The sequence below is a fragment of the Saccopteryx bilineata genome, chromosome 1, assembly GCF_036850765.1.
Source record: "Saccopteryx bilineata isolate mSacBil1 chromosome 1, mSacBil1_pri_phased_curated, whole genome shotgun sequence".
NCBI classification, from domain to species: domain Eukaryota; kingdom Metazoa; phylum Chordata; class Mammalia; order Chiroptera; family Emballonuridae; genus Saccopteryx; species Saccopteryx bilineata.
Genome location: NC_089490.1, coordinates 354,711,477 through 354,944,245, shown reverse-complemented (window position 1 = coordinate 354,944,245; position 232,769 = coordinate 354,711,477). Strand labels below are relative to the sequence as shown.

General features: G+C 42.8%; 1 protein-coding gene across 1 annotated transcript; it reads left to right on the top strand.

Annotated features, from left to right (window-relative positions):
* Positions 1-19,280: 19,280 nt before the first annotated feature.
* Positions 19,281-128,889, top strand: STK33 (serine/threonine kinase 33). The gene is made up of 12 exons (XM_066252800.1): positions 19,281-19,499; positions 20,621-20,731; positions 25,291-25,404; positions 28,341-28,445; positions 43,568-43,706; positions 47,284-47,372; positions 49,213-49,294; positions 57,374-57,449; positions 61,926-62,038; positions 62,476-62,561; positions 76,905-77,102; positions 128,662-128,889. The coding sequence occupies exons 1-12, from the start codon at positions 19,281-19,283 to the stop codon at positions 128,887-128,889; spliced, it is 1,560 nt and encodes a 519-aa protein (XP_066108897.1).
* Positions 128,890-232,769: the final 103,880 nt, after the last annotated feature.

Sequence of the window (232,769 nt, the reverse complement as noted above, 5' to 3'; positions counted from 1 at the left end):
TATCCATCTAAGACTCACTCTTGACGCTGGTCTCGGTCACGTGATACATTTATCCATCCTACCCTAAAGGCCGGTCTGTGAAAATACTTTCTGACATTAAACCGGTCCATGGCCCAAAAAAGGTTGGGGACCACTGCTCTAGTGGATTTTTCACTAAATTCTAATGTGTGTTCATATGGAAGTAGATTTGGATTAATGTACTGGCTGAGGCCTGTTGTTTGTACTTTTAATATTCCCAGTTCATATTTTCAGTATGCACAAGTGCTCTGTATTCCGTCCTCTGCTGAGCTGCTTATGCTTGCTGGAGGGTTATTTAGTGTTGGCAGTTTGGGGGCCACTCTGTTCACTCCAAGTCTGTGGCTGATTAGTGTTAGGGTTGGAAATGTTCACCTGAGATGAGTAGGGTTGGAAGTGTTCACCTATGATGAGTCCATTGCAGTACCCTTTCTTTGTGGCAGCTCTCTCAGGAGAACCTCATGTCCCACTTCATCCTCTCTGTGTTTTGTGTCTCATGGCACTGTTGTTCTTCAGTGAAGGCACCCCTGTTTAACCCCAGTCTTTTCTGAAAGTGCTTCTTCCATCTTCTTGTCTTAACCCAGACCCCTCCCCTGTCCACCATCGTTCTTGCCTCAGATGGAAACGTCTCCTGCTCCTCTGGAACCACAGGCTCTGGGCCCTGGCGTGTGTGGTATCTGTCCAGAGAGCTTGTCTTGTTCACTAGCTGAATCCCAGCTCATCCTTTAGGACTTAGTTTGAGTATACCTGTCCCATGAAACTTTCTGTGACTCTCCCTCTATAAGTGAATAATTACTTTTAACATGTACCAGGGAAAGCACTAGGCACTTTATAAGTTTATCTAGTTAGTCCTCACAACAATCATATGAGATAGGCCCTGGCAGGTTGGCTCAGCAGTAGAGTGTTCGCCTGGTGTGTGGAAGTCCCACGTTTAATTCCTAGTCAGGGCACACAGGAGAAGCAATCATCTGCTTCTCCACCCCTCCCCCTCCCCCTTTTCTCTCTCTCTCTCCCCCTCTCCCACAGCCAAGGCTTGAATATGAGCAAGATGGCCCTGGGTGCTGAGGATGGCTCTATGGCCTCACCTCAGGTGCTAAAATAGCTCAACTGCTGAGCAATGGAGCAGCGGCCCCAGATGGTCAGAGAGCATCAGCCCTAGGTGGGGGTTGCCAGATGGTCCTGGGTGGAACTTGGTCGGGGTACATGTCTCCCAGTCTGTCTCTCTGCCTCCCTACCTTTCACTTGATAGAAAAAGAGAAAAAACTCCAATCATATGAGATAATTACTACTATTACCTTTGCATTTGGGGAACTGAGCTTGTAAGTGCATCCTGGTGTCTCATTCTAAAAATGTTTTGTTTCTCACTAGATTATGTTATTTCCTTTGTCAGTCCCTCCTTAGTGTCACTTTTGTACTCTGTATATACCTATCATCATCTTTACTGTTCCCATTATTAGTAAGGCCCGTAGCACTCAATACAATCTTGGGTATATAACAGGTATTCAGAAAGTGTTTGCTGGATACATACATGAACTAATTAGATGGCTTGGTTCTCAGTGGGCCTGTGCTCCTCCTTGGAGCTCTGGTGCTATCTATTGATACTTAACTGAGTGCTACTCTCTGGATACTCTTCTTGGCCAGACTTATAGCACCCTTGCCATTAAGTGCCTTTTAGGTCTTATTTCCCCTATCTTTCCTGTCTTGCTGAAATGAACAACCATGCCACACTGATTTCTGAAATGTGATGTTCTAAATGCCTTTATTCTGGCTATAAGATGGGTTTGTGTGCTGCAGTACAGGGCTCATCACTAGGAGTGGATAAAATAACCTCTTCCAGAAAATAAGTATTCTTACTTGAGGTTATTTGGCTAGGGAGCCTGAAAAGGTTACCATATTTCTCACATGAATTTTTTTGGTCTTGGCTATGTCTCACATATTTTATTATGACAGAAAAATGAACCAGTTATTGCTAGTTACACCATCTGCCCCAAATAGTGATCTTTTGTTGAATATAAGGATTTTTAGTAATAAAATTTATTATCATGAATACTTGTAGTTGTTGAGAACTCGCTTTAGCAAGCAGAAACCCTTTGAATTTGACATTATAGTCCATCACCGAAATAAATACTTTTGCATTTATAGTCTTCTAGACTCCTGAAAAAAAAATTGAGTAGAATCCAGATATGGGAGTGTGGTGATAATGTCTTGTCTGATAGGGAAGCTTTCAGGAGCAGGGAGAAACTGAGAGGAAAGGATTGGGTTCAGGCTCAGTATAGGGGTTTTGGTGTTTTGATCTAGAATAAGAGCCTCATCAGGGTGGAGTGAGAGTTGGTTGTTTTTTCTGTTTGTTTTTATTTTTTTGGCCAGGAGCCCTGCTTAAGGGTATTATGACTTTGTTTACATGCCAGTCTGTTGGCTCTCTTAATACTAGGCAAGCACATTTTGTCTTATATTTATAAGCTCTAAAACACTGTCCCATAAATCAGCGAATGGCTTTCAATCAATAATACTTATTTAATGCAGGCCTTTTACTGGATATAAGGTGACAGAACATAGTTCCTGTCTTGAAAGGGCTTAGGGTTAAGAGGAAGAGTTTTTGTTTTCTGTTTTACTAAGATATTATTATTTGCACAGAAACTTGAAAACAAGGAACATGACATCTGGTTTTGGTGTCCTGTTGTAGATTGTTCTGAGTTGTTGAGTTTGCACAGATCTGGCCCCAAGAGGAAAGTTGCCTGGGTTACCTGTAAATTGTGCTACCAGTATTGAACATGACCTTGAGGGTCAGAATGCCTTTTCTCATATGGTATGCAACATCTGAGTTAGAACATTATATAACACATCTCCTTAGCTAACCAGTTTCATGGAAAGTTGGTGATTTTGGGAAGTTCCTCTATTTCAGTATTCCTGGGAATTTTTGGCATACAGGAAAGGCACTCTGACTGCACTAATATTAATACATTTTATTAGTGCAAAATTATTAATTTAATAAATGAAATTTGTAAACCTCTCAAATTTACCATCAAGTTCTTAATCTTATTGATCTGTTGCTAATTGGATTAATATTCCTGAATACCTATTTACTTTTTTTGTGTGTAAGATAACATTTAAGTTCTACTCTCTTAGAAAAATTCAATTTTATAATACAGTGTTACCAACGATAGTCACCATGTTATACATCCAATTGTCAGAACTTATTCATCTTATGACTGAAGTTTGTCTCCAATTAGATGAAGTAATGGATGTGTTAATCTTTTCACAATGCATACACATATCAAATTATCACGTTGTGAACTTTAATTATCCTGTGATTTTATTTGTCAGTTGTACCTCAATAAAGCTGAAAAAAATAAAAAAGATTCTTTAATACACGAATGCTATTTTCTTTTAAGCATCTTCAATGGCGCATAGCTGAGTGTTCATGCCACAATCCTCAGAGTGGTTCTACTTCTTTTCTAGACTCTATTGGCAACATATTTTTGGCTGCCTTAGCTACATGCGGGTGCACTTGCTCACTCTTCACCAAATATGCCCTGCTTGCATGAATGGGCAGGAAATCTTACTTCCTCTTTTTTATAATATCTTTTCTTCTACACTTCATTTAGCCTTTTCTTTTCTAGGGCCTTTCTAGGGCTCTAGCCTTTTCTAGGGCCACTGCTCCTCACCACATTCAGCCTTCTGTTTCATCCCTTCTCACTATCACCCTGTCCCCATAGTAAATTCTAACAGTGCTGCTCTGTTATAGGTGAAATCCAGGTTGGGTGAGATGAGTTTTGGGGCTGTAACTGGTTTAGCCTGATTTGTGGTAGGAAAGCAGAAATCCCATTATAATACTGAACCCTTACCAGGGAGGTGAGGTCAGTTACCAGTTCAGTTCCTTTAAATGTCTGCTGTGCCTCAGTTGATCATTAAATGGAATTATTCATCTTCATATAATTTTTTAAAATTAATTTTAATGGGGTGACATTGATAAATCAGGGTACATATGTTCAGAGAAAACATCTCTAGGTTATTTTGACATTTGATTATGCTGCATTCCCATCACCCAAAGTCCAATTGTCTTCCGTCACCTTCTAATTGGTTTTCTTTGTGCCCCTCCTCTCTCCCAATGCCCTCCCTCTTCTCCCCTCCCACCCCGTAAACCCCACATTCTTGTCCATGTTTCTGAATCTCATTTTTATGTCCCACCTATGTATGGAATCATATAGTTCTTAGTTTTTTCTGATTTACTTATTTCGCTCAGTATAATGTTATGAAGGTCCAACAATGTTATTGTAAATGATCCGATGTCATCATTTCTTATGGCTGAGTAGTATTCCATAGTATATATGTACTAAAGCTTTTTAATCCACTCGTCCTCTGACGGACACTTGGGCTGTTTCCAGATCTTCGCTATTGTGAACAATGCTGCCATAAACATGGGGGTGCATTTCTTCTTTTCGAACAGTGCTATGGTGTTCATGGGGTATATTCCTAAAAGTGGTATAGCTGGGTCAAAAGGCAGTTCGATTTTTAATTGCTTGAGGAATCTCCATACTGTTTTCCACAGTGGCTGCACCAGTCTGCATTCCCACCAGCAGTGCAGGAGGGTTCCCTTTTCTCCACATCCTCGCCAGCACTTATTCTGTGTTGTTTTATTGATGAGCGCCATTCTGGCTGGTGTGAGGTGATATCTCATTGTGGTTTTAATTTGCATTTCTCTAATGATTAGTGATGTTGAGCATTTTTTCATATGCCTATTGGCCATCTGTATGTCCTCTTTGGAGAAGTGTCTATTCATTTCTTTTGCCCATTTTTTGATTGGATTGTTTGTCTTCCTGGTATTGAGTATTACAAATTCTTTATATATTTTGTTTATTAACCCCTTATCAGACGTATTGCCAAATATGTTCTCTCATTGTGTAGTTTGTCTTTTTTTTTCTGTTCTTATTATCTTTAGCTGTGCAGAAGCTTTTTATGTTTGATATAGTTCCATTTGTTTATCCTGTCTTTTATTTCACTTGCCCGTGGAGATAAATCAGCAAATATATTGCTGCGAGAGATGTCAGAGAGCTTACTGCCTATGCTTTCTTCTAAGATGCTTATGGTTTTACGGCCTACATTTAAGTCTTTTATCCATTTTGAGTTTATTTTTGTGAATGGTGTAAGTTGGTGGTCTAGTTTCATATTTTTGTACGTAGCTGTCCAATTTTCCCAACACCATTTGTTGAAGAGGCTGTCTTTACTCCAATGTATGCTCTTACCTCCTTTGTCAAATATCAGTTGTCCATAAATGTGTGGGTTGATTTCTGGGTTCTCAGTTCTGTTCCATTGATCTTTATGCCTGTTCTTATGCTAGCACCATGCTGTTTTGAGTACAATGGCCCTATAATATAACTTGATATCCGGAAGTGTGATACCTCCCGCTTTATTCTTCCTTTTCAAGATTGCTGAGGCTATTCGTGTTCTCTTTTGGTTCCATATAAATTTTTGGAATATGTGTTCTATATTTTTGAAGTAAGTCATTGGTATTTTAATCAGTATAGCATTGAATTTATAAATTGCTTTGGGTAATATAGACATTTTAATGATGTTTATTCTTCCTATCCATAAACACAGTATATGCTTCCACTTGTTTGTATCTTCCCTGAATTCTTTTATTAATGTTTTATAATTTTCTGAGTATAAGTCTTTAATCTCCCTGGTTAAATTTATTCTTAGGTACTTTATTTTATTGGTTGCAATGGTGAAGGGACTGCTTCCTTAATTTCACTTTCTGACAGTTCATTGTTAGTATATAAAAATGCCTCTGATTTCTGAGTATTAATTTTATATCCTGCCACCTTGCTGAATTCATTTATCAGGTCTAGTAGTATTTTGACTGAGACTTTAGAGTTTTCTTTATAAAACATTCCCTGTATTCCCACTTTGCTGAGAGTTTTGATCATGAATGGGTGCTGGATTTTATCAAATGCTTTTTCTGCATCTATTGAAATTATCATATGATTTTTCTCCTTCTTTTTGTTTATGTGATGAATCACATTGATTGATTTATGAATATTGTACCAGCCTTGCCTCCCAAGAATAAATCCCACTTGATCATGGTGTATGATTTTTTTCATATATTGCTGGATCTGGTTTGCTAATATTTTGTTGAGGATTTTAGCATCTAAATTTATCAGGGATATTGGCCTATAATTTTCTTTCTTTGTGTTGTCTTTGCCTGGTTTTGGAATCAGAATTATACTTGCCTCATAAAAGGAGCTTGGAAGTCTTCCTTCCTTTTGAATTTTTTGAAATAGCTTGAGAAGGATAGGAGTTAGTTCTTCTTTGAATCTTTGGTAGAATTTACTTGTGAAGCCATCAGACCCAGGACTTTTCTTTGTTGGGAGTTTTTTGATAACTGTTTTGATCTCATTTGGTATAATCGGTCTGTTTAGGTTTTCTGATTCTTCCAGATTGGTTTTTGGAAGATTATATGTTTTAAGGAATTTGTCTATTTCATCTAGGTTGTCTAGTTTTTTGGCATATAGTTCTTCATAGTATTTTCTTACAATATTTTGTACTTCTGTTGTGTCAGTTGTTATTTCTCCACTTTCATTTCTAATTTTATTTATTTGAGTTCTCTCTTTTTTTTTTTGGTGAGTCTGGTTAAAGGTTCATCGAGCTTTTTAACCTTTTCAATGAACCAGCTCCTGGTTTCATTGATCCTCTGTATTGTTTCTTTAGCCTCTATGTCATTTATTTCTGCTCTGATCTTTATTATTTCCTTCCTTCTACTAGCTCGGGCTTTACTTGCTGTTCTTTTTCTAGTTCTTTTAGATGCAGGGTCAAGTTGTTTATCTGAGCTTTTTCTAGCTTCTTGAGGTATGCCTGTAATGCTATGAACTTCCCTCTCAGGACTGCTTTTGCTGTGTCCCATAAATTTTGAGTTGATGTGTACTCATTATCACTGGTTTCTAGGAATTTTTTTATTTCTTCTTTGATCTCATTGTTAACCCATTTGTTATTTAATAACATGCTATTCAGTTTCCAAGTGTTTGAGTATTTTTCAGTTTTTCTGTTGTGATTGATTTCTAGTTTTATGCCATTGTGATCAGAGAAAGTGCTCAATATGATTTCAATGTTCTTAAATTTATTAAGACCGCTTTTGTGCCCTAACATGTGGTCTATCCTAGAGAATATACCATGAGCACTTGAAAAGAATGTATATTCTGCTGCTTTAGGGTGAAAGGTTCTAAAGATATCTATTAAATCCAGTTGATCTAGCATGTCCTTTGAGTCTGCTGTTTCTTTGTTAATTTTCTTTCTTGACGATCTATCTAGTGATGTTAGTGGGGTATTGAAATCTCCTACTATTATAGTATTGCTGTTGATCTCACTCTTCAAATCGATCAAAGTCTGCTTTATATAGGTGCGTAGATATTTATAACGGTTATATCTTCCTGTTGGATTGCTCCCTTTATCATTATGTAGTGACCTTCTTTATCTTTTACTATAGTCTTTGTTTTAAAGTCCATTTTGCCTGATATAAATATTGCTACCCCAACTTTTTTTTCATTTCCACTTGCGTGAAATATTTTTTTTCTATCCTTTTATCTTCAGTCTATGTGCATCTTTTGTTTTAAGGTGTGATTCTTGTAGACAGCATATGTATGGGTCCTGTTTTCTTATCCACGCAGCTACCCTATGTCTTTTGATCGGATCATTTAATTCATTTATGTTTAAGGTTATTATTGATATGTAATTGTTTATTGCCATTTTATTCTTTAAAACTGTATTCCTCTTTTGCTATATTCTTTTTCTCCTTTGATCTGTTTACAAAGGCCCCTTAGCATTTCTTGCAGCCTTGGTTGCTTGCAGTGAATTCCTTGAGTTTTTTTTTTTTGTCTGGAAAGCTTTTTATTTCTCCTTCAATTTTAAATGATAGCCTTGCTGGATAAAGTAGTCTTGGTTGTAGGCTCTTGTTCTGCATTACTTTGAATATTTTTTGCCATTCCCTTCTGGCCTCAAGTGTTTCTGTTGAGAAGTTGGAAGTCATTCTTATGGGGGCTCCTTTGTAGGTGATAGTCTTTTTTTCTCTAGCAGCTTTTAATATTTTCTCTTTATCACTTAGCTTTGGTATTTTAATTATGATGTGTCTTGGTGTAGATTTCTTTGAGTTTCTCTTTAATGGAGTTCTCTGTGCTTCTTGAACTTATGAGATGTTTTCCTGCCTTAATTGAGGGAAGTTTTCAGCTATGATATGTTTGAACAAAGTCTCTATCCCTTGTTCTTTCTCTTCCTCTTCAGGAACCCCTATGATGTGGATGTTATTTCTTTTTATGTTGTCACAGAGCTCTCTTAGAGTTTCCTCAGACTTTTTGAGTGTCTTTTCTTTTTTCTGCTCTGCTTCTGTGCCTTTATCTTGTCCTCTAACTCACTGATTTGATTCTCAGCTTCATCCATCCTGCTTTTAATTCCTTCCATTGTGTTCTTCATTTCTGATATTGTATTTGTCATTTCTGACTGATTCTTTTTAATTATTTCAATGTCCTTTTTTATATTTGCTATCTCTTTATTTAGGTGTTTGTAATGACCATCTATTGTTGTTCTAATATCTTTGAATATCCTAACAATTGTTATTTTAAACTCTGCATCTGGTAATTTGGCTATATCTGACTCATTTAAGTCCTTTTCTGGGGATTTCTCTTGATTCTTTTGTGTTGCATTTCTCTGCCTTCTCATTTTGTCTGTGTAAAAGAAGGTTTTGGTCACTGGAGTCCACTGGGTGTGGCCTCTGTGTTCCCGAGGTGTGGTCTGTCTGCAGGCCCGCCACCCCCTCTACTGTTGCTGCCTAGGGTGTTCAGGTATGGGCATTGCCGGTGCCTGCCCTCTGGGCCTGTTGCTGTGGTTTCTGCCTCTCCTTCATGGGAGTGGCTGTGATCATGTTCTTGGGTGTACAAGCCTTGGTTGCCTTGGCCTTCACCCCACCCCTGTGGGTGGTGTTATGCTCAGCCCTGGGGGCAGGGGTGAGCACCTTTGCTCAGCTGCGGGTCTCTGCCTGATTGCAGGCTTTTCCCCTGCCCTTGCAGGAGTATCCTGCTCATGGAACGGCTGCAAGCCTTGGCTCCACAGGCTGGGTGAGACTGCATGCCCATGCTCAGTAGCAGGACTCTGCCTGTTCTGGGCTTTTGGCTCCACCCCTGTGGGAGGAGCTGGCTCCCAAGTCAGGCCACAAGCCTCGGTTCTGCAGGCAGGGCAAGGTTGTGCTTCTGCGCCCTTGCTCAAGGGTGGATCTTCTCCCCTTACCGGGCTCCTGCCCTTCACCTGCAGGCTGGATTGCAGGCAGCCTGCAGCTGAGCTTGACCATTTTTGCATGTCCCCTCCTCCCCAGCCGGGTAAGACTGTGCTCACATCTTGGCCTCAGTGGTGGCCAGCCGGCTTCCGCCCTTGCTGATAGAACCGTGCATCCTGCCACCGCTTGCCCTCGGGGGAGCCCTCAGCCATGTGGGTGGGGTCGCTGCAGCTCACACCCTAACACTCACTAATGTAGTCCCAAAAGCTCCCTCCTTCTAAGCGACTCTGTTCTGAGTGCCGTGGGAGAGCTTGTTTGGCTGGTGTCCTGCTTCCCTTTGCTGATATTGCTGTTTCCAGGGGAAATATTCACTTCAGATTTGGTCAGTGACTTGTCCCAGAGGTTAGGGTGGCTGTCTCTCAAAATGTTTCTCCCTGTGCCTCCTAGATTACACTATCTTCCTGCTACTCCAGTCCTCTCCTCTCTCCCTGTCTTCCAGAGCCCTGGGTGAGTGGTTGTGAGAGAGGTTTTCTGCGTGGTCCCTTTAAGAAGAATCCTGGGTCTGAGAAATCAGTCTCTTTCTCACAAACAGTATCCTGACTTGTTTTCAGCTAAATACTGTCCATATGCCTCTTTAGGCTCTGGGCCTGCAGGCTGGGGCTTTGTTCCTGGGACTCAGGACCCTCCCCTCTCTGCTAAACTCTGTTGCCGCCATGCGAGTCTCTCCTGGCTGCTGTTCGCTCTGGGGAGCTGGGCAGCCCTCTCCGCATTTCCTCTTTTCCTACCAGTCTCAGTGTGGCTTCTTTAGTGTTCCTTGGTTGAAGAGTCCTCTTAGTTTAGTCCAAAGTTGGTTTTTCCAGATGATGGTTCTTAAAATTAGTTTTTAATCCACTTCGGTTCTGGGAGGTGGAAGTTAGTACATCCGCCTACTCCATCGCCATCTTGTCTTCTCCCATCTTCATAGACTTTTAATGCTAGAAGGAAGCTCCTCACATCCTCATCTATGTTTAAATATCTTCTTTTGTTTCCTGACAACTGACCTTCCAACTTCTACTTGTTTATTTCTGATGACTGAGCCTTTTCTTTTATCCTTCAGAGTTCTGTTAGGAAATCCCTTATACTAGATTGAAATTGGCATAAACCCTCTCTCTGAATCACACAGAAGTCATTTCCTTAGGCCTAACCCTCTTCAGATCTATGAAGAGAGCCCTACATTCCCTTTGCGATGTCCTTGCTCCATATGACCCCTTCCTTTCTTTGATGACTCTGCCTACACTGTGCCTCAGTGATTCATGAGTCTGACCCTCTCCCACAACACTAACATTCAGAAATATTTATTGAATGTCTATTATGTATGTACATGGATGGGTTTGTGATGGCATAAAGGTCCCTGTCTTCAGGTTGCATATTTTATGCAGGGAGAAAAGACACTGGATAATGACAGGAAAGCATCAGAGAGAGGGCGTCGTGCTTTAATCCAGTCTTGTTAAGCCAGACTTTCTTAGTAAAATCTATTCTTACCTTAGACTGTTGGTATAGGGACCACATTTAAGACTGTTCCTGCATATTACAGCTTAATCAGTGAGAAATATTATGCAAATTAAAATGGAAAGAAATACTAATAGCACTCATCAACTATTAAACATTTTTAAAAGATCTATGAAATAATGTAAAATTTAAGAATAGTGTAAATCCTTTTACAAGACAATACAGACTCATTTCCCTAAGCATGCCCTTTACTGAAGTGGGAAACAAGCGCTGGTCTGCTTTAAAATAGAACACTCTGAAAGTTCCCTGAAAGTAGGTAAGAACTCTGGGAGAGAACCCCTAAGTGAAATGATAAGTGCTATGAATAAAGATAAAGTAAGGTAAGGGGACAGAGTGAATGGCCTGTTGTTTCAGATGATGTGGTTAGAAAGTTCTCTGAAATGATCAGAAAACACCATGAAGCAAGGAAGCTAGCCATACAAATGTCTGAAGAAAGCATCCAAGGCAGAGGATGCAAAAGGGTCAAAACCATGAAAAGGGCATATGCTTGGCATATTTGAGAAATGGCAAGGAAGCTAGTGTATCTAGAGCAAGGGAGAGAATGGTAAGATATGAGATCTGAGAGTTAGTGAAGGCTCTCTTAATTTGGGGTCTTAAAGGCAAAATTCAACAAAACATACATTTCTTTGTCATTTATCTGTTCATCATAAAATTTATTTAATTATAATTTTCATTTTGACAGCTCATGTAGTTTATTTTAAATCATTTTCTATTTTTAGTACGAGTTTAAGAATATAATTTTTTTTAAGTACAGCTTTGCTTGCATTATGTAAGGTTCATGGCCATAAGTTACGTCACCATTCCTACAAGGGAGGCTAGCAAATAGATTTTAATGAGACAAAATCAGTATTCTTTTAGTAAGGAAGGATAGGAGAATAAATATTGGATAAACTACTAACAATACACTACAATGTCTAAAAAGATTCATAAAGTCTTATGGACTCAGGAGATTTTCCTTCAGATTCCCATGTTGTACAGATTGTTACCAAGCATTGTGAAATATAAAGATACCTGAAAAATACCCAATTTATTTTATGAAACTAGCCAGAATTTAGTATCAAAATATGACTAAGAGGTCTAAAAAGAAAAATTATAGACCAGTTAACTTATGAATATAACTATGAAAACTCAAAATACAAACATCATTTTTTTTCAGCACATTGAAAGAGTCATCTGGGCCCTGGCTAGTAGCTCAGTGGACAGAGTGTCAGCTTGGCATATGGACATCCCAGGTTTGATTCCTGGTCAGGGCACACAAGAGAAGCACCCATCTGCTTCTCTTCTTCTTCATTTCCCTCTTCTCTCTCTCTTCCCCTCCCCCAGCCAGTGGCTAGATTTGTTTGAGCATTGGCCCTGGATGCTGAGGATAGCTTGGGTGGTCCAAGCATGGCATTCTCAGACACTAAAAATAGCTCTCTACTTGAGCACTTGCCCAGTGGATCCTAGTCAGGGTGCATGTGGGAGTCTGCCTCACTAACTCCCCACCTCTCACCTAAAAAAAAAATCATTTGTCATGATCATGTAGGGTTCATACTATAAGAGCAAGAATGCTTTAATATTAGGAAAGCTTTTGATACACTACAATGTCTAAAAAGATTCAATAAGAAAAAATATAATCACAATAGATAAAGATTTGATAAAAGCCAGCATTCATTTCTGATTAGAAAAGGCAACCAAATCTAGAAAGATATTTCTTTAATCAGATAAGGACATCTAACTTCTTATTTTTTTCAAGTTTATTCAAGTTCAAAGCACAAAATTCTAGTCCACAGATACGTAATCTTTTATTCTCCTGCTGTGTGATGAGCATTGGAAAGGTGTATAAGTCAAGACTTCTGGACAAGATGACAGAGTAGGTGAACTCTGTGCTTGCCTTGTCCCATGACCACATCAAAATTACAACTAAATTGTAGAACAAACATTATTGAAAACTACCCAACAGAATCACTATAACTAAGGATATAAAGAAGCACCCATGTAGAGACTGGTAGAATAAGTGAAGATGCAGAATGGGCAAGTCCCACACCACCACTGTGGAGATTAAGAAAATATAGGGATATCTTGGTTATACCTTGAGGAGCAAGGGGACCCAGACTCATACTGGGCTCCCCAACCTGGGGCATCAGTGCTGGGAATAGCAGTCTCCATAATCAGGCTGTGAAAACCAGCAGAGATTGTGTCCCAGAGAGTTATCTTCTCTAATCCGAATGGTATGAAACTAGAAATAAATTACAAGAAGAAAATTAAAAAGCACAGAAACACATGGAGGGTAAATAACATACAACTAAACAGTAAATGAATGAACAATGATGTTAAGTAAGAAATCAAAAGATAATTTGAGACAAATGAATATGAAAACACAATGATCCCAAATCTGTGGCACACAGCCAAAGCAATTCTAAGAGTGAAATTCATAGCAATACAGACCTACCTCAAGAAATGAGAAATATCTCAAAAAATTAACCTTACACCTAAAGGAACTAGGAAAAGAGGAACAAACAAAGCCTAAACTGAGTAGAAGAAAGAAAATAAGCTCAGAACAGAACTAAACAAAACAATGGAAAAGATCAATAAAACCCAAATTCTTTGAAAAGATAAACAAAATTGATAAAGCTTTAGCCAGATTCATTAAGAAAATAAGCTAGAGTTCACAAACAAACAAACAAACAAACAAACATATCAGAAATGAAAGAGGAGTGACAACCAAAACCAGAGAAACACAAAAAATTTTAAGAAAATACTGTGAAGGTGATGGAAGACAATTTGACTTTGGGTGAGGGATATGCAACATAATCAGATGTCAAAATAATCTGGAGATGTTTTCTCTGAACATATGTACCCTGATTTATCACTGTCACTGTGGACAAGTCCTGCCAGGGTTGAGGACAATGGAGACGCAAAGACCTGACTTCGGGAACCAGGTTCAGTGACACAGATCCACTTTATTCAGAAAGTAAGCTAGCTTATATAGATGGGTTCAGCCTATAGGGTGTTACAGTGTGTTCCTCAAAGCCAATGGCTGAAAAGATCAGGGAGCTGCGTGGTTGGCGCTAAGTCACTTCCTTATAGTGGGCTAGCTTCCTTCCTGGGTATGCCCAGGAGGCTTCTGGGAGCTGGAGTATTCTCACAGCATTGCATCAGCCGCAGCTGCTAGGAAAGTGCTCTGCGCTCCACCCGCATGTCACCACATTAAAATTAATAAATTAAAATTAAATAAAAAGAAAATACTGTGAACCATTATATGCCAACAAATTGGACAAGCTGGAAGAAATGAATAAATGCCTAGAAACATATAAGCTTCCAAGAATGAATCAGGAAGAAACAAAAAAATCTGAACGGTCTTTAACTACTAACAAAATCAAATCAGTAATCAAAAAACTCTTAAACAGAAGTCGTGGTCCAGATGGCTTCATAGAATTTTCCAAACATTCAAAGAAGAATTAACACCTACCCTTCTCAAACTATTCCAAAAGATTGAAGAGGAGTGAAGGCTTCCAAACTCATTTTACAAGGCCAGAATCAACCTAATACCAAAACTAGACAAAGACACTACAAAAGAGGAGAATTATAGGTCATTATAACTGATGAACATCAATGCAAAATCCTCAACAAAATAATAGAGAGCCAGTAACAAACCCATGCCTAGCCTGAACAGGCGGTGGTGCAGTGGATAGAAAGTCGGACTGGGATGCGGAGGACCCAGGTTTGAGACCCCGAGGTCACCAGCTTGAGCGCAGGCTCATCTGGTTTGAGCAAAGCTCACCAGCTTGGACCCAAGGTTGCTGGCTCGAGCAAGGGGTTACTCAGTCTGCTGAAGGCCCATGGTCAAGGCACATATGAGAAAGCAATCAATGAACAACTAAGGTGTCGCAACGAAAAACTAATGATTGATGCTTCTCCTCTCTCTCCTTTCTAGTCTGTCTGTCCCTCTCTCTGACTCTCTTTCTGTCTCTCTCTTTAAAAAAAAGAAGTGACCCACAAACCCATGCCTATATGGTCAATCTATGACAAAGAAGTCAATATATACAATGGGATAAAGATCAGGGGTAGGGTTCAGCTGGTTCACACTGGTTCAGCAGAACCGATACCTAATTTTTTGTTGAATTTGGCAAATTGGTTGTTAAAATGGCACTTGTAATCAGGGTTCTCTGAGGTGAGCACCTGGGTAGCCGCCCAATGTGGAAATCACAAATTTACATTCCTTACACTTTTGTAATATTCCTTACTCTTTTGTAACATTCATCTGCACAACAGCGTATTCTAAGTGCCGTAGTAATGTTCTTTCAGTCCATAGGTAAAAAAAAAATTGATGGAACTATGGGTTTTTTTGTTTGTTTGTTTTATTTTTTGACAGAGACTGAGAGTTAGAGTGACAGACAGGGACAGACAGAAAGAAAGTGAGAGAGATGAGAAGCATGAGTTCTTCATTTTGGGACCTTAGTTGTTCATTGTTTACTTTTTCATATGTGCCTTGACCCAGGGGCTACAGCAGAGCAGGCGACCCCTTGCTCAAGCCAGTGACCTTGGGCTCAAGCCAGCGACCTTGGGGTTCAAGCCAGTGATCTTTGGGCTCAAGCTAGCAACCATGGGGTCATATCCATGACCCTACGCTCAAGCTGGTAAGCCTGTGTTCAAGCCAGAGACCTTGGGTTTTTGAACCTGGGTCCTCTGTGTCCTAATCTGATACTCTATCCACTGTGCCACTGCCTGGTCAGGTGATGGAATTATGCTTGTAATATTTATTTATTTGTTTCATAAAACTAATTGTACCTTTGATGAAATACTACGTTTTAATTCCCCTTGTGTTTGTTACTTCAGTAAACAAACATGTAATGTAAAGAGAAAAAGTTCCAAACAACCAGGGGGTGACAAGCTGTCACTGGAAATATCTTAAATAACAGTTTTATTGTTTTTTGTGAGGTATTCTTTAATATTTTTTATTAACGTTTTAAAACTCTTTCTTATATCATAATCTAGTTTTGTGTATCTTTTTATTCTTATTTAAGTATTAAATGCATGAAATAGGCCCTGGCTGGTTGGCTCAGCGGTAGAGCGTCGGCCTGGTGTGCGGGGGACCCGGGTTCGATTCCCGGCCAGGGCACATAGGAGAAGCGCCCATTTGCTTCTCCACCCCCTCCCCTCCTTCCTCTCTGTTAAATTATTTGAATCTCACCACTGGTAAAGATAGTCTCTCTTCCCCTCCCGCAGCCAAGGCTCCATTGGAGCAAAGATGGCCCGGGCGCTGAGGATGGCTCCTTGGCCTCTGCCCCAGGCGCTAGAGTGGCTCTGGTCTCAGCAGAGCGATGCCCCGGAGAGGCAGAGCATCTCCCCCTGGTGGGCAGAGCGTCGCCCCTGGTGGGCGTGCCGGGTGGATCCCGGTTGGGCACATGCGGGAGTCTGTCTGACTGTCTCTCCCCGTTTCCAGCTTCAGAAAAATACAAAAAAAAAATGCATGAAATAACAAGCTACCTTTATATATATATATATATATATATATATATATATTGAGTGGGTAAACTCTGTGCTTGCCTTGTCCCATGACCACATATATATAATATATACTTAAAGTGGTCATTAGGGCAGAGAACCAGTTGTTAAATTATTTGAATATCACCACTGGTAAAGATAGTCTCTTCAATGTGGTACATGTAGACAGTAGAATATTACTCAGCCATGAAAGAAGGAAATATTGACATTTTGCAACAACATGGGTGGATCTAGAGGCTATTATGCTCAGTGAAATAAATCAGACAAAGACAAATAACTATATGATTTCACTTATATGTGGAATCTAAAAAACAAGATAAACAAAAAACAGAAGAAACTCTTAGATATAGAGAACATTTTGATAGTTGTCACATGGGAGAAGGGTTGTAGGAAAAAATTGAAAGAGATTAATAAGTACAAATTGCCAGTTATAAAAATGGTCACAGTGTTGTAAAAAGTATAGCATAGGGAATGTGGCCAATAATATTGTAGTAACTATATATGGTCGAATGGGTAGTAGACCTATTGGGATAAGCACTTTATAAGGTATATAAATATCTAATCACAATGTTGTACACCTGAAACCACTATAATATTGCATGTCAAATGAAATTTAAAAATAAAATAAACAAATATGAGTAATAAGCTTTGTCAAGGCCCTGGCCGGTTGGCTCAGTGGTAGAGCATCGGCCTGGTGTGTGGGAGACCAGGGTTCGATTCCCGGCCAGGGCACATAGAAGAAGCGCCCATTTGCTTCTCCACCCCCCCTCCTTCCTCTCTGTTTCTCTCTCCCCTTCCCGCAGCCAAGGTTCCATTGGAGCAAAGATGGCCCGGGCGCTGGGGATGGCTCCTTGGCCGCTGCCCCAGGTGCTAGAGTGGCTCTGGTCACGGCAGAGCGATGCCCCGGAGGGGCAGAGCATCGCCCCCTGGTGGGCAGAGCGTCGCCCCTGGTGGGCGTGCCGGGTGGATCCTGGTCGGGTGCATGCGGGAGTCTGTCTGTCTCTCCCCGTTTCCAGCTTCAGAAAAATACAAAAAAAAAAAAAAAAAGCAGCTTTGTCAAATGTAAAGTGCTATCTCAGTGTGAATTATAATTTTGATTTTATACTCTTTGTAATAAATTCCAACTTTAAGTGACAAGCCATCATTGTGAAGGGCCAATAACTTTAATACTCAACTTTACAATTTTCAATCAGTTTTCCAAGGTGGCACAATAAATGTTTTTCTGCCCATGAGTGCAATTTGATTTTCTTCATCTTGAAATTGCTTTATTGAGAAAAAAAAATATTCTATTTCTGGATAACAACAACACAACAACAAAAAGAAAAAAGAATTGTTATCTAGAAAGTATCCTCTAAACAGGTAGAGGGAAAAAAGAGTGTAACTGATTCCAGTAAACACACACACACACACACATACACACTTCTTACAAATGCTTGACTTTGTTTTTCAATAAACTCCTGTGATTACAAAGTACAGGGTGGAGCAAAAGTAGGTTTACAGTTGTTCATATGGAAAATAATACAATAATCAATAAATAATAATACAAAAATAAACTGTTTCGTGTACTCACTACTATAAACCTATTTTTGCCCCACCCTGTAGACTTTTAAATTATATCTGAAGCAGTATGGTACAAGACCATAATAATGTACTCTCAGTTACTTCTGGAAGTTTCTCTAGGTATTCTCTTATATGTACCACAGAAAACATTTCTCCCTTCTTCCTAAACTGACATTTTTTTAACTTACCACTGTATAACTGCCAAAAACGCTAGTTGGGAAGACTGCTGGGCACACCTCCTTTATGCTCAGAGAACAACAGTACCCATTATTTCCTATTTTTGCTGTTTGAGTATAAAAATGAGGACACTTCTAAGATTGCCCATGAACTTTTAGAATTAAGTTGTTTTATAAAATCAAAGTATCAACTACTTTGTGTTGTGTATCATATAAATTTTCTCTAAAAATTAGTAGACCAAGGTTTAAATTTTGAAATCACAGTAATGTATGTTTCATACCAGTATTTTAAGCCTCTTTTTAAACCAAAGGTGCATTAAGAAATACATTTTAGTGAAACTAAGAGACATTGATAAGAGTGTGGTGGTTATGGGGGGGAGGGGGGAATGGGAGAGGGAAAGGGGGAGGGGGAGGGGCACAAAGAGAACAAGATAGAAGGTGACAGAGGACAATCTGACTTTGGGTGGTGGGTATGCAACATAATTGAACGACAAGATAACCTGGACTTGTTATCTTTGAATATATGTATCCTGATTTATTGATGTCACCCCATTAAAAAAATAAAATTATATTAAAAAAAAACAAAACTAAAAAAAAAACATCAGTCACAGCATATCAAAAAAAAAAGAAAAAGAAATACATTTTATAATGTGACCAAGTACACATGCATGAATACATACACACAAACATTCTATATAAAAACATTTCAAAAAATATATATATGTGTTTCACAGAACTTTTCAAGGATCTATGCAAAATGCTCTGATATATATTTTAAAAATTGACTTCCTTAGATGGTGCTTTTCAGCAGTCTCATGGTTCTCAATGAAAGAAGGTGATTCCTTTGATTGTTAAGTAAAATTTCTGGAGTTCAAGAATTCTGTTTGGAAGGATATGAATCCATTGGGTTGTTTTGTTTTGTTTTAGAAATATGTCCTAATTGTGTTGTAAATACCACTTTTTCATGTATAGGCACGATGCTTTTGGTGTTAGTTGCTAGTTTTTCTCTCATTTTATGAGGGTGATAGGATAAGAAAGAATTTTCTAAATGGTAATTCTTTTCTCTTTGCAGCTTTCATGTGTGAATATAAGTCTAGTGCATCATTAACATAAGGACCTCACCAGTTGGAAGTTACAGATTTTGCCATCAGTTTACCTTATCCTTTTTGGTCTGGTTCTTTTCCTCAAACAGTACAAACATCTTTCTTTCAAGTTGCTTTTCTGGCAGAGTTAAGAAAATGGCTGATAGTGGCTTTGGAAAAAACCCCACAGAGTCTCCCAACTCTTTACCTACTCAGAAAAATATACTTTGTGTATATTCCTGTAAAACAAGGCCTTCTCCAATATCCGTGGTAGAAATGTCACAGACATCAAGCCATGTTCCTTCGGACGATTCAATTTCACTGGAGAGAAAAAAAGAACAAATTACTAAAGATAATACCTCTGCAAAAGATATGGTAAATATCAACCTACTTCTCAACACAAGTTGAAATCCCATTCTCTAATCCCATCCCTAGTTTGTTCATGTACATGGGCCTTCGTGAGCTAATTCATTGTCTTCTTAACTATTAAAGGAACATTTCTTTCTTACATAAGAGGTGAGCAAAGTTGATCAGTATTTTCTTTTATGATATTTTCAACACTGCCCAAATTAATTATTTCCTAGGATTGTGACTAATTCAGAATGTTGTTCCAGCTTCTTTTTTAAATTTATACAGAAATACATTGGTTTAATTAAATTCAAATTAAGTTGAAGTAAGTCTGAATTTGGGGGCACTTTTTTTTTCAATGCAGAATGAGATTTATGGTTGTGGTTATATATAGGGTGGTTATTACTATAGACAATTCCTTATTATTTGGATGGACTATCAGATATACTCTAGAAAAACAGTTATTACAATCTATGACTACCCAGTTGAACTAGTTCAGGAGTATTCACCTTTTTTAGAGAAGAGGCAGAATGGAAGATTTTACCTGATACAAACACAGCTTTGGAGACAGAGCAGTAAGTTTAAGAAAAGTTAGGTTCTCAGCCTCCAAAGTTGTATCTTTTTCAAATTTTTACCCTAAACTGTTTTTTTTTTTCCTGATTTGTATTACAGTATAGTTATTGCTATACAAGCACCTCTGAATTACTGAGTAAGCTGTTACTGTGTTTTCATTCAAAGCATATTTTGCGAATGTCTGGCCAGTAATATTTTATGCATAACCTATTTGAGATGATTGCTATGTTTTGAAACAAGAATGTTGAGAAAGCTGTGAAGTTGCCTTCTCATGATTTTAAAGAACCATCGAGTAAGTTCTGATTTATCTGCTATGCAGGTTATAATGTAGATTTGCCTGGATTTAGGAGATTAGATTGAGTGACTTCTTAAAGTCTCTTTCAGTCTAATGAGCCACTAAATCATATAGGGCTTAGGATTTGAAAAAGGCAGTGAGTTAGTTATCTTATATGCAATATATATCATGGCACACATTAAAGAAAGATTTGTCATATTATCTAAATTAGGGTTCTTTCTTTGTCAATAAATGTGTTATATCTTAATATTACTTTTTTTTAAATTCCTTTTTGGTCAAGCTCTTAAAGCCCTCAAATGTAGAGAGAAAGGCATCTCAACAACAATGGGGTCGCATCTTTACAGAAGGAAAAGTTCCTCACATAAGGATGGACGATGGAGCTGATATTCAGGTATTTAGAAAGCTAAGTGGAGCTACCAGGAACTTCCGGGTTCCTTCTGTGTTAATGATTAATGGCAAAAATGATTTAAAAATAAGTCTCTAAGGAAAGGAAGGAAAGAGAAGGAGAAATTTCCCATTTTTCAGTATGTCAAAATCTTTATTACAGAAATTTTTTTTTTTCTGTTCATGGAAGACCAAATGGACTTTAATCAAAATGGAGGGCATTTTTATGAAATAAAATAAGACCATTCTGTTGTTCAGGTCTTGCCTCTTGCTGAGTGGAGTTTTTGCTTGTGTAGACCTCTCTAAAATTCAGAGAGAGACCAGACAAGTTGAGATGGTTTAGCTGTTCACTTCTTTGAGGCCATTTTTGTACCCTCTGATTGGATGAATAGAAATGTTAGTCTTCCTAGGATTCTAATGATAACCTACAAATGTGAATGCAATATTAGTACCATTTTAGAAATGAAATATGTTCTTTAAACATTAGTTTAAAGGAAGTTCAACAAGAACAACTACAAGAAGAAAGTTGTATTAATGTTAACTTTAAAAATTTGTTTAAAGTGATATTTGGCAATATACTTGAAGTGACCAGAAAAACTTACTGAGAAATTCTGACTTAAAAAGTTTAAATCTGGCCCTGGCTGGTTGGCTCAGCAGTAGAGTGGTGGCTCAGCATGTGGAAATCCTGGGTTTGATTCCTGGTCAGAGCACACAGGAGAAGCAATCATCTGCTTCTCCCCTCCCCTCTCTCTCTCTCTCTCTCTCCCTCTCTCTCTCTCTTCCTCTTCCCCTCCTGCAGCCATGGCTTGAATGGTTCAAGCAAGGTTGGCCCCGGGTTCTGAAGATGGCTCCATGGTGTCTACCTCAGATGCTAAAATAGCTCAGTTGCCAAGGAACAGAGCTGTGGCCCAGCAGGGCAAAGCATCACTTGGTAGTGGCTTGCCTGGTAGATCCCAGGGTCCAGGTGCTTACAGGAGTCTGTCTCTGCCTCCTCGCCTGTTTCTTAATAAAAATAAAAAAAGAAAGAAAAGTTTACATCTTCCCTTCTAAATAAAAGGCCTATATATATTTTTAAATCTACAAATTTACTGAGTTTTGTACTTAGTCTTAAGAGCTTTTATAAAATCAAAATGCATTCATTGTGAAAAATTTAAGAAAATATAGATATAAAAGTGAAGAAAATAAAAACTATGAGGCAGATATAAACAGTTTTAACATTTATCACCTTTACTTCATTTAAAAATATATATAGAAGTCATCCCATTTTTCTTTTTCAGCTATTTCCTGTTTTAAATTATGAAATATTCCAAGTATGTACATATTTTTAAGAAATAACCCTAACTGATATAATTGAAAAATTTCTTCCTTCATTTAATGCACCAATTCATTTTAAAGATATTAAACATTTCAGGGGCCCTGGCCGGTTGGCTCAGCGGTAGAGCGTTGGCCTGGCGTGCGGGGGACCGGGTTTGATTCCCGGCCAGGGCACACAGGAGAAGCGCCCATTTGCTTCTCCACCCCCCTCTCCCCCCTCCTTCCTCTCTGTATCTCTCTTCCCCTCCCGCAGCCAAGGCTCCATTGGAGCAAAGATGGCCCGGGCGCTGGGGATGGCTCCTTGGCCTCTGCCCCAGGCGCTAGAGTGGCTCTGGTTGCGGCAGAGCGATGCCCTGGAGGGGCAGAGCATCGCCCCCTGGTGGATAGAGCGTCGCCCCTGGTGGGCGTGCCGGGTGGATCCCGGTCGGGCGCATGCGGGAGTCTGTCTGACTGTCTCTCCCCGTTTCCAGCTTCAGAAAAGGAAAAAAAAAAAGATATTAAACATTTCAGTAGAGTATAAAAAAGGAAGTTACAATAATCTAACACTGTACTACCCAGTGATAGCTACTCAATGTCTAAAATCCAGACATTAATGTAAGCACCCCCACAAACACACATTTTCAACATTTTCATAATGGGATCATATAATGTGTGCTTTCACACTCCACACTATATCATGGACTTATTCTGTGTCAATAAGAGTAGATCTATATTACTATTTTATTAGCATCCTCTTAAAATTAGTACAAACAAAAAGTCATTTTCTTCTTATTTTTACCACTATGTAATGATGTCAAAGTAGATAGTTAAAGAAATTAGTTTATAAAAATGTAGGTGGGAAATTCCTCTCTTAAAAAGTCCTGTTTAAACAATATTAAAATTCTGTGTCCACGTTCTATATGTTTAGAAAGAAAATGAGTTTAGTTTTTAAAGACCAAGAAAAATTGGAAAAATGGTTATGAAGTTGAGATTATTTTGTTCTGTGTGTAGGGGGGAAGGGTAAATGACCATTCAAATCCAGATTTAACTCATTTTACATAATATATAGTCAAGAATGGCATATACATATAACAAAAGTAAGATATTTTGTCTTATTTTAATCATCTTAGTTTTCTGACTTTGATTCTTGCTATTAAGTGGTAGGGGTGGAGGGAGAGGAGCCAAAGTAATTAAACTTCATCTGAAAGCAGCATTGGGGGTGGGATGTGCCCGGTGTGAGTCCAGGAGTCTCCACTTAGAATAGTCGAGACATAGATCTGGACTCCTTCTCTCAGGCACAGCTCCACAAACCCAGTCTACTGTTCCTCTCAAATGTGTATATATGGAAGGATTCTGACTGGCTGGCTTGCTGACTGATTTTATTGATTGATTCATTCATTTAGCAATTCACTATTTGAGTCCACATTTTCACTGCTCTCCATTTGGAATGCTTCCTTGCCTTGCTTGTATTATTGGGGAAAAAAAAATCTCAATTATTTTTTTTGACTTGGTTCCCTCACATGCCAGTCTCCAAAGCCACTTCTCTCATAATGTTTTCCTTTATTCTCCCAATGTTTTAGCCTTCCTTTCTGGCCCCAGTGTAGTTTTGTATTTTTATTTTAACTTAAGACTTTATGGATTAAGAATAATTTTGTCTCTTGAGTAGATTACAAATTCTGAGAAAAGCGGAATTACGTTTTATTTAATTTGGTAGCCCCCAGAGTGTACATCACAAGGAAATATCTAAAGAAAGTCTAATATGTCAAAACTAAGTATATCCTTCTTTCTTTTCTTTCTTCTCCACCCACCCTCCCCTCTTCTCTCTGCCTTTCTCTCTCTCCCCTTCTCTCCCTCCCTATCTTTCTCTTTCCCTTTCCCTTTCTTTTTCTCTCTTTCCTTTCTCTCCTCTCCTGTCCTCCCCCACCCCACCCCTCTATCCTCTCTCTCTCCTTTCTTCCCTCCCTCCCTTTTTTACTTCTTCCCTTCCCTCCTTCCTTCTTTATCCCTTCCCGCCATGCACTAAACACGAATATTTTGCCTACAAGGTTTCAGGGTATGTTTTTTAAAGGATACAAAAAAACCAGCTTTTTAAGGAGCTTCTAGACCATCTTGAGGTGGAGAGTGAAAATGCAAGCAAGAGAGTAATAATAGTGTTTGAGGACAGATGCATACAGACCAAGAAAAGTCCAAAGAAAGGAACAATCACCATAGCACCCAGTTAGGCAGTGAAGCCCTGCATGAAAGAGGGAGATAATTAGTAGGGCATTGAATCTTTTTTTACTAAAGGAAAAAAAGAAAGTAAGCTGTGGAAAATACGAAGACTAGCAACTAATTTACCTGTCACCTGGTGAAGGTGAAAGTAATCACAGAGTTGGGAGCAGCAATTCTAGGGAAGACTGGCTGGCTGACCCAACAGAGGTGTCTCCTAGTGGTATTACCTTAGCTGTTCTCGCACATTCAGAAACTCTCTCAAGATCCAGAAGTTCTTGTTTTTGCCCTCAAGTTGGTTTGGACTAACTCCTCCCAACCAAATTCACAGGAAATGAAAGTGTGAACGAGTGACCTGTTTGTGATTTTACAGTGTGAACCACAGTGCGGGGCATTGTCAAGACCAGTGCATTCTATGTGTCAGCAGAAGTTAAATGGTAGGTGAGGCGGGGCGAGGGGGATTCTTGGTCTGGATAGTGTTACTACCAATGTTTTTTTCTCAGTGCTGATTTATGTTAAAATTTCTATCACATACTGCTTTTTCTAAAACAAAAGGAATGAAACAACAGAAGTGATTTCTAATAGAAATAATGAAGATGAAGTGTTACTTGGTAAACAAGAAAGCAGTTGTTCCATGGTTAATATGTGTTAATTTTATAGTATAGCTCTCAGAGTTTTGGGATTTTGGGGGAGGTGTGTGAATGTATTTTATACACATATATACATATGTATATATGTATTAATGTTCCATTCCTTATTTTTTTATGAAGGTCTTTTATAAATATTATAGTTTGTAACAGATTCATTTTTATACTTTTGAGGTTTTCCACATTTCCCTATTAGAATTTTTATGGTTTTCCTCCAAAGGACATTTACTGAAATTCATCAAAGCTAACCTTTGTTTACTTAAGATGCGTTTATTAATATTGAAGCAAATATGTGGTGTCTTTCGCCCTGGAGCAGAAACTCTAATCCCTTGAGTGCATACTTGTCAGTATTACGTGTTCATTTTTAATACCCAAAGAAGAGCAGAGAGAGATAAAGGCATTCTTATTTTTTATCCAGGAAATCTATGTATTTGGAAGAACACTGGGAAAAGGGAGCTTTGGAATGGTCTTTGAAGCTACACACAAGGAAACAGAAACTAAGTGGGCCATTAAAAAAGTGAACAAAGAAAAGGTAAGACTTATAGCAGCAGCATCATACTGAGGACAGTGCAGTACAGGGTGGGGTGGACAGTACTGGTTTTAACATTTACACACCTGCCTCTGACCTCGGTGGCCGTGGTCTGGGCTGTTCCCTGGGGTCTGTGGGCATTTCTCTAGCTTTCTGAGAAGGGACCAGTTCTTAAACTCAGGTCATCAAGTGTGTCTGGAAAAACTAAAGGAAAGAATAGCTAACATAACCAATATAACCAAACACAGGGAGTTTACCAGAGTGAGTTGAGGGTAAGGCCTGATTATCAGTATGTATAAATGCAGTGCTGTTGGCTAGAGATGTCTCAGCCAGCAAGGAGTCCTGGGACCCTCCCGATGTGGTTCTGCTCTGCTTTTCTCCTGCTCTCTTCTTTCTTTTGACTCCTGTTTCTTCATTGTTAGTTTATTCTGTTTATTCATCCTACCTACTCTTTTAGTTTGAAACACTTTTTCCCAGCTGCCTACTGTATTATTTACTTGTATCCACTGTATTCCTCACTGGGTTTCTCTGGAGCCAGAGAATAACTGGGCTTCTCTTTAAAGAATCTAAGTCCTCAGGTTTTACACATGAGCAGTTCATCAATTTTTAAAGAATTTCTGTGACTGCAGAAAATATTACCTTTTTCCTTAACTTGTGATGATAAATATTACAATTACAAAATGAGATAGTAGTTTTTTAATATATTCTTTAAAACAAATGATAGTAAATTATTTAATGTCTTTAAAGATTAATAAAGTAACATTAAATCTCAGTAAAGGGAGATCCAGAGCTTTTCCAGAAATTTTCAGGATTTTAGAACCCAATGCTACATGGGGTATTATTTCCCTTGCCCCTTGAGCGTCAGGTAGGGTTAAGGTTTAAGTTTAGGGTTATAGAGCCAGGATACCTGTTTGCACTTGCAATTTTAGGAATTCATAATCTTTTCTTTTTCTTTCTTTTATTTTTTTGCACATGCACACAAGAGAGGAAGGGAGAGAGATGAGAAGCATCAACTCATAGTTACATCACTTTCACTGTTCATTGATTGCTTTTCATACCTTGACTGGGGGGCTCCAGCCAAGCCAGGGACCCCTTGCTCAAGCCATCAACCCTGTGCTCAAGCTGTTGAGCCCATGCTCAAACCTGTGACCTCGGGGTTTTGAACATGGGTCCTCTGCATCCCAGGTCGATACTCTATCCACTATGCCACAACTGGTCAGGCAGGAATTCATTATCTTATACACACATATTGATGCTGAGAGTTACAAGACACTAAAATAGTAACAAAAAACATAACATATGAAGTGGACAATATATTACTGCATTATATATTCAGGTCAAGCTGTTTGAGGAGGGAGGTAGGAACAGAACTGATGTAGATTTTAGGAGAAATTGTGGTAACTTTCCATATCTTGTCTAGACAGAAATCCACTCCTCACAGTCACCAACCTTCTTAACCTTCTTAGGATAACCTAACATGTGACTTTTGTCCTACATGGATGAGACATAGTGGGCAGGCAGTTTCCTACTCACTCCTGACATGGTAATGGTTAAAGGGTAAAAGTAATTGGAAGCAGGGATAACCTTAGGTAAAAATTTAACTTAGATAAAGATGGCCTTATGAGATCAATTCCTTTTAGTCTCTTAAGAACTACTATGTACTGTCCTAAGCATGGAAGTGTAGGAGGGTGTGAGGGAAGGAAGAAGGTATAAAACCTTTGTTGATCCCTTTCAGAGATGTTTCATGTTCATGAGGACAGTGCTTATTTGCAAATAAAGATGGTAATTTAGATTCAATAGGGGTGATGATTGGGCAGTGGTAGTGAGGGAGGAAAAAGTTCTTCTAAAATTTCTTAGGTGATATTGTAGAAAATCAAGGACTTACACCCTGATCGGAGGCCCTGTGCTCCCTGGGGTGTTGCTGCCCTTACCTTTTGCTGTCAGGTCTGGTTAAGGGTTACATATAAGGATATTAAGTTGGAGTTAGGTTGGTCAGAAGGCAAAATCTTGATTTTTCTTTCACAGTTAATTTTTGAGGCCTGGGCACCAGAAAGTGATATAAGACAGGACTAAGTGGAGACTCTCACTTCCTATTGTTTCTTTTGATGTATATAAATATAATCAAAGCAAAAGCACAACAAAATAGAAAAACATCTTGTTTTTATCTTCTCCAATTGATGTCCTTAGGAAGCAGATTTTGTTTTTATTATGCAAACATCAAAGGATCAACATGATTCTGAAGGAAATACCCAAAAGCATATTAAAAATTGGAATAATTTTTGTAAGGAGACAGAACCCATATCATAGCTAATTTATAAAAACAGCGCAAGAAACAGGTATGGTTTGAAGACAAATTATATATAAAATTGGAGAAAGGAAAGAAGGGACATAATTTAATTTTATTATGGAAATGAGTTGCATGTTATCTTTTGAAAAAGAAACTTCTCAAGAAAATGTGGCCCTGGCTGGTTGCTCTGTAGTAGAGTGTCGGCCTGGTGTGTGGATGTCCCGGGTTCGATTCCTGGCACACAGGAGAAGCAACCATCTGCTTCTCCATCCTTTTCCCTTCTCCTTCTCTCTCTCTCTCTCTCTCTCTCTCTCTCCCCCCTCCTGCAGCCATGCCTCTATTGGTTCCAGTGCATCACCCTGGGTGCTGAGGATGGCTCCATGGAGCCTCCACCTCAGGTGCTAATAGCTTGCTTGGGAGCATGGCCCCAGATAGGCAGAGCACTGGCCCAAGAAGGGGGTTGCTGGATGGATCCTGGTCAGTGTGCATATGGGAATCTGTCTCTCTATCTCCCCTCCTTTCACTTGGAAAAGGAAAAAAGAAGAAAAGAAAAAACAAAAGAAAATGTAAGAAAAATATAAAAATAACTTTTATCTTGAGGTATGTAGTAGTGACATTCATATGTGAAATACATGTTTCCTCTTTATTTAAGGCTGGAAGCTCGGCTGTGAAGTTACTTGAACGGGAGGTGAACATCCTGAAAATTGTGAAACACGAACACATCATACATCTGGAGCAAGTGTTTGAGACGCCCACGGTAATGCTGTAGCAGGTGCTGCATTTCAAAAGTTGTTGTTATTACAAAATGAACATCATTCCCTTCTGAAGTAATCCTTGTGGGGCCACAGTTGCTCATGTCCTTGGCATGAGTTTGTCACTGAAGATTGATGAAGGCATTCTGGAGGACTTTTATTATTGGCTGTATGATTAAGTGTCTGATGATTAGATTGATAGCTTTAGTGATATTTTGGGGTGGTATGTTGAAAACAAATGTTGAAAATGCAAACAACTTTATACACAACCAAACAGTGATTAGACTTTCCTTAGAGATGGCTTTACTTTCACCTTGGCCCTTGGTTTCTCCATTATACTCTCTTGGAAGAGTGTCATAATTTTGCAAGGTAAGCTTATAATAAAGTTAGCCTGGTACATTTGGCACTATGTAAAGATGATAGGTTGCTGTCTGTGTTTTACCAACATGTTTAGTCTTCCTTCTTCCCTAGGTGTTATCATTCTTCTCTTTGAATGCATGTAATTTTCTTTCTTTTCTTTTTCTTTTTAGGTGAGAGGAGGGGAGATAGAGAGACAGATACACCTGGCAACCCCCATCTGGGGCTGGTGCTTGAGTACAGAACTATTTTTAGCACCTGAGGCTGATGTGCTCCAGTGGAGCTATCCTTAGCACCTGGGGCCATGCTCAAACCAATTGAGCCACTGGCTGTGGGAGAGGAAGGGGGAAAGAAGGGGTAAGGGGGAGAAGCAGATGGTTACTTCTTCCGTGTGCTCTGACCAAGAATCAAACCCGTGACATCCATATGTGGGGCCAACTCTATCCACTGAGTCACCAGCCAGGGCCAAAGCTGGTATTTTCATTTTGAGTTGTTTTAAAGCCTGGGGATTTACCATTGCTTCCAGATGGTTTAGTGCCTGTGCGATTGGGTGTTTCTCTGCTTGGAGGCAAAATAATTTAGTGATTAGGCATGTAGACTTTGGGGTCATATTGCCTGTGTATGAGGCCATGACAAGCTACTCAAACTCTCTATACTTCAGTCTCCTCATCTGTAAAATGGATTTTATAATACTATCAACCTCATTCAGTTTGTTGAATAATTAAATGGAAAAATGCATATAAAATATCTGTCTCATTAAATGTTAGCTATTTTCTTTGTTTCCCTTGTCAGTCTCTAAAGCAGTAGTCGTCATATTGGGTTATGCAGTATGCTTGCTTTATTAGAAGGGCTTAATAACTATTAAAGACCGCAGTTATCCTTTGTGGGAGCAGTATAAGGCAGTGATGCTGAAAGTCTTCTCTACTCTCAGCCTTTTTCTTTTTCAGTTGAATTTATTGGGGTGACACTGGTTAACATAATTATACAGGTTTCAGGTGCCCAACTCCACAACATGTCTCTGCATACTGTACTGTGTGTTCCTCACCAAGTCTTCATCTCTATTTATCCCCCCTATAACCTCATCTAGCACGCCAACACCCCCATCCCCAGCAATCAAGACATTGTTGTCTGCCTCTATGAGGATTTTTTCCTTTTTCTTTTGTCTTTTTTTTGCTCAATACTTCCACCCCCCTCACCCAACCCTCTCACTAATAGCTGTCAGCCTGCTCTCTGTGTATGAGTCTGTCTCTATTTTGCTTGTTAGTTCATTTTGTTCATCAGATTCCATATATAAATGAAATCATATGGTACTTGTCTTTCTCTGACTGGCTTATTTCACTTAGCATAATGATCTTCAGGTTCGTCAATGCTATTGCAAAAGCTAAGATTTCCTTCTTTTTTATGGTTGTGTAGTATTCCATAGTATAAATGTACCACAACTTTTTTTTATTTTATAAATCTTTATTAATTTTAATGGGGTGATATTAGTAAATCAGGGTACATATGTTCAAAGAAAAGATCTCCAGGTTATCTTGTCATTCAATTATGTTGCATACCCATCACCCAAAGTCAAATTGTCCTCTGTCACCTTCTATCTGGTTTTCTTTGTGCTCCTCCCCTCCCCCACCCCCTCTCTCCTTCCTCGCCCCATCCCCCCTCCCCCTACCCCCACCCCCACCCCCGTTGCCATCACATTCTTGTTCATGTCTCTGTGTCTCATTTTTATGTCCCATCTATGTATGGATTCATATAGTTCTTAGTTTTTTCTGATTTACTTATTTCACTCCGTATAATGTTATCAAGGTCCATCCATGTTATTGTAAATGATCCGTTGTCATCATTTCTTATGGCTGAGTAGTATTCCATAGTATATATGTACTAAAGCTTTTTAATCCACTCGTCCTCTGACGGACACTTGGGCTGTTTCCAGATCTTCGCTATTGTGAACAATGCTGCCCAAACATGGGGGGTGCATTTCTCCTTTTAGAGCCATTCTATGGTGTTCTTGGGGTATATTCCTAAAAGTGGGATAGCTGGGTCAAAAGGCAGTTCGATTTTCAGTTTTTTGAGAAATCTCCATACTGTTTTCCACAGTGGCTGCACCAGTCTGCATTCCCACCAGCAGTGCAGGAGGGTTCCCTTTTCTCCACATCCTCGCCAGCACTTATTCTGTGTTGTTTTATTGATGAACGTCATTCTGGCTGGTGTGAGGTGATATCTCATTGTGGTTTTAATTTGCATTTCTCTAATGATTAGTGATGTTGGGCATTTTTTCATATGCCTATTGGCCATCTGTATGTCCTCTTTGAAGAAGTGTCTATTAATTTCTTTTTCCCATTTTTGGATTGGATTGTTTGTCTTCCTGGTATTGAGTTTTACATGTTCTTTATAAATTTTGTTTATTAACCCCTTATCAGACGTATTGTCAAATATGTTCTTCCATTGTGTAGTTTGTCTTTTTATTCTGTTCTTTTTTTTTTTTTTTTTTGTATTTTTCTGAAGCTGGAAACGGGGAGAGACAGTCAGACTCCCGCATGCGCCCGACCGGGATCCACCCGGCACGTCCACCAGGGGCTATGCTCTGCCCACCAGGGGGCGATGCTCTGCCCCTTCAGGGCGTCGCTCTGCCGTGACCAGAGCCACTCTAGCGCCTGGGGCGGAGGCCAAGGAGCCATCCCCAGCGCCCGGGCCATCTTTGCTCCAATGGAGCCTCGGCTGCGGGAGGGGAAGAGAGAGACAGAGAGGAAGGAGGGGGGGGGTGAGAAGCAAATGGGCGCTTCTCCTATGTACCCTGGCTGGGAATTGAACCCAGGTCCCCTGCACGCCAGGCCGACGCTCTACCGCTGAGCCAACTGGCCAGGGCCTATTCTGTTTTTATTGTCTTTAGCTGTGCAAAAGCTTTTTAGTTTGATATAGTCCCATTTGTTTATCCTGTCTTTTATTTCACTTCCCCGTGGAGATAAATCAGCAAATATATTGCTCTGAGAGATGTCGGAGAGCTTACTGCCTATGTTTTCTTCTAAGATGCTTAGGGTTTTACGGCCTACATTTAAGTCTTTTATCCATTTTGAGTTTATTTTTGTGAGTGGTGTAAGCTGGTGATCTAGTTTCATTTTTTTGCAGGTAGCTGTCCAATTTTCCCAACACCATTTGTTAAAGAGGCTGTCTTTACTCCAATGTATGCTCTTACCTCCCTTGTCAAATATCAGTTGTCCATAAACATGTGGGTTTATTTCTGGGTTCTCAGTTCTGTTCCATTGATCTATATGCCTGTTCTTATGCCCGTACCAGGCTGTTTTGAGTACAATGGCCTTGTAGTATAACTTGATATCAGGAAGTGTAATACCTTTCACTTCATTCTTCTTTTTTAGATTGCTGAGGCTATTCGTGTTCTCTTTCGGTTCCATATAAATTTTTGGAATATGTGATCTATATTTTTAAAGTATGTCATTGGTATTTTAATTGGTATTGCATTGAACTTATAGATTGCTTTGGGTAGTATAGACATTTTAATGATGTTTATTCTTCCTAACCATGAGCACGGTATATGCTTCCACTTGCTTGTATCTTCCTTGATTTCTTTTATCAATTCTTTGTAATTTTCCAAGTACAAGTCTTTAGTCTCCTTGGTTAAGTTTACTCCTAGGTACTTTATTTTTTTGGTTGTAACAGTGAAGGGGATTGTTTCCTTAATTTCTCTTTCTGACTGTTCACTGTTGGCATATAAAAATGCCTCTGATTTCTGAGTATTAATTTTTATTCCTGCCACTTTGCTGAATTCATTTATCAGGTCCAGTAGTTTTTTGACTGAGACTTTAGGGTTTTTTATATACAATATTATATCATCTGCAAATAATGATAGTTTTACTTCTTCTTTTCCAACTTGAATGCCTTTTATTTCTTCTTGTCTGAGTACTGTGGCTAGAACTTGTTCCTGATCTTAAGGGGATTGCTTTTAATTTTTGCCCATTGAGTATGATGTTAGCTGTGGGTTTATCATAGATGGCTTTTATCATGTTGAGGTATGTTCCCTGTATTCCCACTTTGCTGAGAGTTTTGATCATGAATGGGTGCTGGATTTTATCAAATGCTTTTTCTGCATCTATTGAAATTATCATATGGTTTTTCTCCTTCTTTTTGTTTATGTGATGAATCACATTGATTGATTTATGAATATTATACCAGCTTTGCCTCCCCAGAATAAATCCCACTTGATCATGGTGTATGATTTTTTCCATATATTGTTGGATCCGGTTTGCTAATATTTTGTTGAGGATTTTAGCATCTATATTCATCAGAGATATTGGCCTATAATTTTCTTTCTTTGTGTTGTCTTTGCCTGGTTTTGGAATCAGAATTATGCTCGCCTCATAAAAGGAGCTTGGAAGTCTTCCTTCCTCTTGAATTTTTTGAAATAGTTTGAAAAGGATAGGAGTTAGTTCTTCTTTGAATATTTGGTAGAATTCAGTTGTGAAGCCATCAGGCCCTGGACTTTTCTTTGTTAGGAATTTTTTGATACCTGTTTCAATCTCATTTGGTGTAATCGGTCTGTTTAGGTTTTCTGATTCTTCCAGATTGGTTTTTGGAAGATTGTATGTTTCAAGGAATTTGTCCATTTCATCTAGGTTGTCTAGTTTTTTGGCATACAGTTCTTCATAGTATTTTCTTACAATATTTTGTATTTCTGTTATGTCAGTTGTTATTTCTCCACTCTCATTTCTAATTTTCTTTATTTGAGTCCTCTCTCTCTTTTTCTTGGTGAGTCTAGTTAAAGGTTCATCAATCTTGTTTACCTTTTCAAAGAACCAGCTCCTAGTTTCATTGATCCTCTTTATTGTTTCTTTAGCCTCTATGTCATTTATTTCTGCTCTGATCTTTATTATTTCCTTTCTTCTACTACATTTGGGCTTTACTTGCTCTTCTTTTTCTAGTTCTTTTAGATGCAGGGTTAAGTTGTTTATTTGAGCTTTTTCTAGCTTCTTAAAGTGTGCCTGTAGTGCTATAAACTTCCCTTCTCAGTACTGCTTTTGCTGTGTCCCATAAATTTTGAGTTGTTGTATGCTCATTGTCATTCGTTTCTAGGAATTTTTTTATTTCTTATTTGATCTCATTTTTAATCCATTCGTTATTTAACAACCTGCTATTTAGTTTTCATGTGATTGAGAATTTTTGAGTTTTTCTGTTGTGGTTCATTTCTAGTTTCATACCGTTGTGATTGGAGAAAGTGCTTGATATGATTTCAATCTTCTTAAATTTGTTGAGAGCACTTTTGTGCCCTAACATGTGGTCTATCCTAGAGAATGTACCATGAGCACTTGAAAAGAATGTATATTCTGCTGCTTTAGGGTGAAAGGTTCTGAAGATATCTATTAAATCGAGTTCATCTAGTGTGTCCAATAAGTTTGCTGTTTCTTTGTTAATTTTCTTTCTTGAGGATCTATCTAGTGATGTTAGTGGGATATTGAAATTCCCTACTATTATAATATTGCTGTTGATCTCACCGTTTAAATTCATCAAAGTCTGCTTTATATATTTAGGTGCTCCTATATTAGGTGCATAGATATTTATAATAGTTATATCTTCCTGTTGGATTACTCCCTTTATCATTATGTAGTGGCCTTCTTTATCTCTTACTATATCCTTTTTTTTTTTTTTTTTTTTTTTTCATTTTTCTGAAGCTGGAAACAGGGAGAGACAGTCAGACAGACTCCCGCATGCACCCGACCGGGATCCACCCGGCACGCCCACCAGGGGCGATGCTCTGCCCACCAGGAGGCGATGCTCTGCCCATCCTGGGCGTCGCCATGTTGCGACCAGAGCCACTCTAGCGCCTGAGGCAGAGGCCACAGAGCCATCCCCAGCGCCCGGGCCATCTTTGCTCCAATGGAGCCTTGGCTGCGGGAGGGGAAGAGAGAGACAGAGAGGAAAGCGCGGCGGAGGGGTGGAGAAGCAAATGGGCGCTTCTCCTGTGTGCCCCGGCTGGGAATCGAACCCGGGTCCTCCGCACGCTAGGCCGACGCTCTACTGCTGAGCCAACCGGCCAGGGCACTATATCCTTTGTTTTAAAGTCCAATTTGTCTGATATAAGTGTTGCTACCCCAGCTTTTTTTTCATTTCCATTTGCATGAAATGTTTTTTTTTCCATCCTTTTACCTTCAATCTATGTGTATCTTTTGTTTTGAGGTGTGTCTCTTGTAGACAGCATATGTACGGGTCCTGTTTTCTTATCCACGCAGCTACCCTATGTCTTTTGATTGGATCATTTAATCCATTTACATTTATGGTTATTATTAACTAGAAAGCCCGGCGGTATATGAAATGACTGCTGTTCTCGATATTATAAATTGTAATTAAAATGATTTGTGCAAAGGTGTCTGCTAATTCAAACTGAATTACCCAGGGCAGGCAGCGATGACACCCCTTTGCTTACTGCCCCACGAGGTTTCCCCCTTCTACTTGCTTAATTGCTTAAAGTAGGATGCAATGAAGGAAACCACTGGCGGTACATTTCTTAAGAGCCACCGCTAGCTCAATTAATAAAGGTGATTTAAATAATAAAATGTTGATTCACATGTCAAAGATCTCTTTGTACACAACATTTCTTGTGTAGATCTTTCCATCATTTTTAAGCTCGCCTTGCAGAGGACCATCAATTATTTTTAATTTTACGTCTGTTCTTTCATGAACTCTTGAACATAAAGTTGACCATGTCCAAATGCAGGCTCAGGTAAAAAAATGCCAACATGCTTAAGCGTTTGGCCCTGAGACTTATTGATGGTCATAGCAAAGGTAAGTTTTACAGGAAATTGTCTACATCTCGATTGAAACGGCAACCCTGTTTGAGATGGAGCCAAATCAATTCTTGGAATGACATGTATTTCACTTTTAGAGGAGCCAGTCAAAGACTCAGCTATTATGACATTATTTTTCAATTGGAGAACCTCTAGTCTTGTACCATTGCAAAGACCCCTTCTGGTGTTAAGATTTCTTAACAGCATAATAATTGCTCCAATCTTTAACCTCAATTTGTGAGGTGGCATGCCAGAAGGCAACAGACTATTTAAAAATTCCATTGGAAAGTTGTTGGCACTCGCTTTATTATCAGCTACAATGGAATCCACACTTAAATATGTTGTGTCGTTCCCTTCTATGATATTTAAGACATCATCATTTAGTTTGTCTACATCAGAAATTTTAGGACACAATATTGCCCTTTCACTAATTTCACTGATGTTTCCAGGCTGGATTTTATTACCAAAAACCCTATCCACTAAACTATCTTTGCATATCATTGACAAAGGAATCTCGACAACGTCTTCACTCAATCCATTATCATCAGAAAGAGGTCCATTTCCAAGTTTTAAAAGCCACTCACTATATTCGGGGTCATTTGACCTCATGTTCATTGTCAGTGGGAGTTTCTTAACTAAATCCCATGATTTTGCAAATTTTATGCTATTTTGTATTATTGCGGCTTGTGGAACATGAGGCAATACTGATAGACATTGTCTACAGTCATCTCCAAGAAGTAAAACTTTTCCTCCAAATGGATAATCATTTTTCATGATTTCTTTTAACAACCTGTCAGTTGTATCCAAAGCATGGTTTGAAGCCATGGTACATTCGTCAATTATTATGAGCTTTGCTTTTCTTAAAAGCTTTGCTTTGTCAGTATTTAATTTAATATTAGATACTGAAGTTTCATTTAATGGAATTGGCAACCCAAAAAGACTGTGTATTGTCTTTCCAAGCCTTGTCTTTCTCTGCTCAGTGGTTTCTTTTTGTCGAGAAAGCCGTTTTTGTGCAGCTTTAGCTCCTTTTCTCTCCTCTTCAGTGCTGTATTTTCTAGGAGGCATTCTTAAAAGAAATTACGTTAAGACATAGTTTTTATGTAAAACAGATGATTGCCAATGCAAACAAATGTTCACCTTCCCCCTGACCCGCTCAATTTGCATTCAGCCATGGCAACTTCACCCCATTGGCTAGTACAGTTACGCAAGCAACCAATAAGCTATCAGCGACAAACAGACACTTAAGCTGCATATAATAAAGATATGTAGTTGTTTATTGCCATTTTATTCTTTAAAGCTGTATTCCTTTTTTGCTATATTCTTTTCCCACTTTTGTCTGTTTAAAACTGGCCCCTTAACATTTCCTGCAGCATTGGTTTAGTTGTAATGAATTCCTTGAGTTGTTTTTTGTCTGGAAAGCTTTTTATTTCTCCTTCGATTTTAAACAATAGCCTTGCTGGATAAAGTAGTCTTGGTTGTAGGTTCTTGTTCTGCATTACTTTGAATATTTCTTGCCATTCCTTTCTGGCCTCAAGTGTTTCTGTTGAGAAGCCGATGTCATCCTTATGGGGGCTCCTTTGTAGGTGATAACTTTTTTTTCTCTTGCAGCTTTTAATATTTTCTCTTTATCGCTTAGCTTTGATATTTTAATTATGATGTGTCTTGGTGTAGGTTTCTTTGGGTTTCTCTTTAATGGAGTCCTCTGTGCTTCTTGAACTTGTGAGAGTTTCTCCTGCATTAATTTAGGGAAGTTTTCAGCTATGATATGATTGAACAAAGTCTCTATCCCTTGTTCTTTTTCTTCTTCTTCAGGAACTCTTATGATGTGGATGTTATTTCTCTTCATGTTGTCACAAAGTTCTCTAAGAGTTTCCTCAGTCTTTTGAGTGTCTTTTCTTTTTTCTTCTCTGCTTTCATGCCTTCATTCCAGTTGCCCTCCATCTCGCTGATTCGATCCTCAGCTCTATCTATCCTGTTTTTAATTCCTTCCATTGTGGTCTTTATTTCTGATATTGTATTTGCATCTCTGACTGATTCTTTTTTATACTTGCTATTTCTTTATTTAGGTGTTCATAATGACCATCCATTGTTGTTCTAAGATCCCTAAGCATCCTTACAATCATTATTTTAAACTCCGCATCTGGAAGTTTGATTATTTCCATATCACTCAGTTCATCTCCTGAAGGTTTCTCATGTGGTTTCATTTGGATTGCACTTTTTTATCTTCTCATTGTCTGTGTTTGGGTGTGTTTGTAGAGTTGGTTGAGTCTAGGCTTGGTGTTGTCTGCCTCCAGTTTTCAATTGTGTTATTTCTAGGTCTTCTTGGGTTGGTATCAGCTATTGTTTGTAATCCACTTTCGGATTTGGGCAGCTTTGAAGTCTTGATTTGTTTGTTTTCTTAACAGGTGATAGTCTTGTTTACTGATCTCAGCAGGGGGCTTCCTTGAAACTGTATCCAGGAATGTGATGGGTGTAACCTGAGACTCTGAAGGCCTCTTCTACCAACTAATCTCACTTGGGGCAGGGTGTTTTCTCAGCTTCAGTAGGGGGAGGTATATCTCAGATCTCCATGGAGACCTGAATTACTGCCCCTCCTCCCCACTTCTTGTTTTCAGCTGTGTCTTGTAGCGCTGATTGGAGCTGGAGAGATGTCTGGAGATCTCTGATCCAGAAGCAATTCAGTACTGTTTTGTGGAAGGGTCAGTCCCTCCCCCAGCTATGGCCACCTCCATCATGGATGAGTCAGCTTTTTTTTAGGTCATCTCCTGCATTCCTTAGCCCCTCTCAGTCTGTCCCTCTCTCCTTTCCACTTGGGATAAGCTGGTCTTTTCAACACACCTTGCTCCCTGGTCGCCAGGCAAGTGGCTGTGAGCAGTATTTTCTGCTCTTTTCCCTGGAGTGAGATCCCCTCTGGGCTCTCAGCCTTATCACACCCCCCCTCCATTCTGGTAAGCAGGGGAGATTCAGGCGCTCCCTACCAGGTTTGTTGTGGCTTCTTTGCTCCTTGGTTTTTGAGAGCTGTTCTTGTAGTCCAGAGTTGGTTTTTCACGCTGATTTTCCCTAAATTGATCTGTATTCCAGTTTGGTGGTGAGAGCTGGGCGTCTGTGCATCCACCTACTCCACTGCCATCTTCAGATCCCCCGGATTGTTTGTATTTTTGATGTTGAGTTTTATAAGTACTTCATAAATTTTAGATATAAATCTCTTATCAGATGCATCAGCAAATATGTTCTTCTATTTGTTGGGTTGTCTTTTCATTTTCTTTTTTCTTTTCTTTTTTTTTTGGTATTTTTCCGAAGCTGGAAACTGGGGGAGACAGTCAGACAGACTCCTGCATGCACCCGACCGGGATCCACCTGGCATGCTCACCAGGGGGTGATGCTCTGCCCACCAGGGGGCGATGCTCTGCCCCTCCGGGGCGTCACTCTGCTGCGATCAGAGCCACTCTAGTGCCTGGGGCAGAGGCCAAGGAGCCATTCCTAGCGCCCGGGCCATCTTTGCTCCAATGGAGCCTTGGCTGCAGGAGGGGAAGAGAGAGACAGAGAGGAAGGAGAGGGGGAGGGATGGAGAAGCAGATGGGTGCTTCTCCTATGTGCCCTGGCTGGGAATCGAACCCGGGACTCTTACACGCCAGGCCGATGCTCTACCGCTGAGCCAACTGGCCAGGGCCTCTTTTCATTTTCTTGATGGTTTCCTTTGCTGTGAATATTTGTAATTTGATGTAGTCTCATTTGTTTATCTTTTCTCTTGTTCCCTTGCCCAAGGAGATATATCAGAAAAAATATTGCTATGAGAAATGTCCAGGATTTTACCGCCTATGTTTTCTTCTAGGATTCTTATAGTTTTATGGTAATAGTAAGTCTTTAATCTATTTTGAATTTATTCTTGTGATAGTGTAAGATGGTCTAGTTTCATTATTTTGCACATACCTGTCCAATTCCCCCAATACCATTTATTGAATAGACTGTCTTTACCCAATTGTATGTGCTTGCCTCCTTTGTCAAATATTAATTGATCATATAGGCACGGGTTTATTTCTGGGCTCTCTATTCTGTTCTAATGATCTATATGTCTATTTTATTGCCAGTACTAGGCTGTTTTGGTTACTATGGCCTTATAGTATAATTTGATATGAGGTAGTGTGATTCTTCCAATTTTGTCCTTTCTCAAGATTGCTATGGCTTTTCAGGGTCTTTTGTGGTTCCATAATTTTTTTGGAATATTTGTTCTAGTTCTGTGAATATACCACTGGCATCTTGATAAGAATTGTATTGAATCTATGGATCGCCTTGGCTAATATGATAGCTCTTGGGAAAGGGTGTTAAGCAATGGAGGTAGAGGTATTTAGCAGAAAGGGACTAAAAAACCTCATGGACATGGTCAACAATGTGGTGATTGCCAGGAAGGGGGAGGTAAAGGAGGGCATGGGGGGATAAATGGTGATGGACAAAGACTTCACTTGGGGAGCTGAACACACAATACATTGTACAAAGATGAGTTGAAGAATTGGGCACCTGAAACTTATATAATTATGTTAACTAGAATCACCCTAATAAATTGAATACAGATAAAAACTAAAGAAAATAAAAACTTTTATTGCATAACCTTTATCAGTGTACATATTTAAAATTGACACCAAGTTATAATATATGTACAGCTAATATAACTGTTTCTTCTAAATGAACACTTACCATTTCTTGTACCAGTGATCTCTGCAGTGCTATCAGTAGGCAAAAATATAGCTTTGTTCAAAAGCTTATTTGTGTTAGACTCTGCAGAATAGTTACTTTTGAGGTTTAGTAAATTAGAATTTTTTTTTTTATTAAGTGAGAGGCAGGGAGGCAGAGACAGATTTCTGCATGTGCCCTGACCAAGATCCACCTGGAAAGATCCTACCAGGTGGTGCTCAGCCTGTCTGAGCTTCTGCTCTGTTGCTTGGCAACTGAGCTATTTTAGTGCCTGAGGCGAGACCATGGAGCTATGCTCAGTGCTTGGGGCCAACTTTGCTGGAACCATTTGTGCAATGGCTGCAGGAAGAGAACAGAGGGGAGAAGCAGACAGGTGCTTCTCCTTTGTGTTCTGACCAGGAATCAAACCCAAGACATCCACATGCCAGGCTCATGCTTTACCACTAAGCCACTGGACTGGGGCGTGAATTAGAATTTTGACTGCAAAAGAAAGGGTGTTAACTTTCTCTTCCTGTTTTCAGGCTTGCTGATTGAACAAGAAATTGCATTCATACACATAGACATACACAATAGTGTTGTGATAGCCGAGGAAAAGGGGTAGGTGGAGGTGGGTAAAGGAGGAAAGATCATGGATGGAATGAGACTTTGCTTGGGGCACTAGGCACACAATGAAGTGTGCAGATGGTGTTTTATTGAGTTGTACACTTGAAACCTTATGGCATTGTTTCTCGAAGTGTGTGCCAGGGCTCACTGGTCTGCCCTAGAAGATTTCCAGGTGCGCCTTATGGTATTCCAGAGAAATATGTGCCTCGTAGGGACCAAAAAACCAACAGGGTTTTTGGAGTTTAGATTTTTGGGGGACCGAGGTGTGGGGAATTGGCTGTAAGCTGACAGTCTGCCCAACCCCCCACCTCACTTGCCTGATTAGGTTGCAAAAGGCTGTTAAGCTGTGGTGCTGGATTGTTTACACTACCCCTCATGTTCCTCGGAAAGACTGGAGGCAAGTTTCTTCTATCCTTTGTTTGGTGTAAAGTAAAGATGATCTGTATAGTGGGGGTTTTCTGAACTCAACACAATTAAAAGTAAAAAGAGGAATTCTTCAATGTGTTTACGAGGAAATAAGAGTTTGCCTTCCAAATATATGCCAAACATTGAAGAAATCACTAGGACACATCAGGCTCATGTTTCTCATAAACACAAGAATGAAAAACTTAACACGTTCACGCTGGGACATGCTGAATTTACTAAATCTTACTAAGAATGTATCTATATATATAAAAAGATAATCTTTTTTGTCATTTTTTTATTTTTAAGCCCTCTTTTTTATGAATTCTAAAAAGCATAACAAAAAATATAACATAAAAATGTTCTTTAATGTTAGAATAAATTTAATTTTGTCATATTTATTTCATTTAATTACCAGAAAAGCATGCTTGGACTTTATATTTTTTCTTTAATATTTGATTTAGTTATTATAGCATATTTCTCAGAAATTTGTATATAGTGTGCCTACAATTATTGGTAGGGTTTTAAATGTGCCCCGACTTCAAAAAGTTTGAGAACCACTGCCTTATGGCAATAAATTAAATTTTTAAAAAATCGCTTAACCAGATGGTGGTGCAGTGAATAGAGCATTGACCGTGATCACCAAGGACCCAGGTTCAAAGCCCTGAGGTCGCTGGCTTGAGCACAGGCTCATCTGGCTAGAACCTGGGCTCACCAGCTTGAGTGCGGGGTCGCCGGCTTGAGCATGGAATCCTAGACATGACCCCATGGTCACTGGCTTGAGCTCAAAGGTAGCTGACTTGAAGCCTAAGGTTGCTGGCTTGAGCAAGGGGTCACTGGCTTGGCTAGAACCCCACAGTCAAGACAATCAATATGAGAATCAATCAATGGAAAACTAACATGACGCTACTATGAGTTAATGCTTCTCATCTCTCTCCCTTCCTGTCTGTCTCTGTCTCTAAAAAATCTAGCAGCATAGAATAGAATGAATATGGAAAATGGAAAGAGTATTCTGTGACTGAATAGTAATAGGTATGAAAAAGACTTGCATTTTAGTTGACTGTGAGTCTTTCTGACTCAATAGATGACTTGACTGTTGGAATATCTAAAGTAATCTTAATACGCATCAACAGAAACACAAATACAGAAGAGGCATTACATCTATGACTTTTACCACTCGTAGCCAATTCGTCAGTAAGGCCGCTGTTTCTTTCTCCTATGTCTCTTTCATATCTTTTTCTTCTTTCACTTCTTGTCTCCATTGTGTACCTCACATGTACCCTCTATAGACAGGTCCGCATACCACAGTGTGCAGGCCAAATCTGCTGTACTGCCTATTATTTTTATTGCCCTTAAACTAAGTTAAAAAATTTTTTTCTTTTACATTTTTAAATGGTTGAAATAAATTTAAAAGAGACATGCATAAATTATATGAAAATTCATTTTCAAAGTCCACAAATAAAGTTTTGTTGTATTGTTTATGATTGCTTTTATGCTCTAACAGCAGAGTTGTGTAGTTACAAAAGAGATGCGTGGCCCATAACGCTGAAAGTATTTGTTGTCTGATTCTGGCCTTTACAGAAAAAACTTGCTGAGCCTTGTTCCACATTACTGTTAGTGTTCATTTAGAAATGCAAAAGTGGTAATAGCACTGATCTTTCCCCCAACTCCAGCCACCAGCTTAGTCTTCAGGGCTCCTTATTGCACATGGCGAGATGTTCTGAACTCCTTGGTGTGATATCCAAGACTCTTGGCAACCTGGCATCAACCTGTTCTTTTTGGCCTCAGCCCTCACCACCACTCCATACTCCTCTGCTCAACCAAATTCACAATGCTGTTAACACAGATATTTGTTATTTTTATAGCAGCCAATGTCATTTCAAGTTCTGTAGTTTGCAAATACAATACTACAGGTTCTGCCTGTTCTCTACCCCTCTATTGCTTCTCAGTCATCTAGACCTGCCTTAGTGAGTGATCTTTAGGCAGATGCCCCCTCCTCTGCAATCTTAAAGAATTCTGGGCATGCCTCTTCTATGAACACTTACAATTGTAATTATTACTACACTGAGAGCTCCTTGGGGGGAGAGACTATGTCTTATGCTTCCATGGCCCCCAGTATTCTGCATAGTATCATGTATGTGATAGATAATAAATATTTTTCAATTAATAGATTGGTGATTAAGATTGTGATATTTTTACTCTGTATGTAATATACATATAACATGTTCCAGATCCCCACCTATATAATTTTCTCTCTCTCTCTCTTTTTATATATGTATTGTCAGAAAATGTACCTGGTGATGGAGCTCTGTGAGGATGGAGAACTCAAAGAAATTCTAATTAGGAAAGGGCATTTCTCAGAGAATGAGACAAGGTGGATCATTCAGAGCGTCGCATCAGCTATAGCGTATCTTCACAACAACGGTAAGGAGTCGAGTGTGTAGGTCATTGATGCCACGGGTTCAGACAGCTCTTTTGTTGAAGTGTAATGGTATTCAGGATGCATAGATGCAGAAATAATGCCTACTAGTGTGCAAGATTTTATTTTAAAATTAAAAATTTTTTCTTTTTAACTTTATATATAGATACTATAATTAGAAGCAAGACAGGTATACATTTACAAAGTACGTGGACAAGATGAAGTTATGAACATTTCTATTCAACAGTTTGAAAAGTAGCTACTGTTATCAAATAGAAAGTAGACAAATCAATAATAAAAGTGAAATTTCTAAAAACATTTATATATTAATGATTTAAAATTATATATTCTCAGCATTTTCTTTTGTTTCTGTTTCTGTTTTTTAGAGTTGTTTTACATTCACAGCCAAATTGAGCAGAAATTACAGAGGTTTTCCACACAGGTTTCCCCATTATCTGAAAGCAGAGTGTACCTACGAAACCTTTTATAAGCTAAAATGGTGTAAAACAAAAAATCACCATTAATGTATATGGAAAAGTTGTTGAGTGTTCCCAGACCCCCAAAATAAACTACCAAATCACACTAACACAGTAAAAGCAGGGACAAAATTATAAATACACACCATATTTTGCATAGACATCAATCCAGCAGTAGACTTTCCATTACTGGATACTGACTAAAAGGACTCCCTTTCTACAAGTGGAACCAATAGTAACTTTGGCAGATGCCCTTAGACACAGTTCAAAGTTATGGGGGCTGAATGCTGCGATACTGAGTGTAGTTCCCAGGAAAACAGCCAGGTGGTACTACTACTACCGCTCAGTGTGTGCACTGCCTCTGTAAAAGCTCTTTCAAAACAAATGTTGACTTCTATTTTTGTTTTTCATATTTTTTCTTCTTTTTCCAAGTAAGAGTAGGGGAGATAGAGAGATAGACTCTCGCATGCCCCCTGACTGGGATCCACCTGACAACCCCTGTCTGGGTCAGATGCTCTGCCCATCTGGGACCATGCTCACAACCTAGTTATTGTTTTTAGTGCCTGAGGTGGAGGCTCCATGGAGCCATCCTCAGCATCTAGGGCTGATGTGCTCCAACCAATCGAGCCATGGCTGTGGGAGGAGATTAGAGAGAGAGAGAGAAGAGGCAGGGGTATGGGTAGAGAAGCAGATGGCCACTTCTCCCTGTATACCCTGACTATAATCAAACCTGGGACATCCACACACCAGCCAATGCTCTACCACTGAGCCAACCAGCCAGGGCCTGTTTTTCATATTTTTTTGTAAAAGCAAAAATCCTCTGGATTTCTATTAGTTAGTGAAAACAAGTACTAATCTAGGACTTTTATGATAGTGAAGTGGTGTAACATGAACTTCTGAAAAATGGGAGATACCGTTATACCCCCTGCCCATACATGCACCCCACAACACAGTGACACATTATTATAATTGATAAACCTACACTGACATATCATCACCCAAAGTCCACACTTCACATTGGGATCACTCTTGGTGGTGTACATTCTATGGGTTTTGACCAATGTGTAATGATATGTATCCTCTAATATAGTATCACACAGAGTAGTTTTACTCCTTTAAAATCCACATTTAAAAAGTAGCCTAATTATTCTAATTGCTTTACTGTTCTTTGGTGTTACTGCTGCTGCTTCTCCTCATGGCCTTCCTCTTTTTCCCTCTCAAGGCTAGTTGGCTTACATGCGACTTTGGAAACTTTTCATTTTATTTTATTTTATTTTTTATTCAGTGAGAGGAGGGAAGGCAGAGACAGACTCCTGCATATGCCCAACTGGGATCCACCTGGCAAGGCCACTAGGGGTGATGCTCTGCCATCTGGAGCATTGCTCTGTTGCTTAGCAACTGAGCTCTTCTTAGCACCTGAGGCAGAGACCAGGAAGCCATCCTCAGCACCTGGAGCCAACTTGCTCCAAACGAGCCATGGCTGCAGGAGAAGAAGAAAGATAGGTGGAGGGGGGGTGGTGAAGAAACAGATGGTTGCTTCTCCTGTGTGCACTGACCGGGAATCAAACCTGAGAAATCCACATGCTGGGCTGACACTCTACCACTGAGCCAACTGGCCAGGTTTTGAAACTTTTCATTTTATAGATGAGAGAAAACTTTATTCTTGAGAGGTGAAGTGATATGGTGAGGTGTGGCCCTGCTGGTACTGGAACCCAGGGGTTCATTCAGCAGCTATTTCCTGAGCACCTACTGCACTGTGGTCAGTCCTAGAATGGCAAAGATGAAAAGACATGCCCCCCCCAAAAGCCTGACCAGGCGGCACAGTGGAGAGAGGTCGCAGTCTTGAGTGTGGGCTCACCAGCTTGAGCGTGGGGTTGCTGGCTTGAGCATGGGATCATAGACATGACCCCCTGGTCGCTGGCTTGAAACCCAAGGTCGTTGGCTTGAGCCCAAAGTCGCTGGCTTGAGCAAGGGGTCACTTGCTCTGCTATTGCCCTCGGTCAAGGCACATACGAGAAAGCAATCAACAAACAACTAAGATGCTGCAACAAATAATTAATGCTTCTCATCTCTCTCCTTTCCTGTCTGTCTGTCCCTATCTGTCTCTCTCTTTCTGTCCCTCTCTCTGTCTTTGACACACACACACACACACACACTCACACAAAGACAAGGCCCTTATTCCTTAAGAAATTCAGGCTGGTGGAAAATCAAGTATAGAACACATTGTAATTCAATGTGGTAATTTCTCTAATTGACATATCAAGTACAAGGAACATAGGAGCTTCATTTGATTTGAAAGGGAAACAAAGTTGCACTGAGGAATACTAACTCAGATAGAAAAAGGGAGGGCTTTATAGGCAGAGGGAAACAATTTTTGCAAGGGCAGGTAACCAAAGGCCTAATGTTATGCTAAGGTCAATTTCCCCATATGAATCAAACAGTTATTTGCAAAGAAAGTGCTTGGTACATAATTCTCTGCATGTACATAAAAACTCTACCTGAAGTTCAACGTGTTCACCTGGAGATTTTGTGTCTCAAGGGTTTTTGTTTGGTTTCTGTTTAACATATATAAAGAGTAGTAAAGTGAGTGCTGATGTTAGAGAAAAATACCTATATACTGAAATAAGCACTGTTTGTACATATGTAGCCAGGTTGCAGTATGTTAACTGTTTATATTGGCAATAACATATGCATAGAAGAAAAGAAGTAATCTAAGGACATGGGAAACCTTCCTGGGCTTGTAGCTAAGGTTATCTCACCCTCCTGGGAACAACTAACCCTGGACATGATCCTCTTCCACACTGGTCAGGCCACTGGTCATGAAGAGCAGCAGCCAGCTGGGGCAGCAAGGGAATGGGGAGAGGTAAGGGAATCAAAGAAAATGACTTCGTAAGGTTAGAAATGTTAAAAAAAAAAAAAGAAAACAAAAACAAAGAAAGCGATTTGAATAGAAGGAAATGGAACAGAGCAGAATTATGCTTGACCCACCCCAAATATTTTATCAGTGGACATTATTTGCCAAATATATTTAACTGTTTTATTTGTGTCCCTTGAATTATTTTTCCATTATTCATTTCATTTGATATGTTGTTTATTTTCTTGGTAGATATAGTACATAGAGATCTAAAACTGGAAAACATAATGGTTAAAAGCAGCTTTATTGATGATAACAATGAAATGAACTTAAACATAAAGGTAAGATACTAGAAATGGTGATAAATATTTGCCTATGAACAATTTGATAGAAAAGTAGCAAAGTACATTCTTTTTTTAGATACAATTTGGAAGCTTTGAGCAGCCAGAAATAAGTGGCTGGCAATAAACCAATAAAAAATTCATAAAAGAGGTTATAACTGACAAGAATAATTTTACAAATTAAGTGGTACTGTTGAATTGTTTTAAAGAACATATTCATTTGGATAATTCTAAACCATTAGTTAATAGCAAGCAAACAGATGCTTTGAATTCTGATTAATTTCAAAATCATGCCTAGCAATTTGATGTAAATGTGTCCCAGATTTAGGAAAAAAAACACACCTTGGCTGTGCCTTTCATACTAAATTGATGCTAAAGTCTTTGTTTCTCACTGAAAATTTTCCTCAGTATTAATATTTAAATCCTAAGCACAATTAATGTGCCAAGTGTTTATTCTTAAAGATGTATTCAAATTAAGTATTCCTTAATGTCAAATAAATGATAGGATACATTATTTACTAGTTAGCACTTGAATAGTGGCTGCTTGCAAAATATGTGTATGTGTTAATTTAGGAATAAAATGTCTGTGGATAACTCACTCTGTTGCAGATGCTAGATCCCTATAACATAAATAGGTTTAACAGCATTGTTGTTTTACCTGGGTAAATGTACTTGAATATTTCCATTGTAAACTCCGTGAAAGCAGGAATTATGTATTATTCACTGTTGGTACTTGGAGTAGTGCCTGAAACATAATATGTGCTCAATTAATATTTGGTGACTGAAGGAATAAAAGGTCTTCAAAGAACTGAATTAAAATATGAAACCTTTTGTTTATTTGATATCTGTATAGATTTTTTTGTGGAGAAAGATATGTATCAGAGTACTCCAAGTGGTGTAATTGCGATAACTCCTGGAGAAACTGATTTATCTATTTAGAAGAATAGTGGTACCACGTGTCGACAGGAACATTTTCTTCTAAGGCACTGGAAACTTCACATGCATTGTCTATGGACCGACAACCTATCTTTGGTTGTATGATCAATAAATGTGCCTGTTTTCTGCTTTCAGCCCAAGGCTGTTCCAACTTGGGAGACAATACCAAGGGCGCATACTGAATATTTAATAACCAAATGTTTAATGACCAAGATTTAGAATTGAGCGGAAAGACTGCAGCTGCAGCAGTAGTCCTCCCGTGTATTTGTAGTTACAGTGGATTTTTTCCCTTGTAATTTGCTTCTTGTAGTTTTTAATAGTGTAGTCATTGTTTTCATTAGTACGCTCTAGAAACACAAAGGAAATAATAAAGAAAAGATAGTATTTACCAGAGATAATGTTTTTCAAATAATTATAAAAAGGGGGAGTTTCTGTGAGCACTGAAAAGGATAGTGATTTGCAATTATAACAGTGCTTTAAACTGGAACATAGCTTAAGTATCAGAAAAAGAAACATAATATGGCCAGAATCTATTTTAAAGTGAAAGAACTTCTTAAAAATAACTTTTATTTGAAAAAAAGTTAAATGCAAAATAAAAAAGGAAGGAAAATGTTAGATGCCTTCTCTCAAGATGCAACTTTTCATGTTGAACTGGTGAGTTTAATTAGAGGGAATGAACCATCAACACCCTAGTTGTTTTCTTAAGACTTGAGAACCCAAGGTTCTCTTTACCAGGTTTCTTCTTCACAGAGAGGGAGGGGTAGGCGGGGAGGGGAAGCAAGGTCCTTATTGGTAATACAAGTAAAGAAGCTCTATCCTTGAGGACCTCTGAATTAAGTGAATCCTACCTCAAGAATGAGTGCCCTCAGGGACAGGAGACAGGTAACGGAGTTCATTCTTTCAGGTGACCGATTTTGGCTTGGCGGTGAAGCATGGCCGGAGTGAAGTCATGCTGCAGACCACGTGTGGGACTCCTATCTATATGGGTGAGTTAGTAGACCTAAAACTTAGAATAAGTAATGTGGATTGAAACTCGAGCAATTTGTTTTTGATTTTGCCATTATGACTTAAAGGCCCTGATCCAGCTACCTTTTCTTCTTTTTTAGGTTAAATAATTTCAGTTATTTTAGGTTTTTTTCATAGTTTTTCTCTTCAAAGATTGCAGTGTTTATGATTTCTCTGAGCTCTTCTTATAGTTGTTTATTTCTCTTAAGTAATCATACCCCAAACTAATTTACTGTTTTTGTTAATTCATGCTAAAATCATGTGTGTGTGTTTTGCTTTTCATATTTATTCAATTCCATTGTCATCAAATAGTTGTTCCTAAAGAATACTGATTAAATATATTTGTAAAATAACAATTTCTCATTTTTCTAAATGTGATTTTAACAGCTTTACTTATTTATTTATTAAAGATTTTATTTATTGACCGTTTAGAGACAGGAGAGAGAGAGAAAGGCAAGGTGGGGGGAGGAGCAGAAGCATGAACTTGTAGTTGCTTCTCATATGTGCCTTGATGGGGCCTCGTATGACTGGGTCTCAGATGGTCAAGAGCAGGGTCTCGAACGGATGACCTCAGCATTCCAGGTCAACACTCTATGCACTGTGCCGCCAAGGTCAGGCAACAGCTTGACTGTTTTTAAAGTATAATTTCAGTTCCATAGTCAATGATTTTTCATACATTCACAGAGTTGTGCAACCATCACCATAATTTAGATTTAGAACAGTTCTACCCCACAAAATTGCCTCATGCCTTTTTGCATTCAATTTCAAGCCCATCCCAGCCCTGGATAACCAGTAATCTTGTCTCTCTAGATTTGCCTTTTTGAACATTCTTTGTAAATGGAACTGTACAATACATAGTCCTTTATGTCTGGCTTCTTTCCCTCCGCCTCATGTTTTGAGGTGTATCTTGCAGAATGTATCTGTAGACTGTCCCATTACGTTGTTGAACAGTTGCCATTGTATGGATATGCCACAAGCTGTCTACCCGTTTGTTAGCTGGTGAGCGCGGTGATGTTTCCAGTTTGGGACTGTTATGAATAATGCTGTTACGAACATTCATGTACAAGTGTATATATGGCCATATGGTTTTATTTTCTTTGTGTAGCTAGCTAGGAGTGAAATTGCTGGGTCATATATTATTTATGTTTAAATTTTCAAGAAACTGCTGAATGATTTTCCAAAGTGGCTGTAACATTTTACCTTTCTACTTGCAATGTATGAGTGTTTCAATTTATTCACATCCTTGCTGACACTTGATATTACCTGTCTTTTTAAATTATAGCCATTCTAGTGGGTGTGAAGTAGTATCTCATTGTGGTTTCAATTTGCATTACCCTGATGATCAGTGATGTTGAGCATCTTCTCATGTACTTATTACTTATTTATATAGCTTCTCTGATGACATGTCTAGTCAAATCTGTACCTATCGAGATGATCATGTATTTTTTCTCCTTAAGTTTATTAATGAAGTAACATTAATGACTTTTAAAACTGTTGAACAATCCTTGCACTTAAACCAAGTGGATTAAACCGCACTTGGTTTAACATACTGCTGTATTCTGTGTTTCTCCACTTTATTTAGGAGCTATGAATGTAGCTTGCTTTCTTTTGTGCTGCCCTTGTCTGTTTGATGTTAGGGTTATGCTAGCCTCATTTAAAAAGTAAAACATTTTCACTTTTTATATGTTCATGTGCCATTTAAGTAGTAGACATGATCTATTCATTAGTTTGATGAAATTTCCCCTTAAAATATTTGGTCCTGGTACACGTTAGGGGATGAACTTTCTACTTATATTTTCAATTTCTTCTAGGTAATTCAAGTTTCTACATCTTTTTGAATGGCTTTCATAATTTATGTTTTTTAGAAAATTATTTATTACATTGAGATTTTATATTTTATTGTCATAAAAATGCAAATATACTTACTTGTCATTTTCAGAATCTCCTGTGTATTTGTGGTGATAGCCCCCTATTGGTTCCCAATGTTTTTTAAGAAGGCAGGATGATATAACATTGGTAATACGGCCTCTGATGTCACCTGGCTAACTCATGATTTCAGTTTTGTTTCTTACTATCTGATTAACCCTGGGCAAACAACTGCTTTTGGTGCAATTTCTGTAACACATAATGGCAATTATGTCACTCACTGATCAAAAAATTTTGAAGTTTTTTCTTGTGACAGACATTAGTCTAGATACTTGAAATACAACAGTGAATAAAATATTAAAATGTCATGCTGGCAAAAACATTAAATAAGATAAATAAGTAAAATAGCTGATGTATTAGAGAAATGTGCTAAGGGAGAAAAATAAAACAGGGAAGGGGAGAGGATGTATTTAGGAGGGTAATAATACTTATCCGGTTGATACAATTAAAAGAGAAAATACAGGTAAAGAGATCAGTACAGTACCTGGCACTTGGTGCTCAATTTTAGCTCTTATAATAATACTAACCATTTTCTTTTCTTGTTCATATTTGTTAGTGGTTAGGTCAATTTATTGGGGTTTTAAAGAATCAGCTCAAGTCTAATGTTATTTAGTTTTTTTTTTTTTTTATTAATCTCTGCTTTTACCTTTCTGAAGGTCTTTTTTTCTACTTTCTTTTGGTTTATTTTTTGACTTCTTAAGCTAAATGCTTATATATTTTCAGTCTTCTTATTTTCTAACAAATGCATTTAAGATTATATATTTTCCTCTGAGTACTTCTTTGATAATTTCTTTTGTAATATACAGTGTATGAATTATATAGGCTATTTTTGAAATGTTTTATTTAGAAAATTAAATTTAACAGGGTGACTTTGATCAATAAGAGTACATAGGTTTCAGGTTAACATTTCTATAGCATTTGAACTGTTGATTAGGTTGTATACCCATCACCCAAAGTCAAATCATTTTTCACACCTTATATTTGTTCCTCTTTACACCCTTCCACTCATGCCCTTCCCCCACCCCCTCCCCTATGTCTCCCTCCCACTGGTAACCACTTTACTTTTATCTATGTTCATGAATCTCAATTTTATATCCCACCTATGTATGAAATCATACAGTTCTTAGCTTTTTCTGATTTACTTATTTCACTCAGTATAGCGTTCTCAAGGTCCACCCATGTTGTCGTAAATGTCACTATGTCATAATTTCTTATGGTTAAGTAGTATTCCATTGTATATATGGACCACATCTTCTTTATCCAACCCTCTGTCAAGGGGTACTTTGGTTGTTTCCATGTCTTGGCCACTGTGAATAATGCTGCAATGAACATGGGGGTGCATGTGTCTTTATGTACCAATGTTTTCGAGCTTTTGCGGTAGTTACTCAGTAGAGGGATTGCTGGGTCATTTGGTAATTCTATTCTTAATTTTTTGAGGGAGCACCATACTTTCTTCCATAATAGTTGTACTAATTTACATTCCCATCAGCAGTGAATGAGGGTTTCTTTTTCTCCACAGCCTCTCCAATACTTATTATTACCTGTCTTGTTGATAACAGTGAATCTAACAGGTATGATGTGGTATCTCATCGTAGTTTTAATTTGCATTTCTCCAATAGCTAGTGAAGATGAGCATCTTTTCATATATCTGTTGACTATTTGTATGTTCTCTTGGGAGAAATGTCTATTCTGGTCCTCTCCCCATTTTTAAATTAAATTGTTTGCTTGTTTGTTGCTGAGCTTTGTGAGTTTTTTACATATCTTGGATATTAACCCCTTATCAGAGCTGTTGTTTGCAAATGTCATCTCCCAATTCGTTGACTGCTTGTTTATTTTGTTGTCAATTTCTTTTTCTGTGCAGAAGTTATTTAGTTTAGAGCCATGATTATCAAAACAGCATGGCATTGGCAGAAAAACAGATATACAGACCAATGGAACAGAATTGAGAGCCCAGAAATAAAACCACATATATATGAGCAAATAATCTTCAACAAAGGAACCAAAAACACATAGTGGAGAAAAGAAAGCCTCTTCAATAAATGGTGCTGGGAAAATTGGAAAGTCACATGCGAAAGAATGAAACTTGACTACAATTTGTGATCAAAGACCTAAATATAAGTTCTGAAATAATAAAATGCATGGAAGAAAACATAGGGACTAAACTCATGGACCTTGGCCGTAGAAGACAATTTATGAATTTGACCCCAAAGGCAAGAAAAGTAAAGGCAAAAATAAATAAAGGCTATTTCTCAATAGTCTATAATAATATTAGTTTTAGTCTTCTTCTTTAATTCAAGAATTATTTAGAAGTGCTTTTAGACTTTTCTAGATAGTTATGATGTGTTTGCTGCTCATGTGAATGTAATGTTTGTTTTCTAGACCCCAACAACCACATATGATTTCTGTCACCATAGGGTTAGGGTTAGGGTTATCTAAAACTTTATATAAATTAAATCATATAGTATATATTCTTTTGTCTGTTCCATGTAATGACTTTTAGACATATTCGTAGTTTTGGGGTTTTTTTATTTTTTGCTGAGGAGTATACTTCATTTTCCCCCCTATTTGATGCGTGACGTTTCGAAATCATTTCATCTTATTTCGGAAAAGCTACTTTAGATTCTGTTTAAATCCTCCTGTTGGAAAAAAGACATCTGGTCTATAGTATATGGAGAAATATATCCAAGCACCCTGAGTTTTATGCCTGCTTATTAGTTGTCTACACTGATAACAAGTGAGAGAACAAGAGAGAAGACAGATGGTTTGTAGAGCTTTGCTGACTTTCTAAATGGCTCCTTGGCACAGTTATTCTGGCCTCTGACTCCCTGTGAGAGCTGTGATGACAGTGCAGTGAAAATGCCCCTGATAATTAAGATGACTCTGAAAGAGTGAGGACCAGGAATTGGGCCCCTGCTGTGTGTGTGATGCATCTATATGGAGATTCTTCATGGAATCTATGTCCAGAATTTGCCCTTGTCATAGACATGGGGCCATAAAGCAACTTGAATTTTAATGATGCCATATTCAGAGTTTAAGTAGAGTTACAGAATACAAGTAGTTGCTTAAAAGAAAATAGTATTAGTTAATTTTCAATGATTCGGAGACTAATTATTCAATTAGTTAATTATCTATAGTAGAATATTTTCTCATTATTTCTTCTGTTTATCTTTGAATATTTTTGGTTATTTTTTAGCTCATTTAACAATTGGAAGAGGAAATGAAATTCTACTTGCTTTTAGTAGTTATAAAAGGTGCATGTATATGAATGTATATAGGTGAGGGAGATTAAAACTGTTCTCTAAAATGAAAACACCTTTGTAATTTTAGGCAAGTCACTAATATATCTGAACCTTGGTCTCCTCATTGATACCCATCTATATTTTGAATATTAACCCTTTATCAGAACTGTTTGTTTCTTTTGCTGTGCAAAAGAAACTGTTTGTTTCTTTTGCTGTTTGCTTTTTTCATTTGATATAGTCCCATTCTTTTATTTTTGCCTTTACTTCCCTTGCCTTTGGGGTCAAATTCATAAATTGTTCTCTATGGCCAAGATCCATTAGTTTAATTCCTATGTTTTATGTAATTTATTGTTTCAGATCTTATATTTAGGTCTTTGATTCATTTTGAATTAATTTTTGTGCAGGTGACAAACTGTAGTTGAGTTTTATTTTTTGCATGTGGCTCTCCATTTTTCCCAGCACCATTTATTGAAGAAGTTTTCTTTTTTCCATGGAGTATTTTGGCTCCTTTGTTGAATATTATTTGTCCTTATATATGTAGTTGTATTTCTAGGATCTCGATTCTGTTCCATTGGTCTGCATGTCTGTTTTTCTGCCAATACCGTGCTGTTTTGGTTATTGTGGCTCTATAGTACAATTTGAAGTCAAGTAGTGTGATACCTCTGGCTTCATAAAGAACTCACAAAGCTCAGCAACAAATAAGCTAACAATCCAATTAAAAAATGGGAGAGAACCTGAACCCAAGAAGACATACAAATGGCCAACAGATACATGAAAAGATGTTCATCTTTAATAGCTATTTCATAAATGCAAATACAAACTACAATAAGGGCTCTGGTTGGTTGGCTCAGTGGTAAAGCATTGGCCCAGTGTGTGGAAGTCCCGGGTTCAATTCCTGGTCAGGGCATGCAGGAAAAGTGCCCATCTGCTTCTCCACCCCTCCCCCTTCTTACTTCTGTCTCTCTCTCTCTCCCTTCCCTTCCTGCAGCCATGGCTCGATTGGAGCAAGTTGGCTTCAGGTACTGAGAATGGCTCCATGGCCTCCACCTCAGGCGCTGGGAAGAGCTCCATTACTGAGCAATGAAGCAACGCCCCAGATGGGCAGAGCATCACCCCTAGTGGACGTGCTGGGCGGATCCTGGTCAGAGAGCATGTGGGAGTCTGTCTCTCTGCCTCTCCTCCTCTCATTGAATAAAACCCCCCCAAAAACAAAAAACCTACAATAAGATACCACTTCACACCTGTTAGATTGGCTATTATCAACAAGATAGGTAATAACAAGTGTTGGAGAGGCTGTGGAGATAAAGGAACCCTCATTCACTGCTGGTGAGAATGCAAATTAGTACAACCATTATGGAAGAAAGTATGGTGCTTCCTCAAAAAATTAAGAGTAGAACTATCATATGACCCAGCAATCCCTCTACTGGATTTCTACTCCCCAAAACTTGAAAGCATTGGTATATAAAGACACATGCACCCCCATGTTCTTCGCAGTATTGTTCACAGTGGCCAAGACATGGAAACAACCAAAATGTCCCTCAATAGAGGATTGGATAAAGAAGCTGTGGTCCATATATACAATGAAAGACTACTCAGCCATAAGAAATGATGACATATTGCCATTTATGACAACATGGATGGACCTTGAGAACATTATACTGAGTGAAATAAGTAAATCAGAAAAAGCTAAGAACTATATGACTTCACACATAGGTGGGATATAAATATGAGACTCATGGACATAGATAAAAGTGAAGTGGTTATCTAGGGGAGGAGGATCCAGGGGAGGGGTGGGGGAAGGGTGTAAAGAGGGACAAATACAAGGTGATGGAAAACGATTTGACGTTGGGTGATGGGTATACAACCTAATCAGTAGTTCAAATGCTATGGAAACGTTTACCTGAAACCTATCTACTCTTATTGATCAAAGTCACCTTGTTAAATTTAATTTTCTAAAAAAAATAAAAAAAATACATACCCATCTCACAAGATTCTTAGCATAATTTAAACAAAAGTACTTTGTAAATGTTAAAGTTCTATTGAAATATATACGTATCTTTTATTTTCATATTGATAACTCTTCTAATCTTCCTTTTTCCTTAAAGAAAGATGTTTTATTGCTTGCTGTAAAGGTACAATAGACATATTTCTGAAATATCATATGTAACATCCTTAAAAGCCAGCCATTATAAGAAAATCTATTTATTAAAAATATGTTACCTTAAAGTTTAAAAAAAAAGTTCTACTTTGAAAAGATTGTTTAAAGGAACCCCGTTGTGAACACGTTGTAAAGTGAGAAGCAGAGTTGGGAGTCAGGAGGACTGTGACTAATTGGCTTTTTGATCCAGTCACGTTGCAGGAGCTCTCTCTTTGTCTCAGCTTTCTCATTTAGACAACACGGAAAATAATTCATGTTCTGTCATAGGAGTGCTGTGATGTTATTATTATTTTACTAAAGTGATTTATAACCATTTATCTTAGTTTTTCTGTGAATCCAGAGTTCCACATATAGGGTTTGCTTTAAATCATATCCACTTAAGGCATGTATTGAATTCTATTTTTGGAAAAGAACTGAGATATTGTTGTCTTCTACTGTAACTACACAATCTTGGCAAATCACTTCTTAACAATTCCAAAGGAATGAAGAATAGTCATGCATTTAGTTACACAGCTTGTGCCATCGTTCCATTAGAAGCTAAATGACAGGAGTGAGGATACAGTGACATCAATTGTTAAGGCCTGTGCATTATTCATTTAACATCTGCTGTTGGTTCCTTTTTTCCCTGTGGGGGAATAAATTACAGCACATCAGCATATTCTTCATGCTTTGTGTTTAAGCATCTAAAAGTCATTTATTGTATTATTAATATTATTTTATTTCTGCTTGTTTGGCAGCCCCTGAAGTTATCAATGCCCACTATTATAGTCAGCAGTGTGACATTTGGAGCATAGGTGTCATGACGTACATGTTGTAAGTAGCCTGCTAAATGTACAGTTTAAAATGAATATTTCTAACAGTAAAATCATGTAGACTTTAAATTAAAATGAAATAAGGTTTTTTTGAGATTTTTATTTATTTTAGAGAGTAGGGAGAGAGAGAGAGAGAAGGGGGGGGGGCAGGAAGCATCAACTTCCATATGTTCCTTGACCAGGCAAGCAGCATCCCAGGTCGACGTTCTATCTACTGCACCACCACAGGTCAGGCAAAATACAGTTTCTTTAAATTGACTAAAAGAATGATTGGGAAGTCACTCTAAAAGCTCTCTTAGTTGTCAGATACATATATTAGACTTTTTTTAATACTATAAATTTGTGACTTTCAGCTATACTTTTCATTGACCTGTAAATGCCACAATGTACTACATGATCTGAGCCAAGTGGAAACCTTGCCTTAAAAATTCCCTGATCCTTTGCTACAAACCAAGTTTCTTTGTGTTTTCTCAAGAGATTCACTGAGAGCCCATCAGGTAGAGGGAGGTCCTGGGAACCTGCATGACAGCTCTTCCGTGACCAGGGCAGGTGTGATGAGTGGGCACTAACCAGGCAGAAGGTCAGGCCAGGAACCCTGTGGCGCATGCCTCTGGGTCTTTGCTCACTCAGGGCCTTCTGCCTGGAATGTTTTCTTTCTTCTCTGCTGACCTTCCTTCTTGGATGTGCCCAGGTCAAACATGAACCCCTAGTATTTTCCTAACTTCTACTCTATCTCAGCAGTTACTCTTGCTTATTATGTATACTTTTCCAGAGGGTTTAAGGCAACATACAAAAAATACATGCAAAACAGTATCACTGAAAGAAAAAAAATAAAGTAAGAATGTTTAACCAGGAAGCTTTGTACATGTGTAAATTTGATAGAATTAATTGTTCACTCCTCTGTGTTTTCATAGCCTTTTTTAAAAACTAGATTATAAAATTGTAACATATTTATTGTATTATGTGTATTGTATCTATTTTTCTTGCTCTAAATTCCATGAAGGACAGACATCTTTATGCAGCTTTGCATCCCTGGTATTTGGTACAGTAGTAAGCATGTAGTGAGTCCACCATATATATATATATATATTTGTTGAATTAAAGTGAATTTCCCAGAGATATTCTGAAAAATTAGTGACCACTGTTCTGTCTCATGGTGAATATAAACATTTTTATGTTGATACGACATTAATTTTATGGTTATATTAAAGATTTCACTGTGTACTGCCTCTTCCAGATCATTTCTAAATATTGACACAATAGTTACATTTTCATAGTTTTGTGAAATGGAATGCATAGGCAGTGAAAATTGGATGATGTGATTATAGCTGTAATTCAGATGGTCAACATACATTAACTGCTTTGAATGCATAAAGTATAAATGTGTTCACAAAGTTTTGATCATTGTTTTGTGTTAGTTGAAATCATGCTGTAAAAATTCTGAGCTTTAGTCTTTAATTAAAAGTGTAAACATTCTAACATTGTGTTTTATACCCTCAAGACTTGACAATGCAAGTCAAACATATGTATAATCCAGTTACACAATTCATGTGTTTGCTGCCTTCTTAGTTTGAATTTGATGTTAAGGAAAGTGATATTATATTAATATGTTAAAAAATTTCTCTTTCTTAAAGGTATAGTTTTAATTTTCCTGCTTCAGAGCATGGCTGCATAGCATCACAAATGACATCCTTTTTTTCTTTACAGTAGACTCCTACTTAGCTAATCAGTGCCTATTCATTAATCTCCTTGAGCCCAGTGGTCTTATAGATAATTTCCTTCACCAAGGGCACAAACACATTACCTTCTCCAGGGGGGCTATTTTCTTGTTGATCAGTTACTCCTGATTTATTTCTACTTAATTGGACAATGATAACATACTTTCTCAAGGTGAAATTAACATAAATACACTTTGTGGGTATATCTTCTGCTGTTTTGATTCCTATGAATGCAACAGAAAGTAATAGGAACACTTTAAGAGGCATTTTTCATGTCTTGGATTTCCTTTTCTACATGTGCAGGAAATTGCTATCATAAAATTTCACATGCTGCTGATTGACCAACCATTAGATACATTCTTGTGTAAGTAAAATTGCAAAGGACAGAAAAAAAAAGTGGAATTTTAAAAACGTAGCCCTTAACCTATAGTTGCATGCTATTCAGGCAGTGCAGAAGCAGCTAAGAAATTTGTAAATGTGCATGTCACTGGTTATTAACAAACTCAATGAGCTGAGCTTTTGCTGGCCTATACTTGTTATAATAGGTAGTAATTATTCATAAGACCATTTTTCTGACTTTTTAAAAATTGCATATTAAAAGTAAATAATAGTGAGGTAAGTAAGATCAGAGAGAAGGGTCAGAATGAGCTGGAGAAATAAGAAGTATTAAAATAGGAGTTGGCAGAACAATTTGGTAAATTTTTATCTGTTAACTAAGAACCTGTTGGTAAATGAAAAGCTACATTGTCCAGCCTAGTTTAATAAACTACTAGGAGGCAAACAACTTTTTTTCCCTAGGAAAATCATCGTTATCATTTCATGTGAAATATTTATCAAATTTAGACTTGTTCAGAAAAATGTTAATGGGTAAGTTTTTTTTTTTTTTTAAGAACTTAAAGAAAAGCATAGCTAAAAGATCAGCAGAAATTTAACTGTTAAGACACTTAGAGATCATTACACTTCAGTACATAATAGACCAGCATTTGGGGAAGTATAATGGAATTATACCATTTTAGTCTTTCAGCAATAAAGTGGAAAAAAATGCAATCTTGAGAGCTGAAGAATAGATATACAGAATTGCCTCTCTGATGGGTCCAGGCCCAACTTCTGTGTGGTTGGCACTGGGAAAATCTGGTTGTTGTATACAGGGTTGCTCTCAGAAGTCGGGGTTGACAATAATGACAGCTAACTTTTGTTGAGATATATTATGAAGAACTGAACTCAACTTTTAAGCATGTTTTTGTAATTTTGGACTGGATTATTTACTGAAGAGCTTGCCACGCTCTTAATGAAGTATAGTACAGTTTTTCCTTTTAAAAGATTCTAACAACTTATACTTCCTATAATCAAGAATGGGCAAATATGCTCACGTTTATTCTGTACATACTGCTTGTGGCTTGACTGGTGTTGATCATTATGTATACTCAGCTTTCCTCCTTTCAGACTGACGGGTCAAATTATCATCATCTAATTTTTCTCATCCAGACCATCTTCATTTTATATACTATTTTTGAAGAGTTGCGGTCATTTTAATGCATTTTTTTCTTTGATCAGAGACTATAGACATTTCCAGGGTTATTCTTGGTTTAGTCTTACTAACATTTTTATTGTATTTTTACCATGGATAAAACTCTTACATGGTCATTTAGACTCTTCTAAGTCTTATTAGACTCTTAACTCACTATATATTTTTTATAAGTTTAATTTGGGGTCTGTGCTGTTATCTGCAACTATTACTGTGTACACATCTTCCTGTATTTTAACCCCTTTTAAGCATAGTGTTTTCCCCACCTGGAAAAACTTTGAGTCATTTGCAGATCCGGAGGTTTCAATGTATACAAGAGCCTAGCGTTGATCTCGCAAAACCTCTTTCTTCCATTTCCACATCCAGAGAGGTGCCCACCCACCTCTTCCTATGTGTGTGTTTTATGCTGTTGAGTTGGCTCTGACCCATGGAGATCCTATGAATGAGTGATGTTCATGATTTTCTGTCCTCAGCAGCCCTGCTCTGCTCCTGTAGACTTAGCATATGCTTATGGCTCCTTTTGCAGTCAATCCATTTCATATTTGGTTTTCTTCTTTTCCTGCTGCCTTCAGTTTTCCCAAGCATTGTTGTCTTTTCCAGAGCCCATACCTTCTAAAGATGTGCCTGAAGTAGGACAGCTCCAGTTTTGTCATTTTTGCCTTCAGCAGTGTATCAGGTTAAATTTGTTCTAGGACCCACTTGTTAATCTTTCTGGTAGTTCAGGGTATCGGTAGAGGTCTTGTCCAACCTCATATTTCAAATGAATTAATTTCTTTTCCTACCAGCCTTCTTCACTGTCCAGCTTTCACATCCATGCACAGTGATTGGGAATGTAAGAGTGTGAGTAAGCTTAGCCTTGGTCTCTAGTGACACATCGTTGCACCTGATGATCTTTCCTGATTCTTACAATTCTGCCTTTTCAAGTCTCAGTCTTTTCTTGATTTCTTAGCTGCAGTCTCCATTAAAAAATTTTTTTTAATTTTAATTGAATTCATTGGGGTGACATTGGTTAATAAAATTATGTAGGTTTCAAGTGTAGTCTCCATTTGAATTGATGTCTGAACCAAGGTAAGCAAAACCTTTAACAGTTTCAATATCTTTATTTCTGTCCTTCCTGTTCTTTTCATAAATATGAAGCACCACGACTTTCAATTCTTGTAGAAACTTAATTTTTAATAGCCTTATTTTGATTTTTAAAAAAAACAACTAAAGAAAACAATTGCTTTTGTTGTAGATTATGTGGAGAACCGCCCTTTATGGCAAACTCAGAACTCAAGCTTTTTGAGTTAATAAGAAAGGGCGAACTACATTTTGATGATCCAGTTTGGGATTCCATAAGTGATTGTGGTAATATAGATTTGTTATTATTTCCTAAAGCAAATATACATAATATAAGAAAGTTTCCTAGTAATTTAAATACTTTAAAGCTCTGTTTAGTCATTTAAATTTACTTGCATAAATAGCTCTATTTACTTATGGGAATAGTGATAGCTTCACTGTGATTGTTAAAGTCAAAACTTCCAACCAAAACAGAAAATACATAGTAAAAATTAAAGAGGAGATTTGCTGATTATCTAGTTAAGTTTTACTATAGAATAAAAAGCTAAGGCCTCACTAGTGGCCTTAAACTTTGTTTCTTAGCCATTTACACCGAAGCTATTTGTTTTATAATTGGCATCTTTCCTTCATGTAATACAGACCCTAATTCTAAATAAATTGGAAATTGTATGTTATTAATTATAGTTAAGACAAATAAGACATTTGGGGTTTTCCTTTATTTGCAGCTAAAAGTGCTCTGAAACAACTTATGAAAGTAGATCCTGCTCACAGAATGACAGCTAAGGAACTATTAGATAACCAGTGGCTCACAGTAAGTTACAGTATGACTTTTATTTTCTGGTAGATGTTCTACCATTGTTTGTTTCTTTTCATTTGGCTTCATGGTTTATATATAGTATTTTTTTAAATAGTCAATTTGTCTCATCTTCTGACAAGTTAAAAAAATTATTGAGTCATGACACACTTCTGAGGTGGGTGTTTTCAAACTGTTAAAATTATTACCACAGTTGCTTATACATATTTATAGAGATGTAGATGAACTTTGCTTTGCTTCATGTCATGAAGGTATGAAGTCCAGTAGAATGGAGCTGAGAAATATCCGTTATTAAAACTGTGGAATATTGAAGAGTCTGTACAGTTTAGTAAGCACTGGAACCTTCCACTTCTTTTTAACTCTTTGGATGCAGAGACTCTTTGGGGACTCAGAAAAGTCAGTGTCCTCTAGCAGTGGCTGTTGCCTAGCTTGAAATCTTGATTAATTATTCATTTACATATTGCTTTTCCCCCATTAGACTAGATTCCTTGAGCCTAGACCCTATGTCTTACTGATCTTTGTATCCCTGTACCCAGAACAATAGGAACTTTGGAAGAGACTGCGACTTAGCTCTCAATATTTGTTGTCCTGTGTGGTAATGAAGATCCTAACTTTTAGGTGGAAACGTTGCTGTCTAGTGTTCTTTGCTAGTTATCCCATCTTTGCTAGTTATTTTGATGGTCAATGAGATCTGAGCGTAAGTAGGCACAATTTCTGGCAAGTGTCCTTAAATGGAAGGGTATGGCATTCCTCATGCCTGTCCTCCGGTGGTGATTGGATGCCGATGTGATGGCTGGAGTTTGCACAGCTATTTTAGACCATGGAATGAAATCTGTAGACTGAAGATGGCAGAGCAGCAAATTGTTAAGAAACCAGGATTCTCAAGCTCACAGAGTTGCCATTCCCGCCCTTGACTGCCAACCTCCAGACTTCTTTCTATGAGAAGGAAACAAACTTCTGTCACCTTTAAGAGTCTGTAAAATACGCAGTTGAACTTAATACTGATTAGTGCAATACTCAAATAATTGCTGAATGATTCAGCAAATGAATAAGGGTGGAGGTACCTTTGAAAATGTCTGGAAGCTGACATGAGATGTATCAAGACATACAGGAATATTGCTTAGCAGTAATCCTCTATGAATTTACCTCTCTTACTTGTTAGATACACTGTTAGGTGCTGAAGATAGGTGATATGCCGGCATTGTAGTAGTATTGTTGAGAGATGATGGTGGCTTGGACAGGATGGTAGCAATAGAATTGAAGAGAAATAAATGTGATATATTCTTTTAGGTTGACAGGATTTGGTGATGACAGGATTAGATGAGGATAAGGATAAGGGAGGAATAAAGGATGGCTCCTAGATTTTACTTTAACTACTGCCTGGGAGGTGGTGCTGTTTACTGAGATGTGAAAAATTGTAAGAAGAGGAGATTTTTATTTTTGTTCTGGGAAAAGGGTGGTGACTCAAGTGTTCCATGTTAGACATGCTATGTTTGAGATGCCTATGCGGCATCCACATAGAGGTATCAAATACGGAATTGAATATATGAATCTGGAGCTGGAAAAGTCTGGGCTGGAACTATAAATTCGGGAATCGAGAGTGTATAGTCTATAGATGTCAATAAAGCTATCAGGCTGGAGAGATTAATCAGGATGAAAATACACATAGAAAAGAAAAGAGACTCCAGCACCCTGCCTGTAGATAATACAACATTTAGGAGGAGAAGCTAGCAGCGGAGGTGGAGGAAGGAATAGCTAGCTGATGAGGGACGAGGAAAATGACAAGTGGTGCCATGGAAATTAAGTGAGAAAGATGTTTGAGAAAGCGAGAGCTGTCAGCTCCCAGGTAAATGCTGCTCAGAGGTCAAGATGAGAATGAGATGTTTTCATTAGACTGGCCAGTAGAGAGGTTGATGGTGACCCTAAAGGCCCCAGGAAGTTTAGATACCATACATTTATAGTGATATCACTCTTCTTTTAAATTTTCTAATTTTCCTTTGGCAATTTCTAATCATTTCTTTGAATAATATTTTTTCTCCAAGGGCTAAAATATAGTCTTCACTCCTAAATGGGCTCTATCTGCCCTCCTTCATGAATGTGTTGATCTTTCAAATCATTCTGTGCAATAAGTATTTCTGGCCTGAAATAATTGTGCAAATGAGCTAGCAGCTAGATAGATCATTACGAAACTGGACTGAGTAGATTTGTAGTATAACAAAATCAAAAACTGTAAAACAGATGGTGTGCCTGAGAAATCTCTTTTCAGCATCACACAACATTCGGGTTTGGCCATGTAATTATTTGTGTTCTAATTAGTACAGCTTTATTTCTGGCTTTGGTCATTTTTCCAGAAGTCTCCATTTTTGAGCTTCTGCAACATTTGTTTCTATGTAGTCTTTGCCAAATGGATAGAGAAGTGACAGATAGCATGTACTATATTGGACTATCCTAAGGAGTTCAGTGTATGAAGTTTAGAATAGCGGCATTTAATAAACTTCTAAAAGGCAAAGCTCTTTTCTTCTTAACCACTTGAAGTCTTACTTTCTATAATTCATATCATCTGTTTGAAATAATTTAAAAAGAACATGTTAGTTCTCTCAGTGCCTTGCTGTTTTATAACCAGAGCTTATCTTTTGCAATATCTAACACATAGTAACATTTTGTTCCCCAAAGAGCTTTATCAGATGAAAAGTTTCTGGGGTTTAACCTATGTATTGTCCATTTTGAAATATGGTAGACATCTGAAGAGTATTCTGAGAAACAGTGTCTCTCTATGTACATATAAATGGATGGAACTTAAACACATATTGTCATTCTGATATCAAAAGTCAGTGGATTAGATATAAGGAAAAATAGCCAAGAAATGACTTTCCACAAAGAAGAGTTTGATGATGATGTGCATTGCTAGGACTGTGCCTACTGTCCTCCTGTATCTGTTTCTTCCTTTTTGTCTCCTTTACTCTCAACAGTGGTTCTGGGACTTATTTCCTCTTATTAGGTGATTACAGTTGCCTCTTGGTATTCTTTCAAGTCCCCTGGTGACAACTAACACCAAAAAATTTTCATTTTAAATAAGTTTCTCCAGGTATTTTTATTGCCTCCTTATATTTAAGAACCCTGCTATAAACTGATGAAACATTTTCTTCTATGACTTGTCAAAAAGTAGTTTTCAGATTTGAGCTCTGTTATTCAGACATTCAGGAATTTCTTCAACAGATTTTTTTTTTTGGTGCCTACCCTTTGCCAGACCCTGTGCTAGGTGATAAAAATGTAGGGACATGGTCTCTGACAAAAGGAACTTAAAATCTAGTAAGGGAAACAAGCTGTATATAAGGTACAATGCAAGGGAGAAAATGATAAATGACGTAAGAAATTGCCAAATGACCAGAAGTGCAGAGGCAAGCAAGTGTGAAATCGGGAAGTTCAATTTGACTGGCAGATAGGATACTTGAAGGAAAGAAGTGGGAAATGAAAACTTTTAGAAAAAGAAAGGGACTTGAATTTCAGGCTGAAATTTTAACTTCCTGTGATAGATAGTGGAGACCAATCACAGGCTCTTGGAAATGAAGGAAATTATTGTTATAGAGTATAAGCCTTACAAGGTGGCTTAGTGTAAATGGTACAGGAGTCATTTATATATCTATATTGATTTTAACAAGTATCTTTTAATTTTAATCCTTTGGGCACTATTGGGCACAAAGATGAATGAAAGAGTTTCTCCACTAATTTACACAAATTACAGTACACTTTGTAGTTACACTTTGCAAAGACACATAAAAATATATTCAAGATATGAAGGATTAATATCTAGAACAGTTTTTCTTTTTTTATAAGGTTTTATTTATTGATTTTTAGGAGAGAGAGAGACAGGCAGACAGACAGAAGAGGGGGTTGGAGCGGGAAGTATCAATTTGTAGTAGTTGCTTCTCATATATGCCTTGACTGGGCAGGCCCAGGACTTCGAACTGGCGATCTCAATGTTCCAGGTTGACACTCCATCCACTGTGCCACCACTGGTCAGGCTAGAACAGTTTTTCTTAATGTGTGAACAAGGCCCTTTTCATTAATTTAAAAATTGTAATTCATGGCTCAGTCACTAGCTTTTGACCATTAGCTTTAACATGTATACTCTATATAAGCAAATGGAAGTTTTCTGAAATCTAACTAATTGATGAGTATTTTTTTCCTAGTGTTTATTTTTATCTTAAATATGTTAATACTCAACCTTTATTTTAATATATTTTGTTACTCTTAAATTCTGAATTATGTTATGTATATGAATATGCTGTTGAGGCTCTGTTTAAAAAAGTTTTTGTTGAAATTATGTTCAGAAGCAGCTCATGAATCAGGAACCTTGGGGATTTATTCAATATTCAATGATTGATACATACTCAATAATTCAACAGATAGTTATTGCACAGCTGTTATGTACTGTGTGTGGAGGACATAAGTATGAACCTGGAACAGTCTTTGCCTATAGGTTCTCCATAGCCCAGTAGAAGGTTTAAAACACAAAAACAGGCAGAGAATGAGTATGTAAGGTGTGTATAAATATATAAATATATACTCTCTATATTGCATATAGTATATAATAAAATTATTCCATAAAATATATAAAGGTATACTCAACATAAAAATATATTTTATATAGAGTAATGTACTAGTAGTGGCACTTTTAGGTTTTCAAGAAGAGAGCTATTATTCCCTCTAAGGGGATTGAAAAAACTACTTAAAGGTAAAGTAATATGTGATCTGGCTCTAAACGAATGGGAAAAAGTAGAAATTAATGCTGGAAACATGGTAAGTAGGAGGGGGATTCTGGATAGAAAGAACTTTACAAAGATTTAAAGACATAAAAAAAAGAAATATATTCAGAGAATATGAAGTGTATGAGTAGTTCTGTTTCTCAGTCTAGAGCCCTAGAAGACACGTAGGGAAGTAGTGGGAAATTAAGCTGTAAAGACAGGTGGAGCTATTTTGCTGTAGACCTGGGCTTACATAGAAAGGAGTTTATATTTGGCTTCTTTAGAAAATGGGTTGCTGCTGAAAGGTACTGAAATACCATGATCACAGCTGAATTTATGTGAGTTTTCTCATCTCTCCACCCCAACTCAGAAGTTCCATTGTTCTCTTTTCCAAAGTGTTTGTACCACTAGCCAAGAATGAGCCAGAATTGTAGTTTTGCTCTGCATGTTATTGTCAATGCATGTTATTGTCAATATTTTAAATATTAGATACTCAGGTATATATATAATGGTATCTCACTGTGGTTTTAATCTGCATTTCATGAATTATAAATGAAATTGGTCATCTTTTTTGTATCTTCTTTTGCAAAATACCTGTTCAAGTCTTTTCCCCATTTTTCTATTTTTTTTTATTGATTGATTTTAGAGAGACAGAGAGGATAGGGTGGAGAGAGAGAAAGCATTCATTTGCTGTTCCACTTAGTTGTGCATTCACTGGTTACTTCCTATACATACTCTGACTGGGAATCAAACCCACAACCTTGTCATTTCGGGATGATACTCCAACCAACTGAGCTAACCAGCCATGGCCCCTACTATGTTTTGTATCTTTTATTTATTGATTTTTAGATCTTTGTTACATATTCTAGATATGGGCCTTTTGACATACACAAATGCATGAATAAATATATGTACATTAATAAGAATGGGAAGATACTGACTTAAGAGAAAGAACATGGAAAAGATTACTGCAAATTCTTACCTAAGCAGATGACTTTAGAAAAAGAATAGATTATTAGAAATTCAGGGTCTTGAAATTGATTCCTGCAAACTGTCCTTCCTACACTTCCCTTGGAAAGTCTTCATGTACAGCCAGATGTATGTGTACACCAATTTGAAGAATGTTGGTTTGGAATATATTGAGTTTGCTTTTATTTTTCCAGCTTTATTGAGATACATTTTAAATTTAAGTTATACAACATAATTACTTGATGTATGTATTTATTAGGAAATAATTACCACAACAAGTTCAGTTAGTACATCTATTGTATCATAGATACAATTGTTTTATGTGAGAAGAACTTTTAAGATATACTCTTTTAGCAGCTTCCAAATATACAATACAGTATTGAAGGCTCAGCAACACCTCTAGCTAGAAGTTCTTGGCAGGCAATTGTAACTGTGCTTCTGGTGAATGTTAAGTTACTAAATATCTCAGGCTGTTTCCTCTTGAAGAAGAAGAATATCAACACCAACCTGTCTATTCACATAGTTGCTATCCTTGTGGGGAAAGAAATCACTGAACTTGTTAGAAAAGTTTAAAGTGGTATACAACAGCTCACTTTAGTGATTGTTATTACCTTGATGTGCTGTTGCCTTGGACTCATTGAGACCCATTAGGACATATTTAGTGACTTTATTGGGTGCTATCAGTTCTTTGTGGGTATCTGCAACTTACATTATTTCTTTTCCTACTGTAATTTGCATTAATTATTAGTCATATAAAGGTACTTATTGAGCCTGACCTGTGGTGGCACAGTGGATAAAGCATAGACCTGGAATGTTGAGGTCACTGGTTCAAAACCCTGGGCTTGCCTGGTCAAGGCACATATGGGAGTTGATGCTTCCTGATCCTCACCCCCACTTCTCTCTCTCCCCTCTCTAAAATGAATAAGTAAAATCTAAAAAAATAATAATAATAGTTGAGATTAAGCATGTTAAATGATTTAAATGCTAAACAAAATAGAAAAATGACTTTCTCCTTCCAGTAACCTTATTCCCTCTTACTAAAGATAACAATGTTAAGTCTCTTATGTGATCTTTCAAAAACATTCTATATATTTTTTGTGTATATAGTTTACATAAATGGGTTCATATTATGCAAACTGCTCTTTTTTATCTAATATATCTTGGAAAGATTTTCTTATTTTAAAAAGACCAGTATTGTATTCCCAACTATGGATACATTATTATTTTGTAAATCATCCCCAATGAATATGGATCATTTAAATTGCTTCTTTCCTATTACAAACAGTGGTGCAATAAATGTTCTTGTAAATATATGTTTGCATACTGTGTCACCATATCTAGAGGATAAATTCTTTTTTTCAGTGAGAGGAGGGGAGATAGTGAGACAGATTCTTGCATGCACCCCAACTGGGTTCTACCTGGCAACTCCATCAGGGGCCAATATCGAGCACTGAGCTATTTTTAGTGCCTGAAGTTGATGTGCTTAAACCAACCAAGCTATCTTCGGTGCCTGGGGCTATGCTCAAACCAATTGAGCCACTAGCTGTGGAAAGAAAAGAGTGAGAGAAGGGGGAGAGGGAATAAGGGAGAAATAGATGGTCACTTCTCCTGTGTGCCCTGACTGGGAAATGAACCCAGGAAATTCACATGCCAAGCCAATGCTCTAACTGCTGAGCCACTGGCCAGGATAAATTCTTAACAATGGAATTACTGGCCAGAGAGAATATAGGGTATTGCTAATTTACCCTTCAGTAAAAAGCAAGTAAATGAGAAAGCCCATTTCACCATACCCTCACCAACATAAAGTATTATTGAACTTTATAAACTTTATATCCATCTGTTAGGTGAAAGTTGGCATCTCATTATTTTGATTTAAATTTTGTATGCTTTTAAAAATAAATTGACTTCCATTTTTCTGTTGGGAAAAAATTATTCCTGTGAACATTACAAAATGAAGAGCTATAGCTATTTACAAAGGGTAGAAAATGATGACTATAAGCTAAAGAACCAGAATGTTTCCTTTTAGTTTTGCCAGTTTTATGTTTTATACCATCCCCCTTAGCTCATAGATATTATTAATTTAAAAAAATATCTGTTTACAAAATACTAATAAACACTGTCCTTGAAAAGGCAAGGTTTTTAGATGAGGACATATGTTTGGGTCTCCATTTGTAGAAATTACTAAGGCATTAAATCCAAATCTCAGTATTTGATTGATGCTTTTCCTTTATGATTATCCATTTTCCCAGTTTTCCAAAATAAAGTAGTCTCAATTATCTGTTAAACAAGTGGAAATTTATTAACCAAAAGGTTAGTTTTATGCTTGTGATAGCCTCTGATCATCCACCTATTATTGCTGCCTGTTTGCCATTTGCTCCTTCATAACTGGTGAGCTCAGTGTGCCAAAGCCCTGAATACAGCCAGTAAAGGGAGTTCAGGGGTTAGTGTTCTGACCATGAGGTGACATACAGTCTATAGTGTCTGACCTAACAGTTCCACCTCGTCTTGTTTGGGCCATTGGTTCATTTGTAATTTCTGTTGAACCTAAAAGGCTGATGTCCACTTATTCATTGGTCAGTTCAAGAATTTGATGCAATTCCTCTTCCAACTACTGGCAGCAAGAAGAGGATTGTCTAGTAAGTTATTGTCTGGAGTTCAGATAACAGGGAAAGTTAGAATTAATAGTACCATATGTACCCTGTTGGATATTATAAATATAGGAAGCAAAGAGTTACAAAAATTCCAAATAGTAGAGTGTTTTTGAGGTGATAATGCTCTGATTCGGAATCCTTTTCTCTTTTCTACAATCTCTTTGGAATGAGAGACAGGGTCATTTCACTGAGTACAAAGGCACTGTACTCAAAGCATGTAGGGTGTCAGTCACCATGCTCTTGGGTATATTTGTATGTAAACTGAGCATTTGAAAGATTGCTAGAGAGGCAGACTCAATACAGGCAATCCTTGCTTTGCACAGTAGTAAAAGTAATGTAGGTTGAAACTGTGCAGAGTGATTTTAATAATCAATAGGAAAAATAATGATTGTTCCATGATTTTTCCAATTTTTGTTAAATAATAAAAACATGCTAACTGTTGGTTATAAACATGCAGGGAGTTAAAAATAGAACTGGCCAGAGTGCACTGTAATTTAAAACGTTAGAAATCTTGAGAATTAAAGACTCTTATTTTTAAGTAAAAAACTTAATCAAGATTAAACAGTGCTTGCCTTCTTGCCATATAACTTACAATACAGAGGAAAGCATCTTTTTTATGCCTTGGCAAACTGTCATACTGTTTTTCTAAGTTTGGATAAACTTCCAACACTTTATTTTATTTTTAGTGAGAGAAGAGGAGGCAGAGACAGACTCCTGCATGCACCCTGACCAGGATCCACCAGGCAAGCCCAATTGGGGTCGAGCTCTGCCCATCTGGGGCCCTTGCTCTTTTGCAACCAGGGCCTTTTTTTTTTTAGGGGCAGTGGCCATGAAGCTGTCCTCAGTGCCTGGGGCTGACTCGCTCCAATTGAGCCATGACTGCAGGAGGAGAGGAGAAAGAGAGAGAGAGAGAGAGAGAGAGAGAGAGAGAGAGAGAAAAGAAGAAGAAGAAGAAGAAGAAGAAGAAGAAGAAGAAGAAGAAGGAGGAGGAGGAGGAGGAGGAGGAGGAGGAGGAGGAGGAGGAGGAGGAGGAGAAGGAGAAGGAGGAGAAGGAGGAGGAGAAGAAGAAGAAGAAGAAGAAGAAGAAGAAGAAGAAGAAGAAGAAGAAGAAGAAGGAGGAGGAGGAGGAGGAGGAGGAGGAGGAGGAGGAGGAGGAGGAGGAGGAGGAGGAGGAGGAGGAGAAGGAGGAGGAGAAGAAGAAGAAGAAGAAGAAGAAGGAGGAGGAGGAGGAGGAGGAGGAGGAGGAGGAGGAGGAGGAGAAGGAGAAGGAGAAGGAGAAGAAGAAGAAGAAAAGAAGAAGAAGAAGAAGAAGGGAAGGAGTGGAGAAGCAGAGAGTTGCTTCTCCTGTGTAAACCCTGAACATACACATGCCGGGCTGTTGCTCTACCACTGAGCCAACTGGCCAGAGCAACTTCCAACATTTTATCCTTTGTGCTTTCAGTGTCGTGAAACATCTCTGAAAATTCTTTTTTTTTTTTTTTCTGAAGCTGGAAACGGGGAGAGACAGTCAGACAGACTCCCACATGCGCCCGATCGGGATCCACCTGGCATGCCCACCAGGGGTGACGCTCTGCCCACCAGGGGGCGATGGCTCTGCCCCTCCAGGGTGTCGCTCTGCTGCGACCAGAGCCACTCTAGTGCCTGGGGCAGAGGCCAAGGAGCCATCCCCAGCGCCCGGGCCATCTTTGCTCCAATGGAGCCTTGGCTGCTGGAGGGGAAGAGAGAGACAGAGAGGAAGGAGGGGGGGGATGGAGGAGCAAATGGGCGCTTCTCCTGTGTGCCCTGGCCGGGAATCGAACCCGGGTGCCCTACACGCCAGGCTGACGCTCTACCACTGAGCCAACCGGCCAGGGCCCATCTCTGAAAATTCTTTAAATGTTAGTATTCCTCAGGTGTCACCTTCTCTGGGGCAAATTCATCCTTTCTGTCACAACCACTCTTCTCATTTATGTTGGTAAGTTTTGCCTCCACTACAGTGGTGGGATTAAAATAATTTAACAACCGGTTCTCTGTCCTAATGACCATTTTAAATAATAAAAAAAAGATATACCACGAGGTAGTTGTTTATTTAATGCATTTAATACTTAAATAAGAACAATAAAAGAGGTACACAAAACTAGATTATAAGAGTTTTAAAATATCAATTAAAAATATTAAATAATACCTGACAGAAAACATAAAACTGTTATCTAAGATATTTCCATATTGCTTCTTGATGGGCGTCCTCACTTGCAATTTTCTTCGCTTTTATCCGAGCATCATCGGCTGTGTGATTTATCCTTAACCATCTTTTTACTGTAGGAGTAGGATCCCATTCCTTGAGAGGTAGGCCGATTAGACTAATAGCTCCTATGTCTGATATATTAGAAACAGGTGACTTCTCTTCTCTGAACTTATGATGCTCATCTTTGAAAAACCCCTTTCCGCTTCTGCTGAACTCACATCAATTGTCCTGACAATATTTTTAGCTCTTTAAACACTTTCAGGAATTGCAAATGCCATTTTAACAACTGGTTCGCCGAACTCAACCAAAAATTAGGTGTCTGTTCTGCCGAACCGGTGCAAAATGGCAGAATCCCACCACTGCTCCACTATGTTCCTTTGGTTGGGTATCTAAATTCTCTCAAATGGTGGTAGTGTCATCGTTCCCATCGTTCCCAATAGAAGAAACAGTCAGCAGTTTCTTCTATTACTTCATTTGCATTTGATTCGAATTTCCCTTACAGCATTATCACTTTTAATTTCATTACTGCACTTTCATCTTTGTCGACAAGTTCCATGGTTAGACAGGAAGACAACACAACTGTACACTTTGCTGTCTGTGTGAGGACTGAATAGCAGATGCACAGTGTCTGCACATGTGTCATTTGCATAGTGATTATGGACTAAGGAGCTACCAGTGAAATTTAACTTTATGTAATTGTAGTTAATATACCATGGTGACTGAAATTCTAAGTGTTGATATTATTTAAGTCAGGACGACTGAAATTCATGCATATCGGGACTGTGCAAAGCAAACACTGACTAAATAAATGGGCTACCAAATACATGGTACTGATTGCATGTGATTATCTAGTAATGACAATTTTGTTGGGAGTACTGTAGGTTCACTCTTTTTTTTTTTTGTATTTTTCCGAAGTTGGAAACAGGGAGGCAGTCAGACAGACTCCTGCATGCGCCCGACCAGGATCCACCCCGCATGCCCACCAGGCAGTGATGCTCTGCCCATCTGGGGCATTGCTCTGTTGCAACCAAAGCCATTCTAGCACCTGAGGCAGAGGCCATGGAGCCATCCTCAGTGCCTGGGCCAACATTGCTCCAATGGAGCCATGGCTGCGGGAGGGGAAGAGAGAGACAGAGAGGGAGGAGAGGGGGAAGGGTGGAGAAGCAAATGGGTGCCTCTCCTGTGTGCCCTGGCTGGGAATCGAACCCAGGACTCCTGCACGCTAGGCCGACGCTCTACCACTGAGCAAACCAGCCAGGGCAGGTTCACTCTTTTAAAGACATCTTAGAGGTAACTTCCAAAATGTTTATTTGCATTCTCAGGATAGGCTAGATTATGTGGCAGTAACAAGTGACCCCAAAACTCAATGCTCTTGATTCTACAGGAACATTGGCTGAGAGGAGAGAAGGAAGAGAGGAGACTCTCTCTTACTGTGTCCTCACTCTGGGACCCAGGCTGAAGGAGGTCTCATTTCTGTGCTTTTATAGTTACTAATTAGGAATATGATAAATTGCATGCTATCTCTTAAAGTTGCTGCCCAGAAGTGATACATACCATTTCCAACCACATTTTACTGGCCAAAAAAAGTCACATGGTCATGTCTCAAAAGAAGTAGAAAAGTGCAATTCTACCATGTGCTTGGAAAAAAGGAGTGTTAGGTGAGCAGCATTAGTGACTACTATAATATCCCAAGAGTTAATTTATGGGGAGTTAATCAGGGAAGGGTAATTGAGGATGGGGATTACAGACATACATGTTAGACTGTCCCTGTCTGCTAGTGAAAGAATCAAGTTGAGGCAAAATTGTGTGTACTAGCATTCCAGGACTCTGGACACTGTGATTACATGAAAATTAGGGTTGAAGGTCGAGATGAATCCAGGGAGTTGTCATAGAGACTGGATGGATCATAGGGGTCAAGCAGTGCTGTTGCCAGAGTTCAGGAGACCAGAACTCATTCAGATGAGAGCTCTGAGACTATCTACCATTCTATTTAATACATGATTTCAACTCTTTTATGGTCTTTGAGCCTCTGTCTGTGCTTTATTTGAATTTAAGTTGACAACATCTTTAGGAGCTGTGGGATACTTAACAGAGGTGGCTCTTAAATTGAGCCTTAAAGGAAATATAGGCGATGGGTTAGCAGAAGACATGGTTATGGCATTATGAAAGTAAATGGTAGAGGGTGCATAAGTGCACTCAAAAGTAGGATGCTATGAAATTGATAGGAATAGAGATCTTCTTAAAACAGAATGAAATAAAAGAACCACAGGGAGTTAACTGCATAATGATCCTCACTTAGTTATTACTACTTAATGTTTGCATTTAACCATGAATATATTAAGCTCTACAAATCCTCGACAGTGTACTCAGATGGCTGGCTTTAAAGAACCCTGTCTCATAGTATTCTGTGTCACCTGTGCTTAGGGCTTCAATCCACCCACATACCAAATTAATTTAGAATCAATCCATAGCTCTACTCACATTTGAGCTACCCATTTTTAATCTAAATGTAATCCAAACTTCTTGTCCAAACTTTCTCTACTAGTCTGAGTTAGGAAAAAAAGTACCTAATGCCTGACCTATAGTGGTGCAGTGGATAAAGCATCGACCTGGAACGCTGAGGTTGCTGGTTCAAAACCATGGGCTTGCCTGGTCAAGGCACATATGGGAGTTGATGCTTCCTTCTCCTCTCCCTTCTATCTCTCTCTCTTCTCTCTAAAATGAATAAAAAGAAAATATTAAATAAATACTCTAAAAAAAAAAGCCTGACCAGGCGGTGGCGCAGTGGATAGAGCATTGGACTGGGATGCAGAGGACCCAGGTTCAAGACCCCGAGGGCGCCAGCTTGAGCACGGGCTCATCTGGTTTGAGCAAGAGCTCACTAGCTTGAACCCAAGGTCGCTGGCTCCAGCAAGGGGTTACTTGGTCTGCTGAAGGCCCATGGTCAAGGCACATATGAGAAAGCAATCAATGAACAACTAAGGTGTTGCAATGCGCAACGAAAGACTAATGATTGATGCTTCTCATCTCTCTCCGTTCCTGTCTGTCTGTCTCCGTCTATCCCTCCCTCTCTCTAACTCACTCTCTGTCTCTGTAAAATAAATAAATAAAATTTTAAAAAAAGAAAGAAAGAAAAAAGTATCAAGTATATCTAAGGTATACCTAGTCTAGCAAAAGCCATTTGAGACTTTATTCATGTATTTCTTGGCATTAACTGAAATATTATATTTCAGAAAAGTCTAGTTAATATAAAGTGATCAATTTTGATATTGTATAGTCATGTCTTGGATAAAAACAGTGTACTGAATCAGTTATAATCAAAGGACCACTTTATATCTAAATCTTCCATTCAACTAAGGGCTTTCTAATCAAATATCTATATTCTTGGACATAGCACTTGAGTAATCAACTGAATTTATATTTTTTACCTAGACATTTTGATATTATTTAGGCTTGCCCTTAGTGTTGGACCCACTAGACTTTGGGGAACTTCTTTCATTCTTTCAGCTTCCCTGTTCCTGTTGTAAGAACAGTGCAAAAGGGGGTCTTTGGATCCAGGGAATGCCCTGTCTCGTGTCCTTCTCAGTACAGGCAGTGTGCCCAATAGGCTTCAGCAGTTTTACCATTTATTTGGCATTGTAATTTTTTCATGTGACTTACTGAATTTGGGAGAATGCATTACTAAAAAATGTAATAATCCTTTAAATTTTTCAAACTGTTTATAACACCAAAACCTCATTGTTAACACTAGGGCAATACACTTTCTTCAGCGAGACCAACCAATGTGTTAGAAATGATGAAAGAATGGAAAAATGAACCAGAAAGTGATGAGGAAAGCACAACAGTTCAAAAGAACAAGTGGTCCTTTCAAGAAAAGTTGACAGGTTACCAACCCAACAGACCCAGTGGAACTGTCCCTACCACTTCAGATGAAGAGGATGAAAACCAGGTAGGAAGAACCACCAAAACCAGTGGGAGGAACAATTGTTTCTCCAAATGGTAAATTCCCTCACAACACTTGGAACATTTCTTCTTGCAACTCTGTTTTTTGTGTTGTTGTTGGTTTGTAATGAAGGCCCTATGAGGGGTAGCCAACTTTTTTATAGCTACCACCCGCTTTTGTATCTCTGTTAGTAGTAATATTTTCTAACCACCCTCCGGTTCCACAGTAATGGTGATTTATAAAGTAGGGAAGTAACTTTACTTTATAAAATTTATAAAGCAGAGTTATAGTAAGTTAAAGCATATAATAATAATTACTTACCAAGTACTTTATGTCAGACTTTCGCTAAGTTTGGCAGAATAAATCTTTATAATACAACTTACTATAGTTAAAAATCTATCTTTTTATTTATAGTTTGGTTGCTCCTCTACCGCCCACCATGAAAGCTGGAACACCCACTAGTGGGTGGTAGGGACCAGGTTGTCCAGCACTGCCCTTCATGATAAAGAAGTAAAGTTCTTTCTTCCCTTGAGACCATCATGATTTAGCAATGTGGCCTACATGTTTGTTTTAAGATTTCTGATTATATAGGGCAGAGGATCTTCAAAGGAAGAGATGATAAATATTCTAGGCCGTGGGGGCCATAACAGTCTCTGTCACAAGGTCTCAACTCTGACATTACAGCATGAAAGCAGGCACAAGCAATTTCAAGACGTAGACAGAAACAGGTGGTATGTCAGATTTGGCCCATGAGACAAAATTAATAATTCTTTACTTTACCAGCTGTGCAATTTGGAATGGGTTTATGTATTACCTAGAAAAAGCTATTACATTGTCCAGTTATTTGTCTCTAATTTTATGATACCTAAAACTGTTTATGTAGGTTTATCATTTTACTTTATGAGATCTAAATAGAGTTGTTTCTTTTTTTTATTGTTGCTATTGAGTAAAATTTTGTAACATTTTGATTAATTCTAGATTGTTCTACTAATTGGATAGCCTGACAGTTTACCCAAATACTTTTCTATGTGTGTGGAAAATTTTTCTCTGTTTGTTTTCTTTCGTGTCTTGAAATTTGATGAGCACATTTTAGCTCTTCTTTAATAATTGAGCATCCTGCCAGTGGGGGCTGTGTTCACCTTAGGGCAGCCCAGACTTCCTGTGAGGAGTCGCTCCTTTCGGTTCTCTGAAGCCTAGAGGTAGGCAGAGAGGAGAGGGACAGACAGCTAAGTCCTGAGCTCACCTGGGAAGGTGCTGCACTGCTGGCCCACACCCTCCTTGCTAATAATGCTTTCAGAAACTGGCAGAAAGAGACTTCATAGGCTTTGATTGATTTTGATGTTGGGAACTTCTTCATCTACTTGATAGCAAATGTTTAGATAATAAGCTTAACATTTAATGATTCAGATTTTTTTTTCAGTTTTTTTTAAATTAAATTTAATGCAGTGACATTGATAAATCAGGGTACATATGTTGAGAGAAAATATCTCTAGATTATTTTGACATTTGATTGTGCTGTATACCCCTCCCCCAAAGTTAAATTGTCTTCTGTCATCTTCTATCTGGTTTTCTTTGTGCCCCTCCCCTCCCCTAACCCCTCTCTCCTTCTTCACCCCCTCCCCCCTCCCCCAACCTCCCGCCCCTGTTGCCATCACATTCTTGTTCATGTCTCTGAGTCTCATTTTTATGTCCCTTCTATGTATGGATTCATCTTAGTTTTTTTTTTTTTTTTTTCTGATTTACTTATTTCACTCCGTATAATGTTGTCAAGGTCCATCCATGTTGTTGTAAATGATCCGATGTCATCATTTCTTATGGCTGAGTAGTATTCCATAGTATATATGTACCAAAGCTTTTTAATCCACTCGTCCTCTGACGGACACTTGGGCTGTTTCCAGATCTTCGCTATTGTGAACAATGCTGCCACAAACATGCGGGTGCATTTCTCCTTTTCGAGCCGTTCTATGGTGTCCTTGGGGTATATTCCTAAAAGTGGGATAGCTGGGTCAAAAGGCAGTTCGATTTTCAGATTTTTGAGGTGATTCAGATATTTTGATGATTGATTTTGATGTTGGGAACTTCTTCATCTACTTGATAGCAAATGTTTAGATAATAAGTTTAACATTTAATGATTCAGATATTTTGAAATAATCGTATTTTCCCCATAACATAAATATAAGTTAACTGAATTCCTTTCATCCTCTCTAGTCAGTTAACTCCTACAAAACTTAGCAGCTGTGTGTATTTTATATTCTTGTCAAAAACAATATGTAAAAAAAAACATGTTTGCATTTCCTTATTGAATATAATTTGAAGATTTTTCTTTTTTTTTAATTTTAAAATTTTATTTAGAAAATTAACTTTAACAGGGTGACATTGATCAAAAAGAATACATAGGTTTCAGGCAAACATTTTTATACCATTTGAACTGTTAATTATGTTGTATACCATCACTCAAAGTCAGATCATTTTCTGTCACCTTATATTTGTCCCTCTTTATACTCTTCCCCTAATCCCTCACCCACCCCCTCCACCCAGTCTACCTTCCCCCTGGTAACCACTTCACTTTTATCTATGTTCATGAGTCTCAATTTTATATCCCACCTATGTGTGAAATCATACAGTTCTTAGCTTTTTTTGATTTACTTATTTCACTCAGTATAACATTCTCAAGGTCCATCATGTTGTCATAAATGTCACTATGTCATCATTTCTTATAACTGAGTAGTACTCCATTGTATATACTTCTTTATCCAATCCTATATCAAGGGACACTTTGGTTGTTTCCATGACTTGACCACTGTGAATAGTGCTGCGATGAACATGGGGCTGCATGTGTCCTTACGTACCAATGTTTATAAGTTTTGGGGATAGATATCCAGTAGAGGGATTGCTGGGTCATGTGGTAGTTCTATGCTTAATTTTTTGAGGAACCACCATACTTTCTTCCATAATGGTTGTACTAATTTACATTCCCATCAGCAGTTAATGAGGGTTTCTTTATCTCCACAGCCTCTCCAACACTTGTTATTACCTGTCTTGTTGATAATAGCTAATCTAACAGGTATGAAGTGGTATCTCATTGTAGTTTTGATTTGCATTTCTTGATTACCTAGTGAAGATGAACATCTTTTCATATATCTGTTGATCATTTGTATGTCCTCTTGGGAGAAGTGTGTGTTCAGGTCCTCTCTCTATTTCTTAATTGGAATGTTTGCTTGTTTGTTGCTGAGCTTTGTGAGTTCTTGATATATTTTGGATATGAACCCTTATTGGAGCTGTTTGCATACATCATCTCCCATTTAGTTGGCTGCCTGTTTGTTTTGTTGTCAGTTCCTTTTGTTGTTCAGAAGCTTTTTAGTTTGATATAGTCCCATTCATTTATTTTTGCCTTTACTTTCCTTGCCTTTGGGGTCAAATTCATAAATTGTTCTCTATGACCAAGGTCCATGAGCTTAGTACCTATATTTTCTTCTATGTAATTTATTGTTTCAAATCTTACATTTAGGTCTTTGATCCATTTTGAATTACTTTTTGTGCAAGGGGACAAACTGTAGTCAAGTTTCATTCTTTTGCATGTGGCTTTCCAATTTTGCAGCACCATTTATTGAAGAGGCTTTCTTTTCCCCATTGTGTGTTTTTTGGCTCTTTTATCCAAGATGATTTGTCCTTATACATGTGGTTTTATATCCGGGCTCTCGATTCTGTTCCATTGGTCTGTAGGTCTGTTTCTCTGTTAATACCATGCTGCTTTGATTATTGTGGCTCTATAGTATAATTTGAAGTCAGGTGGTGTGATACCCTTGGCTTCATTCTTTTTTTTTCAGATTGCTTTGGCTATTCGGGGTTTCCTTTGGTTCCATACAAACCTGGGGATTTTTTGTTCCATTTCTTTAAAAAATACAACATTGGGGCCCTGGCCGTTTGGCTTAGTGATAGAGCATTGGCCTGGCATGTGGAAATCCCAGGTTTGATTCCTGGTCAGGGCATATAGGCGAGGCACCCATCTGCTTCTCCATCCTTCCCCTCTTGCTTCTCTCTCTATCTCTCTCTCTTCTCCTCCCCTACTGCAGCCATGGCTCAATTAGAGGGAATTGGCTCTGGGCACTGAAGATGGTTCCATGGCCTCCACCTCAGGCACTAAAAATTGGCTTCAGTTGCAATGGAGCAAGGATCCCAGATGGGGAGAGCATCACCCCCAAGTGGGCTTGCCAGGTGGGTCCTGGTTGGGGTGTATGCAGGAGTCTGTCTCTGCCTCCACTCCTCTCACTGAAAAAAAAATGACATTGAGATTTTGATGGGAATTGCTTAAATTTTTATTTTGCTTTAGGTAATATGGCCATTTTAAATATTGATTCTTCCAATCCATGAACATGGAATATTTTTTTATTTCTTTTTCAATTTCTTTTAATAAGTGTTTTATAGTTTTCAGTATCTAGGTTCTTCACATACTATGTTGTTTATTCCTAGGTATGTATTTTCTTTTGTTGCAGTTATAAAAAGATTTTTTTGTTTGAGTTTTTTCATCATTGGCATATAGGAAAGCAGTAGACTTTTTTTTTTTTTTTTTTTTTGTATTTTTCTGAAGCTGGAAACAGGGAGAGACAGACAGACTCCCGCATGCCCCCGACCGGGATCCACCCGGCACGCCCACCAAGGGCGATGCTCTGCCTCTCCGGGGCGTCGCTCTGCCGTGACCAGAGCCACTCTAGCGCCTGGGGCAGAGGCCAAGGAGCCATCCCCAGCGCCCGGGCCACCTTTGCTCCAATGGAGCCTTGGCTGCGGGAGGGGAAGAGAGAGACAGAGAGGAAGGAGTGGGGTGGTGGATAAGCAAATGAGCGCTTCTCCTATGTGCCCTGGCCGGGAATCGAACCCAGGTCTCCTGCACGCCACGCCGACGCTCTACCGCTGAGCCAACTGGCCAGGGCCGGAAAGCAGTAGACTTTTGTATATTGATTTTGTATCCTGCCACTTTATTTTGTTGGTTTATTGTTTTTAATAGTTTTTTGGTGGAGTCTCTGCGATTTTCTATATACAGGATTATGTCATCTACAGAAAGTGATACCTTTAATTCTTCTTTTCCAATATTGATGCCTTTCTTTCTCTTGCCTGTTTATTCTGTCTAAACCTTTTAGAACTATGTTGAATAAGAGTGGAGAGAATAGGCAGCCTTGTCTTGTTCCTGATTTTAAAAGGAAAGTCTTCATTTTTTCACCATTTAATATGATATTAGCTCATGATTTGTCATATATGTCCTTTATTATGTTGAGGTACTTACCTTCTATTCTGATTTTATTGAGTGTTTTAAACATAACAGGATGTTGTATCAAAATGCCTTTTCTGCATTTATTGATAGGATCATATGATTTTTGTTCTTTGTTTTGTTGATGTGGTATATTACATTAACCAATTTCTGTATGTTGAACCAACTTTGTGCTCTTGAAATGAATTCCACTTGATTGTGATGTATTATTTTTATAATGTGTTGTTGTATTCAATTTGATAGTATTTTGTTTAGGATTGAAGACTTTCCTATTAACTAGTTTGGCATTTTATATACACATATACATCTGCACATACATATGTATACATACACATACACATATGTTCATATACCACACACAAACATACATATATTTGTATACTCGTACACATAGATTACACATGTATACTCACATGCATCTAATATACTCATATATACAAACACAGATACTTACCTATACATGCAGAAACACACACATCTATGGCAACCAAGGAATCCCTAATGAACTTCCCATGCTTAGGTTTTGTCTGTGATATTTTAGAAGGAATATGCTACTTTTGGAATTTTTCTAAAAATTGTTACCTCTTAAAAGAAAGAATTCTCATGCATTTAATATACTACATTTTTTCTAAGGATTTTTATGAATAACTGTTATTTTTTAATTATATTGAAGTTGAGTTTGGAAATTTTTTTCTTTCAAATCGTTTTTATTTTCTTTATAGTTTTATTTAGACCGGAGTAGTCAACCTTTTTATACCTATCTACTGCCCACTTTTGTATCTCTGTTAGTAGTAAAATTTTCTAACCACCCACCAGTTCCACAATAATGGTGATTTATAAAGTAGGGAAGTAACTTTACTTTATAAAATTTATAAAGCAGAGTTATAGCAAGTTAAAGCATATAATAATAATTACTTACCAAGTACTTTATGTCAGATTTTCGCTATTTGGCAGAATAAATCTTTATAAAACAACTTACTATAGTTAAATCTATCTTTTTATTTATACTTTGGTTGCTCTGCTATGGCCCACCATGAAAGCTGGAACACCCACTAGTGGGCGGTAGGGACAGATTGACTACCACTGATTTAGACAATTAATTTTAACGAGGTGACATTGGTCAACTAGAGCACATAGATTTAGAAAAAACATCTCCAGAACATTTTGACATTCAATTATGCCGTATACCCATCATCCAAATTTATATTGTCCTCCATCACCCTTCATTTGGTTTTCTTTATGCCCCTTCCCTCTCATTACCCCTTCTCCTTTTCCTCCCTTCCCCTCCCCCTGGTAACCACTGCACTCTTATCTATGTCCATGAGTCTCAATTTTGTGTCCCACCTATGTATGGAATCATACAGTTCTTATTTTTTTCTGATTTATTTATTTCACTCATAATGTTATCAAGGCCCATCTACATGGTCGTAAATGATCCTATGATCCTATGTCATCATTTCTTATGGCTGAGTAGTATTCCATAGTATACATGTACCACATTTTCTTTATTCAATCCTCTATTGAAGGGCTTTTTGGTTGTTTCCATGTCTTTGCCACCATGAACAATGCTGTGATGAACATGAGGATGCATGTGTCTTTACATACCAATGATTTTGAGTTTGGCGGGTATATACCCAGTAGAGGGGTTGCTGGGTCATATGATAGTTCTATGCTTAAGTTTTTGAGGAACCAACATACTTTCTTCCATAATGGTTATACTAATTTGCATTCCCACCCACACTGAATGAGGGTTCCTTTTTCTCCACAGCCTCTCCAACACTTTTTATTACCTGATTACCTGTCTTGTTGATAATAGCTAATCTAACAGGTATGAGGTGGTATCTCATTGTAGTTTTGATTTGCATTTCTCTAGTAGCTAGTGAAGATGAGCATCTTTTCATATGTCTATTGGCCATTTGTATTTCTACTTGGAAGAAGTGTCTGTTCATGTCCTCTTCCCATTTTTTTATTGGATTATTTGCTTGTTTGTTGTTGAGTTTTGTGAGTTCTTTATTTATTTTGGAGATTAGCCCCTTATCTGAGTTGTTGTTTAAAAATATCATCTCCCATTTAGTTGACTGTCTGTTTCTTTTGTTGTCAGTTTCTTTTGCTGTGCAAAAGCTCTTAGTCTGTTGTAGTCCCATTCATTTATCTTTGCCTTTACTTCCCTTGCCTTTGGAGTCAAATTCATAAAATGTTCTCAATGGCCAAGGTCCATGAGTTTAGTACCTATGTTTTCTTCTATGTATTTTATTGTTTCAGATTTTATATTTAGGTCTTTGATCTATTTTTTTTTATAAATTTTTATTAATGGTAATGGGATGACATTAATAAATCAGGGTACATATATTCAAAGAAAACATGTCTAGGTTATTTTGTCATTAAATTATGTTGCATACCCCTCGCCCAAAGTCAGATTGTCCTCCGCCACCCTCTATCTAGTTCTCTGTGCCCCTCCCCCTCCCCCTAACTCTCTCCCTCCCTCCCTCCCATGTCCTCCCTCCCCCCACCCCTGGTAACCACCACACTCTTGTCCATGTCTCTTAGTCTCATTTTTATGTTCCACCAATGTATGGAATCATGTAGTTCTTGTTTTTTTCTGATTTACTTATTTCACTCAGTATAATGTTATCAAGATCCCACCATTTTGCTGTAAATGATCTGATGTCATCATTTCTTATGGCTGAGTAGTATTCCATAGTGTATATGTGCCACATCTTCTTTATCCAGTCTTCTATTGAAGGGCTTTTTGGTTGTTTCCATGTCTTGGCCACTGTGAACAGTGCTGCAATGAACATGGGGCTACATGTGTCTTCACGTATCAATGTTTCTGAGGTTTTGGGGTATATACCCAGTAGAGGGATTGCTGGGTCATAAGGTAGTTCTATTTGCAGTTTTTTGAGGAACCACCATACTTTCCTCCATAATGGTTGTACTACTTTACAGTCCCACCAACAGTGAATAAGGGTTCCTTTTTCTCCACAGCCTCTCCAACATTTGCTATTACCCGTCTTGTTGATAATAGCTAATCTAACAGGGGTGAGGTGGTATCTCATTGTAGTTTTGATTTGCATTTCTCTAATACCTAATGAAGCTGAGCATCTTTTCATATATCTGTTGGCCATTTGTATCTCTTCCTGGGAGAAGTGTCTGTTCATGTCCTCTTCCCATTTACAAAGCATTGTTAAGGGAAATCGAAAAAGATACAATGAGATGGAAAAATATTCCTTGTTCTTGAATAGGAAGAATAAATATAATCAAAATGGCCATATTACCCAAAGCAATATACAAATTTAATGCAATTCCCATCAAAATTCCTATGAGATTTTTTAAAGAAATGGAACAAAAAATCATCAGATTTATATGGAACTATAAAAAACCCCGAATAGCCAAAACAATCCTAAGGAAAAAGAATGAAGCTGGGGGCATTACAATACCTGACTTTAAACTATATTATAGGGCCACGATAATCAAAACAGGATGGTATTGGCAGAAAAATAGACACTCAGACCAATGGAACAGAATAGAAAGCCCAGAAATAAAACCACATATATATGGTCAAATAATCTTTGATAAAGGGGCCAACAACACACAATGGAGAAAAGAAAGCCTCTTCAACAAATGGTGTTGGGAAAACTGGAAAGCCACATGCAAAAGAATGAAACTCGACTACAGCCTGTCCCCGTGTACTAAAATTAATTCAAAATGGATCAAAGACCTAAATATAAGACCTGAAACAATAAAGTACATAGAAGAAGACATAGGTACTAAAATCATGGACCTGGGTTTTAAAGAACATTTTATGAACTTGACTCCACAGGCAAGAGAAGTGAAGGCAAAGATAAATGAATGGGACTACATCAGAATAAAAAGTTTTTGCTCAGCAAGAGAAACTGATATCAAAATAAACAGACAGCCAACTAAATGGGAAATGATATTTTCAAACAACAGCTCAGATAAGGGCCTAATATCCAAAATTTACAAAGAACTCATAAAACTCAACAACAAACAAACAAACAATCCTTTGATCTATTTTGAATCAATTTTTGTACAAGGAGAAAGAGCGTAGCTGAGTTTCATTCTCTTGCACGTGGCTTTCCAGTTTTTCTAGCACCATTTATTGAAGAGGCTCTCTTTTCTTCATTGTGTGTTTTTGGCTCCTTAATCAAAGATGATTTGACCATATATATGTGGTTTTATTTCTGGGCTCTCTATTCTGTTCCATTGGTCTGAGTGTCTATTTTTCTGCCAATAGTATACTGTTTTGATTATCGTGGCTCTATAGTATAATTTGAAGTCAGGTATTATAATGCCCCCAGCTTCATTTTTTTTCCTAGGATTACTTTGTCTATTTTGGGGTTTTTTACGGTTCCATATAAATCTGATGATTTTTTTGTTCTATTTCTTTAAAAAGTGACATTGGAATTTTTATTGGAATTGCATTAAATTTGTATATTGCTTTGGGTAATATGGTCATTTCAACTATATTTATTCTTCCTATCCAAGAACAAAGAATATTTTTTCATTTCATTGTGTCTTTCAATTTCCTTTAACAGTGCTTTGTAGTTTTCATTAGATAGGTTCTTTACATTCTTTGTTATGTTTATCCCTAGGTATTTCATCTTTTTTTGTTGTTGCAACCATAAAAGGGATTATTTTTTTTAGTTCATTTTCTGAAGTTTCATTGTTGGCTTATAAGAAAGCAATAGACTTCTGTATGTTAATTTTGTATCCTGCAACCTTACTGTATTGGCTTATTGTTTCTAATAGTCTTTCTGTGGAGTCTTTTGGGTTTTTTATATACAGGATCTTATCATCTGCAAAAAAGTGAAACCTTTACTTCTTCTTTCCCAATATGAATGCCTTTTATTTATTTCTTTTGTCTGATTGCTCTGGCTAGAACTTCCAGCATTGCATTGAATAGGAGTGAAGAGAGCGGGCAGCCTTGTTTGTTCGTGATTTTAAAGAAAAAGTTTTCAGTTTTTTGCCATTTAATATGATGTTAGCTGATGGTTTGTCATAAATGGCCTTCATTATGTTGAGATATTTTTCTCCTATACTCATTTTGTTGAGTGTTTTAAAAATAAAATGGTTTTGTATTTTATCAAATGCCTTTTCTGCATCTATTGATAGGATCATATGGTTTTTGTTCTTTGTTTTGTTAATATGGTATATTACGTTAATTGTTTTACATACGTTGAGCCATCCTTGTGATTCTGGGATGAATCCCACTTGATCATGGTGAATTATTTTTTTAATGTGTTGTTGTATTCAGTTTGCTAGTGTTTTGCTTAGGATTTTTGCATTTGTATTCATTAGAGATATTGGTCTGTAGTTTTCTTTTTGTGTGTTGTTCTTGCCAGGTTTTGGTATGAGGGTTATGTTGGCCTCATAAAATGTATTTGGAAGTATTGCTTCTTCAATTTTTTGGAAGACTTTGAGTAGAATAGGAACCAAATCTTCTTCGAATGTTTGATAGAATTCACTAATATAGCTGTCTGGCCCTGGACTTTTATTTTTGGGGAGGTTTTTGATAGTTGTTTCTATTTCCTCCCTGCTTATGGGTCTGTTTAGGCTTTCTACTTCATGATTCAGTCTAGGTAAATTATATTGTTCTAGGAATTTATCCATTTCTTCTATATTGTTAAATTTGATGGCATATAGTTTTTCATAGTATTCTACAATGATCTTTTGTATATCTATGATATCTGCGATAATTTCTCCTCTTTCATTTTGGATTTTGTTTATATGAGTCCTTTCTCTTTTTTCCTTAGTGAGTCTTGCCAAGGGTTTGTCAATTTTGTTGATCTTTTCAAAGAACCAGCTCCTTGTTTTATTGATTCTTTCTATAGTTTTTCTGTTCTCTATTTCATTTATTTCTGCTCTGATTTTTATTTCCTTTTTTCTGCTGGTTTTGGGTTGCCTTTGTTCTTCTTTTTCTAGTTCCTTAAGATGTAATGTTAAGTTGTTTACTTGGGCTCTCTCTTGTTTGTTCATATAAGCCTGCAATGATATGAACTTCCCTCTTGTTACTGCTTTTGCTGCATCCCCAAGATTCTGATATGTTGTACTGTCATTTTCATTTGTCTGTATATATCTTTTGATCTCTGCTTTTATTTTTTCTTTGACCCAGTCACTTTTTAGAAGTATGTTTTTTAATTTCCACATTTTAGTGGGTTTGTTTACTTCTTTTTTTCAGTTGAATTCTAGTTTCAAAGCTTTATGTTCAGAGAATATGCTTGGTATAATTTCAGTCTTTCTGAATTTGTTGATGTTATTGATAGTTTTGTGTCCCAACATATGGTCAATTTTTGAGAATGTATCATGTACACTGAAGCAAAATGTATACTCTGACATTTTGGGATGAAATGTCCTGTAGTTGTCTATCATATCCAATTTTTCTAGTGTTTCATTTAAGGCCAATATTTCTTTATTAATTTTCTGTTTGGATGAACGATCTAGAGCCATCAGTGGTGTATTGAAGTCTCCAAGTATGATTGTATTGTCAGTTTTTATTTTTAGATCAGATAGTAGATGTCTTATATACTTTGGTGCTCCTTGGTTTGGTGCATATATATTAAGAAGTGTTATGTTCTCTTGATTCAATATCCCCTTTATCATTATAAAATGACTATCTTTGTCTCTGATTACCTTTGTTGTCTTGTAGTCAGCATTGTTAGATATAAATATGGCTAAACCTGCTTTTCTTTGGATATTATTTGCTTGGAGAATTGTTTTCCAGCCTTTCACTTTGAATCTGTTTTGATCCTTGTGGCTTAGATGTGTTTCTTGGAGGCAGCATACAGTTGTATTTTATTTTTTGATCCACTCTGCTACTCTGTGTCTTTTTATTGGTGAGTTCAATCCCTATACATTTAGTGTAATTATTGACACTTGAGGGTTTCCTATTGCCATTTTATATAATGCTTTCTGATAGCTGTGTTTCTTGTTTGGTTCTTCTCTTTTGTTTTTCTATCATTTGTTTTTGTTTGATTGTATTTCATACTTCTTTCATCTGTTTCTTCTGTTTTTTTAAGCCATGTGTTTCAGTAGTGGTATTTTCTGGGATGGTTACCATTAGGTAATTAAAAGAATATATATCATATTCTTTCTAGTCCATTATCTCATGAGTGCTTCTGCAATCCATCCTCCTTTGTTACTGCTAATTTTTGTCTGCTCCCCTTTTTTGTTTTTGCTGTCACAGATTGTTCTTGTTTTTACTGTGATCTCTTTGAAGCTTTTACTTGTGGTTTTGTTTTTTTCTTTGTATCTGGTTGGATAATCCCCTTTAGTATTTCCTGAAGTGGGGGTTTTCTGGTGATAAATTCTCTCATCTTCTCTATATCTGTGAATGTTTTTATTTCCCCTTCATATTTGAAAGAAAGCTTTAATGGATATAGTATTCTTGGCTGGAAGTTCTTCTCTTTCAGTACTTTAAATATTGGAGTCCACTCTCTTCTGGCTTTGCAGAGTTTCTGCTGAGAAATCTGATGATAACCTAATGGGCCTTCCCTTATATGTTGTAGTATTCTTTTCCCTGGCTGCCTTGAGGATATTTTTCTTTGTCATTGATTTGTGATAATTTCATTATGATGTGCCTTGGAGTAGGTCTGTTTGGGTTAAGGTAACTCAGTGTTCTGTTTGTTTCTTGGATTCAAGTCTCTAATTCTTTCAACAGGCTTGGGAAATTCTCATCAATTATTTGTTTGAATATATTCTCCACTTCTTGTCTTCTTTTCTTTCTCTTCTCCTTTTTATTTTATTTATTTATTTATTTTTTTACAGTGACAGAGAGAGGGATAGATAGGGACAGACAGACAGGAACAGAGAGAGGTGAGAAGCATCAATCATTAGTTTTTCATTGTAAAACCTTACTTGTTCATTGATCGCTTTCTCATATGTGCCTTGACCATTTGGCTGCAGCAGACCAAGTAACCCCTTGCTCAAGCCAGCAACCTTGGGTCCAAGCTGGTGAGCTTTGCTCAAACCAGATGAGCCCACGCTCAAGCTGGCGACCTTGGGGTCTCAAATCTGGGTCCTCCGCATCCCAGTCTGACGCTCTATCCACTGTGCCACTGGCCAGTCAGGCTCTCTTCTCCTTCTGATCTACCCATTATTCTTATATTGTTTTTTCTGATGTAGTCAGACAATTCTTGTAGGGCTTTCTCATTTTTTAAAATTTGTGATTCTCTCTTCTCTCTCCTCTTCTGTCTGTAGTATCTCTAGTTGCCTGTCTTTTATGTCACTAATTCTCTCTTCTATCTGGCCTGTCCTATTAGCTAAGTTTATCACCTCATTTTTTAGTTCATGTATTGAGTTTTTCATCTCTGTTTGGTTCCTTTTTGTAGTTTTAATTTTCTTGTTGAAGTATTCTTTTTGTTCATTAAATTGTTTTTTGAGCTCATTATATTGCCTTTTAGAGCTTTCTTGTATTTCACTGAGTATTTTTAGAATTTCAATTTTGAATTTCTTGTCATTTAATTCCAAAATCTCCAAGTAATTAAAATATTTTTCTAGAGATTTTTCATCATCTATCTGAGCTGCGTCTCTGTCTTTTGTATCCATGATATTTAATTTCTTTTTCCTTAATGGCATTTGAGAGTGGTATTTTTAATAACACTAATAAGAGATATTGAGAAAATAAAATGGAAGTTTAAAAAATACAGTGAAAAAATGAAAATTCTATAATGACAAGTGAAACAAAAACTATAGAGAACAAGGAGCAGGAATTGAGGAGAGATGGCAAAAGAGAGAAAAAATGAAATCAAAAACAAACAAAATGCCAAAAAGAAATATATGAGTCCAAAATATAATAATTTGATGATAAATGATGATCGGATGAGAGAAAAAAAGAAGATGATGAAGAAGAAAAAATATAGGAGAATAAAGAGAAAGAAAGGACAAAAACCAAAATACAAAAATAGGGAAAGAAAAAAGAACAAGTAATGTTTTCTGAAATGAAACCCTCACACAAAAAAAGAATGAAAAATGTAACAACTATGGATCATGTAGTTCAAAAGGAAAATAATAAAAAAAGGAAAAAGAAAAAGGAAAGAAGTAAAAATGACAAAAAGCATTTAAAAATGTAATTTTTTTCTGGTTTTGAGAGGTAGATTCTTCCCTTTTTTTGGCAGGTGGCACTGTACTATGAGTTTTCCTCTGTGGGGCTCTTGGGCAGAGGTCTGCTGGTGTGTTGCTGTGGCAGTGACATTGGCTGGGCCTCAGTCCCATTGGCAGGTGGGACTTGTTAGGGCTTTGTAATTATATGGCTCTGGCAATGGCAGTCTCAGTTCCAGATGCCTCTCCACACACCCCTCCCACTGGAGCTAGCAGTCTGGAGACTTAGCTGTGGGGTCCGCCTCAGCTACTGTTCTTGCAGCAAGGGAATCTATGCACAGCCAGGTCCCCCCTCCAGCACCACTGAAAGCACAGTTCTGGGCAAGGCAGTGGCAACCAGAGCCACCAGTGAGAACAGGCAGGGCAAGGCACACACCAAGCACCAAGTGCCTTTCTGTTACACACAGGCAAAATTCTATTCACTGGCAGGCATATCTAGCATGCCTCAGTGCCCGGCAGCTTTAATCTCAATGGTCTTTTCCCACTTGCTCTGCTTGGTAGCCCACAACAGGCATAGGTTATTCATACCACCGCATCAAATTGTCCATATAATACAATTTTAAAAAACAAAATTTTCCCATGGAAAGTATTTCGATATTCATAGGATAAATTTCAATAAAATTAAAATTTCACTCTTAAGAATACTAATTACTGTATGAGTCCTGTACAGACTCAAGAATAAATGGCCAACCCTATTTTCAGTTATCACTTTAAAACTCTTACAGCTCTAGCAATACACACTGACGGTTGCAGCCACCATTCAGGCACCCAATGTGGACAGTCTCAGGCCAAGGGTCTTGGCCTATGCATGCACATGGTGCTGGAGATTACGGAGCCGGGAATGCCCACAGATGCTGGTGCCCACACAGTTGCCTAGCACTGATAATCTTGGGCTAAGCACCCCCATCCCTGCAGGCGCCCCGTGCTGGGGATCATGGAGCCGGAGTGCCCAAAGATGCTGGTGCCCATGCAGGTGCCTAACGTTGATAGTCTTGGGCTATGTACTCGGCCCTCACACATGCCTGCTCGCTCCTGGTGCTGGTGATGCTAGGTGGAGCCGCTAGTGCAACACTGGTGATCATGGAGCTGGGAATGTACAAAAATGCTGGCGCTGGCCCACGTGGGCACCCTGTGCTGGTAATTTTAGGTGGATCCCTCTGCTCGTGCATGTGCCCAGTGTCCTTTATCTCAGGCAGAGCCAGTGTGTTCTTTCTTTTGTTTGGGCACCTACCCTAACTCAGCTCCATCACCACTAGTTCAGTCTCTCCTCTTTGCCCAGCTCCAACCAAAAGTGCCGCTACCTCAGATCTGTGAGGAATGCGAAATGCCTCATCCTTCATCTTATATATTCAGCCACTTTTTCACCCAATCATGCCTTTATCTGGTGTGTGTAAATTTTGGGTGCTCTTAAGGTTTTTATCCTCTGTGTTTAGTTGTTGAATTTGTTGAAATTTTAAGGGGAGAGATCAGGAGTATCCCTCACACTGCCATTTCTCTGATGTCACTCTTCTTTCAAATCTTAATTAAACATTATATAATGGTATTTAAAGTTTTAAAGTGATAACTGAAAATAGGGTTGGCCATTTATTCTTGAGTCCGTACAGGATTCATACAGTAATTAGTATTCTTAAGAGTGAAATTTTAATTTTATTGAAATTTATCCTATGAATATCAAAATACTTCCCATGAGAAAATTTTGTTTTTTAAAATTGTATTATATGGATAATTTGATGTGGTGGTATGAATAACCTATACCTACTAAATTAAGACAATGTATATGATTCTCTTTCCATTAAAGTATTTGAAATTTGGCTTAAATTTAAATGGAAATCTGCCAGCAGTTTCTGTTTTCCATTGTCATTATTCTGTATTCTGGAGAATTTTGTAAATCCATTTAGAGTTCCTGATTTTGTATTTCCTTCAAGCCAGGAGAATCACATTTTTTAGATAAGTGGAAGAGCTCTTGGAAACTGGCAGGGAAAGTGAAGATTTTTTATAAACATAAATAAAAACCCTTGAACTAAGTACTCTCCTCTTTCCCTGAGTAACTGTTTAGTTCCAAATGCCCTGGACATTGTTGAAGAACACAGTCTGGGTCTGGGTCTTCTCATCATTCATGTTTAGTCTAAGGTATCACACCTCACTTTTTCAAACTGGTTTTCCAAGTAGCTGACATTCGGCAGTGTCCTTTCTTTTTTTCTTTCATTTCTAACTTTTAGCTTATGGCAGATAGTGGTATTCTTTTTTTTTTTTTCCGAAGTGAGAAGCAGGAGGTGGCAGACAGACAGACTCCCACATGCGCCTGACTGGGATCCACTCAGCATGACCACCAGGAGATGATGCTCTGTCCATCTGGGCTGTTGCTCTGCTGCAACTGGAGCCATTCTAATGCCTGAGGCAGAGACCATGAAGCCATTCTCAGCACCTGGGCCAACTTTTCTCCAATAGAGCCTTGGCTGCAGGAAGGGAAGAGAGAAATAGAGAGAAAGGAGAGGGGGAAGGGTGGAGAAGCAGATGAGTGCTTCTCCTTTGTGCCCTGGCTGGGAATCAAACTCAGGACTTCCACACGCCAGGCCAATGCTCTACTGCTGAGCAAACCGGCCAGGGCCGGTAGTGGTATTCTTTGAGGACAGAGATGTATTCTCATGTAGACCTTGCGTTTTCTTTTTTTTTTAAATTTTTTTATTTATTCATTTTAGAGAGGAGAGGGAGAGACAGAGAGAGAGAGAGAGAGAGAGAGAGAGAGAGAGGAGAGACAGAGAGAGAAAAGTGGGGGAGGAGCTGGAAGCATCAACTCCCATATGTGCCTTGACCAGGCAAGCCCAGGGTTTCGAACTGGCGACCTCAGCATTTCCAGGTCGACGCTTTATCCACTGTGCCACCACAGATCAGGTGACCTTGCGTTTTTTAATCTGAGTACATCTAGATAACATTTTCTGTTGTTAGTAAACCCTCTGGATTCCCTACAATGGGTCTGCAATCAACTCTCTCAGGTAGGCTCAGGACTTTATCTCCTACAGTAGTGTTTGTTCATCTTCAAATGAGACACTTTGCAGACCATTGCTTCTTGCAGGAGCATGCCTTTTAACATTAGGTCCTTAGTGATTCCTGATAAATAGTACAATACTTTCATTATTTATTAAGCTTAGAAAACAACTTAACAGAAATTAATGTCTCTAATTAAAATGCACCTCCTCATAATCATAGAGGGAGGGACTAGAAACTCTGGGTGTGATGGAAGTACTGTACTATATTTGCATTACAGAATTCTTGCTTCTTAAAGGACACACTTCATAGTTGTTAAATTGTTTATTGAATGCACTTGAGTATATTTGGTTAATGAAAATGAAAAAAAATTCTGATTATTTTGTGATTATTTTTCTTGTCTGAAGACATGACACTGTAAAGTGTCAAAGAAGAGAGTAACATATAACAGATACTTGACCTAGTCTAGAAAGTAGAAAGGCAAACTGGCTTTGAAACTTTAGAAATTATTTTGATCAATGAAATGTATTTAAGTTCTTCAAAGACAAAGTTTGAATTTAAATAAATTTGATATTAAACAGTTGAGTTACAGTATATTGATATGTTTCTGTGGGAAAAAGTCAGGTTTTCTTGGTATGTTAGTTGAATAGAATAAAAATTTTCTTTTCTTTACAAATTAAGTCTCAACTCTGAGCCCATGTGAGTCATGTGCAGATTTGATGGTGCTTTCACAATTTAACATGCTTTGGTACTCCAATGTCGAAGCATTGCAACATGGTATATGTGCCCAAGCACTGTACTTGAAATGTCATAGTAGTAAAGAGGGACAGATATATGGTGATGGAAAATGATTTGACTTTGGGTGATGGGCACACAACATAATCAACAGTTAAAATGCTATAGAAATGTTTGCCTGAAACCTATGTACTCTTATTGATCAATGTTACCCTGTTAAAGTTAATTTTCTATATAAAATTAAAAAATATGTATATAGCCTGACCAGGCAGTGGCGCAGCGGATAGAGCGTTGGACTGGGATGCGGAGGACCCAGGTTAGAGACCCCGAGGTTGCCAACTTGAGCGTGGGCTCATCTGGTTTGAGCAAACCTCACCAGCTTGGACCCAAGGTCGCTGGCTTGAGCAAGGGGTTACTCAGTCTGCTGTAACCTCACGGTCAAGGCACATATGAGAAAGCAATCAATGAACAACTAAGGTGTCGCAACAAAAAAGTAATGATTGATGCTTCTCATCTCTCTCCATTCCTGTCTGTCTGTCCCTATCTATCCCTCTCTCTGACTCTCTCTCTCTGTCTCTGTAAAAAAAAAAATGTGTGTGTGTGTGTGTGTGTGTGTGTGTATATATATATATATATATATATATATATATATATATATATATATATATATAAAAGAAATGTCATAGTGGTTAAAAGGAAAGTTCCAGATCTAGGATGCCTGGAATCAAATCCTGACTTCACCACTTATAAGCTTTACAACTTTGGTCAAATCTCTATGCCTCTGTTTTCTCATCTGTAAAATGGTATTTATGACATCAACCAAGGACTAAATATAACACTCTTGACATATGGTAAGCACAGAGTAATGTTAACTTATTTTTATTATTGCTAAAGAACTTGCATAGAATATTACTAAAGTTGCATGATTTTTCCTGCCTACTTCAAGGTTCATTTGGATATAGGTATTGAAATAAACTAATAAACTAAGAATAAAAATACCCTTTTCAAAGGTGATTAGGTGATGCTTCCAGCTTCACCTACCCTGACTTTGGTAGGGTCCCTAGGTACTATGGTAGATTGCATTATTTTTCCCAATTATTATACATTCACACCTTTGCCATGTGACTTTTCTCTTCTCCCTATTATAATAGATAAAAGAAAGTTTCTCACTCCACTATCGTTGCCTAATGGAATGTGAAGAGTTGGATGTAAGCAGAGCCCTTGGAAGTGTTTGCATGATTTTGCTTACCCTCTTGTATTTTTGCCACCTGCCATGAGAAGAACATGCCTGCAGGAAGCCACAGTTCTCAGAATCATGAATGTTTATGGAGCAGGCCTGAACCCAGTTCAAAGCTAAAGCCTAGCCTAGCACAGCCATGGCCTACATCTAACTGAGAAAAATTAATGTTTACTATGATAAGATACTGAGACTTTTGTAGTTGTTTCTTATTGTCAGAGCACACCTGCTCCACAAGGGATGACTTAGGCAGTGAAATCCCCAAGGTGAAGCAAGGCACGAGGAGCTGGAGGAAGGTGGTACATTTTTTAATGCTTTATTGCTGCTTCATCTCTGCTACTTCTGCTCCTATTACTACTGCTATTTCTGCTTCTGATGCTCCCCACCAACCCCCAGTCTCCTCAGTCTCAAGTCTCCAGTCTCCTGAATTCTCAGCCCTGAAGTCTCCTCAGTCTTCTGAATCCCGATGTCTCCTGCTGATGTTCCTCTTCTAGCAGTGCCAGCACGGGTAGATGAGGGCTTAGGGACATCGCGGCATGGGGTCAATATCACACTAACCATTACATCAGTGTGATGATGTCAACTTGCTGGGCCAGCTAGCCTATACCCAAAAAGGTAGTCTTTCGGGCTGCTGATCTAGAAATGCCTGGGAAGCAAGGCTAAGTTAGCTAGCCCAAATATGAGTGGGAGCTGGTACTAGGGCACGCAGCCTAGAAAGTTGGGGGAACTGGAAGCAGTTTCTTATGAAAACCAGAGCTCACATCCTGGCTTTCACTATTAGAGTCCTCACACTTATGTAGTGGTACAGAAAAAAGTTAACATAGCAAACATACGATGCTATCTTTGAAAAGGTTAGCTTGCATGGCTGGCCTTTGGTGGGCTTCTGGGAACTTAGAGTTTGGGACAGTTGCTACCATGAACTGATAGGAATGATCCATTGTGCCTGAACTGTTTGTAGAAACCATGGGCTTCTGCTGAACGCTTGCTTTCCTTTCGGGAGTCTGGAATTTTGACAGGTGCTAGGCAGAGGCTGCTTACGTGGTCGGCCCCCCATAAGAATCCTGGGTGCTAAGTCTTTAAGAGCTTCCCTAATTGGCAACCTCACATGTTTTGTCACAGCCTGTTGCTGGGGTAATCAAATGCATCCTGTGCAACTCCTGAAAGAACCTTGCAAGCTTGGGCCTGGTTTCCACTGAACTTCACCTCAAGTGCCTTTTACCTTTGCTAATTGTACTTTACATTCTTTCACTATAGTAAATCATAGCAATGAGTACAATGGTTGCTGAGTCCTATGGGTTCTCCTAGTGAACCATGGAACCTGAGAGTAATCTTGGGCACCTCCCCAACTTAGTAGCAATAGCTGATTAGATTAATACAAGTACAAATAACTGATTGTGCTAACATGAATCTTGATCTGTTGTCCTTTGACTAATGCTATTTGTGATGGCAGTGGCTAGTTTGGATTCATAGGCTTCCATAAACAACAATGCTGTTGTCCCTACTTTTACTCCCACTAGAACCTCCTTTGTAAAGGCTTAGGTTTCACCACAGACTTAGCCAGGCTTCCATAGGGCTGTACTAATGAATCCTTTCAAATCATTTCCCTGCTCTATCAAGCCTAGCTTTTGCTTAATCCCCCTTAGGGTCTGTGGCTGTTGGGATATGCTATGAATATCTTTTTTCCTATGGAGAACCAATCATTAGATTGGGTTATACTCTATTTCCCCATGTATATAAGATGCTCCCGTGTATAAGATGCACCTTAATTATGGGGCCTGAATTTTTTTTAAATGTATTACATAAAGTTATTGAACTCAAGTTTTATTCATCATAAAATTTATACAACTCCTCATCACTGACAAAACTTCCATCCATCAGCTTGTCCTCATCTGTGTCTGATGATGAATCACTGTCTTCATATATTGCCTCATCCTTAGTTCCATCTATGGCATTTGAAATGCTACAACCACTGTATAAGATGCACTCAGTTTTTAGACCCCAAATTTTTCAAAAAACGGTGCATTTTATACATGGGGAAATATGGTAACTAATATCCCTTCAATTCAGATGTGTTAGTTTGGGGCCATTCATCTCCTTTCTTGCCTTTATGGTCTGATTATCACACATATTACATCTGCAAAATTATAAACTTCACAAAACAATGTTTTAATTTTATTTTTTTAGGGGAGAGAAGGGTATATAGTGAGGCAAACTTCTGCATGTACCCTGACTGAGATCCATACAGCAACCCCTGTCTGGGGCCAATGCTTGAGTACTAAGTACCGAGCTATTATCAGTGCCTGAGGCTGATGTGCTCCATCAGAGCTATCCTCAGCACCCAGGGTCATGTGCAAACCAATTGAGCCACTGGCTGCAGGAGAGGAAGAGGGAGAGAAGAGAGAGAGATTGGGGAAGAGGCAGGTAGATGGTTGCTTCTCATGTGTGCCCTGACTGGGAATCGAACCTGGGACGCCCATACGCCAGGCCAATGCTCTATCTGCTGAGCCACTGGCCAGGGTCTAATTTTTTATCTAAACAGTCATATGCATTCCAAGAAGTTAAGAAAAAAACTGTCATATATTTACCCAGATATTTACTATTTCTGATACTCTTCTTTCCTTCCTGAATATTCAAGTTTTCATGTGGTGTGATTTCCCTTCAGCCTGATGAACTTCCTTTGCATTCCTTGTATCTCATTTCTCCTAGTGATGAATTATCCTACTTTTCTTTTCTTTAAAGTGTCTTTATTTTACCTTAATTTTTAAAGGATATTTTCTGTTTATAGAATTCTGTCTTGACATGTTTTGGGGTCCACACTTTAAAGATGTTATTTACTCTACTGCCTTCTGGCTTCCAATTTTCTTTCTTTCTTTCTTTCTTTCTTTCTTTCTTTCTTTCTTTCTTTCTTTCTTTCTTTCTTTCTTTCTTTCTTTCATCTTTCTTTCTTTTTGACATAGACAGAGAGAGAGTCAGAGAGAGGGATAGATAAGAACAGACAGACAGGAACAGAGAGAGATGAGAAGCAACAATCATCAGTTTTTCGTTGCGACACCTTAGTTGTTCATTGATTGCTTTCTCATATGTACCTTGTCCACGGGCCTTCAGCAGACCAAGTAACCCCTTGCTCGAGCCAGCGACCTTGAGTCAAACTGGTGAGCATTTTGCTCAAACCAGATGAACCTGTGCTCAAGCTGATGACCTTGGGGTCGCGAACCTGTGTCTTCCGCATCCCAGTCCAACGCTTTATCCACTGTGCCACCACCTGGCTTCCAATTTCACTGATAAGAAGTCATTGGCAATTTGAAATGTCCCTTCCTTATATGTAATGGGTTATTATTCTCTGAATGTTTTCAAGATTTTCTCTTTATCTTTGGTTTTCAGCAGTATGACAATGAAATTTTTTTTGTATATTCTTTTTTTTTTTTTCAAATTTTTTTTTTAATAATTTTATTTTTTTAATGGGGTGACATCAATAAATCAGGATACATATATTCAAAGATAACAAATCCAGGTTATCTTGTCATTCAATTATGTTGCATACCCACTACCCAAAATCAGATTGTCCTCTGTCACCTTCTATCTTGTTTTCTTTGTGCCCCTCCCCACCCCCTATCCCTCTCCCATTCCCCCCCCCCCGTAACCACCACACTCTTATCAATGTCTCTTAGTTTCACTATTATGTCCCACCTACGTATGGAATAATACAGTTCCTGGTTTTTTCTGATTTACTTATTTCACTTCGTATCATGTTATCAAGATCCCACCATTTTGCTGTAAATGTTCCGATGTCATCATTTCTTATGGCTGAGTAGTATTCCATAGTGTATATGTGCCACATCTTCTTTATCCAGTCATCTATTGATGGGCTTTTTGGTTGTTTCCATGTCCTGGCCACTGTGAACAATGCTGCAATAAACATGGGGCTGCATGTGTCTTTACGTATCAATGTTTCTGAGTTTTTGGGATATATACCCAGTAGAGGGATTGCTGGGTCATAAGGTAGTTCTATTTTCAGTTTTTTGAGGAACCACCATACTTCCTTCCATAATGGTTGTACTACTTTACATTCCCACCAACAGTGTATGAGGGTTCCTTTTTCTCCACAGCCTCTCCAACATTTGCTATTACCTGTCTTGCTAACAACAGCTAATCGAACAGGAGTGAGGTGGTATCTCATTGCCGTTTTGATTTGCATTTCTCTAATAGCTAAAGAAAATGAGCATCTTTTCATATATCTGTTGGCCATTTGTATTTCTTCCTGGGAGAAGTGTCTATTCATATCCTCTTCCCATTTTTTTATTGGATTGTTTGTTTGTTGTTGAGTTTTATGAGTTCTTTGTATATTTTGGATATTAGGCCCTTATCTGAGCTGTTGTTTGAAAATATCATTTCCCATTTAGTTGGCTTTCTGTTAATTTTGTTATCAGTTTCTCTTGCTGAGCAAAAACTTCTTAGTCTGATGTAGTCCCATTCATTAATTTTTGCCTTCACTTCTCTTGCCTGTGGAGTCAAATTCATAAAATGCTCTTTAAAACCCAGGTCCATGAGTTGAGTACCTATGTCTTCTTCTATGTACTTAATTGTTTCAGGTCTTATGGTTAGATCTTTGATCCATTTTGAGTTAATTTTTGTACAGGGGGAGAGACTGTAGTCCAGATTCATTCTTTTGCATGTGGCTTTCCAGTTTTCCCAGCACCATTTATTGAAGAGGCTTTTTTTTCTCCATTGTGTGTTGTTGGCCCCTTTCTCAAAAATTATTTGACTATATATATGTGGTTTTATTTCTGGACTTTCTATTCTGTTCCATTGGTCTGAGTGTCTATTTTTCTGCCAATACCATGCTGTTTTGATTGTCGTGGCCCTATAATATAGTTTGAAGTCAGGTATTGTAATGCCCCCAGCTTCATTCTTTTTCTTTAGGATTGCTTTGGCTATTCGGGGTTTTTTATAGTTCCATATAAATCTGATGATTTTTTTGCTCTATTTCTTTAAAAAACGTCATTGGAAGTTTGATGGGAATTGCATTAAATTTGTATATTGCTTTGGGTAATATAGCCATCTTGATTATATTTATTCTTCCTAGCCAAGAACAAGGTATATTCTTCCATCTCATTATATCTTTTCGATTTCCCTTAACAATGGTTTATAGTTTTCATTATATAAGTCCTTTACATTCTTTGTCATGTTTATTCCTAAGTATTTTATTTTTTTTTGTTGCAATCGTGAGGGGATTATTCTTTTGAGTTCCTTCTCAGTTGTTTCATTGTTGGCATATAGAAAGGCTATTGACTTCTGTATGTTAATTTTGTATCCTGTGACCTTACTGTATTGGCTTATTGTTTCTAGTAGTCTTTTTGTGGATTCTTTGGGGTTTTCGATGTATAGGATTATATCATCTGCAAAAAGTGATACCTTTACTTCTTCTTTTCCAATATGGATGCCTTTTATTTCTTTGTCTTGTCTGATTGCTCTGGCTAGAACCTCTAGTACCACATTAAATAAGAGTGGAGAGAGTGGACAACCCTGTCTTGTTCCTGATTTAAGGGGGAAAGCCTTCAGTTTAGTACCATTTAATATGATGTTAACTGATGGTTTATCATATATTATGGCCTTTATCATGTTGAGATATTTTCCTTCTATACCCATTTTGTTGAGAGTCTTAAACATAAAATTGTGTTGTATTTTATCGAAAGCCTTTTCTGCGTCTATTGATAAGATCATGTGGTTTTTGTTCTTTGTTTTGTTGATATGGTGTATTACGTTAACCTTTTTACGTATGTTGAACCATCCTTGAGATTCTGAGATGAATCCCACTTGATCATGATGTATTATTTTTTTAATATGTTGTTGTATTCGATTTGCTAGTATTTTGTTTAGTATTTTAGCATCTGTATTCATTAGAGATATTGGTCTGTAGTTTTCTTTTTTTGTGCCATCCTTGCCTGGTTTTGGTATGAGGGTTATGTTGGCCTCATAAAATGTGTTTGGAAGTATTGCTTCTTCTTCAATTTTTTGGAAGACTTTGAGTAGAATAGGAACCAAGTCTTCTTTGAATGTTTGATAAAATTCACTGGTATAGCCATCAGGGCCTGGACTTTTATTTTTGGGGAGGTTTTTAATGGTTTTTTCTATTTCTTCTCTACTGATAGGTCTGTTTAGGCTTTCTGCTTCTTCTTGACTCAGTCTAGGAAGGTTGTATTTTTCTAGGAATTTATCCATTTCTTCTAGGTTGTTGAATTTAGTGGCATAAAGTTTTTCATAGTATTCTACAATAATTCTTTCTATATCTACGGTGTCCATGGTGATTTCTCCTCTTTCATTTTGGATTTTGTTTATATGAGTTCTTTCTCTTTTTTCCTTGGTAAGTCTTGCCAAGGGTTTGTCAATTTTGTTGATCTTTTCAAAGAACCAGCTCCTTGTTCTATTAATTTTTTCTATAGTTTTTCTGTTCTCTAATTCATTTATTTCTGCTCTGATTTTTATTATCTCCTTTCTTCAGCTGGTTTTGGGTTGTCTTTGTTCTTCTTTTTCTAGTTCCTTAAGGTGGGAAGTTAAGTGGTTCACTTGGGCTCTCTCTTGTTTGTTCATTTATGCCTGAAGTGATATGAACTTCCCCTCTTATCACTGCTTTTGCTGCATCCCATAGATTCTGATATGTCGTATTGTCATTTTCATTAGTCTGTATATATCTTTTACTCTCTGCACTTATTTCTTCTTTGACCCATTCATTTTTTAAAAGTATGTTGTTTAGTTTCCACATTTTTGTGGGATTTTTTTTCTCTCTTTTGCAGTTGAATTCTAGTTTCAAGGCTTTATGATCAGAAAATATGATCATATGCTTGGTACAACTTCAATTTTTCTGAATTTGCTGATGTTGTTTTTGTGACCCAACATATGGTCAATTCTTGAGAATGATCCATGTACACTGGAGAAACATGTATACTCAGTCACTTTGGGATGAAATGTCCTGTAGATGTCTATCATATCCAGGTGCTCTAGTGTTTTGTTTAAGGCCACTATGTCTTTGTTGATTCTCTGTTTGGATGACCGATCTAGAGCCGTCAGCGGTGTATTGAGGTCTCCAAGTATGATTGTGTTTTTGTCAGTTTTTGTTTTAAGATCAATAAGTAGCTGTCTTATATATTTTGGTGCTCCTTGGTTTGGTGCATATATATTAAGAATTGTTATGTCTTCTTGATTCAATGTCCCCTTAGCCATTATGAAATGGCCATTTTTGTCTCTGAGTACTTTTCCTGTCTTGTAGTCAGCATTATACAATATGAGTATTGCTACACCTGCTTATTTTTGGATGTTATTTGCTTGGAGTATTGTTTTCCAGCCTTTCACTTTGAATTTGTTTTTATCCTTGTTACTTAGATGAGTTTCCTGTAGGCAGCATACAGTTGGATTTTCTTTTTTAATCCATTCTGCTACTCTGTGCCTTTTTATTGGTGAGTTTAATCCGTTTACATTTAGTGTAATTATTGATACTTGTGAGTTCCCTATTGCCATTTTATATCTTGCTTTCTGTTAGTTTTGTGTCTTGTTTGATCCTTCTCTTTCGTTTTTCTATCTTTTGTTTTTATTTGGTTGTATTCCATACATCTTTCCTCTGTTGCTTTCTTTTTTATCTCATGTACTTCTGTGGTGGTTTTTTCAATGGTGGTTACCTTTGAGTAATGAAAAGGGTCCCTACCCTGTTCATTGTAGCAAACTATTTTGTGAGTACTTTTGCACTCCATCGTCCTTTGCTACTGTTAATCTCCATCTTCTCCCCCTCTTTCTTTTTGTTGTTGTCACAGTTTAAATTTGGTTTTATTGTGTTCTTCTTGGAGCTTTTACTTGTGGCTCTGGTTTTTTTTGTTCTTTGTATCTGATTGGAGAACCCCCTTTAGTACTTCCTGGAGTGGGGGTTTTCTGATGATAAATTCCCTCATCTTTTCTGTAACTGTGAATGTTTTTATTTCTCCTTCATATTTGAAGGATAGCTTTGATGGGTATAGTATTCATGGCTGAAAGTTCCTCTCTTTCAGGACTTTAAATATTGGGGTCCACTCTCTTCTAGCTTGTAGAGTTTCTGCTGAGAAATCTGATGACAATCTAATGGGCCTTCCTTTATATGTTGTATTCTTCTTTTCCCTGGCTGCCTTGAGAATTTTTTCTTTGCTGTTTGTTTGTGTCAATTTCATTATGATATGCCTTGGAGTAGGTTTGTTGGGGTTAAGAAAACTTGGAGTTCTGTTTGCTTCTTGAACTTGAGGCTTTAGTTCTTTCCACAGGCTTGGGAAGGTCTCATCTATTATTTGTTTGAGTATGTTCTCCATTCCATTTTCTCTCTCTTCTCCCTCTGATATACCTATTATTCTTATGTTATTCTTTTTGATGGAGTCAGATAATTCTTGTAGGGCTATCTCATTTTTTTTAATTTTTGAGTCTCTTTCTTCTTCTTTCTGTTGTGCCTCAAGTTGCTTGTCTTCTATTTCACTAATCCTCTCTTCTATCTGACCTGTTCTATTAGCTAAGTTTGTTACTTCGTTTTTCAGCTCGTGAATTGAGTTTTTCATCTCTGTTTGATTTGTTTTTATAGTTTCAATTTCCTTGGACATATATTCTTTGTGTTCATTGAGTTGTTTTCTGAGCTCCCTAAATTGCCTTTCTGTGTTTTCTTGTATATCTCGGAGGATTTTTAGGATTTCTATCTTGAATTCTCTGTCATTTAGCTCCAAGGTTTCCAATATATTAAATTTTTTCTCCATAGATTTTTCCTCATCTAGCTGTGTTACCTCTCTTTCTTTTGTATCCATGATGTTCGATTTTCTCTTCCTTAATGGCATCTGAGGGTGGTTTTGTTGATAGTATTAATGAGATTTAATAAAGAATAAAAAGTTAAAAAATAGTAAAAAAATAATAAAAAAAATCGAAAAGAGTTGTTTTTTTTAAAAAAAATTAATAATGAAATAAAGAAAAATAAAATAAAATAAAAATTTTGAAAAAGGAAATTATTCCCCCCCTCCTTTTTTCCTCTCCTCTCCTCTCCCCTCTTTCTTGAGAAAATCTTGTGATGAACTGTGAATTATAACAAACAATGCCTGTGATGGAGGGCCTGAATTGGGGAAAAGTAATAAAGGGGCAAAAAAAAAAAAAAAAGAAAAAAAAAAGAGCGTATGGACCCACAAAAAGCAAATAAGGAAAAAATTTGGGTCAAGAATAAAATGATTTGCTTTTAGGTGTTGGTTGTCTAAGAGTTATGATGAGAGGAATAAGAGGAAAACGGAAAAATGGGGGGGACAAATTAAAAAATTACTATTGTATTTAGTGGAACAAGAACTAGATAATATGGAGAGCCAGGGATGGGAGCACTGCTAGTGAGTTAAAAAGGTGAAGTAAAAAACCCCCAAAATGCCACAAACATAAGTTTGAGTCCCAGATAAGATAATTTGTTTGTTATTGAGGTTTGAATGAGAGGAGATGTAAAGGAGAAAGGAAGAAACTAATATAGAGGGAGAAAAGAAAGAGAGAGAGAGAAAAAAAGAGGGAACCACTAAAAGAAGAAAAAAGAAAGGAGAGAGAGAGAGAGAGAGTTAAGGGTTTTGGAGTGCAACCCTCATAGAGAGAAAGGAAGAGAAGAGAAAAGATAATGGGAGATGTAACACTTATGGGTAGTGTAGTTCAAGGAGAGGAGAGAGTAAGACTGGCAGAGAGTTAATCGGCCAAATTGGAGGATTAAAAAAAGTATCAAGAATGAAGCTAAGAGAAACAAACGAACAAATATAATAAAATGGGATAGGTTATAAAGTCTGCAGATTATTCTTGATTTTGAGAGGTTATCTTCTTGCTTTTTCTTTTCTCTCCCTCTTCCTGGTCGGTGACTCTGTACCCCGGGTTCTGCCCCTTTGGCACGCTCAGGTAGAGGTTTGCAGTTGATAAGTTTCTATGGCAATGTCATGTATTGTGCTTTAGTCTCGTTGTCAGTCGAGGCTCATTAGCATTTATAGGCTCCGACAGTGAGATAGTTCGTGTTCCTGGAGCCTTTCTCCTAGTCTTTCCTTCCTCAATTAGTAGCCTGATAATCCAGCTATGGGGTTGCTGCTGCCTCTGCCTGGATAGTAAGAGGCTCAAAGAGCTGGCAACTCCCCACTCTATTTCCACTCAGCACAGGGCTCTGGGTAAGGCTCAGTCAGTCAGAGCTGCTAGCATAATCAGGCGGGCTTTCTGCCCACTCAAAGACCTCTGGCTCTGCCACTCTGTCCGGTAACACAGACGGGCGCCCACTTCCGGGGCGCTTGGAGGAAACTCTCACTCACTGTCTGCGACCAGGATATCCAGCCAGTAGTCTCACGCTCTGAGTGAAACCCCCAACTGCAGGGAAAAGTTGCAGCGTTGGAATTGAGTCTCGCTCCGTCCCCGTGCGTGGCTTTTGCAAGGCGCTGAGGCGGCCCGAGATTCCGCTTTTGCCCACACAAAGGCCCCTGACTCTGCTCCTCTGTGCGATAACACGGGCGTGCACTGCCGAGGCACTCGGAGGAATCTCTCATTCACTATCTGCACACGCAAACCAGGATATGAGGCCGGCCGCGTTTGCCTCTGAGTGAAACCCCCTCCAGCCCGGAAAATCTCCACCGTTGGAATTAGTTCTCACTCCCTCCTGTGTGTGGCTTTCCCAGGGCGCTGGGGCTGCCCAGAGACTCTGCCCTCAGCCCACAGAAAGGCCTCTGACCCTGCCTCTCCGTGGGGCAACACGGGCACCCACTTCCAGGGCTTAGGAAGAAATCTCTCGCCCACTAACTGCGCGCACGCCGACCAGGAGACTGGGTAAAATGGCCGCTCCGCTTGTCTTTCTTTGTTTGGGTTTGGCGCGAGTGTTAGCTTGTATTGCCCGGGTTGCCACAGGATCAGATTTTCCTCGGCTTGGATCTCCATGCCACAGCCTGGTTCAGCCGTTTGTGCCGCAGCCTGGATCTATTCACCCCCTTTGCCCGCCTCAGTTTCTATATTCACAGTTACCAGAGAAAGCCGCCCTGTTTAGGTTAGTGAGGAAGGCGGAGCATTTCTTACTCCCTATTTCCTTCGGGGTTTGGTTATATATTTAGCCAATTTTTCACTCAACCATACCTTTGGGTGTATTGCGAAGCATCTGGAGGCTCCAAGTATAGGTTTTTCTGTTTCTGGTTGAAGATCTTGTTGAGTTTTGGGGGAGATTTATCGGTATCGCTTCCTACCCCGCCATTACTCTCTTTTTGTATTTTCCTAAGCTGGAAACAGGGAGGCAGTCAGACAGACTCCTGCATGCGCCCAACCGGGATCCACCTGACACACCCACCAGGGGGCGATGCTCTGCCCATCTGGGGCGTCGCTGTCTTGCAACCAGAGCCATTCTAGCACCTGAGACAGAGGCTACAGAGCCATCCTCAGCGCCTGGTCCAACTTTGCTCCAGTGGAGCCTTGGCTGCAGGAGGGGAAGAGAGAGACAGAAAGGAAGGAGAGGGGGAGGGGTGGAAAAGCAGATGGGCGCTTCTCCTGTGTGTCCTGGCCAGGAATCGAACCCGGGACTCCTGCATGCCAGGCCGATGCTCTACCACTGAGCCAACTGGCCAGGGCTGACAATGACATTTTTAGGTATATTCTTCACATTTATTCTGCTTAGTGTTTGCTGAACTTCTTGAATCTGTAAATTTGTGTCTTGTGACAATTTTGTCATTATTATCATTATTATTATTATTATTATTATTATTTTGACAGAGACAGAGAGAGTCAGAGAGAGGGACGGATAGGGACAGACAGACAAGAAGGGAGAAAGATGAGAAGCATCAATTCTTTGTTGTGACACCTTAGTTGTTCATTGATTGCTTTCTCATATGTGACTTGACCGGGGGCTACAGCAGAGTGAGTGACCCCTTGTTCAAGCCACTGACCTTGGGCTCAAGCCAGTGACCTTGGGCTTCAAGCCAGTGACCTTTGGGCTCAAACTAGCAGCTATAGAGTTATATCTATAATCCCATGCTCAGGCCACTGACTCTATGCTCAAACTGGTGACCCTGTGCTCAAGCTGGATGAACCCGTGCTCAAGCTGGCAAGCTCAGGATTTCAAACCTGCGTCCTCTGTGCCCCAGTCTGATGTTCTATCCATTGTCCCACTTCCTGGTCAGGCTGTTGTTATTTTTTCTTATTTTTTCTGAGACTGTTAATTACTCACATGTTAGACCATTTGATATTGTTCTATAAGTCATTACGGCATTTTTTTTCAATCTTTATTTTTTGTGATATAATTCCTTTTTTATTTTAATTTATTGTGTTAACATGGATTCAAGTGTCCCACTCGATATAACACCCTCACTCCCCAACCACATGCCCCCCATTACACCCCATTTGCTTCCCTCCCCCTAACTCCTTCCACCCCTTCCCTCTGGGGCTTGCTGTCCTGTTAGCTGTATCTATGTATTATGTATATATAATTTCACTAATCCCTTCACCTTCTCTGATCCTGTACCCTCACTCCCTTCCTTTTGAAAGATGTTCTTCTGCTCCCTGTGACCCTGCCTCTGCCTCTATTCCGTTCCTCAGTTCACTTTGTTCATTAGATTCCACATATAAGTGAGATCATATGATATTTTTCTTTCTCTGCGTGGCTTATTCACTTAGCATAATAATCTCCAGGTCCATCCATGCCATCGCAAAAGGTAAGATTTCCTTCTTTTTCACAGCCATGTATTATTCCATCGTGTATATGTACCACAGCTGTTTAATCCACTCATCCACTGATGGATATAGGGCTGTTTCCAGTTCTTGGCTATTGTAAACAATGCTGCAATAAACATGGGGGTGCATATCTTCTTTTGAATCAGTGATTTGGTACTCTTAAAATGTATTTCTAAAAGTGGGATAGCTGGGTCAAAAAGCAGTTTCATTTTTAATTTTTTGAGGAAATGCCTAACTGGTTTCCACAGTGGCTGTATAAGTCTACATTCCTACCAGCAGTGCATGAAGGTTCCCTTGTCTCCACACTCTCACCAGTACTTATTGTATGCTGATTTGTTAATGAGTACCATTCTGACAGGTGTGAGGTGGTATCTCATTGTGGTTTTAATTTGCATTTCTCTGATGATTAGTGATGTTGAACATTTTTTCATATGTCTATTCAGTTCCTTTGCCCATTTTTAATTGGATTGTTTTCCTTCCTTGTGTTGAGTTTTAGAAGTTCTTTATAAATTTTAGTTATTAGTTTTATATAACCCCATTTGTTTATTTTGTCCTTTATTTCCCTTGCCCGTGGAGATATATCAGAAAAATATTGCTACGAGAGATATTGAAGAGTTTACTGCCTATGTTATCTTCCAAGATGTTTGTGGTTTTATGACTTAAACATTTAAGTCTTTTATCTATTTTGAGCTTATTTTTGTGAATGGTGAAAGTTGGTGGTCTAGTTTCATTTTTTTGCATGTACCTGTCCAATTTTCCCAACACCATTTATTAAAGAGATTGTCGTTATTCCATTATAAGCTCTTACCTTCTTTGTCAAATATCAATTGACCATAAAGGCGTAGGTTTATTTCTGTGTTCTCTGTTTTGTTTCATTGATCTGTATGCCTGTTCTATGCCAGTACCAAGTGATTTCTATTACAATGGCCTTGTATTATAACTTGATATCAGGAAGTGTGATAGTTCCCACTTTATTCTCCATTTTCAAGATTTCTGAGGCTATTTGTGTGTGGGGTTTTTTTGGTTCCATATACATTTTTGGAATATTTGTTCTGTATCTTTGAAGAATGCCATTGATATTTTAATAGAATTGCATTGAATGTATAGATTGCTTTGGGTAGGATAGACATTTTAATGATGTTAATTCTTCCTATCCATGAAAATGGTATATGTTTCTACTTGTTTGTATCTTCCTTGATTTCTTTTTTTTAATGTCTCATAGTTTTCTGAGTACAAGTCTTTTACCTCCTTGGTTAAATTTATTCTGAGGTACTTTATTTTTTGTTGTTGCAATAGTGAAGGGGATTGTTTCCTTAATTTCTCTTTCTGACAGTTTATTGTTAATGTATAAAAATATCACTGATTTCTAAATATTAATTTTATATCCTGCTGTAAAGCCAGTAGCCACAACCACCATCACAGCAGCCTGGCCCATGCAGGTTTGCATTGAATTCAAATAGTTGGTAATGAAACAATGGAGCCAAAAACTGGTGGGTCGTTACGTTTAATCCTAGCTTGCACCCAGCAGGCAAGTAAAAACACACACTGGGCTCCAAAACCCACTCATTCAGTGCTCACAAAGCTACTGACTTATTCAAGTTTCCTAGAATCAAAGGTTTCTAGCTCACTAGCCTTATTCACCTCTGTTCCCCATCTCCTTCTCTCTGCACAAACTGGCTTCTTCAGCATTCTTCCATCTTGGCTGCCTCTCCTCTCCTTCATGTAGCCTTACTCTGCTCTCCTACAGCATGAGCTCTTCCTAGAATGTAATTTCTCTTCTCCCCAAACAATGTGATCTCTCTTCCTTTTAAAAACTTTTGGTGCGAAAGCCCTCCCCCAACACACATTAATATCATACAGTCATGCCCATCCCAAGCAATCACCTGGGTGATGGGCTTCCACATGGGCAGCGCCATCTTTAACAAAGTGAGCATAATATATTTTATCTGCCCAACACCTGCCACCTTGCTGAATTCATTTATTAGGTCTAGTAGTTCTGCATCTATTGATATAATCATGTGATTTTTATCCTTCCTTTTGTTTATGTGATGAATCACATTGATTGATTTGCAAATATTATATCAGCCTTGCCTCCCTGGAATAAATCCCACTTGATCATGATGTATGATCTTTTTTATGTATTGCTGGATTCAGATTGCTAATATTTTGTTGAGAATTTTAGCATCTGTGTTCATCAGGAATATTGGCCTATAGTTTTCTTTCTTTGGAGTGTCTACTTGGTTTTGGAATGAGGACAATGCTTACCTCATTGCCTCATGAAAGGAGCTTGGAGGTCTTCCCTCCTCTTGAAATTTTTGAAATAGCTTGAGAAGAAGAGGTGTTAGTTCTTTTTTGAATGTTTGGTAAAATTCACCTGTGAAGCTATCTGGTCCAACTGCTTCAATTTCATTTGTTGAAATCAGTCTGTTTAGGTTTTCTTTTTCTTTTTTTTTTAATTTTATTTTTTTAATGGGGTGACATCAATAAATCAGGATACATATATTCAAAGATAACAAGTCCAGGTTATCTTGTCGTTCAGTTATGTTGCATACCCATCACCCAAAGTCAGATTACCCTCTGTCACCTTCTATCTTGTTATCTTGTTTTCTTTGTGCCCCTCCCCCTCCCCCTTTCCCTCTCCCATTCCCCCCTCCCCCCCGTAACCACCACACTCTTATCAATGTCTCTTAGTTTCACTTTTATGTCCCACCTACGTATGGAATAATGCAGTTCCTGGTTTTTTCTGATTTACTTATTTCGCTTCGTATCATGTTATCAAGTGGGAATGTAAAGTAGTACAACCATTATGGAAGAAAGTATGGTGGTTCCTCAAAAAACTGAAAATAGAACTACCTTATGACCCAGCAACCCCTCTACTGAGTATATACCCCAAAAACTCAGAAACATTGAGACGTAAAGACACATGCAGCCCCATGTTTATTGCAGCATTGTTCACAGTGGCCAGGACATGGAAACAACCAAAAAGCCCGTCAATAGATGACTGGATAAAGAAGATGTGGCACATATACACTATGGAATACTACTCAGCCATAAGAAATGATGACATCGGAACATTTACAGCAAAATGATGTTTAGGTTTTCTGATTCTTCCAGATTGAATTTTGGAAGATTGTATGTTTCTAGTCATTTATCCATTTCCCGTAGGTTGTTCAATTTTTTGGCATATAGATATTCATAGTATTTTCTTATAATCCTTTGTATTTCTGTGATATCAGTTATTACTTCTCCACTTTCATTTGTAGTTTTATTTATTTGAGTCCTCTCTCTTTTTTTCTTGACGAGTTTGGTTAAAAGTTCATCAATTTTGTAAACCTTATCAAAGAACTAGCTCTTGGTTTTATTGATCTTTTGTATTTTTTTTTAGTCTCTGTGTCATTTATTTCTGCCCTGATCTTTATTATTTCTTTCCTCCTACTTCCTCTGGGCTTTATTTGTTGTTCTTTTTCTAGTTCTTTTCAGTTTAGGGTTAAGTTGTTTATTTGAGCTTTTTCTTGCTTCTTAAAGTATGCCTGTAATGCTATGAACCTCCCTCTCAGACTGCTTTTTGCTGTGTCTCATAGACTTTGAGTTGTTATATGTTTATTTTCATTTGTTTCAGGGAAATTTTTTATTTCTTCTTTGATCTCATTGTAAACCCATTATTTATTTATTTTTTTGTTGTTTTGCATAGAAGGAGTTGGATTTGTATTAAATATGTGCCTTTCACACTTTTTTATTTTTATTTTTATTTTTTTAATAATTTTACTAGGGTGATATCAATAAATCAGGGTACATATGTTCAAAGAAAACATGTCTAGGTTATCTTGTCAATCAATTATGTTGCAAATCTATCACCCAAAGTCAGATTGTCCTCCGTCACCTTCTATCTAGTATTTTTGTGCCCCTCCCCCTCCCCTTTTTCCTTTCCCCCCCCCCCGTAACCACCATACTCTTATCAATGTCTCTTAGTCTCGTTTTTATGTCCCACCTACGTATAGAATAATGCAGTTCTTGTTTTTTTCTGATTTACTTATTTCACTTCGTATAATGTTATCAAGATCCCACCATTTTGTTGTAAATGATCCAATGTCATCATTTCTTATGGCTGAATAGTATTCCATGTGTATATGTGCCACATCTTCTTTATCCAGTCTTCTATTGAAGGGCTTTTTGGTTGTTTCCATGTCTTGACCACTGTGAACAATGCTGCATTGAACATGGGGCTGCATGTGTCTTTAAGTATCAATGTTTCTGAGTTTTTGGGGTATATACCCAATAGAGGGATTGCTGGGTCATAAGGTAGTTCTATTTGCAGTTTTTTGAGGAACCACCATACTTTCTTCCATAATGGTTGTACTACTTTACATTCCCACCAACAGTGAATGAGGGTTCCTTTTTCTCCACAGCCTCTCCAACATTTGCTATTACCTGTCTTGTTAATAATAGCTAATCTAACAGGTGTGAGGTGGTATCTCATTGCAGTTTTGATTTGCATTTCTCTAATAATTAATGAAGATGAGCATCTTTTCATATATCTGTTGGCCATTTGTATTTTTTCCTGAGAGAAGTGTCTGTTCATGTCCTCTTCCCATTTTTTTATTGCATTGTTTGTTTGTTGTTGAGTTTTGTGAGTTCTTTGTATATTTTGGATATTAGGCCCTTACCTGAGCTGTTGTTTGAAAATATAATTTCCTATTTAGTTGGCTGTCTGTTTATTTTGTTGTCAGTTTCTCTTGCTGAGCAAAAACTTCTTAGTCTGATGTAGTCCCATTCATTTATTTTTGCCTTCACTTCCCTTGCCTTTAGAGTAAAATTCATAAAATGCTCTTTAAAACCAAGGTCCATGAGTTTATTTTATTTATTTATTTATTTTTATTTTTTTTTATAGAGGCAGAGATAGACAGGGACAGACAGACAGGAACGAAGAGAGATGAGAAGCATCAATCATCAATTTCTCGTTGCGCGTTACGACTTCTTAGTTGTTCATTGATTGCTTTCTCACATGTGCCTTGACCGTGGGCCTTCAGCAGACCGAGTAACCCCTTGCTGGAGCCAGCGACCTTGGGTCCAAGCTGGTGAGCTCTTTGCTCAATCCAGATGAGCCCATGCTCAAGCTGGTGACATCGGGGTCTCGAACCTGGGTCCTTCCGCATCCCAGTCCGACGCTCTATCCACTGCGCCACCACCTGGTCAGGCAAAATCAAGTTCCATGAGTTGAGAACCTATGTCTTCTTCTATGTACTTTATTGTTTCAGGTCTTATATTTAGGTCTTTGATCCATTTTGAATTAATTTTTGTACAAGGGGACAAACTGTAGTCCAGTTTCATTTTTTTGCATGTGGCTTTCCAGTTTTCCCAGCACCATTTGTTGAAGAGGCTTTCTTTTCTCCATTGTGTGTTGTTGGCCCCTTTCTCAAAAATTATTTGACTATATATATGTGGTTTTATTTCTGGGTTTTCTATTCTGTTCCATTGGTCTGAATGTCTGTTTTTCTGCCAATACCATGCTGTCTTGATTGTCGTGGCTCTATAATATAGTTTGAAGTCAGGTATTGTAATGCCCCCAGCTTCGTTCTTTTTCTTTAGGATTGCTTTGGCTATTTGGGGTTTTTTATAGTTCCATATAAATCTGATGATTTTTTGTTTCATTTCTTTAAAAAATGTAATTGGAATTTTGATGGGAATCACATTAAATTTGTATATTGCTTTGGGTAATATGGCCATCTTGATTATATTTATTCTTCCTATCCAAGAGCAAGGAATATTCTTCCATCTCATTGTATCTTTTTCGATTTCCCTTAACAATGGTTTGTAGTTTTCATTATATAAGTCCTTTACATTCTTTGTTATGTTTATTCCTAGGTATTTTATTTTTTTTGTTGCAATAGTGAGGGGATTATTTTTTTGAGTTCATTCTCAAATGATTCATTGTTGGCATATAGAAAGGCTATGGACTATTGTATGTTAATTTTGTATCCTACGACCTTGCTGTATTGGCATATTGTTTCTAGTAGTCTTTTTGTAGATTCTTTGGGGTTTTCAATGTATAGGATCATATCATCTGCAAAAAGTGATACCTTTACTTTTTCTTTTCTGATATGGATGCTTTTTATTTCTTTGTCTTCTCTGATTGCTCTGGCTAGAACCTCTAGCACCACATTAAATAAGAGTGGAGAGAGTGGACAACCCTGTCTTGTTCCTGATTTAAGGGGGAAAGCCTTCAGTTTTGTGCCATTTAATATGATGTTAGCTGATGGTTTATCATATATGGCCTTTATCATGTTGAGATATTTTCCTTCTATACCCATTTTGTTGAGAGTCTTAAACATAAAGTTGTGTTGTATTTTATCGAATGCCTTTTCTGCATCTATTGTTTTGTTCTTTGTTTTGTTGAAATGGCGTATTATGTTAACCATTTTACGTATGTTGAACCATGAATCTCACTTGATCATGATGTATTATTTTTTTAATATGTTGTTGTATTCAATTTTCTAGTATTTTGTTTAGTATTTTAGCATCTGTATTCATTATAGATATTGGTCTGTAGTTTTCTTTTTGTGTGCTGTCCTTGCCCGGTTTTGGTATGAGGGTTATGTTGGCCTCATAAAATGTGTTTGGAAGTATTGCTTCTTCTTCAATTTTTTGGAAGACTTTCAGTAGAATAGGAACCAAATCTTCTTTGAATGTTTGATAGAGTTTGCTAGTATAACCATCTGGGCCTGGACTTTTATTTTTGGGGAGGTTTTTAATAGTTTTTTCTATTTCTTCCCTACTAATTGGTCTGTTTAGGCTTTCTGCTTCTTCTTGACTCAGTCTAGGAAGGTTGTATTTTTCTAGGAATTTATCCATTTCTTCTAGGTTGTTGAATTTAGTGGCATAAAGTTTTTCATAGTATTCTACAGTAATTCTTTGTATATCTATGATGTCCGTGGTGATTTCTCCTCTTTCATTTTGGATTTCATTTATATGAATTCTTTCTCTTTCTTCCTTGGTAAGTCTTGCCAAGGGTTTGTCAATTTTGTTGATCTTTTCAAAGAACCAGCTCCTTGTTCTATTATTTTTTTCTATAGTTTTTCTGTTCTCTATTTCATTTATTTCTGCTCTGATTTTTATTATCTCTTTTCTTCTACTGGTTTTGGGTTGTCTTTGTTCTTCTTTTTCTAGTTCCTTAAGGTGTGAAGTTAAGTGGTTCACTTGGGCTCTCTCTTGTTTGTTCATATAGGCCTGAAGTAATATGAACTTCCCTCTTATCACTGCTTTTGCTGCATCCCATAGATTCTGATATGTCGTATTGTCATTTTCATTAGTCTGTATATATCTTTTGATCTCTGTGCTTATTTCTTCTTTGACCCATTCATTTTTTAAAAGTATGTTGTTTAGTTTCCACATTTTTATGGGGGTTTTTTCCTCTTTTTTGCAGTTGAATTCTAGTTTCAAGGCTTTATGATCAGAAAATATTCTTGATACAACTTTGATTTTTCTGAATTTGCTGATGTTGTTTTTGTGGCCCAACATATGGTCAATTCTTGAGAATGATCCATGTACACTGGAGAAAAATGTATACTCTGTCACTTTGGGATGAAATGTCCTGTAGATGTCTATCATATCCAGGTGCTCTAGTGTTTTGTTTAAGGCCACTATATCTTTATCGATTCTCTGTTTGGATGACCGATCTAGAGCCGTCAGCGGTGTATTGAGGTCTCCAAGTATGATTGTACTTTTGTCAGTCTTTGTTTTAAGGTCAATAAGTAGCTGTCTTATATATTTTGGTGCTCCTTGGTTTGGTGCATATATATTAAGAGTTGTTATGTCTTCTTGATTCAGTGTCCCCTTAGTCATTATGAAATGACCATTTTTGTCTTTGAGTACTTTTGCTGTCTCGTAGTCAGCATTATCAGATATGAGTATTGCTGCGCCTGCTTTTTTTTTTTGGATGTTATTTGCTTGGAGTATTGTTTTCCAGCCTTTCACTTTAAATTTTTTTTTATCCTTGTTGCTTAGATGAGTTTCTTGTAGGCAGCATACAGTTGGATTTTCTTTTTTAATTTATTCTGCTACTCTGTGCCTTTTTATTGGTGAGTTTAATCCATTTACATTTAGTGTAATTTTGACACTTGTGAGTTCCCTATTCCCATTTTATACATTACTTTCTGTTAGTTTTGTGTCTTGTTTGATTCTTCTCTTTCGTTTTTCTATCTTTTGTTTTTGTTTGGTTGTATTCCATACATCTTTCCTCTGTTGCTATCTTTTTTAAATCATGTGCTTCTGTGGTGGTTTTTTCAATACTGGTTATCATTAAGTAATGAAAAGGGTTCCTACCCTGTTCATTGTAGTGCACTATCTTGTGAGTACTTTTGCACTCCATCGTCCTTTGCTACTGTTAATCTCTGTGCTCTCTCCCCCCCTTTTTTTTTTTTGTTGTCACAGTTTAAATTTGGTTTTATTGTGTTCTTCATGGAGCTTTTACTTGTGGTTTTGTTTTGTTTTGTTCTTTGAATCTGGTTGGAAAACCCCCTTTAGTAATTCCTGGAGTGAGGGTTTTCTGATGATAAATTCCCTCATCTTTTCTGTAACTGTGAATGTTTTTATTTCTCCTTCATATTTGAAGGATAGCTTTGATGGGTATAGTATTCATGGCTGAAAGTTCCTCTCTTTCAGGACTTTAAATATTGGGGACTACTCTCTTCTAGCTTGTAGAGTTTCTGTTGAGAAATCTGATGATAATCTAATGGGCCTTCCTTTATATGTTGTATTCTTCTTTTCCCTGGCTGCCTTGAGAAGTTTTTCTTTGTCGTTGGTTTGTGCCAATTTCATTATGATGTTCCTTGGAGTAGGTTTGTTGGGGTTAAGAAAAATCAGAGTTCTGTTTGCTTTTTGAATTTGAGGCTTTAGTTCTTTCCACAGGCTTGGGAAGGTCTCATCTATTATTTGTTTGAATATGTTCTCCATTCCATTTTCTCTCTCTTCTCCCTCTGATATACCTATTATTCTTATGTTATTCTTTTTGATGGAGTCAGACAATTCCTGTAGGGCTTTCTTATTTTTTTAAACTTTTGAGTCTCTTTCTTCTTCTTTCTGTTGTGCCTCAAGTTTCTTGTCTTCTATTTCACTAATCCTACCTTCTATCTGGCTTGTTCTATTAGCTAAGCTTGTTACCTCGTTTTTCAGCTCGTGAATTGAGTTTTTCATCTCTGTTTGATTTGTTTTTATAGTTTCAATTTCCTTGGTAATATATCCTTTGTGTTCATTGAGTTGTTTTCTGAGCTCCCTAAATTGCCTTTCTGTGTTTTCTTGTATATCTCTGAGTATTTTTAGGATTTCTATTTTAAATTCTCTGTCATTTAGCTCCAAGATTTTCAATATATCAAAATTTTTCTCCATAGGTTTTTTTCTCATCTATCTGTGCTATCTCTCTGTCTTTTGTATCCATGATATTCAATTTCCTTTTCCTTAATGGTATCTGAGGGTGGTTTTGTTGATAGTATTAATGAGAATTAATAAAGAATAAAAAGTTAAAAAAAATAAAAAAGGATTAAAAAATTATTATTCCCCCCCCTTTTTTTCCTCTCCTCTTCTCTCCCCTCCTTCTTGAGAAAATCTTGTGGTGAAGTGTGAATTATATTGTGCTAAATAGAACAAAAACTACCTATAATGGAGGGCCTGAGTTGGGGAGAAGTGATAAAGGGGCAAAAAAGGGGGTATGGTCCCACAAAATGCAAAAAAGGAAAAAATTTGGGTCAAGAATAAAATGATTTGCTTTTAGGTGATGGTTGACTAAGAGATATGGTGAGAGGAATATGAGGGAAACAGGAAAATGGGGGGACAAATTAAAAAATTACTATTGTATTTAGTGGAACAAGAACTAAAATGGAGAGCCAGAGATGGGAGCACTACTAGTGAGTTAAAAAAGCGAAGTAAAAACCCCACAAAGTGCCACAAAGAAAAATTTGAGTCCCAGATAAAATAATTTGTTCATGATTGAGGATTGAATGAGAAGAAAAGTAAAGAGAAAAGAAGAAACTAATATAGAGGGAGAAAAAAAAAGAAAGAGGAAAACACAAAAAGAAGAAAAAAATAAAAGGACACAGAGAGAGAGAGTTAAGGGTTTTGTAGTGCAACCCTCATAGAGAGAAAGGAAGAAGAAAGAAAAGATAATGGGAAATGTAACACTTATGGGTAGTATAGTTCAAGGAGAGGAGAGAGTAAGACCGGCAGAGAATTAAATGACCAAATTGGAAGGGGAAGAAAATAATCAAGACAGGAAGATAAGAGAAACAAATAAACAAATATAATAAAATGGGATAGGTTATAAAGTCTGTGGATTATTTTTGATTTTGAGAGGTTATCTTCTTGCTTTTTCTTTTCTCTCCCTCTTCCTGGTCAGTGACTCTGTACCCTGGGTTCTGCCCCTGTGGCACGCTCAGGTAGAGGTTTGCAGTTGATAAGTCTCTATGGCGATGTCATATATTGGGCTTCAGTCTCATTGGCAGTCAAGGCTCATTAGCATTTGCAGGCTCCGCCAATGAGGGAGTCTGTGTTCCTGGAGCCTCTCTCCTAGTCTTTCCTTCCTGAATTAGTAGCCTGATGATCCAGCTATAGGGTTGCTGCTGCCTCTGCCTGGAGAGTAAGAGGCTCAAATAGCTGGCAAATCCCCACTCTACTCCCAGTCAGCACAGGGCTCTGGGTAAGGCTCAATCAGTCAGAGCCCCTAGCATAATCAGGTGGGGCTTCAGCCCACACAAAGACCTCTGACTCTGCCCCTCTGTCCAGGAACACGGGCGCCCACTCCCAGGGGAATCTCTCGCCCAGTATTTGCGCTCGCCGACCAGGATATCTGGCCAGCCACCTCTCACTCCCGGTGAGGCGCCCAGCCCACATGGAAAAGTTCAAGCGTAGGGAATTTCGCTCCCACTCCCTCCCCACGCACTGCTTTTCGGGGCGCAGAGGCGACCTCAAGATTCCAGTTTCAGCCCACAGAAAGGCCTCTGACTCTGCCCCTCTTTCTGGGAACATGGGTGCCCACTCCCGGGGGAATCTCTCGCCCTCTCTCCGCACACGCCAACCAGGATATCAGGCCGGCTTCCTCTCACTCCGAGTGAGGCGCCCTACCTGAACAGAAAAGTTCGAGCGTAGGGAATTTTGCTCCTGCTCCCTCCCCATGTCCTGCTTTTTGGGGCACAGGGGCAACCCCGAGATTCCGGTTTCAGCCCACACAAAGGCCTCTGACTCTGCCCCTCTGTCCGGTGACACGGGTGTCCACTCCCAGGGCTCTAGGGGGAATCTCTCGCCCACTATCTGCGCACACCGACCAGGAGATGGGGTAGATGGCTGTCCCAAGTGCCTTTCTTTGTATGGATTTGGCGCGAGCGTTAGCTTGTGTTGACTGGGTTGCCACAAGCACAGTTTTTCCTTGGCTTGGATGTCTGTGCCATAGCCTGGTTCGGACGTTTGTGCCGCAGTCTGGTTCTATTCACACCCTATGCCCGCCTTAGTTCCTATACTCTCAGTTCCCAGTGAAAGCAGCCCTTATTTAGGTTAGTGAGGAAGGCAGAGTGTTTCTTCCTCCTTATTTCTTTCGAGGTTGATTATATATTTAGTCAATTTTTCGCTTGATCATACCTTCGCATTTAGTGTGAAACTTCTGGAGGCTCCAAGGATAGATTTTTCTGTCTCTGGTTAAAGATCTTGTTGAATTTTGGGGGAGATTTATTGGTATCACTCCTTATGGTGCCATTTCTCTGACATCACCCCATTAGTTATTTATTAACATGCTATTCAGCCTCCAAGAGCTTTTTCAGTTTTTCTATTGTAGTTGATTTCTAGTTTCATGCCATTATGATCAGAGAAGATGCGGGTCATAATGGCATGATATGATTGCTTGATATGATTTTAGTCTTCTTAAATTTATTGAGACTTGTTTTGTGTCCTAACATGTGGTCTATCCTAGAGAATGTACCATGAGCACTTGAAAAGAATGTATATTCTGCTGCTTTGGGGTGAAAGGTTCTGAAGATATCAAGTAAGTCCAGTTGATCTAGTGTGTCATTTAAAGTTCCTGTTTCTCTGTTAATTTTCTGTCTGAGGATCTATCCACTGATGTTAGTGCAGTATTAAAATCTCCTACTATTACAGTATCGCTGTCAATATCACCCTTTATGTCCATCAAAATCTGCTTTATATATTTAGGTGCTTCTATATTAGGCAAATAAATATTTAGAATGGTTATATCCTCCTGTTTGATTGTTCTCGTTATCATTATGTAGTGGCTTTCTTTATCCCTTACCATAGCCTTTCTTTTAAAGGCTATTTTGTCAGATATAGGTATTGCTACCCCAGTTTTTTTTTTTTCATTTCCATTTGCATGAAATACTTTTCTCTACCCCTTCTCTTTCGGTCTATGTGTATCTTTTGACCTGAGGTGGGTCTCTTGTAGACAGCATATGTACGGGTCCTGTTTTCTTATCCATGCAGCTACCCTATGTCAAGCTACCCTTTGATTGAAGCATTTAATCCATTTACACTTAAGGTAGTTATTGATATTTATTTATTGACATTTTAGTTTTAAATCTACAATCCTCTTTCTCTCGATTTCTTCTTTCCTTTACTGTTTTTACAGCAGGCCCCTTAACATTTCTTGCAGTACTGGTTTGGTTGTAATGAATTCCTTGAGTCTTTTTTTGCCTGGGAAGCTTTTATTTCTCCTTCAATTTTAAATGATAGAGCCTTGCTGGATAAAGTAGTCTTGGTTGTAGGTTCTTGTTTTGCATCACTTTTAATATTTCTTGCCGATCCCTTCTAGCCTCAAGTGTTTCTGTTGAGAAGTCAGATGTCATCCTTATGGGGATCCTCTGGTGGTAATTACTGCTTTTCTCTTGCAGCTTTTAGTATTTTTTCTTTGTCTCTTAACTTTGGCATTTTGATTATGATGTGTCTTGGTGTAGGCCTCCTTGGGTTTCTCTTTAAAGGGACTCTCTGTGCTTCTTGAACTTGTGTGACTTTTTCTTTCATCAATTTCAGGATATTTTCAGGTATGATTTCTTCAAACAGGTTCTCTATCCCTTGTTCATTCTCTTCTCCTTCAGGAACCCCTATGATGAGGATGTTGTTTCTCTTTATGTTGCCACAGAGATCTCTTAGAGTTTCCTCAGTCGTTTTTATCCTCTTTTCATTTTGTTGCTCTGCTTCTGTGCTTTCATTTATCTTGTCCTCTAAATTGCTGATTCCATCTTTGCTTTTTCCAACCTGATGTTGGTTTCTTCTAGTGCAGTCTTCATTTCTGATATTGTATTTGTCATTTCTGACTAATTCTTTTTTATGATTTTAGTGTCCTTTGTGATGCTTGTTATCTTGTTATTAAGGTACTCATTATGACCATCCATTGTTGCTCTAACATCCTTGAGCATCCTAAAAATTATTATTTTAAACCCTGCATCTAGTTGTTTGGTTACTTCCACTTTATTTAGTTCTTTTTCAGGGGATTTCTTTTGTTGATTCATTTGGGTCATATTGCTTTCTTTGTCTGCCCATTTTGTCTGTGTATTAGGTAGTGCTGTCTGACTTTGAAATTTGTTGTAGTGTCTTTATGAGGAAGGTGGGCTTAGTGGTACTGATCTGCAGGCTGATTTCCTTGCTCTAGGAATGCTTCTTGAGGGTAGTATTTTCCCTCCTGTTTTATGTGAGTATTAAATGCAGTTGGTCCTTTCCTGAGTGCAGTTGTTCCTTCAGGCTGGCTGGCTCTAACAGTCAACCTTGATCATGTGTATTAGACACTGTACAATGTCTGTCCTGTTGGTCGTATTTAGTCTCCACAGTGTCTAGTACCTGCTAGGCTCCTCCTTTGTGTGTGCTGCTTGTGGAGTTACCTGAGTCTAGGGTTGGTGCTATCTGTCACCCACTACTGGTGTGTTGATTCTAGGTCTTCTTGGGTTGGCATCACCCATTGTTTGTAACCTGCCATGGGCTACCTGTCTGGAGCTACTACTCTGTTCGCTGTTTGTATCTGCATTTCCTGTGCCCTGATAGTGTGGAAAGGGCCAACCTATGTATAAGGACCAGCTTCCTCCTGCTCAGAGATGACAGCAACTCAGTAAAAGCCCCAAGCTCCATAAGATTTGCCTTCACTTTTCAGCTGCTCCACTTCTTTTTGCAGGTGCCTGGTCTCCCCACAGAATCTTCTGTAGAAAGACTATAGTGTGGGCTCAGACTGGCCTGACTTCAAGTTATACTACAGAGCCATGATAATTGAAACAACATGGTATTGGCAGAGAAACAGACATTCAGACCAATGGAACAGAATTGAGAGCCCAGAAATAAAGCCACATATATATGGACAAATCACCTTAGACAAAGAAGCCAAAAACATACAATGGAGAAAAGAAAGCCTCTTCAATAAATGGTGCTGCAAAATTGGAAAGCCACATGCAAAAGAATGAAACTTAACTACTTTGTCCCCCTGCACAGAAAGTAATTTAAAATGGATCAAGGATCTAAATATAAGATGTGAAACAATAAATTACATAGAAGAAAACATAGGCACTAAGCTCATGGACCTTGGCAGTAGAGAACAATTTTTGAATTTGACCCCAAAGGCAAGGGAAGTAAAGGCAAAAATAAATGAACGGGACTATATCAAACTAAAAACCTTCTGCACAGTAAAAGAAACTGACAACAAAACAAACAGGTAACCAACTAAATGGGAGCTGATATATGCAAACAACAGTTCCAATAAGGGGTTCATATCCAAAATATATCAAGAATTCACAAAGCTCAGCAACAAACAAGCAAACATTCCAATTAAAAAATAGGGAGAGGACCTGAACAGACACTTCTCCCAAGAGGAAATACAAATGATCAACAGATACATGAAAAGATGTTCATCTTCACTAGCTATTCAAGAAATGCAAATCAAAACTACAATGAGCTACCACCTCATACCTGTTAGATTGGCTATTATCAATAAGATAGGTGATAACAAGTGTTTGAGAGGCTGTGGAGAAAAAGGAACCCTTGTTCACTGTTGATGAGAATGCAAATAGTACAGCCATAATGGAAGAAAGTATGGTTATTCCTCAAGAATTAAGAATATAACTACCCTATGACCCAGCAATCCCTCTACTGGGTATCTTCTCCAAAAGTTCAAAAACATTGGTACATAAAGTCACATGCACCTTCATGTTCATCACAGCATTATTCACAGTGGCCAAGTCATGGAAACAATCAAAGTGTCCCTTGATTGGATAAAGAAGATGTGTTTCATATGTACAATGGAATAATACTCAGCATAAGAAATGATGACATAGTATCATTTACAACAACATGGATGGACCTTGAGAATATTATACTGAGTGAAATAAGTAAATCAGGAAAGGCTAAGAATTATATGATTTCACACATAAGTGGGATATAAAACTGAGAGTCATGGACATAGATAAAAGTGAAGTGGTTATCAGGCGGAGGGGTATGTGGGGAAAGGGTGGGGGGAGTGGTGGGTAGAGGGTGTAAAGAGGGATAAATATAAGGTGACGGAAAATGATTTCACTTTGCTGGCTGTACAACATAATCAACAGTTCAAATGGTATAAAAATATTTACTTGAAACCTATGTCTTCTTATTGATCAGTCACCGTGTTAAAGTTAATTTTACAAATTGAAAAAATAACTGTACACTTGAATTGTATACATTTCACTGAATATAAATGAGTCTTTAATTATTAAAAAAAAAGAGATGTTTGTATCTCTCTCTAATTTGCAAGTTAAATTTTATTTTCATTAACTCCATATAGGACCCAACTCTTTATATGAGAAGCCTTATAAAAAAAATCTATATATTTGGGAATCAATTTCTTTTCTTCTCTTTGCTTTTCTTTCCCTTCCTTCTTCCTTCTGACAACCACAGGAATGTGAGAGGAAGTGAATGACCATTGCAAGCAAAAGTATAGCTGAAAACTTGTATCAGAATGTTTTGTCACTTGGACCTTGTTCAGGCCTATAATTTGAGTGTGTGACTCTAGAAATGGTTGCTATGGTGATAAACCACTTTACTTAAATAGCATATATTTTACTCAAAATTCACAGAAATGGTAACAGTTTCTAGTAATCATGCACTGGTATTAGCTTATGTGCCTAGAGCTTACAGGTTTTGCATCCATTATCACCAGAAGAGTTCAGCAGGTTCAAGTTATGCCACTGAATAATGAAATATGTATATTTATCCCAGCTTTCTTGTTACATATCTCTTCTTGCACACATTATGCCCTTTTTCAAGATTAGTAATATGAGCTGGAGAAATTAGGCCAAGGATGCTGAATTACTAAAAGATGGAACTGAAGGGAACCTTGTAAGGTCATCTTTCCTATCATTCTGTCTCCAGTAGGATAAACTGTTCTTTCAACAGTCCCAAATGGTAGGACCATGAAATGCAGAGCAATAAGCCCCTGGTGCCACCATGTTGGCTGCCACGCACAGAGAGACTGTCCTGCCCCAGTGCTGAAAGCTTGCCGTTCTTCATTTTATAGGCTGTGATAATCTAGATCCTCCAATTCTTTATATTTTTAGACTGAAGAACTCTCATAAAGAAACCTCCACCCATTGATCATATTAGTAGCCTGTCTGTAAACCTTTCTAGTTTCTTTATGCTGTTCAAACTGGTTACCATGTTTCAGGTATGAATTCTTCATGGTTTTCTAGAAAGAGAGATTTTTTTTTTTTTTAATTTTGAAGATGATCACTGATGAGAGCCTGGTTCTCTTGGTCACTATGCAATAGTATACTGGTATCTTCAGAGAACAGTCTACAGTGATGTTTAGATCTCCTTTCTTGGGTTGGTAATAATGGCCAACAGTCTTATAATGATCTTTTCAACTCTTTCCCCCTAAAACTGAATAGTGAAGTTCATCTCTCATCTTTCTTCCCCTTTGTACAGTCATCACTTTTTGCCTTTCATGACCTGGAAGATCTTAGTAACTCCTATAGCCTTGGCAGTTTCACTTTTCACTTCTCTATTACTCGTAAAACTTTCAAATTGTATTAGAGACAGTGTAGGTTTCTGGGGAATTCCATCAACTTTCAGAAAAGAAAAAGAGAAACCCAAAATTTAGATGATCTATAACCTAAACTCTGTTTTTGCTGAAAAATTAAGATTTGTTCATGTTTCTAAAGCAAAGCCTGGAAGCTAGAATTTCCCTTGGCTGTTTATGTTCCAAGGACATGAGAGACGTGGCCCTTGGTGAAGAAAGTTATAGCTCTGCCTGAAGGGCCGCATGAGGGCCAGCCTGTGGCCATGTTTTGTTTGCATCAGAGAACAGTGTCAAGGAGGAGAAATTTAAGGGGGAGACCCAGTCTTTAGGAAAGCTCTTATGATTCTGTTTCCTAAACTTAATATAGTTGAAAATTAGCAAAGAGAAATGGAAAAGGATACACACATATCATATTTAACAAGATGCACACATGTACACAGAAGCTTGTCAGCATTTACAATAAACATTTGTATAAAGGTAAGTTGATTTACCCATTGATGTTACCAGGGAGCAAAGGAACAAATATGGTGATTTGTCACAGTGCAGCGAGTTTTAGGCCGATTCTGGAGCTCAATTAAAATATCGTTGACTATATTAGTTTTACATGTATTAAATACTAGACTGAGAACAATAAGAAGATAGGCACTCATCTGTTGCTGGTAAGAGCATTAGTTTAATAACTCAAGTACGTTAATTAACAAATGGAAGTGTGAAGAAGAATGGAAACACTAAGCCAGATAGGGACATGAATGCATTAAAAAGAAAAAGACTGAGTCTCTATCCCTATTTTCTAAAATATTAGTTGTGAACATGTTGAAAAAACATGATTCAATGACTTGGATGACACCTCTTAAGGTGGAAATGTCAAAAGAGAGAAGGTTACACTTAGATTCACCTTTTAATAGGATTTGTATATCAAGTGAATTAAATTTTTATGAATTGCAATTTCCATGATTGGCTTCATGTCTTCAGAACCAGGATGCTACTAGACAAAGAAGAGTACCCTCACCAGATGCTAGAACATGTGGGTGTTGTGCTCCCACCCTACTGCTGAGCAGGGGAGTGTTCAGTAAGAGGGAACAACCTATGTTACTGAATGCGAATGCACTTGAAGCATTTCCTGTTTCTTGAAAGACTACACAGAGAAGCAACCCAGAAATTTTCTTGGGGGAAAAATATATGAAGAAAAGGACCTGTTTACATTTCCAAATTTATACAAATTAACTTTTCAGTGAACAAAATTACCAGCTCAAGAATGAGCATACACTGTTGTAAAGTCCTCTGTGAGTGGTGTTCTGCAGAGGCACGTATTTCAGGGCCCTCGGCAATGAGGAACCATCAGGTAAATTTTCTCTTAAAATACAGGTACCAAAAAAATCATTAAATGGCCTACAGTTTTTGCTGCAGCCCTGGGAGGTCATTTACTCACTGGAAAAATATGTATTAAAAGCTACCACTGTGTATAAAACCTGATCACTTCAATCACGAGAGCCGGAGTGATCAGAGAAACACTAGGTTTGTTTGTTTTGTATTAGCTGTAATCTTTTCTTTGAAAATGGTGAACCTTATGATTAACTCATGGGCGCTCACTTTCAGTTAACCAGAGTCCTAACTGTATGATGCCGTTCCCAGATCACTCTCTGCACACAGGCACTCACTGTGTCACACCCCTGTCTCGTCCCCCATCCTGTTTGTGTAGGTCTCCTGAGGCAGTCTCTGCTCGGTTAGAACACTATGCTCTACTTCATTTAATTAGGAGTGATTGCTTTTTAAATGGGTCTAAGGTCAAAATAGACTCTGCTTCTCTCATGACAGGATTAAAGACCTCCTTTTCCTCTACTGTGGCGTGGGGTGACCTGCGAAAGTACAATTGCCTGTTCAAATCCATTCTACTTGTTTTGTGCTTTGAAGCTACAAAGTACTTTCATGGCCCCCACCTTACTCATTCTCATAGTAAACCCATGTAGTAAATGTGCAAATACCATTTTCCCCATATAACAGCGAGGCAGCCAGACTCCAAAAGGGCTACAGACCTGCCCATGTGGTGTGACTGGGATTAGAAGCCAGTGCCTGGAATCGTGCAGAGTGATGAGACTGTAAGGAGTGGGCCCTATGCAGCAACTTTGTGCCCAGGTTACACAGAACAGTCACTGTGGGCTTGTCGGGGTATCCATGCAGATGTCACATCTTGTCTAGAACCCTGTGAAGATGAATTGAGTACAGCCACGTCTCAGTGGCCTTCCCTGTGCCAGTGTTACCAGACCTGTACTTCCTTTTGTGTGCCAGAGGATCTGAAATTGTATCTTGTGTTTGTTCTATGCCAAACACTAAACAATTCCATTTTCTTGAAGGCACTAATGGAGCTTCCTTTGGCATTTAATAGGTTTACAGTGTGATTAGTTTCTATCTCACTCCTGGAGAGTTCAGCTTGTAGAAGGGCAGTTTTGTGGTTCCTTGCTCTTTGAGTTGATGTATATTGCTTTGTGTCTGAAAATTAATCCAGGTCTTTTATTTCTAGCCCACTGCTCATAAAAAGAAATTTCCTGTGACCAGTAAGAAGAAAACTATGGACAGCTTGGACATGGCCAGTTTACATTCCACATCCAGCAGACACCTTCCAGCTGAAATCAAGGGAGAACTGGAGAAATCTAGGACTTCAAGCCAAGGAACAGCATCCAAAAGCACTTCTAAACACATTGCCCTGCCTAAAACCAGAAAGAAACCCGAAGGTTCCAGCCAACGCTGAATAGTACAAAACAGAGCTGCTCTTTCTAGTGCTAAAACGAGGGGGTAGGAGGTGAAAAGGACAGCACTGTGTGAGCTTTCAGCCTTTTAGCTCCACCAAGCCCCGTGGTGTGTTTGCACCAGTTTAAAATTGAAGCTAGTTATCTCCAAGCAGCGTGGTGTTAAAGAACCACCACCAACAGGCCTGATGGCGGGGCTGGGTTGAAATCAACGCTCAAGACTTTTTCCAGGGTTGATTAGAGGAGCAGATGCCCTCAGAGCAAGGCTGCAGGTGTATTTGCTCAGTTTTACTTCACATTTTTAGATTTCAGCACAATTATTTTTAGGGGCAATGAGAGCCAGACATGGTAACAGAGGTTCCTAATAATTATGTGCACTTTGCACTAGAAGATTTAGGAAATTGCTAACAAACTTACCAGAGGCATAATAGAAGAAGTGCTTCAGCCATTCATTCACATGTGTTCTTGTGATTGTAGGTTGCTATGGATTGTTTAAAACAACTTAATTTATATATATAAAAATAGATTTTGTAACTGCTTGCCATTAACTTGCTGCTAAATTCCCAATGCATTGATTGAGTCAATAAAAGACAGATGTTACCCATGCACATTAATTTTTTTGTTAACAAGAAGTGGGTATTGGCCCTGAGTGTCAGCCCAGCAAGTGGAATCCCTAGTTTGAGTCCCAGGTCAGGGCACACAAGAGAAGTGACTGTCTGCTTCTCTACCCCTACCTTCCCCCTTCACTCTCTCTCTCTTTCTCTTTCTTTTCTCCTCCCACAGCCATGGCTTGATTGATTGGAGCCCATCAGCCCTGGACACTAAGGATGACTCCCTGGAGCCTCTGCCTCAGGGACTAAAAATAGCTTGGTTGTTAGCATGGCCCCAGATGGGGGTTGCCAGGTGGATCCCAGTCAGGGCACATGCAGGAGTTTGTCTCTATCTCCCCTCCTCTCACTTGGAAAAGAAGAAGAAGAAGAAAAAAGGAAGTGGGTATCATAAAGTCCTCTAAACCCCTCTGCAAATTATGAGCCAAGCCTGCTACTGCAAAGGGAGGTGCTCATCTTCAGGGAAGGTCTTGAGGCTGGATACAGGGGAAATACATAATTACTCATAGTATTATGGGTTTCTTCTTTCATCTGGGCAAATAATTTTCCCATTCCAGGTCAAACTGAGTGAGTGAATGCTTCACTTGGCCTTCCAAACAAATTTTAAAGAAACAATTTGCATTGACTTTTACCCACCCCCACCCCGATCCGAATAGGATTGCCACTTAGGCCTCCAAAATGACCCATGCCTGGCCAGCTGAGCATATACTAGTTGCATGTAAATCCACTCAGTGGCTAAAGGTAGTAAATGTGCTTCTTGCAATGAATTTTAAAGGATGCTGTTGTGCTTCTGAATGGGTCAGAATAACACTGCCTGTATTTTCTTAGTGCCTTCGATGTGCTTCCCCTGGGGAAATCTGACAGCCTAATATCTAGTTCCGGTTTTCTAGACTTCATTCTAAAACTGGTGTTGACATAGCTTCTTCAAGGTCTTTCCTTTGTACCAATTATGACTTCAAGTCCTATCAGGTGCCTGTGAACCATCTTCTGAGCTGTAGGGCTTCTCTCCAGGTTCAGTGAGCCCACCTTTGAGGAGCGTGTTTCGTTTACCTGCTTAGAAGCCTGGCCTCATTAGCTCGGTGATTCCCCTTCCCTACTATGTCCCTGTTGGCCGAAGGGATTACTGGTCTCCTTGCAGAAAAACCAACTGAGACAATGCCTTTGATCCTGTCCCCCGACTGGGCCTGAAAATGGAAGTCCTGCTTTTCAAAATGCTCTTAACTTTTACAGCATGATACAGTCTTTTGTATCACAGAGAATTCTGTTGCTAAATGGAGTACTATCCATATTTCTATCCGTGTTTCTTTTTGGTCTTAATGAGTGTGATTCTGTCCAGTAAGTGAGCAAAGGTCCAGAACTATGCACTAAGTGAAAGATGAGGTCATTTGATAACCTTTCAGGGTGTCTCTGCCCTTTCCTACCTTGGCTCCAGCCCGGGTCAGCTATCCTTCTGCCATAAAGATGTGCTCGATTAGCTGTCCTCTGTCTAGACCTTCATTTTGTTTGTGTAGAATCCTTTTGATAGAGACTTAGCTCACTCTTCCTAAAGGGAATTTTATATCATTTTCATATATTTGTTTGGAACACACCACGTCTGAGCTTTGTTTCCCAATTGTTGTACCTCTTTTAACATCCTGGGCTCTATGGCCTTGCTTTCATGTCTGTGAAAAAAAAGTAGCTCTTCTGTTTCAGATTGGTTCTTGGTGACCAATTCGCCAACCTGAAGGCCTTGACAACAGTCTCTCTGACACCTCCTGTGCATGCCAGCATGGAGGGCGGGCGGGGCTTGGCTACAGCCCATTGGGACACACTCTCTCTAGGAGAGCCCAGCACAGATGTTCTTTCTAAGGAATGCACATGCTGATCAACATCCTGACTTAAAAATAACACGCAAGTCAAGGCAAGAGGTTAGGTGATAGAAGAGATAAGCACAGGCTTGGGGCTGGGGAGAAGTTCGGCTGGGGAGAAGAGAAGAAGGTATCAGAGAAGGGCTGAAATCAGGAAGGAAGGAAAATGAGGCAGGGGATGGGGGAAAAAGAAAACAAGGTAGGTATGATGAACAAAGAACACTGATTGGATGACAACACATGGTCCTGCCCAACCTAGAAGCAGGGGTCAGAGGAGGGACATGCTAGAGTGGCCGTTGCTACAGACCAGTCTGAGGCAGAACTGGCTCGCCCACGGCTTGTAGGCAGCACCCCCAGAGGAAGACACGGGGCTGACGAAACAAAGACCCAGGGATGCAAGCTGGGAAAGGCTGTGATTTTAAGAGTTGTCTATGGAATGGCCCTTACTTTTTTAGAAGGAAGGTTATATGGTGTTGGGAGGAGGAAAGGAGAGAAAAAAACCCCACATTTTGTGCTTATCACTGAAATGCTTTGTTTAAATAATTCTATTTGACTCCAAAATGTAAGTTCCAGGTTAGGCAAATCAAAAGCAGCAAGTCTTGAAAATGAAGCTTTTTACATTCCAGCCTCGCTGCTGGAATAGAGAAGAAAGGCTTTGTTCAAACACGCATCCCCAGCAGTAAGCAGAGCTCTGAAATTGGACAGGGAAGTTGTGTTCTACAAAGGCTGCACTTGGCTGGAGACCAAGAAGCGGTGGCCTCTGGGTAATGACCCTGGGCTGAGTATTTTCCATCTGCCTCTCCAGAGCCACTCTGCCCTGCTCGGTCCTCTCCACAGAGAGGCCGATCTCTAGGGACTGGCCTCTGGGTTGGTTGGGGTTCTGTCAGTGGGAGACCAGAGGGTGGAAGGGTCAGGTCCTGTCGTGGTTTCCCCTGCACCTTTGTGCTGGCTGCTGTGAATTCACTATACTTTCCTTCTATAGGACTCTGCTCCTGCCAGTTGTGTCCCCTGCCCCTTTAGGCTAAGACCAGGGCTACTGCCCTGGTGTGTTGTGTCTCCCTTTGTGGGGTTCCCTAAACTCTTAGTACCTTCGCAAATAGCCTTTTTGTTAAACTTTCAGCTACCCCATTCTAGTGTACTATCTGACTCCTACTGGAACCCAGAGTGATCCAGACCCTTACCAGTTTTGCATTGTTCTTGCCGTGGGCCAGTTTTGTCTGTGGTTGCCAATTTCCCCCCAAATACCAGCAAAGAGTCTAAATGAGTTCTTCCTGAAACAAACTGATGCACCCGAGTGGTCACTAGAGGCTGAGGGTGGAGGCGGCTGGGGGTGTTCCTGGGGCTGGTACCTAGACGCAGCACCCTAAGTCTGACACTGCCCAGCTGAGTCTGAAATTGTCTAGAACCAGGAGGCTTGCATTTAGGTCTCAAATTCCAACCAGGGCCTTTGGGAGCCTAAAGAAAGGAACATTTGTAACAGCCAAGAGGACCTGTGGCCTGGGATGGGAGCCACCTTGCCATCTCCTGGCTGTGTATGTCAGGGTGCAGTGGGGGCTTCCAGGGGAACCTGTAACACCAGGAAACGCGGGCAATCCAAAGCTGTCTCCTGGGCTGTGCGTTGCTCACAAAGCATTTTAAAGTAAATTTGTCACTATTCAAAGGTCTCAGTGTAGTCCAGTTTTTCTCTTCAGGATCCTATATCTTTCTGAGTGAGCTGGCTTAGAATTGGTTTTGATTTCTGTTCCATACATTGTTGTCACTTAATTCTTATCCATGAGCCCATTTTCTCTGTCTTTGTTCTTGAAAGGAAGGCCATATTCAGCGTCTGTCTTGTTTTTTTGCAGCTGCCTTCCTCAGTTGCTAGAATAATTAACTCAACTCTGTTTCCTCTCTGTCAGTTCTCCCCATTTCCCTAGATTATCTGGAGCAGCAGTTCTCAGCAGGAGTGGTGGGGATTCCCACTGCTGCCCCAGTGGCCTCACTTCACGCAGTAACACACGTGTGACAGGGAGACCTGGGGAAGATTAATAGGGCTACTGCAGTGTCACGACTGGCTATCACAGAGCTTTTGCTTTTGGTTGCCTGGTGCCATCCCAGACATTGTAGATGCACCCAGTGAACACAGGGTGGAGAGCTCAGAGGACCTTCTCCCCCAAACATGCAGTGGTACTGGGCCTGGCCCAGAGGACAGGGCCACCAGATGCCGTGCGGACCACTCCCTCCGGGACAGACTTCTCCCAGCTGGATTCTGCAACATCTTTAGTTCATACTTCTTTTTGGCATCGATACAAGGATAACATAAATCTTTCTGCCCTTGGGGGACAAGACAAAATCTGTGACCCCCTCACCTAGTTGGGCTCTGCAGACAAGAGCCTGACACCGAGCTGTTGTTTAGGAAAGATTTTTTTTTTCTCATTAGCACAGAAAGTTGTCTCCATGCCAGGAGGGATGGCAAGGTCCCTGGAGCCAGCATTTCCACTGTGGCCCCGGGACAAGGCAGGTGGAAGGTGGCCTTGTGTGGAGGTGGCAACCAATATTTTCTGGTCCAGGCATTGGTTTATGTAGAGTATAGTAGAAATCAAAGTCCCTGGTAAGTTTAACTTTAAGCTATTTAGGTGAAAGCAATCTCTGTCTCTTCACAGAATCCCCTCCTCAAGGTCATGATGTAATCATCACAGCAGCATTTCCAGAGCCCTTACCGTATGCCACACACCATCCTCAGCTATTTTTTTAATTCTTACAACAATCTATGAAGTTGGTACTACTATGTCTACAGAGGACTGAATTAAGGCCCAGAGAGGTTAAGTAACTTGTTCCAGGTCACACAGCTAAGAAGCAGCAGAACCAAGATCTGAACCCAGCCAGCCAGCTCAAGTGTGTCACTGTTGCACTAAATGTCCCTCAAGGCCTTTGTAGTTTAGACCCGAGACTGTTACAAAGTTTGATCTCAGAGTTCCAAAAGGCCACATGGCTCATGAGTCCCTCTGTCTCCCAGCAAAGCCCTGGAGTGGTCATTTTTTCAAGTTTGGAGCTTGAGGTTTCGGAACAGAGTAGGATCATTTGACGTATTGACAAATTTAAGTAAGACCCAACCACACCATACCAGGGAGAGCTGCATTCTGAAGGAATAATAAAACTAAATTTTCAATGCCTTAACTGAAAGGTGGTCATTGTCAGGAGCTTCCTTTGTAAGCCTCTGAATATATTTTTGACCAGAGAGAAAAGAGGCGCCATTGCCTCCTCAGGTTTGGACAGCACTGTGTGTGCAGACACGACAGATTGATGCTTACCAGGAGCAAAGTGCTGTAATTCCCATCACGGGGCAGTTGGGGGTTAAGAATCACTATAATGTTTTGATTTCCCATAACTCTTCATCAGGCAGCCTTTGTAGCCGTGCAGCTGGAATACACAGTTCAGAAGTCAGCCGCGGGAGCATTTCTCCACCTCACCTTTCTCACATACCTCTAGCTTTTACCATCGCTTACTGCTTTCATGCTGGGAGGAGGGATTGTTTTTCTTGTACTGACAGCATCTTGGTTCGGAGAACAAAGATGGTTTCTGAAGGTGCGGGCCTGTTCTGTGAGGCAGGACCAGGGAAACTTCTGCTCTGGAATGCAGCCCAGCGGCCAAGGACGGTTCCCGCCCTGCCGCCCCCACTGCCCATCACTTCCTGTGCTGTCTGTGGTTGTAGGAGAGGAGAGGGAGTTCTCTGCAAGACCCTCGTTGCCGTTTTGAACTTTGGAAGAAAGGGCTTCTTGTGGGAAAGCTCCCAAAGCCCACTGAAATGGAGAATTGTTTACAGGCATCGTTTTCCCTCCAGAAGCAGTTACCCTTCCTCTCGTTAGTATGGAACTTAGCCACGAGACCTTAGTCGTTCAGCCAGTTCAGCTTCTTACCAACGTTCTGCTCACTTGTGTTTTTATAGTCGTTTCTGACCACATATTAAATCGTAGCAGGTGTCCTGCCTGCAGTACATACTGCTTGCCTAGAGGGGAGCCACAGTCTGGCCACTGCCAAAGTTTTCTTGTTCCCCCAGGGTGACCAGCACCACATTCTGCAGCACCAGCGTGAAGGACCAGGAGCTGCACAAAGAATGTTCACTAAGTTGAATTGGATTGAGAGACTAGTCATTTATTCAAGAAATATTTATGGGCCATCTACTATGTGTTAAGCATGAGATAAGCAGCGGACATAAAATGATGTAAAACACAGTCAAGGTCATTGCCCTTAAGAAGCTTGCAGTCTTGGGGGTGGGGGGTGGCAGGTGGGGTCAGACCATCAAGATCTATACAGATATGTAAAATATTTATGTTTGTGATTATAACTAGGAAGGAAAGAAATAGAGGATAGTAGCATAGAAACTTTCTTGGAAAGCCCTTCTGAGGAAGCTCAAAGGCTAAAGGGAAGAATGCCTTAGGTAGAGGGAGCAGGGAGGGAGCTTGGGCGATTCCAGGACTTGGTCTAAAGACCATGATGACAGGGGAGGGGAAGAGGCAGGGCCAGGCCCTGCAGGGCCTTGGGGGCCCCAGGAAGGAACTTATTTATTCTCAACAACAAGAAAGTATTGACAGGATCATTCTTGTCTTCTTTGTAGCAAACAACTCCACCAAGAGCAAAAGGAGAAGCAGGGAGATGGAGCCACTTTGAGTAAGATGGTGGCAGAGAAGATGGAGAAAGTGGGTGGCTCTGAAATGTGTTTTGGAGATAAAATTGATGGGGTGCAATGATGGACCAGATGTGAGTGGTGAGGGAAAGGGGCAGGGGACCAAGGAGTGACTTTTGGCTTCAGTAACCAGACTGAGGGTGGTGTCACTCATGGAGGAAGACCATGCCAGGAGTTGGCAGTAGAATGAACAGTGAGCTAGCTGGTCATGTGAGCTGAGATGCTACTGGACCTCAAATTGGATACGGCTGCTTGGGATGGATTTAAAAGCTGGAGTGGATCAGGTGGATGGAGAAAAAGGAAAAGCAGCTGGGGGTGGGGGAAGGATGTTAAGAGAGACCCAGAATTAATAGTGAGCTGCACATGGGCTTCTGGACACTGGGCAGGGCTCACAGAATCCAGGGCTCCAGGAAGCCCTGGCACCGAGGCACCATCTGGTCATACAGCAGCCTGTCCCCCTCACTGAAGGACTGAGCAGTGACTGTACTTTGGCAAGGACAAGGAGTAGGATGACATGAAATTCCATTTGGAGATGCACCTGTAAGAGATGTGGCCAAAGCTCCTTGCAGCTTGATTAATCGCATCTGAATAGGGACAGCTAACAGCCCTCAATAGCTAAATCATAATTCCCTAACTCCTTTATCAGAAGTAAATCAGAAAATGGTGGACCTGATACTTTCCCAAACCCAAACCTGCAGAAACATGAAGTGTCTGGACTGTTCCTTTAGCCCGAATCTGCCCCAGGGCAGGGACCCCCACCCACAGCCTCTGATGACATCCTTCCTGGGATGGGGCTGCCTACTTCCCAGGGCAGATGAATTCTACTCTGAGAAAACACTAGTGCTTTCTAGAAAAGTATTTTTTTCTTCTTCTTTTCCAAGTGAGAGGCGGGGAGATAGAGAGACAGACTCCCGCATCTACCCTGACTGGGATCCACCCGGCAAACCCCATCTAGGGCCGATGCTCTGCCCATCTGAGGCCATGCTCATAAAGAGCTATTTTTAGCACCTGAGGTGGAGGCTCCACAGAACCATCCTCAGCGCCCATATCAATGCACTCAAACCAATTGAACCATGGCTGTGGGAGAGGAAGAGAGAGAGAAAGAAATAAAGGGGGAGGGCTGGAGAAGGAGATAGTTGCTTCTCCTGTGTGCCCTGACTGGGAATTGAACCCAGGACATCACATTCCAGGTCAACACTCTACCTCTGAGCCTACCAGCCAGGACCAGAAAAGTCTTCGTATTAACTGTCACTTGCTCCTCACTGGTTCCTCTGGAACCATTGAAATTTGACTCCTTCTGCCACATAACAGCCCCTCAGAACTGAAGTGACCCCCACAGCCCTGTGCGCCTTCTCCAATCTAAACATCCCACTTCTCTTGGACTCCTCCTCAGAGTATGTTATGTGGCCCTTCATTCTAGTTTATTTGGGTCTTTTTCCAAAATGAGGCCAGGCCTCCAAGTGTGGCCTGCCACCCCCTGTCCTCTGGACACCAGTTCCCCCAGTTAGTGGGGGCCATTGTGTTCCTGTTAGCAAATCCTGTTAGCAAGGATTTGTAGGCAGTCTGGCTTGAGTTTGCTAAGACGGGATTTATTGATGATGCGTCTCTGAAGCACGTTTACTTTCCTACTGATGTCCTTGTGGCGGACTCTCCGTGACCATAACGGAGCCCTCTCCCATTGTGATGCCAGCGGGAGTAACAGAGAGCGTGTTGACGTGCCTGGGTTAGGTCTGAGGCACAGAGCCCTGAGATCACCCGGGAAGATAGATCAATTTTCCTTAAGTGTCTGTCTTGCTAGTTATCCACTAAGATACACAGAGAGGGGAGAGGCGCAACGGAATCACAGGCCTGCTTGCCAGAGGACACATTAGCGGCTTAGTGGCTGCTGAAGTGGCAGCAGGGAGCAGAGAGGCTTGGCCGCTTCGGACCGGATGTGTCCTGGGTCCTCCAACCAGGACAGACAGGAGATGTCGTCTGTATCTGTGTAATCAAATGTACCCAAGCCTCCTGGGCCACAGCGGAACATTCATCTCTATGCCTAAAACAAATGCCTCTGGGCCCTCCCGCCCTATGGCTAGCAGCAGTCTGTGTCTTCTTTCAGTGGCTTCCTCCCCCAAACATCTCAGAATTCCTAGGGTGCTCATGTACCTCTCTCTGTCCATGTGCTGCTCTTTCCCTGGAAGCAGAGGCTCAGAGATGACCCTTGAAATCGAAGCATAACTTCTGATGTTCTTGCCCCTCACTTTTATCTTCAGGCTTCTGCTTCTGCTGCTCTGTGCAGCTCCTGGAGACGCCAGCAAGATTCTGTGTGCCCAAAGTGATGAGAACCAGGCCCCAATCCGGAATGTTCCACCCAGACATGGTGTGACAGGGCAGCCCAGACCCTGGGTCCTAGCATGTCCCTTGCTGCAGACATCCCCTCACAAAGCCCCGATGTGGATTTGGCCATGTGAAGTGGGTGGACATTGGTGGGAAGAGATTTCTGAGGGGCCTGTGATGTAGGATGTGGGGTGGGGCGTGGGCGGGGTCTGTGGGGAGGAGTGTCTAGTGCACAGAGCAAGTGCACAGGGATGACAGGTGGGAAGGCCCTTGAAGATTTCTCTTTCAGACCTTTCCTGGCCCCACTCCAGGTCTCAGAGCTCCCCAGGTAACCCTGACACTCAACTGGTCTGCTTCCTGGCTGGGCCCCAAAGCAAGTAATTTGCAGGCTATTTTCAAATGTCGAGGAAGTAATGCAAAGAGCAGATCTGCTTGAGTGGATGGCTTTGGCCACACACATACTTAAAAGTTTTGGGGTAACAAAATCGTTCAAAACACGGAGCCTATAAAAGAAATAATAAAAGGCATCTTTGGAGGTGCAAAGTGTAAAATGTTGTCCAGCCCATCACTGTACAGCAAGCCTCAGTGAGGGCTGTTCTGGTGCCCACTGGACCAGAAGCCAGGCAGAGCGTCCAGCTGAGAGTGAGGGATGCTGGGAGGTGCGTGGTCTCTCCAGACTCTGCGTTTAAGATGTCCCCTGTGGAATGAACCTTCTAAATCCTACCTGGGGCCAGGGAAGGCACAGGCTCTACCACCTACTCACACCTCCAGCAGCTTCTCAGGCAACAGCAATCCCACTCCCATTCTCTAGGGGGCAGCAGCAGGAGCCTGTGCCACTGTGAGGGGGAGGGGCCAGACAGGAAATTCAGCTTACCTGGATTTCTGGATACCTTTTATCAATCAGGTAAGGGCCCCCACCACTGTTTTTTGGGGGAGAAGGGTTAAACTGTGTTTCAATTGGACAATTTTTAGGGGGGATCTGTTTGGGATTCAAGTGAAGATTGAGGGGTCTGCAGTGCCCCCTCCTAGAAAACAGGACAACAGCACCAACCCAGGGGTAAGGAGTATTTGTTGGTCATTCTTGGTTAACAGGGACACCATCGCTAGCTTCAAGTATTGCTTCACTCAATTCCCTGGGGCCTCTCTAGAACATCCCATGGGCAGCTGGCTTAGGAAGGAAGGAGGGAAGGAAGCAAGGGGATACACCTGTCCTGTTGGAAGTCTGGAAATGTCAGTGGTCCGCGCGCCCAGGCTGCATTCTCTGAGCTGCGTTTCCCTTCCAAGGCTCACTGATCTGTTTCTGCTTTCCAGGGAAGAAGAATTTATAATTGAGTAAGTTGCAGACAGCTTGCTCCTGGCAGCATGTCTGAACTGCATATTTACTATTAAAGAATATAAGCTTAAATACATTATAAAACTGTTCTCTGTGAACTTGAAAATCATCCAGTGGTTCCATTATTCTCACCTTGATAGTGCATTGCTAGTTATTGAAGTAACACAAATTCCAGGAATTCATCACCAATGATGAGCATCGGTCTGTCAGCAATGGGGGGAGGGAGTGGTGAGTAATGTGTACCTGGTATCACTCCGAGGTAGCCATGGAATAGAAGTGTTTCACATTTGAACCAATGTGAATGCCTACTTTCAGTGATAGGGTATATACTGGCTACCCTGTTGTTGAAATATGTGTCACTTTACATAGTAACTGGGCAGGCAACTAAAATGATAATGATGAAGCTAAATTAATAGGGGTCTGTGATCAAAAGGCAAAAACAGCAGCTAATTTGAAACCGCAAGCACTCAGGATAGTGTTCTTTAAGTCTGGTAAGTGTGCATTCGGGAGGGAGCCCAGCCTCCTCCAGGCTGGCCAGCCCCCTCAGGAGTGCTTCACATCAGAATCCCTGGTAGACTCTGGGAACCCATTAATGGATTTAACTTATGATACATAATGGGGAAAATATTGGTTAAAATTCCTGCTGGGAAGGAAAACATTCCTGCTTGCAAAATTTCCTTGAAAGGCCCTTGGGCTAGAAAAGCCTGAATTCCGGAGAGATGGTTGAGGGAGAAGTGTCCATCACTCTGGGATGAGATGGTCAAAACCCTCCATTTGCAATGTGACCTCTCTATGTCATCATCCCCATTTGAACTGAATTGTGTCCCCCCAAATTCATATGTTGAGTCCCCAAACCCATTATGACTGCATTTGGAGATAGGCTCTTGAGGAAAATAATTAGATTAAATGAGGTCATAAGGGTGGGGCCCCTGATTTGATGGGATTGGTGCCCTTATAAGAAGAAACACCAGATTTTTCTCTCTCTCACTTTTCCCCCTCCCTCCCACCCATGTCAGGATGCTAAGAGAAGGTTGCTGTCTGCAAGCTAGGAAAAATATTCTTACTAAAAACCAACCTTGTTGGACCTTGATCTTGGACTTCCCAGCCTTCAGAGCTGTGAGGAAATAAATTTCTGTTGTTTAAGTCACATGGGCTGTGATATTCAATCTCCTAACTGTACCTATTCCCCCTCCTCTCAACTCACAAAGTCCCCGAGTGCAAGGGGCAGGGGAGGATCTCAGGGAGGGGGTGGGCTCTGGGCTCTGACTGACCTTTGGGTGGGCTCTGGTGGACTCAAGGACTTCGTGAGAGGTGGTGGGAGCCCAGAAGCAGACAGGAATGCCAGAAGTCAGGCCGAGGAACTTGGAATCATCTTGTGAGGGCTCTGGACTCCCACAGGCTATGTAATTGGATTTTGAGGCAGCAGCCCCTTCCCATCCCTTACTCCACCTTCTGTCTCCAAATAATCTTGCTTTCCACACAAATTAAGAAGCCTTTAGGGCAGGAGATCCCACCAGCCCCCTCCTGCTGCCCCTGGGCTCTCTGAGCCTGCATCCCTGCAGCTCTTCTGGTCAGTGCCCTCCATCAAATTGGCACAGCTTGGTGGGATTTCCTGATTATTTATATACAGGGGTGGGCAAAAGTAAGTTTACAGGTGTGCATACGTGAAACACTGAGTCTATTCTTGTATTGATATGTACTAATTATTGTATTATTTTCCATATGAACAACTGTAAACCTTTGCCCCACCTTGTATACATAGTAAAAACTCAAACACCACAGAGAAGTGCAGAGAAAAGGAAGCTAAAGGAGATTGTGCCACTGAGAGATAATAATCGTTAACATTTTGGTGGCTTCAAAACATCTGTCTTTGAGCCTTCTTTCTTTCCCTCACTCTCTCTCAGTGAATATGATTTTATGCAAATGTCATATTATAAATGCACTTTAGTAACCCACAGTTTTGCCAAAGCAGTGTATAAAGGACACTTTTTTGTGTCAATAGATTTTGTCATTGTTATGTGGTGCCTGTCGAGTTGTACTGTTTGCCCCATAACAAGCCGTCACATACTGATAGACACAGACTGTGACTTTTTGCTGTGACAAATAGCTAAGTGACAGAGCTTCTGCACATTGCACATTTGTGTGATTAGCTCCTTTTCATAAATTCCCAATGTGGAATGGAGGGTGGAAGGGCATGTATGCTTCATGTCCTGATCTCACTCTCTGACATCTCTGGGCGGCTGGGCCTCCCTGGGGCTGTGGTACGTCTGACCCTAAGATGAATGGGAAGCAACTGTTAAGTGGGAAATCAAGACCAGGTCAATGGGGCTTTTTGAGGGCAGGGGCCCTGCTCCCACTCAAGGGGAGGCAGAGCTTTGGAACTGAAGGGGTTAATTAAACAGGAATTGAGAAATCTATAAACACTCAGAAATGACTGGCAGGTGCTAATTTCTTCTTTAGTATTCACAATGGCTTTCTGTTAATTAAGAAGAGAGGGAGCCCTGGGGAGGGGAGTGAGCCTGGCATCCTGGCACAGGCCTGCTGGGCAGCCTGCCCACCCAGGGCCTTTGGTGGGGATGGGGGGTAGCTGAGGAGGCAGCCAGGGCCCAGCCTGACCTTGAGGGTGCAGACCAGAAGAGCCAGCCCCAGGGACGGTCCTTGTGTGAGAGGCAGCATTGTGCATGGGGCAGGCAGCGGCTTTTCAGTTTTCCTCTTTGGAACCTAGGTGACTGCTGGCCTTTGAGGGGGTTGGGGACACATGAGGACTGAGTGCAGGCCATTTCTCAGAGGGCCCCTTCCACAGGCTTGATCATGCACAGGGTAGGCAGCATTCTTCCCCATGATGATGGAGAAAATAAGGCTGTGCCCAGGTCTGCAAAAACAGGCCAGCTTGTGGTGCAGGGGGAGGATCTCGCCTTCTGTTCTTGGGCTGCAGGGGTAGGGCCAAGCTGGAGAACACCCCCTGGGACCTCCCTCTGGCTCCCCTTCATCACATACTTCCCACTCTCCTCCCCCTGGACTTCCACCCTGACGGAGCCAGGGCTGAGCTAGAGCTCTGGCTGGGGTCACTCTGGACTGCTGGGGACACCTGGAGACATCTTGGGTATGGGCGTGTGCATGTGCGTGTGTGTGTGTGTGTGTGTGTGTGTGTGTGTGCCAGACATGTCTGTGTGATGGTGAGTGTGTGACTGTTACCTTATGTACATGTGCATTGTGTATATGATTGTGCATGTGCAAATGTGAGTCTGTTCATTTCCTGATTATACCACTTTGAAGTTATATGTCTCTGGATAAGCTACAAAACATCTCTTTATTTCATTTTTCTCATCTGTAAAATGGGAATAGTCATAGTGCTCACTGTGTAGGGTTGCTGTGAAGATTATATGAATGTGTGTAACACAACACACTGAGAACATTTAGCCTGGAACCCCTTCCCCTCTCTACTACTCTGTTTGCTTGGTGAACTCCTGCTCATCCTTCAAAACCCAGATGAAGGTCAGGCAACATCAAATCCATGTAACAGGACAAGAAGATCTACCCTTGGAGCACTGGGCTTAAGGGCAGAACCTCTGTATCCAAAGAAGGAGAGAGAAATCTCTGCTCCCTCTCCCATACCTGTACATCAGCAGAAAGGCTCCTCACAGCACACAAATGTACAAGTAAGCACATACCCGCTTGGGCATTTTGTGTAGGTAGACTGAATGTACACCCACACACAATCCATGTGGATAAAGAAGGATACTTCATGTCCTTAGTATTCACAGATATATGACTCACACATATAATGTTTGTACCACAAAATGCACACAAATCTAAGCCCTATATTGTGTATAAACATAAAATAGAAACACAATTTGTGTCTACACTTTGTCCACAGATAGGACACACCTATAGTACTTGGCGCATATATATATATATATATATATATATATATATATATATATATATATAAGATTTATACTCTGTACACATAAATGTCTGTATACACACAATGCACACATACACAGAGTGCACATGTGAACACTGGTAGCATACAACAGTGAAAGATAAACGTACTCTTTATACACAAGGCAACACAAGGAGAATGAGTACATGTGTTTGGACACACCAAATCACACGAACTGGTCTGTACTGTTATCTTGGGGAAAAACTGCCCCGAGCCAGTGAGCGCCTCTCCCTTTAACCTTCAGTGCTGAAGGCTGCATGGGACCCACAGATGGGGAATTAATTGGTGTCATTAACATGAGGAGAGGATAATGACTTCCCATCGATCCCAGTGGCAGATGCGTGGCCACCCTGAGAAGGTGAAGTGGGAGCTCAGGACTGGGGCCAGGCCTCCCTTGGAGAGCCCTGACCTTTGATGGCTATGCCAGGAATCCCTGCTCCTCCACCCAGGCCACAGTTCCCACAGAGCACAGTGGGAGGGTGTGGGTGGGGGACAAAATCCGGAGGACATTAGTAATTTGCCCAAGGTCACCTGGCCTGCTGGAGGCTGAGACTTCCTAGGACATAGGACTCTAGCCCCTCCCATCTACTTTTCTCTCCCTCCTGAACCCCCCCCCCAATTTCCTGTTCTCTACCCCTCGATCCCTTCTGCAGGAGAAGTCTCTCTCTTTTTCATTCTCCTTGCCTCCTCCAGGCTCTAGATGCCTCCTGTGGTCTGGCTCTGTATCCAAGTTCTGTTCTTTGCACCTGGAGTCTTTGGGGGCCCAAGAGCACAAGATGAAGGGGCTCAGCTGTGGGGAGTGGGGATCCTGGGGTGCAGCGAGAAGGAGAGGCACACAGGTGGTGGTTGGAAGAACAGACAAACCAGGAAACTCCTGTTTCTCTTTCAAGATGCTGCCTTCTCCAGGAAGCCTCCCCTGACTGATCTCATCCCTGGGGTCCTGGGTGATTCCTCTGTCTTTCCTCCATTCCAGCCCTTATCTCACAGGATTTTATTTACTTACCTCCTTCCCCACAGTCTCCCCCCTCCCCCACTGGTGTCATGGACTGTAGCTCACCTAACTGTGTAGCTACTTCAGACTTGGTCCAGAATAGGCAAATCATAGGTGCCTAATGAATATTGAATAAATGGAGATAGATTCAGAAAGGCTGCCCCCAGAGCTGGAAAGCATGTTATCCAGGACAGTGGTGGGTGGACAGGTGGCCCCGGGCCTAGCAGGCTGGCCTGGTATCCAGTGTTCGGCAGAGTCTGGACTCTCTGGGATCCCTTCCAGGCTTTGGGGTCCCCCTTCCTGTCCTGGAGCCAGGCTATCTTCTATCTTGTCCTCGCAGGAGAGTAGCTGAGGGGCTGCAGCTGGAAGGTGGCAGTGGGCAGGAGGTGGGGAGGGAACTTTTTAACGGGATCCAAAGAAAGGATTCGGATGTGGGTATAGAGGCTGAGCTCATTGCCAGTAGCTCCCCAGAAGCCTAGCCTGGGTCAGGCCCCTGGGGACACCCCCAGACTGCCTGGTTGCACTGAATTTGTTACTGTCACCGCATTTCCAGGGCTTCTAATGAGCTGCTAATGAGCTGTCAGCTAATTATGAGAATTAAATGAGGCAGCCAGGCCAGGCTGAACTTTCACTGAAAGCTTCTGGAGTATCCGGAGGAGCAAGGATCCTGTCACCAGCCTCCTGGCCCCACGCGCCTGATTTGATCTCAGCCCTCATGTGCGTGGGGTGGAGCTGACAATGGAGAGAGAGAGGCAGAACCCCGGCAGACCTAGGATTGGGCAAGTCTCAGCCCCAAGGCTGGGAGGGGCTGCCTTCTTGAAGGCAACTGAGGGGCCCCAGAGACCTGACTCCCTATGACCTTGGGGACGCCCCTCGGGGGTCTATCTTTCTGGCCGTGAAATGAGCCTGGAGGAAGGCGAGGGCTGACTGAGGTGATCCCTGCAGCCCTCCCTCCCACCTCAGCCCACTTACAACCCGGTGAAGCCTCTCTCTTTACAGATGTGACTCAAATGCCTCCAGCCTGTGGAGTTGGAGACTTGCCTGTGGTCACATGAAATAAACAACGAGCCAAAGTAGAGAAATCTTTAACCAGCTCAAATGCATATGTTGACAGAGTGTTCATAGCAGCCCTATTTGTAACAGAGGCAAACTGGAAACATCCCCAAAGTCCATCAACAGAAGAAGGGATAAATAAATGTGACGTATCTATGCGACGGGGTAGTACACAGCAATGAAAAAGATCAAACTAATCGTACAGGCAGCCTTCATTTCACATAGTTCCAATAGGCACAAATTTTAGTGGCCACAGTTTAGTTAAATAATACTAGTTTCCCAACAACATGGTTCCAACTTTAGTTACCATGACATGTTAACTGTAATTGCATAAAATACAAACTTCCCTGCTTGTTTTTAAGTTTGTAAGTCTCTATGTAAGTAGCAGATTCATGTCACAATCTGTGACCAATCACGTCACTTCTTTCAAAGTCTGTCAGTGATTGGCTACTGGGCATCTGCTGTTCGTTTCATACACAGGCCACAATGTGTGTAGTTGTGTTGCCTCCTTGTCTTTGAGTTATAAAGCCGAGGGACATTTTACAAAATCAATAATCCAAGAGGGAATTAGCCAACGTAGAAGAAAGTGCAACAAAGAAATGAAAATCAGTAACGATGGCATTGAAGTTTGAATCAAATGTAAATGAGCTGCTGATGAAATAACTGACTGTGAGAACGCTGACATGGCCACCATGTGCCTAGATATGTGGCTATGGGAACTTAGTGAAGGCAGTCTTACAGACAAATGAGGAAAAAGATGAGTTTTGAGGAAAAGAATGGAGGTGTCCTAGAGAAAGTGACACTCGCAAAATCTTCACACCAAAGGAGCTTTCAGGGATATTTTGCAATGTTGAAAACACAAAGGGTAAAATGTCGGAAGCTGGTCCAAACTTAGAAAATAGTAGGACAATTCACCAAGATGCAGACATGACACTTGTTCTGTATTGTCAGTTGCAGGACAAGAAGAAGCTGCTCTTGATAAATTTGTTTCAAGGAAACAAAACACTTGAATTCTCGTTCTTAGTGTTTTAAATTGCAGTATACTACATAAGTATTCTGGTGAGGCCACACATGAGAAGCAGCTGTTTGCTTCTCTCCCCATCCCGTTCCCCCTTCTCTCCCTCTTTCTCTCCCGCAGCCAGTGGCTAGATTGGTTCCAGCATGGCCCCAAGTACTGAGGATGGCTCAGTGGGTTCAAGTACATCAGCCTCAGGTGCTAAAAATAGTTTGGTACTTGAGCATTGGCCCCAAACAGGGTTGCCAGGTGAATGCTGGTCCGGGTGCATGTGGGAGTCTCACTGTCTCACTGTCTCCCCTTCTCTCACTTAAAAAAAGAAATAAGTATCACTGTTACTTATTTTTTTAATGTTCCTGTATATATAACCAACAGTAAAAGATTTTTAAATGTTTTTTTTAATTTATTGATTCTTCTTTCTTTTAGAGACAGAGAGAGGAAGGAAGAGTGAGAGAGCAATGGAGAAAGAGAAACATGTATTTGTTGTTCCGCTTACTGTGCCTTAGTAGTGCATTCATTGGTTAATTCTTGTATGTGCCTTGACTGGGGATCCAACTCAGGTAACCTTGTTGTTTCAGGATGACACTCTGAGCTAACTGGCCAGGGCCACATTTTTTAATGTTTTGACTTAAATTTTTAAAAAAATTTACTTCGGGGAAGGGTGAACACACAGTATGGTGTACAGATGTATTGTAGAATTGGGCACCTGAAACCTGTATATTTATGTCAACCAATATACCTCAATAAAATCAATTAAAAATTAAATTAAATTAATTTTTTTTTTTTACAGAGACAGAGAGAGTCAGAGAGAGGGATAGACAGGGACAGACAGACAGGAACGGAGAGATGAGAAGTATCAATCATTAGTTTCTCGTTGCACATTGCGACACCTTAGTTGTTCATTGATTGCTTTCTCATCTGTGCCTTGACCGCGGGCCTTCAGCAGACCAAGTAACCCCTTGCTGGAGCCAGCGACCTTGGGCTCAAGCTGGTGAGCTTTTGCTCAAACCAGATTAGCCCGCACTCAAGCTGGTGACCTCGGGGTCTCAAACCTGGGTCTTCAGCATCCCAGTCCGATGCTCTATCCACTGTGCCACCACCTGGTCAGGCCAAATTAAATTAAATTTTTAAAAAAGTCACAGAGCATTCATCTTCCCCATTGATTATCAAGATTGCTTTTTATGATTTCAACCAACACAGTCAGACTCATAGTTCTGCACTGCCAGGCGAAGCAGCGACCTCTGATACATACAACACATGGAAGGAAGGAAGGAAGGAAGGAAGGAAGGAAGGAAGGAAGGAAGGAAGGAAGGAAGGAAAGAAGGAAAGAAGGAAAGAAGGAAGGGGAAGGGAAGGGAAGGGAAGGGAAGGGAAGGAAGGAAGGAGAAGGGAAAGGAAGGGAAGGGAAGGGGAAGGAAGGAAGGAAGGAAGGAAGGAAGGAAGGAAGGAAGGAAGGAAGGAAGGAAGGAAGGAAGACTCTCACAGCCATGGTGTTCAGGGGAAGCAGCTAGATGCAGAAAGATACATGCTTTATGATTCCATTTATACTAAGCCCAAAAGGAGGCAAAACTAATCTATGAGGATAGAAGCTAGTCTGCAGTTGTCTGGGGGGAGGTTGGGCTATAAACTTGGAGGGGGTCATGAAGAAGGCTGCTGGGATGCTGGAAATATGCTATATTTTTATTTGGATGATTATAATAATATGACATATATATAAAATAGTACAATAATCTATATTTTTATTTGGTTCCAGGCATGTACAAATATGTAAAATATTCATCAAGCTCTACAGTTAATAATTGTGCATATAAAATCATTTACTGCATATAAAATAGCCCTAAATAAGTAAACTTTTTGCAGGAGCCATCCTATGAGTGCCTCAAAGATTTATGTGGCTCCATCTTATAGAATTGGACAGTATTTGACATGACTACTCTTTTTCTCCTTCTTCAAACTCTCTTCTCATCTGACCTCCGTGAGGCAGCCCCCTGGTGTCCCTCCTTTCCCTCCGGCTGCTCCTCAGTCTGGACACCTGGCCTCTAAGTGCTGCTCTCCCACCTTCCTCCCAGCTTGCCCATCGCCTGCAGTACCTGTCCTCCCCTCAGGGCATCACCCTCCACCACGGAGCCCAAGCATGCTCAAAGCTCTCCCTGCCCTTCCTTGGTCTGGATGTGATCAGTGATTTGACCCTGTCACCACGGTTGCCTCACACTGTCCCTGGAGGGAGGGAAGGAGGGAAGGAGGGAGGAAAGGATAGAAGGAAGGAAGGAAGAAAAGGAGGAAGGAAGGAAGGAAGGAAGGAAGGAAGGAAGGAAGGAAGGAAGGAAGGAAGGAAGGAAGGAAGGAAGGAAGGAAGGAAAGGAGGGAGGGAGGGAGGGAGGGAGGGAGGGAGGAAGGAAGGAAGGAAGGAAGGAAGGAAGGAAGGAAGGAAGGAAGGAAGGAAAGGAGGGAGGGAGGGAGGGAGGAAGGAAGGAAGGAAGGAAGGAAGGAAGGAAGGAAGGAAGGAAGGAAGGAAGGAAGGAAGGAAGGAAAGGAGGGAGGGAGGGAGGGAGGGAGGAAGGAAGGAAAGAAGGAAGGAAGGAAGGAAGGAAGGAAGGAAGGAAGGAAGGAAGGAAGGAAAGAAGGGAGGGAGGGAGGGAGGGAGGGAGGAAGGGAGGAAGGAAGGAAGGAAGGAAGGAAGGGAGAAAGGAGGGAAGGAGGGGAGGGAGGGAGGGAAGGAAGGAGGGAGGAAGGAAGAAGGGAAGGTCAGGCTGCTGGGGAAGAGGCAGTGTGGGGAGAGGTTTCGCTGGCTGGAGCTGCTCAGGGAGGATTTGGGCCTGATCATGGCTCTAAAGAAGTGACGCCCCATTTGTGCCTTCCCAGCCACCCTACGTGTCTCCCTGAGTGAGCCCAGAACTCCACACTATTAGCCACAAATGGCATTTTGAAATGGCTTTTTTTTTTGGGTGAACCCCAAAGACATTGCTAAGATTTACATTTTCAAATATATGCTGACCTTTTTTTCCTCTTTCTTTGAGTTCATTTGTCATCAGTGTATAATTGAATCAATATATTTCCCGATCAGCCCCAAGATTGAATAAGGTCATGGGGAGCCGTGTGTGGGCATTAGACATCATTATTTCACTCCGAATGAGCGGCCATGGCACGGGCATTCCGGGCGCCAAATGAAATTCTATTAGATTCTATTACACTTTTACAATTATAGAGACGTTCCAATATTACAAGGGGAAATGAAGTCATAATAAAAAAGCCCAGAGGTGTATTACAGAGAAATGGGCACACTATTTTTCTAGTTAAAAACTTGATGGAAGGAGCTCTGCTGGATTTCGGTTGCCGAGATGTGACCTTGTTCTCAGAGCCCCGCAGCCGCTCTACAGGGCCCTCCTTCCCTGGCCTCTGCCGGCCAGAGAATGGTCAGCCCTGGAGCCTGGGGGGAGCTTGCTGACCCTCTCTATTCAGACTGAGTCCAGCTCCTGGGTCCCAGGAAGCACAGTTGTGTTCCAAAAGGATGTCACACCTGGGGAAACTGAGGCAGCCCAAGTACTGAAGCGCTTTGAGCAGAGCCCCCAAATTTGTGAGAGAGAGAGCACAGTGCCCTGAGCTGGCATGCAACAGGGTGGCGTGGGACCGTGTGGGACCGTGTGGGCTTGGGGGCGGCTTCCCCTGCCGGACCACCTTCATGTAGGGCACAGTATCCCACAGTACATGTGGCTGTTGGTATTTTGGAGTAGTCATTCTCTGCTATGGGACATTCCCCCCATAAATCTGTGCTACAGTGAGCCGGGGGTCCCCCAACTCTGTCCTAACCCTTCTAGATGGAGTTCCACCCAGCCTTGAGGTAGGGTTAAGACAGAACCCAAGAGGTAGTCTGGTGGGACTTCCTGAAGGAGGAAGCAGATAAACTAGGCCTTGAAGGATTGGGAGGAGGCGGATAAAGGGATCAGAGAGGAAGAGCCATGAGCAGTGTGTGGAAAGGCCTGGAGCTTGTCGGGAGCCTGGGGCATGGGAGTCGGGGATCAGGGGGCCAGGATGAAGGGGCTGGACCTCAGCCTCTGTCCCAGAATGGGGGAATTGTCTTGGGAGACCTGAGGGTGTGGAAGGGCCTGGTCAGGACTGGGCTTGGGGGCTGCCCTGCTGGGCTAGTTGTGGGGTAAAGTGAAGGCTGGGCAACTCCCACAGTGAGACAGCACAGGGAGTCAAAGGAAGGGTTTAGGAGGGTCCATGTGGCCTGGGTGGGGCTCAGACACCAGGTCCAGGCCCAGGGCCATCCTGGGAACAGGACAGTGATGGAACATCTTGGGAACAGGCCCGGGGCCCTCCCCTTCTCTGGGGCCCTGCCCAGGGACTGCTCATTGTCTGGTGGATAGATGAGTGGATTTCAAGGTTTTCTAGAAGCACTGTGATAGGATGATGGTCCAGTGAGTTTTCACTTCCGTCTCTGGTGAGGTGCATATTTTCCCCTCCATAGGTGTACCCAGAATTCTAAAGGTGTAGCCACCCCCACCCCCAAGTTCCCAACCCCTAGTTATTCAATGAAACACTAATCTAGGTACTGCTATGAAGGGATTTTGTAGATGTAATTAAAGTCCCAAGTCAGCTGATTATCCAGGTGGGCCTGACTCAGTCAGACGAGCTCTTTAAAGTCAGAGCAATTTCTCTGGTTAGCAGCAGAAAGGGAAACCAGAGGGATTCAGAGCACATGAAAGATTTGTTGCACTGTTGCTAGCTAAAGGGTGGAGGCGGCCGCACAACCAGGTATGTGGGTGGCCTATAGAAGTCGATACCACCCTGGCTGACAGCCAGCAAGGGAGCGGGGACTGACTGACAGGCACAAAGAGCGATCCTAAAATCGCTATAGCAGGAATGAACCCGGCAAAGGACGGAGTTCTAGATGAGACGGCAGTCAGCTGGCACCTGGGTTTCAGGCTGAGCAGAGAACTTACACTGAGCTGGACTGACAGACTGTGAGCCAAGAAACGGGTGTTAAGTTGCCAAGTTCATAGTAACTTGTTATGCAGCAGCAGTAGAAGGCTAGTACAGCCTGGGGTTTGTCTGGACAATAGTAGTGACAGTGTGCGGGTTGTGGGACAAGGTATTGTGTGTCTGCTCAGCCTCTTGTCTCCTTTGATGGTGTGAGAAGCACATGGCTAGGGACCTATTGCCCCTTCTGCTGAGCCTGGGGAACAACAAAAACCTGCAGCCAACCCAGCCATCCTGTATCCTAGGTGATCACCCACACCTGAGGACCTGGGAGGGAGAAAAGCAATGCTGCTGTAAGCCACGGCATCGGGGTGATTTGTTATGTCGTAACGCCGCAGTAGTGGCCGGCTGCTACAGACACCGTCGTCTGAGTGGCGGCTGGGAACAGGCTGGAACAAGAGGCAGGGTCTGTGTTGAGGTCTTGGGGCATCCCCCACTCCATTCTCACTTCTCTCTGCCTAGGCCCAGGGCATTCAGAGGTCAGCTCAGTGTCCTTACGACCACTCTGGGCTTCTGTGTGACCTCCCTGTTGGGGTACCTCCTGATATCACCATAACCTGCTCAGCTGTCTCCTTGGGGAGGTGTAATGCCGGTAGTTGAGGCCAGGCAGGGTCACACTGAATTCGGGCAGATGGTAGAGGAACTGCAGAGCCGGAAAGCGTTGGGCCATACCTGTTTATTGGAGGCTCGCAAAGACAGGCGAGCAAATAAACAAAGGAAAACCTGCTTTTCACAGTGGAGGGCAAGGGATCAGGAAAACCGTCCTTCACGGTGGTGGCTGAGGGAATCAGGAAACTGCACCTTGTGTTAGCAGGAGAGTAAACTGGGAGAATTGCCCCTGACAGAAAGCACCCATAGCTTTTCATAGAGACACACATGTGGCTTTCTGCCACATGCCTACGCACTAATTGAGCAAAGTGCTTGTACCTGGTAAACCAGCGAGCAAGCCTACCTAACACAGCTGTTTTCCCCACAGGAGGGTTCTTCCATTGCTTAGGGATATCCTCACGTTTTTTGGGAATTTGCCCACCCAAATTCTGTCATCACAGACTACTCCAGACTGGTGGTTCTCATCTCTCTGCAGCACGGACAGTTCCAGCTGGCCTCGGCCTTCAAACTTTCCAGGAAGGTGTCAGCAGGCACCTGCCCCCAAACTGAGAGCACACAGGTCATGTTCCACCGAAAACCCCACTGCTGGGGAAGGGAGAGGTGATTAGCATCAGTACAAGATCTCTCCAGTGAAGGCCTGGCTCCCAAATCTTTCATCAATGTCTGGCTTCTCTCTCCTATCAGCTGGAGGCAGTAACTGGGGGAGGGGTAAGTACAGCAGACTTAACTGTCCTCTTCCCTGACTGTTTGAAAATAAGTTGCCCCATCGCGCATGTGTTAGTGTGTTAGTATTTATTTCCTAAAAGGAAAGCCATCTCCTCCACAATCGCCATACAGCCAGCAAAATTAGCAACCTTACATTGACGTAAAACTACCACATAGTCTTCAGATCCCACTAGGTCCACCGATTGTCCAAATAGTGCTCTTCATAGCAGAAGGACTCAGGTGTTTGGATCATGTGTCTCATTAAGTCATCACTTGTTTGGTCTCCTTCACTATAGACCAGTTCCTCAGCCTCTCCTCATCTTTTCACTCTTGAGACTAACCACCGACTGGCTATTTGGTAGAGTGTCCCTTCGTTTGGGTTTGTTCAGTGTTTCTCAGGGTTTGATTCAGGCTGTGCGTTTTTGGCAGAAATGGGACAGAAGGGATGGAGGGTTCTTCTCATGGCATCCAGTTGGGTGGTGCGCAGTTCTGATGCGCTCCATTACCGATGTTCACTTCAATCACTTGATTAAGGTGGTGTCTGCCTCGTTCCTCCACTGTAAAATTACTCTTTTTTCCTTTATAATTAATAACTGTGCAGGAAGGTATTTTGAGATTATGTAAATATCCCTTTCCTCATTAAATTTTCAATTTATTCATTTATGTCAGTATGGATTCATGGCTTCCTATTTTATTCAGTGGGTTATAAACTGCTGCTATTATTATTTATTTTGATGTGCAAATTGTCCCAGATTTGACCAGTGGGAGCGTCTTTGAGCTGGCTTCTGTTTCTTTTTGATATATGTTCCCATCATTATTTGAGCTCACACTTGCTGTTTGGCACAACAAGATGCCCTAGGACTTGGACCTTCCCTACCTCATCTCTGGAATCAGCCATTTCTCCAAGAATCCCTCGTTCATTTTAGTGGATGATTATACTTAGAATTCAAGATCTGGGTGCAAGGTGTACTCTTTGCTATTGGTCAGTTGCTGTTCCCAGGCCCTCTCAGTGAACTGAGCTAAAGAATATATGATATAGATTGATCAATAGATACATATACACCTGTTTGTTTGCCATCTATCATCTATCGGTATATCTATCATCTCGCTCTCATTTTCTCTCTCATCCATCAATCGTCTATCTCTACCTCATCTATGTCTCTATTGAAAGCTATGAGTTTATATTGATACCTCCAATTCTAACCCAGGGTTCATGTTAGTTTTCTCTTTTTTCTTATTTGTAACTCCCTTCCCCATAGCATGAAACAAAGATCACATTAGCCTCAATATATTTATGTTTGATCAGTGCCCTTATATATAATGTGGCTCCTGCTGCTCCACTTTCCCACAAGGTGCCTTCCACACCCTGCCCGTGCTCTAACCCACCGTGGTGGACCACCCTCCATGTGGGCACACTGCTCCTCCCACTCAGGCGCCAACACCACACCCTGCTCTGAGCCACTGTGGCTTCCCTTGGTCTCTGTTGCAGACACTTACCTCACTTGGCCTCTCCTAATAACTTTTAGACTCAATTGTTCTTAAAAAGAAGGGAAGGGGAGAGAAGGAATAGAAAAACTCATTTAAAATCCCTCTCACTTGTGAAAGGAGGCCACCCCCTTTCCTATAGGTCCCATGTGGTACTGTTATTTTGCAGACCTTAGGATATCAGACTGGTGAGTGGTCATGTTTGTGCTTAGCCTTCTTCTCTATTCTCTCTACTTAACCTCTTTGTCTCAGCCTTCTCATCTGTAAAATGGACAGAATAGCATCTGCCTCACACATTGTTGAGAGGAGGCAATGCTCTAGGTCCAGATCACTCTAGGCTTTCTAGGCGGGCCGCCCCAGGGCCTTGTCACAGCTCTTGCCTCCCTCTCACTGGCCATTTCTCAGACAGAAGTGTACCTGGACAAGCTTGTAGTTTCTCCTTTCACCCTCCAGGCATCCTTGAACCGCATCTCTGAGATACTCTCAGGCTGGCGTGCTGAGTGCCCATTTCACACCCTCAATGGGGCTGTTTAAGTCGTGACAGTTTTGGGCCTAGCCTAGTGGCAGACCTTAGCCCCTGCTGCTGGCTGGAACAGGTCTGCAACCAAGCCAGTGGCATCCTGGTACCCCTACCTACCAGTGTCTCGAAGGGGGTCTACACCACTGTCCTGGCTGGTGTGGGCTCATTTTCTAGGCTCAGACCTGCCCTCCCCCCAGACTAGGACTCCTTCCAGTCCTCAAACCATGAAGTCTTCTTCCCTGGTGTCTCTGAGGTGAAGGTGCAGAGCAGGAGAGGGCAATGCTCAGGGCTGACGTGCAGGCAGTCCAGCTGTGTCATAGTGGAGGACACCAGGCAGAGTTTGAGAAAGCAAGAGGGCCAGAAAGAGAAGTTGAGTCACACCAGGAGAGTGGGTGGGGTGGGCACTGGAGTCCCTCTGGCCACATCGACTGGGCCCTGGGAAGCCCGGGGTCATCAGAGTAGTCAGCAGCCACACTGGGACGAGTCCTGACAGTTTTCTGGCTGCCATGGCCATGCACCTCCAGACATTTCCAGTGTGGAGCTCCAATTACATACAGGTGTGAACCCTCTGAGCTGCCGTCCTTGCAGAGGACCAGTGTGCGTGGTTCCGGTGTGACTCTGGGGTCCACCTGAGGGATGCAGTTCCTGGAATTCCTGAGTGATTCCTGTAGGAAATTGCAGGCCTCGCATCTCTCCCAGCCTTCTCTTCGTGGGGTGGGGTCTCAGGCCAGAAACGGCCTGGGGTATGCAGAGCCTTCCCTAGGGGGACCAACCCCTACCCCTCCCGCAGTTCAGAGTCCAGTTTCTGTCTGTACAGAGGCCTGGAGCTCAAGGCTAATTGTGAATTAGGAGCCCAATTATGCCGGGCAGAATTGGCTCTGTGCTGCCTCCTCTTCTCGACAGACATGTATATTAATAGTTGGCACTTATTGAACGAAATATGAATATTCATCTTCATTTATATTTCAAGGCCTTTCCTCCTGGAGGCCCGCGGGGCTGCGACCAGCTCCGGCCCAGCCCCATCACGGAGCTGACAGCTCGCACTCCTGGGCCCTGACTCCTGGCTTGCAGGGGCCTGGCGGCCGCCTGGCTCCCAGCTGTCCACAAACACTCATTAGGGGCCGGACCCAGCGAGCTGCGGAGAATGTGTAATCGCGCCGTCGTGCGCTGCTAATTAGGGAGCTGATGGGGCATTGAGGGCGAGAGGACGAATTCTTTAAACAGAGGACGGAAACTTGAAGAGCTGTAATTACTTGGAGCAGAGTTCATTTCAGAACTTGGGAGCCAATGAGTCTGATGACAGCGCTGCTCAGAGGAGGGTGGGTGCTGGGGGGCAGGGGAGGGAGGAGTGAGCAGTGGCCCAGACACCCCAACTCCAGGCCTCCACAATTCCTCGCCTTCATTTTATTCAATGCTACTCAGCCCCCTCTGCCTTCAGGGACAGCTTCCTCTACCTAGACGTCACCTTGGGGTCAGGCTCCTGGCTCTCCAGGGTGCTCCTCTGTCATGGTGAGTTGCTGGGTGCTCCTGGCTCCACCAAGGGTTGTGGACCGCCATCGACAGCCACCACTGCCCAGAACGGTGGGTCACAGTCCAGACATCTGTCTGACAGCTGATGCCCCCTTTTCCTGGTGTCAGCAGAAATGGGGGCTCCGGGCTGCCCAGACACCTGGTCTGGGAATGACAGGAATTATGTCACATAGGGAGAAAGTTTTGTGTTCTTGCCAAGAGGACTTCCTCCAGGCTCTGCCAGTCATGTCACCTCAGGCCATAGGCCCTTCCAAGAGGAATTGACTTACAGGTGCTTTCTACTCCTCATCTGCCTCCCCTAGATACAAAGCCCACACCCCACCACGGTCTCCAGCAAACCTCTGTCTGGAGCCCCGTCCACTCTCTCAGGAAAACTGTCATCAGGAAAGGATGCCCTGCCCTGCGTCTGTCCTTCTGCCCCAGTGCAGGGCCCTACATCAGTCGCTCATATCAGAGCAGCTGGGGTGAGGGAGGTAATGGCTCACTCCTACACCCTCCCTTCCTCCCTCCCCCTTAAAGTCCAAATGCCACCAAGTTCTCCCAGGGAAGCTGTGGGCAGGAAGAGCTCCAGGCCCATGGTCCACAGTGCACAGGGGGCTTCTGGGTAGATTGCTCTGTCTCTGTGCCCACTGGGCTGAGCTTCATGCCTGACTGTTCCTGCAACTGACAGATTCCATCCAAACTCTGAAAGGACACACTTCCTCAATCAGCAAGCAGTCGCCCCCCTCTCCCCATTAGTGGGCGGGGCAGCAGCAGCGTGGGCGCTCCTCCCTGCCAGCCTTTACTCTGTTACTCAAGGAGGAGCTTTTGACTCAAACTGCACCTTTAAGGTCCGTAGTCTCCCTCCAGAGGAGTCGTCAGTGCTTCTATATCGAGCTGTTGCGTCTCCCATGCTAACTAGTGGTGATGATAGCAGCACAAGCTACTGCTTACGGCGTGCTTCCTAGGAGCCAGGTGGCCTCCATGCTGACGATGGATGATCCCATTCAGTCTTCACAGTAACCCTGAATGGATAGTAGTATTTATTATCCCCCATTTTATAGAGGAGGGAGTGGAGGTTTAGAAAAGCTGGGTTGCTTGTTGGTGAGGAGCAGAACGGGGATGGGTTGAAACTCCCTCTGTCTGGCTCCCAAGGCTGTGCTCTGCCCCTCGCTCCTTGACTGCTCTGGAAGGCCAGCCAGCAGGGCCTGTGGCGCTGGGGCAGGGGCCCAGACTGGACCAGGAGAGGAGGGAAAGCCCCACTAGAGAGGATGGGGTTTAGCATGGGCCCCCCAGGGACCCAGGAGTACTGTGGGCAGCATATTCTTCGCTTCTGTGCTGTCCAGTACCGTGATCACTAACCCCATATGGCTATTTAAGTGAACTAAAATTAAATATAATTACAAATTGGGTTCCTTAGTCATGCTGGCCCCATTTCCATGTCACATGTGGAATATTAACCTCTGCTATCATCGATCACCCCACACGGAATGCCAGGGCCTTCCCAGCTCAGGGTAACACTTGGAGTCCAAAACATTCAAGAATCTTCTCCCCAGCGCTGTTCAGGGCCTCAGAGCATTGCATGTCAGGGGCAGGTGGGAAGGGGCCCTGTGGGCAAATGTTAAGAGCCCCCCTCTCAGAGCTGCCTCTGTAGCCCCCACTCAAGCTTCAGAAGCTGCAGTTAGCAGGTGGCAGCCACCGCTTAGCGCGGCCGTTCCCCTCTTCCGGAGGCTGCCCAGTGCACAGCGACTTTGCTCTTTTTCCTGCAAGAAGAGATCAGAAACAGAAGCGTTCAGGCTGTGCCTGGCTGTCTCCTCTCTCGGCATGAAGTCTGTGCCCAGCTCTTCCAGGCTCAGCTTCCAATTAGTGAAGCGAGGCTGCAGCCATGGAGGGGCCGGCGCTCAGCCAGCAACCCACCTGGCCCCCTCCCTGACAATCAGGGCCTAATTGTCACAGGGGCTTGCTCAGCAGCGCTCCCCTTGCCTACACAGGCCCAGCTGCTGCCCCTCAAAGGGCTGAGCCCTTTGTCCCAGCAAGTTTGAAACCATCTGGACAGAAGGTGGCAGCCTTATGTTCACAGCATTCTGGACTTTCACCCCGCCCTGGGCAGGTGCTGGGGGAGAAGGCTGCCCCCACCGGGACTGAGCTGGAGGCTGCCTCTGTCTGAGGGCACGTGGGCACCCTAGGCCTGTGCCTTTGGATAGTCTATCTGGGGCTGCAATGACGACAGCGGCTTAGGAAGGGGCCTAAGGCCTGAGGTGGCAGTGGAGATGGCAGCAAGGGTGCAAGGCTTCTGGGAGGTGGCTCAGGCTGGCCTGGCAGGGGCTCGTCCTCACCGAGGCCACCTTGTCCTTGGAGCTAATCCATATGGAGGAAGGGCAGGGAGGGAGGAGGGGACACAGTGACATTCTCATCTTGGCATCTCACTCTGTAGTTTACAAAGTGTTTCTGCTTCTGCTCAGTTTATTCCCACAGCTTTGGAAGCAAGCAGGTCAGGACTGTCATTCCCATTCCGCAGAAGGGGAAACTGAGGCCCGCAGAGGAAAATGGATCTGCTCCAGGTCACGCCATGCCAGCGGGGCAGTAGAAACCTGACCCTGGTCCTCTTGCTCCCCACCCCTGGGCTCCAAGAGGCGGTGGTCCATGGCCGCCAACAGAAACATCAGACCTTCATTTCTCCTGGGGAATGTTGATTGCAAAAGTAGCCACATTTGGTTCCAAATGGCCTGGTTTGGGGGCTGTGGCTGATGTTTTATCTGGAGTTTTAGGGGAAATGGCACAACTGAGAGTGTTTCAGAGAGCTGCACACAAGCTTGAAATCTATGTCAGAGGAATTTGGTCCAGGTGGCAAGGATAAAGAGGTACTCAAAATGCCCCCGAGGAAGTCCCCCTTTCTCTGAGACAGCCAAGTAACAACAGGGAAGGGAGAATTTTGGATATGGAGTACGATATGGAAAGGAATTGCCTTTGGGACATGAGTTTCTCAGTAAGAACTTAATGATGGGAGAATGATGTGAGGTTCAGACTTAGGGGCATTCTTCTGTTGCTGCTTCGGCCTGTGCGGCCCATGCTGTCTGCGGTGTTCCCTGTGCACCCTACGATTGAACTAGCTGGGGCAGTGGGGCTGGTTGTAACTGAAGGTGGGGAATAGCAGGGAGGGGGATACTTTGGCCTAAGTATCTAGGCCAGCCTTGGGTTAGTCAGTCAACATCCCGTTCTAACCTATTCAGCGGCTTCTGGGGGCCGCAGCTCTCTAATAGGTGCTGATGGAGGGGACTTAGCTAGCTAGTAACAGACTATACTAATGGGCCACCGATTGTCCCTCCTTTGCTCTGGTAGGCAGGCAGCCATGCTCCCACTGGGTAGGCAAAAAGACGAGAGAACAAAAACTGGGTGACCATAGGGAAGGAGGTTCTTTACCCCCCTCTACCCTTCCTATGCCAGAGCTTCTTCTGACAGTTGTCCTTCCAGCTCCTACAAAAGAATAGGTTTTGCCAACCTGCTTGGGTTAGCAGAATCTAAGACACCAGCTGGGCTATGGTCCCAGCCTTCGTGGACCACAGTTCAGGCTCACGGCATTTTGCTGACCCAGGCTGGGCACGAGCACTGAGTCCTCTGTTCATCCCTTCTGGTTCCTGGGAGGAGCTCTGGACTCAGAACCTCCCCTGGGGCTTCCTTCTCTGTCCTCAGGCCCTCTGGAGGTGCTGACGCCACATTTAGGTTTGGAAAAGTGATGGGCCTCACTGATACCCTTGAGTGTGTGGTCCAGGTTCCACATGCCCCAGTCTGGCTGCTCAGAACACTGCGCCGGGGTGTTAGGCGTCACACAGCTACTTGACAAGCAGGGCTCTGGTTTGCAGTCTGCCATTGCTCCCTCAGGAGGGAAGGCACGGGAGGCTCTGCAGGGTGGGGCGCAGGACTCCTGGGTCCCTGGCAGAAATCATCTCTAATACAATAGCACCGCTACCTCACCCTCGACCTAGAATGGTTATTAACATATTAATTAATATTTAAAAACTCATTATGCCTTGATGATGGCTTCCTTAAGCTGCTTTTATATTAATTGCAGCCATCCAGGAGCAATAACCGTACTTATGTGGCAAAACGGAGTCATTCTACTTAATTACTGGGGAGGTTTTATAGGCAGGCACCGAAGCCCGCAATCAGAGAGTTGATGGGTGTCTTCTTTTTAGATTTTCTGTTAAATGGGATGCTGTGATGGTTAGAATGTTGTTATTATGTTGAGATGAAACCTTCCCATCAACACCCTACTCTCTTCTCCTTACGCCAGGCTGGAGCACCTGGTCTCCCTGGACACATGGCCCTGGGAGGGCCTGTCCTGAGGCTGTGGGCTGGTGGAAGGTGGGGGGAGTTTCTGGGGGCTGTAACACTCACTCCACAGGCAGACGTCCAAGGTCTGGAAACCTTCCTCCTTCTCCTCGTGGTAGCGTTCTGCCTCTGAGCCCTGGGCTGAGACCCTAGTGCCCTGTCCGTGGTTCACATCAGTCTTCTGGGTAGGCTGTCCCTTCAGCCATTTCAGTTTTCCCAGAGTGATCCTGCCAGGCTCTGGCCATAGCATCCTCCCTCCCTGTTACCCTCAGGTTCTTCCTCAGTCACTTGCCCCCAGTGCCCACCTCTGCAATAGGTCATGCAGGCACTACCCACCAGCTTTTCCCACTGCTTGTGGGGTCCTGTGACAGCAGTGGAGGCAGCTCACATTCAGTGTGTGAGGACAGCTGCACGTGGTGAAGGTGACGGGAGAGTGGCCAGGGAAAGCCCTGCTTATCTGTCTGCAGTCTGTGCAGGCCTGTCCTTCAGCACCTCGGAGAATATTAGGACATCTGTCATCTTCCAAGGGGCTGAAGGCACAGCTCGACAGGGGGACTGCTGGCATTTGTCTTACCTGCCTCCTTCAGGCTCCAAGGTGACTGGAGGTGCTCATGGTGGCATCAAGGCCTCAGACTAGCCAGGAGTGCTGGGGCCCAGGCAGAGTGGAGCCGGCGTGGGGTCTGCTAGGAGTCAGCAGAATGTGTGGCTGCTGAAGCAGGGTGCCTGTCAGCATCTGGAAAATAATCACAGACCCAGGCCATCCCTTCTGAGTCCTGGCCTCCGAGGAAGCCCTCCAGGACAGGGACAGAGTCAAGTAGTGTTGAGAGATGGAATCAGCTTACCGTGCTCTAAAATTATGGTGAGTAACAGGCAGGGAAATTGGTGAGTCCCAACTGCGGTGTTGATAATAGCAGAGCTCATCGATCAGCAACACAGGGATGACCAGAACCATTCAGAGCCCTGACCACTCTCAGGGGTCCACTCAGTCAGAGACAGGCCGAGGCCGGCAGCCACCAGGTGGCCAGCATGGTCCTTCTGAATTAATGAATCCATGGTTGGCCCTGGCTGGTTGGCTCAGTGGTAGAGTGTTGGCCTGGCATATGGATGTCCTGGGTTTGATTCCTGGTCAGGGCACAATAGAGAAGAGACCATTTGCTTCTCCACCCCTCCCTGTCCCCACTCTCTTCTTCTCCCACAATCATGGCTCCATTGGTTTGAGTACATTGGCTCTAGGAGCTGAGGATGGTTCTTTGGAGCCTCCACCTTAGGTACTAAAAATAGCTTGGTTGGGAGCATGACCCCAGATGGAGGTTGCCAGGCAGATCCCAGTCAGGGCACATGCGGGAGTCTGTCTCTCTATCTCCCCTCCTTGGAAAAGAAGAAAAAAATAGCCTGACCTGTGGTGGTGCACTGGGTAGGTCATTGACCTAGAATGCTGAGGTCACTGGTTTGAAACCCCAGGCTTGCCTGGTCAAGGCACATAGGGGAGTTGATGCGTCCTGCTCCTCCCTCTGTTCTCTCTATCTCTTTCTTCTCTCTCTCCTTTCTCTCTAATAAAAATGAATAAATAAAAAAAATAAAATCAATAAATATTTTTAAAAAAGAAGAAAATAAATAAATAAAAATAAAGAAGCCACAGCTCTGGACATGTGTAGGGCAAGGTGAGCATGGAGCTGAGCCAGGACTGAGGTCACAGGGTCACAGAAGATGTTAAAGGTGAATGTGAGATTTACGGTTTGGGCTGGGGTCAGTTCAGGTAGTTTGGGGTAAGGCTGGATTCAAGTTGGGGTCAGCAAGGCTTCCATATGAGTTTAGGATCAGGGAATAGAATTGGAATTTGGTGTTTGGGGAAAGGTATCTTGTCCTGGAGGAGAGTACACTCAATTTTCTCATTTGTAAAATGGAAGTAATAGTAATAATGTATCCTCTATGGCCGGTCAGTTATGATCATTGAAACGAGGCATGTGAACTGCCTCACACACACTGAGTGCTCAGTGCATAGCTGATACTCCATCCTGGGCATGCACACAGCGCTGTGAAGCCTGTCCCGCACACACTGAGTGCTCAGTGCATAGCTGATACTCCATCCTGGGCATGCGCCCAGTGCTGTGAAGCCTGTCCCGCACACACTGGGTGCTCGGTGCATAGCGGATACTCCATCCTGGGCATGCGCACAGCGCTGTGAAGCCTGTCCTGCACACACTGGGTGCTCGGTGCATAGCTGATACTCCATCCTGGGCATGCGCACAGCGCTGTGAAGCCTGTCCCGCACACACTGGGTGCTCGGTGCATAGCTGATACTCCATCCTGGGCATGCGCACAGCGCTGTGAAGCCTGTCCCGCACACACTGGGTGCTCGGTGCATAGCTGATACTCCATCCTGGGCATGCGCACAGCGCTGTGAAGCCTGTCCCGCACACACTGGGTGCTCGGTGCATAGCTGATACTCCATCCTGGGCATGCGCACAGTGCTGTGAAGCCTGTCCCGGAGGGGGTCGGGGGCGGCTTGGTAGCAGCCCCTGAGACGAGGATGTGTGTAACTGGTTTACTAAGGAGGTGCTCCTGGGACAAGCCCATAAGGAGTGGGAGTGGGCCGAGGACTGGGAAGGGAAAGGCTGAGCTGGTGTATCAGAGGACAAGGTGGAGAGTTTTGGACAATTTCAAGTCCCCCCAGAAGGTAGGGGAACTGTGGAGTGAAATAGTGCATCCTGGTTGACCTGACCTGGGGCAAGAAGCCTGGCTTTCACACTCAAGCCCTGTTGGTCTTTGGCCAAGACCATGTAATGGTTAATTTTAGTTATCAACTGGACTGGGCCATGGGATGCCCTGATTGCTGGTAAAACATGATTTCTGAGTGTGTCTGTGACAGTGTTTCCAGAAGAGATTAGCATTTGAATTGGTAGTCTGAGCGAAGACAATTGCATCACCCAACAAAAAGGCGGAGGAAGGGTGACCATGCTCTCTTGCTGGAGCTGGGACATCCGCCTTCTCCTGTGCTCCTGGTTCTTGGGCCTTCAGACGCAGAGTAGGACTTACTATTGGTCCCCCCGCACTCCCATTCCCAGGCCTTTGGGCTCATACTGGGACTTAGACTATCAACTGCTGTGCTTCTTCTCAGGCCTTTGGACTTGGACTGAATTATATCACTGGCTTTCCTGGGTGTCCAGTTTGAAAAATGCAGATCATGGGACTTCTTGGCCTCATAACTCTGTAAGCCAATTTTTAAAATAAATCTCCTCTTTATCTATCTATATATCATCTATCTATCTATCTATCTATCTATCATCTATCTATCTTATTGGTCTCTTACTCTGGAAAACCCTAACTAGTATAGCCCACCCCAGGGATGTTAGCTCCAGCTCAGCAGTTCTGGTAAAGTTATCAGACAGTTGCATATTGAGTGGTCAGAGGCACATGCTCACCAAGACCAGGAAGAAGCTAGCAGAGAGAGTAAAGGGCATATGAGGGGACCTGGGCAGAGCACCGCATTGCTTCTACAATGATCTTGCAGGATGCAGCCAGCTTGGATGGAGCAGCAACTAGCTAACTCCACACTGACAGACCCAGATCCTGGGGATGAAAGGCTCTAAGGCACGAAAGGTTCTCCAAGATGAGAAAGTGGAGAAATAACAATAATAATAGTAGGAAACACATAGCACATATCCTACGCCAGGCACTGTTTTAAGGGCATTATATAATTTTATTCAATAATCCTAGGAGACAGGGGCTACCACTGTCACCAGTTTACAGGTGAGGAAAATGAGGCTTGGCAAAGTCAACCAACGTGCCCAAAGTCACATGACTAGAAGTGGAAATGACCAGCAGGGTAGCCAGAGGACAGAGAGAGTCAGCAAGGGGCTCCGGAGAGCTCCTGTGCAGAGTGGGTGCTCCCAGGCTGGGGGGGTGCTGGCCTGGACTGGGTCCTGTCACAGACATCCTAGGATGCTGCAGTAGGTGACTTGCTCAAAGTTACACCCACCTAGTAGAATTCAAATCCAAGTTAAAAGGATGACTTTTATTCCCTTTTATCAGTTTTATTGAGATATAATTGACAAGCAGCACCATATAAGTTTAAGGTACACAGCAGAATGATTTGACTTCCATATATCATGAAATGATTACCACAATAACTTTAGTTAACATTACTCATCTCATATAGATACAAATGCACACACACTCACACAACTTTTTTCCTTGTGAAGACAACTCTTAGAATTTACTTTTTTTTTATTGATTTTAATTTATTGTGTTTACATAGATTCTAGTGTCGCCCTGAATGCACCACCCTGTCCCCCGTATTCCTCTCAACATCTCCCTTGCCCCCCTTCCGACAGCGCCCTCCCACTTCCCTTCAGGTTTATCCCATCCTATCATCCCTTTTCCCTCTGTCCTCTTTTCCTCTGGTCCCTTTGATCCCTCCTCTGTCTCAGTTCTGTTCCTCAGTTCACATTGTTCATTGGATTCCTCAAATGAGTGAGGTCATATGGTATTTTTCTTTCTCTGCCTGGCTTATTTCACTTAACATAATAGTTTCCAGATCCATCCATGTTGTTGCAAAAGATAAGATTTCCTTCTTTTTCATGGCCCCATAGTATTCCATTGTATTTATGTACCACAGCTTTTTAATCCACTCATCTACTGACAGACACTTGGGTTGTTTCCAGATCTTCGCTATTGTGAACAATGCTGCCATAAACATGGGGGTGCAATTCTTCTTTTGAATTAGTGATATGGTGTTCTTGGGATATATTCCTAAAAGTGGGATGACTGGGTCAAAAGGCAGTTCCATTTTTAATTTTTTGAGGAATTTCTATACTCTTTTCCACAGTGGTTGCACCAGTCTGCATTCCCACCAGCAGGGCAGGAGGGTTTCCTTTTCTCCACATTCTCACCAGCACTTATTCTGTGTTGTTTTGTTAATGAGCACCATTCTGACTGGTGTGAGGTGATATCTCATTTAATTTGCATTTCTCTAATGATTAGTGATGTTGAGCAGTTTTTCATATGCCTATTGGCCATCTGTATGTCCTCCTTGGAGAAGTGTCTATTCATTTCTTTTGCCCATTTTTTGATTGGATTGTTTATCTTCCTGGTGTTGAGTTTTACAAGTTCTTTATAAATTTTGGTTATTAACCCTTATCAGACGTACTGTTGAATATGTTCTCCCATTGTGTGGTTTGTCTTTTTATTCTGTTCATATTGTCTTTAGCTGTGCAAAAGCTTTTTAGTTTGATATAGTCCCATTTGTTTATCCTGTCTTTTATTTCACTTGCCTGTGGAGATAAATCAGCAAATATATTGCTGCAGGAGATGTTGGAGAGCTTACTGCCTATGTTTTCTTCTAAGATGCTTATAGTTTCACGGCTTACATTTAAGTCTTTTATTCATTCTGAGTTTATTTTTGTGAATGGTATAAGTTGGTGATCTAGTTTCATTTTTTTGCAGGTAGCTGTCCAATTTTCCCAACACTGTTTGTTAAAGAGGTTGTCTTTGCTCCATTGTATGCTCTTACCTCCTTTGTCAAATATCAGTTGTCCATAAACATGTGGTTTATTTCTGGGTTCTCTGTTCTGTTCCATTGATCTATATGCCTGTTCTTATGCCAGTACCAAGCTGTTTTGAGTACAGTGGCCTTGTAGTATAACTTGATATCAGGAAGTGTAATACCACCCACTTTATTCTTCTTTTTTAAGATTGCTGAGGCTATTCGTGTTCTCTTTTGGTTTCATATAAATTTTTGGAATATGTGTTCTATATCTTTGAAGGATGTCATTGGTATTTTAATTGGTATTGCATTGAATTTATAAATTGCTTTGGGTAATATAGACATTTTAATTATGTTTATTCTTCCTATCCATAAACATAGTATATGCTTCCACTTGTTTGTATCTTCCTTGATTTCTTTTATCAATATTTTATAATTTTCCAAGTACAAGTCTTTAATCTCCTTGGTTAAATTTACTCCTAGGTACTTTATTTTTTTTGTTGCAATAGTGAAGGGAATTGTTTCCTTAATTTCTCTTTCTGACAGTTCATTGTTGGTGTATAAAAATGCCTCTGATTTCTGAGTATTAATTTTATATCCTGCCACCTTGCTGAATTCATTTATCAGGTCCAGTAGTTTTTTGACTGAGACTTTAGGGTTTTCTATGTAGAGCAGTGGTTCTCAACCTTTCTAATGCTGTGAACCCGCAATACAGTTCCTCATGTTGTTGTGACCCCAAACCAAAAAATAATTTTGGTGGCTACTTCATAACTTTAATTTTGCTACAGTTATGATTCGGAATGTAAATACCTGATATGCATTATGTATTTTCTGATGGCTTTAGGCGACCCCGCCAGGGTCGCGACCCGCAGGTTGAGAACCACTGATGTAGAGTATCATGTCATCAGCCAATACTGATAGTTTTACTTCTTTTCCAATTTGGATGCCTTTTATTTCTTCTTCTTATCTGATTGCTGTGGCTAGAACTTCCAGAACTATGTTGAATAAGAGTGGTGAAAGGGGGCACTCCTGCCTTGTTCCTGATCTTAAGGGGATTGCTTTTAATTTTTGCCCATTGAGTATGATGTTGGCTGTGGGTTTCTCATAGATGGCCTTTATCATGTTGAGGTATGTTTCCTGTATTCCCACTTTGTTGAGAGTTTTGATCATGAATGGGAGCTGAATTTTATCAAATGCTTTTTCTGCATCTGTTGATATTATCATGTGGTTTTTCTCCTTCCTTTTGTCTATGTGATGAATCACATTGATTGATTTGCAAATATTGCACCAGCCTTGCCTCCCCAGAGTAAATCCCACTTGATCATGATGTATGATTTTTTTCATGTATTGCTGGATCCAGTTTGCTAATATTTTGTTGAGAATTTTAGCATCTAAATTCATCAGGGATATTGGCCTATAATTTTCTTTCTTTGTCTTTTCTTTGCCTGGTTTTGGAATCAAAATTATGCTTGCTTCATGAAAGGAGCTTGGAAGTCTTCCCTCCTTTTGAATTTTTTGAAATAGCTTGAGAAGGATAGGAGTTAGTTCTTTTTTGAATATTTGGTAGAATTTGCCTGTGAAGACATCAGGCCCAGGGTTTTTGTTTGTTGGGAGTTTTTTGATAACTGTTTTGATCTCATTTGATATAATCGATCTGTTTAGGTTTTCTGATTCTTCCAGATTGATTTTTGAAAGATTATATGTTTTAAGGAATTTGTCTGTTTCACCTAGGTTGTCTAATTTTTTGACATACAGTTCTTCATAATATTTTCCTACAATACTTTGTATTTCTGTTGTGTCAGTTGTTATTTCTTCACTCTCATTTCTAATTTTATTTATTTGAGTCCTCTCTCTCTCTCTCCCTCTCCCCCCCTTCTCTCTCTTTTGGTGAGTCTGGTTAAAGGTTCATTGATCTTGTTTACCTTTTCAAAGAACCAGCTCTTGGTTTCATTAATCCTCTGTATTGTTTTTTTAGCCTCTATGTCATTTATTTCTGTTCTGATCTTTATTATTTCCTTCCTTCTACTAGCTCTGGGCTTTACTTGCTGTTCTTTTTCTAGTTCTTTTAGATGCAGGGTCAAGTTGTTTATTTGAGCTTTTTCTAGCTTCTTAAAGTGTGCCTGTAGTGCTATGAACTTCCCTCTTAGGACTGCTTTTGCTGTGTCCCATAAATTTTGAGTTGATGTATACTCATTATCGTTCATTTTTAGGAATTTTTTTATTTCTTCTTTGATCTCATTGTTAACCCATTTGTTATTTAATAACATGCTATTTAGTTTCCAAGTGTTTTAGTATTTTTCAGTTTTTCTATTGTAGTTGACTTCTATTTTCATGCTGTTGTGATCAGAGAAGATGCTTGATATGATTTCAATCTTCTTAAATTTGTTGAGACCTGTTTTGTGTCCTAATATGTGGTCTATCCTAGAGAATGTACCATGAGCACTTGAAAAGAATGTATATTCTGCTGCTTTAGGGTGAAAGGTTCTGAAGATATCTATTAAATCCAGTTGATCTAGTGTATTCTTTAAGTCTGCTGTTTCTTTGTTATTTTTCTCTCTTGAGGATCTATCTAGTGATGTTAGTGTGGTATTGAAATCCCCTACTATTATAGTATTGCTGTTGATCTCGCCCTTTATGTCCATCCAAATCTGCTTTATATATTTAGGTTCTCCTATATTAGGTGCGTAGATATTTATAATGGTTATATCTTCCTGTTGGATTGCTCCCTTTATCATTATGTAGTGACTTTTTTTATCCTTGACTATGGCCTTTGTTTTAAAGTCTATTATGTCAGATATAAGTATTGCTACCCCAGCTTTTTTTTCATTTCCATTTGCATGAAATATTTTTTTCCAACCTTTTACTTTCAGTCTGTGTGTATCTTTTGTTTTGAGGTGTGTCTCTTGTAGACAGCATATGGGTCCTGTTTTCTTATCCATGCAGCTACCCTATGTCTTTTGATTGGAGCATTTAAACCATTTATGTTTAAGGTTATTATTGATATGTAGTTGTTTATTGCCATTTTATTCTTTAAATCTACATTCCTCTTTTACTATATTTTCCCCTTTTGTTCTGTTTATAACAGGCCCCTTAACATTTCTTGCAACATTGGTTTGGTTGTAATGAATTCCTTGAGGTATTTTTTGTCTGGGAAGCTTTTATTTCTCCTTCAATTTTAAATGATAGCCTTGCTGAATAGAGAAGCCTTGGTTGTAGACTCTTGTTCTACATTACTTTGAATATTTCTTGCCATTCCCTTCTGGCCTCAAGTGTTTCTTTTGAGAAGTTGGATGTCATTCTTATGGGGGCTTCTTTGTAGGTGATTGAACTTGTTTTTCTTGCAACTTTTAGTATTTTTTCTTTATCTCTTAGTTTTGGCATTTTAATTATGATGTGTCTTGGTATAGCTTTCTTTGGGTTTCTCTTTAATGGAATTCTCTTTGCTTCTTGAACTTGTGTGACTTTTTCCTGTATCAATTTAGGGAAGTTTTCAGCTATGATTTCTTCAAACAGGCTCTCTATCTCTTGTTCTTTCTCTTCTTCTTTAGGAATCCCTATGATGTAGATGTTGTTCTCTTTATGTTGTCACAGAGCTCTCTTAGAGTTTCCTCAGACTTTTTTGAGCCTCTTTTCTTTTTGCTGCTCCACTTCCATGCTTTTGTTTATCTTGTCTTCTAAATTGCTGATTTGATCCTCTGCTTCATCCAGCCTGCTTTTAATTCCTTCTAGTGTAGTCTTCATTTCTGATATTATATTTGTCATTTCTGACTGGTTCTTCTTTATTATTTCAATGTCCTTTTTGATGCTTGTTATCTCTATTTAGGTGCTCATTGTATCCATCCATTGTTGCTCTAAGATCATTGAGCATTCTAATAATCATTATGTTAAACTCTGCATCTGGTAGTTTGGTCATTTCCATTTCACTCAGTTCTTTTTCTAGAGATTTCTCTTGTTGAAATTTGGATTGCATTTCTCTGTCTTCCTATTTTATCTGTGTATACACTCCTTGTTTGGGTGTGTTGTTTGTGAAGGTAGCTAAGTCTAGGGTTGGTATTGTCTGCTCCAATTTTCAGTTGTGTTATTTCTAGGTCTTTTGGGGTTGACACCAGCTGTTGTTTGTAATCTGCTGTGGGCTATTTATCTGCTATCACTGTTCTTTTTGCTGTTTGTGTCATTGTTTTCTATGTCTTAGTTGGTTCAGGTGTGAGAAGCCCTTCATTAAACTTCCACTCTAACAAGGGTTGTTAGGTTCTGAACTGGTGCTTTCCATATCTGGCAGTTAAATGTGCCTGCCCTGGACCTCCCTGTCCCAAGCCTGGTGCAGATTAGTGGGGGTCACTGTTTATGACTGGCTTTTACCAACCTTTTTGGAGCTACAGGCAATCCAGGTCTTGTGGCTACTTCTGCTGGGCCCAGGTGCCGTTGTAAATATCAGCTGTACTCCTAGGCTTGCTTTTATCTACTCTTGGCCTGGGGGAAGTTCCTTTAAAAGTTCAAGTTCCCCTGAGATCTGCTTTCTGTTGCCACTTATTGCTGTCTACTTGTTGGGCTCAGTACTATAATTCAGTGATTAGGTATGGTATTGGATGTGGCCTGCCCCTTAGCCTCAGGTGTCATTCTATCCAGACTTTTTATCTATTTTTTTGTTTTGTTTTGTTTTGTTCTTTTTCAGCACTCAGTAGGATGTAGTCACAGGGGTCCAGTGGGTGTGGCCCCTGTGCTCCTGTTGTGTGGTCTGTCCACCAGCCCACCACTACTTTTGCTGCCTGGGGCGTTTGGGCTCAGGTGATACTGGCACCAGCCCGCCTCTGTGGCCACCACAGCCTCTGCTGCTGCTGAGGTCAGGCCTGCACAGTAGGCAAGTTTGCGCATGGGCTTTGGCCTCTTCAGCATCTGCTGCAGCTCCAGCCTCTGTGGGTAGGCCCACACAAGACCACTTGGACTGCTTCCGGGGCTGCCTAGGCCTCTGCTGCTGCCAAGGGCAGGTCTGCGTTGCCGGGGATTTGCACTTCGGCTCAGACCTCCTCAGCATCCACTGTGGCTCCCACCTCCGCAGCCAGACTGCAGGCCCCCGCTGGGACCACCCCTAAGCTCACCCGGCTTCCACTGCTGCTGAGAGCATGCCCATGCCACGGGCGAGTTTGCACACTGGCCCAGACCTCTGCATCGGCTGCTTCTGCTTCCACCCTCACTGGCGGGCTCCTGCGCACCCGGACAGACCCCTCTGCTGTTGCTTGGGCCTCTGCCCCCACCAAGGACTGACTGGCCCACACTGCAGGCAGGACTGTGTGCAAGCCTTGCCCTCTGCAGCGGCCGCCGCAGTTTCCACCTCTGTTGGCTGGCCCACGCATGCTTGCTTGGATTTCCTTGGCCTTCTTAGCCATGCCCTGCTGCCTGTGGCCCGCCTGCCCCTGGTGAGCACTCAGCAGCAGTGTGGGGGATGGTGTAGCTTAGACCTCTACACTCCCTGTTATGTCCCTAATGTGCTGCCTGCCTCTAAGCGCCTCTTTGTTCTAACTGGGGGAGAGCCTCTGGTGGATGGGGTAATTTCTTCCCTTTGCTGATGATGCTGTTCCCAGGAAAAATGTTCACTTTAGATTTCGGGAGTGACTCAGCCCAGGGTTTAGGGTGTTTATCCTTCAATGTGTCTCCCCCTGTACCTCTGAGACCACTCTCTCCCCTGACAACTCTAGTACTCCCAGCGCTCCCCACTCCTGGAGCTCCGGGAAAGTGGCTGTGAGCGAGGTTCTTCGTGCAGTCCCTTCAATACAGAGCCTGGGTCCGGGAGTTCTGCCTCCTCTCAAACAGTATCTAGGCTCTTTTCTCAGCCAAATATAGTCCGTAAGCCCCTTCCAGACTCCAGAGCTCTAGGCTGGGATTCTGGTTTTGGAGCTGAGGACCCACAACTCATTGGGAACCCTCCCCTCTGTGAGAGTCCTCCTGGCCACTGCTTGCTCCTGGGAGCGGGGCAGCCCTTTCCGCATCTCCGCCTTTCCTACCAGTCTCAGTGTGGCTTCTTTGGTGGTCCTCGGCTATAGATTCCTCTTAGTTTAGTTCAAAGTTGGTCTTTCAAGATGAGTGTTCTCAGAATTAAGTTGTAATCTACCATGGTTCTAGGAAGTGGGGGTTGGAGCGTTCACCTAATCTGTGGCCTTCTTGTCTCTACATCTGAATTTACTTTCTTAACTTTCTTTTTTTTTTTTTTTTTTTTTTTACAGAGGCAGAGATAGACAGGGACAGACAGACAGGAACAGAGAGAGATGAGAAGCATCAATCATCAGTTTCTCGTTGCGCATTGCGACTTCTTAGTTGTTCATTGATTGCTTTCTCACATGTGCCTTGACCGTGGGCCTTCAGCAGACCGAGCAACCCCTTGCTGGAGCCAGCGACCTTGGGTCCAAGCTGGCGAGCTCCCTGCTCAAGCCAGATGAGCCCGCGCGCGACCTCGGAGTCTCGAACCTGGGTACTTCCACATCCCAGTCCGACGCTCTATCCACTGCGCCACCGCCTGGTCAGGCCACTTTCTTAACTTTCATATAAATCATTCAGTAGTGTTACTATAATTGTTATGTCACATATAAGGGATGGTATTTTTTTTTAAACTTCATTTATTTATTCATTTTAGAGAGGAGAGAGAGAGAGAAAGAGAGAGAGAGAAGGGAGAAGCAGAAAGCATCAACTCCCATATGCGCCTTGACCAGGCAAGCCCAGGGTTTTGGTTTTTTTTTTGAACCAGTGACCTCAGCATTCCAGGTCGAAGCCCCATCCACCGCGCCACCACAGGTCAGGCTAAGGGATGGTATTTTTGAAACATGGAATTACACAGTTCTTCATTTCTTCAGTGTCTTAAGTGTCCCTCCAACACCACTGCCCTTTATTCAGGAAGAGTCACCCACTGTCTTGGGGAGGCTCAGGGTTATTAAAGCAGGAATGCAAAGTGAGAGTCAGACTTGTGGATCTCCAAAACAGGACTCCATCCATGGAGAAACAGACACGTCAGAAGGCAGATGTGGTTGAAAGAGAAGAGGTTTCCTAAGTTCCTAAAGCTTCACTGACAACTGAGTCAAGCCTGGTGGACTTGGATCTTTGAGTTTTACTCTTAAGGCACAGTATAAGGAAGATGGAGGATGTTACACAAAGGAAGTTCCCCTCAATAGGCAGAGGCAGTAGAGGGGTCAAAACCACAAAATGGTGAGCAGGAAGAGAGGCAAGGGGTCAGCCATTGTAGCTCGGTTGCTTCCTGGTAGGAAGACACAAAGGAAGTGAAGTCAGTCACTCACAGGAGTTTGGGGGCCTCCCACGGTGGGGGGCCTAGACTGGGAACAAAGCTACCACCTGAGTGAGGTTCTAAGGTCTTCAGGGGCCAGGACAGGATGGCACCATGGCAGCCGTGGTTTAGAAATGGCAGAGGAAGGGGTCTAAGTGGCTGAGCCAAAGGACAGCCTCACAGCGCCTCCTATACCCTGTCACAGTGGGGAGAAACACATTTGTGTTCCCCAGCCTGCAGAGGCGGTGCGGGGCAGAGGGATGGCAGATTCAAACAGGTTTGCGGTCATTTGGGCACCAGAGGTTACAGATCCAGGGTCTTGATGTGGTGGCTATCAGGGCTACTTGTCAGATGTTTTGGTTTTTCTCCCCTTCCTGGCATGGGGTGGGACTGAGTTTCCAGCTCCATGGTGGGGCCGTATGATTAGCTCTGGCCAAAGCATCATGAGTAGAAGTGACATGTGCCACTTCTAGGACAGAGCATTTCACTGCTGAAGTGAAACCTTCCATAACACTTTCTTCCTTCTGCTATAGCCATGTTCCCAGGGTAGCTGCTCCGTCAGCCTGGGTCCTAGAGGGAGGACGGATGGTAATGTATAGAGGAGAGTCCACGGCTGATGGGTGATGGACATGTAACATGAGTGAGATTTGGGGACTATTTCTTGTCACAACATAACCTAGTTTATACCAGCTGACGCAGACTTCATAAACAGAGGTCAGTGAAAGGCTCAAGGACTCAGCACCTCAGTGGACACCAGGAGCCAGTCCAATCACACTGTCTGAGGCCAGTGAGACCTCAACGGGCAGCACGTGGGCCCAATGCCTTTCTCCTTGCCACTTTAACAGGTGTGACCTGCCCTGTAGCTGGCTGTTGTCTGAAGAAGAAGGAAATAGAAGTAAGATACATTAAAAGAGGAAAGAAATAGTCCTGACAGCTTGAATTTTGAAAGACTTGATTGAGTATTTATGCGCAAGATGTTAAGTTAACCTGAAAGAGACTGTTTTAAACTGGAAAAGGCTGAGCTACCTTTAATCTGTAAGTTAAAGGATCTCCCCATTTTCCCAGTCATCTGTGGGAATTCAAGCTCAAGAGCAAGATGAAATGAATTATAGAAAATAAAGGTCTGTGACTTTTGTACATCTAAATGTATAAAACTTTGCAACTTTGTGCCCAACTCAGTTCTGTCTGATACTAGAGCTTGGGCTTTACTCTTCCTCATTGTCCCCATACAGCTCTCGTTCCCTAACATCTACCCCCATGGCAGCAAGGGGCTGCAAAGTGCCATGTATCCAGCTCAGAGTTAAGGCAGCAAGAAAGACAAGAGCAGGGTGGAGGGACAGGAGGAGTCCATTTCATATAGCTGGTAAGTCCTTTGTTGTAAAAATAGAGACCAGGGATGAAATGAGCCATGTCCCCAGGGTCATGGAGCCCATGGGAGCTGTGTGGGGGTCTCAGGGTGGAGGCAGGCTTCCCTCAGGGCCTCCTGCCTTCCTTCCTCTTTGCCTCTGTCTCAGTGCATCACACCACCACCTGCCACCAATACCCATGCCACAAGCCTGGGTCACCTTGGACTCCTTTTCCTCTGTGATCAGTCACCAAGTTCTGGCCTGGACCATAAGCTAGACCCTCCAGATCCACTCTTGCCAACCCTGCCCTGTGCCTAGGGGGCTTCTCCCAGCTCCCTCTCCATAGGGCTACCATGGGCTCACTGTGTCCCTCAATGGAAACATGATGGTACCTCATAAATGGCACCCCATAGCTCTCCTCTCTCTAGTTTCCAGTAATTGTTTCCTCCCCATCTCCTTTCCAGGATGGGGTGGTAATAGTTCCCACCATTCCAAGCTCTAGGGTACAACACTATTTTTTATACCTCTTTTCTGAACCCTGCTTAAACCTGTGAAAACAGTTCATTGATTAAACTCCGCCCATGGTCCTCAGGTTGAGGAGGCCATCTACTTTCTGCCAGTATGTGGCTGACAGACCCTCCCTGGAATGATTTCCGTAAGGACAGAGATAATGGATATAAAGCACAAAGATCCAACACCTAGGACGCAGTGTCACTCCGTGACTGGAAGCTGTAATTAACAGTAACCCCTAAGTGCTGCTGAAGCATCATTTATCTCCAGCGCCACTGCCATTTTCCTAGGAGAGGTTGCCCTTATCTTTCTTTGGACCATTTAAGTTGTCCTCCTGTGTCTCCCTGCCTCTAGTCACTACTTTCTTTCCTCTTCTGCCTGAGTGATCCTGCTGAAGCTCACATCTCACCATGATGCTCCCATGGGTGAGACCTGTCAGCGTGTTGGCACCAAGCTGTTCAGCCTGGCCCACAGGCCCTTCCTGACCTCCCTGTCTATCACACACGCAAGACCCCTCAGGGTGGGGGGCTGTGTCCCCAAGTCCCTGGGCTGTCTTCTGCCTGTGCTCTCAAACCTCATGTTATGGGTGGGTTGTCTTGGCTGTCTCTTTTGTTAGACTGTTATGTTCACAAAGGTCAGTATCTGTTGGCATTTCCCCCAACATCCAGCAGAGAGGCCTTGACCGCCAGCAAGTCCTCAATACCTACCTGTGGAAAGAAGGAAGGGAGCGTAAGTTTAATGGCATCTCCTCTGTGCCAGGCCTTGGACACATTATTTTCTGTTTGCTTAAGAATGGCCAGCCTTTAACAGTGCTAATATAGACACAGTAGTTTTATGACTGGTGTTAGCCAGAACTTTCCAAGTGATGTTAAGCTCAGAAGGTTGGGATTGTCAGCAGCTGGAATGTGGGCAATAGCAGGACAGCAGATTTTAACCTGGACTCTGCAAGGCCTCTTAGGGAAGCTCTGGAGACGCCTGGAGTCCTGAGGCTCCAGCCTGACCCTTCGCTGGGGCCAGACATGGTGGAGGGTAGGGGTTGGGGAGTGGAGGGGTTTGGAAGGGGAAGTCTCTGGACTGGCCTTTCTCCTGAGAATCCTGAGCAGATTTGGGGACTGTCAGGCCAATGTGGAGGTCTTTGCCAGGCAGCTTGAGACACATACAAAATGTAAAAATCCAGGTGCTGGGATAGGGATGGAGGCTGACAATGGTGCCTGCCGGAGGACCTGTGCCTTACAGAATGATGATGCTTGGCCTGGGGAGAAGGCAGGGAGCAGAGGCTGTCTATCCCTGGGGCCTCCCACCCAGCTGTGGCATTTGACCTCATTCTCGGGAAAGGGGTATATGATAAAGTACACACAGGCCTCAACACTCCTTCCAATACCCTATAGGAAATAAAGCCTGTAACCAAAACCTGTGAGGACAAAATAATGGCTAAGGCTCTGGAGCCAGACTGTTTGGGTTAGAATATCGCTCTATTCCTTAATAGCTGTGTGACCCTGGGCACATTACTAAGCTCAGTCTTCTCATCTGTGAACTGGGGCTGCTGTGGTGTTTACCACAGGCAATTGTCAGGGTGAAAGGAATGAATGATATAAAGCTCTCAGAACGGAGAGGGCACATAGTTATTGCTATAGAAGGGTTTGCTGGTATTTCGTATGTATTGCCTGGGAGCTTAAGGGAAAAAGAAAGGGTTGGAATAGGCTGCAGGATAGGAGCAATGGATTGAGGTTTTGAAGGATGACTACAATATCCTGTGGAGGAGAAGAGAGTGGCAGAACATTCAAAGCTGAAGGCACAGCCTGGGTTCTATTTAGACTGCCCTTGGGGGGATGGTAAGGGTGTGAGGTGATGGGGCCTAAGAAGGAGGAGAGGACGTGGTGGGAAATGAAATAGGCTTAGGGGTTGGGTTCTGTCCCTGGGATGCTAAGAAGTCACGAGAAGACTGTTACCAAGTGTCAAGGTGTATTCTAGAATCACTGTGTGGCAGTGAAGAGGATGGGGCCACCAGGTGGGGGACTTGTAATGGGGGGGAGCAGGGAGACCAGCCGTGAGGCTCACCCCCGGGAGAGTCCATGTGAGGCCATCTTGGATCTGGGCCATTCAGGCTTACTCTACATCAGGGGTCCCCAAACTTTTTACACAGGGGGCCAGTTCACTGTCCCTCAAGACTGTTGGAGGGCCAGACTATAAAAAAAAAAAACTATGAACAAATCCCTATGCACACTGCATATATCTTATTTTAAAGTAAAAAAACAAAACAGGACAAATACAATATTTAAAATAAAGAACAAGTAAATTTAAATCAACAAACTGACCAGTATTTCAATGGAAACTATGGGCCTGCTTTTGGCTAATGAGATGGTCAATGTCCGGTTCCATATTTGTCACTGCTAGCTGTAACAAGTGATATGACGCACTTCCGGAGCCGGGACGCATGCATCCCGTGTCACCAGAAGTAGTACTGTACGTGAGTGACGCTGCTACATACAGTACTCCAGGAGCACAGGATATGGATGCTGACTACCAATGAAAGAGGTGCCCCTTCCAGAAGTGTGGCGGGGGCCGGATAAATGACCTCAGGGGGCCGCATGTGGCCCGCGGGGCTGTAGTTTGGGGACCCCTGCTCTATGTAGAGGGATGGGGCCTTGTTCTTCAAGAAAACCAAACTGGAATCCCTTTGTAAACCAATTCCTTCCTTTCTCTCCTGAAGAAAAGGCCACAGTTTTTATAAACTGTGTTTGCTTAAAGTGCAGCGATCAGAGACCAGCCTGTTTCCAGGCTGTTGGAGGTGCTCGTTTGCATATGGATATGCTATTTATAAGCACATTTCTATTCATGAAAGCAGGTTCCCCAAGGCCCTCAGTTGCTCACCAAGGTATGGCTCTGCATGTGCGTGACTTCTGTGTGAAAGGTGTGCCCTCCCTATGCTTCCCGCTCTGCTCAACCTCACAAGGGGCACTAAGTATGAGGTCTGGGGTCAAGGACCTGCAGGACCAGAGAGCAGAACGAGGACTGTCCTGGCAGAGGGGTGGGCTGGGCAGGCTTGCAGCGTCTGGAGGAAACAGGAGGAGAGTTTTGGGCTCAGCATTGTGCCAAGCTCCCAGAGGTGCCCCAGGGTGGCTAGGGAAGTGTTAGCCTTCTGTCTCCAGCCACAGTGACCATGGCTAAGTAACATCCTCAGGTCCACCCCTTGCAGCTGCTTCTGTGGAAAAAGTCTAGGCTGGTCCTGGGGGTCATGCTCTGATCAGCCCGGGAGGCTCCCACCAGTCACAGCAGGTTGACAGCGCAGGGCCATCAGCCCCTCTTCCGTCCTCTAAGCACCCGTCTTTCTAATGGGATTAGGCATCACACGGGTCAGGAAACAATTTATTATTCTGCTGGCTAGAGCCAAGTTTCCCTTTGAAAAATGGTTACTCCTGGAGTCGGCAATTACTTCAAAATAAATTTACCAAAGACAAATTGTGCCTCTTGGGTCAGTAAACGACTTGCCTGTTTGGGGCTGAGGAGACAAGGTGTTTATTAAGGACCGCCTTCATTTCCTGTGCAGGTTTTTCAGTTTGAATAATTGTCCAATTAAATATAATTTGGAAGTCAGTGCTAACCCAGTGCCTGGATTGCAGGAGGGAGATCACTCGGAGACGTACATGAATAAATCCCCAGGAGCTCCATGGCTTCCCCAGCCCCTCCTTTGGTTTAATTTTGAGAAGTTTTTTTTTTTATCTTCCTACAGCCTGTATGACCCTCATTTGGACATGAGCTTCTCTCCCCCAGAGGATTCCTAGGCTGCTCTTGCTTCATCTGTCTGTCTGCTTCTCTCCCTGGAGTTTCTCTGGGGGACCCATGTGCTGGTGCCGGGGCTAACAACCCATTCCTTTCTGGGACTGTCTACTCACAGGTTCTTCTTTCATTCATTAGCATTTATTCAACAAACACCTGCTGAGAACTTACTCTAGGCCAACTCCTAGGCCGGAATAGAAGAAAGACAAGACATTGTTCTGGCCCTCAAAGCTGAGTCAGCCCCCTGAGGGACAGGGACACATGCATGGGCCAGAATAGATCATGTGGTTAGTCCTGTGTGAGGGACATCCTCACACAGGGCCCTGGAGCAGAGGGTACCCCTTAGCCTCAGCAGTGTGCCGAAACCAGAAGTGGGAGAGCGCTGAGGGGAATGACGTGGGGGAAGTGAGTTGCCGGGGGGCGTGCATGTGGGGTTCAGTAGGACATAAGGCAGGGAATGGCTGGGCTGGAGTGTGCTGGTGCCTTGAGCCAAGTCAAGGGATCTGGAGTTAATCTGGAACTAAGGCTGATACAGGGCTGGGACTATGGGGAGTCTAGCAGGGCTCCTAGAGTTTTTAACAGATTTCAGGAGGCACTATTTTTTAAGGCTGAGCCTGCACTTGTGCAACCCTGAGAGCAATTGTCTTCTTCAATTTTGTGCCCTAGTCTGGGCCCTGGGGCAATGGAAGGTTTCCAAGAGAGATACCAGATATTTATTTATTTATTTATTTATTTATTTATTTATTTAAAGAAAGATCATCTGTGTGCTGGAACCTATCCTCCTAGCCCAATGTCGCTCAAGGTTTAGAGTTAGGATCAGGGAGGCCAGTTAGAAAGTGATTGCAAAGATCCTTGGGAGGCCCTGGCCGGTTGGCTCAGTGGTAGAGCGTCGGCCGGCGTGCAGGGGTCCCGGGTTCGATTCCCGGCCAGGGCACACAGGAGAAGTGCCCATCTGCTTCTCCACCCCTCCCCCTCTCCTTCCTTTCTGTCTCTCTCTTCCCCTCCCGCAGCCAAGGCTCCATTGGAGCAAAGATGGCCCGGGCGCTGGGGATGGCTCCTTGGCCTCTGCCCCAGGCGCTAGAGTGGCTCTGGTTGCAACAGAGTGACACCCCGGAGGGGCAGAGCGTCGCCCCTGGTGGGCATGCCAGGTGGATCCCAGTCGGGCGCATGCAGGAGTCTGTCTGACTGTCTCTCCCCGTTTCCATCTTCAGAAAAATACAAAAAAAAAAAAGGGTCCTTGGGAGAGGAGAACAAGTCAATCAAGGTGAGGGCATGGAGAAGGGGGGAGGGCTGTATTCAGGAGGCACAGCATAGGCAGACCAGACCAGCAAGAATTACTGATTGGCTTCAATTGGGGAGTTCATAGACTCCAGGAGAGAAAGAGGCCTCCTGGAGGCTGGAGATCTGGTGGAGATGCAGAGAGGGAGGCAGCCACACTCCCTGCAGCTCAGCTCAAGGAGGAGGCTGGCAGCCTGAAGGGTTGCACAGCCACTGAGGTAGGAAGTCTGGGCTGGGCCTGGTGCCAGGGTCAGGGTCAATGAAAGGGCCAGGAGCAGGGCTGAGCTGGTTATCGGGATTCTGTTCAATACGTTAGAATTGGGAGAAGGAAAGATCACAGGGTTGTGAATTCTGATTCTGCAACCCCAGGCCACAACCCCCTTATCCCCACCCCTACCATGATGAACTGATCAGTGTAAAGTCCCCTTGGGGCTGAGGTCGGGTTTGGTGGCCTTTAGATCCTCACAGTCTGGCCACCTAGCACTGTAGCTCACTTGGGGGCCCAAGAACAAGGAGGAAAGAAGTGAGGATTTAGGGTGTCTTCACCCCTATTGCCCTCGGACCTGGGGAGGGCACTCCTGGGCCTGGTTCCAAGGTTCTAACCCACCCACCAGTGCAGCCCCAAACGAGAACAGACGTGAGAAGGTTAGTCTAGCGGTGGGCTGCCCCCACCTGCAACCCTAGCACCTCTAGCTGGTGGTTCTGATTTCCCCCAGAATGAGCCAGAGGGGCTCTGGCTGTCAGGCCAACACAGGGGTCCTCAGGTTCTCTGCTCATTCCTTCCATGTCACAGATGGGGAAACTGAGGTCAAGAGATAGAAAGAGTCCCTCAGGGACCCAGAGAAACTGGGAAAGTAAAACATAGAGCGTGTCAGTTGTGATAAGTGCTCTGAGGAAAAATAGGGCAGGAGAGGGGCTAGGGAGTACAGGGACGGGTGTGATTTTAAATAGGGTGGCCCGAGAAAGTTTCACTGAGCAATTGATACTTGAGTGGAGACTTCGAGTGGACACAGCCTTGGAGATGCTTGGAAAGAGCTTTCTGGTATGGGAACAGCAGTGCTCAGGCCCGTCTGACGTAGGAATGACATGCTCTGCGGGGAGGTCAGGGATGGAAGGGAGTGTTCCGCACAGTGGTCAGGGCTTAGGGGTGGGGAATCCCAGAGGACGAGTGGTAGGAGACACACAAAACAAGAGAACAGGCTGATGGCAGAGATGGGTGAGTTCAGGGGTCTGTGGAGTTGTCCGCCCGCCTTAGGAAGTGCTGGCAAAGCTCTGTGTGCCAGCTTCACAGTCCCAAAGACTCCCTGTGGGTCCATAGTGCCGCCCCCAGTTTCCCGAGGAAAGTGCGGGCTCTCAGGCAGCGAGGGAGGGTGCACAGGGGGTGCTGAGCAGGATGCGGCCGCCCCCATTATGCTGGGCCCCTCCAGCTGCTGCCCCCGTTCTTCTTCAACCCCACTGGGAAGGAAGGAGCAGGATTTGTCTGCCCATATTCACAGCGATGGAGGTGATCCAGGTTGAAAGAAAATCAATAAGATGTGTCCATTTATGTGGCACAAAGGAAGAAAGGTCTGCAGACAGAAATAGGCCGGGATTCACACGCAGGCGACTTAATAAGACTTTTCCCCAGTTTGAAGAGGACGGTAATTTAGATTTGCCTTTGAACGTCTCCTTTTTTGTGCCTCAATAACTCTAAGGATCAGCCTGCTTAGGAAGCCAGGGAAAGGAGATTGGCCGCCTTCTTAGAAGACAAGCCCATTTGGGAAGGCCGCTTGCTCGAAGTTCAAACAGCGGCCTTGAGAAAAGATGAAAGTGCCGCATCAGCACATCCTCGGCCCATTGATCGTGATTGAGGCCTGGGCCTGGTGCATTTGGGCTGGAGCAGGACAATGAGAACAAGGCCGGGCTGCCAGGAGGCCTCCTCTGAGCCTCGCTGGTGCAGGAGATGCTCATTACCGGCATCAGGGCTTAGTGGCCAGGTGGGGGCGAGAGGCAGCTCGGCCCTGCCTGCAGAGCGCAGGCCTCAGGGCCCTCTGCCCCACGAGCCCCACAGGCTCCAGGTCCCACAGGCTACCCAACCTTGGTGCCAGAGGCAGGCCGGCGCCTATCTTAGGTTGTGGTTTCCCTGGCTTTTGGCAGGTAGGTCTCAGGCCACCTCTCTTGCCCAAGCTTGGCCATTGGGTAAGCTCACTTCATCCCAAAGAAGTTTGGAAAGGCAAAAGGAAAAGGTGAAGAGCCAAGTCCAGGCTCCCTGAGGCTCTGCTGAGGAGGAGACAGCACCAGGCACTGCTAGGCTGGGCTTTGACTGTCCAGCAGGACCGTGGGCGGGGCGGGGCTGCCTGAGCATGCTCACTCATATGGGTGAGCTGTTCACTCTTCAGGAATAGTTGGGGCCCTAGAGGTTTTAGGAAGCTGGGTCGGAACTGCTTCAGAAAGAGGCCTCTGAGCAGATTTTCTGCCCTCTTCCCAGACCCAGCTCAAGTAACTCTTTTCCCATCCCCCCATGCGAGAGGAACACCCCATCCTCACTGCCCCCGCAGTGCCCTATGCTTTCCCCGTTGTAGGTCTTACCACATGGTTCCACCCTCCACTGCCAGCTCCTCAGAGAGAGGCTTACCCCTAGTGCACAACCTGGGGCCTGGCACAGAGCAGGTACTAGAGATGTCTGCCCTTCCGGCAGTGTGTGAGGGCGTCTTCTCTGACTTCCTCCCACAGCTGGCAGGGTGAGGGGCAAGGCTGGGAGGACGCCCCGCTTTCAGTGCAGTGCCTTATTGACTCATGGCCATGCGTGGGAAGGTTAGCAGCAGACCCCACACGTGATGCCAGCCTCTGATTTCAGCCCCGGGTCTTCCACCTTAGTGCCCTGAACCCCTCAGGGTCCAGCAGGGCCATGGACTTCATCCCAAAGCCTGGTTTGCATTTGACCCTGAGCAAGTCTGTCTGTGTCAGTTTGGGCCACTGTAATAGAATGCCATACACTGGATGACTTATAAACAACAGAATGTATTTCTCAGAGTTCCAGGGGTTGGAAGTATAAGACCAGGGTGCCTGCTGGTGGGGCTTTGGGGAGAGCCTTCCTCTGGGTTGCAGACTGCTAACTTCTCATTGTGGCCTCACACAGCAGAGAGTGGAGAGAGGACGCAAGCTCTCTCATGACTCTTATAAGGCCACTAATCCCATTCATGAAGGCTCCACCCTCATGACCTCATGTAATCTTAATCTAATCAACCTGCCAAAGTTGCCACTTCCCAACACCATCATATTTGGGGATAGGGTTGGGTTTCAACAATCTGGGGGCACACAAACATTCATTCCAGAATGAAGTCCACTCCCTGCGACCCAGGCTCCTCCTCTGTGCTCTCCGGTTACAGCAGCCGCGGTCCACATGTGGCAGCCACGGAGCACTGGAAACGTGCCTCGTCAGAATTGAGATGTGCTGTCAGCGTAAAATACACACTGGATTTCTAAGACTTATTACAAAAAAGAATGTGAAATATCTCATTAATAATTTTATGTGGGTTTCTTGTTGAAATGATAGTGTTTGGAGTCATAGAAACCCAATAACAATACTGGGTTACATAAAATATATTATTAAAATTAATTTTTATATTAATCTTTTTCATGTGACTCCTAAAAGCTTCAAAATTACATTTGCGACTCACATGTATTTCTATTGGATGAGACAACTTTAGTTTCTGAGCAGGAATGTCTAAGAATCTAGGATATTATCTAGGATATTAGACAGTGGGGATGAAGGTGCTCTGAAGAGAGCCAGTTTCCACAGGGGTAATACTGGCAGTCAGGAGAGAACAGACCAGCCTCAGGAAAGGTTAACACCACAAGCTGGGCCTTTTGGAAATCTTCAGGCTTCTCTATTACCAGGAACCAATGACCATTGTCCTGGATGATGTAATGCGTCCGGGGAGTGGGGGTGTCCCCCTCATTACTCTCACTGGTGAGCAGAGGAGGGATTCTACAGGCACTTCCCTCTTTTCCTCTGTGAGGTTCACGTGCTGTCCAGTACAGTTACCAGAACAGGTGACCAGGACCACATGATCTTTGGGATCCTGGGGACCCAGGCTAGGAGTCAGGAAGAGGCACAGGGCTTCCCGCTCATTCCCAGGCTTTTTTGGCCTCCCTGCATTTCCATGCTGCTCTTTCTCCTGGAAGGCCCGTTTGGTGACTTCCTGCTGAAGCTCACTGACACCAACTCAGAGAGCCCCCAGATGGAGTTCTCTGATCCCTCTGTCAAAATACTCACAGCCTCTATATTGCAATGGGCCAGCACTCCCACCTGTGTCTCCACTTGGCTGGAAGCATCCTAAGAGCAGATTTGGCACCTGTGTCAGGCCTGGCACAGGGCCAGGCACAGAGCACATCTATACGGCAAAGGAGAGTGTGAGGGAGTAGATAGGATCTAGTTTGGGGCCAGCCTTAGAGTAAAGCAGAGGAGTGGTGGGGACTGGGCAGATGAGAGCAATGGATAGAATTCAGGAGTGGTGCAGAAAAGGAGAAACTGAGGGTTCAAGGAACGTCCATGACCCCTGCATTAGCATTTTGAGGCATGATGTCCACCCTGCAGGGTGGATAACACACAGGCTTGGGGAAGCCTGGCTAAGGGGGACAGAAGGCATAGGTCGTGACTTCCTGGGCAGCCCACGTAGGAACCAATAGAGTAGGTGGGGGGTTTGGCCCAGGAGCCAAGGGGGCTCAGGAGGCCCTTCAGGCACATGAGAGACTTCATAAAAAAAGGGGCTACAGATCCTGGGAGAGAGGAGCTCCCTGTCTGGAGATGAGGGCCTCCTCCTTACCTGGAAACCTGGAATCTGAAACAGGAGGGTCCCTTGAGAAGTGAAAATGCCCGCTTGACTCTTTCTAGTGACAGATAGCTAGAGGCCACCTGAGGTGAGGTGGGCGGGGTTGTGGGGTGGGATAGGTCAGGGTAAGGCTGGGCTGGGAGAACGAGTGTGGCAAAGGGAGGGGGTCAGGCCTGGGGTGGGAGGGGGCTTGCTGGGTCCCAGGAGAGAGGCTACTGGGACTCTAGGGGCAGGTTGGGACCCTGCAGTGGCTCCCAGACATGGCCATAATATAGGCCGGTGTGTTGGTAAGGCCATGGACTCCACATCCTGCCGCTGAGCTGGCTCCCCCAGGATGCCTGAAAGCTTCTGTATACTCCTGCAAGCCCTGTGAGTGAGTGAGAACACCCCTGTGGCCCTCAGGCAGGCGGAATGGAGGCCCACCTAGCGTCCAAACCCTGGCTTGAGCTGATGGTTTGGGATCCCACCTCCCTCTCCAAGCCTTGGATTTCTCATCTGCACAATATATTGGTGGGGGGAGCAGCTGTCACTTCCCACCCATCCCGAAGGGCCCAGGCTACAGCCCAGCCTTTGCCCCTTTGTGGAGGGGGTTCAGCATCTCAGCCAGAAGGGGCAGATCCCAAAAGCTCCTCAGAGTGGGCAGATGAAAGGTGCTGGCCCCCACTGTCTTCCCCCAGCCTCCTGGCCAGTCACTTCCCCTCTCCTCCTCTCCTCAACAGAACTGTAAGAATTATTATTTTTTAAATCCTCATTGGAATGCTAATTTTGATTTTGAGTGTCTGTCATGGGCTCTTTGAAGTTTTTCAGACAAAATAAGTATCTCCTTAACAGAGGGGATTAGCGCCTACTTGTTTAGAATCCTCTGACTGAGAGTGACAACCAATTTCAGAATCTGTGGGGTTTAGGGAGGCTGCAGGAAGAAGGGTCGCCTCCCTCCCCGGTGGTCAGCTTTCCATAAATGGCTTAATGGGGTTAGAGTTTAACCCCTCAAACAGGGATCAGAGCCCCCAGCTTGAAAGCCAATGAGCAGCGAGGCAGATCTTGCTATTTAAATCCAGCAGGACTTAGTTAGAACTCCTTTATTCTCTTAACTTTAAAGAAAAAAAACCCCACTTTCCTTGCAGAATGTCGGGCCTGCTCCAGCCAGCTGTCCCCAGCTTCCTCCCCAAAATGCAGGCCTTTGCAGCATAAGTAATTCATGGCCCAGGCTCAGCCCAGGCTGGGATGCTCCTGGCTTTATGATTTCATTCCATTCGGGAGTGCTAATGGGGCAATTTGTAAAGAAAGAAATATAATGAGTTATCACAAAGCTCAGCAAGGACTCGACAAACCGGGCACTTCCCATCCATCATGCATCCCAGCGTGGTCACAGACCAGCTGGGCCAGAAATCCTGTGGGGCCCCTGGGAACTCAGCCTGTCCTCCCTGGACATTCACAAACAGCAGCCTCCATAGCAGTTTCTTCCCCCTTGGCTCATCCTCCAAATCATGGTCCTTAAGGGCCAGATGGCTGGGAGTGATGGTATAGGGTATGTGAAAATAAAAGGGGAGATAATTAAGGATCTGTTTGCTGAAGCAAAGTTATCATGCAAGCCATTTTTTAAAAGAGCATTAATACCATGTGAGGGCCTGCAACACCCCAGGTGGGCTGCAACATTTCCCCAGGACTCCTACTGCCAGCCATAACGGGAGCTGAGGCTGTGGCTTGCTCTGTCATTAAGCATGAAGCCATGAATGGTGTTGGGTAGCCAAATCCATTCAGTATGTAACATTAAGCCAGAATTCACTCAGCCTGGACCTGAGCATGGACTATGGGACCTCCTCTGCAGAGGACAGGTGAGTGACATGTATCCATTTTGCTAAAATAACAGGGTGTGAACTTGAAGCATAGACCCCAGGAGAGCAAGAATTCTCCTGTGCTTCTTTCTGATGTGCAAACTGAGGAGGCCCAGAAAGGGGAAGTGAGCTGCCAGAGGGCTCACGTTAAGGTACTGGCAGCTTGTCACTCTGTGTACATGATGGTCTAGGACAGACAGTGCCGTTGGGGTGGGGTGGGGTGGGGCAGTGGGAAGGGCTGGGCTTAGAATGTTAGTCCTCAAAGCCTATCTGTGTCCTTTCTCCTGCCTCTTCAGCCTCTGCGGCCTGCAAAGCTGGCCTGGACCCCCGGGGATCTGCTCATCAGGTGCCTCAGGAAGCCATTTCAGAGCTGCAGGTCATGGGGAAGCCCCATAATCTGCAGATGGGATGAGTAGAAGCTTGCTTGATCCCAAACAGAATGTTGTGGTCCAGACCGGTCCTCAGTGAGGTTCTAGGTGGCCTTGTCCTGCCCACTCAAATCCTGCCTCTTTTCCTCCTAGTTTTGTAGGCTACTTGGAGATCTCTCAAGCCCAGGGGAAGTCAACCTGGAGCCTCAGAACAAGCAGGTCCTACAGAGAAGGCCACAGTCACCTTTCTCATGTGGATAATAAATAATCATAACTAGCACAGCTAGTACTTACCGTGTGCCAGGCATAATTCTGAATGCTATACATTAATTAACTCAATCTTCCCTAACAGCACTATGATGACACTTTTTTTTTTTTAAGTGAGGGGAGTAAAAATAGAGAAACAGACTCTCACATGTGCCCTGACCGGGATACACCTAACAAAGCCCATCTGGGGCCAATGCTCTGCCCATTTGGGGCCATGCTTGCAACTAAGCTATTCTTAGCACCTGAGGCTGATGTGATCAGACCAACCAAGCTATCCTCAGTGCCAGGGCTGACTCTTGAACCATTGAGCCACTGGCTGCGGGAGGGGAAGAGGGAGAGAAGCAGATGGTTGCTTCTCCTGTGTGCCCTGACTGGGAATTGAACCCAGGACATCCATATACCAGGCTGACACTTGATCCACTGAACCACTGACCAGGGCCATGATGATACTATTTTTATTATTTCCATTTTTCAGATTAGAAAATTGAGACAGAGAGAGGCTAAATGACTTGCCCAAGGTCACCCTGCTAGGGAATGACAGAGTGGGAGTTCAAACCCGGCCAACCTGGCTCCAGAGCCAATGCTTTAGTGGTCACCAGCGCCTGGTGTCCAGCAGAAGGCTGAGACCTGAACTTGGCACCCAGCCTGAGGCCAGGCTGAGTGGCTAGAGGCTGAGGTTGTTTTGCATTGTGAAGAATGAGGCACAGGGAGAGGGCAGTGGACATGTTTGGGGAGATGCCAAAGAGCTTAGAACTGACCCAGTAAAAACACCTGCCATGTCCAGGCACTTCACCCATGATATGTGACAAAAATCTCCTGGCAGTTCTACAGGATAGGAATTACCATCTTCATTTTAATTGTGAATAAGATGAAGACTCAGAGAAATTAAGTAACTTGTCAAGAGTCACACAGCTTATAAGGAGTGTAGCTGGTGACAGTCCACCAAAAAGGGGCAAGTGGAAATGGAAGAAGGGTGGGAAGGAAGGCAAGAACTCAGTGATTACCTGGGGGAGTATTGATAGCCATCTGTACCTCACTAGGGCTGGGCACATCAGGAAGTCACACGTAGAGCCAGAGGGCGCTGAGTCAAATGGGCTAAAGATCAGATGGGGATCCTTAAGAGGGGTAGAAACCTTCCTATGTGAGGGTACGGCCTGGGTGGAGGCCAGGGCTGCAAGGACTGACCGCCTCAACTTCTAAGTCATTGCTCCAGGCTTTCTCTGGAGCAATAGGGAGTTGAGTTGTGGCTAACCACAGGGAGACTGCACCCCTGGATCGGGTTGGGGGAGCCCCTTGTATCACATCACCCCAGATTTTCTAACCTCTAGAGGCTCCATCATTGCTTCAGCTTCCCCTGTTCACCCCACACCCTGCCATGTCCTTTGTATTCCCGTACCTACTGGGTCACTACTCCCTGTGTCCCTGGCTCCCACATTCTGCAGCCCGTCCTGGGAGCGGAAGGGTTACGGCTTCTGCTGCTGAGTGGAGGCTGCTGTTCCCCAGTGTTAAGCAGCTTTAGTGTCTCCTACCCCAGCCCTGATTTAAAATTCATAAATGCTAATCCTTCATAATTTACGGTTTAAAAGCAGCCCCACTCACAGGCCCCGTGGCTACAGCTCTGTCAGAGTAATTATGCCGCCAAGCTGAAATTGGACTACTAACTGAGATATTAAACAGGGGGGGAAATCCTTGTGCTGGCAGCCGACCCAATTATTCCAAATAAGCAAACAGATTAGTGAGTAATTTTCCAGTTAAATTTGGTGATTGGTGCCAGAATTGTATGTTAAATATTCAGAAGTAAATAGATTAAAATGAAATGTGCCCCCCCTCCCTTTTTTTTTTCTGGGCTTAATTTACTGTGTATATTAAAACTTTTTCATGAGGAGAAAAAAAGTAAAAATGATAATTAAAAAATCCAAATAAAACCCTCCGGGCCTCCCAGTGTAGTTTGGCTGAGGCCAGAGCTGGGCGCAGGCCTGCCAGGCTCCCGGACTCGCCAGCCCCCCTGAACAGGGCCACACATCCCCTAAGCCCGAACTCCATCCATCCCCAGGGAAGGCGGGGGCATATGGGATTCTGGGCATCTGGTAGACTAGGGGGCCCCTGGCCCTGGGGCACCAGGGTTGTATTTCTTTACAAATAGAAATGCCAAGTCCAGTAGTCCTATGATCAGACAGAGTGGTGAACACCCGGGCAGGCTGAGGCACTGGGAGAGGCAGTTCGTGGGCACAGGAGGCCCCAGGGCTCCTCTAGGCATCCAGTGCCCTCTAGTTCTCAGGCCCCATTGCCTGGAGCGGGGCCCCTGGCCGCCACGCTCCACCACCATGCTTTCCTGGCCTGTCTGTAGCCGCTGGGGAGGGTGCTAAGCTGTGTCACTCCCTTTGCCCCCAGCACACACACCTGCCGGAGCCACCCCATCGCTGAGCCTCCTGCATGCCTTCCCGGCAATGTAAACACTCACTTCTCTACCTACTCCTTAGATGCTCTGCAGTGGCTCAGCCACGGCTGTATTTCTGGCAGGGCGAGACCTGTGAGTCATCTCCCCTAAAAAGCAAATGTAGACATGGAGGCCCAAAGAGGGCAATGGATTGTCCCAAGGAACAAAAATGTTTCTAGAACAGGGTTCTTTGGCTGCTCAGCCTGTGCTCTCTGCTGCCCCCTAGAGGCTTCTGGCACAGGCCCACCTGGGCAGGTGCACAGACCTGCACAGGAATTGGTAGAGAGAACAGGAAAGGAACCCTTGTGCCAGGCCAGCTGGGTCTGCAGCCAGGATGAAGGAAGAGAAGCCCATGGGCCCTGCCTGGGACAGCCAGGCAGGAGGAGCTGCGAGAATTTGCCTGGGAGAAGGGTCTGCAGGTGGGGAGTGGGCAGGTAAAGCTGGTAAGCCCTGGAAGGGGAGGACAGTCTTGGGACTAGTGCCTCCTGTCTAGTTCCAGCCTCCTCCTGCCCCTCAGTACCCAAGCCTAGGCCTGGGACCAACCTGAGGCACAGCCTCCGCCAGGGCACCCCCCTCACTTCCTCCCTTTCCTTCAGGGATCCCCTCCCACCAGATTCCAACTCCCACAACACTGAGAGGGTGAATGGGGAAGCTGGGGGATCCCTAGGCCTATGTCACCCTATCCAGAGGCCTGCCTCCTTTGTTCTGTCTGTCAGAGGAATCTCTCTGGCTCAGGCCATGCTGGGCATACTCTGTCTTCCCAGTTTGATGGCTCTCTTTCTCTCCTTTAGCCTCTGATGGACACACCTGAGGACAGGTAAGGTTGGATGTGGGATAGTTCAACTACGTCTTCCCAGTACACCGAGGCTATAATCATAGGAAGAAAGGCCAGGCCAAGAGCAGCACATGTGGACACTGGACTGGCAGGCAGGCCTCTGGGCCTGTGTCCAGTCAGAAGAGGGTGCTGTAGAGGTAGAGAAAGGACATGATCTGCCTCCTCAGTGGGACCGGCCCAGCTCGGTCTTCTTTGACCCACTAGCTACTTGGCCTCAGACAGGGAAGCTCAGATCCCCCACACACAAGAATCTTTTGCAAAAGACATACACCCCCTCATGTAGAATCCCCTAAAAATTATTAACTAACCATTCAATGAAACCTGCTGCTCCTAGACTAATGATTTACAATTTAATTATTTTTTAATTTTAATTCAATCTATTGGGGTGAGTTTGGTTAATAAAATTATATAGGATTCAAGTGTACAATTCTATAATACATCATCTGTATATTGTATTGTGTGTTCACCACCCCAAGTCAAGTCTCCCTCCTCACCGTTTCTCCTCCCTTTACTCCTTCTACCTCTCCCCACCACCCTTTCCCTCTGGTAATCACAATACTGTTTTCTGTATCTATGAGTGTTTGTTGTTGTTGTTTTTGCTTAATCCTTTCACCTTTTTCACTCAGTCCCCCAAGCCCCTCCCCACTGATAACTGTGAGTATGTTCTTTGTATCTATGAGACCGTTTCTATTTTGTTATTTTGTTTATTTGTTTATTACATAAAAGTGAAATCCTATGGTACTTGTCTTTCTCTGACTGGCTTATTTCACTTAGCATAATGCTCTTCAGGTCCACCCATGCTGCCGCAAAGAGTAAGATTTCCATTTTTATGACTGAGTAGTATTTCACTGTGTAAACATACCACAGCTTTTTTATCCGCTCATCTACTGACAGGCACTTGGGCTGCTTCCAAATCCTGGATGTTGTAAATAATGCTGCAATGAGCATATGTGCTGCATAGATTCTTTCAAATTAGCATTTGGGGTTTCTTCGGATATATTCCCAGAAGTGGAATCGCTGGGTCATAAGACAGTACCATTTTTAATTTCTTGAGGAAATGCTATGCTTTTTTTCACAGTAGCTGCACCAGTCTGCATTTCCACCAACAACACACAAAGGTTCCCTTTTCTCCACATCCTCGCCAACACTTGTTGTTTGTTGATTATTAGTGATATCAATATTTTTGCCAATATATCACCAATATATATGTCTGAAAATTTACTGTCTATGTTATCTTCTAAGATTTTTATTGTTTTATGCCTTACATTTAAGTCTTTAATCCATTTCAATTTTATTCTTGGGTGTGGTATAAGTTGGTGGTCTAGTTTTATTTTTTTGCATGTATCAAATTTTTCAACATGTTTATTGAAGAGACTGTCTTTACCACATTGTTTGTTCTTGCCTCCTTTGTTAAATATTAATCATCAAGGTGTGGGATGGTTTCTGGGCTATTGTGTTCCACTGATGTATATGTCTGTTTTTATGCTAGTACCATGTTATTTTGGTTACTATAGCCTCGTAATATAGTTTGCTAATAGGTACCATGATACCTCCAACTTTGTTCTTCTTTCTCAAGATTGCTGTGGCTATTCGGGGTCTTTTGTAGTTCCATATGAATTTTTTGAAATGTTTGTTCTAGTTCTGTGAAATACACCATTGGTATCTTCATAAGAATAGCATCTACAGGAGTTGAATCTATAGCTTGCTTTGGGTAGTTGGACACTTTAATGATGTTAATCTTTTTATCCATGAACACAGTATATGCTTCCTCTTGTTTGTATCTTCCTCAGCTTCTTTCTTCAGTGTGTTATAATTTTCTGAGTACAGGTCTTTTATATCCTTGGTTAAATTTATTCCTAGGTACCTTTTTTGATGCAGTTGTAAATATGATTGTTTTCTTAGTTTCTCTTTCTGATAGTTTATTATTGGTATATAAAAATGCAACTGATTTCTGGATATTTTGCATTCTGCTACTTCAGTGAATTCATTTATCATTTCTAGTAGTTTTTTGGTGGAATCTTTAGTGTTCTCTATATACAATATCATGTCATCTGCTGGCAGCTTTTCAAAGTAGTTGGATTCTAACTCTGGACAGTTAGCTCAGTTGGTTAGAGTATCATTCCCAAACACCAAGGTTGCTGGTTTGATTCCATCAGGGCATATATGGGAAGCAACCAATGAATGCACAACTAAGTGGAACAACAAATGAATGCTTCTTTTCTCTTGCTTTCTCTATCCCTTCCCTTCTTTTCTCAATCTCTCTTAAATCAATCAATAAGAAAGTAGTTGGTCTGACTGGTAGTTGCGAGTAGATAAAACGTTGACCCAGAACACTACACTGAGGTTGCCAGTTGAAACCCCCAAGGTTGCTGGCTTTGAGCACAGGCTTGTCAGCTTGGGATCACTGGCTTGAGTGGGGATTGCTGGCTTGAGCAGGGGGTCTCCACATGATCCCAAAGTTCACCATCTTGAGCCCAAAAGCCACTGACATGAAAAGTCCAAGATCGCTGGCTTGAGCAAGGGGACCCTGGCATGACTCCAGTCAAGGCACGTTTGAGAAGCAATTAATGCACAACTAAAGTGAAAGCAACTACAGGTTGATACTTCTCACCCTGTCTCTCCCTTCCTGTCTCTCTCTCTCACACACTCTCTCTCTCAAAAAAAAAGTAGTTGAATTCTGTCTTCAAACAAACTCTTTTGTACAAACAAGCCTATTGTGCAAAGCAGCTAACAGCAGACTCAGCCTGAGTGTCTTAGTTTGCCACTCCCAACACCCGCTCCCTCCATATCCCGAGTCACCCCTGGGGGCACCCCTGAATTCCACCAGGATCAGCCACCCAGGCACCAGGAGGCTGGCTCCCGCGGCTGGTGCCGCCTGTTGAATGTGGCTGCTCTGCCCTCGGTGGTGAGGGAGTGGGGGCAGAGCCCACGTCCTCCCATGCTGCTGAGGACAGCTGCTGTGGCCAGGAGTGCTGGTGCAGGCAGTGGTCAGCTCTGGCCCCACTCTTCTCAGAAGTGACAGCCTCCTTCACTGAGAGTTCCCCGGAAGGAGGGCTCAGTTAGGACTGGAGAGTGAGTGGGCCCTGACCTCTGGGTCATACCTGCAGCTAATGCCTTCCCTGGCTCCTCCCTTTAGAGCATCTTGTCTGTCCTGCTCAGGCCTTCAGGGAAGATGGGAGGAGGGGTCTGAGGCATTATCTTCACATCCTGGGCTCCAAGCAGCATCTAGGGGATCCAAGTTGTGCAGCCATCTCCCGTTTTCATCCAGAAAAAAAGAAAAAGAAGAAAATAAAGAAAAGGCCCCAAATTAAAGAACAACAAAAAGCTTTTATTGAGTACCCCTCGTGCCTGGCCAGCATGGGGAATGACAGTGCTGCTGAAAGGTCAGCCCTCCCCTTGCGGATGCACCCACACGCACCTGATGACCTCTGCCAACTGGGAGAAGACGCTTCGCCTGCTTCCTCAAGTGCCTGGCCACACTGAGTCTGCACTCTGCTCAGCCCGCTAGTAAACTGAGCCACTGCCTGTGTCACACCTACAGTCTTTTTCCTCATCCAGTTGTAGTTGTCATAGTAACCAGGCCCCTCTAGTTCTCCTTCTCACTGGTCTGCTCTGAATTCGGTATGAACACAATTTTGCATAAACTAACTAACCTTAACCTTAACTAAAGTCCAGTAGTGTTTTTTTTTTTTAAACTGCTTCAAACTTAAGCCTTTCCAAAGAGACGAAACTTTATTTTCTGTGAGAATTAAAACAACAAATAACACCAGATGAATCAGAACACAGTTTTTGAACAGAGCTAGCAAGTAGCTACTGGAGCAGCTACAGGGACCTTAGGGCCGCTGATGGGCCTCTGTGCACAGCAGCCCCGGCCCCTGACTGTGCGACTAAGGTGGGGTCAGGCGGGAGAGCCTGTATGGTCAGAGGGTCAAGCCCCTTGCTAGACTGCTGGGGGACATTTCCCCTTGTTACAAGGGTAGTTTTGATTATCAAAGAACCTACTCTGCCAGCCCCTGTGCTGAAAACACAGAGGGACACACATACACACACACCCATGCATGCTCATGCATGCTCTGAGAGATGCATGCAGAGACACAAGAGCAAACACAACACATGCACATATGTACACACATACACACACACCAGGAATCCTCCTAGGTCTTTTCAAATGCTTGGCCCATGAGAATCGGGGCTCCAGGCTGTGCACACCAGCTCTCCTAGGGAAAAGCAGGCCCTGATTTGCAGTGTTTGCCAGTTTCCTTGATGCAAATACTTCTGCCGTGGCAGATTTTAAGCTACTGACTTTCAAAATTCCTGAATATCTAACAGTTGGCTCTTGCAGACTTCATCTAACCAGTCTTGAGGCCCACGCATCTTCTATCCCAGGCCTGGCTGCTGTGGGAGTAGCCAGCCTGGCTAGGGTGGTCTGAGCAGAGCGAGGGAGGGAGGGGCTCAGCCTGGAGCAGGCTGACTGTCAGGGAGGAGCCTGTGGAGCCAAGAGGTAGTGAGTTCCCTGCCACTGGAGGTATAGAAGAGGGACCACCCACCCAGTAGGACATGAGGATGGGTTCACCCCCACCTCCTCTCACTCCCTCCACTGGAGTCCCTGCTCAGGCCTTTTGCCCCAATCACCACCGAGAAATGAAGGCTTGGGTTAACCTTGCTTTCCTTTCTGGAACTAGGAATCCCAGCTGTCACTGGTGGGAGACCAGGTTGCCTGGGTCTGGCCTCATGTGTCAGCCGAGACCACGCTATATTTTCAGTGGGCTTGGCTGAGGGCCAGCCCCCTCCTCTGTTTCCTGGCTTCCGTTTGTGCCCTGTGGGCCTGCGGGGAGGGGAGTGGGCGTCCTGGCGCTGCAGCAGCCTGGCTCTGCCTGTCCTCATCCCCACGCAGGGCCTGTGCTCCCCAGAAGTGACCCTCGGGGGGTCATAGAGGCCTGATCTTCTATTCCATGGAGGGGTGAGGTCTCCACTGAAAGGGCCACAAAAGGTGTGTGTGGGGGGGCGGAGGTGTTGATAAATATAGAAGTGTGTGCAAATGTGTGAGGAAACATAATTTTGAAAAATAGAAAAATAACAGCTTTTTTCTTATTGAGCACTTATTTTTAATAAATAAGGCAGAATTGTACTGTAGTTGTGAGCACAGACCCTAGAGCTAGACTACCAGGTCTCATAAGCTTGTTTTTTCCAATTACCAGTTGTGATTTTAGGCAAGCTAATCTCTCTGGGCCTCAGTTTCCTCAACTGTAAAATGGACAAGAAATAGGACCTAGTTTATAAAGTTGTGCTGAGAACGAAATGAGCCGATGCCTGTAGAACACTGAGCGCAGCGCCTGGCGCAAAGCAAGTACAGGTGTCAGTTATTGTTACTGTTCTTTGTATTAATTGTCCAATAGCCCATTTGATGTCAAACATTCTCCTAAGCAAAATTTCGGATTTACTCCATTTAATCCTCACAACAATACCATGAAGCTGGTGGGTTACTATCCTTCTTTTACAGATGAGGGGTCTGAAGTTCAGAGAGGCTCAGAAACTTGCCCAGGTCCCACAGGGATAGGCAGCAGAGCCAAACTTCCAGCTCTTAATTCCTGGGGACACTTTGGTGAAGGTCCTAATAACAGCCTACTAGCCATGGCAGGTATAGGTGTCTTTGTCAAAAAACAAATCCACAAAAACTGAGCCAGAGAGACCCCTGCCCCCAAATCTGTAATAAGCAACAATGATATATCTGTCTTTTGGCCACCCCCTGGTGGCCATACCACAAAGATAAAGCCAGAACAAATGGTGGGAAGGTCAGGAAAGGTCCCACCTTGTCAGAGGCAGATTTAACAGCGGGCGCACCAGGCACGCACCATGGGCCCCGACTCCTGAAGGGCCCCGCAAAACCCCAACTTGACACTTTTTTATAATGACGCCAAGTCTGGTTTCATATGTGCAATTTTAACATTAATAGTACATAATATTTTTTACTTATTTAAAAATATGGTTAACATGTATTTTTATTTTCCCTGTCTCTCTCTTTTTCTTAAGGAGCCCAATATTTTCTTCTGTGCCCAGGGCCTCAACCGACCTTAATCTGCCTCTGCACCTTGTTTTATACCCCATGTGCCTCAACTGTCACCCTGTGCAAACTAAAAGGACCCTTTGCCACTTGATAAACCAGGCAGGGGGAGTTTGAGATGGGAACCAATTCCTGCATGGGGGATGGGCAGAGGCCCCCACCATGGGCCTCTTGACTGTGGGACATGCGGCCTTGCCCTGTCCCAGAAGCTGTGAGTATGCACCTGGCCTTCCAGTGTCTATGCCCAGACCCCCAGCAGGGTGGAGGGTGGCTGCAGAATGAAGTCCTCCCTCTGTCACTGTGACTGGTCCCACCTGGAATGCCAGGAGGCAGCAGGTCACTGGGGGTAAGGAGCAGGTCAAGAACTCACCCAAGAGAAGTGGTGGAAGCAAGGCTGTGTTCTAAGCCCTAGCACATGCTCCATTGTCCAATTAGGCTTTGTATATAAAACAGAAGTTCAATGACAAAATTGCAAGAATTTCAAGATGGAAACCACAGAGCATTAAACCCCAAGTGCAGGACCCATCTGAACATGGGCCACCCCACCCCATCCAGTGTCACAGCGACAATGAACTACTCAGAGACCAGATGAAATGCTCCAAGGGGCCGAGGGGAAACAACAGCCCCAGTCAGCAGACCCAAGGACTGCAGCCCTGTCCCCAGCCTTACTCAGGTATTTATTATCCAGTACAAATAACTCAAGGAAGCAGGCAGAAGAAGTTTTCAGGGAGTGAAGTAAAATACAAAGAACATGCTGACTTCTAATCTCTGTTCTGAGAGCCTAAACATTTCTGTTACTGAATCTTATCCTTCCATTTTGCTATTTCCAGCACAGGGTCAGAGACGCCCTGGACTCTCATCTGCTCAGAGCTTTCACCCTAGGGTAACTTGCTGTCTCTAATTCTTGTTCTAACTCTGCATATTTTCAGAGCATATTCCTATAGTCCAGGCCACAGCCCTCTGTTCAACAACCAGGTCCCCCAGATGTGCACTCAGATACCTCCTCTTCACAAGGCCCCGGCATGGTCATTGCCCCCTGACTAGTTGGAAGAGTCCCCTTCACCTACAGAAGGAAGGCTTCATTCTCTGGCCTTCTGTGATGAAAGCTGGCTTCCTCCCAGACTCATCTGTGACTCCGTGCCCCTACACTCTGCCCTATGTCTGATGTCTTAGCTGTGCCCCTGCTGTACCAATCTACTTATACTCTGCTGCTCCTTGTTACCACTCCTCCTTTGTGTGTCCTGTCATTTGCTTAAAGCTCATCCCTAGTGCCATCTGTAAGGTCCTATGCAACTTGGATGAGCTCGTCTAGCTTGTCATCCATCTTATGAAGTCTTGCCTGATCTCCAAGAATGGGTAAAGAAGGTTTCTTTCTTTTTAAAAAAATTAAGTAAGGGTAGGAGAGGCAGAAAGACAGACTCCCACATGCGCCCCAACTGGGATCCACCTGGCAAGCCCACTAAGGGGTGATGCTCTGCCCATCTGGGCCATTGCTCTATTGCTCAGCAACCAAGCTATTTTTAGTGCTTGAGGCAGAGGCCATAGAGCCATCTTCAGCTCCCAGGGCCAACTCACTCAAACCAATCAAGCAGTGGCTGCAGAAGGGGAATAGAGTGGGAGGGAAGGAGAGGGGTGGAGAAGCAAATGGCCGCTTCTCCTGTGTGCTTTGACTGGGAATTGAACCCAGAATATCCACATGCCAGACAGATGCTCTATCACTGAGCCCACCAGCCAGGGCCTAGAAGATTTCTTTCTTCTCACTGTGCCTTATTCTGTGATAACTTATTATAACACTTATTACATTTTTTCACTTATTTGTTCAGCATATGTTTATTGAGCATCTATTATGTTCAGTTACAGCCTGGCTAACACTCTGTTAATCTGACTCCTTTGAGTCAGACCCCTAGAGGTCATTGCCTGATTCTACTCATCTCTATTTCTTCAGGGCCGGGAAGCAACTAATAAATATTTGTTGAATTAAGAAAGAATGGAAGGAAGGAAAGGAGGAAGAAAGGAAGAGAGGGAAGGATGGAGGGAGGGAAGAAAGAGGAAAGGAGGAAGGGTAGGTGGGTCTACCTGAGGCCAACCACAAACCCATTTACTACTGGTGTTTGAAGTCAACAGTTTTTATGCACATCTGCTCACAAAGCCTTGGTGGCATGAAGCAGTGGCTTGCTGAGAAAGAGGTGGGCACTGAGGAGGCCTAAGAGGGAGAAAATGTGGCCAGGGGCCAGATTATAAAGAGCCTGGAATGTTCTAGTAAATTTTGTACTTTACTCTGTAGACAATGGGGAGCCATTGAAAATTTCAGGCAGTCAAGTGACTCCATTCCATCTTAGTAAGGTCACTGTGATTGCTGTCACAGGATGCACTGGGGGAATATGGATTAGAAGCAATGACAGTGTGGCATTCGCCCTGACGCTGACATAGGTGGAGAATAGTTTGGGCTCCGTAAGGTTAGCTCCCAGGGCACTAGAGCTTTAGGGTCGAACATTCCAGACTCAGGGAAGTTTGTTCTTTACCAGCTTCCCCCTGCCCTATTCTCACCAACTACGCATGCATCCTTCTAAAGCCAACATGGTCATATCTCTTCATATCGCTTTCAAAGTTCTTTAGCCTTGAGAAATTATCAGGAAACAACATGGGATATTTGGTCATAGCACAAAGGGCATGTATCTAGTTTCTGATTCTAATATTCAATCCATTCTGAGGTTTTAGAAAACATAGCCTATGCACACACACAGTATACAAATATACATATGCCACATCCACAAGTGAACTCAAACTTGCACTCACAGAGGGCATGTCACAGTCACATGTGCACACACGCATGTGCACCTGGCACACACACCACCCAAATATATACGAATGCACACAGATGGGTGGGTGAGACAAGGGTCAAGTCACCCCAGAGTTATCACTGCCTCCTGCTCCTGCTGAGGACCCATCATCCAGACCCCACCCTGACCACATTGATTCAGTGCACGATTCTGACCTCACCTTTCTCCCACTGGGAGTTTATGTACACTGATCTCACACCCTCAATACCCCAACCTTCTAATTTATCCCTCCTTGTCTTCATCTGACTCTGATCTTGCCTCCTACACTTAGATACCCCACCCTGGCTTCCCATGTCTTGACCCCCCCCCATGTCCTCATCCAACTGATTTTGTCCTTATTGAGACCATGGGCAGGACCCTTGCATAGTGCCTGCTGAGCAGGCATTTTCAGCTCAGACCTTTGTCTGAGGTCAGGTTTGCTGCAGGAATCATGAGCACAATGGGTATTGGTCCTGCTTCTAAGTTCTCCCTAGCTCTATGAGGGATTCCATTTTCTTCGACTGCCTTACATTATTCTGAAAGGAGGCATGATATAAATTAAAGTCCGTAGGTAACTATATATACTCAAGTCTCCTCAATTATTTTCAAAAACTTTTCAAGTCCTCCTTCCCCTTGTTTCCCCACCCCAAGGCTCATAACCCCCCTTCCCTTCCTGCCAGGTCCCCGTGGCCCCATTACTGACATGCTCCTGTGAATCTTTTTCCTTTCGTCATCCATGACTCTTCCTACCTCGCTGGTTGCTCCTCCTCACTCCCTTCTCTCTCCTCTTTCTTCATTGATCTCCTAAATCTTGGTGCTCCCCGAGGCCCTGTCCTATGCCTTTTTCTCTCATAATCTATCCCTGGTTCTCCCACCATTGAACTGTGCACCGAGGCCCCCACCTCCCTGTCTCCAGCCCTGAGCTGTCTCCTGGGCTCCAAACCCGCACAGCCAACAGACTCCAGACATCTTCACTGGATGTCCATGTTCAAAAGAGAACCCGTCACTTTCCTCCTACCCCTGCCCTGGCCCAAACTGCCCTGCCTGCTGTATTTAGCATCCCCTAAACGGCACTACAGTGCCATCACACACTTGTTTGGGAATTATCTAAAAGACTGGCAGCCTGCTGGGCCCTCCACTTCTCTTTTTTTCTCTTCCCTCAAACTCAACAATCACCAAGGCCAGTTCCTTCATGCCTCTGCACTCTGGTTCCCCTTCTCTACCATCCTCATCACCCTGATCCAGTCATCTTCAACTCACCTGGACCACTGAGAGCATTTCCTGTCTCCACTCCCCATTCCCCTAATCCAGAGCAACCTTTCTAAGACAAAAGTCAGATCATGTCTTTGCACTGCCTAGAACCTTCAATGGTTCCCCATTGCCACAAAGCAAGATATACAGTCCTCACCAGACATTCCAGGCTCTTTAGGATCTCACCCCTGCTCACTGCTTCTTCTTCTGCCTCCCCACCTCTGCAGCTCTGCCCTAATCATGCTACTCCTCAGCGCCCACTCCACCTACAGCAGGCGACTGCTTCATGCCACTGTCACACTGTGGTCAGATGCTGGTCAAAAGTGTTGACTTTAAATACCAGTAGAGATGGGGCTGGGGAAGGAGGAAGGCCCTCTGGTATACACCATGTATTCACTCAACAATTATTCAATGAGCATGTTTTGTTTCAAGCACTGTACTAGGCACTGGGTGTGGAATGGTGAGAATTCAAAGGCTTTTCCCTGGAGGAGCTCACTGTCCCCTGGGGGAGACAGAGAGGAGGACAGGCAAGTCCAGGATAAAGAGGAGCCTCTGAAGACCGTCAATCAGAGTGTGATGGAACCCTGTTTTGCTTTAGATGCAGGGTATCAAGTGCAGTGGAGAGCAGATTTGGAGAGGCAGCCTGGAGATACTGCAGAGATCTGCATAGGAAAGGAGGCCATGAGAATGGAAGGGTGTTCAGAAAGTGGAATGGGCAGGACTGCAAGGCTAACTCTGGGGCATGAGAGAAGTCTAGGATGGCTCAAGATTTGCCTCTGGCAATAAGGGGATGGTGGTACCACTTGTGAAGCGAAAACAAAGGGTAGGGAAGAGACCTCAGCCCTCCCCTGGGTCCCTGGTTTTTATTGTTGGTAGTATTGTCACTAACAATGTGAGCACCACTAGAGCCAAGTAGGTGGTAAGTGCTTTCCTTGATTTGTTTGATGATATCCTCACAATAAACTTTTGGGAAGACAACTATTATCCTCCTTCTACATATGGAGCTACTGAGGCTCAAGAAGGTTAAATCATTTTTCTGTGTTCCCCTAGTTGGCAAATGAAGGAGCCAGGATACCAGGCCGGACCTGGCTGACTCCTCTCCTGACAGCTATCACCTCCACGGAGGGTAATCCCTCCCTGGGCGTGTGAGGCTCTGCGGGGTTACACTGGCCAGTATCCAGAGAACTCACTGCAGTTTCTGCCTTCTATTCCTGGCTTCTTGCTCTTGGGTTGAGCTTGCTCTTTTTCTTCATGGCTCTGAATTCCTTTAGAAACGGGTTCCAATGCTGGGGGCTTCCCTGGGTATCTGGAGGCAGCAGTGACTGGCAAGGGTAGGGATCGAGAGCTGGGGCAGGGGTCTGACCTCTGCTCACACATACCGGAGTCAAGAGCTGTGCCCTCCAAGACCTCGTCTGCCTCATCATCACCTTCCCTTCCATTCTCTGAGCCGGACCCCTGGAACAGAAGGTGAGGCACTTCATGGGAGTTGCAGAGGCTGTGTTGGGGCGCTGGCCTCTATGGAGCAGAGGAGTGAGCCAGGCAGGAGACACCGCAGACCTTGTGGGCCCTCCAGGGTGGGGGGCCAGTTTATGAGATGGTACCTGATGAGCTCCCCTGAGCAATCAAGCACTGGAAAATCAATACTGTTTTCCACTTTCATTGCCGAGCGACTCCTTTTCATTATGTCTCGCGCTTCCTCTGTGCTACTGGGGACAAGAGATGGTTCTCTGGCCATGGTCCCAGACCTAATCTCTGTGCTGGCTGACAAGCCTGGTGAACACACGGCTCTAGGAACTGTGGTCCGTTTCACACTGTGTTGGGACCTGGGGTTGTCATTTCGCCCATTACACCCATCTCTGCCTCAGCTTCTTAAGTGCACACACATACACACACACACACACACAAACACACATGCACACTCAAGCCTAACTCATCGCTTACATTTTTCAGATAGTGGAATATATGGCCATATAAGCACCCACTTTATTATTTTAACCCTTTGGGGTGAAAATCTTCCTTAAATCTCCTATGACATTAAAAACTATATATTTACCTCTTTTTATTAAAATAAAAAATATTTGTTATACAAAGTCTGGTAACTATCAGCCATTATGAGGAGAAATTATTTTATTCAGGAGCCATTAATGAGGAAAATGCACACAGGTGTATGTGTATATGAGCTTTGTATGGATGTGCATTTATTTTTATTTTTTAAGTGCAGATGAATTTGTTTCTTTTTTTAATTTACTGATGAAAGAGAGAGAAACAACGCTTGTTGTTTCACTTATGTATGCATTTATTGGTTGATTCTTTTATGTGCCCTGACTCTGGATTGAACCCGCACTCTTGGTGTATCAAGACGATGCTCTAACCTACTGAGTTACCTGGCCAGGGCAGCACGTGCATTTATGCACCAAGGGGGACAGGGTGTTTATCTCAGCTCCAACATCATCTTAGAGAAGGAAGGAGACTCTGTGATCTGTCCATCTGGAACAGTGCCTAGAATACAGGAGGTGTCTAACATACGACATTTGTTGAATGAATTTGTGAATGCACTTTTTTGCATAAGCTTATAGCCACTCACAGCCTCCATCCAGACCCTTTCCTAGCTCCAGCTCGGTTGAGATTCAGGAAGGAAACAAGGAGTCCTGAAGAAAATATATGTCCCAAACCTTACTTTGAGCAGAGTTCCCATGCTCTCATTCCACATCTATTTCATCTTTCACAAATAATTCAAAAGGTTTGGTTTTCTAGCCTTCATGCTCCAAAGTTGATGTCCTGGCCTCCAAGCTCAATGAAGAGCAGGAACAGCACTAGGAAGTGAGGGGGCTGTGGACAGACACCCTGAGGGTGCAGACACCTTGTGCATCCAACTCCAGGGTCAGAAACCACAGGGCCGGGACATTCTGTGCAGGGACTAACAGCCACTCTTGCCTCAGAGCGCATCAATATATTACACTTTCAAACATAACAGTGACCTGGGCCATCTCAAGAAGATGAAATCCTGTCTCCACTGCTGTCTTTAAGAAGGCAGAGGAGGTATACAGTATTTATTCGTGTTTTCTTCTGTTCTTCAAAGTGGTTCCTTACCCTTGTCATTCTGCATGCTGTGGCCTATGGCCCCACACTAAAATACTTTGAAGATGAGAGAGAAATGTACCTGTGTGGTCTCCAGTGGTTTAGGAAGCTGTGGAGAGCACAGCTGTGGCTCCTGGCCCTCCTCTGTCTCCTGCCGCCCTCCACACCAGCTATTTAGCTCTTTCCTGTTCACCCTGGTTCCGTGGTGGGCTGGATGCTGGTGCACCAGGAGCAGACCCGCCTTTGCAACAATGATTAATTGGCCCTAGCAGTTTAAGACTGCTTATTTGCACACACTTATGAAGTGTCACAACATGTCTCAAATGCAAGCAGCTGCCATTAGAAGCGGAACGGCAGAGTGGGAAGTGCAAGCAATATTTCCTTAAAAGTTCATCGTAGGCAATGGGGTAGTGTGCAAAGCTAAACAAATCCAGGCAATAATGGAAATGTAGCATGAAATTACTTCTGTAAACAACAACCATTCATTATTTGAACATTTTTCATAAGTGAGCAGGCAGAGAAACGGGCAGGGGCTGAGGCTCACAGGGAGGGCCCCTATACCCACTGGAGTTTCCAGGCGGAGCTTCCTCTGGGCTCCCAGTGCCCATCTGTCTTCAGAAAAATGCCCAGGCGAAGCTCTTTCCTGCCCAGCGCCTGCCGTCGGGTTCCCTTTCTTCATTAAGCGGGATTGGCGCAGGCAGAGGGAATGTATGATTTAAGGAGGAAAGAGAGGCCCACTACTTAATGTTGATTTGGCGGAGTGTATAACCCCGGAGAGAAATGTAAATAGCAGCCTGCAATAACATGACAGCCCACTAATCATATTTACAAACGATATTAAATCTGTCTGCACGCAGGCCTGCCTGCGGATTGGCCTGGCCGTAATTGTCATTGTAACCAGCGCCGGCTTATGGGAGGATTTAACTGCAGTGATATAAGGTGAGTCGCGGGCTTATTATGACTTTATTATTACCCGGTTTATGTTTATTAAAACAATTTGTCATGCAGAGCAGGAATGGAAGAATGGGAGCATTAAATCGTGCCATACTCAACCTGGAGAGACGACTCCGGGGATGAATGGCAGCAGGCCCCCAGCCTGGACTTGTTGCCTCCGGAGCTGGCGCCCATCAGCCCCAGGGCCTGGAGCCCTGGCCTGGCTAGGAAAGACCACCCTGCCCGAACCTCAGAGCTAGGCACTACACAGCTGGAGTCTTTCCGGTTGCTCTGGCTGCCTTTCAAATAGGAGCAGACTCGGACAGCCGTGGGAGGGACCAGCGCCCAAGTTGTCGTGGGGTGTTTGCAGGCGTGACCGTCGGGGCCACACTCGACATTCCTCTCATCACGGGAACAGAGTCGAGTCTGTGCAGGCTGTACCCAGACAGCCTGCAGAGAATCAGCAGGAAAGGTCTTGGAAGAAGTTTAATAAAACCTGCTTTATTTTCTCTAGGGGTCCTTATTGGTTATTATCAAATTTATTTCATCCCCAATCTTTGTTCTTTGGCAAGGCAGGGAAAAGGGAGGGTGGCTGGGCCTGAGAGGAACAGGTCCACGCAACTAGTAAATAATACTCCCTTTCCCCAATCCAATTACCCAAGGAAGAGAGATGTGGGCGGCGGTGGGGGTGGGGGGGCAGGGTAGCACTCCCAATATAACTAGGGCTGAAGCCTTGCATGCGGATTTAAAAGTCACAGGCCCCAGTTCTTGCTGCCAGTCCCAGGAAAGGCCTCACCTACTGGGGATAGACCCACTTAGGCACTATAGCTGGGTCTGTGACTGTCACAAAAGCCTTACAAATATGTCCCCTGATCAGAGTGTCCTGGAGATTAAAGAGCTCAACAGTGGCAAGTCTAGTCTTCATGGACCAGGTGGCTGCTTCTTGGCTAAAAATGTCCCCTTCCCTCCAAGATCTCCCCTAGCCCTTATAGTGCCTCTCTCTATATCGTTGTTAGATAAAGGCTCCCCTTCCTCCAGACAGGGTCAGGCAATGCAACGCACATGGATTGGTGAGCATAACAAAGTCTAGACTGCAGCCTTCATTTGCTCCTTTAGCCCTTTGTACAGTGAGCAACCAACACAATTGTACATGGTGACTCTATCCCCTTTGTCCACAGCCTCATAGCCTAAAATGCCATCATCGCCACCTGCCAGGATGCCCACGGGTCTCATGCCTCATGGTGGGTGAAGGCAGGCCAAGACAGACAAACCATCTAGTTTCCTTTCTGGGCCCTGAGCAGTGCTGCCTAGAAGATATGATGCCAGGGGCTCCCAGCGAGGGATACTGTGGGACAGGGAGCCAGCTGTCAGTCTCCGTTCCCCATGGGCATGTGACATCTGGCCCCTGGTGTGTGCTGCACCAGGTGGCTATCTCAGGTGCAGAGTGCCTCTAGAAGGGTCACCACCTCCCTCGGCTCCTCCACTCCCTGCCTGGCTAAAAGGACCAGCTTGGGAATACCAAGTCCAGGCTTTTGGGCACTAGAAGTGCTATTCTGGTGCCATCTTTCCAGCCTCTCTTGCTGTTGGAACTCTTTCCTGGGATACCCCCGCCTCTCACCCATGTGGCCATCGCCCAATTATCAGCATGCTGGAAGGCTCCTTTGCGCCCCCTCCCAGTCAGTATGCTCCTGCAAGAATCATCCCTATTCTGCAAATCTTGGCACTTTTTTGCAGAGAGGGAGAGAAGTCTGAAAATGATGCTCTTCCCAGCACCCCTGCAGCTGCTTTCCTGCCCGTGCAGCTCCCACGCTGCAGGACTCCCTGTTGGATTCTGCCTCCGGGTCCCCCAGCTGTCCCTGTTGGAGTGAGTCCCTGGGATCAGTGCCTGCAGCTTGCCCTCTTCTGTGGGTGCAGTCCAGACGGAGGCAGAATTAAGCCCCACTCCTAGGGCCTGGCTCTGAGATGGCTGTGGGGGACACCTTCTGATTATGGGTCCCGCTCCCCAGGCCTGGGCATGCCTGTGGGCCTCGGGTTCCCTTTGTCTCATTTAAGAAAGGAGTCACTGAATGATGGCTCCAAGGAGGAACAATAAGCCTTTATTGCAGCTGCCCTTTTCCACAAATGCTCAACCTGCTGGCCACAGGGAGAGGCTGTGCTGGCAAATTAAAAGTCTCTAAAGTTTTTTACGTCTCCTTGGGCACTCCCAGCAGCTTTAACACAGAACTGGCTGGCTTGGTTCAGCGACAAAAAGATAGTCTGGGGTCACAGCGGATCTACCCGTATGGTTCCTTCCTGGCCAGTGGATGCTGGGTGGGCGGGATGGGGGTGGGTCTGAGGGTCTCTACCCGTCCTCCCTACAAAGGCCTAGTGGGGCAGGGCCTTGCTTCCTGACGGTTTACATTCTGTGAATGACAGACACTGAGTCCTCTGAGGTCCACCCTTAAGGAAGGTTCAGACTGGACCCAACAGAGCTAGGTGAAGGTGCTGCCGTCAGGGAAAAGGAAGCCTCTTCCAGGCCTCCAGAGTCTCAGCCCCCCTCCTCATCCCACCTCCTCGCCGCGTCCTGAGGTTAGTATATCCCAGAAGGGGTTGGTGGCCAGGTCTCTGCCTGCCACACGTGAGATCCCCCACAGCTCCCATCAGAAACCTTGGCTCAGAGCCTTTGTGTTCTTACTGTGGGCAGGGCTGGGGAAGGAGGGAGGGGGAGAGAGAGAGAGAGAGAGAGAGAGAGAGAGAGAGAGAGAGAGAGAGAGGCTGGGACAGTTCCTGTTGACACCTGTTGTCCTGACATTATTACATCTTTTCACTCCCCGAAGTGCCAGGGTTTCCTCCTATGTGCGAGTCTCATGCCATCTTTCTAGCACGTGGTGAGTCATAGGTACCAAGGGGGGCCCTGCTGGGCCAATCAATCCTTTCCCCTTGCAAAAGCATGCCATGATTTTCAGTGTAGTGGTGACCTTTGTGGAAGTGTACTAATTGGAAAGAGGACAAAAAGGAGCTTTTTGGAATGCTAAAAATCTCCTAGACCTTGAATTGCATTATTATAACATGAGTTTACATGTTTTAAATGTTAAAACAAACAAACATAGAACAAAAACATTGAGTTGCATGCTTTGTTCTATTTAAATTTAAAACCGAACAAACATAGGCCTGCCCTGAATGGCCTCAGTTTGAATCCCATGTCTGCCACTTCCCAGGTGGGTGACTTTGGGCGTGTCACCCAAAGCCTGAGGCTCTGTCTTTTCATCTACAAACAGGGAGGATGTCTTCCCACTGGCCTGGAAGCTCCATGAGAATAGGGGCTGCGGGGAGTCTTCTTCACAGATTCCCCTCTGTGTATCCCCCCACGGCCCCTACTAAGGGTCTGCCTTAAGAAATCGCCAATATAAAACCTTCCCCTGGGTATTGGGAAGAGCTGTAGGTCAAAAGAGACCCCACAGTTCCCAAGGAAAACATCTACCTTGTTTTACCACCATCCCAGTTACCACATGGCTTTGGGTGTGTCCGTCTGCCTCTAGCTGCTCTTCCATAAGGATTGGTCTCTCTCTCTCCTTCAGAAAGGGAGAGCCAGAATGGGGTGCTGAGGCTGAGGCAGTGCCTGGACACTGGACATTAGGGGCAGAGCCCTGGGAGGTGTTAGGGCAGCTGGGCCTGGCTTGGAGAGGGGCCAGAGCAGGGTTTGCTTTCCCTGGGCAGGAGGAGTCAAAGAGTTCTGCTGCTGGAACAAAGGCCCAGCAATGAGACCAGTGTGGGACCGGCTCTTTGGGACAAAAGGGGATTTGAGGTCTAGGCCAGGGAGGTGAGGAAGTCCCCTGGCCTCTGGCACGGTGCATCCCGAGCACCAGACCCTGCCCACTGAAATGCCCTGTCTCTCCTGGGCCCCAGTAGGCTCGATGTTCCAGGCTGTTCTTGTGCAGAAGGGACCCTTCCTTCCCTCACTCTATCTGATCGTCTGCTAGGCTAGTTTCTGGCAATTTCTTGCTCTGTTTCTTTAATCCCTGATTCTCTTCAAGCGCAGAGGGAAAAATATGAAGGTGGGGGAGCAGGGGGAGGTAAAAAGAGATAAAGGACATGGCTGCCGCCCTAGGCATTCAGGCTTGATGCAGGGTGGGGATAGCGAGGGTCTTTGAGGGTCCCGGACCAGAGCAGTGAGACCCAGGCTGGGGCTGCCTGCTCCTCCTCGACCTGCCAGGACTGGCAGGGTCACTCATTGTAAGTGGCCCATGGGCTGACACTGTTGGGCAGCAGTCTTTTTTTTTTTCCATTGATTTGAAAGAAAGAGAGAAAGGAAGGAAGACAGAGAAAAGTAGAAAGAGGGGAGAGAGAGAGAGAGAGAGAGAGAGAGAGAGAGAGAGAGAGGCATCAACTTGCTGTTCCACTTAGTTGTTTCATTAGTTGAGCACTCATTGATTGCTTCTCATAGGCACTGGGACTGGGGATTGAACCTGTAACCTTGGCACACTGGGATGATGGCCACACTGTTCAATCTGGCCAGGGTTGCAGTCATTTTTATAGGCCTGGGGAGAGCTGCACCAAAACCACTAGAGGCCAAAGCCAGACCACTTGGGGAAAGGTTCTGTCAATTCACTATAGCTCAGCCAACTTCCTGGCACTGAGCCGAGACTCAGACAAGACCCAGTCAGGGCTCAGACAGTCTAGGCTGATACTGAGGGGCTATGGCCCCTGAATGGTGGCTTCCCAACTGGCTGCCAGGGCTGAGGGCAGAGGTGGGCTGGGTGAGTTCAGGTAACCATCAGACCTGTGCTCCCTTTCCTGTGGCATGCCCTGCCTCTCCCTCAGGCCTCAGAAGCCTTACTGCTTCTGGGGAAGGGGCAGGAGGGACTGTGGCTTGGAGGCAAGCTCTGGAGAACACAGCCATGGGGAGCCTACAAATTCTTAGAGGAAAAACCTATTGAGAAGCTCAAATCATGGCAGTAATTAGGCCATTTATTGTGCAAAAGTCCAAATTAAATGGAAATTTTGGTGTTAATAAAAATGTTCCATTTTCCCCTTTTATTAAATCTAGCCCTGTGTCTTCTAAGAATTTGGGAATAGCCAGCCCCTGATGGCTTTCTCACAGCCAGTTCATATCCTCTGATTGTAGCATTGCTGAGACAGAACACTCTCTCAGGGCCTCCAATTACTGGCTCCATTGAAAAATGTCCTTCATAAGGTAGCAGCATTAACACCTCCAGCCACCCATCCTCCAGCCCGCCCCCACACACACACACACTGCTACCAGTCTTTTTTGGGTGTCACCATCAGTTGTGTGGGCCGCTTAGGACCCAGAGTCAGGAAGGAAGGGCTAATGTGCTACCTGTAAAACTGGGCTTCTGGTCTACCCCTTCTGGGTCCCCAGAAATTCCCCAGAGTTCTCCATCTGCTCCATGAAGCCCCATGCTCCCACCACTCCAGGCTATTTGCCTACTGAGAAGGGCTAAAACACCCGAGATTCTGATTCAACCTGTACTTTGATCCCTCACTTACCCACTGGGGGGGGGCCTGAAGCAACTTGATTTGCCTCTCTAGGGTTCAGCTTCCTCATGAGTAAATTGGGGATCATGCTAATATCTGCCTTGCAGAGTGTTGTGAGGAGGAGTGAAGACAGGGCATTGCAGAGCACCTGAGCCACAGCAGGGCTCATCTCGAAAGGGGGCTCCTCTAAGAAGTCTCCCTTTCTCCCAGTCTGACTGTGATGATACCCCTTCTCGGTGCTCCCACATCTTATCAGACTGTGTCATAGCTCCCATTCCCACAACCAGATGTAATCATTTGATGGCAAAGGGATGTCTGCAATTCCCTTTTCCCAACACATGGTTAGATATCAGGCAGAGTATAGACAGTATGATTCTATTACTATAAAGATAAAAATTAGAAAAGATAGTCAATATTTTTTATGTTTCATATATATTTTTTAATGTTTATTTATTGAGTTTAGAGAGTGAGGAAGGGGGGAAGAGGGAGAGAGACATCAATTTATTGTTCCACTTATTTATTCACTCATTGGCCGCTCCTTTTATGTGCCCTGACAGGATCAAACCCGCAACCTTGGCGTATCAGGATGATGTTCTAACCAATTGAGCTACCCAGCCAAGGCTAAGCTGGTCGATATTTTTAAGGGATGAATGCATGAGTGGTAAAACAAAAAGAAAAAAATATAAAATTAGTCCAGTAGTAAAACAAAAAGAAAAAATATATAAAATTTTCCTGGGAAAAGGGAGAGAATGCAACTGCAGAGGGACACAGAAGATTTCTGAGATTCTGGAAATATACTGTTCTTAAATGAGTGATGGTTACACAGATGGTCACGTTATCTTTTTTATTTCTGTAAGTTCCATGTATTACAAGTATACACTTGTATACATACAGTATAGTTTACTACAACAAAGAAAATGACTGGGGTTTTTTTGAGACCTTTCTTTTTTACTGTTTTCTCACTTTATTGCACTGGAGTCATAGAATGTGTCGTTAATTATATCAAATTTTTAGTGTCTGTTAAGACTTTCTTTGTGGCCTATTATATAGTCAATTTTGTTAATGTTCCATATGTACTTGAAAGTAAAGTGTGCTCTTTAATTATTGGATGCAGGGTTTTATATATGTACATTAAACAACGGTTAATTGTGCAGTTCAATCGTACATGTTCAACTGTCTGTGCTCTTGCTATTCTTTGTCTTGTTCCATCAGTTCCTGAAAAAGTAATGTAAAAATTTGCCATTATGATTATAGGTTTGTCAGTTTCTATTACAATTATGTCAAATTTTGCTGTGTAATTTTGTTTATTATACTGTCTATTTTTTCTCATAATTCTATGATTTTTAAGGTTATGTTATTAATAACAGGTTTAGCATCAATATAGATTTCTACTGAATTTTTCCTCTTGTAAGTAAATGCTCACTTATTTGAAATCCCAATTTTTTTATTTTATCTTTGCAGCATTTCCTGTGTACTACCCTAGCAATGAAAATCTTTTTCACTTGCTATCTTTCTTTTGGTTAGTATTTACGATATGTTTCTTATTCTTTACTATCAAGCTTTCTGCATAATTATGTTTTAGTTGTTATGCCACTTATAAACAACTTATAACTGGATTTTTAAAATCTGATCTGAAAATATCTCGGAATAACTGGGTTTAAGCCATTTAAATTTATTGTTATTACTGATATACTTGGGCTTTTTAATAAGATCTCTCAAAAAATTTTTACCACATTATTTTTCTGCTTCAATCCTTTTCTGCATTCAATTAGATTTATTGAATTCTTTTTATTGCCTTTTTTCTTCTCATTACTGATTTGGATGTAATACCTTTTCAAGTCTAAATTTAGTCAATATTTTTATTCACCTCCTATAATACAAAGATCTTTAAATGCTTTAACTCCAATCGTACTCCCATCTTCTTGCTGTTGTTACAAAATAGTTGAGTTTTACCCTGTTTTTAACCCTTTCAAAGATTAGTCTTTATTTACTGTTGGAGTCAATGCTTGTTTAGATTAACCACACATGTTCTCTAATTAATTTACTCATCATTCCTTCCTTTGGGTCTCAACTTTCTTCTTGCTAAGGTACACCCCTTGGTTGTTAGTTCAGAGGGAACTGTGAATAGTAAACTCTCTCTTTTTTCAGGTCTTCAATTTTGCCTTTACTCCAAATAAATTAAAAATTGCTAGTTATTTTTCTTTAGTACTTTGAAGATGTTATTCCATTGTCTTTTGGAATCAGTTTGGCTGTTGAGGAGGCCACTGCCAGACCACCATTGTTCTTGTTCAGGTATTCTGCCGCCTTGTTGCTTTTCTCCTTCATTTAATGTCTTTGAAGTTCCCCCAGAGTGCATGTAGGTATGGCTTTATTTTATTTAAACTTCTCGGGATTTAAGAGGTTTAATCAATTTCAAGTCTCCTCTCTTTCTTCAGTTATGAAAAGTTCTTATGCATTTTCTCTTCTAGATGCCTTTCCCTATTACTCTCTCATTCTGGAACTATCAGCAGTCTTTGAACCATCTTATTTCTCCTGAAGCTCCTCCATGATGCCTCATATCTTCTGTGCTTGGTAACTTTTTTTAAAATTGAATTTATTGGGGTGACACTGGCTAATATAAGTGTACAGGTGTCAGGTGCCCAATTCTACAACACGTCTCTGTGCACTGTATTGTGTGTTCATCCCCCACTCAAGTTAGGTCTTTGTCTGTCATTTATCCCCCTCCTCTCCCACCCCCCACCTTCCCCCTGGCAACACCACACTGTTGTCCTTGTCTATGAGGTTTTTGCTTTTTTCTTTGTATTGATTTATTTAGTCATTTCTTGCTCTTTCCCTCCACCTGCCTCCCCAGCCTTGCTTGATAACTTTTTATTAAACTCACCTTTGGCAGGGATTGTACTTCTGTTGGAGTTTCTTGTGCCATAATTGTCAAAATATTCCTTCCAAGCAACTTCACAATTGCTCATTCCCTAGACCAGGGGTCCCCAAACTTGTTACACAGGGGGCCAGTTCACTGTCCCTCAGACCATTGGGGGGCCAGACTATAAAAAAAAAACTATGAACAAATCCCTATGCACACTGCACATATCTTATTTTAAAGTAAAAAGCAAAACGGGAACAAATATATTTAAAATAAAGAACAAGTAAATTTAAATCAACAAACTGACCAGTATTTCAATGGGAACTATAGGCCTGCTTTTGGCTAATGAGATGGTCAATGTGCTCCTCTCACTGACCACCAATGAAAGAGGTGCCCCTTCCGGAAGTGTGGTGGGGGCCGGATAAATGGCCTCAGGGGGCCGCATGCAGCCTGCGGGCCGTAGTTTGGGGACCCCTGCCCTAGACCCATTTTCTGATGTTGTGAGTCCTGTGTCCCATCGACAGAGTGCCTATGGATTTCATACCTGCTTCTTGCCCATTCCCAAGGCTCCAACTTCTTGTGGACCCTTTCTCTCCCATCCTCTGCCCCAGGCACATAAATTTCCTGTTTCCTGAGCCTGTAAGTTTATCACATTTCCTTTTCATGCACATGGCAACCCTGCAGTAGTCCCAGCCATATACAGGGTTTTAATTCCATCTCTGTGCTACTCCAGGGCAGGATCTGCTATTCCTTCTTGGGTGTTAAAACCTCACCTTCACCACAACCACTGTGAGCCACTATAGAATTACTTCTTGCATACCATCCTAGCAGTAAATACACTGTTTTTCCTTTTATTTTTCCCATGCAATGCTATATTGAGCATTCTCATTCATTTTATCTCCATTTAGATATTTAGTTTAACCTCTTTTAAATATACAAAATATGAGTATTAATATTTTTTATAGTTAACACTTAATTGAATCTACCAACATGATTTTGTCATTTCCTGTGGTCATCCCAGGTTTCTTGCATACCATTAGCTTTTCCTTTATGTCCATTTTTTTTTTCTTACCAGGGAGATCTTTATTTCAGTGAGGGGCTATAGAAGCATATTAGTTTAGTCTCTGCCTGTCTATAAAAAGTTTTCTTGCCTGCATTTTTGGATAACAGATTAGCAGGGTATAGAATTCTAAATTAACTATTCTTTTTCCTCAACATCTTAAAGATATTATTTTATTGACCCTGGCCAATTGGCTCAGCAGTAGAGCATTAGCCTGGCATGTGGAAGTCCTGAGTTCGATTCCTGGTCAGGGCACACAGAAGAAGTGACCATCTGCTTCTCCCCCCTCCCCACCTCTCTTCCCTTTCCACAGTCATGGTTGTATGAGGAAGTTGTCTCTGGGTGCTGAGGATGGCTCCATGACTTTGCCTCAGGTGCTAAAATAGCTCAGTTGCTGAGCAATGGAGCAGTGGCCCCAATGGGCAGAACATCAGCCCCAGATGGGGATTGCTGGGTGGATCCTGGTCAGGGCGCATGTGGTAGTCTGTCTTTCCACCTCCCTGCTTGAAAAAAAAAAAGAAGATATTATTTTACTTTGTTCTGACATTTGTTGCTTAAAGGGATCCTACTATGGTCAAATTTGATTTTTGTCATGATCTGTTTCTTCCTTCCAGTAGTTTTTTGTGTTTTTTTTTTTTAATGATTTCTTTACCCCTGATGTTCTGAAGTTGTACTATGATATGTTTGGATATGGATCTATTTTTATTTTTCCAACTCAGTATATTGGGTGGATTTTTTTTATCTGAATACTTATATCTTTCTTTAATTTGGGGGGGAAACAGACAATTATCTCTTTAAATATTGCTGTTTCTTTGATTCTCTTCTTATATAATTTTATTAGAAGCATGTTTGAGCTTTTTGATCTAACGTCTATCTCTGCATGCTACATTCTGGGTGAATTTTTATAGTTCTAGATTTGAACTTAATTCTCTACCCAGGCCTAGAGTTCATTTAATCTATTAAATATCTAATTTCAATGACTTTATCTTTTTCCCAGGTTTCTAACTGGATCTTTTTCATATCCTCTTGTTACTTCTGCCTGTCCTTATTTTGTAATTTTTTTTGTTTTGTTTTCTATTAATCAGACTTTTACCATTATATCTTTGAACTTCTAAATATACTTATTTTAAAGTGTAGACCAGAGACCAGACTCTTCTACCAAATTAATTTTATCTAGTGTGAATTTCTATTTGGATTGCCAATTCTTTTGCATAAAATATTTTCCTATATCTTGGAATACTCATTTGTAGTCTCATTTTAGGTGTGAATTTCTTTTCTCCCTTTCTCTCTTTCTCCTCTTTCATCTACTCTTCCTCCTTTTTCCTCCCACTTCCTGTTTTCACCCATTCCTACTCACAACCAGGTCTTATAGTGGTAGTTTGCATATCCTCCTTCTTGGAGCTAGTGGTATGTATACTGTTGATCCAGAACCCAGAAAACTGATAGTTTTGGTTCTACTTGCTATTTTGGTTTCTATTCCATTTCTGGTTTATGGAGATACTGATCTTATGTTTGAATCTGCCTATGAACTTTTAAGTTTTTCTTTATATACTCTACCGTCATTGCTCTTTATATAGGCCAAATCAGGTAATGGCAGTGCAAACCAGCTAGCTACATCATCCTGAAATTGACGATCCCTCCTTCTCTATTCAGAAAATCTGGATAAGGAGAGTGATGTGTCTGGCTGTGTCAGCTTGTGCAGTGATTTGGGCCACATCCCCACCTTGTTGTAGAGGTGGTGTCGGACGCCTGGACTGAGAGCCAAAGCCTTACCATGACCTCATGGGACAGAGAAAGATGTTTCTCAAGACAAGGAGGAACAATTCATCAAAGAGGGGAGATAGGATAGTGTGCTGAGCAGAACACAATCATAGCTACCACAGTCCACACTGGGAGCCCTTCTCATGACCTGGAAAGTTTAGACACCCTGTGTTTATATTTCAACACTTTGAGCCTGACCAGGTGGTGGCACAGTGGATAGAGCATCAGACTGGGATGCGAAGGACCCAGGTTCAAGACCCCGAGGTCGCCAGCTTGAGCACAGGCCCATTGGTTTGAGCAAAAGCTCACCAGCTTGGACCCAAGGTCACTGGCTTGAGCAAGGGGTTACTCGGTCTGCTGTAGCCCCACGGTCAAGGCACATATGAGAAAGCAGTCAATGAACAACTAAGGTGTCGCAACAAAAAACTAATGATTGATGCTTCTCATCTCTCTCCATTCCTGTCTGTCTGTCCCTATCTATCTCTTTCTCTGACTCCCTCTCTGTCTCTGTAAAAAACAAACAAAACAAAACAAAACAAATAAAACCACTTTGAGTGCCCGTGGAGGGCTGAGTGCAAGGCAGGACCTCAGCTGGCTGACAGCAGAACACATTAGTGCAACACAGGAAGGACCGGCCTGGGGAAGCCCCTCTGTCCCCAAGTCCTTCTCCAAGGACAGCAAAGGCTGGGAAAGCAGGGCAGCAAGCTTGGTCAGAGTGTGAAGTTCCTTCAACTGAGACAGAAGCATAAATGGACAAAGCAGCCCATGGTTCCAAAATGAAGGCAAGGGGCTGGTGCTGAGCTGAGGTTCAAGTGCCATCTGTCATTATAGTGGGAAAAATCATTTGTTTAAGTCCTAGTTTAAGTAACTAGCCCAGAGTCGTGGGAGGCTGGGTGGATAAGGAAGCTACCAGGGGGCACTGGTGGGTAGACAAGTGAGTCATGGATCTTGGCTGGCCAAGGCACAGATCCCTGCCTCCCATCCAAGGGCTCCTGGGCAGGGGTGAGGGTAGATGGGATGGGGAGTAGGTTAGGTAGAGATTGGTGGGTTCCCGGGCAGGGCTCCTAGGTCGGCTTCTACCCTGTACCCCGAGCCACCCGATTCGAGGCCCGCTCAGCACCGCCACTGCTGCTGTCGCAGTTAATGGCATCTTCCATTTCATTTAGAACTTGATTTGTTTACAAACTAATAAATATGATTTATAAAATGTGCCTGTGGTTTGCTAATTACTGCACATATGGCGTTTTCATTTTGTAAAACTGGCATTTGCATTCTTTGTAGATTACAACTTTGTGTCCCCAGTGTTAATTAGTCTGATTAAGCAGATAACTTCCCCATTTCTAGGCTGAGAGGCCGAGGGCTGTGGCATTGGGGGCAAAGGGACGGGGCTGTGGCCCGCTTTGCAGGGAGAAGACAGGGAGAAGCCAGGGACTTTGCTGAGGACCCTGGAATGTCAAGCAGTCCATTTTGTGTCCTTCCTCAAATCCAATTAAGCACAGTTCGTTAGCACAAATTTCTTAATCAGGCCTAATCTGCCCACTGAATGCACAATTTCTGAATTGTCACAGAGCTGGATCAGCCTGCAGGGGATCAAGAGGCTGGTAGGACCTTTGGCAGGAGAGGAAAATAATGGCAGTGTGCCAGACACTTGCTAGTGACCAGTGAGGATATGCAGTGCTAGGCTTGCCAACAACCAAGACCTTGGGTGTCCAAGGGGGATTCCAGGCCACTGGGCCAATTAATGAGCCTCAGGTAGGAGGACTTCAAGTATTCTAGTCCACAGAATACATTCTCAGGCCCTGGGAGAGCCATGGAGACAATGCTTCTGGGTCCACTGGTGGAGCAGCTGGAAGGCTGAGAACCAGGCTTCAAGGTCTTGGGAGCAACTCCCAGCAGGGCGACCTGTCTGTGAAAGGGCCCAGGTCAGTAGCAACGGCAGCATGTCTGGGGGTGAGGGCCTCTCTGGCTCTCTGGGATCTGTAACCCCTGAAGTTCTTGTAAAATAAAAAGGAGAAGAAGAGAAAGCCCCCTTCTGATGACGGGGACTAGACCGCTCACCAACATGGGCAAACTTGGGTTGATACCAGATTTAATTTGTGTTAGAAAAATAAGAAAGCGTGTCATTGTTTGTGCCCAGAACATTACAGAGCAATTGGCCCCTGTTTCATTTCCTTCAAGGGAGATGACATTTCCTAAGGCTTTTAGTATAAGGTGTGGCAAACACCATTTGAGTTTTCCTGCCAGAGATAGTTATAGTTTAAGCAATGCTTAGAGAAGGGCCCCTATTGATGAACGTGCAATGGTGAAATTGCAATGGATGTACAGTGGAAAAGGGTCTGTGAGCTCAAGCTGTGGCCAGGCAAAGACTTCCTGAAGACCCTGTGGGCACTAACGTAGGCAGTCCTGAGTCTCCGCTCCCCCCACCTTTTGTTGCTTCCCAACCAAACATTTGGAAAAAAAAACAGGTCACACATTGTCCAACCTCCTTCCTCCCCAGGAACACATGCTAGTTCTTCTACCTGTCATGGCTCAGAAAGTGTTCCTCCCCAGGTGGATAAGTGACACCTCTGTGCTCTCCCAGCTCTTTGCACTTTTCCTGTCCCAATACTTAACACACTAGGTTGCAATGATGATTACTTTGTGTATATTCACAAACAACTTGAGGACTGCACTGCAGCTGCCTTACTCTCTGCTGTAGCCACGGTGTAGCTGAACTGGGGTAGATAGAAGGATGGATGAATGGATGGATGGGTTTCTATGAGTTTTGGAAACCATCTCCTCCTGTACAGGCCTTTCACCCTGCTTGGTCCTGGGGCTTAAAGGGGCCAGTGCAGGAGAAGGATGGGGTGGCGGTTATGGCAGCAGCGTTAACTTGGCCTACTTCTTTGTCTCTTTGGCCAGGGAGGGAAGACCCAGTGAGGAAGGAGCTAGGCTCTCAGGATCACCTGGGCCCGGGTTGGCCATCCTCCTGGGGTCAGGAACAACCTGGGAGGAGCTTCAGATCTATGCTTGAAGGTTGGGGAGGGTCTAAGAGGAGTGTCCTAACCTTAGATGACAAAGGACAAAGACCTCAGATCTGGTACTGTTTGACCTTGAAAAGGTCATTTCTCTGTCTGGGCTTATATTTTTTTCTTTGAACAATATGAATCAAACAATATAATGATTCAAAGCAGTAACTGTAGAAGGGAGGGACCAGTGTGCGCATGTGTGCGTGTGTGTGTTGGTGTGAACATGTATATGCCGTGTGGAGGAGGGAAGCAGTGAGGGTCAGCCCAGGCAGGACCTGTCCCACTCTGTCCTTCAAGGGAGCGGAACTGGGCTCAGTGTCAGGTGACTCCTCAGGACTCAGGGCCAGCTGAGCCCCTTCCCCGTCGCCCAGCATGAAGTGAAGGAGGCACTATAAGAGGATTGCGTGGGCCCATCCACTTGAATTTCATAACCAGCTTCCTGGTATAAAGATATGATTCTTTCTCTTCCTTCAAAAATCTTAATGCATTCTGCTTTAAAATTGTTTTGAAGTAATAACGGGATTTTCACAGGCAACAAATGAATCTCTGGGCAGACTTAATCTGAGGCCAAAGCCAGAGACAAGGATTCATCACCCATGACAGCTCCTTCCAAGTGAGACAACGTGGAAGCTCCACTTGTACTCCGCAGCAGGGCCACAAGGGGGCAGGAGCGGGCGCTCCAGGAGCCCCTGCTCTGGGCCCCCAACTCTAATCTATGAGCAAACCCAGGCCAGCAGCTCCACCAGCCCCACTTCAACCAGCTGCTGGGAGCTTTGCTGGCCATAACTGACTGCCCCAGCCTACCTCAGGAGTCTGTACCATGCACCCTGATCTGTTCCTGTCCTGGCTGCCTGGCCAGTCAAAGTAGGGGAGGCACATGGAGGTTGAAAACCACAACCCCGGGGCAGGTATTGAGGGGACAGACAGCCTGAAACTGCAACCCCTGCGCAGACCTGTCCAGGCTCCAGAACTGGACATTCAGCCATTCCCTTGAGGAATCGCCTCCAATGTCCCACAGGTGCCTCAACACTGTGTTCACAATTAGGCTCATCACCAACTGCCTAGCCTGCCCTCCCTCCGTGCTCCCAATCATCAGATGGCATCACCCCCTTCCTGACCAGGGCACACGGCTAGCTGGCGTTCTGGAAGGGAGTGGAGCCGTGGATATGCAGCCTGCAGAGACTCTCCAGCCTCAGAGAGGGGCCAGTGGGTGCACTTGAGCTGACCAGAAGTCAACCCCCAATTCCCAGCTGGGTACCAGGGACACGGGAGCCTTCACCAGAGAAAGTTCTAGGTGTTAGAAGGTCAAAGGTCCACAGACAGCCCCCCCAGGGGACCCAACTTCCCTCTGTCCTTCCCATTCTTTTTTTTTTTTGTATTTTTCCGAAGCTGGAAACGGGGAGGCAGTCAGACAGACTCCCGCATGCACCCGACCAGGATCCATCCGGCATGCCCACCAGGGGGCGATGATCTGCCCATCTGGGGCGTTGCTCTGTTGCAACCAGAGCCATTCTAGCACCTGAGGCAGAGGCCATGGAGCCATCTTCAGCGCCCGGGCCAACTTTGCTCCAATGGAGCTTTGGCTGAAGGAGGGGAAGAGAGAGACAGAGAGGAAGGGGAGGGGGAGGGGTGGAGAAGCAGATGGGCACCTCTCCTGTGTGCCCTGGCCGGGAATCAAACCCAGGACTCCTGCACGCCAGGCCGACGCTCTACCACTGAGCCAACTGGCCAGGGCCTGTCCTTCCCATCCTTTGCAAGGCCTTCCTACAGGGACTGGACCTGATTTTGGTGCACATGACTTTGTGTATCTACTTTGGCCTCCTGCCCATTAGATTGTGTCTATGGGCTAGGGTAATAGTGCACACTTTTGCACAAGCATCCATATACCTACTATCCTTGGCACATGTACACACCACATATGTGCACAGGTGCTCACACAACACCCCTCAAACATATGCAGATGTCCAGGCACACACATAGCTGAGCAATTGTATGTCCACAGGTGCACACGAAGGTAAACCCTCATCACTGGGCTTAGAAGTCTCACTTTGCACTCGAGGAGTAGAAGGGAACAATACAAGCCGGTAAGTGGATGATACTCCCAAATTTCTAGGTAAAAGCTGGAGATAAAAAGAAAAAGGAAAAGGAAACAATGGCACTTACTTCATTATTTCATGAGCTGGGACTAGAGTTGCAGGGGCCTCTGTTGACTATCCACACAGGGTCATGGGCATATGCTGCTCTGGAGGTTGGTCTAATCTCCTGTCATGGAAGGCAGAAGACTCCCTGCTCAGGGGTGCCGTGAGGGCATCTTCTGTGTCTCAGATCACTTCTCAGACCTCTGGGATAGCTGCCTGTCTACCTCTGGGAATGATACGAATCAATGACAGTGAAGTTTCTTCAAAGCTGCAGAGCCACGTATATACTTGAGGCATTATTAACATATTCTTCTGGTTCCAAAGCTGGCCTTCCCTGAGGAGACAATGCAGTGTTTTTGAACATGGAGCGAATTTCTAAACTGTGCCCTCCCCTTCTCCAGTATTTCTGCCTTGGGTTGTCAAAAATGGTAATCTTCTCTCAGGCCTGAAATTATGAGCCTGCTTTATTGGTCAAAGGCCATAATAATTTGAGCTCTTATTTTATAAACTCATTTCTGCACAGTGATATCCTGATAGGAGCAGGAATAATAAATCACAAACATGTCCCCCAAGATTGCATTGTAAATGTCAAACTAGACAGGAAATTGTAATTAAAGAAAGGAAATTGCTACAAAGAAGCACTTGATTTTAAAATGAGCCAAGCATAGAATTTTCTAAGCATTTAATTATAGTCCAATTTCAACTGACTTGGCTTTTGCAGTCATATTTCTTATTATAACTCTTCTACATAATAACCCAATCTCCAGGCTCACATAGGTCCGGCCCGTCAGAGGGTAAGGACATTGCATAAGTACAGGGATTACGAACTTTATAGGGATGGTAATCATAGTGGAGGCTGGCATGATGGATACAGGTGTTGGGATTTTAAATCAACTGCAGGCAAAATTCCAGCCAACATGAGCAACCTAACACCTGTGAGGAAGCAGCTCTGGCCTGGCTTCAGCTCCGTCAGTGAGAAATCCGCTCAGGAACTTGCTTCTGGCCAGAAAAAAGAGGCTCAGACTTCCAGGCTCTGTTCCTCCTGCCCAATCCACCCTCCTGGGGGTCACACTTTACCCAGGCTGCCCCTCTGATGAGGCACGGTCCAACTTTCCTGTCTTGCACCTCGGTGCCAGGCAGTTTAGATGTATGTTCAACCAGGTGTTCACTGTCCAGAGACCCTCGAGGTGGAAGAGAGGAGTGGCTGGGAATGTGGAACATGGTGCCAGACAAGCCTGAGTTCGAATCCTAACTCTGCCACTTACTATGAATTGGGCTGAGTCACATAACCTCTATAACCTCAACTTGCTCATTTATAAAATGGGCATAATGACAGCCTCCATGTTGTCTGCTCTATGGTTCACAATCAGAAATGAGATGATCATAATGGTTACTAGAGCCTGAGCCTGTGGTATGCCAAAGAGAAGATAGGGAAACTGATGAGCTATCTTGGTTGATGTGTGCAGCCCAACTAGATGGGCTGAGCCAGTGCCGTGAGTGGTGGCTGTGGGAAGTGGGTCCTTGGGGACTGGCCAGGAGTCCTTTGTTGCTGCACCACGTGGTGAGGAGTGATCAAACCACCTCAGGAAGTTTTTGCTGGCCCAGAAATGATTCCCACAGCAAGCTACCCACCAGGTTTTCTTGTCTCTCCACCAAGTTTATAGGGCCCAGGAACTACTTAGCTGCTGGTTTGGCTCCTGGTCCATGGAAGCTGCTGCTCTCAGCTGGGACCCCCATGCCCACCAGCGGGGTTAGCCTCTTCCACGGGACGGGCCTGGAAGACTCAGAACCAGGTGATCTTTCTTTCTTCTCCTCTCTCTTTAGACAATCCCCCTAGGTTGTGGGCCCCAGAGTGGGTGAAGTGTGGCAACAGTAGAAGAGGACTTCACTCACAGAAAGGCCCAAAAGACTGCTATCTCAGTGGAAATGTTGCCCAAGGAGGTCCTGTGGGGAGGGGTCCAGCAGGTCTGCTGTCTGGTTGTGCTGACCTTTCATTGCATGAGCTCCAGGGAGTGCTAGTTACATAGGCTACAACTTGAAGGCTCACTTTTTGAATTGTATACAATCTAGACTCTGGGTCCAGAACTAATTTAGAGCTAGATTGTGGGTGGAGGAGGGTCAGGTTGAAGGGAAGTGCAGAGCCATTTGAAGATCAGGATTTGAAATAGAGCAAAGATTCGAAAGTCCTCTGAGAGGAGCAGAAACCAGAGGAGCAAAGTCCCAAAGGGTGCGCCGGATTTTTCTAGGGTCCTGTGGGGAAAAGGCATTTGGAGGAGGTGGAACAGCCTGAGCAAAGGCACAGGGGTTTGAAGATCCTTTGATTCATTCAAAAAATACTTATTGCAGCCACCATGAGCCAGGCACTGCTCTGGACACAACACAGATAAGACAGACACAATCCTTGTCCTCATGAAGTTTCCATTCTAGTGGGAAGAGAAAGATAATAAATACTATAATAAACAAATTGTATAATATATTAGAAGGTGGTAAGTGCTACATAGTAAAGTAAAGTGGGGAAGGGAAATAGGAAGTGTTGGGGAGGAGTTGCATGTTAAAGTGGAGTACTCAGGGACCTTCCTGGGAAGGTGATATTTGAGCCAAGACATGAGAGAGGTGGAGGAGCAAGGCCAGAAGATATACTGAAGAGTACACTCAGTTAAAGAAAGAAGTGCAAAGGCCCTGAGGTCTGGCATGTTCAAGGAATAGCCATGAAGGCACTGAGCAGCAAAGAAGGGGGAGTGGAGTGGGTCAGAGACGCAAGGAGGACCAGGTTCCATAGAGCCTTGTAGGTGATTGTAAGGATCATTGAACACGATCAGGGTCTTTTTAACTACATCCTTGAGAACAGACTGAAAGTAGCCAGGATACTCTTGGGGTTCCAATCTTGGCTTTGGCAAATTATTTAACTTCTCTGGGCCTCAGTTACTTAAATGTAACCTAGAGATTGATAATAGTATCAACCTCATAGGACTGTTACAATATTTAAAATAGTTAACTCACCAAAAAGGCTTAAAGTAGTACCTGACTTACAACAAGTGCTACATCATGAGCGTCAGCCACTATTATAAAGAGGACAGACAGGTCAAATCTCTGTGTCCTAACTCCCACCATGGCTGGTAGGAGGAAGTGGGTTATGGGGCAGGTCTGGAGGCAGGAAGAGGGCCTTCTGTGGGAGTCCAGGGTAGAGACGGTGGTGAACTGCATGGTTGGGGTGACGGGTGGGGACAGAAAAAAGTGGGAAGACTTGAGAGAAATGTATGAGGTAAACTTGCTGATGGTCAGAGGAGGAAAGTTGAGGGGAAGGGTGGATCCATGAGATCGGGTCCTCCTCATTGCTGGGGGGTTCCTTCAAGAACCTTAGCATCACTCCCCCTCCTAAGCTGCACCGTTCCCTTTGCCTCCAGTGGGCTCTCAGGCGCACTCACCTCCCCTGTGTGACGCACCCTGCTGCCAGTGCAGACAGAGTCCAGTCCAGACTGCTTGGCCTGGATATCAAGGGCCTTTTCACTCTGATCCTCGCTCTCTCCCTCTCCCACCGCCCCTTCACGACCCCTTGGGATCCACCCTAGGGCCCTGCCTCCTGCTGGCCCCCTGCACTTCCAGGGTCAGCCCCTCAGGAATGTGTCTCTTGCCGGAACGCGGGGCTGCCTCCTGGTGTATGCCTGTCTCCGTAAAGGGCTCTCTGGTCCTGCTGCTTCATGAGGACTAGCTCCACCTGTGCATGGCCTCCTCTGTGGCTGCATCAGCCCCCTGGCACCTCTAGCCAGCAAAGGCAGGGCCCACTTATGAAGGAGGTAATTATGTACTCAAGACTATAACTTTGTACCCCATACCTTGTGACTCTCTACTTAGGGACATCCCCAAGAGATTCTCCCGTAAAGTCATACCTTCAGGAAAGGACCCCAAACTCCCACTTAAGAGGACACTTTAATGGGGGACCTTGAGGCACTCTGGAGGTGGCCACGCCAACTGGCAGAGGCAGCCAGCCTAGCCTGCTCCAGGGCACCCCAAAGCTGAACTTCCCTGTGGAGAAAGGGTCCTCCACGTGTCAGGACATGCTGTCACACCAAGGCCCCATTTCATTCTGGTCAAGACACAAGACTGTACCCAAATGTCTCCTCCTGGCCTCTAAGACCCCCTACCTACCCCACTGCTGCCCATGAAGAGCTGTCACCTGGTCTTGCCCAACTGCTCTTCCTGACCCACCTTCCTGCCCTGCTCACTCCTGTACTCCACCTTCCTAGCCAGCTCCTGTTCCCTTGTCCAGGGAGCAAGTCTCCCTGACCTCCTTCGCAGTCTCTGCCTCTCCCTCCTCTTTCCTTCGGGAGTTACTTCCCAGGTGCCACTGACGGCCCCTTAGGGCCAAGAGAGGCTTAGGCTCCAAACCTCAGCCCTGCTTGCCTGTGCCTTTCACAGGTTCCTAGCAGGCACACCTGCAGGCCATGAGCCCTCCAGGGACAGGGACCACCTGCCTTTGATTTTTTTTTTGTATCCCCTCAAGGGACCAAACACTGTGAGAGCACGAAGTCCTCCAGTCCTTATTCAAAGAGTCAGTTGTTCTTCTGAGACCTCAAGACCCAGACCCAGGGCCTGACAGGGAAAAACCAACCTGGTGTGGGCCTCAGGCCCCTCTGGTGGACAAACAAGACCTTCAGCAAGGAGCCCCAAGCATCTGAGGGAAAAGCAACATCCATTAAGTCCATTAACTTTAACACTGAAATCAATGTTGCGGCCACCAGAAGTAATTAGCGTAATTCACATTTCAGATCAGGAGATTTTTGAAAACCTAGTTTAATTATGTTGAAAAATGACAACTTCATTTTCCCTCCCTGGATATGTTCCCCTGATGTTCCCCATACTTTTATTAAAAAGAGAACTGGTTGCAGGCTTTTTTTTTTTAATGTCATTAAGCAAAAGCAGTACTTTGGCTATTTCAGAGCTAATAAATCAGCTCAGATGCCCACAATACAGTTCAAGTGGCTTTGAAATGTCCCCTTCCTTTTATCAGGACAAACTGTGTGGTTTTCAGCCTGAGAGAATCCAGTTGGGGCTCTCAGGCATCCAGAATGGCTCTAAGAGCTAATTAAACCCATTGCACAGATAAGTAAACTGAGGCACATCCAAAGAAGAAGACCTTGTCATGCCCCATGCTAGCTGTGAGGTATGCAGAGATGGCACCTGCCACCAAGGAGTTGGGGGGATAGAGATGTGAGCTGTGATGGCATTAGCACAGACATGTTGGAGGCTTCAGGAAAGGCAGAAGTGACAACAGATCTGAGTCTTAGATCTATGCTATAGCTGGGGGAAGAAGGGAAGGCTGCCATTTCACATGGGGGAGAAAGTGACCACCAAGGCCAGGCAATGGGCAGAGAACTCGGGAGTGTTTCTGGGCTTGGGTAGAGGATGCCCACTCAGAGGATTTCCATTTCATGGAAAATGAGGTCTGGGGTCACTGTGCCTCACATCACTGTGATTTTCCAGACAGAAGGACCTCATGTCCATGTGAGGCTATCAAGGCTCCCAATAAAATAAAGATGGCAGCCTGGAAGCCAACCTGTCCCCACCTCACCCTATCCCACCAACACTCCATGCCCTGCTACCACCCTCACCCACATGCTGCTCCTGCAGCGCTGCAGCCCGACCCTCAGCACCTTACCCCAGCTCTTTGTCCCACCCTCAGATCTATCCCACCCCAACATCGTAGCCTGACCATCCTTATTTTCAGTTTCCTTTGAGCCTATCTCTGTAGTCTCTGGCCCCTCTGACAGATGCATCTGATCCTCCCCCACCCATGATTTGGTCCCATGTGTTTGTTTAAGAGGCTGCCATGGTGCTAATTGCTGTGTTTATTCCTGCTCGCCAAATGCGCTCTGTTTGCAGGCATTTGCTTGAGTGGCTCTGGATGCCTGGTCTTGCTTGTTTTGCTTTTTGTGTGGAGGGAAAGAGAAGCAGCCTTCTCAGCATTGCCTTTCTGGGGCCAGGACCAGGGAGTGTCCCCTTGTCTGCCTCCCCCCACCCCTCTCCTCCAGGAAGGGGCCCTGGGCTCCCAGTCAGCCCCCTGGGTCAGGAGAGTTTAGGTTTGCGGCTTGGGGGCTAGGGAAGCATTTTCTCCACAGAAACACATCTATTTTTTTTTCCCAGCGACCCCCACAGCCAGAAAAGCAAGCATTAGCTTGTTGGTTGTGCAGTCTGGCTTGGCCTGTTCTCTAAATACAGGAACAACCTAGATGAGAATGTTGTGCTTCGCTGGATCTCAGAAGATGAGGCAATAAATGTGAGCCATCCCAGCCTCCAGGGATCCCCATGAGGGTTGCTCAGCCAGGCAGGTCCTCTCTCAGCACTCCCACCCCCCTTCCTTGGCCAAGCCACTCCATTGTGTGGGCTTGCAGACCGGGTGGGGGGCAGAAGGGTCGTGCCTCCTAGGGTCTTCTCATCACAGCCCATTGCTGAAAGGCCCCACCCCCCTCCCCTGGGCCCCACCAGCCAGGCCAGGGTCAATGGGATTAAAGGCTCAATTCACGCCAGTCAGTTCTCTGGTAACACGATTTCATTAGAGGCAGGCAGGGAGGAGAATGGACGGAAACAGCTGGTGTATAAATTATAAAGTCTACTTTGTACTGAGTGAGCACACCTTTCCCCAGCCACATGACTAATTAATGTGGCGGGGAGTGGACTTGAAGTCAAATTGCCTTTTCCCCCTCTCTCCTGGGGCTTGGTTAACAACAGGTCCCTGCAAAGCTGGGAGAAAGGAAGATTATGCAAAGCTATCATCATATGAAAATAGCGTATTAACATAGTGCCTGTGAGCTGTGTCCAATCAGTTCCCTCCCAGTGGCGTGTGTATGAAACAATTAGAACGGCATTTCTACCACGCTTCTTTAATATATTTTGGCATTAATATAATCAAGGAGTGGGGGCCTAGACATCTTGCAGGCACAGTTTTCTGTAACACCCCTGGGATTTTGAGGGGTGTGTGAAATCTTGGGGAGCAGCGGGGGCGGGGCAGACACGGCTGTTCTCCTCTAGACCAGAACCTCAGACACAGTTCTCTGGCAGGTCTCCCTGACTCTGTCAGCCACCCCAACTTCTGTCTGCCTGGGAGCAAAGGCTTCCTTTCCCTTGGACAAGGGACCACAGAGCCCATGGCTCCTCTACTAGGAACAAGAAGATCCAGAGTTAGAGTGATCCTTCAGAAGCCTCGGTCATACCCTTTTAATCCTCTGCAGAAACCCCTCATTGACTTCCCACCCACCTGACTCGCCTCCAGGAAAACGCAAACTCCTTACCAAGCCATGCTCTGACCCCTGCCTACCCCTCCAGCTCACCTTGTCTGGCTGTCCCATGTGCTGCCTCCAGTCACTCCAAGCTCCTCTCTGCGCCTGGCATACACTGAGGTCCTCTCCTCCTCAGGGCATTTGTACTTGCTTTTCCTTCTGCCTGGTACGGTGTTGCTTCTTGTCCTGCAGGTCTCAGCTCCGCAGAGAGACCTACCTGATCTGAATCAGCTCTGCCCCGTCAAGGTCTGCCTCTTTGTTTTGCCTCCTTCACATGTCTTGTCCTGATCTGAGAGGGTCTTGTGTAGGAACTTGGTCCTTACTCATTTGCTGCTTTCCACTGGAACATATGGTCCTGAGGGCAGGGACCTCGTCTGGCTTGATCGCTGCTCCATTCCCTGTACTATAGTAGTAACTGGCACACAGTAGGTGGCTTGGCAAATATTGTTTAGAAGAGTAAATAAAGGAATAAATTACTCAGATCCTAGCATCTGGAGTCTCCAGGGAACCAGTGAGACCTGGTGGGGATCCTGGCTTTGCTGCCATCCCCCTATGTGGCTTTGGGGAACCCAACACCCCCTTTTACTCGCCGAGCCTTCCTTCAGCACTTGCTGGTTGCCCAATCTTGAAGAACTGGGAGAAGCAGAAACCAGATGTGGCTCCTACCCTGAGGCCCTTGAAGCCTAATTAAGAAACAAGTCTAGATAAGAGAAAAGAAGACCAGCTCTCTAAGTCAGGACTTGGATACAGGGATGCAGGGGGTGGAAAGACAGGATTTAAGGTCTTAGGGCCAGTTATGTTACTAATGCCGTCCTGTGACCTTAGGTGGGTCATTGAACTTCTTGAAGTCTCAGTTTCCTCATCTGTAAGGCAGATCAGAGTCAAAGTCAACCTTGGAGCTTATTGAGTCCCATTTTAGAGATAGGCAAACTGAGGCCTAGAATGAGAAAAGCCTTGCCTAGAGTCCTGGAGTGAGTTAGTGGCAAAGCCAGGACCAGTTCCCAAACCAGGTCCTGTGCATGTCAGTGAGATGCCAGACCCTCTGTTCCCCTCTGCTACCAGCCACTTAAATAGTTCCAGCTATCTAGGTTCAACTGACACCTGGCCCTTACCCCACAGCTCAGAGAAAGATCTGAGAGCCCTGAGCATGTTCCTCCTTCCCTCACAACAGGTGGGGACCGTATCTGGGTGAGTGCCTCTTCAGGCCAGGAGCCCCTGAAGCCTGGCTGTGAGATATCTGGAAGGTGGCCTGCTGCCACTCCCTTGAGTTTTGTATGAACAAAGCCCTGTTTCTGTGGATAAGACCCAGTACAAACAAGCCCAGCTCAGATCCCATCTGCCTTAACCTACTCTGACACCTGCCATTCGGTGTGGTGGGAGGTCACCACACTGAACTCTGGTGTTCGTAGTCAATGTAACCAACAAGTGTTTACTGAGCATCTGCTACATGCCAAGCATTGTTCTACTGGCTGGAGATACATCTGTGAGAAAACATAGTTCTTCCCATGGGGCTTATATGTAATGAGAGAGACAAACACACATACTACTACTACATAATATTTGTGATAAGTACTATAAATAATGATAAGGACTCTAAATACAGACATCCGGGGAAGAAGCAGTACCAGGAGGGAGTGTTCATGGATAAGATGACCTGTGGGTAGAAATCCAGATGGAGTGACAGATCAAGGCATGAACACCTGTATTCTAGGCAGAGGGCACAGAAAGCCCAGTGGTCCTGGGGAATGAGGATGCTTGGCATATTTGGGAAACCGCAAGGAGGCTCCTATGTATGGGGAAGGAATGAGCTCGTGAGAGATTAGAAGGGAGACAAAGTTGGAGGGGTGGTAGGTGGAGGATGGAGGAGGGATGGAGCAGGTTTCACTCTGTGAGACAGGAGAAGCCGTTGTGCAATAATATGATCTAACGTATATTTTTAAAAATTACTGGTTGCTGTGGTGGAGATGCTTTAGAAGAGGAACAAGCAGAAAATGGCCCGTAGGAGACTACTGCAATGATCCAGGCAAGGGATGATGGAGTTTTAGATCAGGGCATGCGTGATGAGAAGCAATGGGCTTCTGTACATATTTTGAAGCTCTGACTAATGGGGTGTGCTGTCTGACATGAGGTTGGAGAGAAAGAGAGACAGGAAGGGAGACTCTAAGATCCTGAAGGGAAAGGTCTCCTTTGGAGAGAGTGAGGCTCCTTCTGGCATGCTCCTTGTGAGGCTGGCCAAACGCTTCCTTGTGCTTTGTCCCTCCCAGCATTCAATCAGGCAAGAATGGCAGGGTCATACTGTCAACTCACCCAAGGCACACAGAGACTAAGTGGCCTCTTCAGGATCCCCAAACCTCCTGATTTGAGGCCATATCCTCTAAACTAATCCCCATCTCCCAAGGCCCTGGCCAATTCTCATTCTGTAAGCCTCTGCTGTGGTTTCCCTTACTGTCTTGCCCTGCTTGCCCCCTTAGGGGCACAGGGACTGAGGGGACTGCTTCTGGGCAGGGTGTGGTCTCCCAGAACTGACAAGCATGTCTAGCCTCTTCCCCCTGAGTGAAGGAATCTCTGCAAGGCAGGAGGGACAGCTGGGGCTGGACATTCATTTCCCGGGCCTCAGACATTGCTCCACCCTGCAGCTAGGTGTCTGACCCCATGCTTGACAAGCTGCCACATGTCCCTTGGGTGGATCCTTCCATGACTTCTTCCAGACCAACACACCAAGAAGTAAGCAGCTGTCCTTCAGCACAGGTCATAGTCAGAAGCCAGCTCAAGTTGGAGAGCCATCGTAAGAATAATAACCTATTATTAAGATGTGGCACATATACACTATGGTATACTACTCAGCCATAAGAAATGATGACATTGGATCATTTACAACAAAATGGTGGGATCTTGATAACATTATACGGAGTGAAATAAGTAAATCAGAAAAAAACAAGGACTGCATGATTCCATACATTGGTGGGACATAAAAACGAGACTAAGAGACATGGACAAGAGTATGGTGGTTATGGAGAGGGGAGGGAAGGAGGGAGAGGGAAAGGGAGAGGGGGAGGGGCACAAAGAAAACTAGATAGAAGGTGACGGAGGACAATCTGACTTTGGGTGATGGGTATGCAACATAATTGGATGACAAGATAACCTGGACATGTTTTCTTTGAATATATGTACCCTGATTTATTGATGTCACCCCATTAAAATTAATAAAAATTTATGTATAAAAAATAAATAAAAATAAATTTTAAAAAAGAACCTATTATTATGGCAAGCTTTTCCTGACACCATTAACTCATACACTCCTCACAACTCTAACTGTGCCCACATTACAGAGGAGACCGGGGCTCAGAGGAGTCAACAACCTGCCCAAGGGCACAGAGCGGAGTCAGAATTTGAACTCAGACCATTTGGCTATTCAAGGCCCATGATCACTGCTGATGGGTTGGAGTGAGGGGCCATCAAGGGCTGAGGGCATTCCTCTGACCTGACAGAGCTGACAGCCCTCCTGTCACTCACCCTCGGACTAGGACCTCCCAGCACAGTCACTGAGTTTTTCATCTTGGGTCTGTCAGTGCCCAGCACAGGGCCTGGCCCTTGGGAACAGTTATGTGAACACGACCATCAGGCATTGCTCTAGCATTTTGTCTTTATTAACTTCTTTATTTTTCAAGACAACACCAGGAGGCACATACCATTATGATCCCCTTTCTACAAAGAGTGAAGCCGAAACCCAGAAAAATTAAATAATTTGTTCAAAGACACACAGGTTAAACTGCTAATAAGTGACAGTGTTGGAATTTGAACGCAGGCAGTCATACTCTTAACCAGCTATATTGCCTCTCCAGGGTTACTGGTGGTGTTGAGGGTTGAGAAATGAGTAAGTGGATGAAAACCCACTGAGTGCTCAGTGCCTGACTCTGTGACAGGATGGGAGGAGGGAGACCTGCAGAGAGGTAAACAGGCAATTTCAGGGCCAAGTGGTAAGGCTGATGATGGAAGGAAGACAGAAAGGGTAGGAGGTATAAGGCAGCTTAGT

What these genes read in the sequence shown, in the direction of transcription:
- STK33 (XM_066252800.1), top strand. Translation starts at nt 19,281, where the DNA reads ATGGCTGATAGTGGCTTTGGAAAAAACCCCACAGAGTCTCCCAACTCT. An exon ending in AAGTGTTTGAGACGCCCACG is followed by an intron (nt 28,446 to 43,567) that starts GTAATGCTGTAG and finishes ATGTATTGTCAG; the next exon opens with AAAATGTACCTGGTGATGGA. An exon ending in GGATTCCATAAGTGATTGTG is followed by an intron (nt 62,039 to 62,475) that starts GTAATATAGATT and finishes CTTTATTTGCAG; the next exon opens with CTAAAAGTGCTCTGAAACAA.